This window comes from Scaptodrosophila lebanonensis, unplaced genomic scaffold, assembly GCF_003285725.1.
Source record: "Scaptodrosophila lebanonensis strain 11010-0011.00,11010-0021.00 unplaced genomic scaffold, SlebRS2 tig00001415-arrow-pilon, whole genome shotgun sequence".
NCBI classification, from domain to species: domain Eukaryota; kingdom Metazoa; phylum Arthropoda; class Insecta; order Diptera; family Drosophilidae; genus Scaptodrosophila; species Scaptodrosophila lebanonensis.
In genome coordinates this window covers 4,511,699-4,740,631 of record NW_022060742.1, presented here as the reverse complement: position 1 = coordinate 4,740,631, position 228,933 = coordinate 4,511,699, and the positions used below count along the sequence as shown (strand labels likewise).

At 37.7% G+C, this 228,933-nt stretch overlaps 16 protein-coding genes across 24 annotated transcripts; 8 read left to right on the top strand and 8 right to left on the bottom strand.

The window, feature by feature from the left end:
* Window positions 1–9,924: 9,924 nt before the first annotated feature.
* On the top strand, window positions 9,925–10,358 carry LOC115632695 (larval cuticle protein LCP-17). Its single transcript, XM_030529932.1, has 2 exons — window positions 9,925–9,936; window positions 9,999–10,358. The coding sequence occupies exons 1-2, from the start codon at window positions 9,925–9,927 to the stop codon at window positions 10,356–10,358; spliced, it is 372 nt and encodes a 123-aa protein (XP_030385792.1).
* A 416-nt stretch (window positions 10,359–10,774) lies between these two features.
* On the top strand, window positions 10,775–27,002 carry LOC115632693. Its single transcript, XM_030529930.1, has 10 exons — window positions 10,775–11,972; window positions 12,038–12,689; window positions 13,071–13,330; window positions 13,413–13,521; window positions 18,361–19,505; window positions 20,296–20,637; window positions 22,836–23,113; window positions 23,180–23,255; window positions 25,123–25,215; window positions 25,301–27,002. Exons 1-10 carry the CDS (start codon window positions 11,802–11,804, stop codon window positions 26,900–26,902), a joined length of 4,728 nt encoding a protein of 1,575 aa, XP_030385790.1. The 5' UTR covers window positions 10,775–11,801; the 3' UTR covers window positions 26,903–27,002.
* LOC115633029 (NADH dehydrogenase [ubiquinone] iron-sulfur protein 3, mitochondrial) lies at window positions 22,327–23,422 on the bottom strand. Its single transcript, XM_030530366.1, has 3 exons — window positions 23,289–23,422; window positions 23,153–23,227; window positions 22,327–23,095 (listed from the first exon to the last, which is right to left on the bottom strand). The coding sequence occupies exons 1-3, from the start codon at window positions 23,350–23,352 to the stop codon at window positions 22,437–22,439; spliced, it is 798 nt and encodes a 265-aa protein (XP_030386226.1). The 5' UTR covers window positions 23,353–23,422; the 3' UTR covers window positions 22,327–22,436.
* A 107-nt stretch (window positions 27,003–27,109) lies between the features above and the next one.
* On the top strand, window positions 27,110–28,669 carry LOC115632248 (protein-cysteine N-palmitoyltransferase Rasp). The gene has a single exon (XM_030529311.1). It carries the CDS (start codon window positions 27,110–27,112, stop codon window positions 28,559–28,561), a length of 1,452 nt encoding a protein of 483 aa, XP_030385171.1. The 3' UTR covers window positions 28,562–28,669.
* LOC115632249 lies at window positions 28,613–30,135 on the bottom strand. Its single transcript, XM_030529312.1, has one exon. The coding sequence runs from the start codon at window positions 30,121–30,123 to the stop codon at window positions 28,912–28,914; it is 1,212 nt and encodes a 403-aa protein (XP_030385172.1). The 5' UTR covers window positions 30,124–30,135; the 3' UTR covers window positions 28,613–28,911.
* Window positions 30,136–30,300: 165 nt separating this feature from the next.
* Window positions 30,301–37,615, top strand: LOC115632430 (cell death-inducing p53-target protein 1). 2 transcript variants are annotated; one of them, XM_030529572.1, is made up of 3 exons: window positions 30,301–30,433; window positions 36,761–37,091; window positions 37,163–37,615. In XM_030529572.1, exons 2-3 carry the CDS (start codon window positions 36,799–36,801, stop codon window positions 37,266–37,268), a joined length of 399 nt encoding a protein of 132 aa, XP_030385432.1. In that variant the 5' UTR covers window positions 30,301–30,433; window positions 36,761–36,798; the 3' UTR covers window positions 37,269–37,615. The 2 variants fall into 2 exon arrangements, with proteins under 2 accessions (XP_030385432.1, XP_030385431.1); XM_030529571.1 differs by lacking the exon at window positions 30,301–30,433 and adding an exon at window positions 36,541–36,624 and having other exon boundaries at window positions 37,163–37,304.
* A 1,472-nt stretch (window positions 37,616–39,087) lies between these two features.
* Window positions 39,088–131,927, bottom strand: LOC115632936 (palmitoyltransferase app). Of its 4 annotated transcripts, XM_030530231.1 has the most exons (13): window positions 131,763–131,927; window positions 129,900–130,077; window positions 120,259–120,313; window positions 93,940–93,963; window positions 59,331–60,818; window positions 54,462–54,622; window positions 53,649–53,833; window positions 50,752–50,863; window positions 50,527–50,681; window positions 48,553–48,674; window positions 48,292–48,490; window positions 47,777–47,897; window positions 39,088–40,408 (listed from the first exon to the last, which is right to left on the bottom strand). In XM_030530231.1, exons 5-13 carry the CDS (start codon window positions 59,519–59,521, stop codon window positions 39,462–39,464), a joined length of 2,193 nt encoding a protein of 730 aa, XP_030386091.1. In that variant the 5' UTR covers window positions 59,522–60,818; window positions 93,940–93,963; window positions 120,259–120,313; window positions 129,900–130,077; window positions 131,763–131,927; the 3' UTR covers window positions 39,088–39,461. The 4 variants fall into 4 exon arrangements, with proteins under 4 accessions (XP_030386091.1, XP_030386092.1, XP_030386089.1 ...); XM_030530232.1 differs by lacking the exon at window positions 47,777–47,897 and having other exon boundaries at window positions 40,315–40,408; XM_030530229.1 differs by lacking the exon at window positions 39,088–40,408 and having other exon boundaries at window positions 46,300–47,897.
* Window positions 73,261–73,989, top strand: LOC115632692 (ATP synthase subunit s, mitochondrial-like). The gene has a single exon (XM_030529929.1). The coding sequence runs from the start codon at window positions 73,261–73,263 to the stop codon at window positions 73,921–73,923; it is 663 nt and encodes a 220-aa protein (XP_030385789.1). The 3' UTR covers window positions 73,924–73,989.
* Window positions 131,928–132,333: 406 nt separating the features above from the next.
* Window positions 132,334–134,766, top strand: LOC115632357 (myosin-G heavy chain). Of its 2 annotated transcripts, none has more exons than XM_030529472.1 (2): window positions 132,334–132,472; window positions 132,576–134,765. In XM_030529472.1, exons 1-2 carry the CDS (start codon window positions 132,440–132,442, stop codon window positions 134,148–134,150), a joined length of 1,608 nt encoding a protein of 535 aa, XP_030385332.1. In that variant the 5' UTR covers window positions 132,334–132,439; the 3' UTR covers window positions 134,151–134,765. The 2 variants fall into 2 exon arrangements, with proteins under 2 accessions (XP_030385332.1, XP_030385333.1); XM_030529473.1 differs by lacking the exon at window positions 132,334–132,472 and having other exon boundaries at window positions 132,799–132,867; window positions 132,927–134,766.
* Window positions 134,767–136,018: 1,252 nt separating this feature from the next.
* On the bottom strand, window positions 136,019–137,619 carry LOC115632435 (delta-aminolevulinic acid dehydratase). The gene has a single exon (XM_030529578.1). It carries the CDS (start codon window positions 137,566–137,568, stop codon window positions 136,585–136,587), a length of 984 nt encoding a protein of 327 aa, XP_030385438.1. The 5' UTR covers window positions 137,569–137,619; the 3' UTR covers window positions 136,019–136,584.
* Window positions 137,620–138,294: 675 nt separating this feature from the next.
* On the bottom strand, window positions 138,295–168,352 carry LOC115632274 (spermine synthase). Of its 3 annotated transcripts, none has more exons than XM_030529357.1 (4): window positions 168,269–168,352; window positions 141,680–141,788; window positions 140,598–140,720; window positions 138,295–139,760 (listed from the first exon to the last, which is right to left on the bottom strand). In XM_030529357.1, exons 1-4 carry the CDS (start codon window positions 168,335–168,337, stop codon window positions 139,177–139,179), a joined length of 885 nt encoding a protein of 294 aa, XP_030385217.1. In that variant the 5' UTR covers window positions 168,338–168,352; the 3' UTR covers window positions 138,295–139,176. The 3 variants fall into 3 exon arrangements, with proteins under 3 accessions (XP_030385217.1, XP_030385214.1, XP_030385215.1); XM_030529354.1 differs by lacking the exons at window positions 141,680–141,788; window positions 168,269–168,352 and adding exons at window positions 142,676–142,787; window positions 144,892–145,284; XM_030529355.1 differs by lacking the exon at window positions 168,269–168,352 and adding an exon at window positions 144,892–145,284.
* Window positions 146,019–150,833, top strand: LOC115632273 (inositol polyphosphate 5-phosphatase E). The gene is made up of 7 exons (XM_030529353.1): window positions 146,019–146,131; window positions 146,685–146,743; window positions 146,806–147,361; window positions 147,422–148,779; window positions 149,145–149,802; window positions 149,863–150,116; window positions 150,211–150,833. Exons 4-7 carry the CDS (start codon window positions 147,434–147,436, stop codon window positions 150,317–150,319), a joined length of 2,367 nt encoding a protein of 788 aa, XP_030385213.1. The 5' UTR covers window positions 146,019–146,131; window positions 146,685–146,743; window positions 146,806–147,361; window positions 147,422–147,433; the 3' UTR covers window positions 150,320–150,833.
* A 2,296-nt stretch (window positions 168,353–170,648) lies between the features above and the next one.
* LOC115632691 (LIM homeobox transcription factor 1-beta) lies at window positions 170,649–179,598 on the bottom strand. The gene is made up of 7 exons (XM_030529927.1): window positions 179,562–179,598; window positions 174,678–174,712; window positions 173,761–174,386; window positions 171,927–172,141; window positions 171,673–171,860; window positions 171,070–171,337; window positions 170,649–171,003 (listed from the first exon to the last, which is right to left on the bottom strand). Exons 1-7 carry the CDS (start codon window positions 179,596–179,598, stop codon window positions 170,798–170,800), a joined length of 1,575 nt encoding a protein of 524 aa, XP_030385787.1. The 3' UTR covers window positions 170,649–170,797.
* A 2,115-nt stretch (window positions 179,599–181,713) lies between these two features.
* On the bottom strand, window positions 181,714–182,133 carry LOC115632898 (metallothionein-2-like). Its single transcript, XM_030530190.1, has 2 exons — window positions 182,005–182,133; window positions 181,714–181,938 (listed from the first exon to the last, which is right to left on the bottom strand). The coding sequence occupies exons 1-2, from the start codon at window positions 182,027–182,029 to the stop codon at window positions 181,832–181,834; spliced, it is 132 nt and encodes a 43-aa protein (XP_030386050.1). The 5' UTR covers window positions 182,030–182,133; the 3' UTR covers window positions 181,714–181,831.
* Window positions 182,134–189,330: 7,197 nt separating this feature from the next.
* On the bottom strand, window positions 189,331–193,841 carry LOC115632623 (alkaline phosphatase). Of its 2 annotated transcripts, none has more exons than XM_030529851.1 (2): window positions 193,653–193,841; window positions 189,331–191,497 (listed from the first exon to the last, which is right to left on the bottom strand). In XM_030529851.1, the coding sequence occupies exon 2, from the start codon at window positions 191,386–191,388 to the stop codon at window positions 189,637–189,639; it is 1,752 nt and encodes a 583-aa protein (XP_030385711.1). In that variant the 5' UTR covers window positions 191,389–191,497; window positions 193,653–193,841; the 3' UTR covers window positions 189,331–189,636. The 2 variants fall into 2 exon arrangements, with proteins under 2 accessions (XP_030385711.1, XP_030385710.1); XM_030529850.1 differs by having other exon boundaries at window positions 189,331–191,469.
* LOC115632690 (KH domain-containing, RNA-binding, signal transduction-associated protein 3-like) lies at window positions 191,940–193,351 on the top strand. Its single transcript, XM_030529926.1, has 6 exons — window positions 191,940–192,087; window positions 192,153–192,274; window positions 192,333–192,685; window positions 192,747–192,797; window positions 192,874–192,929; window positions 193,092–193,351. The coding sequence occupies exons 1-6, from the start codon at window positions 191,940–191,942 to the stop codon at window positions 193,199–193,201; spliced, it is 840 nt and encodes a 279-aa protein (XP_030385786.1). The 3' UTR covers window positions 193,202–193,351.
* Window positions 193,842–228,933: the final 35,092 nt, after the last annotated feature.

The window sequence follows — 228,933 nt, the reverse complement described above, 5'->3', positions numbered from 1 at the left end:
AAAACAGCCAAAACCAGCAGCACATCATAGTTAATAAGTAACGTAAATAACTCAATGCAAAGTGCTCGTTTTCTTGTCGCTTGCTTTGCATAGCAAGCCGAGCACTTAACGTTTCCTTTTGTTGCCATAAATTTGCATAGGCTGCTGCGCAGCCGCCACATATGTACTAGTTATTGTCGCTAACTCTGCAAGTCAAGTTCGTTTTTCGTTATCGCATCTGGTACGGAGAAGCTTAGCTTTCCGTCTACCAGCATAAACTTTGTAAATCTCGGCGATCGCTACCTATGCAAAATAAACATTTGTGCACATCTTTTAAATTGAACAATTTCGTTTCGCTTATTTTGCAATTATTTCGCCAACATAATTTCGCATATTTGGAATCATAAAAAAGCTTATGATTATACATTTTGGTGACCCCGACGTGATTAATAATTCCACAAAACCTTGCTTAATCGCGTTAAAAAACAAAAGCGTACATAATTGAGCTCATTGTACACAAAAAATATTCAAGTACATAAGTGCAAAAATATAAGTTCATAGTGCCTACTGTACCGCCAATAAGCAGCCGTGTGAAGCGACGTTTTTGAGGGCAACGAACATCAGCAGATAAAACAGTTATTCGCGCGCGTCATTTATCTCTGCTATTTTCGGTTTTCGGTTCTCTCTCGCGTTCACAATGTCTGAGAGCGACGGTCAAATGCGCGCCTTCCAAGCTGTCGCATCAGCTGCTGCTGACGTAGCTGATGCAGCGACGCTTGCGCCAACAGCTTCGACGTCAACAGCTGTGGGCAATGCAGTGCAAGCTACGAGCAATAGTGTTGAGTTTTATAAGCGCAAGGCGCAATCATTATATGCGTGGGCGCTTTCTATTCAAAATAAAATAAATGATTGTGAAATTGACAATATTTCAGAAAGTGAGCTGCGAAAACGTGTGGAAATGCTGCAAAGTATTCAGGCCTCTTTTAATTTGGTGCATGACAAATTAGAGGAGCTGGACTTTGACGAGATTGGCAGCAGTTTGCGCTGCAACTTTGCTGAGCTGGTGGTCTGCTTGGAGGGCCGCCTGCTAAATGCAATACAAAGGATGCAATCTGGCGCGCCGCCGTGTTCGACGCTTCGGCAAGATGATCAGTCTACCATTGTGATAACTCGGTCTCGTTTGCCTGAGCTTAAGTTGCCTACATTCAGTGGTGGATATACTGAATATGCAGATTTCGCTTCGATGTTCACATCAGTGATCGCCAAGGATCCAGATCTCTCCGATGTGGAAAAGTTGCAGCATTTGAGGTCAAGCTTAAGAGGATCTGCGTTGGGCACGATTCGTGCGCTTGAGATAAGTGGTGCAAATTATTCAGTGGCGTTAGACCTACTCGACAAGCGGTTTAACAATAAGCGTCTTATTTTCCAGGCACACATCTCCGAGATTTTGGGCATTAAAAAGGCTGAAACTACAAGCAAGCTGCGAGAGTTGTCCGACAAAGTCAACGCAAATATGCGTGCACTGTTGAGTTTGGGCAATATGCAAGATGTAGCTGGCAGCATCGTCGTTCAGACAATTTTGGGCAAGGTGGATGCTGCGACGCAGGCAAAGTGGGAGGAAGCCGCCCCATTAAACGTTATACCGTCGTGGGAGCAATTTGCGACGTTCTTGGATAGCAGGTGCCAAAAATTGGAAAACATCGAGCATGCAATGGCATCATATTCGTCGAATTATCAGGTGGGAAAGAACAAAAACACTAACACCAAACGCTCGTTTGTCGCCACTAACCCATCCGCAAATGGTTGTCTGTTTTGTGACATAAATGCACACGAAATATACAGTTGCCCACTTTTTGGTAATTTGTCGCCTGTACTTCGTTTAAAGGAAGCGAAACGCCTCTCTCTGTGTATAAATTGTCTTAGAAAGGGACACAGAATGAGAACTTGCAATTCTGGATCGTGCAGAACCTGTGGTGCCAAACATCACAGTTTATTGCATTTTAATAATTCAGCTGCCGTAAATTTGATGCCTGAGCAATCGTCCGCTTCTGACTTACACTCGCGGCCGTCTTCATTGTTACTGCCACGTAGCGCTCTCGCAGCTGTTTCGCCATCATCGCTTGCTTCATTGCCTGCCCAAAATCTCGGCTCAGATGTTGTGCTCTTGGCCACCGCTGTCATCAGCATTCAAAATCGCGCCGGGACTTGGGTACCCTGCCGTGCACTGCTCGATTCCGGATCACAGTTGCACATAATAACTTCGCGATTCGCTCACCGGCTCCAACTTCGAAAGACCAAGTCGTCGGCCTCTGTGTCTGGTCTTGGTGACGTCAGTTTCAAGTCTGATGGTTGCACTGTGCACTTATGCTTGCAATCATTGGTCACTGACTATTCCGCAAATATTACTGCTTTGGTCGCTCCTTCCATTACTGAGAACCAACCAAATTTCACGGTTGACATATCTCATTGGGATATACCAAGCAATGTCCGCTTAGCTGATCCGGCGTTCTTCAAGCCACAGCAAATTGATATGCTTATCGGTGCCAATGTATTCTACGAGTTGTTGTGCGTAGGTCAGATTAAACTGGCTGATGGCCTGCCACTTCTGCAAAAGACTCGTTTGGGCTGGATAGTTACTGGAGGTGGCTCGCAGCGTCAGAAATCTGCTTTGGTTGCATCCAAGTCTCCGTCTACACAGGATTGCAATACACGAATCGAGCAGATGGTTCGCTCTTTTTGGGAACTCGAAAGTGGTGTCGATCCGGCTGTAAAACTCACCAAAGAAGAGTTCGACTGCGAGGAGCATTTCAAGGCTAATTACAGGCGCCTGCGTACTGGCGAGTATTCCGTCCGATTGCCTGTAAAGCTCAGCACAGATCTGCTTGGCGATTCCTATACGCAAGCCTATCGTCGGTTCATAAACTTGGAGCGAAAGTTAGAACGCAATCCACTTCTCAAAGCACAGTACTCTGCATTCATTAAGGAGTATTTAGAGTTGGGTCATATGTCGCTTGTATCGCCAGTTTCGCTAAATTTGTGCAAGTATTTCCTGCCGCACCATTGCGTTCTGAAGGAGGACAGCACAACGACAAAGTTGAGAGTCGTGTTTGACGGTTCCGCATCCACATCCTCTGGTCATTCTTTAAATGACATCCTAATGGCTGGTCCTTCCATTCAGTCAAAGCTCGCAAACACGCTTCTTCGATTTCGCACGTTTCCTATCGCTTTAACAGGAGACATCTGCAAGATGTACCGCTGCGTGCGAGTATCAAATCCGGATAGCTATTTTCAATGCATTCTATGGCGTGACTCGCCTCAAAAGCCTATTCAAGTTTTCCGTCTTGATACCGTCACTTACGGTACAAAGCCTGCCTCGTTTCTCTCCGTTCGCACTATGCATCAGCTGGCTGAAGATGAGCATGAGCTATTTCCTATTGGCTCCGATATCTTGCGCCGCGATTTTTATGTTGATGATTTAATCACTGGTGGTGCTTCTACAAACGAAGTCATAGAAATTATGAGACAAACCACAGGGCTACTTGCCAAGGCTAATTTCAAGCTAAGGAAGTGGTGCTCCAGCAATCCTGATGTGCTCAAACAAGTTCCGGAAGAAGACAAAGAAACTCTAGTTAAGTTTGATGATGGCAGCGACATAACAAAAACTCTAGGACTGTCGTGGGATCCTGCGACGGATTTATTCATTTTCACGTTTCTGCCAGCATTGACATCTGGTCGAATTTGCAAGCGCACTGTTTTGTCAACTATTGCCAGATTTTATGATCCGCTTGGCCTTATTGGACCAGTAATCGCAAAGGCTAAGATATTCCTGCAGGCGCTTTGGAGAGAAAGGCTTGATTGGGATGAAAGCCTTTCAGCATCATTGACAACATCTTGGCATAATCTTATTGCAGATTTTGAGCGCACAAAGCAGCTGAAATTTCCAAGGCTTGCACTTTCTGTTGGTGTTTCCATTGAAGTGCATGGTTTTAGTGATGCCAGCATAGATGCCTATGGAGCTTGCGTGTACATCATTTCGACCACGCAAGGCCAATCTCGTGCGGAGCTGCTGTGTTCCAGATCTCGTGTGGCGCCGCTCAAATCGTTGACCGTGCCCCGACTAGAGTTGTGCGGAGCCGTTTTGCTGGCACAACTCATAAACGAAATATCTCGTATGGAGTTATTCGACTGCAAGTTTTATTGTTGGTCTGATTCTGCAGTAGCGCTATCTTGGATTCGCAGCGAGCCATCCAGGTTTCAAATTTTCGTTTCCAATCGCATCGCAACTATTCAAGAGTTGACCTCTGGCATGGAATGGCGATATATTCCAACCGATTTAAATCCTGCGGACATACTTTCACGTGGAGCTTTGCCCAGCGAATTAGTCCAGTCCAACTTGTGGCTACATGGTCCCGCATTTCTGACGAAAGATAAATCTTCTTGGCCAGAGTCTTGCAATTCCGTCTCGTCGCTTCCTGAGCAGCGCTCTAAAGTGTTTGTAAGCACCACACTGTGCGAAGACATTGCACAGCAATGCAAATATGTTAACACATTTGGAAAGCTGCAGCGCGTGTTTGCATATGTATACAAGTTCCTGCACCGTGTACGAATTCCTGGGCTATCGGTGGACTGCATCCGTCATGGTACACTGCTGTTGATGCGCTCAATTCAAATGTCTACGCTTCGGGACGAATACAAGACCTTGCAGGCCGGACACACTTTGAAATCGTCTAGCTCCTGTCTTTCTTTATCTCCGTTTCTCGACAGCTCTGGATTGATGCGCGTTGGTGGCCGTCTAAGTAACTCTGCGCTCGACTTTGAAGCCCAGCATCCAATTATACTTCCAAGGCGTCATCCAGTCACGCGTTCAGTCATTATGCACTACCATGTCCGTAATCTGCATTCTGGACCTCGTGCATTGCTGGCCTCAATTCGGTTGCAGTATTGGCCAATTGGCGGTCGGAAAACAGTGTGCAGCGTAGTCAGCAAATGCACCATTTGTTTTCGAGCCAAGCCTCGTCTTGTGGAGCATGTTATGGCTGACCTGCCAAAGGATCGAGTTGATGCTTCACATACCTTTATGGTCACTGGTGTGGATTTTTGTGGGCCGTTTTTCTACAAAAGCGAGGTCCGCAATAAGGCACCAATAAAATGCTATATTTGCATTTTCATTTGCTTCGCCACCAAGGCTGTGCATTTGGAGTTGGTGAAGGATTTAACCACCGGAGCATTCTTAAATGCACTTAAACGCTTTATTTTGACGCGCTGTCGACCTACGAGGATCTGGTCTGACAACGCTACAAATTTCGTTGGCGCACGGAACGAGATGGCTGAGCTAAAGCGTCTTTTTGAATCCAGCGAGCACCTGCAGGCTGTGCAAGAATTTTGCCTTGCTGACTGTATTGATTGGCGTTTCATTCCGCCGCGCTCGCCTCACTTTGGTGGTCTATGGGAAGCGGCTGTAAAGACTGCCAAGCATCATTTCTACAGATCCGTCGGACTATCGCTGCTCGAATTTGATGAACTGCGCACGCTTGTATGCCATATCGGGGCAATTATTAATTCTCGCCCATTGTTATCCCTTTCAGAACATCCAGCAGATCTCGATGTCTTGACTCCAGCTCATTTTCTTGGTGCTGCTCCGCTGTCAACGTACGTTGAGCCTGATCTGACGAAGCTCAATTTCAATCGGCTGGATCGATGGCAGCGCGTGACGTACTACCAGCAGATATTTTGGGCTCGCTGGCGTGAAGAATACTTGACGCTTCTTCAACAGCGCTCAAAATGGCGAGTGTCGCAGCCTGGACTCTCCATTGATGATGTCGTTCTGGTCAAGGACGAGAATTTGCCGCCCCTCAAATGGCCATTAGCAAGGGTGGTCAGCCTCATCAGCGGCGCAGATGGCGTGTCGAGAGTTGCAGAATTGAGGACTTCCACTGGAACCATTCGGCGAGCCGTTCGCAAATTATGCCCGCTGCCGAAACAAGATGTTGTTGAAGACCCTGGTTCTTCAACAGGGGGAGTATGTTTGGTCATCCGGCCAAAAACAGCCAAAACCAGCAGCACATCATAGTTAATAAGTAACGTAAATAACTCAATGCAAAGTGCTCGTTTTCTTGTCGCTTGCTTTGCATAGCAAGCCGAGCACTTAACGTTTCCTTTTGTTGCCATAAATTTGCATAGGCTGCTGCGCAGCCGCCACATATGTACTAGTTATTGTCGCTAACTCTGCAAGTCAAGTTCGTTTTTCGTTATCGCATCTGGTACGGAGAAGCTTAGCTTTCCGTCTACCAGCATAAACTTTGTAAATCTCGGCGATCGCTACCTATGCAAAATAAACATTTGTGCACATCTTTTAAATTGAACAATTTCGTTTCGCTTATTTTGCAATTATTTCGCCAACATAATTTCGCATATTTGGAATCATAAAAAAGCTTATGATTATACATTGATATACCACACATATGTACGAAATCTATATTATCCAAGTATTAAGTACAAGTAAGACTAGATACAAGTATTCTTTTAGAAATATAAAATATTGGCATATGTAAAAAAGCGTTCAAACTATTATTTGCGGCGCAGCTGAGGAAAGCTGAGGCGAGAAAGCACATGTAATGCTAAGAATTATGATTAAATTTCGTTTCTTTTTTGTAATAAACAATAAAATTTATATACCACACATATGTACAAAATCTATATTATCCAAGTATTAAGTACAAGTAAGACTAGATACAAGTATTCTTTTAGAAATATAAAATATTGGCATATGTAAAAAAGCGTTCAAACTATTATTTGCGGCGCAGCTGAGGAAAGCTGAGGCGAGAAAGCACATGTATTGCTAAGAATTTTGATTAAATTTCGTTTCTTTGTTGAAAGCACATATAATGCTAAGAATTATGATTAAATTTCGTTTCTTTTTTGTAATAAACAATAAAATTGATATACCACACATATGTACGAAATCTATATTATCCAAGTATTAAGTACAAGTAAGACTAGATACAAGTATTCTTTTAGAAATATAAAATATTGGCATATGTAAAAAAGCGTTCAAACTATTATTTGCGGCGCAGCTGAGGAAAGCTGAGGCTAAGAATTATGATTAAATTTCGTTTCTTTTTTGTAATAAACAATAAAATTGATATACCACACATATGTACGAAATCTATATTATCCAAGTATTAAGTACAAGTAAGACTAGATACAAGTATTCTTATAGAAATATAAAATATTGGCATATGTAAAAAAGCGTTCAAACTATTATTTGCGGCGCAGCTGAGGAAAGCTGAGGCGAAAAAGCACATGTATTGCTAAGAATTTTGATTAAATTTCGTTTCTTTGTTGAAAGCACATATAATGCTAAGAATTATGATTAAATTTCGTTTCTTTTTTGTAATAAACAATAAAGTTTATATACCACACATATGTACGAAATCTATATTATCCAAGTATTAAGTACAAGTAAGACTAGATACAAGTATTCTTTTAGAAATATAAAATATTGGCATATGTAAAAAAGCGTTCAAACTATTATTTGCGGCGCAGCTGAGGAAAGCTGAGGCTAAGAATTATGATTAAATTTCGTTTCTTTTTTGTAATAAACAATAAAATTGATATACCACACATATGTACGAAATCTATATTATCCAAGTATTAAGTACAAGTAAGACTAGATACAAGTATTCTTATAGAAATATAAAATATTGGCATATGTAAAAAAGCGTTCAAACTATTATTTGCGGCGCAGCTGAGGAAAGCTGAGGCGAAAAAGCACATGTATTGCTAAGAATTTTGATTAAATTTCGTTTCTTTGTTGAAAGCACATATAATGCTAAGAATTATGATTAAATTTCGTTTCTTTTTTGTAATAAACAATAAAGTTTATATACCACACATATGTACGAAATCTATATTATCCAAGTATTAAGTACAAGTAAGACTAGATACAAGTATTCTTTTAGAAATATAAAATATTGGCATATGTAAAAAAGCGTTCAAACTATTATTTGCGGCGTAGCTGAGGAAAGCTGAGGCGAGAAAGCACATGTAATGCTAAGAATTTTGATTAAATTTCGTTTCTTTTTTGTAATAAACAATAAAATTTATATACCACACATATGTACGAAATCTATATTATCCAAGTATTAAGTACAAGTAAGACTAGATACAAGTATTCTTATAGAAATATAAAATATTGGCATATGTAAAAAAGCGTTCAAACTATTATTTGCGGCGCAGCTGAGGAAAGCTGAGGCGAGAAAGCATATGTAAAAAAGCGGTCAAACTATAATTTGAGAGTGACTTTTCTATTGATTCTTTTATCTCACGATGGCTTTACTATGTTGGATAGAGGGAGAACAATGTACCGCCTACTGTTTTGTGCGTACTATTATTTAAAAAAGATTTTCATATTTTGTACCAAACTTGCATTATATGTTGTTTTCAGCAATCAATATTGTTCTACTAAAAAACCTTCCTTAACCGCTGTAATGGTTGTATATACAAGTATATATGTACTATTTTGTACCAAACAATCATTATGGGGACTGGGAACAGTAAATAGGAACAGTTTCTGGGAACAGTATATATTTATTTTCTTTGTATCGACAATTTTGGGGACTGTCCTCAAAATGAACGCAGTACATACGGAGGGAAACGACACTATCAATTCAGGGACCCCCTCGGTCCTTAAAATTAACCTTTCGCATACTTATAAGCATCGAGTGGCAACTCCACATTTTTGTCCCCATAATCAACTTTACACAAAATTTTTTTTTATACATATATTTGAGCTGTTGCGCAGTGCTGATTTCAGGGACGCCGTCCCAAAAATATACGTTACATAAGGTGTCCCCGAAAAATACATCTGGCCACATTATTACCTTTATTTTCCGACACAACAGTTCAATAGGTCCAAAATTTTGTGAAAGCCATCTTAAGTGCTCAATTTATATAATTTTATAAAAAAAATGGCAAAATTTAATGGTCCCCAAAATACATATTATACATATATATATATATATATATATATATATATATATATATATATATATATATATATATATATATATATATATATATAAATATATACATACATATAAAAGTATATTTAATTGCACTTAAATCCAATCATTTATTGTGCGATTACATACCCGTCCTTTCAGATTGTCTACAAAATGCTGGATGGTCGCGTACGCGGACTCCCTCGCCATTTAACAGAATGATAAAAATAATTAAAATTCGCAACGCGCTGTCACCCGCACAGTGGTCGCGAGTTAGGCTGCCCGTCAGTTAGCCCGTGCCGCGAGGGTGTCGAGAGATGCATCGATTTGCGTATTAATCAGGCGGCACTTGACAAAATATATGATGACAGGCAAATGTATTTCATGTCCAACGCGATAGATACTGCGATAGTAAGATAGCGACGATGGTCGCATTTAATAAACAACAAAAGGCTGAAAAGAGCAGATGAAGCCTAACTCAATGGCCAATGTTTGGCAGACACCTGCCAATGTTTATTCATAGTTTAAATAACAATTCATATATTTATTATGAATTTAAGTCAAGATTAGATATGAAACGAAAATGAAGCATTGTTAGTAGTTTAATGCAGTTATGGCTATGAATACTTGACAAGAGGAATGTAATTTTTATGGTTTAACGCGCTTTATCCGCTACAAATGGGTTTGTTATGGACGAGCACAGATGAAAAAGATCTCGTAAAAACGCGGTCAAAATTAAAAATTAATAATTTCAGCAGTGAAGAGGGTTATTTTAAAATTCATATTCACACACCGCTGAATTGCGCTACTGTTGTAGGTGTAGGTCAGTTTCTTGGCTGATTGTGGTATAAAAGTATCTACATTTTTCTTTCGAAATCAGTAGCAACTGCAACACCATTCGAAACACATTACCACAGCTTCAATACACCCAACAACAAGTACAATGTACACAAGCGTGAGTTCTACATTAATATTACGAAAGGATAATATTTTTACATTTTTAAGTCTACTTCTTAGGCCCTTATCATTGCTGCACTGTGCTTTGTGGCTACCAGTTATGCCGGGGATGAATCTCAGGCTATAATTACAAAATATGAAAACGATATTAAGCCCGATGGTAGTTACAACTACGAGTACGGCACCTCGAACAACATTCAGGCACAGGAAAGTGGCGTCGGAAGCGTATATGCTGCAGGCTCCTATCAGTACACCGCACCAAACGGAGAAAACATTCAACTAGAGTACACTGCCGATGTGAACGGCTACCAACCCAAAGGTAACCATTTGCCAACACCACCACCAATCCCCGACTATATTCTGAAGGCGTTAGCTTACATTGAAGCGCATCCGTTCACTAGAATCCAGTTGAAGAAGTAAATCAATTAGTTAATTATATGTAACCAACTACTTTAAAACTATTAGATGTAATTTAGCCAAATTGTAAATGTAAATAAATCATTTTCAAATGTAACGTTGCATTGGCCTGTGTGTTTGTAATGATATGGCAACAATTGCAGAAAGTTGCCACCTGCTCAGATATCGATTGCACATCGGTCGCAAAAGTATCGAAACTATCGATGCTTTTATGCAAGTTCTCACATCCCTCTTCGCCAGCCAAGTAGTAAGAATTCGTCTTAAATTTTAATTAATTTTACGTAAACAGATTAGTAAAAAAGTGCGCGATAAGTGTGATTATAAGCACCAAGAAGTGCAATGCGCATTTCGCATAGAGAGATACAGAATATTTCCGTTTTCTCAAAGCTTCTGACAAGAATTGCCCTACCGCCATTTTGTTTTTGGAAATTTTTGTTTTGCAAAATATCGATACGTCTGTTGTCTGTGGTGTGGTTGTTCGGTTGTTGATGAAGCGACGGAGGCAGAGGGTCAGACGCGCTAATTACGTCATAAGAATCAAAGAAAATTCAAGGTCACGCTAGCTAGCGCGCAGCAAACATAGAGCTATTAGATTTCGTTACGATTTATCAAAAATAAAACCTATGGCCAGCGTGCGCACAAAGCAAAAACAGTACACATTCATTTCTTATATATGTATGTATGTATGTAATTTAGCCTGCGCTCGTACTCATGTGTATGTGTGTGTTAGTGCTTTTCGCGACTGTATAATTACATGCGTTGTTGCTGCTGCTTTTGTAAGCAGCGAGAGCGAACGCAGCGCAGCTGTGATAGAGAAAAGAGCGCGAGAGCGCGCGCTTAAGCAAACGAAGAAATCACAACAGTTAAAATATATACAAAAAACTCTAAACGGAAGTGCACATTTAAATAAATACCTTCTGATAATTTTCCAAATCAAATTATAGATAGATATAGATTTGAACTAAAATATTGTTGTTCTCTTATGAATATTGTTGCAGCAGTACCATGTATATATGTACAATGTGTGCATATGTGTATCACAGTGTGGCATAGAAACCCCCGAGCGTCGCCGCCACACGCAAATAACACATACAGACACACACACAAACACATGCGCGCCGCCACAACACTTGAGGAAGGCGCCCCCGAAAAGAATATTGTACATAAATTTTAATTAACGAAAAAACGTAGCCCGAACCAAAAAATAAAAGAAAAACAACAACAGTAACATCGGAAAAGGCAACGGGACAGCAAGAGAACAACAACAAAAAGAAAACGAAGCAAAAATCAATAGCGGCCAGCGATAAAAAGTGTTGTTATCAGCTTGTTTTCGTCACATTGCTTTTAGAACTGAAATTGTTGTTGCTCTTGGAATATTTGTCTTTCGGCGACACACGCATCGCTGTCAGCGTTGTGAACCAGTCAGCATAGTCAACGGCAGCTACAATGTCGGTCCAGCAGTTTTGCCTCCGCTGGAATAACCACCAGCCGAACTTTATATCTGTGTGCTCCTCACTGCTTCACAATGGGACATTGGTGGACGTTACGCTTGCAGCGGAGGGCAGGCAATTGCAGGCTCACAAAATAGTTTTATCCGCATGCAGTTCGTACTTTCAAGTAAGTAATGTCAATAAAATGTATATTCAACAGTAATAATATGCGGGTGTCCCCCTTCACATCAGGCACTCTTCACAACGAATCCGTGTCAGCATCCTATTGTAATACTTAAGGACGTGCAGTACGATGATCTCAAGACGATGGTCGATTTCATGTACTATGGGGAAGTTAACGTGTCGCAGGAGCAACTGCCGCATATACTCAAAACGGCCGAAATGCTCAAAATTAAGGGCCTGGCTGAGATGCCCACAGACCCTGCCAATCTCACCAAGTCCGACAGTAAATCATCGAGTGAGGGCACCGAGTTGGTTGGTGGTCAAAGCGGTGCTAATGTTGCGAGCAGCGGCACAGCTGCCGGAAGCTTAGGGGCCGGCAGTGCCAACAGTGTTGGTGACTCGATGTGGAGCAGCAGCGAGGCCCAACAGTTCCAGCAGCAACAACAACAGGCGCAACAGCAACAGCAGCATCACCATCATCAGCAGCAACAGCAGTTGCAACAGCAGCAGCAACAACAACAGCAACAGCAGGCGCAACAACAACAGCAACAACATCACCACCATCATCACCACCAACAGCAGCAACAACAACAGCAGCCAGGCAACCAGTCGCAAACGCCTCAATCGCATCATCATCAGCTAAGGCGGACGCCATCACCATTGGGTGCGGGCACCTCGCCGGCAACGCGGCGCAAGCGCTTGAGGAAATCTTCAAATAACGGTGAGTTCGAAATAGGTAAAGCATCGTCTTCGTCTTCATGGTCGTTGTGAAGAGCGCTACCTTCAGTAGCTTGAGATTTGTCAATTTCAATTAAACTATTACAATTCTTGAGTTGTTTAGAACGTAGTATTCATGTATTTACAGGTATAGTTTTGAATATGAGATATTTTTTCTGAGTATTTAATGCACTTCAAATTTCTTTTAATTATTCTGACAATTCACAACTCCACAAAAATTAGTTAGTTGTACTCCTTTAAATGTTAAATGTTTATTTAGAATTCATTTCATTCATAAAACTATTGAACTAACTGAATCGATTGACCAACTCAAAACATGTAAAATGTTATGTATATTTGCATTAACATACGATCGGTTTTTCAGGCTCTGGGGAACGCAATAATTCAGATGAGCAGCACAATAGCTCCATGGATGCAGGCAGTGCTGCCGGCAATGCAGGTCTCAGTCTTGCACAGATGAGTCAAATGTCGTTTGGTAGCGGGACTAATACAGCATTGGGCAATCTTACCGGACATTCGTTACATGCTGCGAAACTGCTTAAAGAATCTGCCAGCACTGAATTGGATCAACAGCCGCAGGATTCGGATTTGGATGATGGTCATGGACACATACATATGCAAATTGTAATGAAATTGGTCACGTTAATATATTCATAACCCATGACATTTTACTGAATTCTAATTTTTGGTCCATTCAATGATATAGAAACCTGAAGTGGATATCGGTGGTGTGAATCAATCGATTCCTCTGGACATTTCAGGCGCAACAACACCTTCAGAACATGATGCCCCCAATTCCCAATCTTCGCATTCGGGTAAGTCGAAATTATTTAGTATGGTTCATCACAGTGAGCTGCAAAATCCGAAAGCCACGGTTATTTGCTTGTCCCACAAACTATTCACCAAGGATGACAAAACCCGACTGAACTCATTGCAAAGTTTCTATAAAGAATTGTTTAACAGTTCTCTAATATTAAAACTAGTATACCCTTCGGGTACAGGGTATAATGATGAATTCAGTTCGTAAACAGGTTTTTGTCACCCTTTTAAAAAGGTACAGTCAAACATTAATAATCATTTTAAAATCATGCTTCTCATTGAGGAATCGCCAATTTCTTCTTCCCGTGTTTCTTTGCAAAGCCAAAGATCACTTCAGTGTGTCAGTTTTTTTAATTATTTCTTTCGGGTCGTCTATACTTCATCACTCTCAGGCAAATCCAATTCTCTACTTTCATTTTCCGTTCTTAAAGTTCTTTACTCATACTTTTATGTTCACCTTTTGCTTTTCCCCATCATCGCGCATTTCATGCACATCCACAATGCTGATTGAGTGTTTAAAGAGCACTTAAGTTTTAAGAAATTTTTCACATATGAAAATATGAGTATGTATCAGAAAATAACTAAATCACAGTTAAAAATGCCACGCTTGGAGAAACGAATGCTAAAGCTAAATATGAAACATAAGCATACATATTACTACATATTAAGTGCAATGAAATGTGTAAAGTGCAAAATGAATACAAACAAAAATTAATATTGAAAATTCTATAACTTTAACCATTGTGTATTCTATTCAAAAACGAAATCCTGCCTGAACTTGGGAACGGGAGAGAGCTAGCACAGAGTCCAAAACTAAATAACCGTAATTTTTATTTTATAATTTGGTTTCTTTTTTATGAGTGCAAACTGTTGTTTTGAATACTTTGGTTTCTTTTTCTTGTTGGGAAGTTAAAATGAACGTTTCTAATGATTTAGCATTAGCAATCTTTCTACTATTGTCACTCTATACCTTTCTCCTGTACGAACACAAATAAACTATGGAAAAAGGCTTAACCTCAGACACGACCCAAAGCAGCAAAGATTAAGAAAAAAGCCTAAGTGCATTGAATCTCAGTCTTTAACGTCCTTAACGTGAGACCCTTTAGTAAATTCAATTTCAATTAAGTACAAGACAAAACCAATCTTTCATACGCTGTCTCTCTCTCTCTCTCTCCCCTTCCCAGGTCTGCAATGGACAGTTGTTGATCCCAACTATCCACGCTTCTCGCTGCCCGCTTGCCAGACAAACTTGATTGGCAATGGCGGTGGTAGCGGTAATCAGAGCAGCGGTCCAAATAGTAGTGGCGGCGGAGGCGTAGGTGGTGGCGGCAGTGGCAACAACGACCAGCGACAGCAGCACGAAGCCCAACAGCAGGCAAGCAATCAGCAGCAGCAGCAACAACAACAGCAGCAGCAGCAACATCTGCAACAATTGCACTATCAGCAGCAACAACAGCAGCAGCAACAGCAGCAAGGGGCCTCGGGTCAGACATACTCGTCACAGATCATAACCGTCAACAATCTAGTCAGCGGCTATGCAACGGCAGCCCAAAACCTATCACCCACATCGCCCAACGAGTCAAATATGGTGCAATCCGTTTATAGTCAAGGACCCACGCCTACTCAATCACCGGTGCATTCGGGCATTGGTGGCGGCGGCGGAGGCGGTGGTAGCAGCGGCGGCAGCGCAGGTGGTGGCAACAGCAGCAGTGGTGGCGGTGGTGGTGCAGGCAGCCAGGTGGTTAAACGCAAACGTTCGGTAAATCCTCAAGGCGATGAGAATTTCATACGCGCTCTTGAGGCTGTGCGCACTGGGGGCATTGGTTTCTGTAAGGCGGCACGTCTCTATGGGGTTAACAATCGCACGCTTTGGTTGGAATACAAGAAGCGCGGTTATCCGGTCTCGAGGCCTAGTATTAAAGCGCGCGTCGTTAAGCAGGAGCCGAATCTATCGCCCTCACCCACACCATCTACAAATCCTGGCGACGATGCAACCAACGAGAACTATGAGCATCTGACAGCGGCTGCTGTGGCAGCAGCGCAGACGGCAGCTCTTAATATGCAGATACCACCACAAGCAGAGACACCAACGCCCTCATTGATGTGTACGCCACATCATGCGAGCGCCGCCGCGGCGGCAGCAGCAGGCACCGCTGGCGCTACTGGAGCGCATCCAGCAATTGGAGTAATGAGCCTATTCGATGCACGCTATATGGACTCACACAACATGTCGAGACAGCGTTATATTGATGCGACAAGCGCGGGCGCTGGTGCGGCTGCAACGGGCGCTGGGACGATCAATGTTAATCCGGCAGCTGCAATGAATCTACAGAGTATTAATTTTAACTCAATATAGAATACAATTTCGAGCCACATGGAGCAGGTTGGCGGCACACAAGTGGCAGCTGCTGCTGCAACTGTCCATGGACCGGCGTCGCTGCTACAGGCGGCCGCTGCAATGGCAGTCAGTGAGTCAGCAGAAACAATGAGCATATCAGCTGTTCCCGTATCCGTCTCCGTACCCGTTTCTGTTTCGGCAATGGGCGTTGCGCACAGCGCAGCGGCCACAGCGTTTTTAATTAATAACTTTGTAACGGTAGCAGCGCCGCCACCCCCTTCGTTGATGGCTGGCACGGTGACCAACTCAATGGCAGCGCCGCTGGTCAACACCGGCCTACAATACATGAATAAATCCTAAGCCCCCAAGTCAAAGCCAACGCCGCATCCGTGCAATGCATTCATTCGATACAGGTATTAGTAAAACGGCAGCAACAACTAGTGTGTAAAAGAGGTCGTGCCACGGCCATGGAACAACCCACAATCCACTCCAGCACACATATGGTTTACCAAAAGCTGGTGCGAAAAAAAAAACAAGCAAACAAAACAAAATAAGCAACTGCAACTCTTGTAATAACTTTTAGATTGTAATTTCTTAAATTTAATGTTTTAAACCACATACATTTTTACCAATTGTTAACTAAGAAATCGGTAGTACAGATATAGTTATATATAGTGCATATTAAAAAAATTAAAGCTGTAAATAATTTGATTCATTTTTTAGTGTTTATCGAAAACAAAATGATCTATATAGGCACACACACATTGACTTCTATTTCAATGGCTAGCATTAGCCTAATTTATTATTATTTTATGGCACTTGATTTTTAGCAGCACATACGATTAATTACAATTAAAACTATATTATTTTAATGTATATCAACATTATTTGTACAGTTTTCAGCTTTTATTTGAATTTCGAGGGCTTGTCCAATTGTTTATTTTATCACAATAAGAGAGGGGGCGATCATTTGGCTTCAATTTGATCAAACTTTAAGATACCCATTGTCATAAATACATCAGTGTAAACCGTACAATAAATCATAAGAAATTAAATTACAAACATAACACTTGTATAAAACTTGATATACATAATATATTATATATGTACACCACTATATATGTAAATGTAAAAGCTTTGATTTATTTTCTGTTCTACGCAAATGTCTCTTTCAAACTGGGTACAAAAAGTTGTAAGTCATTGATTAAATTCTTGGTTTGATTCTTGTCTAAAAGACCCGAAAATATTAGTTGAAAAAAGTGTTTCATACTTTACCATCAAAATTTACTGACCTTTTCAGAGAATTTTCTTTTCATCTGTGCAATTATACTTTGTCTTAGAGTACTGTCTACACATATCTTTAAAGGGCTTGCATACTAAAATCTTATTTCTGTTGAACTTGAATTTATAACTCATTTTTCCTGTACATACAAACATACTCATAAACATACATATATGTATTCATAAGTACATATGTAGGCTACAACAAAACGAGCCATATACGCAATATACAAAAGTAAAATTAACTCGTAACCACCCAAAATCCTAAATGGAGACTGCAGCTAAAGCAAAACAAAAAAAAATAATAATAGAGAGAGAAAAAAAAGTGGAAATCAAGTGAGAGGTAAACGGAATAGTGTGTTTTTATTACTTACAATTAATATTAACTAAATAATAGTAAACTTTTTATATTGTGGCAAGGCATACTAGAAACCATACGTGATTTGTTAGAAGTCATTGTAAGGTAAAACTTTGATATTGGATTTTTATTACTACATGGCATTCAAAACAAAATCAACAAACGAAAGAATTCAAGCGAAAATAGCAGAAACAATAAGTATAACTAACTCTGTTTCCTACAATGGCAAAGTACCAATAACTCTGGTAGTTGTGTGTGTTAAATATATAAATATATATATATACAAAATATTTAAAATGAATATAAAAGAAACGAATGTATTATAAGTTATATATGTATGTATGTATACTTCAAAATGAGCAGGATCATTTTAGAATGTAGGCTTCGATGTGCAAGAAACGAATAAACTTTAAAAAATTACAAAACATCAACAATCATTTTCAGCATACTACTTATTAAAATCGAATTGGTGAACCCCTTTGAGAACTCATTGCCCATCACGTCCCGATAATTTCCAAATGCCCATTGCACTCCATATTACTTGTAGGAGGCGCTTAACGCTCCAACTAAAGCCAATTCACAATTGAGCTGAAACTATCAAAGCGATATTAAAAACAAAAGTGAACGGTCTTATCGTCCAAAAGATTCGACAAAACTTATTCCTCCAGGAAGCTAAGGAACACGAATTTAATTATGGTTAGAGCTTTTTCCAGCCCCTTTTTTGAATCACAGCTAAATTTCAATTTTATATATGCACTGGGAATTCCATATCGAATCGCACGAATATGGTGGATCTTAGCAGAAGAAAGGATCCATTAAATTTGTAAAGCAACGAAGTAATATCTTTAACTTTTTCAGAGCCAAGCACGGCGCATACGCATCCACTTTCGCACTCCTCACTGGTAGCCGCCAACAGTAGCAGCAGCAGCTTCGAGCGCACATCTAGCATCGGCGGTCATAACGAGTCGGAGGCTGAGGCGGCAACTGATCTGCAAGTCCCGCAATCTGCCGGGATGATGGGCACCAAGAGGAATCGCGTCCTAACGCGACAACCACGTGTGAAACGCGACAGCGACAGCCTCTCATCTACGAATCAAATTTCGCCGGACACTGGAGCTAACACGGCCATGCTCGACTTTGATCCATTTAATGCGGCAGGGGTCACAACAGCCACTGACTACTCGACCGGAGGACCCCATCAACATCAACACCACCAAAATCAGCATCAGCAGTCGCATCATCATCATCATCTGCTGACAGTGCCGCCGCGCATGGAGCGTCACGCTTCGGAGCCGGCGCCCAGCTTGATATCGTCGTCATCATCATCGCCGCATCTGCTCACAGTACCACCAAGCACACCGTATCTGATTAAACAGCACTCGGATCCGCTACTGCCGCGTCAACATTCGTTGCACGCCAGTGGCAGTGGAAGCATCACGACCGGCAGCAACCCATTTGCCCCCCTCACTCGCCAATACTCACACCCACTGCCTGGCAGCAATGCCGGATATGTGCCGCCCGCTCCACTGCACCTTCCACATCATATCTCGCTGCCCGAACCGATCTATGCATCTGGTTCACCGCCTCCGGCAGGCTCATCGCAGTACCTTGTACCGACCCGTGTCCTAGCCCCCGCCTCATCCAGTGAGGCGGCCGCAACGCCCGCCATTGCAAGTACCGCTGCCGTCTCCGTGGTCACATCGCCTACAATTGGCCTAAACAGTAGCAGTTGCCGCCAATCCTTTTCGCCCACGTTCGCGGGTAGCGCCGAGTCCGAACGCCGTTCGCCATACTCTCAGCACATTGTTATAGAGCGTAGCGCCAAAAACGACGCTGGCCATGGCGGAGGCGCGAAGCTGCGCAGCTCAAAGTCTGCATCAGGTGTCAGTAGCAGTGGAACGCATCTGCATCCCGGCCAGCCGACGACGAGTAGTTCATTTGAGCATTTGCCCACGCTGCGAGTGAAGAACGAGGAACTACAGCGGTCGGTGTCATCCCCGCAGGTAAGATTAAACCTCCGCTCACCCAGAATCACATTGAATCCGCTTAACATGAACATCCCACGCCTTTTTCAATCTTGTTGATATACCATTTACCCAAAGCTAAGTCCAAGCTAAAATTGTTATGGGTATCTTCTTTGACACCTCAGATATAACATACTACATATTGCAGTGAAGCTATGTATAATTCTTATACCTGTTCTTAATTTAACCATTTTTATTTTAGAAGAACCGAACTGAATACGAGTAGCTATTTTGAAATCATATAATAATCGTATATTAAAAGCTTCTGTGTCGTCTAAAGAAAAATACATTAAGATATTCGTCTCGGATAAGGACCCTTTATTGTGCGCAGTTTCCGAATTATTATATTTATGGTTTCTGCAACGTCCAATTCTAAATCGAATCTAAAATTTAATTTTTTGCGAGAATTAAACCAACAAGTACTTTTCTTGTTCGTTTCGGGCTTTATCTTTATAGATTTCAACATATTGTGTGAAAACGTACTAGGTACATAATTCTTGTTTTAAAATCCTATACAAATACATGGATGGCTGCGCATCCTTTTTTCTATGGACCTGAGCAATATGATTAAAGCGAATCTTTAATGGCTTATCGATTGGTGTTCGTACCCACTTCTATCTATCTATTATATCTTAACAAAAACTATCAGCTAAAGTTTGTGAGAAGCGCAGAAAGGCGCACAAAAATGTCATTAATAGTTAGTTTATTAGTTAGACAAACTAACGATTGGAAAGTGTATGCTGACTTACAACTTTATCGCAATTTTCAGACGCAACGCGAAATAATTACCTTGGAAAATCCACGTTCTAGTCATTGCCCTGTAATACGTCCCGGTCCGGCACTGGGGTGCAATTTTTGCTGGAACACCATCGACGGACATGGTCGGATTTTGCGACGCAAAACCAAATACCACTGTCCCGAGTGTCAAACGAATTTGTGCATTGTGCCCTGCTTCCAGGAGTATCACGAGCGGCTAAACAACGAGGCAGCCGCGGGCACCAATGAAAATCAGATCAACAGTAGCAGCAGCAGTAGTAGCAGCAAGGGCTCGGCGTACGCAACGACTGGCGGCGGTGGTGCGGCGCGCCACTACACCAAAACCGAATCGATATAGGGATCCGGATGCGAAAGAGTTGTTGCTGCTCTTGTTGACTGGCATACGTATTTGTATTTGTGGCACAGCGGCCGCAGGTCGTCTGTCAATTTGTTGTTTGTTGTCAGATGCTGAGCTGCCTCGCCCACGGCCAGGCCGCTGGTTGGGTGTCACAAGGACAGCATAGTCAGCATTCTGAAATGAAAATTTTAATTTGTCGCAGCCCCACTGTACCTTGTACAAGGGCTGCTCACGCACATTGGGTGCGTTGGAAATTTGTTTTTTGGAAACAGGTTATTTTTGAATCCTGTTCGATTGTAAAGTATATACCTTTGTAGCGTTAGTCCAACAATTGGCGCGCGAGCTTTTTAAACTAAACGAGCTAAATGTAAAATTACTATATATTTATATGTGTACGTTCTTATACAAAACAAAAAGATATGTGTAAACAATCTAATATACAAATGAAAATTATTAACACGTTAAGAAATGTTGTCAGCGGTGCCGGTATAAAATTTGAGTACAACTTTTAAGGCTCGAATGCTAAAAGCAACTTTACCGTTAGGAATCTTCATAAACAATGACAATTTATAATACGCCAGCCCCGCCTAGAAACAGAACTTTCCTCTATTTCAACAGAATCCTTGGCAAGCACCGCTGCGCAGGCGCACGATTCGTCTTTAAGCTAACCTGGTTAACTGACTTTGATTTAATAAATGTTTTATACGTGTAACAATACGAAAACTATGTAAATGCATACGTTCTACATATACATACATACATATATTTAAACGCACACACATACATATGTACATATGTATGATGTATATACATACATATGCGTTGTGTGTGCATTAATTGAGCGCATGTCTAATTGTGAATGTGTTAAGTGTGTAAAAAAACAAAGCAAAATCAGAAAAATAAATCATGTGAATATTTCTGTTTTCTAAACAAATCGAAACTATTTGTACTTAAGTTCCAGTGACAGGCAAATAATTGAATCACAGAGGCTGCTTGAAATGTTATTTCTCCTGATTGCATTCTAAATGGCTGGAAATTTGTTTCCGAACAGTTTCCTAAGTGAGCGTAACGACTCGGGTACAAAAGAAGATTTAATATGGTTTCCAAACTAATAATTTTTTTAATTCCTATACGTAAAATGCAGTACTGTCCTATAAACTTTTAAGTAAACATATCTCATTTTCTGATAACAATATTGAACTATAATTAGAAATTTCAGAAATTGTTTTTTTTTTAATCAATTTAAAAGTAATTGTTGAACTGCAAAATAAAACACTTGGTTTTTAAATAAAAAAAAGCTATTATTGTTGTTGCTGCTTTGGCTTAACTATGTACTGCAAACCTTGGCGCAGAGACACAATCCCAATACAAAGGTATGCTATTCTGAACATAAGCATATGTATGTCTAAACATACATACAAACGTAATATATATATTACATTTACTTCATTTCATTTAATTAAAAATATGTTTTTTAAAATAATTTTTTGGGCGTGGGTATAGGGTAGTTAAGAACTGGGCCCGCTCGGCTAGCATTTCGTTCGTGTTTATATATCGATATATATAACCGATATGAAATAAAAGAGTTATCTTCAATATCCTTGAAGTTAAGGAATTACCATAACTATAAATGTTTACATAAGTAATCATAAGTAACCAAATATCTTTGGTGTAGTGATTTTAAAGTTAGTTCGGCACACTGTTTTAATTATTTTGTTTATTGATTTCCATCTAATTACCATTTAACAAACACTAACAGTTGTCTATTGGCCTGTGATAAAGTGCCATAGTGCCTCCTACTTTTTGGGCGGAGTAGCTGGTTGCACCACCTCAGCTGGGGGATTCGCGTTGCGGAAATTAGGGAATTGCTCCCATGGTGCTGCCAAATCGAACTTTCTAAACTCCTGGGCCAATTCCAAGGGCTCGCATACTACACGTTTTTTCTCATCATCGTAACGCAACTCAACATAGCCAGACAAGGGAAAGTCACGGCGTTGTGGATGACCTTCGAAGCCGTAATCGGTGAGAATACGGCGCAAGTCGGGATGGTTAGCAAAGAACACACCATACATGTCCCAAATCTCCCGTTCATACCAGTTAGCCGCTTTGTGCACCTCACAAGCCGAATCCAGAGGTGTCAACTCATCTGTGTAGGTCTTGACGCGAATGCGTGCATTAAAACGCAATGAGAGCAGGTTGTAAATCACCTCAAAACGATTTTCGCGGCACGGCACATCCATGCCGGCAATGTCAACCAAATTGGTGAACTGCGCCTGGTGATGATCCTTCAGGAATTGCAGCACGGGCACCACACCTTCGGGTGCAATGAGAACCTCGAGCTCATCACCAGCGGTAAGCTGGACCTTTTGCACATACTTAGGCAAACATTCGGCGACATAGCGACCAAAATCCGACAAATGGGTTCGAGCAACTGCATCTGGCTTGCGCACAGTGGCTGCAAGGAACTAGGAAGGTAAACGTAAGCCACGGCGAATACAAATTTATTACTTACGTTTCTCTGGTTTCTTCGCATCCGCAGCTGCCGTACTGGACAAGCGATGCGAAAGAGCGCTGACACTTGGCAAAACTACGAACACGAAACAACGGATTACACAGTAGCTAGGAAGGACCTTCAAATGAACACTTACCGTGCTTGCTCGCCAGACCAGCAGAGGCGATACGGACCCCCAAATTTCGGATTAGGGCTGACATTTGCACGATTTTGCCTATTAAAGTAAAATTCAATGAATTGCGCAAGAGTTGACAGTCGAACCTTTAAGTGTTAAGCAACGTAAATAATGTACATTTAGTGTTATACAATGAAAAATATATTGTTTTTATTTTGAAACGAAAGTTTTTTATGTGTGCGTATCCTATGTATGTATATATATTTTAGGCGATCATGGTAATTAGCGGGTCCAACCAAAAATATTACTTTTATATTTGGGAATCTATGCATATTAAATTTATAAAGCATTGATAGTCAAAATCTGGTCTTATTATCAATTATCTACTTTTTGTCCTTCAATCGCAAATGTACTTCTTTAATATAAATAAAGACAAAAAAAGTACTAAAATATTTATTTTAAAATAAAAAAAAAAATATTTTTTTTTATATATTTAAGAGATATTACATATTTTATAGGTTTGTCGACTAGTTAACCTCCTCTAACTCAACTCTCCCAATTACGACGCAACTTTGTTTCCTATCCCTAAGAAATATATTTGATTCCTTAATGACGATTGGTTCATGTTCTAAAAGGTGTAGAGTTCTGTCAGAGATCACATTTCATTAGCGTTTTACAGTACCACAATGACTTTCCTTTTGCATTATACAACTCTTCACAGGCCTATTCGTAATTCGTAAAGCTTCGCACCGCATTAAATTTATTCGGTTTGAAAGTTAAACACACAGATTGGAAAAATAAGACAAAAAACTGTTTTGTATTGTTCACAGTGCATTATCTGAATTATTCTCTGTACTCCGTACATATGTATGTGTAGAATACTTAAGCAAACTAAAAAATAATAAATAAACAAGAATACTTAAAAAAGTAAATAAATTTTTGATAGATTTTACCTCCCTTGGTATTGGAACTCACGTAAAAGGTGTGTAACTGCACATTTACATAGGGATTGAGTCGACGTGAGTCTATGCATTATCTATCGGTAACTATCAGCTGTTATGTTTTGGAATACCATCTTATACAGCGCCGTACCTAAAAAATTTAATCTCCTTAGATCTTGACAATCTCACACCTACATTCGACTTTTTTTTATACAACTATCATTATAGATATTAAGATACTATATAGTGTAAGTTATTATCAAACGGTTTTATTTACATTTTGGAGACAGTATTACACTCTAAGTATGTATTTAACAGCATTTTGCAGTATTTTCAAGAAAGTATTTGGAAAGTGTTGTGAAAAAGAAAATCCATGAGTGAAGCAAATTAGAAATGAAGGAATTGTTGCGTCTTTGAGAATATGAAAGGTATAGTTTGTGTAAATTTATTTAATCTTATTAAAATTATGATATAATCAATATAATCCTTAGGAAACCAGTAAACCAACTTGACGGGTCTTCTAATGCAATCCTTTAAAATCAACGAAAACTTTGAAAATGCATTTTAAATTATTATTGTCCACTCAATCAATGGTTTTTTTTTAGTTTCATGCGCCGAGGCATTTTCGGGGCTTATAAACATGAACTTAGTGAAGATCAAAGGAACAAATTGGACAAATGGACTAGCGATTTTCACCAACAATATGATATAGTGGAATCTAATATTTTCGTTGGCTTTTAATGCAGCTGTGCTGATTCAGTGTTATTCAGATCAGTCCCTGAGCAACAAATTCGATTCCTTTATAGTGATTGGTTCAGTTTTTTTAAAAGGTGTAGAGTTCTTTCAGTATACATTTCATTAGAGTTTTCCAGCACTGCAATTACTTTCCTTTTGCATTATACAACCCTCTACAGGCCCATTGCTATTTCGTAGCGTTTCGCGTCGCGTTCTATTTTGTGCATTTGGAAATTAAACACACAGATTGGAAAAAAACACAACAAACGATGGTAATTATATGAGGAGTATTGGAACGAACTGTTTTCTATTGTTTACATGTGCATTATCTGAGTTTTTCTTAATTTTTACGTTTAGAATCATCTAAAATGGATGGGCCACATGTCCACAATCATGGATATACAACGCTCGCTCTATACAGCACGCCCTTCTCTCCGCGATGACACTGAAACATGTGAAGTAACGCTGGTGGCCAAAGACGGAATCAGTGTTCGCGCCCATCTCTTCGTGCTTAGCACTTGCAGCGATCTGATGCGCAGTCTGCTGGTCGATGTTCCGGCGGGTCAGGAGGCCACTGTAGTTCTGCCGGATATACGGGGAGAAATGCTTGAGAGCATGATGTCGTTTATTTATATGGGCGAGACCACATTGCAATCCACGTACTTGACAGAGTTTTTAGAGGCTATCAACTTGATGGGAATCAAATCGGCTATTAGCTTCGAATGCAATTCAGCATCAGCGATGAATACTTCGACTGCAGCAGATGAACATTTGGCTATGGAGGCGGCAAAATCAATTACAGGATTACAAATCGCACAGGCCGAGCTACTGGAGGAAGAAGAAGAGCCACCATCCACTGATGTTACTGACAAATTGGAAGGTGGTGCTGAAATGGATGACCCTCAGCAACAACAGCAACAAGAACATCACCACCAGCAGCTGCAGAGTGGCCGACAAGTAGAATATATAGATGTGTATACTGATCAGCCAAAGATAACATACTCGATTGAGCATATGGGCGGTACAACTAGTGGCAATCAGTATATATTGACAGAGAACACTGGCACCTTCACAATCACACAGTCGGCAGCACCCGCTACCAAAATGGACACAAACATTGGTTCTGTAAATGAAGTGGTTGCCTCCAATGTATCGGGGAATTTAATGGACGATGATGCTGAAGATGTAGCTGATGATGTTGACGAGTCCAATTTAATTGAGGAAGAATATGTGGGGGAGACAGATCCGCTTATAGAGATGTCCACAAATGCGCGAATGGACGAACCGGACGGTGATGACATGCAAGACTCGGACACAAAGGAGGAGCACATGATTGAGCTAAAACCGCGAAAATGGTCGGGAAAGCATAAACTACGACGCTCACGAGGACACAAGAGCAAACAGCAACAATTTGCGGAACTAAAAAGTGAAGCTAAGGCTGAAGCAAACGATGCTCTCGAATTGGCGGCACATGCCGTTCTTCAAGAAGGGCTTAGCCTTCAGAAAGCCGCCGACCGCTTTGAGATCTCAAAAACTGTGCTGTGGCGTCGTGTACGAAACAATCCCGAGTACATGAAACACAATCGGGAAAAACCTTCCCTATCGGAGGCGTACGAGCGTCTAAAGAACGGCGATTCGCTTAAGAGTATTAGTCAAGATCTCCACATACCCATGTCAACGCTGCATCGGCACAAGGTGCGGCTCGCAGCGCAAGGACGACTCCCAGACTTTGTGGCTTGTCGACGACGCGATACCACACCCAAGGATGAGTTGCGCGACAAATTAGCCAAAGCTGTGCATGCGTGTATACACGAGGGCATGTCACAGAATCATGCCGCTAATCTATTTGAGATCCCCAAGAGTACATTATGGCGGCATCTGCAACGACGCGTCGCCGAGGCTGAGCAGAAGGTGAAACATGAACAAGACGACGAAGATGAGGAAGAAATTCTTGCCTAGGGCATTTACTATAAATCCACAAGTATAATTAATAAGTACATGCATACATATGTATAAAAATCGTTTACTTAAATATTAAACAGATAGGATTAAACAAAAACCTTTCCATGTTTAGTCCATCCCTGCAGCGTTTAAAACACTGGTCAGGAATCGATGTTTCTTCCGTCAGTACTGTCCGTCGATTGCGCGGAATCGTTGTACTTAGAGATGAGCAAGTGTGAAATAATTGTTTACTTTTCTGTTTATTTAGTTTACATTATAATTGGTCTCTATAAAATATACGAACTACGCGATCGTATTTTGGATGCGTCTCAATTCCAGTTTGCCAGAGGCTGGCAAGTGTTTGGTGGCCGTCGGCGTGACGACAGCAACGATGAGTTAGAGAATTTTACAACATTTATTTCCACTTATTGGCCATACTACTTGTTGCACGTGCTTGTGGGTGCCGGTCTTCGTGGGAAGGAACTGCGACTGCAATGCTATGGGTCTGCAGGAGTTTGCGCGCTGGCGCTCTGTCTCAACTTGCATTGGACTTCGCTGGTCATGTGCGTCGCTCTAATCTCCAGTTATTATTTGGTGGCACAGAGACATTCGAAGGCAATTTGGCTGCTCTCTGGATTTTGGATACTCATAATTAATGTGATAAAGAACAGTCAATGGTGGCTGGACTTTGTTGGATATTCAGAGTTCGTGTTACTCCTGGTTTCGCTTTCCTGGAGTCTGCTGCGTGGATGTAGCTATGCGCTTACATACAAGGGTGACAAATCTGATAAGTTGGCCGAATATTTAGGGTATGCTTTGTATTTTCCCACGCTGACGTATGGACCATTCATCAGCTATGAACGCTATGCAGCCCGTCAGCACCAGGATAAGCCAGTAAATTGGTTAAAGTTTAGTAGCCACCTACTTCGGGTGGTCTTTTGGTGGCTTTTCATGCAATGCGCGCTGCACTTTTTTTACATACACTACATGGCACTGGATGTGCGTGCTGTGGCCATGATGGACTCTGTCTTCTGGCAACATGCTGCCGGCTATTTCATGGGTCAGTTCTTCTTTATATACTATGTGATTACTTATGGGCTGGGAATATCTTTTGCCGAGAACGATGGAATACCGGCGCCCAGTCGTCCCCGTTGCATCGGGCGTATACATTTCTATTCGGATATGTGGCGAAAGTTCGACGAGGGTTTCTACGAATTTCTCTTCAAGCATATCTATTCCGAAATGTGCGGCAAACGATCATCGGTGCGTGCGAAACTCGGCGCTAGTGCGGTGACATTTGGATTTGTCTTCCTTTGGCATGGTTGTCACACATATGTCCTAATGTGGAGTGTGCTGAACTTCCTCTGTCTAACAGCCGAGAAGTGCTACAAGACGCTAATTGCTACGCCCGCATATAAGCAATGGCTGACAAAGTACTTTAGTGCGAAAGGCGCTCAACGTTTCAATGCGTTGCTCGGTACACAACTCTTTATACCCGCCGGATTCTCCAATGTTTACTTCATCAGCGGGAAGGATGTGGGCGATTTCCTGATGCGTGGCGCCTATATGAGTGGCGTAGGTAACTATCTGGCTCTGAGCTTCTGCAGCTACTGTTTCTTCCAGTGCTCTGAGCTGCTGCTGATCAAAGCGAACAAAAAGACTACAAAAAGTGATTGACCTCCGATGAGTTTGTCGACAGACATACTTGTTTTAAGATATAAACAAATGTTCGCTATTATTATACAAATATATTAAACTTAAACTGTAATAAAAAATAAAAATAAACGTAAGGGTCTTCAGTTATATGTTTCCATACTGACTGGGGATCTTGGTTGATGAAATTATTACGAGAATTTAGTTAAAGAACCTTGTTTTCCAATGCTTTTCGGTTGTATGTTTACCGCGTGGTGAGGAGTACTCTGTAGCTGAGACTTCATCGCCAACCGCAGGGAATTTAGGTTTCTAGTTATAGCAACAACCACAATTTTAGGAGCGCACTGCCTATCGCTTGAATTTCACATTTTGTGCTATTCTAACCAGCGAGTTTGTGTGTACGTCGACTGGAAGTTTTCCAACAGTTCGTCCAGCATTTCATCACAGGTTTGCGTGTACTGTGTGTTGTAAAGGCCGTCCTGCCAATTGGTTTGTGTTTGTATATGGGACAGTCCCAGTTCCTCAAACAGTTCATCACACGTTTGTGTGTACATGTGAGCAGAGGTTTGCGTTCCAAACATAGGCTCATCGAAGGCGACATATTGGTTAGCAGCTGAATTCGTTTGTTGATCATCATCTTCGGTCATTGTGGCCTGATTGTGTCTGTTGTCCGGCGTCTGGGTTTGTATATCACGCAACAAAGGCGCCAGTACGCCATTGTTCATGTCTAAAGTATCCAGATCTACGTCATCGGTTTGAGTTTCCGTATCACGTAGCAGTAGATCTAGATCAACTTCCTCGGCGCTAAAATTAGGCATGTCAGTAGTATTTATATAATGATCCTGTTTACTTAAATGTGCGGGCACATTTCTTGCAGTCTCTGGCGCAAGATCCTCGGGCTCCGTGGACACTTGCACGGTATGTGGTACCTCGAAGGCCGGCAAACAATAGAACAGGTGATTGGGCGGTGGTGCGCTGATTTCAGATGACATCTCAAAAACAGGCGTTAGATAAATATTGGGTGAAACCTGTTCCGGCTCTGTTTTAATATCAGGGCTTTTAGCATTAACCACTTTTGGGACCCTTTTTATAGCTACTTTGTTAAACGACTTGCTGACTTTCTCCTCCAGAATATGGCCCTTTCGCCGAACGTGCGTTCGCAGCGCGGCCTTGGACGTGTAGGTTAGACCGCATACCGGACACACATGCTCTACGCACCTATGCGCTTTCAAATGGTGCACCAGGAGGAATTGTTGCTGGCATCCGTCGCATTTGTAGTTCTTCGCCAGGTGCATCTTTTGGTAGTGCTGACGCAGTAGGCGTAGTGTCGTAAAGCTGCGCGCACCCAGTGTCTGCACATGGTACATACATTTATCTACAGGGCAATGGAAAACAGTTGTCTTGCCATCATTCTGCTGCTCCCTTTCTTGGATCACATTGTGTCGCTTGCGTAGGTGCATTTCCAAGTGACTGGGGTTCCCAAAGAATTGCAAGCAGCCATCCTGCGGGCAACGATAGTGGCGTTCAGGCACAAGCTCAGCAATATCAGGCGTAAGTTTTACAGTTCTGGTTTCGTTTTCACACATCTGCTATACATTTTCGGATTGTGGAATGTATGAGAGGAATTCAGGGATGGCACAAAATTATAAACCAAGAGTAGTGTAGTAAAACGTCAAGTGGAGGAGCTCAGTATCGGCATCGTTACTAAATGATTAATTTATTTGAAGGCATCGATAAATTATCATGTAGTTGCCTTTTTGCCATCGTGTTGATTGCATCGTCGCGAGTGATTCGAGCAAAGGTTGGAGTGTTATTTAGCAAGAATTTGCTGCAAACTAAGATACAAGTGCTGCATTGTTGTACGTTATAGTTGCAAAAGCATATAATTCCCCAGAGGTATGTTTTATGGTTTGTGGCCTCTGCTTGAAATATAAATTACTCAGAGCACGAAAGGCGATTTTGTGTTTGTGTGTGTTGATGTGGTTTAAGACTTTAAGAAATCGTCGCGTAATTAAAAGCAAAACAAACGCTAACAAATTGGTTGGCCAACCAAAATGGAGCAACAATAACTTCAACATACCTACAAATGTGCATTGAAAATTAACACAGATATTATTAATGAACGGCTTTGTATTAATGTACACACACATCCAAGTCCAGTGTGTGTGTGTGTGTCATTTGCAACTCCGGTTTTGGGTTTCGTGCTCAAAATTTGCAATGGTGCCTGGGATTTCACTTATTCCATTAACAATTACGGCATCAATGTATTTCATTATATGTTAAAGGTCTCTATACACCTGCGCCCATTGCTAAAAATATGCGATGTGTGTGAGTGTTTAGCATATCAAGCCCCTTTGTTCTCTGCCGCCCCCGATCGCATGCTCTTGTCCAATTTTGGCGCGACGACGTCATCTTTGGAGCGGCAGCATATGTTTTACAGAAACGCGTTTCTATCTGCGCCGCCGCATTCCTTTGCCTATGGTCTTCTATCAATTAATTCATGTTGTAAGGGCAGAGCTTCAATAGGCATAAGATTAAGTTTTTTCAAGGTCGTCTCCCATTGTCAGCTCGTCAACCACATTGTATAGCTTTCTTGTAATTGTAATTTCTTGTAATTAGGGTTCGACAATTTGAGCGCGTTCACTGCTATTTGCTAAGCCCCATTTGGTAAAAGGTTACTGCGTTGATCAGACGACTAATCAGTAAATTGTAAGCAAATAGCATTTCTAGAAACAAATCTTTTCTCTGCGAGTTGAATTAACAACTGTATCAACATTTCAATACCTAATATAAATAAAAACCTAATGTTGTTCTCATTTTGAGTATGTTCGTAAGGTGGCAAAAGCACAACATGTTATTGGATTGACATTAAAATGTGAAAAAGGATTAAATAAAGTGCAGAGCTTATGTTTCAATTAAATTAGCAAATTATATAATTTTGCCTAGAGTGCAGACATAAAATACATACATACATACATACACATAAAGGCGTAAAAATGAAAATGAAAAATATTTGCCTTTTTGAAACGCTTTTAGAGTGAACGCACGCCTCGTTCACCAGTTCTGAGGCACTGAAACAAACAAACAAACGCATCGATGAGATGAGCACAGAGAGTATAAAAAGTGCTGCACCGAAGCTATAATACCCTAAAATATTAAAACAATTCAATGAAATTAATGGACAGAAATTGGTATTTTTGAAATTTTATTACTCAAATATTTTTCTAAAAAAAAAAAAAACATTTCTGGAAGAGTGATTTTTATGATAATAATTAATCCAATTAGAACAGAGTTCTTATTTTCAAAAGTTAACTGTGTTTTCCACACGAAATTGGTGATAAACGAAATATGCGATAAACGCTCCCAAAATATAATCTGACTGCGGTGATTGATTGAAACTGCATGCTCTCTTTTAAAGTGTAAACAAAAAAAAAAAACATTAATGAGAGACATCAGAGACTGTGTAGACCTTGTGCCTGAATTAAAATTTCAAATTTATTTCGCTGAAAAAGCAATATACATATTGTGCGCAAGCCCGCGCTTGCTTTCTGCCGAGTTATTTTTCATGTTGATTTCGTCATGATATGGCTTTTGAAGTGAAACACAATTGACAGAGCTAACGCGTGGATTAATTAAATTTAATTTTTGCGTTATCAAGAAATCGCAGAACGGGAGCCATATACACATACATATGTATGTACATAAATATATGTACAACTTATAGTTGCACGCGAAGTAAACATCAAAATCGCGTGAGATTATCGGCTTAGACTTTGACGTTGCTGAAAATTTGATCAAAAATTGTATTTTCTTCAATCACAGCTTGAAATCTAGTCAAATGCGCACATGTGTGTGATTTGGGAGTATAAGGAATGGCTGTCATTATTTGATGGATATTTTGTGTTATTTTTATTTCGTAATATCTATGCCGCTGGCTATTTTCGTGCTATATTTATTTGTACCATTTTGTTATTTCAATGACGTCACGGCGAACACACACATGCGTCTTTATATTCGTGTATGTACATATGTATCTGTGCTGTTGCTTTCGGTCTGTAGTTGCTGTATCTCAATATCTCTCTCCACATCTGTTTGTGCTAAAACAGCCATTTGCTGTGTGGCTGCTATTGTTATTATTTTTGTTGCACTACTTATATTGTTGTCATGCCGGCGAGCATTGTTATTATTTCTGCTATTATGATTTAATTTACCACTAGCCACAATAAAGCAGTTGACATATCAATAAACACACGCTTCAATAATAACAACAGCAGCAACAACTACGACGTTATCTTCTATATTCTTATCTAGAATATTACCCTACAGAAATGGTTATGTAAATGCCATTCGAATTATCTGCTAACATCGATATTTTGTTTACATCATTGTTCATTGATCATTTTTTGATCGTTGATGTATAGATTTGCTAAACCTTTGAAACCACATAAGAAAATGCTTTAATCCTGTACGGTGCATTGTTCAAAAGCAGGATTTTAAAAGTGTGCTCTATTAAGGGAATAACACCCATTTAATTGGGATTATTATTATCAACAGCTGAGTCCCGCTGAAAGCCGCTTATAATTGAAGAAAAAATTTTATGCATAACTTTCTTCCCTGCTCGTATGTAAATTTTACAAGGCATAGGAGTTTTTCTAATAAATAAATAAAATCTTTCGAGAAATTGGCTTAAACACTACAACAATTTATAATTTCCGATTTAATATTTAAGCTGGCATATCCATATCCTTTAAAAGTTCTTAAAGCTTGACATATTTCGAAGACTAATATCAAATTGCATTTTTATTAAAAACGCAAATGTTAACAGGTCTATTCTATTCTTTTTTGATTGGGCACATGTTTAGATTTTTGAGATTCTACCTAAACTTCCTTGGAAAGATATTAAGCTAAACATAATAAATTCCCCCATGTGGTGGACAAAGAGAATTGGAGAATCTGATTTGTTTTTAAGATTAAACTATAACATTTTCGTTTTTCTTTATTTTTACTTTTTATTAAAATGAATTGCTGACTTATTATTATTATATGAAAGAGTAAACATTCATAGCAAATACTTTTGTTTCGAAAGTATTTATAATGCTTTTTCCCACCTGATACTAAGGACTGCTTTATTATTACAAACTTGGAGATGTTTCGATTTTGATTCGAATACTTCGTATGAGCATAGATGTTGATCAATATACTCGTACATTTAACATATCCTGGATTGAGGAATGGTTTTTACATTTTCAATGCTAACAAATTGATATGCATGTATCTTTTTGTGAAGAGTGTCAAAAAAGATAGTCACTCTGTGGCTCCGTAGCAGACAAGTCCGGTAATTGTTGTCATAGGGCTGCCTTTTTGTGTTCGCTGTACAAAAGCAACATTGTTTGCCATTACATTTCATGCCAATTACTCACAAACACACTCTCCTAATTATATAATCATACTTCAATGTATAAATATAGTATATGAATAAATGCAATCAAAGCTTGTCATGGAACACGCGCTGGTACGTGGGTTCATTCAGTTTTTCTATGCATTGCGCCCACAATCGCTGGCCAAGCAGTTTCCCATTCAACCAGTCGACCAATCGGTTAAAAAACTCGGCCAACGCGTGCACTCAGAAAATATGTACACTCAGCGAATAATCGGTTTTGATTATGGTTACCTGAAAAATTCTCTCTTCAAAATAATGATACTTTAGATAACTGTTCTCCACCTAGAATTACTCTTTCATATATTGGTTCTCAAACATTTGGAATTTTTCATATAAAACTCAAATTGTTAGTAAGTTTAAACCTACGAATGCTTATCGAACTATTATTAGGTATTCGTATATTTTCAGTTCCGGATTAGATATTAAATTTAGTATTTGCATGTTTTCCATTTTTTCCATTTTTAAAAATGTCTTAACTTTTGACTTCTCACATTTCCTTTTTACCAAGTTAACAATCCTAGTTGAATTTTCTATGATTTGATTAATTTCCTTGTTACTAAAAGTGGTTTGTTATTGTTTTAAATAAATAGTTTCATAGTTAATATATTAAATAATACAATTTATATTTATTACAAATATTAAATGCCACCATTGAAAGACTTACAAATATTGAAATAGTTAACCATTAATTTATTTAGATTTTAAAATGCATTTGAATGCTTGCTCGACAATTCTTTCAGTGTATGTACTTGTATTTGTTTGTGGCTTATTTCCGCTCGATTCAGCCGCGTCAAGTGCGTCCAGTTGTCATTTCCAGGCGGCTAGCTAACCAGATTTTCAGGCACTAACTGGCTGTGGTTATGCGCCTACGAGAGCAGAGTTCTATGCGTGGAGATCTGGTTTTGTGCACCACAAAACTTCCGCTTGCAACTGACACTTTGCAGTTTGCCAGCTTGTGTCGGTCTCTGTTTGTGGCATGCCTCCTCCTTTAACGGACGTGTTTTGGTCGTTTGTGGTGAAAGTTGCACGCAGCACATGGCTAACTGAATAGTATCTATTATTAGTTGGCGTGGTGAAGGGGAAGGCATACAGCGGCTTTGTTTTGCATGGCGTATGGAAATACTTGTGCATTCCCCTGCCAGTTATTTTTACTAAACAGACACATTTTATATATTTTATTAATTAATTCTCATGGCTAACGTTGTGCAAATGATTAGCACAATTTTATAGACGGTCAATGGGTATTGACCCACTCAAACGACTGGCGTCAGCGAGTGTTGCAAATGAGTGCGCACCAGAAATCTTTATACGTGTATGTATGTAGTATATATCGAGTGATGAGCAACGTCCACTCAGATTGCAGGGCAGGGGTTCCTCAGAGTTCATTACTTGTCCGTTTATCACTATACTAGGCCATTTAGGAACGACAAGTCTATCAGTTTTATCTTATCTACGGTACAATCTTTCGCATACATGGTTGTTCATACTACTTGTCGCAGCTTATCAGATACAATTTAACGATATTGCTAATTGATGTCGCATATGCATTCGCAAACACACATGAACATATATTTGTACAAGTATTTGTAGCAGACAATTGTGACATTTAAATTTTCCTTTCAAATGGGTACATACTGTCAATCAGAATTTCAATTAAAAGGGGCATGTGATCGCCTTGGGCTGGAATAGCATTGAGCTAAGACACTGCTACAGTCAAGTCTCGTCTAGTTATATGTATAGCGAAACTTTTTAGTATTACAGAAGGAGTGATCCGCCCGTAAACTACGCATTTCCCCACGTATTGGTAGCTAAATTCTTTTCTGATGCCGCTGAGGTACTGAAGCTTTTTGTTCACTTCATTTTTTACTCACTTTCGGCCTGAATTTCCCAAACCCCAATTAACTTCGTAACCAAGAAAAGGGGAATTTTCGCAATGTTCTCAAGCTAACAAGAAAAACAATGAAATTACAATTTTTGCTGAGTTTCATTTCTATTTCCAAATTCCTCTTTATTTATTTTTTAAGCTTTTCAGCCTTTCAATATCTTGTTCTTTAATCGATTTTGTTTCTATGGTTGAAAAGACAAACAATCTAGAACCTAATACTGTGATTGGTTGTTGTTAAATACAATATTAAAATAGGACTTTCAACAAATGCATGAGCTGCTTTCCCCTTCTGGGTCGTGTCATCCAAACAAACAGACTTTCATTTTTACGTACATATGTAGGTATGTACAAGTAGAATAAAGTCTTATACAGCTAACAAAAAAATAAACGTATTCCAATTGAATTATTAAATAGAAAGGTAATATGTATATGCTTTTCATATTCATTTATATTTCGGGCTATTATGCGATGTAAAATCAGTAAACAGACAGAAATAAAACAACTTCAGCTAGATTCACGTTTGTGGACATTATTTGTTACTTCAGATTGTGTTGGAACTTTCATGCTTTAATTGGCACTGCTTAGTTGAAAAACGATAGAAGTTTATATCTTATAAATAAGCATTGTGAGTAGGCCTCACACCATTTGACATTAGTAGAAAATTAATTTTAAACCAATTTACTAAGAAATAATATTTCTGTTCTCTATAAACATTTCACATTACGGGCGCTTTGTGTTGAATTCAAATGCTGAGTGATTTGTGTGAGTGAGAGTGCCAAGATGAGTCACCGGAGACGATGAAGGCTTGCTCGGCATTGAGAGAGAAACGCCCGGTTGTGTCGTTCTGCTGTATTAAACAAATTTATTGACACTTGGTTCTTCTCTCATCTCTTTGCAGCTCTGTTTAAACGCATTTAGCTACACTAGCCGTAGAAGATGAGCAAGTCCACAGGCAGTGCTCCGCCACAATTCACGTATGTGCCGCCACCATCGGCACCACCCTCCTACCAGGAGGCCATGGGTGGAGTTAAGCCGGTGGGACCATACACGCCCATACCGGCGCCCGCCGCGGTGGCCACAAATGCCACAATTGTGACCACAGTGGTGCCAATTAGTCGCACATCCACACATATGATATGTCCGTCCTGTCATGCGGAAATCGAGACAACTACACGCACGGAACCCGGGATGATTGCCTATCTGTCCGGCTTTGTTATTGCCTTGCTGGGGTAAATAAGAAATATTAATGTGGCCCAAATGCTGAACAATTTGTCTGATTTCTGATCGCCTCTAATTACAGCTGCTGGCTGGGCTGCTGCCTAATACCCTGCTGCATTGACGACTGCATGGATGTGCATCACACGTGCCCCAACTGCAAGGCCTATTTGGGTCGCTATCGTCGATAAATCTGGAAGCGAAACTTCAATCTGAATTGCGGCGAGTTGCTGCTGGGCAGTTTTAAACTTAAGCGAACGTTTGTCTAATTTGTACTATTTAAATGAACGATATTGCGTTTCTCGTTCCACGAACTGGAATGGAAATGAAAAGGCAGACGCAATTGCTTACAATTGTGTTCATTTGTAAACGTTTTCCCAAATCTTACGCGCAATCTATATGCTTTATTGCTCAAATTGGCACACCTCTATATTTTTTGGTCAATTTAGTTTCAAATGTATATTGTTTAAATTATAAGTAACTATAATGTGCTCGAAAGACTAATGATGTATTTCAAATAAATTTGAAAGCCCCCGAACCACATATGTATCTACCAGAGTAGATACAGAAACTAAAATACATATAAACAACACTAAAAATAGATGCGCACATATTTTGCACTTAAATTAAAGAGTAATAAGCACAGGACACACAAATGCTGGAATAGGCAAAAGATATAAAGAGCTAGCTACTAATAATCAAATCAAATATAGCTTAAACCTGCCTTAACTATGGGAGTCTGCGTACATACATACATATTTATATATACAAATACTTAACTTCCGGCACACTTTGCCATTTCATTTAAAGGTTAGTTTGGTTTTTATTTCGGAAAAAAAACGACATTGCACATTGCTTGGCAGATTACAAATTAGTAATTTATAAATATAAATATTTTTAAAATAAATTAAAAATACCTTGCAAGTCTTCAGCACTAAAAAATGCATAATTTATACCATATAAGGCATATTGATTAATAATACCACAAACTCGATGTAAATGTCGTGTACTTTTTAAATAAAATAAAAACTTACAAAACACCAACGCTTATTATTATTTGAATTTCGCAGCCGTTCGCATTTTCAAGGGACACCGATAAGTGCGCCCATCAATCGAAACTTGTTGCCGCTTTATTGAGCCAGTTCATGTTTCACAAGGTGCTGAATCACCCTGTAACTAAAAGCGCCATCTGGTATAAGGTTATGCAAACAAAATTAAAATTTATTCCCGCACTTTTAAACATTTTGGCATACAAAAAAAAAAGGAAATTGTTCTAACATTAAAGGAATGGATATTAGTTATACATATATGTTTGAAAGTTGCCGTTTTTGTCGTTTTATTTAAATGACCTGTCTGGTGACGTTCTTTTTGTAATATAGGAATGGAAAATGGAAAGGTTATGTTCTCCGATCTGAACAATTTTATAATCACTTCGGCGCCAACCAACTTTTGAGTTAATCGTCCAATATTAAAAAAAACTAGTTTACTTTTCATTTTCTCTATTCATAATTTGTATTTCTTTGTATAATTGTAGTTCGTTAGTTTCGCAAAACATACATACGTTTAACATTTTCTTGTTTTCTTTATTTTTTTATATATTGTTTGCATTACGAATACTATGTAGACTTCGACCCATGCTTCACATAACATTTGACACCACGCAAAATACACACTATGTTTAATTTATGAACAATTAATACACCACACTGTTTACCTTTTAAGCTGTTAACATTTGCTTTTTATCTTTTCATATTTCATATTGCATGCGACTTGTTTATTTTTCCTTTTATTACTGAAAATCGTAATAAACTCTAAATAAAGAAACAGGTTTGCTCGTTGTTGTAAAAACTTAAATATAAAAAATTATACATAGGCTATAACTATCTATGTCTGTATATATATATATTTGTAATGTTACATATATATGCGTGTATTGTATAAACAGTTTTTCCATATATGTATACATATATACGTTTTTTCCATATATATTTTTTTATTTGTAATATTTTTTGTTTTTGTTTTGTTTTTAATGCCTTTTGAATTGTTAACATTGTTCACCACATTTTGTATGTATGTATATATTAATGTTTTACATGTTCTCTTATTTTTATCGTTTATTTATTCAATTTGCTTTAAATTTGCGTAACGCTTTAAGGTAATATTTTAGTTGTGTTTGTTTTTAAATCAATAGTTTCTGCATTCAAATAGTATTAGCATTATTCTTTTCGTGCGTTAATTGAGTTAAATTAAATTAAAACAAAATGTTTATAATAAAATCATACAAGGCATTAAAATAAATTATTAATACTCGCTCGCTGCCACTACGGCTGCTGGCGAAAGTTAAAGAAATTATGTATGTACATGCCACGCCCACACCAGAAAAATCAGACAATGGGCGCATTGCTGCTGCCTTTGGGTGCCTTCACCAAGCACGACTGCGAGCTGTTGCCCATGCTGGAGCCATCCAAGCTGTCCAGATCTAGAGCCGTGTCAATCATGGTTGTGTCAAGCAACATTCGCAGTCGATCTGCCGACTTGGCATGCTCGGCGCCATCGCCAGCGGATTTGCGCGGCCCGCTGCTGTGTGAGGCCACAAAAGAGGCACTAACCGGATCGTCCAGGTCGAGATCATCGCTTAGCAGTGTGGAGGACAGCACATTGGTGGTCGATAGCTGCTGTTGTTTCTGCTTCCGTTGCTGCTGCTGCTGTTGTTGTTGCTGCTGCTGCTGCTGCTGCTGAGCGCGCTCATCAATAATGTTGGAGTAGACGTGCAAGGTGGCATCTGTCGTGGTTGCCATTGTCGCTGTCGTTGGAGGCACATTGCTATACATATTTTCCGTTTGTGAGATGGATTTGGGCAGCATGTGGTCTCCATTTATGGCTGCGGCTAGCAAAGCCGCTCCTGCCGTTGAAGGCTGATAGCCATCGCCGGCAGCGGCTGCTGCTGCAGTGCCTCCTTCTAAGGTTCCATTGAGGACATTGCTGCCATCGTAGCTCACATCGAACAGATTATTGTAGCTGCCACTGCGATTGCGTAGTTCCCGTGCCTTGCTTGTCGCGGCAATGGCAGCTACGGCGGCCACCACTTCCGTGCCACCCACAACCAAAACTTCTGCATCGTCCAGCTCGTCCTCGCTGCTGGCCAGACGATTTTCGAAGCCCAGCTCGTTTGCACCACCGCTGCCACAGCCGCCATTTTGTGACAGCTGACGCTGCTTGTGGTGCCGGAACTGACGGGACTGGGCGGCCGTTTGTTGTGAGTAGGCGGGCATGTCCATTTGCGCCAGAGGTATTTCATTATCCACCAGCTGTGCTAAACTATTGGAATTACCTGTGGGAGCGAGACGGAGAAAGGGAGAGACAGAGACAGAGAGGGAGAGAGTGAGATTAGTCAAAAAACAATTTTCGTATTTTGTATGCATAATGAATGAGAAACATTTAAATTGTTAAAATTCTCATTACAACAAATTTGCCAACTAATTAAAAATTCGTATTTTGATTCCAAATACTTTTTGCTAGTTGTCTTTTTTATTACTGTGTATATATGTTTGTATATATGTATGTGAGTGTGGTGTGGTGCGTGTGTCTGTTTGTTGGTCTGTTTTTCTGCTTGATATAACAAACTATTTCAAAATGCAAATAAGGGCGGTAGGAGGCGGCAAATTAAAGTATACTATAAATATAATTACAATTGGTTTTAAGAACTAAACCATTAAATTAACATAGAAATGATGGAATAAATTATAAACATAATTTGGGACATTGGTGCATAAGGCTGCTGCCTACGTGTCTGTGTATTTATGTTCAACAGTTTACAGAAGGCAGCATTTCAAGCCTCAATGTGCACAATTTTTAGACGGTGGGGTTCAAAAACCAAACTAATGCAAAGATAATACAGTTTCGAAATTAACAGATGGGCTCTTAGCGATGCATTTAATGCTAATGTTAATCTGAAAGAATCATCCTGCAAGCTTTAATGCTACATTGTGATATATGCGAGTAGGGCTGGGTGTTATTAACTAAAATGGAATTTGTAAAACTTTCCAATCAACTTTCCAATATTTCTCAGAAACAAACAAAATCCCAAATAATTTTGAACAAAAAATCTGGGTATTTGAATCTCGTTTTATTAAAGCTGCATTATAATCGCGGGGACAACATTTAAAACACAAAATACAAATCTTATTTTCCTTTATGGAGAAAGGAAATAAATATAATAGTTGATTTTTCCTGTATAAAACAAGAGATAAGGCTATAGTCGAGCAAGCCCGACAGTGCAGTATCCTGTACCCAGAACTGAGTTATATCAGAAGGAACAAGAAGAGCGAATCCCCCCTGCAGTTTACTGGCGTAGTACTTGATTCAAATTGTTTCGCCAATGACTTTTCTTAAAACTAACCGATTTGAATAAAATTTCCACAAACGGATATAATTGAATATACATGACTATACCGATTTGTCATGCTGATTGAGAATATTTGTATATATACACCTAATTCTGTTTTTACACGGTAGATTGGTTCCAGAAACAAAAAAACAACGTGTACAAAAATACATTGATCATATGGAAAAATAGGTAATTGGTTCCTAAAGTTCTAAAGAAATATACACCTAAAAAAAAAATTAAAAATATATATATACTTGTATAGTATATTTCGTTATAGATAAGGAACGAATCTCCTATTTTTTCATATGATCAATATCTTCTTTACACGGTTGTTTCTGGAACCAATCAGCCGTGTGAAAACAGGATATGTCTCATTCGGCATATGACATACATAATATACCCTGATTATCCTATGGGTACAGGTTATAAACAGAATCTTCGACGTCCCTTTGCCTTTAATTCTCCTTCAGAGGACGAGCTTCGCAAACCACTTTCTAATTTACAAACTACTTGCAGGAAGATCCAAAAAATTGTATATAAAACGTATGTATGTTTATAAAAACTTAATAACTTAATTAAGCGAAGCGTCAGCTCCAGTTATTATTTACAACGGCAGGTAATTTCTGTTGAACGATTTGGAAGTGAAATTGAACGTAAAATTGAGTTTACTTTACTAATTTGTACTATCAATATGTATATGTAACTATATATGTACGTATATTATGTTATATGTTTGTAAATGTAACGAAGTGCCAATTAAAACACATTGAAAGCATGCTTGAAATTTTTGATAAGCACATCGAATGGATCAACAAAGGCCAAATATTTTACAAAATACTATTTTAGAGAGGTACATATTTAAACAAAATAAACAATTTGCTTTATATTCGAGGGGTTTCTGGTTTGGATGTGTTGCTCTGAGTGTTTGTGTGTTTGTTAACTTGCTGCAAATATTGGCTACAGCATAATAATTGATGCTAAGTATTTATGCGTGAGATTTTCCTCGACTTTGTATGAGGGAAATGCATAACTAAATGCTGCAAATAAAAATAATAATTAATTGTGTTACAGCCAAAGAGTTCAAATTTTGCTGCCTATTCAGGAATTATTAGCTATATGCGCTGGCAAAAACAAAAAGGAAAGAAAAACATAAGGAAAACAAAATTAAAATGTGGCACATAATTGAATTAATAATTTTTTTTGTTTATGCACTTTCTTCACATAAACTGCTAAGGTAAATATAATTTATTATTGTCATCAACATTATTATTACATACAACAACAAAAAGTCTTTTGTTCAGAGTCAACTCACCCAATTAAGGCTTAAAATGTATATTTTTTATCTAGCGGCACTTGCGTGAAAAACTTTCCCTCAATTGCGGTTTCAAATAGTTATCATTGTTTATTTATTTAATTAATTCACAATACAATCATTTGCATTGCATTTTTCCATTTATTTGGAGTCAAGTCAAGTTAGAATGTATTGAAAGATATAGAAAGAGGTTGCATTAGTGTGTGTAGAAAACGAGAAAGAAATCAAATTCATTTTATTGAATACAACCGATTCAAACGTGCTAGCGCGCTTCAGATTATAGAGTAGCAGCAGCAATTTTGCCTTGAAGATAAAATAAAAATAAAAAAAAAATTAACAAAAAAAATGTAATCGAAAGAAAATGGACGCGAACTGAAATTCAACCATGACGGCCAGTTCTAAGTAGTTTTAATGTTGTTGACTGTACCGTATGCCTGATTTCCTATTCATATTCCTGTTGTTGTGCGTGTGAGTGTATCCAATTAATAGGATGTTCTTTTTTAGAAGTTTGCTTTTGAGAAAGGTAGTACCGTTACTGCGACAGTCGAATTAAACTCTTTGCGATTTACACGTGCTTTCCTTTCCAAGAAGCAAATATCCAAAAAACCAAACTATTTTCATTTGTTTTTCTTTTCTTTTCTCCTTGCTAGTCTTTCTTCAGCGCAACATGCTCCTTTTTTGGTTTATAGTACATATTGTTTGTTTTCATTCGATTTAACAATTCGGTTTTTAATTTTCGTGTATAAATTTCTTGAGTAGTTCTTGTTGGTAATACATACATACAAGTATGTCTGTACTATGTATGTATGTTTGTATGTATGTCGGTATGTTGCTTTAAAATTAACATTTCATTCATTTAGGTATAAACATACGCTAATTTACGCATTATTGCTCAACATTTAGGTATATATCTATGTATATATCAATTGATTTATATATATATATATTTTTAACACACGCTTTCCATGCCTAGATTGAAACATGAAATACATACATAATTTTATATATTTTGTTGCTATTACCATTATTCATGTATTTATAAAAGGAACTCATATAATGTATTGTTAATGCGCAACATTTAAAGCCTTGAAGACTGCACACGAGTTGCGCATGCGCCATATTACTCTGTAAGCTTGCTTATTGTTCTAATCAATTGCGTTTTTAAAAACCTATGCGTACATACGAATTCCAATAGATGATGTCGGGCATGCAGTCAATCTTTTGATTATGTATAATGGGATCGTCGGTTTCGGATATAACTTATTAACTGACTTTCAAATACTCAATTGGCACTGTATCTGCACTTCCTACTCTGGCCAATTGAGAATTTTTAAATCGATCAAATTTTCATTTTCAATTAATCTCTCATTCATCTAAAACTCTCCCTGACATGCTCAAAATACGAAAATACAATTCTGATTATCATAAGAGAATTGGGCTATTTCTAAAAATGTAAAATGTTTAGCCACAGTTTTTTTTTTTAAGAGTTGAACCCGCTCGACTCTAGCATTACTTTCTTGTTTTCTGCTTGGAAATACATATGTGTATGGATAACTTTCTGTAGCTAAGCAGCTACAATGGCCAGGAAGGGGTTAACTACGCATAAGAATACTATTCAGCTATTCCAATTATGTTATAAAACGCTCAATTGGTTATAATTGTACAAAATCCGATTAATTGATCAACTGTTAAGCAATAAATAAACTCAACATATCTATCTTTCCCTAGCTGAAATATTGAACTAAATACATCGAACAACTGATAATTAACTGACATCTCAGAAAAAGAACTTCAAATTTGCTGAAAAAATAAAAAAAAGAAGCGAAACTGTTTAACTTTCTTTCAGTTTGGTCGAGTGGCTCTAACTTCTAATGTTGCTACGGAAGATCGGTTTTGCGATCCACTGTTGTCCATTGATGTCGAAAGTAGATGTTCTACCCCAGACCGACGATCTTATATACTATACATTTATTTCTTGGTTTTTATTATTTTAAATAGCAATGCTTCAATTTTGTTTATGCATTCAGCTTATTTGTATATGGTAGTTAGCTAGAAGTATTGTTTGTTTTACTCAGTAAACGTATTTTTTATGACCTACTTAGCAGTCACTTGGCAAATCTTATTGGTTTAGTATTGGTTTTTGTATTTAAAATGTTAGCGTGCATTTCTCGGAAATTCATTAAAATTACTGCTTAAAATTGATTCATATCAAATTCTTATTGATTCTCACACGTTGTATAAAACGAACTTAAAAGTTCTAACAAAATTGTTTGTTGTTGTTGTTGTTGAATAAATGGCAGTTGTTTGGCTTTTTAAATACATGTTTTAAATTTATTTTCCTACGACACATTTTACTCTCTTGTATGGATACAAAAGTAGTAGTAGTTTGTTTTAATTAGTTAAAGTTTTTTGCTTTTTCGTAGAATTGAAACCTTAAAAATTAAATGTAAGCCAAGTGTAAGTGCACAAGTGACTGCCGAAAATGTTAAGCGGCTGTTCATTAAAGCCAGTGTTTACCGTTGTCATCTGAATTAAAAACAATTCACAAATTAAAAGTAAATTCATTTATAAACTACAATAATTCAAAAATTCATGCACAGGGAAATGCTGTGTCTAGTTGTTGGTTATTTGTTGTTGGTTGTTGGTTGCTGGTTTCTTCGCTATTGGAGGTGGCGGCGTTGGGTTATGTATAGTTCGATATATGTACGTAATTTTGACGACTTGGACACACGCTGGCCCTCCGGGTGCCCAAGGGTGGGGGGCACCCCAAGTGCCAGCGTGTTCCGTCTGGGGGGAAACAGCTGCTACATAAACGGAAAAGTTTGTATGAACCAACTTTGGGTTTCGATTGTTTCAATTTTGTATTCTCTATTTTTTTTAAACATCTTTCAAGGGATTTGGTTGGGCTGGTTACGGCATTCTGGGCGCTACGGGTGTATGTAGAGTATGTTATGTATTCGTGTAAGTGTGTGTCCAAAATTTAGAATACTTGTAATAAAAACACAAAATCTCGACGGCGTGCAAAATAATAACGTTACGTTCTAGTGCGCCTAACAACGAAAGTGAACTTAGTCCATGTCATGGAAGCCAAAAGTGTTTTCATTTATTTTTGTTTATGTGAAGATCGAAACTGGCGAGTTTAGCTCTTAAATTTAGTTCAATTCCTTAAGAATTCAAATGAAATACACGAATATGTGAATTACAAATCCTGAAAACTTGAAATTTGACTAATGTTACCTAAATCTGAAAAACGATCACTTTTTATATGTATTTTGGTCTTTTTTAACTTTGTTGCCAATGAGCGATGCAGTAGATATTGTGAAATTTTCCTGGTCGTGTTTCCGATATCTGATATACTTATAAGAGTAAATATCATTTCTACTATTCCTACTAAAAACACACTTTTGTTGTTCAACAACCTACTTGAGAGGAGAAGCGCAAAGACGAACGCTAGATTAGTATTAACTTTGAAGAAAGCTCGTAGAAGAGAAAATGATTCTATAAGGGAAAGTTTATGGCTGTGTTGAAGAATATCAGTAATTAATACAATCAAAGAGCTTCTTGAAAAGAACTAATTGATTCGTTTTTATAAGAAATCCAAACATGATTTTTTTGCTTTGGTCTCGTTTTCGCAATCCTTTAAATCCTTTTAAATGTTTGTTTTATCACAAAAGATAACTGAATGCCAAAAATATTTAAATCAGATATTTCGATCTTCGCATAAATGCAGTATTTTATAATTCGTGCTGCCTAGACTGAGAACAGCGGTAACAGTAACGAAAATTTGGCAATAACTGTCGCGCCATTATCATGATGGCCTACAACATGTAGTATTTGTCTATTATGTACAACGTTTAACAACCAATCAAAGTAGTGAACAAGGACAGCGACCATTGTGGGGTCGCTGTCGGCGGCAGTGTTTTCTTGCGCCCCAGCTGCTGCGTAGTACTATGACGAATCGCTGCCCGCCGCATCCTCAATAATCGAATTGAGATCAATGTTGAACGAGTATTCGTACAGATTCGAATAGCGATCGCGCTCCTTCCATGGCGATCGATGATTCATATAAAGATTTCGTTTACTAACACGAAAGATCTGGCTGTCCTTGATCGACTGATCGTCGTCGCAGGGTTCGCCGCCACCGCCAAAATCACATTCGCGAATGGTCAGTCGATTGGTCGGTGATTTAAGTTCGAACATGACCTCCTGATGTTTATACGGCTTCCGCATAGGCAGCGGGTGGTATCCAGCTATATTGACCTTTTGTGAGTCTACGCTCTGTGTACTTTGGCGTCGCATGCTGCGCGCCGATTTCGGGAACGCAAAATTCCGCAAAAATTTCGATTCCGTGCTACGTTGCGGGGAATAATATTTAAAGTCGCTAGGTGCCGGCGGCTGTGGCGCCGTTGTGTGTATGGTGGTCAGGGTTGTGTTGCTGGCAGAGTGCACGGCACTGGCCTGCAGTTGCAGCGATGAGGGGCGACGCGGCGCCGTCGGTGGTGGTGGCAGAGCTGCTGTATTTGTTGTTGTTCCTATAGAGGCAGATGTTGGTGCTGTTGTCGAGGAGGAGGACCCGCCACAGCCACCAGCACTAGCACCACTAGCACCACCACTGGCCGCTGCGGCAACTGCTGCTGCAGCAGACACGCTACCTATGGCTGTGGTGTGCTGTGAGTGCACATGATGGTGCAACAGGGGCAGTGGCGAGTTGCGTGCATCATCGTACGATGGAGTGAGTGGCAAGTGCAGCGAACGCTTCAGATTCAGGCGGTACGAGGAGGTGCTCGCGGGCGAGCGCATCAGCGCGGGCGGCGTGCCCAGACCGCTGTGCGTCTCATGCTGCAGCTGTTGCAGCTCCGCTGCCACAAGCTGCTGCTTGTGTTGATGCTCGCGCTGCTGCTTGAGCTGCTTGTGCTTGTTGGCCTTAAATTGCTGCTGGGCGCTAGCGGGTAGTAGGGTTTGCAGCGAGCACCTTTGATGCTGCTGTCTGCGGGACTTACCGTTCTGTAACATATCGTAGCTGGGCGGCCTGTCAAACCCGTTGCCATGATGGCCATTGGCAGCTGCGGCGGCACCAGCGGCCAAACCATTGCCCTCCAGGGTCGAAGAGGAGGGATTTGACTTGGTTGTTGATTGTAGTTTATCGACGGTTTCAATTGTTTATCAGGTGTGTTCATAGTTGTTGTTTTTGTAGTTTAACGTGGTGTGTGGTTGATTGTTGTAGTTGTTGTTGTAGTTATTGTGGTTTGGTTTAGTTACAAAAACGTATATGCAAAAATAAAAGAAGTAGAGAACAAATTGAGCATCAAAATGAGGTGCGTAAAAAACTCTTGTATGAGATTTTATGGTTTTTCGATTGTTCGATTTTTAGTTTAGATTTTTCTTTTTGTTTCTTATAAGCAAGCACAGGTGCTGAGAGACATTTAGAGTTTAGTAGTTCGGTATTACAGAGAGTGAGAGAGCAAAAATCACAGTGTACAAAAGGAAAGTGCGGGAAGAAAGTTCGCCAACTTACCTCATCGTAATAGCGCGGTTTCAGTTCCGCACCACCAATGCTGATGCCGCCCCCAGCACCACTTATGCCGCCCAACATGGGCTGCGAAGTGGTTACCAGGTGGGCGCCACCGCCACTCATCACATCACTAAGCGGATGACGCGGACTGGAATGGTGGTGTTGCATTTGCTGGATATACTCATCGGTGGCAATGCCGCGTCTATCAAAATGAGAATATTGGGCACTTGAATAAAACTTATAGTTGAACGTGATGCTACAAACCTATCGATCAGCGAGGGCGTCATGGGACCACACAATATGTGGCAGCAGTTCAGGCAAATGTTGCCACGCGAATAGGGATTCTGTGTGCGCGGACCGCCCTTGGATGAAAACGAGCCCTTGAGCTGTTTGGGGAAGAAAAAAAGCTTTAACTGTTAAATTGTGATCTTATTCGTGGGGTTAAAGGCAATCCAAAGATTCCCTTAAATTACTGATAAGTCTACAATAATAATTTTTGAAGGTAAATCACTTTCAAGGAATGAAACCGTTGTTGAATTATGATTGCGAGCATAGTATAATAAATACTTGTTTTTTTTTTTTACCGAAAAAATCGTTCGCTATGAGAAAGCGAGGAATTTACCAAAATCCTTTTTATAGCCTGTACCCAAAGGGTGAAAGGCTATACTAGTTTTGTGCGCATGTATGTAACACACAGAAGGAGGCGTGGCAGACCCCACAAAGTATATATATTCTTGATCAGGATGAGAAGCCGAGTCGATATAGCCTTGTCCGTCCGTCCGTCTGTCCGTCTGTCTGTCCGTCTGTCTGTCCGTCTGTCCGTCTGTCCGTCTGTCCGTATGAACGCAAGGATCTCAGAAAGTATAAGAGCTAGAATAACCAAACTTGGTTTCCATATTCTCCTAAGACCGAGAAAGTACGAGTTTGAGTTTTTTTTCGATGCACCCCCCCACTCCCCCGCAATTCGTGTTTTTTCTTATAACTTCCGTAATTCTCGGAATTTTGAAATCAATTTTGGTAGGTACATCCAGTTAGTACTAATGTGTCCGTGTGATTTATGATTTATTTCATCATGATAGGTCAATTCTGAAGAAAGTTATAGCCATAAGTAAAATCGCTGCTCATGCGCTGCCTCTGTCGGCAGCGCTGCCCGCAGCTGTTGTTGTTGTTGCTGCTTTGGTTCAACTTTGTGCTGCATACATACACGCATATAAACACGCATAGGTACGTGATGTAAATGTATGCTGTTAAAACTAAACATAAACATATATTCTAATTTAATTTAATTAATTAATTCATTAATTTTTTTTAATAATTTAATTTTTTTAAAAAAATTTTTTTTTTTTAATTTTTCTTTTTTGTGGAGAGTACAGGCTATTTTACTGTCGGGCTTGCTCGACTGTAGCGTTCTATCTTGTTTAGGATTATCTTAATTTTGAGTTTTACTTTATAACTTAATTCGTAATCATTATTTTTGAGCAAAAAAAAAAAAAACTCGTAAAAAATTGATTATTCTTTGAGTTTAATTTTTTTAATATCAAAAATACAACTCAACTCAATTTTTTGATATCAAAAATAAAACTCAAGCTGTAATTTTGCGTGAAAATATTTTTTTAAGGATGTGTTTTTAACCCAAAACTGTACTACAGGGGTTCGGTTTGGCTTATAGTTTATAGTACACATATAAAAATTCTGTCCTTATTCCTTATGAAGAAGGCAGGGAAAATTATAAGTTGAGGTTTATGTTGGATCAAACAAATAAATCTTTAAGAATAATTACTACTTTATATGTTTTATTGTTTTCCCAAAAATAATCAATATTAGTTCAGTTGTTAAGTAAAACTCAAAATAAATCATTATAACGAGAGCGAAAGAATACAATTAAAAAATAATCACTTTTAATCCTAATTAATAAATGCAAGATGCGGCTGTTCGGTAATGTTTTGAAGACATATTCCACATGATTTAGAAGAAAATGCATACCAAGTTAATTGACTCTCGATATTATACATACAGACAGAAGTATACAGACATATTAAATACGGCTCGCCTTTAATGTAGATATACGATTTTACGTCCAATCTTAACCAAATTTTATTTGTCTAAGATTATTGTTAGGCATCCTTTTTCAATTTTTTTTTTATCAAATTTGCATATCAATATTAAACTTAAACTAAATATATCATATTGTTGCACTTCAATCATTATTGTATCTTTCAAATAATATTTTCCACTCACATCTTCATTCGTTGTCTGATCGCTTGTGGTCAGATATGTGTGAAAACCAGCCAGTCCAATTACCGACCATATCGAAAAGAAACAAATGAACACAACAATCACAGTAAAGGGCGCCTTCTTTATTACTTCGAAGACCTCATTCTCGGTTTTCATTACTGTAAACGAATATAGAAGTCATTTAATTAGATGATCCCAGTCTCTGAGTCACTTCAGAGATATACTCACATAAAACTAAATGCGTCACAGAACATGAGAATATAAATACAGCTAAAAATGCCAATGAGACTAGAAACAAATAAAAGAAGCGATAATTACGCTTCCCCACGCAATTTCCCACCTGAAAATATAAAGATAAATAATTATCAATATCGAACAAAAAACATCTTTATGCACATGTAGAGAGTATGGGCAGCATACCACACAGTAGGGTTAATTGTCCCTTGATGCCTAATTAGGGCGTGCAAGTATATTGGGAAAAATGTGGGGCGTTAAAAAACCATTTCTGGAATGTGTAGCCGCACCAAATTAAAAGGGACCGCAACTAACAGAGGACGCATCGAAGCAAAAATGGCCTTAAAGATTGATAAAGGGGTATAAAAATGCAATTAGGTCAACTGCAATGTTTTAACGCAGAAGCTTTAAGTCTAATGGAGAGATAGTGCTTGAATCAGAAACAAGACAGACGACCATAGCTTAATATACCGTCCAGTGTTTAAATGTTATATATAGCTTGCTGATTGTTTTGATTACATGGAGAGTGTGTTCGGCCTTCTGATTTTAAATTTGATGTACCCTATCCTTTATGCGTGTTAGATATGAATGTACAAGAATAAACATTTCAAACCGATTTTAAAAGTTTTGAGGCTCTAAAAAATATACATTGTGTAAAAATAATTGATATAAATCATTTACGTATTTTCTTCACAGTGTTTTGTCCGAATTTAAAAGCAATCGTCAAAGTACAAAGATACAAACTCAAATACATGCAATGATGTGTAGGGCAATACATTTAATCAATACCTTTAGTTATTGTCCTACACTTCACCTGTGCAGAGGCTAAGTATTCAACATTTTAGTATGCAGTGAATTAAGTTATGACTGAGATGGGAAAATGTGAGCTAAGTGCCTAACAGAGAGATGCTAATCCTTAAAAGAAATCAAAATATTTATGCATTAACTTTGCGGGTTGTGCAAAGTTTGCTTCAACGCATAGCCAACAGCCAACATCGGCACAAACTTATAACACCCCTTTTCTATGTTGTTGCAAAGTTCTATAGGCAAGTAGCAAGTCAAAGACAAGGCGACCTTCAGGCTAACGGCGCGGCGGCTCGTGGTGGGGGCATGCAGGGGGAGCTTTGCGTTGTTGGTAGGTGGCGTACAAAACGCTTTCGCCAGCAAATGAAAAATTCAAAACCCACTCATCAGAGGCAGCAGCGGCGGCGGTGGCATCAGCACCAACACCAGCATCAGCACCAACACCAGCAACAACAACAGTCATGATGACTTTGTTGCCTGAAAAGACGCGCTGCACTTAATGCAAAAGGGGAGCCCCACAATGTTGAACACATACACGTACATACAGGCACAAGTGCGGCTACTTAAGTGTATGTGTGTGCGGTCTTGTTTGCTTGGTCGGTCCGTCGGTCGCGCCCAGCCATGCGCACATCCGCCGGCTCGTGGTTCGTTGCCACTGACGCCACATCTTGTTGCATCTTTTAGGCGCTCGCGGGAAATTCGCTTTTCATTCTATGCTGCTTTTTTTTTTTTTTGTTTTTTTGTGTTTGCCAGGCTACATGTGACAAAAAACTATAACGCGGGCTGGCTTTAGTGGGCCAGCATTTTCTCCATTTCATGTTTTCAGCATGTCGTGCACGCTTTTCGCTGGAAATTATTTTTCCTAAAAAATTAGCAACCTCAACGCTTTCGCACAGAAATTGGGTTAAAGTCAGCATCCGAGCGCGCTCGCTTGGCCAACTGTCATTGCCAAACAGAGGGGGCACAGTGACCTTATTCCTAACTCCTACTCGCAGGTATTACTTTTCCAATTCAAGAGCGCTAAGTATCTATGTGGAAAATCTAAAAAATTACTTAATTAATTATCTGTTGGCTGTTCTAGATAGATACGATTGGTTTCGATAGCCACAGTCTATTTGATCTACTTAGTTTATGTTTTCATTATATATGTAGTATTATTAACAAATTTTGTGCTTGTGAAACTGAAAATCTTAATGTAATTAAAGGTTCTGAAATATTATGCTTAGCTTGCATGTGATCTTATAAGGTTTTAAGGTTTTTTAGAATTTCAGATTTAAATTTTTTTTCTGCGGGAAAGTTCGATTTTTTAACAATTGATAAGTTTTATTTTAAAGTTGTTTTTCCCATTATATTTAATGCAAGTAACTGCATTTCTATAGTAAAGGGAAACAAAGGTTTTGTCATGTAAAAGTCCCACCTCTACATATAAGAGGGACTACAAAGAAAACACCCGGAGAAATAAGGTAATGTTTATTCATAGATATGCTGAATAAAATGTTCAATTTTGATCTGAAGTTTAATAATTAACATCGTCCATGAACCTTTAGTATCTAATGTTTTCAAAACATTTAAAACAAAGCCTTTTTGTGCTTTAAAGCGCTGAGGTACTGCGATCTCATGTGACCTCTTACTAAACTACGGTAAACAAAACATTACTCGAGCTATTTTAAATGAATAAATAAATGAGTAATAAGCGGAAAATAACAAAGGAAAAACTTTAAGCAAATAACCATATCAAGTAAACTGTTTAAATTAAAAATAACTAGTTTGTATATTTGGATCACTGTTCGTTGGAGTGCTTGTGGAGGTTGGCTTGCGGGCGTCGGCGCAAGTGACAGTTGTTGTTTTTGTGCACCCCTGTGTATGTGTGTGTGTGTGTGTGTGTGTAGGCCATGCGCCCCACATTCAAATTAATGTGCACGGCTGCGGCGGCAGCTCAATGTCAGGCTAGCAGGCAGGCAGGCAGGCAGGCAGGCAGGGGGGAGGCACACATTCATTCGGCGCACTCACTCGCGCATTCGTTCATTCATTCATTCATTTATTCATTCAGCTGACATGTCATTAGAATTAGCGCACAGTTGACTTACCCAAGGACAATGATGATCAAAACGATCCACACAATTATCGCAAAGACTGCAATGCGATGCGCGTGGCGGTCGAAATATTTTGCAGGTGAAACAATATTTCAATTTGACCGTCTGTCCCTTGACGAGCACCTCCTTGGTGCGGGGCGGGGGTCGATATGTGGGGCTGTTGAGTGAGTTTGGCACTTCTGCGCTCATTAAGAGTGCCAGGAAACGGAAGTGCACGTGGCAGCGGAAATGCAGCATCAGCAGCAGCAGCGTTGTTGACATGCAAGTAGAAGAGTAGAAGAACAAATTTTTAAAAAAATTTCCACATTTTAAATACATATTTTACACAGAGCAGTCAACAGTTAGCAGTAACAGCAGCAACGGCAGTCACAATAACAACAACAACAACTACAACTCATTAGTGTGCACAAACGCAACGTTGGCTTTGATGATTTTTATACTAACATTCAGACAAACATATTTATACTACATACATACATACATATCTGTGTATATATGTATGTGTGTATGTTGGTGTGTGGGCTTTATTTCGCTTTCTATGTCATGCCCATGCTCATTACTTTTTACAAGCGCGGGCACACACATACACCCTCACCCTTCTAAGCCCACACACTCGCACGTACACACACTGTGCATAACTTTAATGAAGTGAAAACAAATATATGGTTGGGTGTATTAAGTATAACGACCTTGCTCATATTTGTTTTAGCCGTGCCCCTCTATGCACACATGCTTGTACTTACACACCTACTACTTGTACATACATACATATATGCAATCGTATTGCAGACAGAACATTTTACCTACCAATTTGCTTTTCTATATAGGCAGCCTCGTCATTGGAGGCACGCGGTATAACGCCAGGATCTGTGAATGTTGTACGCAGCAAGGAACTCATTGTAAAGAAATATAAAACGGCCCCCACAATGGGTATCACTGGATTAATGGTTGTGGCCAAATATGGGCAGCTGCAAAGAGAGTGCATAGAATAAGAACACAATTAATATATAAATCTTATTAGGTAAAATTAAAGATCCAAAAATATTCATAAATTCCCATTTGCTTTGCTAATAAAAAACTCTCGGCAACAACCTCGTCTATGTTGGGCGGCCAATGGCGTTTCACCGGTATACACTAAGTTTTAAAATTGAGCGATTTTTTTTATGTGTAACCATATAATAAAAATAAATATAAATAAATAAAATAAATAAATAAATAAAGAATAAATAATAATATAATAAACGTGTCTTTCGTGTTTTATATTTTCTAAGCAGTAAATTTTAGTCTTCTTCCAGGAGAATATGAATTCCAAATTAATAAATAAATAAATGTTGTAAATATATATTTATCTGTTTGTCCCTTTTGAATTAAGGTATAAATAATAATTATAATATATATAATTGAGCGTTGTTCGTTTTTTATTTAAAATAGAATTTGGGGCAACAACATTTCTGACAGGTTGGGATTTTCATAAGCCGTCTGAAAACTCTGAACTTTGTTTCTGAATTGCTACAAACGCAAATGTAAATTTATTGATCCTGGGTTAGAGCCAATTTTAAACTTCCTTAAACATGTTTAAAAAGTTCTTTATTGTAATTAAGATATGATGCTAAAACTGCTGAAGTGTTTATGGGAGTAGAATACAGCAAAAAAATATTGAAGAGGCTAATATAATCATTATAAATGAACCAAATGTGTGGGAACTTATTGCACATCAATCTATTTCAGCTGTTAAACTTGTTCAAGCTTAGAAACATCATGACAAGCTTTGCATCTGTGAAATGGAATTAAAATATATCTATTTCGTTTATGTTCTCTTCATTTCGAATTTCACACCTGTTCTGCAAAATTCAATCTACAAGAAGGAGAAGTTTATAAAATTGTCAGACTCAGAGCCAAAATATCTTTCCAAATCTCATTAAAGTTATAAAGGCCCGTTGCAGTCTCAATGCATGTTTATGATATGCAGTTATGTCTGCATGTGTATGAGTGTGTGTGTGTGTGGTTTGTTTAAAAAATGCATGCAAATGTCTTTGGCGTTTTGGCAATGCCCCAAAAGCACCCGCACAAATATGCAACAGGGGAATTGTGGGATGCAGTGAACGGAAACTGTAGCATGGAGCATGTGTATCCCAGCGGGAGAATTCTAAGCGGCTGTTGCTGCTGCTCCCTGCTTCACGATGATTATAATCGTGATGATAAGGACGATGATGGTGTTGTTGCTGATGATGTGGTGCTGTTGGCGCTGCTCTGAAGCATGGAACAGCATTGTTGTTTTGTGCCCAATGCGTGCAAACGATTTGTGAATAACAGGCCACAGCTCTGGGCAGCTCTTGGGTGCAGTGCGGCATACACAAAGGACTATAACATAATGAGAATTATGTGTGACGAGCCCCAGTGCTTAGAGAGCTATGCATGGCCGAAAGCTCAGTTGCATCAGCTTAATTTTTTCAGCATCTATTCCATTTCATCATCTACGTATACTGTACATAGATATAAGTATTTTTTTGGCATTCAAATGTGTGACAGAACAGCTAAACGAAAAACATTTTAGTACATTTGTCATGACACACACCCACACGCTATACACACATACAAATATATGTCAACAGACCAATTGTTTGTTCCTAAATCGCTGGCAATGGCGTATACATAATCAAAATAAGAAGAAGAAGAATGGAAAACTATCATGCGCTGCATTGTATGCTATACCTTTTCGTTTCTCTAGCATTTTTGTATAAATAGTATTTTGAACGCGTTGAGCGAAATACAATTTGTGGCTGCCTGTGAGCGAGCAAGAGAATAGGTTGCATATCTTAAAAAAGAAAGCCATGCAAGCCCTCAAAGGCATAGAAGATATAGTAATCCCCAAAGTTGCACTGCCTTTCTGCCTGTCTGTCTGTCTGTCTGTCTGCCTTCCCACTTCCTTGTTCCTCTCTATGCACGCTAATATAAAGCAAGCAATGAAAATGAAATCGTGGCAATCCTGGCAGAATGGCGCCACACTTTCGCTGCCAGCATCGCTGTTGCGGCGCTCCCTTTTCAGCAGCGCATAAATTTTGGGTTGCAAGTTCTAGTGCAGCTGCAGCTGCAGAGCGGCTACAACAACAAAAATAACTACAGCTCACCAGCTATTTCAATTTCATTTCCTTATATATGAGTGGGTGGGCATGTGGGTGTTCTCCATGCAATTTCTTTGGCGGTGGTGTTGAAATGATTTCGTGCAGAAAATGTTGAGCATAATTTCAGCTTCTAATCGTGCAGCATGCGCACGTATCTAGCTGCATCAGTGTTGGAAAATACAGTATTAGTAGCTAAGCAACGTGTTTTTATTTGTATTTGGGATACGTGACGTATACGTTATTTGTACGATAGCAGCCAACAGCACCAATGCGGTTGTTATGTATACGCCATGTGTAACTAAATGGAATTGAGTTAAACGCTTGCGGCCTTTTCTCATACTCACCCTACAGAAAACCCACACACACACAGAGACACAATGCTAGCTACACTCACACATATGCATTGGCGCACGTGCAGAACCCTCTGATATTTATTTAGTAGCACAAAACCCTGACACATGGTCTATGAGTAACATTATTATTATTATTGCATTACAACGTGGCCATTGGATGTGTAAACCATGAATTTAAATTAGCTGGCAAATTCTATTGAATCGATCTATGGGCGAGTTTTGGGTAAATGGCAAAAGTGTATTCCCAGCTTTTACGTTGAAGCAAAAGACGAATTGTTCCGAAAGCATTAAGAGTTCCTAGTCATGCACGAGTGTAATGGTTTATTTATATTTTGTTAATATTCGCTACCAACAAAATATAAATTTTAAGGAGGTTGTTTATTTTGTCAACTACGTTTTTAAAGAAAAAGCTTTAAGTATACTGTCCACCATCAAAATCAATCGGTTAAGCAGAAACGGTTGTTGATTTGGTGGAAATTTGTATATCCTTCACTGAGATGTTTACGGGTATATGTACTTGGTTTTGTTTTTGGTGTGAAAGTGTGTAACACCCAGAATGAATTTAGTTATGAATTTATGAATCTATTTCACGAGCCGACTTCAAATCACGCTACCCTGTGTTTCAGTCATTATTATTTTCACTGTTATAGAGCTTTGACAAAAAAAAAAAAAAAAAAAAAAATGAAAGAAATGACAATGCAGATTCTGTAAAGTGTTCACTCATAATGAAAAAAGCTTCAATGTCGTGATACTAGCACAAATAATATTTGTATAACTACCTATTTCATTTCTGCCCTCCCTATTAACGTTTCTGTGCACGTATTTGTGTTCAGTTCGAATTGAAATAATTCGAGTTCATTTAACTTATCACAAAGCTTCATTGAAAAATTGAAAAATCAAATGCAGCAACACAGTTGCCCTAACTTTCGAGCTGCACACTCACTGCCTAACCCTCGTCACTTAATTTAAGCCACAAAAACCGTAGCCCAAAAACGAAATAAAGTTAGCCAAATTGGCAAAACTGCGCACAAGAGGCTTTGGTGAAAATGTCTTCTTTGGCTCAGTCAAGCATAACTTATACGCCACATTGCTCAGCTATAATTACATGCCATTGAATGCGGCCGATGCAGAGAGAGAGAGACAGATCCAGGCAGACCATTAATGTCGTTGTAATTAGAAACAGGCCATAGACAGTGGCAATGGTGACGGCAGTTGTCGGAGCTGACGTCGGTGCGAGCCGTTTCTACAGCCGGCCATGCTTAATTAGCAGAGTATACATTTTCCAAACAATGCAAGCCACAGGCATCGAGTGCAGCAAACGACAGAAAGCGGGTGAAAAGACTGAATGACAAACCAAACGACTGAAACGTATTGTACGTATTCCGCACTGAAAATAATGATATTATTTCTACGTTTTTTTTCATCCTATATTGAATTTCAATTTTCTTAATATGCACGTTTTACAAACTGAACAACACTTTTTAGAAAATCAAACAAACATGATTAAATTATTAAGAAATTTCATTTTAAAATAGAAGCGTAAAGGCAAGAATGAACTCCTACTCTTAAAAGCAGTCCAGTTAAAATAAAAAACTAATTGTTGAAATTAATATATGCATGTTTCTCTTTCATTGTCTGCTTTGTTATCGGCACGCTTCTCATTCGACATGCATGACACCAGGATAATCTTTTTTGTACACAACATTATTTAAATCAACCTCATCTGTCATTTATATGAACGGCTATGAATTATACAATTATTTGAAATTAAATACGGGTCGAGCCTGGCAGAATCAATCATTTTTCTATTGAATTAAATTTGTAACTTTTGACTGTTTTAATTGGTTGTTGAACAATACATAAAATGCTTAATATTAAAGTCTCTTTTCCAAATTTAAGTAGCATAGATTTAAAATAATTGAAAATTTTCTAGGAGCGAACTATTGCTCTTAAAAATGATAATTTGACAAATGACTCTAAATTCGGAAGGCTAAAAAACACGTTAGTTTATGGATTTAAAAAAATTAATGTATTTCAAATATATTTTTTAATTAAAGGCTATATTTAAGATGTTCAATTAAGTCATATAAAGGCATAGCTGAAGGATTATTGCTTTTAGTTTTTTATTTAGAAAGCGTGATACTATAAGTATTTCTAAAAAAAATAGCTTCGATGTTCTCTTTTTTATTTAGTGTACTTACTCGAAGGCAAAGAAGAGCGCACTGGTGCCGGTGATTAGAATGCACGTCAAATAGAAGACGCCCGTATGCGGTGCTGACATTAGCAATCCATCGCAGTAGAATTTATTGCGTCCGGCAAATAGTTCCCATTTGCGTGTGATGCGCTGATTCGGTGCCATGTTACTGCAACAACAGCAGCACAGCAAATTCATTGGGACAGTGACAGGGACAGGAACAGGAATAGGCAGGCACTGGTGGGGATGTGTGAATGTGGATGTGGATGCTGATGGAGAGACGCGTGCTTTGCCTGACTGGGCTGTCAGCCTTGGTCAACGACTAACTGTGACAGTGGCTACGGATGCGTGAATGCGTTACTGCTGCTGCTGCTGTTGCTGTTGCTGATGACGATAATGATGTTATTTGGTGCCTGCTGCTGTGTTGCTGGCAATGTGGTGTCGTGGTTGCCACGTTGCCACGTTGATGAGCTTGATACCAGCCAGCGCCGCCGGCGAAAGTTGACGAGAAATTTTCGTATGTGTTCCGCCTTTCTTGACAGTTTAGTGTGGCAATGTCAGCGTGTTCATGTGTAGCTGTTGATGGGCTGTTGCTGCCACTCCTTGCTGGTACTTGTTGTGTGTGTGTGTTGTTATTGTTGTTCAGTTTCTTGGCAGAAGTTGTGTTTGTATTGCCTTGTTTCTAGCTATTTCATGCATAAAATTCAGAAGCGCTTCAATTATGCCTCGTTTTCGTTGCTTTCGTTGTTGCTATAGTAATTGTTGTTGCCTGCTCTAATTTGAACTTTTGCCTAGTTTGTAGCAGCCACCAACTTAAGAGTAATTTGGTTTTTATTCGTTTGCTTATTTATTTTTGGCTAAGTTAATTGTTTTTTGCTTGATTTTTATTGTTGGTGTTTGTTGTTGTTTAAGTTTCAGTCGTTGCTTGTAAAAAGTATATATGCTTAATATAAATGAATGTATGCTTTTTTTTTATATCGGTTTCTGTTTATATTGCTGTTGTTATCGTCGTTGTTGCACACCCAATAAACGTGCGCGCTCTTTCAATAGCAATTTCGTCCACTTTGTTGTGTCCACCGAGATGCTGAGAAGAGGATGTGGAAGCAACATCGGCGGCATCAGCCACATTGCGTTTTAATTTCCGCTTTTTATTACAAAAATATTCGTTATTCCTGCGCTGCTCGTCCCTCCTGCTCGTCTTCATTCAACATTAATTAAGTTGTGCCGCTGCCATTTATTTGCATTGCTTGCCTTTGCCTCTTACAATATTCTTTTCTGCTACGTGCTGTTCTCTGCTTTGTTCGGGCGCGCTTTTCATTCGCTTTATGGCAATTATTAACTTGGTTTTGTTTAACACATTTCCAACAATGACGTTTGGCCAGATTTCCTGTAGCTGCTCTTGTTTTTACTCTCCCTCGCCCTTTATGATTCAATTATCTGCGTCGAAAAGTAGTTAAAAATTGGCGTTCACGCTATTACTATCGTCCTTTAGTGACTGCAATGAGAAGATAGTAGAAGAAATGAAAATATAATTATTAAGTTATTTTGATTAAGAAGTTTTGCGCAAGTGCCAAAAAGAATTTGCGAAAAGTAAAGGAAAGGAGAAAACTTACACTGAGCAGACAACGCGCATTATAAAATTACATGGTCTGACGGACCGAGTCAAGCTAACCGTAAGACGGACTAAGCGACGAGCAACCGGACGTGAAGTTAGTGGAAAAAGATTTTTAGCAGAATTTGGATTTACAAATGCAAAAGCTACACATTTTTTAACACTTATATGTACGTGTGATTTTTACATAAAATGTGCTCATCATTTCAAATTATATTTATTGAGCTATTAAGGATTTAATTGTCTTTATGCCAATCATAGACTCTTCATGTTTACGTGCTGTATCAAGCGTTACTCATACGCCCTGTGTTCGATATATTCGTTGAAATGATTAGTATAAAGTGTGTGTTCATTGAACGTAAGCTATTAATAAAATAAGTGTGAACATTTTAAAAGCATTGTGAATATGAGGTTTAATAATAGACATGAGAGACTGACTTATGCTAATGAAGTGAAATCTTTCTGCAGAGCTTTGCGCAGGCTTCAACGATTAGGATTTTCTGAAAGGATTAGATAATCATAAAACACCACTTGCTTATTAATCCTCGCGCGAAAGTGCTTGATGTTAGGCTTTTTCATATTTGTAAACTTGTATTGTTATGGTGCCAATGTGAATGCACGTATAAAATGCTTATATTAAACAACGAGGAAAAAATATTAAACGTATGCTATTAATAAAAGAAGTGTAAAAATTGTAAAAGCATTATTGATATGAGGTTTAATGTAAAGTGAGAGAACGGTTTATGCTCATGAACTGAAATCTTTCTCCATGTTGTACAAAGTGTGGGTTTCAAATAATAAATAATTAATTTTATTTTAATTGTTCATAAAACCCCCTTTGCTAAAAGTCATAGTAAGTATTGTTAAGTACTGTTACTATACAAATTAATTATTAAAAAAATTCAACAACAAAAATGTGGTCGTGCGTTTTCAAATATGAAGTTATACTGGCTCTTGTGAGTACAAAGTCCCAAGTCAATAAATATTGGGTGCTTCGATAGTCTTTAAATAGCATAAATGAAAACCGTATTTACAATATGTAGGGAAGCTAACATAAGATAGAATAACAGCAATATATTCTTCGAACACTTCATTACGCCTATTTCATCATCAATATACTTGCAACTTGATTCTGACAGTCTCTAATCCTATATTATTTATTATTTAATATATTTTATTCTTTTGTATATTTATAAGTAATCTTTTTTTCTTTTCTTCCTATTATTATTATTTAATAATTTTATTGTTCTTCTTTTTGCAAAGTTAGCAGTTCTTTGTTAACCATAAATAAATGAATAAATAAATTTGAGCAAAACTTATGAAAACAGAATGCCGGAAAAAATTATGTCTATAGCTCGACTAAATCCTATCCTAGCCCTAACGCTTTCTTATTCTACGTACTACAATAATTATTATTGTACTAGGGCATAATTAGTGGTCTAGATATGACAATAATGATTGTTTACACAAGTGCAAAGACTGAATAACAACAGATAAAAGTTTTAAAAATTAATTATAAGTATGTATATATGTATACAGCATAACAGTGAAGATTTATGTTTAAGTGGAACTTCCTAATAGTTAGCAATGTTTTTCCGCACTTTTATCTTTACATAAACATGCCTACACAACCGCTCATAAATTTGCATAAACAAACTCTGAACCACAGGCACAACCTCTCATATGTGCATATATGCAGATATTCGTGCTTACATCCCAGCATACAGCGCCTGTATAGTATAATGCGCGACTAATTCGTAGCGTTGCCATTTCGGAGCATGCCGTTAACTCATTTGGCGCTAATAAAGTTAAGTATACGCACTGTTGTGCCAGCCAGCCTGCAGTACACTAAAATGTAACTGTTATCTTAAGTAAACAGACGCGACGCTTGGCGGGCATGCAATAAACTAGCCGCTAAACAAGCACATACGCAGACACACACACAAACAAATACATATACACAGTGGCTGTTATTGTTGGATATGCGAGAAATCTCCTGTACGGCCTGACTTGTATTGCTAATTTACGTTAATTGCGCCAAGTGTTGCCTATTAAGGGGGCAAGCAGTTGCATTGCTTTGAAACACACATGTGTTTGTTTGGCCAAAGACTTGGCGCTTTATGACGCAATGTTTATGTAAATGTGGCAACTCTAGTGGAAGGCAACGCGCCATGAGCTCTAATACATTTACAATAATAATTTGCATAAATATGCAATGACAATAGAAATAAAACGATAAATGAACGCAGTCGTAGACAATGACGACAAGTGAGTTGAACGAACAATTAACGTTACAACAATAGCAAAAGCAACAACAACAACAACAGCAACAAAAAACCAGCTGTTGACATACGCCGATGTGAAGCGAGAAGTGCCAATTAAAGGCAGGCGATGAATAAATCAGGGTTGAAAAAACAGATACATATATGCATTAAAAAATGCACAGTATTTGCGGTTTACTCTTCGAATCGGAACTTCCAGTTAACGCAATCGGATAATGGTAAATGCAATCAAATTCCCAAGAATTACATTTAATTAAGGAAACCACCAAATCAATCATAAGTGCCAATTGATATGAAGGATTTTTTTTTTTAAAGTTGGACAGTGGAAACATTTTTGAAACTGTCATTTCATCAGTTTTATTTATGGTAGATTCTAAGTTTTTAACTCTCATATATTGTAAAAGCATGTTAAAAATTAAATCAATTCTCGTTATACAGGAATATAAGGTCGTCGACTGATTTGTTTAGTTCGATTTGAATGAAGTGAATGAAAATTTAAATAAGCTATATGTGCATTCATCTGACAACACTAATATTACAATATTGAGAGAACAATATTCACTTCTTCTCCCATTAGCCCAGAAATCATTGTAGTCAACATTCTTTATTGTGCTTTCGGATTTGTTGCTTGTTTACGTGCAAATCGCAACAGTAATGATTAGTTATAATATTTTTTGTATAAATATATCGAATGCTTCATTAAAATATCATAAAGCTCCTATGTCAATACTATATCATAATTTGAAATGAATTTTAACTGAACAAAAATTTTCTTCCCTGTACATTAAAATTACTGAAGTATTCAAACAAAAATGGTTAAAATATGTTTAATATACAGGGTGCGCCATCTTTTATGTCGGTATGTAAACATTGAAAACATTGAAAATAAACAACCGATTTTCAAGTATGAGATATTTTTATACCCTGTACCCAAAGGGTACAAGGGTATATTAGTTTTGTGCGAGTGCACATGGAACACACAGAAGGAGGCTTGGTAGACCCCACAAAGTATATATATTCTTGATCAGCATGACAAGCCGAGTCGATATAGCCATGTCCGTCTGTCCGTCTGTCCGTCTGTCTGTCCGTCTGTCTGTCCGTCTGTCTGTCCGTCTGTCTGTCCGTCTGTCTGTCTGTATGAACGCAAGGATCTCCGAAAGTATAAGAGCTAGAATAACCAAACTTGGTATACAGATTCTCCTGAGACCGAGAAAGGACGAGTTTGTTAATTTTTTCTGATCCGCCCCCCCACTCCCCCCCTATTACTGATTTTCTATAACTCCCGTAATTCTTGGAATTTTGAACTAAAATTTGGTAGTCACATTAGGTTAGTAATTATATATCCGTATACCAAGTTTCATTATGATAGAATGATCGGAAAGAAAGTTATAGCCATATAACCAGGCCCAATGCACACATACATACATATGTACAAGTACACAAACACGCATAAGGCACGATTCTGATGTAAATGTATCTATGCATGCATGGAATATTTTATATTTAATTTAGTTAATTAATTTAATTAATTTAGTTAATTAATTAAATTAAATTAATTAATGAAATAAATTAAATTAAATAATTTAATAAAATTAATTTAATTAATTTTTTGTGGGGTGGTACAGGGTATTTAAGAGTTGAGCCTGCTCGACTTTAGCATTCCTTTCTTGTTTTTTATTTAATTTGGTTCTGTACAATTTCTTGAACTGAGGTTTTCAACACTGGTTATTCAATATTTACATACCGACATAAAAGATGGCGCACCCTGTATACATATTTTCAGTTTTGGTATTGAAAATTTAATTTTAATTAACATTAAGTAAGATTCTATTACTTTATTGAATTGGTATCTACTATTTGGAAAATATTAATTATGTGTTATCTATCGGCAAGAATGGCTTATATGTATGTTACTTAATAAATCGTGTGGATTTTTAATTTGTTATTGCTACTGAAGTGCCTTAAATTTTATGTAACCGTATTTGGTCAAATTATTTGTGATGGTTGGCTAATTAAATTTTTAGTATCTGTTTAGTATCTGTTTAGTTTGCCATCCCTGGCATAAAGTGCGCATCATTCTATTTATGGTGCAGTCTGTTCGATAAACTCATAAATTGCACAAAATGACGCAACAGCAACAATAATAAAAACAGCAACAACAACCAACCCAGTAGCCGACTGATGCCATCTAAAACTGTGTGTGTGTGTAAAACAATAACAATAAAACAGCAGCAGCAGTAATAGCAGCAGCAGCGACAGCGACAGCGACAACAACAACAACAACCACAACAACTAAAGCTATAGCATATCAACGAGCTTTGAAGTGCGCTTGGCATGTGCCGCGTGCCACTCAAAAGCAAATATGTAAATAAATGGCCACTTATGGCAATTCAATAGAGCGCCATTCTGGGCGGGGTTGTGTGCGTGTAATTGTGTGTGTGTGTGGGTCACACATGCAAGCAATTGCCCCTAGACGCAGACTATGCCAATTTAATGTTTATTAATATAATAAAACAAAAGACAACAGCGTGAACAGCCAGCAACCAACTGCTCCCTCTCCCTACATAGCTATAGTACTAGAACAGAAACGTACAGAGCACATGTTGGCATTATTAAATTACGCTGCACACAAACAGGCGCACACATTAGTGGCAAACACACACACACACACACACCATATACTATATAGTATTCACACGCTCACATTGAAACGAGTGCCAGCCGACACTTGGCATTGTAATTGCAGCTGTGGTTTCGCATATTTTGTAATACATCAAATACTTGAACACCAGTGCACTACACGCACACACACGCGCACACACATGCACAGAGAGAGTCGCCAACTCTCGTCTACAATCTTACACTCACTCGTTACTCATACGCATGCATGGCGAGTACACTTAACATTCAGACGAGCGGCACTCAGTCGCTTGCATGGCCCGCCAGCCTCGATGTGCTCCTCCGATCCTTGCCACGATGGTTCCACTACTCGCTTGCTGCTCTCATTCATTTACGCAACACGCCCAATTCGCATTTCTACGCCCACTCATTCAACAAAAACAAACATCTCTATATATCTGCATGTGTGTACAGAACACTGGCCTGTTTGGCCTGCGTATGAATATTGCGCGTGTGTGTGTGTGTGTGTGTGTGTGTGTGTGTGTGTGTGTGTGTGTGTGTGTGTGTGTGTGTGTGTGTGTGTGTGTGTGTGAGGCACAGAATATGTACATATGTGGCCTAAGTTGTTGTCGATGGGCTAGTGTTTCGTTTTCGCTTCAATGAGAACAATTAAATGCACTACTCTGTCAGCGCGTAATATATATGAAACTTAAGGATTGAGTGGTTTTCCGTCAAAAATACTTAGTTATATTACCCGTATAAGGAGTGACTCGATTCTGAAACGGTGTATTTTATTGTTTGGGGAAAAATATACAGTATCTCTACTTAATACTATTCGCATTATACTTAGATTTTATTATAACAGATAAATGTTGCTGACTTAATACACAATTGCATAGAAAGAGAGCTGTGATATTTTCCTTAATGCGCGTTACAAACTTTATAACAAATGTTGTAATACCCTCTGTTAAGTATAATATGGGTTTAAAAAGGAGTAGAAACAAATGCAAACATATTTTCAACATTGCTGTTTCTGCTCACACAAACATTTCCTCAACATCCGACATGGCGTCCATTTCCGTTATTGCAGTACAACGGTAGTGCACACACACTTTCATTCTTACGTATAAATGACGCTCATACATATTAAAGCTGTTGGTTGTTGTTGTTGCTGAAACAGTAGTAATCGTTGTCGCCGTCTTAGTTGCCACAGACGTCAACATTAGATGCAGACGTCATCGCAAGTAATGCTAGTTTTACGTTTGCAAACACCCTTAAGAACAAGGGATGCAGGCTATTGAGGGTTCAGCGACCACCAAGGTGTCGTCCCTACTTGGAGAATAGAAACTTACCCAAGAATCTGAGCATCCTTGGTGCCACTACAATTTAAAAAGGCTCGAGAAGAAAATGCAATCTATTTTAGGCTTGGCGCGCGGTAGCTAATATTTAAATAAATAATATTTCAAAAAATTAAGTAATGAAGTATTTTATTTATCTTTAAATCTATTTCAAGCAATTGATTTAGTTTTGATAATTTAAGTAAGTAATTTCAAAACAGGTGTGCACTTAAAAGGCCTCATGGAAACGAACTATTTATGATGATACGCGATCTTTCTGATTTCATGGTCCAACTTATTTTTCGAAACTAAGCAGTAGTTAAATACAAAATCTAAAATATTATATCCATACCCAAATCAACAGGCATACTCATTTATGTTTATGTACATTTACAAATGCAAATGATTACAGTACGGTATTTAATCAATGCAGCATGAAAAGCTGCTGGAATTGCTCGGGCAGAGATTTCATTTATGGCTATAGGTTTTTATTACAGTTGAGTGAACATGATGTGGTCACATGAGCACTAGCAGGATGTAATTGTCAAATCTATCATTTATTACACACATTCGCTCCCAACTAGAATACGAATAAACCTTTTTGGATGCAGAGAGCATATTGTGTGTATTTTAATATCAGGGATATGATAAACTACCTGTTATTAGTATTTTTGCAAACTTACCTTCTGGATGGATTATAATATAAAACTGAAGAGAATTGTCACGCAGTGGCGGAAATTATGTTAAATTCCAGTTTGTGTAAAGAAAACGTTCGACTTATTCAACAATTAGTTACATGTTACCTGAACCCTTCTGCTTTCTAGTTTATATTCCTATCCTCCCCATTTTTTATATGCTTTCTCTCTGTCCCGCTTTGAGTTTTACTCAAATCTATTGAAATCTAAACAGTGCAGTAATTTGCTGTTAGAAAATGGCACACAAAAGACTTAACAATTAGATGTGAAGCCGTGTCCTTCCCAATTACCAACTGTCAGTCGCCACTGGGATGTCTGAAGGGTATGGGTGTGGACATGGACGCTATTCCTCTACCATAATATTAACAAACATTCGCATACATATACATACATCTACAGACCATTCTCATCTTCGTCATAGTGATTCGTTTCACAAATTGCGAGTTTTATACGTTGTTTGTGTCGCGCTGATTTGTTCGCTTGTGCTCGAATGTATGTCAGTATTTATGTGTGTATGTGTGCGTGTCTATAGGAATGTGTGTATGTGTTTACATGTTTGTGTGCCTGTGCTCTGATATCTGTTGTTAATCTTTACGCTTTGTTTTGCTTTAATTTCTAAATTCCTGTCCATTTGCTGCAGACCAACTTTGCTTTTCGTTCTTCGCATAAACATTCCTATATACTACATACATATTCATTGTATGCCTGGTATGTGTGTATATATTTACATAGTATGTATGTATGTATGTATTCATTCTGCCGATGAAGTTACTCCGAACTTGTTATGAATTTTTCCACTGTGTGTTCATTGAGGCGCATTAAATTAATTGCTGTTTGCTTCCTCTGATTTGCTTCGCTTGCAAATTGGTAAAACTTTTTATCACTTCACGGCCTCACAGTAAAATGTCGTTTCTTATGCTATATCCAATTTTTTTTTCCAAGAGGCATAGTAATTGGAATTAAATAAAAAATAAAAAACTTCTATAATGAACGCATTAAGATCGACAATTTTCACAAATTTTTATTTAAAAGCAAAAGCTTGATTATAACACATTGAAAAGGAGCTAAAAAAGAAATAACTAACTAGCTTTATGTTTGAACATGAGGATAAGAAAATTTTACGCTGCTAATAAATAGAGACACTGAAGCTATTATCGCAGTCTGCACGACTAAGATACTAACCTATTAGCAATACTTTATTTATTTAGCTTATAAATTACTTCAGGAGTAAAAATTTGTATTTATTTCCCAAAGATGATAAGTTGGTAACATATAACGCTTATATCAACTTAAACTCCTTTAAATTAATAATAAATTTCATGCGGTAATATAGGCTGCTTATGCTCGAAGAAAAGTTGCACATAGAAAAACATATTTTACTTTGCATTAACGACTTAGACTAAGAATATAAATTGTTCTTTATTTCACAACAACCAAGCCAAATACTTGTATATATTCAAATTTTCGGTGCCCCGTGCAGTGCTTGACTGCATTGCACTAAAAATTTGAACATATATTATAGTACAAACTAATCTGAGGTGTTGTCAGCATTGCCTTAGCGCGCCTTGACAGTCCGAAATATTCTGGTAATTTATTTGTGGTTTAGTTGAGGGCGACACAACTGCGACCAAAAGACAATGTCAACCAAATGCAAGCAAATGCGGCAACAATAAATTTATCAAATTTCATGCATCCTTGACATATGAATATTGCATAGAAAGAGGCAAGAAAATGCTATGGCACAGTTCGCCAAAAAGTTTCTGCCGTGAGCGAACTGCCTCTGAAAGTGCAAGTGTATTTGTGTGTGTGTGAAATGGAGGCGTGACTTGGGCAATGCGCATATTTCCGACAAGCTAAGCAAAACTTTTGGGTTCGCTTATCTGCGCACACGACCGCCTTAATGGCACACAATCAATAAAACGTTATGTTACGTGATAAAAAACATATTTTTTAATCTAACACACAAGCGAAAGGAAAGGCCCAAAAATATATTATTATACATGACATAGACGTACACGCACATACCCCTACATATTGCTATAGATTAGATGGGCATATGATGATATATAACGCCCACATCTATTATGTGCAAATGTTTATTCAGCAGTTGCCTGTTTGCTTATCTGTGGCCCAGTTAGGGTCTCCCTCTGCATTCATCCTCATAGACAATTTGCAAACGAGTGAGCATATATTTTATATTATTGCTTTTATTTATCTTCGATTGCCCATCATTTCCTTTTTGTCTGTGAAAACTTTCGCATTTATGCTTCAATGCCTGAATTTAATGTTTTTCTGCGGCCATTTCGGAATTATGTTTCAATTAAATTGCAATCAGAAATCAATGAATTTTCAATGCAGCAACCATGTGTTTTCTATTGATTTACACACACAAGCACACGTGCAAATGCACACACACACACACTCACACACACATGCATTACACACGTAAAGTGGCAACGTATAAGGCCAAATTGTGGCATAATCAAAAACTTTGTTTTACATACAATGGCAGTGCCCCAAAAAGTATGCTATGGCCAAAATTGCAAAAATCAAAATTGCAACGGTATGTAATGGCGCTCGTTGAAGTGAGTGCCTTTGTTCACCAGCCGATGTGTTAGTGTGGTCGTGTGTGTGTGTGTGTGAGTGTGTGTGTGTATTTGTGAGAGTTTGTGTGACACAAATTGAGCACGACACGAAAAACTGACAAACATTTCAATAAAGTTCCACAGCAACATTGAAGTCGACGTCCGCAGCGGCAGAGGTTTGGCAGCGACGTCACAAGATTGCCAAACGCAGATTGTTTAGAAATTTAGTTTTATGAGCCACGAACGCGCTCGTCGTTACTGCTATAGCAACATACTGCTGCACCATGGATCAGGTTATATCTTGCTTAGCAATTTGTTGTGTGCAAAGCAATTTAAAAAGTACTATTGAACTGAATAATTGAATAAAGTTCAACACTTTCTAGTAAAAGGAAAACTTTTCTTCGATGTTCATCTCTCGATATTTTGTGTTCGTCCCAACACACCACACAAATATAATAAGAAAGAAATTCCAACAACAGTTTCCAAGTCTTTGTATAGTTAGAAAAGTTGCTGAGTACCCCCACAGCCATTACTTTTGCAAAACAAATTTGAATGTACCCGTATTGTTAAACTATTAATCTTATTGGCTTTTCTAGTGCTTTCCTTGTTTTAGGTTAAGACTTCTTAAAACAATTAGTGTCAAGAAATTTATTAAATTTCAATGATATGAACTTTTGTAAATAGATTTTGAAACTAAATTTGCGTTATATGAATTGTATAAATAACAAATAAGTCAAATGAGTCTTTATTCTTAGATTGCAGTTTTGGTTTAGTTAAACAAATCTATGTAAAGATTTGTTCCATAGTACACTGAGGCGACTGACACAAACATGTGTCGTTGTTGTTCTTGCTGCTGTTGTTGCTGCTTCTGAACCACCAGCTGGGACAAGGAAGCGCTGCAATGGCAGCAGTATCAGCATTATGACTAAGCGCTATTTGTCATATGTTTGTAGTACTCGTGTCCTTTCAATGTAGCTCATACACACACACACACACACACACAGACAGACTTCAATTCACAATGTGCTGGCCGAAGCATTTTTGACTGGGTGTGTGTGAGTTTGTGTGCATTGGACAGCAGCGTCTTTTGTTCGGCAACTTGTTGTTGACAGCATTTGGTGCTTTTGTTATTCGTTGGCGCAGCATGCGCTTTTGCAACAACTGCACACAAAAGCGCATTTGCACACACACACACACACACACTTTTAAATGTATGTGTGAGTGTGCGAAAGTGAAAGTCGTTGCCGCACTTTAGGTGAACAATTCGTTCGCTCTAACTACTTGCTTACTCCTGCAGCTTAACTTTGGATTATCAGGTAAATGAGCGAGAGCGCACAAAAGTATGCTACGACGATTAATCACTAATGACAGGCCTCAAAGCTATATTTCACGTTAATATAAGGAACGCGCCGAAATTTGCTAAGCTAATGGGCAGAGCTTAAAATAAACGAGCGAACTAAGCCAATTGCCAATTGCCTTTCATTCGTCGACCATTAGGTTTATTAAAGCCTGGAATGGAATGGCAAAATCGTTGGGGTCAGTCAACATTAAATCCACATCGCAGATCAACCTGCGGAGGCGTATGGTGCGGTAATTTATGTGACCAACAACGCCAAATGCAGCTAATTTGACTAAACGATGCGGCTATTCATTCGGCAAGGGCCTCGGTCAGACATATCCATGGGTTGCACACATTAAGGCGGATTTGAATTGTGAGGGGCATCAAGTGAAAGCCACTCACGTTTAACCAATTTTGACACGCGCACACATATACACACACACACAAACAATCAGCAGTAACTGTGGCAGCAGCAGATGCGGCATAAGCAAACACAATAACACGCAAAAAAATTGCTTAAATGTGCGCATCAAACGGCGGACAGACAAACACGCAAACACAAAAAAGGGCAAACGCTTTGAGGAGAGCAGCATCAGGCTACGTTTTTTATTGTGTGTGCAAATTGTTGTTGTTGTTATTACAGTTGTTGCGGGCTCGCCTTTTGCTGCTGTTGCTGTTGTTGTGTAAGTTGGCGCAATAAAATTGTAAAACAAAGTAGCAACACTCAAAAATCTATTGTTGCCCTACTCACCGGGCAATATGCGCGCCACAAAGTAGGCAAAGAAATAAAGGAAAAGAGTGGAGCTAACTTTTCATCATGTCGGTTTTTTGTTTGCTATGTGCCTGTCTATATGTATGTGCTCGTCAAAGGCAAACAGGCTGGAAAATAAAAGAAAACGACAAAGATGTATAAAACAGACAAAAAAACCAACTAACAAAGCTATGCTTGATGGGCTCCGACGAAAGAATACTCTGTGGAAGAAAGTTTTAGCTGCTAAAAAAGTATTCATTAAAATGGGAAGGGATCCTTTGAAACTATAAAATTATAGTGTACAACATATTACTATGTGGATGTTATTTTATGTACTCCATTATTTATATAAAACAGTTATAATAACACAAAATAACTTTAAACTTTACTAAAACACAAATCGAACAGACTTGTTGCCGATTAACGGATCTATTCATATATTATATCAAATACTTTCACATAAGCACGTTACTCAGAGCAAAATACATATATGAGCAGAAAATAAATAGCAGAGTATTCTTGATGTTTCTGCAAGAGTTCTCTGCGTACCTTTAAAGCCATTGTTGTTATTGCAACTACAAGTATATTAAGGAGTCGGAATCTAAAAAATTTCTTGAAGGAATTGCTCACATTGCGAAAAGTCAAATGTCATTTAAAGCAAAGCTTCAATATGTAACTATTTTATTTAGAGAATTACTTTAGTCAACATATCAGTTTATGTCGTTTTTACACATTGCTACTAAAACATCTATAAAATGGCTTTTACGAGTCCCAGACAAAGGGTTGCCTCATAAACGCGATCAATCCGTGGCAGGGCATCCGCAATATACACCGTTATGGGAAACAGCAAGACCCATTTGGGGCTATGTCGCGGTCGCTTTTAATCAAGTGGATATGGATCGATTGTCCAAAGTAGGTCCCAACCGTTTATGTGCCGAGTGGGTGTTGAAAAATGGAGGAGGTGTCCGCTTTGTGGACAATCCCTCAAGACTGTTAAAGGACTACAATTCTTTGCCACCGGAGACGAGCAGTGTACGAGTTAAAGTTGTGGACGCCACTAATGCATCGATCATGAAAATTGGCCTGGAACACTTTAAGGGTTGTAAACACATTGACACGGTAATCTTACACCAATGCAAGCATCTTGAAAACGATGGCCTGGGCGGCCTAACTCATCTCATCTCATCGCTAACGCACTTGCAAGTGTCTGGCTGCTACAATATAACCGACAAAGGTCTCGCTGTCATTGGAGCATTACAGAACTTGAAGCAATTGATTATCTTCGATATGTTGTATGTGAAGGACATGGACGAGGTGGCTAATTATCTTAGAGAGCACTTGCCGAATTGTGTGATAAATGCAACAAAATTTGTAATGTAATCTAAGCGTTGAAAATTGTTTCTACAAATTTTGTGTATACAATAAATATAAAATATCCAAATTAAACTAATTAAGTCTAAAAATGTTTAAATACAAATACAATACACAAATAAATATTTTATAAGGGAGAGTTGAAAATGCCGTAATATTGTTTGTATACCTTATGTTAGGGTATACCTTTTAAGACAAAGCGTTTTTGTTGTCGTTGTTTTTGTGCGGGTTGTCAAACGTGGCGCGCATGACAAGCACGGGTAAGTGGGAATCGTGGGGTTAAAGGCAAGCTACCACTTCGTTAAACTCATGAAAATCACTTAACAGCAGGCAGACACATGAGCGTAAAAAGTGAAAGGCAAGGAATATTGAAGAGGTGGTTGGGTAGTTGTCGTCGTCGCTGTCGTTGTCTTGCCAGCCATTTTTCCATTGACTGATGTTCATGAGAAAGTCGCTCCATGGCGTCCCGGTAAAGGTGCGCGCCGTAGCACAGCTTAAAGAGCAAATTGATTTAACGCGCGCAAGCGGAAACAGCTGTAGGTGCAAAGGCATTTGAAGGCATTGGAGGACTGAGGAACTTTCGGTTGCAAGTCTGTCGCAAATTTAAACGCTTCGCTGACTATGGAAAGAGCTACGGCAAGTGGGTAGTGAAGTGGGTGTCACGAAATGAAAAGCAATGAAATGAAATTAATGCAAAACCGCGCACATTTATAGCACAGAGCTCCAAATGGGAAAACAGAAGGGGTAAAGAAAAAACGAACCTGAGGGAGCATAAAGCAAATACAGCGCAAAACAACTGCATACTTATAGACACTAGTGGTGGACAAAGAGTCGGAGCAGACGAATCGCTGGCATGGAAAATGCAATTTATTATGTAAACTAAAAGCAGATGAAAAAGGGCGCAGAGAAGAGCACGACTGACGGACAGGCAGACAGCCAACAGATACACTGATAGAGGGCAAGACAGAGGAGGAACAAACAGGGCGACAACCAAACAGACAGCAAACAAAATGCATTATTATAGAAACAGCAGCAGTGGAAACAACAACAAGTACACCGAAAAAAAGGAAAAATACTTTGAATGTCCGTGGCATGCAGTCTATTTCATATTCATTTAATTCAAATGTACAAGTCTTTAAGGATCACGTTCATTTGCCAGTGCTTCTTTAAGATTCGCAACAAAACGAACTACTTGAAGATCAGTAAAATATCGTATAGGTCGAGATTAAAATAGACGATAAAGGAATAATGTTTGTTGAAATGTAAGCAAGTGCTTAAACAGTGAGGACGATTATGCTCAAAAAGGATGTGAAAACCTAGATAGATCCACAGATCCTTTGCTTCTCATATTTGTACACCCTTTGTATACACTGCAAATTGTAATTGTATATTGTTTTTGGTGTGTAGGCTTGTAAGCAGGTTACATCCTTATATGATCCTATCCGTCAATTACCTGCGATGCAGTCCGTTAAAAGGTGTTTCTTCTTTTGGCAAAGAACAAGTTTAAATAATTGATCATATTTCATTTTATTTAACCTTTATATCTGCATAATTTTCGATATGGCGATTATTTTTCCCAATGTACAACAACGAAGAGTTGTCGCATGCTTCAAGCTAGATAATTCAATTTTTATTTAATTTTGCACAACAAATACAATAAATTCTGCTTGACTTGTCTATGCATGTTGTTATGCGCGCCATCTTTCTCTGCCTCTCCCTCTCCCACCGCGTCAATGCGATTCAATGGGTTTTCCTATTTCCAGCAGTGGCTGGCTATTGGAGACAAGCCAAATAAATGCTGCATTGAGAGTCGGGATGCGATGCTTAAGTAGCAGCAGCTGAACTGCAAATGTTCTGTAGTATACTTGAAGGCGTATTCTATCTACTCGGCACTAGCAGTCGCACAAAAGGCAATCGCAGTAATCATAATACTCGTAAATGCGCGCACTCTGCGCGACAAACACCAACACGAACATCAACAACGAGAATAGCAAAGAAAACACTTTCTAAAATAAGCGCAGTTGACAAATTTGACATTTCTGGGGTGAGAGTGGGCGCATTAAAAATTAAAGCTCGTCAACCTCTGTGAAAATTCACACGACCAAAGACTTTAGTAACGTCCGAGCTGCCTTTGCCGTTGGCCATAAGCTGTTGACACCACTTTTGTGTGTTCTGCTGGCAGAGCGGTTTTTGGCCAAAGCGAACAAGTGAGCGGGGGAGCTAGCGATGTATATGAGTGATATGCAAAGTGCTGCGGGCCCGTATACCCACCTTTTAGGTTGTGAACGGCTGCCGAGACTGGGGACGCGGCAGACAGAATCACTGATATGCAGTGACGACAGCTGTGTGCTCTCGCATTTTTTTGGATTCCACTTTAAGTTTGCCGGGGACTGATACGGGCAAAGGTTGTGACAGTTTTGCGGTGTTACACACATGACATCTGGGCTTACTTGTCTGGTTTATGGTTTTGAGCGGCAAAAAAACGGAATTATATTTGATATTTGAGCAGCGTGTGGTGAGCAATGAGACCATAAGTAGCCACTGACATATGGCTTGCAGAAATGAAAAGTATGAAGCACCAATTACACCGTAAGACGGGCTTTAACCTGCTTTTTTCGATTACTGACAGGTCTTAGAGCTTTGGCTCGTTGAAGTTTGAAACTAAATTTAAGTTTTCTTAATGTCATTTGTAATGGTACTGACATGTACAGATACGAACTATTTCATAATTTTGAAGGCCTTCAATTCAAAGAAGAGTGTAGCTAAAAATTTTAATTTATCTTTTACAATAATGCCCTACAATCTAAAAGACAATGTATCGAATATTTAAGATACTTACAAAACGATAGTTCAGCATTATTATCATGCCATCATAAAGGCGGCCTAGGTTAAGCACTTTAATATTAAAAATTCCACTGAAAGTGATTTAATACTTGTGCTAATTCTCTGGCCTTAGCATTTGTGCCCTAAAAGCAAATCCAGTTTAAACAAATTAATGTATATAAAAAGGATACACTTTTAATAAACAAATCAGTCAGAGTTCAAATTTATTGAGTACACACAATAGGGCAAGGGCGCAACATTTGCTAATTGCCATACCCAAATCAAAAGGTCAGCCCATATAGACGAGGACGCACCCAACCGTTTTTAGGCAGGAAGCATCTAAATGATATAAAATACTCCAGCCTTTTACAAAAATGTACGAAATACACGCAAGCAATCAAGCCAAAAGCGACAGCAGTAGCAGCAACAACAATAGTATGTTGCAAATTGTTTATTTTTAGCACGTTTATAAGGCCATCAAAAAAGGTCAAGTTGTGCAGGGAAAGGCCCGACAAGCCGACAGTCGACCCAAACATCAAACTCATGAATATGAGTAACTTTTGTTGTTGTTATTGCGTTCGTATTAGGTCACACTTTGCATAATTAATTTTGATCCCTTTTTTTCCCCTATACATATATATAGGAGGGAAAAAATGCGCAGGTTATTTATGCGGAAACATGCGCGCCACCGCCTTTGACATCAAAATTGGTTAGCTAGGGGGAAGGCAAAGGAAAAATATATTTCTATTAATTTAAAAAAGAAAAAAAATTAAAGCCCACATCTAACATTGTCTGCAATCCTTCCTATTTTAGACCTGACCACCGCACGACATCTAAATAAATTGCATGCATTTTTTAAAAAATTTCCCCAAGGTGGTATATTTAAAAGGCTTGGGGACACAAGCACACACGCGCACACAGGCGAACCTCCTCCGTATGCTGACTTAAGCTTAAAATCAAACCATTTGTCAGGGGCGGCAGACAACATGACAGCGTTGCATGTTTCACAGGGGCATGAGCCACTGTGAGTGAGAGTGCGAGTGTGTGTGAGCGTGTGTGTGTGTGTGTGTGTGAGTGTAGTATGTCAGAGTGTCCCTTTTAAAGTGACACATGACTGCAATTTTGTGCCATTCAGCTGTGCGTTCTTTAACCGCAGCGTGCAATATTTCAAGAATGATTTCTTATACAATCTACAGAAGCTGCTCCTTTCAGGCCTGTTGGCCACATTGACCCTCAAATGCAGCTCTGCAGTCGGCGATGTAGCCAGCGTCGCTGCTGGCTGGACGTCGACGTTCGTTGCCTCGGCTCTGGGTCAAAGCGAAAGTGGCACATTTTGGTTGAAAATTTGTGTTCTATCTGGGTTACTGTGACAGCAGAAGCAGGCTGTTGTTTTTCTGCAACTGTGCAGCATGGCCTATAACACACACACACACACACACATACACATACAAACATTCTCACACTATACGGCAGACCCAAATAAACATTTCAGGCTCTCTGGCTCACGTGTTACGCTGAACTTGTGCGCCATTTTTATTGCCGCCAGCCTAGCAACCCCTTCCCAACAACCCCTACCCCCTATCCCCTATACCCTAGCCTTAGTCATGATTGTTGTGTCGACTCGCCCGCTCACACTCTCACCAAATTATCCTCATCCCTCGTTTGCGCTTTGTTTTTCGTTTTTGTTGATGTTTTTACTTTCGCAAGATTTCCACTTGCTGCAATTTTTGTGCTATGTTTATGTTTGTGTTTCTGTTCCCTCCTCTCATGCCGACGGCTACCACGCGCTTCGCAAGCGCTGCTCAACTTTAGTGTCGAGCGCTTTTTGTTTATCTAAGTGCTTAAACTCTTTGCCAAGCGGCAGCAGCGAAAAGAAAAACTTTAAAATAAACTTAGCAGAAGTTCCCTAAACCAATTAATTGCAATTTCATGCGTAATTAATTTAAGCTGCATTTCGTGTTAAGCGTTTCGAAATAAGACTTGGATAGTCGGCAGGAACGAAACTGAAAATAATGAAGACATGGGAAGCAAAGCGCCTCCTGAAGCTTGGCCAATATTAGCTGGCAACAGTGATAGCTTGGAGTGAAAAGACCAAACGATTTTTAACTGACACTCGGATTAGTGGATTAAAACTTATTTTTGTTGGTTTTCTCAACGGCTTGTTCGAATTAACGCCCAAGTCGTGCCATTGTTATAGTATTCAACATTTGAGCGCTGGTAATTTCTACATCTTATCGGATTTATTAAAAAGCGGATTCAAAGTGCACTTTTTTATAAATGTACGAAAAATATTGAAAACGATATGAGCATCCATATTTTTGGCATTTCGAGAAAGACCGCCTTACATCGAAAAGTTTGTATTACTTCGTTTTAACATGTAAAACAATAGAGTTGGAGATGGTATGTCTTTGATCTTGGTTCAATGGCTTCACGTAACATTATAAGGACAGATAAAACGTATTTTCGGGGAATCACTGTCAAATCGTCCAACAATATACTCTTCAAGATTGTTATTGAATTTAGTACAACAAATAAGTGAATCGCGTTCCTATTCAGAACAAAATAAATCAAAACCTTTGTTGACTAGCAGTTGATAAGATAATTAAAAAAGGAAATTATTTCCACTAGAATTAACAGAATTAAGGTTTAGTTGTGCATGCATATCGAGTCAGATAGGCTGATTCCCTTTCTTATGGGAACCACGTCCAGGATATTGGCACAAAGGCGAAGTCTAAAAGAGCCAAAACAGACGAACACACAGATCTTCATTTATAGAAAAGGAGTAAGTAATAAAATACATATACGAAAAGAAAGATCGCAATAAAAATTAAGGATTGTGTTAGAGATAATTGTGTTAAAATTTTACTACCATCTAAAACCTAGTCTTAAGTCAATTATTTACACCCTCTACTGAGGGAATTAAAATCAGAATGAGGCAAGTTAATGATGCTTATTAGACACACACAATGTTAATGATCTAAATATGTATCATTTAGTTCCTTCTGCTAGTAATTCCTGTTAACACTAACCACTGAGCATGGATAACATTTTTACATCAATATGTTAACTGCTTTTGTTTGTAAACAACTTACTTTTACCCCAAATCAGTTATACCTAAATTTTATTTCTCAGTATCTTTATTTTACCTTATTTTAGTACACTAGTTTGGGATGCTTTTGAACTCCATTATTTAAGAATTTAAGAAAACATTAAATATTTCTAAGAAGTCTTTTTGCTGTTGTTCCATATTTTACGAATTTATTTGGTGTATTTTTTCGTAAATAGTTAATATTGTTTAAGAGTTTCATCCCATGGCTGAACTTAATTAAACAATGGTATACTATACCAACGAATAATGAATAGGTAATCGAAAAAGAATATTGCAATTTCCCACTTCTTGCTTACTTTTCAGTAAAAATTTAATGCTGCCGGGCTCATGTCAGAAGTAGCTTGTTTTCAGGGTTCCTTCTTGTCACTTAATCTAATTATTGCAGGTGGGCGACTAGGGCGGTTACTTGACACATTTCAAATAAAACGTGCCTTGCTCCAATTCCATCAGTTTGTCTTCCTCGCCTGTACCCCACACACTCATCCAATCAAATATACACTAATGTGAGGAAATTTCACTTATGCACTTCCCTCCATTTTCACCATTTACCATTGCTAAATTGCACCTCATTAAAAAGCGAAAACTGAAATGTCACAAAACCCAAATTAAGCCATTTGTGCCACATACACATGCGTGTGTATGTGTCCTGGCATACTCAACCCTGCCCTTCTGCCGCAGCTATTTTCCGCCTGGGCTCTGCCCCACTGCGCTGCAAATGTCGCACGTTGCCGTTGACCGAATTGCGGTTCATAAATTGGGTCACTTGCCAATAGCACCATCATCATCAGGGAAGTAAAAACAAAAAAAAATAAAGAGAATCCAACAAGCACTTGCACTTTCAATGACCGTCCGGTTGCTTGCACATAGCCAGCTATTGGCCAAGTCACGTACCATAGCAGCTTCAAGCAATTCGAGCGATGGCCATAATAATTTTAACCTTAAAAATTACCCTCGACCACAAGCAAAAGCAGGGGAAGGGGGGCAGGCAGCTCGCTTTGCCATCATTTTGCAAACTTGCGTGCAACCAGAGGAGACAGCCAAATGACACTAGCGGTTGGACGAACAGACAAACGATCCAACTGCCGGACTAAGGAGGATAGTTATGGGGAGGGGTCAGAGGTACGTCGCCCGCATATCCGCAAGCCAAGCCCCAACAAGTTAAACTGGCAAAGTAACAGCCTGGCCACTTCCTTTTGTTTAAGCTGACCGAGCAGGCATCCAAACGAGCGACCAACTAGTATGACACTGAACGCCTGACTCTGCTGTATGAACCCCCCGCCCCTTTTGCCACTTCTCCAATGCAAGTGGGAAGTGATAAAATAATGACGCTTATATGCAATGCACACGACCAGCGACCAGCTGGCCAAATGACGTTGGCCATATTGAACGTGCCTGTCGGCACCGCCTTTCTCCCCCCACCCACACCGTTCGTTATAAATTGACCGCATTATTTTGCTCAATTTAACTTGAGCTTGTGCAGCAAAGTTTTCAACTTAATATCTCATAAGTGCTGAGTATGCATATCACAGAACAGGACTGAACACAACCGAACAGAACAAAGACCGATCCCATGGTCAGGTATCCTATACATACCGGTCCGTGCTTGCACCGAGCGTTTATCTCACTCACACGCTCATTACCTCCACCAAGAGGTGGGTCTGAGGCATACAATGGGGTCACTGGAATTACCAAGCCAATAAAGATTATTAAACTATTGTATATATAAATAAATTGATCAACACTTTATCTTTCATCAAATAATAAACTCTATTTTTTTCTATTTAAAAAACAACTTTTTTACTAAAACCTGCAAGTATCGGAATGGACATGAAAATAATTGAAATATACAATAATTTCCATTGTATTTGTCGTATAGTAGAGTCTTTTTGCTTATAAGTATATGGCCTCAAAGCGGCAACTTTTATTGATTTCTCTAATAGCAAGCGACGGAAAAAGTTGAAGATTTGGTTGAAATGGACAAAATAAGCGGGTTATTGGATATATATAGAATATATCTTGATTTCAATGCAGCTTATATACTGGATAGTAATATTTAAGCTTTAGTTCCATCACTTATTAAACAAACATCACGATTTTAAAGGGTTTTTTAATAATATAACATTACTTAAAATATAAATGGTGCTATGCAAGGGCCATAACTATTATTATGACGCACTATTTCGCCTTAAAATGGATCAAAGTTGGATTTGTTGAAGTTTTTTCATTGATAATGTGCATAAGTGATTTTTTAAATGCATCGTGCATTATTTAATCAAAATTTTAATTTTTTTCCCGCATTTTGGAAAAAGCTGCCTACGCCCCTGATGCTATGTTATCAAGAAGTGTGACTTTTTGCTCCACGTTTAACATTTTTTATTTAAACAAAAGTTATATTAAATAACAAGACCAAACGATGAATTTATAAATGCACTACGCATGCAACGCTCTGGATGGAAATGTACATGTCGGAGAAGGGTTGGATAATTCGCGCGGCGTGACGCGCTGTTCGGCCATTTTCTTTACTTGAGCACAGCAATTCGCACTGGTAGTGTTGCCTTTGACTTCTTGAAGCAGACTGACTTGCATCACTGCTCTCTCGAGGCTCGTTGTCTTACTCGTTCTACTCTTCCTTTTTGTTCTTTGACATTTCCTTTTCTCAACTGCCTAGACAACAACAATGCGCTTTGCTCGGCTAAGGCAATATTTGCTCTTAAACCCTGCTCTTATTATAGCCTGCAAGCCGATCACATGACACATTCTCTTTGTATTTGTTTTACACACAACATCATTTAATGATTTACATTTCTTTATTTAGTGTTATTCTTCTACACGGCCTTCCTGGCTCTTACACGTCCTCGTGTAGTATCTTATCATAATGAAATTAGCAAAACAAAACTTATTCAAATAAAACTTATTCGAACAAAACTTATTCAAACGTCGGCTTCATGCCTTGCTCAATATTTTTTTTTTTTTTTTTTTTTTTTTATTATACTATATATAGTCAATCAATTCAAGTATTGCGCTTCAATTTACCATAAGTTTATCGTTACTTCGTTTATTTAACACTTCTTTGCAAGATGTGTCTTCAAATGACGGTTTTGCAGGCATTCACACACATTTGCGGCTGTGCCAACCAGTAGCTCGTACTCTTCTGCGAAAACCCGAACATCTGGATATCTCTCTATCATACCACAACTCATGGACTCCACTTGCCCTTGCAACATGATCACTTTAAGTCACATGTTCTCTACCACGACAACCGCGCCGCACGCCATGATAGACACCCTCCGTCTACACTTGTGCCATCGGTATAACTTAGTGGTACGGGCGTGGTCCTTGTGTATGACAATACTACATCGTCACTGGTGGGAGCTTGGGCTTTGGCCAATGCCTTCTTCTGCATTACCACCCTCCACATCTTCCAACTCTGCAGTAACTTGACTATCTGGTAACGGTCGCAAATACTCATGGGCATACTTGTATGTCCTCTTACTTATCAAGGACTTTAATTTATATCGGTCACCATCAAGCACTTCAATCACGACAAACGGTCCCTTAAATTTGGGGTCAAGCTTTGTTTGGTGCCGCTCTTCACTTTTGAGCAAAACATGATCTCCAACCTTATGCTTAACAATCTTTGCCTTATTTTGATCAAATCTAGCTTTATCATAGTTAGCATTTTTTAACATATTTTCTTTGGCCTGCTTTCTTAAACAATCAACATCAACTTTTTCTTCATTTATCATTGGCACTAAGCCTAGTGGTCTAGCCTCTTTGCCTATCAATAATTCCAATGGACTAACTTTTGTTACTCGATTTGTCGTGCAATTTATGGCCAACTGTACTTCATCTAATGCTTCTTGCCAGGAACGCTCGCTCGTTTCAACTGCTGTCAGCATATTTTTCATAGTGCCCATTACGCGCTCTACCTGTCCATTCGCACGACTCGCTCCCGTAGCTATCAAATGTAAATTAACGTTTTGTGATGAACAAAATTCTCGAAAAGCGGCGCTGGCAAAGCTCCTACCCTGATCAGCAATAATACGCGTAGGCACGCCAAAAATGGATATTGCTGATTTGACCGCTTTTATACAACTTTCCGTGTCCAAATTTAATGTGTGATAAAAGTAAACAAATTTAGTAAATGCGTCTACTTGTACTATGACATACTCCTTCAAATCGTTTTTGCCACTTAGTTTGCCACTTATATCAATGTGTATTGTATGCCACGGTATTTCCACCTTGGGTATCGGATGCATTTCTGCCTGAATCTTGCCCGAGGATGACTTTGATACCTTGCACGTTATACAGTTTTCTACAAACCTACGCACATATTTTGACATATTCTCGAACCAATAGTAGGTGTATACCTTATCTAATGTTTTCTCCCAACCTAAATGCATTATGGCTTCGTGTACGTGATTTATTACGGACCACCTATATGCTCTTGGTACCACTGGCAAGCAGCGCGTTCTACCATTTCTTTGAATCTTTCTATGCAGTATACCAGATCTCATTTCATACGTTCTTGCCATGTCCTCATTAAGCTCATTATTGTGCAATTTAGAAATTAAAACAGACAAATCTGGATCTCGCTGTTGTTCAGCAATCAGCCAATTGTCAGTCAGCTCAGCCAAGTCTACACGTTTCTCAGTAATATTTTTGACGGTCTTTGCTTCAGCAGGGATAGGATTTCTTGAAAGAAAATCTGCATGCAACATGCGATTCCCTTTCCTGTATTCGACTGTGAAGTCGAATGATTGTAAATATGCCCACCATCTATGCACCCGTGGAGTTAAATCAATTTTGGAACGACTAGCCTTTAATGAGTTACAATCCGTATACACTATAAATTTCTTTCCATGAAGATAATGACGGAAATGTTTAACTGCATTAAATACGGCTAGCGTCTCCAACTCGTACGAGTGATACTTGGATTCCGTACTGGTTGTGCACTTGCTATAATACTCGACTACCCTTGTTTTGCCTTCTAATTTTTGCATAAGTATTGCTCCATAGCCTTCTGAGCTCGCATCAGTGTGCAGCTCTATGGGATACTGTGGATCAAAAATGATCAAAACCGGCTCGTTAGTTAATATGGTAATAATCTTTTGACGTATACACTCGTGTTCTGGCTTCCAATGGAAGCTACCATTCTTGGAGGTGAGGTGATATAGTGGCTTCATTTGCTCTGAAAATTGTGGCACAAATTGTCGAAAGTATGATGCCAAACCTATAAATTGCCTCAGCTGTGTAACTGATTGCGGTTGTGATAACGCTGCCAAGGCATGTATCTTCCGAGAATTAGGTTTAATTTCACCATCTTCGACTTGATAACCCAAATATTCAACATTAGGTTTGAGGAATGTGCATTTCTTTACATTGAAAGAAAATCCGGCGTTGGTCAGAAGTTCCAATACCACCTTTAATCTATGAAATGCCTCTTCTTTAGTGCCTGCTACAATCAAAACATCATCGATGTAAACAATGGCATACGAGTATGCCAGCTCACCCAAGGCACGTGTTATTGCTCGCTGAAATACCGATGAGGCGTTCTTTAACCCGAAGGGCATGGATAAGAATTCGTATTGACCCTCAGCTGTTACAAATGCCGTACGTTCAATTGAGTCAGCATGTATGGGAACCTGGTAAAATCCGCTAGCCATGTCTAAACTTGAAAAATATTTTCCTTCTCGCAGTCTGTTGATTTGATCCGATATCAACGGCAGTGGATATTTGTCTGCTATAGTATTGGCATTTAACTCTCGATAATCAATGCATAGGCGGTCACTGCCATCTTTCTTTTTAACTAGCAGCATCGGACTGGCAAACGGAGAACAGCTCGGACGTATTACATTAGCTTTTAACAGCTCTTTTATTTGTTTCCTCACTATTTCTCTCTCATCTGCGCTAAGTCTATATGGACGCCTCTGCACGATTTTGTTTGGATCTATCAAACGAATTTCTAGTTCACCTGTTGTTACACGACTCTTTGGTATGCCACTTATAAATCTTTCAGCATAATGTTGCCATATTTCTATCAATTTATTTCTGTCTTCATCACTTAATTCTTCATCATTATTTAAATGTTCTAGATAGCACCTATTTGTTGTATCTGAAACAATGTTGACAGCCTTTGTTTTATAAATACTGAACTTTTCAGCGTCCATGGCAACGCCGAAGCCAAGGCTCAAAATTTCACGACCAACCATTACATTGTGCTTTAAAAACTTATCCAATACTACATGAAATAATATTTCCAGAGTATGCTCACATATTTGAACAGTCGTATGAATTTGTAAATTACTATACACGGAATTTTCACCAATGCCTTTCAGCATAACTGTACTGAAAATTCTCTTTCCAGCAAATTTATTTGCCATTTTCTCTTTTATCAAAGAGCACTCGGCGCCCGAGTCAAAGAAGAATGGAATGAGCTCACCAAATTGCAACAATAGTCCCGTTGGTTCCATTACTGTGCAGACATCTACTCGCTTCTCTTGTATGTTGCTTTTGCTCGCTGCTTCTAGTCCCCGTGTGCACATCGTTGAAATGTGGCCAGTCTTGCCACATTTAAAACACGTCACTGCGCCTCGCTCTCTCGCTGTTGCTGAATTGCTTTGCATCTGGTTTGTTCTCGGTGCATTTCTCTCGTCCATTTTCCTCTTGCGGCATTCTGCCATTTTGTGTCCAGGTTTTTCACAATAATGGCATTTCATAATAGAAGACGACTTGTACCTTTTCTTCTCGGGGCCAGATGTGTGTTCCGAAGTGATTTGCACGTTGCGTTTACCAAAAGCGTATGCTTTCAACTGCTGCTGGAGCTCGCTTCGTGTTTTGATGTTCGTTGTAAACGCCATACGCTGCAGCCTCGTATCAATTTGCGAGGTATGTGCCAGCACGAACGAGACTGCTATTTCTTCTGCGCTCATTTGCTTCCATTTCGTCATTAGTGACGTCACCAATCTGCTTGCATACACCGATAGACACTCGTTTGCGTTCGGTCGGCCGTTAAGAATGTTTAAGAAAATGGCGGCTGGCGTCTCTATACCCTCGTATCGCTGCAGAAACAATTCCTTAAATTCAAGCCAGGTTATTCCAGCATAGCAAATCTGGGACAACCACTGCGATGCGCCTCCATTTAGGGAGCTGCTAAGTGCGATGACCAATGCACTACCTTCTAAGGGATTTTCGGACATTATCATGTCTGCTGTTTTACACCATGCAGATGCGTCCGCGCTCGTGTCGTCAGGGTCGAACTTTGGCAACACAATTATTTTTTTTTTATGAGACTCTGCATATGGCACTTGCATAACTTTTATCAATTCCATAAAATTACGATTCTGTGACTCAAACAGAGTTCGCCAATCATTGTCAGAATGTCTTTGGGGCGAGGCCGATCCCACTTCTGATGTCGGAGAAGGGTTGGATAATTCGCGCGGCGTGACGCGCTGTTCGGCCATTTTCTTTACTTGAGCACAGCAATTCGCACTGGTAGTGTTGCCTTTGACTTCTTGAAGCAGACTGACTTGCATCACTGCTCTCTCGAGGCTCGTTGTCTTACTCGTTCTACTCTTCCTTTTTGTTCTTTGACATTTCCTTTTCTCAACTGCCTAGACAACAACAATGCGCTTTGCTCGGCTAAGGCAATATTTGCTCTTAAACCCTGCTCTTATTATAGCCTGCAAGCCGATCACATGACACATTCTCTTTGTATTTGTTTTACACACAACATCATTTAATGATTTACATTTCTTTATTTAGTGTTATTCTTCTACATACATTACAATAGTCCGACTATTTTCGATAGTTTTTGTCTTTAATTTCTGCTTCTAGTTGAGTACACAATTATTTTGATAATGCAAAGAAAAAACTATTTTTGATTTTATTTAAATGAATATAAATGTAATTAGCCAAATAAATATTTATTTTAATTATTTAATATGCATTGCAAATATGATTATCCTTCTAAGGCTAACCACATTGATTGGATGATTTGTTTTACGAACATTACATTTTATCGCTTACGATTATTTTTCAGCCCATCTCTAGTGCAGCTGGGCGTTCGCTGGGCCCATTGTTAAATTTACAATGGCGGCCAACACTTCCAGCCATTCGGCTTTTACTTTCACATTCACTTTTTCGCTTTCGTTTGGCATAATTTTTTTTATTAGGTCACACCATGGTGTATTCGTTCGGCCGTTCGCTGCAATTTTTCACTACATACTTTTGGACTGGCTGTTAAAATTTTATGAATTTTAAGCATGCCGTGAAAAAAAAAAAATAAAATATAAAACAACATTTTGTTTTAATAGCGCCCAAACTATTTAATTGCAATTCCTTGCCAGGTCGAGTTTATTAAATGAATTTCTATAAAGCGCATTACAAATTTAAATGATGCGCACCCCCTTTTAGGGAAGCCAGCTGCATAATTAAATTTTATTCGCACAAATGCACACACACACACACACACATTACCCCCCATTCAGACCTGTATAGCGGAAACACATTAAAGGAAATGAGGCAACGTAGCACAAGGTAAAAAATTAATACAAAATGGAAATGAAAGTTTAGAGCACTTCAATTTGGCCATTAAGTTTCGCCCCTTTCTGGTAAAACGGTAGTGCTTGCAACGCTAACTCGACCTAACCAAACATTAAACAAATTGAGGAGACTTCAAGTCAAGTGCGCTAACGAATGAGAGGCAACAACAACAACATCCGACTTGCTGCTTCAAGCTTAATGCCTAAAAGTATGTTAGGTAAACTGTGGCGCACACTTGAGCGTTGAGCAAATCAATGCTAGAGGGCTGCCACTGTCCAGCTCCTTTCTCCACAATCCACCTGCTAGGGAGACCGAGCACGTACCAGACGCTATAGCTGCTGTTACTGTTGTTGTTTATTCTGGGTCTTGTTTGCAATCCACACAACGAGCCGGCGAGCGGTTAAGGCATTGCGGTTGGCCTGGCCAAATTAAATGAGCGCCCAAGTGTGAGTTTGCAATTTCTTGCAGAATAGGTTCTGATAGTGTTGCCAACACAATCTAAATTGTTTATTTACTTACGCTCAAAATTAACTAACTAACTTTAAACGTTTAGTATAAGTTCCATCAGACAACGTTTAAATAATTATTTTAGATTATTTCAAAACAATATAAAATTATTTCTGATGAAGAAAGAATTACACAGTTCCCGAATTTTATCACTCAATCACCTTTATATTTATTGTTTGATGTTTAAATTGTAAATAATATTATTTTTTCAATTGATATTTAAAGAAAGGTAACATCATTTTATATATTTGCCCTATCTGGGTTTTACTAATAACAATAGATTTTTTATGAAATTTTTGAATGTTTTTTCAAACTACAACTGCATTTATTTTTCTAAATAAAACCCTTTTTAAAACCAACACATAACAAGTAAGAATGTGCAACTTTAAAGTCATAACGGTCAAGAAGAAAGAAGTTTTCATTATTATAAAAATTGGTAATTGTTGAAAATAAAGAACCATTACTTTTTTTGTAATAGTTTAAAGTTTACCATTTTTACTAACAACCATAACGAGTTTTGTGAGGATAATGCAAAAGCCGCTTTTCAATATGTGGCGTTACAGAAACACACAAAAAAAGAAGGACGAATGCGTTCAGAGCTTGGTTGAGATGGCAACACTAATCGAGCTGGGGCAAGGATTGAGCTGGAGCAAGGGTTGAGACTTCACAGCACTAAGTGCGGCAAAAAAAAACACCGAATATCGAGAGCAGCTGCGGCAATCTACCAACGAGGTTTCGGGTGCATTGGTTTTTGCGGAAAATGAACTTCAGTGCAACTAATGCCAAAGATTACGGCTGTGTACCATGCTCAACGCTCAATTACAAAAGGTGTAGCGTAAAAAAACGAAAAACAGATGCCGCGGGCAATGCACGAAGGATAGCAGAAGGGGCGAAAAAGAAAGAATAATTCGAGTTTAATGCAAAACGGCAGTGGCAAAGTAAAAAAAAGTACAAAATAACAGGTAGGTTAGTCGCCCCAAGGCTGGTATAACAATGCAACAATGTACAATGAAAAAACCGTTGGTTACGCAGGCGCTGCAACTTTTTGTTGCTGGTGTACAGTTTAGTTCAGCTCCAGATGTGATGACTAAAAGGCAAATAAGCTAGTTGGCCAGCTACGTGCTAGGGCCAAATGCAATTTATCATATTTTGCTGCATTTGTGTGCATGCCAGTGCGTATAATGAGAAACGAGAAAGTCTGTCAGGCCACAAGCTTTTAATAAAATTTTAAATTAACTTAAGCACTGTAGTGTACTGTGATGCCTCAAAGAACTGAAGTAGACAAAGGAGTGTTGTAAAAGTTCTGCGTATACGCAATCTCTGTGGGTGTGGGTGTGGGTGAGTGTGCGCCACAGTTGCTAACAAAGCGCAAGTTGTAAAAAGCCAGAGATATTTAAGAAGTTTGGGAGTTGAAAAGCAGTTGTTATACGCATAGCCTACATATAAATAATGCCCAGAGTGTCTGTAGTTTGTCAAATGCAATCAAAAGTGTTGGCAGGCAATGTCATAAAGGAATAAGTTTTGATGACAAGTATGTTAGTTCACATGAACTGTTTGAGGAAACTGCTTGACAATAAAGCAAAACGATGCTGAGAAGGTGTGATAAATTTATGCACAAGTTTAAGGGGGAATAGTAAACCTCTGCATGCATATTGGGTAGATTTCTTTGAATGCAATTTCCATAAAAGTTGCTGTACAGGTAACATAAATTGAAAGCTTTAAACTTGCACAAGTAAGTCCCATATTGTTAAATATTGTAAAACAGCGTTTAACGTTCACTAACGGGCATACTTGTTGAACTAGTTGAAAAGCTCCCACAAACAGTTAGTATTAATAGGTAATACTTTTTAAAAGGTAAACATGGAAGATCAAAGTGCTTTACAAAGATACAACATGCAAAAAGGTTTGTTCATTGAGGTACTATATGTGTGTATATTAAAGCATTTACTGTAATTAATGTCGCCATGGATATGGTTTGCTTTAGTGCCAAGGCGACAAATATAAAGTGTCAAAATAAATTAAATTTATAAAACATTTTAAGCTCTAAAAGTCGTAATGAAAAAATCGAACTAAATTTCAAAAGCATCTTATTTGACAGAACCTTGCAAGTTTCAAAGGAATTAAACAAAAATTGGCAAGTTGGTAATTAGTTTGAAACATGTTTCGGTTTAAAAAGGGCAATCAATTGCCGCAACCAAATTTCATTAAATAAATATAAATATAGTTTTTAAATAAGGTAAGTTTAAGAGCAACTTAAGCTTTACAAGTTAATACTGAACAACATAGTTATTCCAGCCATGTGGCTTTGATTTTATTTATGCATATCGATTACGTTTACGTGCTCGCATACTAATATGGGATTTGAGCTCAGGCTTGGTTATAAATAACTTCATTCAGATAACACTTATCTGCCATCTCAAAAATGCACCAACTTTAGCTTAAGCTTTAACTTAGCTTTTGCATTTCAAATCTGTAGTGTGTTGTCAAATCCTTATCTTGTGCTCTGCTAAACTTCATTTTGCCTTTACTTCTGCCGTCTGTCTATACTACTTGTATGCATATATTCCCGGGAAATCAAATTCAACTTGTTATCAGCAGCGCAACTCTTAAGCTACACATCAATAAGTTTTTCTTTTTCCTCTTTCGTTCTATTCATGGCATAACAGAACACGCACTATTGCTTATATCCTGTGCCAAATGCTCTGCTTCCTGTGCCAGCCGCCTTCTGCCTGCTAGTTGCTGAATCCTGTTGCTGTCGCACCGTCATCACACAGTAGAGGGCACAGCAAACTTTCAACTTATCTGTTAAAACCGCATAACTTTACATAAATATGAAGCTATTCAGCATTCACTACGACAAAGCTCAGAGCATAAAAACATTATGCCGCCAACGGTTTTGATGTCAACAACAAAACTATTGTATACATGTATACATATACTACAAGTATATGTATAGATATGTATGTATGTATATACAAGTATGTCGGCATAAGAGCAGGGGCAGATGCTGGCATCATCTTATTATATTTATTATATTAACAACAACAACTACTACTACTACTACAGCAAACATAACTGCGGCGGCAACTATTCTGATGAAAGGCAACGACACTGACGACGCCGGCAAACAAAAAACAAAAACAAAAAAAAGAAAGGAAGAAAATAAAAGAAAAAACTTTAACAGAAGAGATTTGCATAAATTTTCCAAGTAAACAAAACGTGGCGACCAACGCAACATAGGATAAAGGCAAAGGCCGTAGCAGTGGAAGAGGAAGAAATTCCAGCTTCCTACTAGACGCGCCCAAGCTGCCGCGCCAAAGTCATTCATTTAACTGTCAATGCCGTTGTTATGCTGTGGCTGCAGCGGCTGCTTGGCAAAAAAAAAATTTTATGAATTCATAGCGATTTTTATATGTATGTATAAATTTAATATATATATTTATGGTATATATTTTTATGCGCGACAGGAGCAAGCAGCATGCCAGTCAGCCACGGTGCGTGCCTGTGGCCCCATGTCTGCGAGTGCGTGTGAGTGAGCGTGTGTTTGTGGAGTTAAATGAAATTTATTATGGCCCATTGTTCTCTACCCTTCCTTTTCGACTTACAGCACATGTAGCGATGAGTTTGAACTTATCGATAAACTTCAACATGGACACAAACAATACATGTTTTTTTATTGTTGATGATGCTACTGCTGTTTAAAAAGCATTTTGGTTTTATTTTTCCGCATGTCAACGGCGAGTCAGTAACCCGCACGCAAGGGTGGATCAAAAAGTGACATTGTATGTGTATTAAGACCAAGATTTGGAAAGTAAAACAATTTTAATCGTACAAATTGTTTGCCACTAACTTTTCTTTAGGAAGAAACATTTTCAGAAAATGAAAACCGGCCTACAAAAATGGTTACATTCCTTATCGGTGCTGCGTGCGCCTTAAAGGTATGCAACACTTTTTCGTATTTCTTGGGTTTTTATAGCCTGTACCCAAAGGGTGAAAGGCTATACTACTTGTAGTTAGCATTTCCATTTCCTACAGAAATTTTAACTTAAGCGCTGGAGAAACTTATGTGATAATTTTGTATTTATGACCAGTCGCTCGCATTTTTAATGTTTTCTTACTTTTATCAGTTAATCTCTTCCTATCCAATCGATAATACTTAGTTTCTTAATAATAATGTCATGGCCTTCAGATTACATTCTGTTTTTCGATTAGAAAAAAAAACACATCGATTTCGCTCCATTATTTTAAAACAGCGATCATATCGACTTGAAGCTATTATAGTATGTATATCAACGACCCTACTTACTACAGTTCTTGCCTAAAATATTACTTCCATGTTTGATATATGATGATAAAACTTTCTAGTAGTATCAATTATAACCATGTGTATTTGTATAGTTTGGTTTTTCTCGAACCAACTCCCCCCACATAGTTACATATTGGGCAAACATGCTTCATTTTATCTGGCAGACGACAACAAGCGACATCGCGAGCACACTTTTGAGTGCTAGACATCACTTTGTCATATATTCAGTGAATGAGCGAGTGAGTCAGTCAGTTAGTCAGTTAGTCTGCCAGGCTGCCAGCCTGCGCTTGACATGAGTGTCTAGCACTTTGTTTACTAAAAGCGCGACCGATGCGCCGAGGCAGCGATTGGGGGTTATTGGTTCATTGCCCGCAAAGTTGCCCACAGAGAGCAAGTATGCGAGTATGGCTGTGTGATTTCCACCCACACATACATATATACAAGTATACATACATACACGTCGTAGGTCATAGAAAACTGTTTTGTTGATGTTGTTGACGCTTAGTTATGGATTTATGACACTCTGGTCATTGCGGCTGTCAGCTTTCGTTCAAAGTTATAGTTCGGGTCGCTCACTCTGAGTGTGTGGGAATGTGTGTGTGTGTGTGTGAGGATCTGTCTTATCTGTTATACTTCCATATTTACTCGTTTTTGACAGTTCCGTGACTTGAGAAAAAATAATCTAGTGTTGTCACTTTGACATGTCTTTCTTAAATAAATAGTTGGTTTTATTTACCTTTTGGACCTTTTGCTCGCTGAACTGTAAATAGAGAGAGAAGACACAAATCATATTAATAATATTAATAGCGTTAATAAATATCAAAGAATTTATATTTAAAGTTGCACAAATGGTGCCAAGACCATTAATCATATAAATATACATATCTATATAAATAAAAAACATTCGCATTGTCAACACAAATGCGAACGCGCAAATTTCCGTTGAAATGCTGGCTATTAATTTACTGAATCCACTCCGAATGTCGGAAGTTGCTACAGTTTATGGTCATTAATAATGCAACAGCTGTGGCGCCCAAAACCATTGTCAATAACTCTGCATATATGTATGTAATTAAATATATTTGTATATATTTACATTTCTATATAATTGTAGGTATTGCTTATGAACTAAAAAAATAAAGGAAAGGAGAGAATAAACAATTATGAAGCAATTGAAAAACTATTAAATTGGTGTGTGGGTTGACAGACAACTCGCTGGCAACTCAAACAGAAAATGCAATTAAATCACACATACATTTAGATGCATGCTGTAAACAATACATACAGACAGACAGACACACGCACACACAGAGGGAAACACATACAGAGGCGAGCATATAGACTGACACACATGGCATGGCAAATATAACTTTGGCTTTTGAGCATGAAACATAAATTTCACGCTATATTCATTTTTGTTTTGCCCTACCAAGCGTATTAATGCAATTTTCATATGTATGTGAAATGTGAAAAAAATCAGAACAAATTCAATGAACTCAAAAATGGAATTGAATGCAAAACGAATGCTGCAGTCTGATGGCAACAACAGCACATACACGAAATGGACAACGGCCGCGCAAAACCACCAACCAAGTCAGGCCATATATGTACATACATATGCATATAGGAGGAATATGTGTGTATATGTGTGATGTTATGGTTACTCAGCTGTTCGCCGACAATGCGCTGACGACGAGGATGACTGCTGTTGGGCTTCTGCCTGGGCTTCTGGCGGTCGCCGTTGACGCCCATAAGCCTTGGCTGTTTACAACGAAAATATTTACCCTACAGGCATAAAAAGTGCATAAATGTGATTATATTTTCATTGGGTCCTTTATAGGGCGTCGGCATCGCCGTTGCCATTGCCGTCGAGGTTGACGTTGATGCTGACCAGCCATGTAATTCGATTGCGATTTCAATTAGCGTAAAATGTATAGCAAACTGCGTTTGACTGAGGATAGTGGATGTTCGGGAGAAAAGAGCAAGTAATGGGCGTGCCCGGCCCGACAGCTTTGACTAATTTGTTGATCAGCATGAAAGTAGGCAATGGTTTATTTTTTGTTTGTTGCTCACATCACTGTGAAAGCATCAAAATTGTGCAATGGTCTGTTACGCAAGCAGCATGTTATTCGATGTGTGATTGCATTTATTTCGTTGTAAACATTTGTAAGCTGCTGGCACTTTAAATGTGAATAATTTCGTGCGAATTATTTGTCATTATTTCGATGTGGATAATGGTAATACATGAAAGATTACCTAAAAGGGGTTGGATTCCAATTCGATTTCAATTAAAATGCCGACAAATTCGATTAAATGGGTAAATGAATAATTTGCACGTACGTGTATTTGCTGATTGAATATATTTAGTTCAATCTTTCATTTTTTAAATGCATTATATATGTACTGAATAACAAATAGTTCGCGTCTCATTAATGCTTACTCGTGTATAAATTTCACCTTAACGACTTGATAAATTATTATTAAAAGGTCTAATTTAAACCAAATGCTAAAAATTAGAGGGACTTAAATCTCTTATTAATAATTCTAAATGAAAACTTAATAAAACTAAACTTAACAAACACATCTAAAATTTGTTTTTGTGGGATTCCTCCAACTGTAATCAATATGTAATCATTTTTAATCATGATAATTTTTATAGCCTGTACCCAAAGGGTGAAAGGCTATACTAGTTTTGTGCGCATGTATGTAACACACAGAAGGAGGCGTGGCAGACCCCACAAAGTATATATATTCTTGATCAGGATGAGAAGACGAGTCGATATAGCCATGTCCGTCTGTCCGTCTGTCCGTCTGACCGTCTGTCCGTCTGTCCGTCTGTCTGTATGAGCGCAAGGATCTCAGTAAGTACAAGAGCTAGGATAACCAAAATTGGTATCAAGGTTCCTATAAGCCCTAGGCAGAACGAGTTTGTTTATTTTTTCTGATACACCCCCCACTCCCCCGCAATTCGTATTTTTTCTTATAACTTCCGTAATTCTCGGAATTTTAAAATCAATTTTGGTAGGTACATCCAGTTAGTACTAATGTGTCCGTGTGCCAAATTTCATCATGATAGGTCAATTCTGAAGAAAGTTATAGCCATAAGTAAAATCGCTGCTCATGCGCTGCCTGCAGCTCTGTCGGCAGCGCTGCCCGCAGCTGTTGTTGTTGTTGCTGCTTTTGTTCAACTTTGTGCTGCATACATACACGCATATGAACACGCATAGGTACGTGATGTAAATGTATGCTGTTTAAACTGAACATAAACATGTATTCTAATTTAATTTAATTAATTATTTTAATTAATTAATTCATTCATTTTTTTTAATAATTTAATTTTTTTTAAATTTTTTTTTTTTTTAATTTTTCCTTTTTGTGGAGAGTACAGGCTATTTTACTGTCGGGCTTGCTCGACTGTAGCGTTCTATCTTGTTTGTAATTGCTATTTTTAGGGTCAATAACTTTTCCTGATTTTATCCTTAAGTCGTCATTACTGGTTAATTGAGAAAGAATTCGTTAATTACTGGGCAGGCAGACAAGTGAAGCTGATTCGAAATCGCACTGATTAAAATTTGATTTAAAATATATGCCCATCAAGGAAATGTATCTCTAATTGATGAAATAATGATAAAGTTTCATTTACAATAATTGATTTAACCACTTGCAACAGAATTCAGCACTTCGCACTAATTGGCATTTAATTGACTTACTGCAACATTTATGCGCGCCATTTGTTTATAAACTGCCAGCAGTAACAACAGGAGTAACAGTAACACAAAGAACAACAACAACGAACACAATAAACAGCACACAAGCATTTACAAATTGATATTTCCGTACAAACAGGAAGACAGCTCAAGCGCAAAAGTTAACAGCGCTTACAACACTTGCCTTCCTGCTGCAGGCGAATGCGACACCTCCATAGCACCTCGTTGCTCCACGCACCCTTCGCCCTTCGCCACTATCATCAAAATGCCATCTCCTACGCTTCACTGCAAATCCGCCATGGTAAATGTTATCTCTGCAAACATTTGACAATCAAAAATGCTCAAGCTATTGTTTAAACTAAAAATCGAGCATCAGTAGTGCCAGCAATGACAGTCACGAAGGGAGAAGGGGGTGGTGGGAAGGCAAGAGGGCACAAGCTACAGACAACCAAATGGCTGTCATCTTCTTTAGCTGCTACTGCTGTCTTGGCTGCTTACAATGGCGGGGGCAGACGGGGCAGGACGGCTCACCCACAACAACACTATAAGAAACAATAGCAACAACAACAGCAATAACAAGAACCATTGCATCTCCTCCGTTTGGAGGTTAAGTTGACAACAAAACGAGATTGCATTTTACCGCCGTTGCCGCCGACGCCGCCTCTGCTACCACCAATGGCTCGGATTCAATTCATTTCCACTTGAACAAATGCATTTCTTATAGACTTTTAGTTGAAGCATTACATTTTGGCCAACGGCAAGTAGCAAGTAGCACCCACACAGCCAGCCACACCCACACCCACATCCACTCCCTCACCCTCTATATACCCACTGTGCATCATAAAAGTAGCTAGAAAATGCCGCCATGGGGCGTTACTGTCGCAGCAGAAATGTCCTCGTCAATGTTTTGCCTTGAAAATGTTGAGCACAGTTGTTTGTTTTAGATTTTTGGCGCTATTTTACACATACACTCGCACATAGGCATTTGTGTGTCACTGCATCATCAAATTTTAGCTACATATCCTGCAACGGCGACATGTCAAGACAAAGTCAAGCAGCCACTAACAAGGAAAAATCTTGTTTTCTGTGCAACTTCTTGCTGACGCTGTTGACATTTTACAGTAATGAAAACGATTATTGTCAAGAGGCCTTCTCGTTGCCTTGCTGTCGCCTTCAACATATCATACTCATAGACAAACACACACTTTGAAATGGGCAGCAAACAACTACTAGAAAAGAGGATAGACAGGGGGAAAAGATAGAAACCAAGACTAGGGCGAACCATCTGCAAATTATAAAATTTGCCAGCAGAGATTCGGCAATGCACAAGTCCCTTAACGAGGATTCCAAGTACTTAAAATCTGTTGCTGTTAAAACATATTAAAGTTTAAACGATGTTTGCACTGACTTTAACATTTCCACACTAAGTGCCTTTTGAAATGAAATTTCATTTTTACTTTGAAAGACACATGCCTTTGATATGTCACTGCATATATGAGATTTTAACAAAGTCGATCATAATTTAATAAGACAGGGTTATGAGCACAACACAATTATCTTGAATAATGTCCATGTAATTAGAAAAAGATTAGTAATACTACTATTGTTATCAATGTTTCGAAAAAAATATTCGCTTTAAAACATCTACGATAAAATATAAATACACCAGTTAATTGAAATCTAAATAGTAATATACGTACATAATATACTATATACATTTATAGAATAACATTCTTTAATTTTGTTTGAGGGTATATTGGTTTTGTTGCATTAAAGCTAGCGTGTGTTTATGCTTAAACATGATTTTTAACGACATTGTAGAAGCTGTACACAGTAAGTAAGTTAGCTGGTGGCTATTTACATTAACAGAATGTTGAAAAATCGAGCTGTTTTTCTGCCTACTAATTAATCATTAGATACATTTCAATTGTAAGCCCGCACTCAAATTTGGCCAATTATCTAAATTAACCTCTCTGTTTTTCTGTACTCAACTGGTCAATGAAACTTTTGCTTTCAATTAAGTAATTAATGGACTCATTTATTAATTAAAGTGACGAGATGTCGAACGAGCTAAAAGACAAACATATCTCTATATATATAAAACAGTTTGTCCTGACTGACTGATTGGCCATATAGGCACAGCCCAAACGGTAAAAGCTAGGAAGCTATGAATTTGAACAAAAGTTGTCTTTTATAGTGGAGGTGTAGAAGCGGTTTTGGAAAATTCAAAAGCCAAAGGCGGTAAAACGAGGTCCAAAATCTTAATTTTTCCACCGATCAACTTTGTTTTTTATAAACCAGAGAAAGAATAAAAAAATAACTGCAGACTTGGTTTTTTGAAAGTTTTCTTGGAGCTTCTTGTGGTTTTATAGTAATATTTATTTCCTTTTTTCAAATAAAAAAATTTTTAAAATTTCGTCCGATCGATTTCAAATTTGGGTTACATAATCAACATAACTACAACTTGACATTCAACGATTTCAAAATATATAGTAATAAGGTTTTCACTGATATAACTTAAAATTTAAGAAATACTCAAAAAATTGTTATAGTTTTATTGCACACACACATTAAAAAGTATCGTTATGAATATGTATTTTATTGTTGAAAAAAGCAAGGCATTTTGTTGGAAAACGGATATCTAAAATATAAAAAATGTTTTCAATCACCATGCATGCACGTTCATGTTTTTATACCCTGTACCCAAAGGGTACAAGGGTATATTAGTTTTGTGCGAGTGTACATGTAACACACAGAAGGAGGCGTAGCAGACCTCACAAAGTGTATATATTCTTGATCAGCATGACAAGCCGAGTCGATATAGCCATGTCCGTCTGTCTGTATGAGCGCAAGGATCTCAGAAAGTATAAGAGCTAGAATAACCAAACTTGGTATACAGATTCTCCTGAGCCCGAGAAAGGACGAGTTTGTTCATTTTTCCCGATGCACCACCCCACTCCCCCCTATTCTGGATTTTCTATAACTCCCGTAATTCTAGGAATTTGATAGACACATCCAGTTAGTGATTATATATCCTTATACCAAGTTTCATTATGATAGGTTGATGGGAAAGAAATTTATAGCCATATAACCAGGCCCAATGCACACATACATACATATGTACAAGTACACAAACACGCATAGACACGATTCTGATGTAAATGTAAATGTATGTATGCATGCTCACCTCTAGCTTTAATGCAGCTGTTGGCATTTTTAGTGGTGATTTACCATTTTAGTGCTAAACGGTTACCTCAGCTAGCAACTCTACAAATGTATTCTGAAGAATTCTAGGATTCATTTAGCGTTAAGCTTATTCTGTGAATGTACTCTTGCAATTTACAAAAGCAGAAACACGCATTTAACACTGAAAACATTCATATTTTAAGTTGAAAACACATAATTGTATTGAATTACAAAATTAAAATCACTAAAGCGTAGAAGAAATAATATATACACATATTTTGTACATATTCATACATATGTATGTACATATTATTTTTCATATATTTCACAATTTAGTTCTCGAATTGCCAGCGCTTAGGTACTTGATATGAGAATCGCAGAGGAGGGCGGCCACAATATTTTAATTTAATTTGTCAGAAATTTCACAATTTAATTTCAAAATATTATAATTTTTATTTTTCAGAAATTTGCATACATACATATGTATACGTGTATTGTCACAGTATGTATTGTACTATATGTCCTGGCTTTCGGAACGTACCAAATAATTTGCTATTGGCAGCTCCTTTAGAAATTAAAGAGTGTCGGAAGAGAAATAGTATATTGTACATAAACTTAAAATTGTAACCAAAAATATGTATGTACGTATAATTCGTGTCTTCATATTTGTCATTAACTGCTTATTCATGCATACGTTGTAGGCCATTCTACCAACATTAAAGCCATAACCACACGTCGTTAAGAGCTCAAGCTGTTCTGTCAGTTTTCTCCAATCATTTGGCAATTTACAGCGCTGACAGCTTGCTTGTTTTTTCGTTAGAAATCTGCATTGGCAAATCGAGCTGCCGTTTAAAAATTAAAAATGCTTTTACACTAATGACGCGCACTCACAAGCATATGTATATATTTGTATATATGTACATAAATCTATATATAGAGATGTGTATTTGTGTGTGAACGAAAGCAGGTGCAATGCCAAATCGCTGCCAGAAGCCAAAGCTGTCAACCTTCATTTGAAAAATACTTCGTCTTCAACATTTCTACTTCAATTGGCAGCACACACACACACATACCCTCCCGCACACAAGCACACACACACCATACACACACTCATTCACAGAGCTGTGAAGTGAAATAAGAAGAACGATGCCAAAAACCTAACGGCTCAAATTTAGGTTAATTGATAATTGATAAAAGCGCTTCCTGTGCCACGGTCTTTGTGTGTGTGCGTGTGTATGTGCCTGCCTCAAGTTGCTCCAATAAATTTGAAGACGCGCTAAAATTTTGCTTTAATGTCTCACAAACTTTTCCCAATGAATATTAAGGCGCAAGCAACATTTCCGTTGCATATTTGTGGGCGTTGCAGTTGCCGGAAATGTATTTCACAAAAAACTACAACGCATAGTTTTAACAGTGCTTTAGTATTTCATGTTAGCCTATGTGTGTGTGTGTTTGTGTGTATGTGCCTGTGTTTGTAGCACAATCAATATGCCAGAGGCGAACAAGAAAATGAGGTCACACATTTGCAAGCCCATACATGCGACGTTCTTATGCCCCTTTGGGACAAAAGGCATGACAACTAATGAACACACGCACACAAATCATTTATAATGCACACTGACAAACTGACAATGACTTGTAAATTAATTGATGTAACTATTTAGACGCACACAACAAACAAACACACACTCACATAGACATTCAGAGCAGGTTGTGAAGTTCTAGTGGCAGGACACGATTTAAGCGTCTCCAATTAAATGCCATTATCCATCATTTCGCAAAGCCTCAACTCAAAATACTATACAGCCATAAGCACGCGCAATAAATACCAGTTTGTATATGTGTATGTACATATACTTGTATGTATATTTAGTTAAATGTGCGTGAGTGTAGCTTAGCAGCCACAACTGATTCGCCACAATTGATTGAAATTCAATGTAGCACAAGCGACAATTCGTGCGACGATGTTGACGTCGACTGTTGAAAAGCAAATTGTAAACAGATTTGCTGCCAAAGCATACAATTGGGCTACGCAGCCAGCACGACAGCGTCCAGTTGGTCGACAGCTAAAGTTAGTGGACACAAAAACTGCATTAAGCTTTAACATTCAACAATTTAGACAATGGGCCATGCAATAGGGGGCAGGCGACAGGGATGCATGTCAAAAGGAATTGCAACCTTAAATATATTATGTATATGCGTAAATGCAGTAATGCTTCTATAAATTTGATTCGTAGTAGTTTTTATACAGGTCGTGGTGTTATCGAAAAAAAAAAAAATATATATATATATATATATATATATATATATATATATATATATATATATATATATATATATATATATATATATATATATATATATATAATATATAAATAAATAGTTTCAAATCCATTTTTCAAGAAAACCTTAATATCAATATAGTGTTGAGACAAATATAAAGTAATTCAAGAATATTTCAATTCCTAAATAAAAGACAAGATTGTTATAGTCGAGCGGACGCAACTCTTAAATACCCAGTACCCATTCCTACTAATAATATGAAAATAACAACATAAGAAATTTGTAATACGAATTGGCATTGTCCCGATGAAACATGAAATGAAGGTATATAAACTGGATGTAATTGCCAATTGTGAGTAATGAAAAGAGTTATGAAAAAAATGGACTTGTTACTTTTTGTATTTAGGATAACTTGTAGATATGCGAATTTCCATATAAAGTTTTATTCCTCATCCTAATGACTACTTATATCGACTGGTCTTTTTATACTGATTAAGAATACAAGTATGAATAGCTACTTTGTGGGATCTCATAAAGTGAAGGTTTCAAGGTAATATGATTGCTATATAAAGTGATTCTCCAAAATTGATTCAATAAAAACAACAGTTTTTAAAATAAAATAAATTAGCATTAGATTCTCATATTTAGGCAATTACTCTTTGGAGGGGTTGAAAAAAAAAAAAAATTAATAAAATTGTTGAAAAAGTATTGTATCATTGATTGGCGTGAAGTATTTCAGACTGCCTACGTACCTTTGATCACACCAAAAGCAATGCTAAAAATGCATGCTCCCGCCATAAATTTTTTAAATTACAGTCGGAGGAAGAAGTTTGTATTGGCAAGAGATTCACGATAGAGAAGTTCGACTGCATATAGTATGCGTTTGTGTTTCTGTTGCTGTTTCTGTCAACGTCAAAGCTTGCCAGCGGCAAGTTGGCTCTTAAAACAATTGAGTGACGACATGGAAAATTAGTTTACGCAGCCGAATGCCAAGTGCCTCAGCCTGTCAAGCATCCAGCCAGCCAGCCAGGCCCGCCAAGATGTGCCAAGTCAACTCAATGCAAGTCAATCAAGCGTAAGTCGGAGCTCAGCCGGAGCAGGGCAACTTCGGGCCAACTTTGCTTTAGTTCACGTGTGTTTGTGTATATGTATTTAAGTGTGTGTGTGTGTGTGTGTGGGTGTAATGAGCAAGGCTGCCAAGAAACTGGCAACTTTTGACGTGGCAGCTGCTGCAATTGTTGGCACTAACTTTCCAGCGTTGTCGTTGCTGCTGTTGCTCTTCGACTTGCTGTTGTTGTTGCTGCTGTTACACTTGTTGTTGTTGTTATTATTGTTGCTGTCATTGAAGTGGATTTGCTTGCTTCAGTTTTTTGCTTCACTTCTGCAACAAAATTGTTTTTCTTAGCTGCATTGACTCACTCGTCTGCCCCCTACACCTTTTTAAAACCATCTCCCTACCCTACATGTACGCACATTATAAGGGGAGCCTAGGCAACAGCAATGGCAACTCACTTAATTGAGTGCAAAGCTGCACGGATTTAACTTTAGACAACTTGAATTGATTCAAAAGTTTCTTTGTTAGTGTGCAACAGTAGTTGAAGGGGGGAATTTGGGGCATGAAGCGAGTGGACTGTTATTGACACAACTTTTTTTTTTCACTAAGTAGCAAGTACTCGTATTTTATCGTTCACCCAACTATTGCATGGCGATGACCATTTTTCTACTGCCCAGTTGATTAATGCGCGGGCACTAAACGAAATATGAATGAGAGAGAGAGAGGAGAGGGAGAAAGAGAGAGAGGCAGCAAGGGAAAAATGAAAAGCCGTGGAGCAGCGAAGCGAAAAGCGAACCACTAGCGAGCCAATTTGCCAGTTTTCTAGCGCCCTTTGTCGTGCATTTCAAATAGCTTACTAATTAGCAAAATGTCTGCTCATTTAGGCGACCAGCATAACGCACACAATGTTGCTCGGCTCGCTGCCTCTTGCTGGTTGCATCGTTATAAAAGTTACGTATACGCCACGGCGAACAGGCCAGACGTTGGCTTAAGTTAAACGATATTTCAAAGCGACAATCGCACAGCAAGCACACAATTTATTGTTATTTGGCAAAGGGAAAGCAAAATGAGAGAGAGGAGGCGCAGGGATAGAGTGGGTGAGACAACGATGCACACACACACATATATTCTCATATGTACATATATCCTCTTATGCAGACAATTACAATGGGTGTGTGTGTGTGTGTGCATGTGGAACTGTTGTGCATGCTCTGACAACTAAGAAAATATATCGATGTACAAATTAAACTGCAAGAGGCAAGCGGCAAGCGGCAAACGCACGAAGCTGCAGACACAAGAAGAAAATAAAACTGTGAAAATGAGCAGGGCTGGCAGAAACAAGACATACAAACTAGAGATGGTCACGTTTTAAAATATAAAATATGTCACGCCCATTGGGGATTACACTAAAAAGAAATGTCTAACTTTTAATCCAATAAGGCAGTGCGTAATAAGAAAAAAGTAAAGACGATCCAATATATAAAACAGAAATATAAATCAAAAATTAAATAATATATAAAAATATAAATCAAAAAAATGTATTATTATTATTATTTGAATACGATCAATGTGGATTATTGTTAAAAGAAAATATACTTCAACTAAATAAAACCAATTTTCTAGTTACCTTCCAAACTGGATAGAAAAACTTCACAAGTTTCCAATTCAACAATTCGTTTTCTTACAATTAACAAATGTTTGACAACATTTTTCATTAGTTTTTTTTATAAGTTGGCCTAAAATATACTTCGGATTGATTGATGTCTTAATATATTTGTATAATAAAAATATTTTTCCACCCAAATTATAAAAGAAGCATCTGTTTACTAGATTGTAATGAACTAGTCATGTTGGTTTATCAGTAGGTCAATAACTTCTGAACAAATATAATAAAAACAAGGAAAGATAGCATTTTCATTTATTAGTTATATATAGCCATTTAGAAATTGATGTTTGGGGCCATGCATTATTAACATCAATTTTAGAACTAATATAATTTTCGCGAATTTGAAATTAATTTACTATCACGATCACGTGGCGACTTCCAACATCAATGGAGAATGAAATGGAGATTGCAAATTGCCCTTGCTGTGGTATTTAATTTTCAACTATAAATTTCTGTGTGTTGTTTCCTTTTTCAAGGGAGATGCCAGTGCGTTGGTTGTGGGCATGGGGAAGTCCAAAAGCAGCGGCGGCATTAAATGAACAACTGGCAAAACATTTTGTGGTCAGCTTTTGGTGGCGGTGGCAAGTTCGGTTGCACAGTTGACATTGCCAATGCATATTTGTGAAGCACATACAAGTACACCCATACACACATACGTGTGCAGCAAATTCAAATTGGTTTTGCATGTTTGCTGGAGGACTCTGTTGGAGGCGGTCATTGAGACTACTCGAAATTGGTAGCCATTTGGCAATCAAATGGCTTAGCAGCAGAAATTGAGCTCATCATCTATCCTGGTATTGGGTTGGGGCGGAATGCTGTAAAGTTTAAGTGCAGATATTTGGCTTAGTTCAATATAAATTCATCGTACTTCGCTTGTATTTCACTGTTGCCGATTGCTTTAATAATTCGATCATTAGGGCTGCCATGAATGTTGAACTTTGATGTGGGGTCAGGGCGAGACACATCAGGCTCATAAATAAGTAGGCAATAAATAAATAAATGTATGAGCAAAGCTGTCAGGAACACACACAGCACCAGCAGCAAACTGTCAAGGCAAGAAATAATAAATAAAAAGTAATGTTTGTTAACAAGCAGCAAGCAAACAGACAAGCGGCTGGGCGGAGTCACAGCGGCCTAGCTGTGACTCGAGACAGGCATGGAGATGCCTTAAAACATTGCAGGCTCTCTCACATAATGCGCCTCTGTAATTGTGGGCTGCAAAACTGCAAACAGCAACAGCAACAACACCAACCACTTACTCGTGCAACAAAAAGAGCATTGCAGCAAAATATCGTAAATGTCCTTGTTGTGGTCAACAGCAGCAACTTTTTTGCCTGTTAGGTTGCCCAGAAAATATTGTTGTTGCTATTGTTGCTGCTGCTGTTTGGTGCTTCTGCCGCAATTGCTGTAAATCACAGCGGACAACGGTGCAACAACAATAGCAACCAACTGAACTGTGCCATGCATATTGTGCACTTGGCAAGCAACTTAAGGTGCCCCAAAAAATGAACATAAATAAATGAGAAACACCTTTTTCGCAATTTTCCCAAGGTTAACTTATCTGTAAATTATTACATATTGAAATTTAAGTGCAACGAAAAAGTTTTCATGCTTTTTAAAACCCAAAGCGAGTTGTTTTCGTAAAATGTAAAATATCTCGCAGTTAAATAAATTCGTTTTTCATAATTTACCTCAGGGATCGAGTGTGTGTCAACTTTTTTTTACATATGTACGAATATGTGGAGAATGAATGCACTTAAGCCATTGCAAATTATATACGTTTAATAATTTGATTTACCAAACATTTATTATGCTTTTAATAGGAAATCAACAAACAAATGCTCGCCAACATTTCAAGAATTATTATAAACTGAAATAACTGAGAGAATGGGCCAGAGCTGATATATAAAAATTTAACATATATGATATATGACAGGAGCTCTTTAAAGCATTATACAAACAACTAACTTATGTAATACACCCTGTTCTCTTGAGCAAAGGTATATTAAAGCATAAACAAGTTGGAAGTGGGAGTAATATAAATAACTTTATTATCAGCTCATATTTTCCCCAAGTCTAAGACAAAGCCACAACTTGTGAGAGGCTGGAAAACGCGTTAATGAAAATCACAAAACACGTAAAAGTCATTGACAGCACCCAAACGTTAGCCTCAGCAGACACCAGCGGGCTGTGGCCTAATGTTCAAACATTGTTTTGGCTTATCTACCTTTACAGTACCGCAAGTTATCAAGTACACACCCACACGCACACATACACATGCGTGCAGGTTTCTGCGGTTCTTAGCGCAAATCAAGTTTTGAAAAGTGGCTGAAAGTTGCATGTTAACTTGCTCTGTTTCCCTGGGTTTTACCGTTGCCACAGCGGGCGTATTAGAAGGAGCTTGCCAAAAGTTTGTGCTAAATTGAGCAATAAACTTTGCCAGCACATACACACACACACACACACACATGTAACACAGCCGATTGCTGCCGTGTGCTTAAATAAACGTTGTTAGTTCTTTGCTGTTTGGTTATTTCAGCAACGTTTGGTGCTGCCATTGAAATGAAAGCAATATGCAAATATTGCGTTTTAATTAACTCAATACGATGACTGCAGAAGTTTCCCCTTTTTAATTGCCTGTCTGCCCCACCTGGCGTATGAGTGATGGCGTTGCTTCCTCCCTCTAATTGCTATGGGCAATATTAAGTATGCGCCGCGTGAGCACGAGGACGACGAATGAATTTTTTGTCAACCGGTGCACATAATTGGGAATTAGGCTAAAAAGGCGTGAACACACTCCCGCCAACCAATGTTTTCCGATTGTACTTGTATACACGATATACACTTGTAACTTATTTACATGATTTACAAGACAGGGCGACATGAAATAAACAACAACAAAGCACTTGTCGGCAAGCTGCAAAAAGAAGCATCATCATCATCATTGAAACTGAAGCAGCAATGTTGAAGAATGAAAAGTGAGTGTCAGTGAATGATGCCACTTAAGAAATTTACAACCTAATTTCCATGAGACAAAAAACAGCAGCAATAATAACGACTACGACAACAACAGCAGTAACAAGGCTTACAACAAAACTAAAGAAAGTAGCAGTCAGCTAAGAATAGAGATGGGCAAGTGTGTGAAAATTGAGAAAGTATTTTTAGACGAATAATAAACACTTGCAAATTTCGCACTAATGATTGTTAAACTGAAATTAAATTACATGACAGCACCACAGGAAACTTAACTACAAATTCAAACGCAGTTGCTAAATATTAGTCGTGTTATCGTTGGTATAGCAATAGGATATAAAGTAAGCCAAAATGAGTCCAAAAATATATTCAAATGAATACAAGTTATTTGCATCAAAGTGAAAGAACAAGTTCGAAATTAAACAGATGCTAAAGAAATATTAAAGCAAATCTGGTCTCCAACACCCGGTCTATGTGGGATTATCTACTGATATAACCTAATGTAATATGAAATGTAAATAAGACTAAACTGCTAGTTTAAGTTGTAATTTTATTTTGGTATAAGTTGCATTTAACTTATTGAAATATTAATAGTATAATTACATTTTATTTAAAACAAAACAAAAAAACGTTATGTACTCCTCTGCAGAGACATGCAATAGAACTTAAATAACAATTGTAGAATAATGTAGAAGATATGAGCACATGAGTATGAACAAATCAGAATTCAATTAAAAAATATGTATGTATATACTTGTATTTAGTAAGAGTGTGAATATAAATATTTTCTGAATATAAAGCGTTTAATTATTTGCGAATTTAAATAAATCTAGATTTAATCATTTCTGAGACATTCTGAGACGCATCAATATGCCGTCGAATATTCTTAAATAAATTATAGGAAGCTTTTTTAAATTTTTTCACGCGCCCGTCGCTAGCTGCTACGGCCAGACATCAAGACACACAGACAGGCAGACGAGCAAAATAAAACATATAAGCAAGCAAGTTACCCACCCACCAACCAACGCTTGTAAAAGTAATTTCGCTCATTTAAAAAGCAACAAAAAGAAAAGCCCCAAACAAAAAACAGCAACAACAAGAACAGAGGGGCAGCAGTTGATGAAAATTGCGCTGAGTGTAACCACAAATGGCAAATGCCAGGCAACCGACGTCGGGGTACGTGAGAGCATTTGCTAAGGAAATTAAATTGAAATGAGTCGCGTCTCTGTGTCGAGTAGTGCAAAGAGAAGACAAAACACAACACAACAATGACAACAACAACTTGTAAAAGTTGTGGCAACAAAAAAACAGCAATTACAACAAAAGAGCAAGCAACGAATTAAAAACGTAGAAGAGACGCAACAGCCATGTCGGCGAACGGAAATTAAGTTTATGGTGCCCGTGCGGAAATGCAATGTAAACGCCAAGAAATATGCTAAATAAATATACAAGTATGCAGCTACAACAACAGGAGAAGAGGAGTACTGGTGGAGTGACTACAGGCTTCGAGTTAACGGCGTCGCAGTGAGGTGTGCAAATGAATATAATTACAACTTTGTTGTTGGCAGTTTAAAGCGTAACGAAATTAATGCAAAATGAAGTTGTGCTTTTCTTTACTCGCCTCAACTCCACTCCCCTCTTCTCACTCGCTCCCACTGATGTCACTCTTGTCTCACTTTCCACTTAAACGTTGCGCCGACATGCAGCAGGTGGCAGAGCGAAAGAGTCGCGGTGAAGATGCGGCTGCATATGTAAAGTGAAATGAAACGAAACAAGTGCATTATTTGCATTAAATTATGCATGCGTCGAGTTGAGCGCGTTGCAAAACAAAAAATTGAGGGAAAAAATTCAGAAAAATGGGGAAAAAAGTGTCAGCAGCCGCATGAATTCACACGCATCGTAGCATCCGAAAGAGGTGTGGCGAGACGGCTGGGGTGAAAAAGAGAGAAACGCCACGCTTCGGCCACGCTTGCATTACAGAAAACAAAGCAGCCGACCTGGCAAACGGAGCCAAGGGAGCTTCTAGCCACCCGCTTTTACCCACAAGTGTTGTTGGCACAACACACTTCCTGCCAACAATTCCAGAAGCGTTGGAGCTGAAGTTGTTGCGGCATATTTGCGCAATTTAAATACTAGAAGGCGATAAGGCAATGCGTGGTTTCAATTGTGGCTGCTCTCGCTCTCTACTTCAAGAGTAGTGTGCTTTTAATCATAAAATTAAGGCGACTAGGTCAGGGCTGATGGTCCCTGGTCGCTTGATTAAAAACGAACTGATGTGCATATTTACACCCTGCTTTCAAATGGGAAAAGTTTTAGCGAATGTACATATACTCGTATAACTTGCAAAAGGATTATCACAAGACTGTTCGATATAGTCATGTCTGTCTGCAAGTTTGGATGGATATCCAACCATAGCCAAAATTAATTATTTGAATTCAAAACACAAAGGTTTAAAAGAGAGCTGCTTATCTAATATGTAATAAATAGGAACTCATATCACAAGCACATTGTATTGTTTAGGTACATAAAACTATCTATTATTAAATGCCCTTAAGCGAAAAAATGGGTTTCTTTAAATGTTAACCTTAATATTATATAAAAGAAAGGTCAGTAGGCTCGATTCAATTTAAGCAACAGAATAATTCACGAAATTACACATTTCGAATCTCTCATCTCTGTACAGCTTTGTACAGCTACAATACTTGCATGAACATATTTTTAAATAAGTAGTTTGTAGCAAATTATTGGATTCAAAAATAACGTTTGGAAGCAAATAATAACATAGTGTGTGCTTTTTAAATCAGCTTTTATGTATGTTTGCACAGTTATTGTTTAAATATAATAAGTGAAGTAGATAAGCCATAGAGGATAAGGATTGATAGTTCGTATATAGGCAAAGGAATTTAAGAAATAAAGCCAGTTCATATTTTGAATTTCACAAATACTGTTTATTTACTCCCAACAGTTAGTAAGCATCTAATCTTTATGCTCCCAACAAAAGTAACCACAGTTTTTGCTGGCCATCCTGGCCTCCTTCAATTAACTGCAATTTTATTCTCCATTATTTACTTTAACCCCTGGAATACAGCCTAATGACTAACCATGAAGAGCTTAAAGGCAACTAAAAAACTACAAACAGGGCAGCATATGTTTTTATATACTGCAAAAATCACGGCAAAGAGCGCGGAGCATATTGTTGCACCCTCTTGCTGACCGGCTGAACAAAGAAGCAACAGAAGCAGCAGAAGCTAAACAACAATAATAGCAACAATGGTGTCGGACAGTCTGAAAAAGGCAGCAACTGGCGACTTGGAGCTCTCAGAAAAGTTCAAGCCAAAGTGAAGAAAGCGCTTTTCAAATGGCCACAACAATGGCTGACATGCACAAGCCATAAAATGCAATGCCAATGGCTGGGCGGGTGCTGAAGCCAGAAGCGCTGGCCAAAAGCAGCACCAGTAGCAGTCAGCAGCAACAAATGGCTAAGACGGGCAGCCATTTGCCTTGCTCTATGGCGCCGGCGGACAACCGACAGCAGACGTCGCACAGTGTGAAAATTTGTCAGTTGAGGTGAACAAAAGAATAAACAAAAGAAGAGATTGTCGAAGACTGTAAAATATTAGGGACCGAATGGTGAAACAATTACAAAACAAAATGTTTAAGTCTTATTAAGTAACGCTAAAACAATAATACATTTATTTAATTAGAAGAAGAATTAGTTAACTCACTTGAGATCTATCTTCAATGAAACCATTATTTAATTTAAATTATTGCAATGTATAATAACAGGATTGACAGGATTTGCGTATTTAAGTTGGTTTATGTCTGTACTAGGATAATTTTGTGTATGCGGAAAGTTACGTGGATGGTCGAAATTCGAAATTCGAAATTCAACTTTAAATTAACCATTTAAAAGTCTCTAAACAAATAACTTTTACGAAATGGGCTTGTTTATTAGATTCAGGATATCTAAAACTTAATCTTAAAGGTACAAAAAAGTGTATATATTTTTTAAATTTGTCTTTAAATTAATTATTTTACAATATTTGAAATATTTTTTATAATTTTTACATAAGAGACTTGTCCATTCTTAGCTATTGTTTGTTTATTGTTTCCTATTATTTAGTTTCTTTCCTTAGTTGGTCAAAATTTGCACATCGTGCGGTCGCCGTAGAATTGTGGAATTGTGGAGAGAAGGGTAAGGGGCACGATGGAGCTGTTTTGCATAGCCAACTGATTTTGATGGCATTTTCGCAGAGCTTAAAACAATTTGCCATAATGCTTTTATTGTGCGTCCTGGTGACGGCGCGTCGTCAGTGGCAGCAGACATTTCACGAACTGGTGGTTGAAATGGCTGCATGTGCAGCAATCCAAAGTAATAATATTATATTTAATTTTGTGCAAATTGAAAAAGCGAAATGAAACGAAACGAAATGAAACGAAATGGCGACCAGTAGTAACAAAGTTTTATAGTGCGGGCATGCGGGCAATAAATGCTCGTAAAAACCCAAGTACTTTTTCTTGCTCAAACTTTCTAGCGGGTTGTCTACTTGACTGACTGCTCGTTTGTCTGTCTGTCTGTCTGTTTAACTGACTATCTGTTTGCGTGTGTGGGCGTAACTGTTGCCAACATGCTAGGGCTAAAAACTATGGCCACATAGCATGCAATCAACTGACCTCTTGCCAGAATCAGCGCTACTTTTGTTTAATATAGACCAGCTCGATCTGGCTCACATACAAAGTTATTGAAAACTTCGCCTCATCGCCCTTAAGCATGCAACGGATATTACAGAGAGCGCGTTAAATAAAGCAGAAATAATAAAAATAATAATAATAACCAACTCTGACTGCTGCACTGACTTTTGTAACTTTTGCACGCTGCACTTTTCGGGCGCATTCTATTCTGTACGGGGAGGACGAAAGTTCTCCCACTGGTCGCTCCCATGATTCGCACGTTACAAAGTTATAAGCAGCTCAGGCAGCAGGTGGGCCAACAGTCTGAACTGTCTGAACATTTGGCCAACTGCAGTGGTAGCTTACAAAACCTTGTGTCTGCAAACTATTAAAGTGCACGCCATTGGCAAAACTGTTAAACCGGGCCACGAGTATAAATCCTTAGAAAGTTGTCGTTGCTTTCGCTTTTGCCTTTTGTGGTAAGATGAAGTGCTTTGGGCATTGAATGAAGTGCTCGTTGGTTTAATATTCCTTCCAAAAAAGTTGCCACCACGTGTCGTTAACAAGCCATATAAAACAGACATGAGCATTAACATATTGCGAGGTTTAGCACAAAATACCAATAAGTGTACAATATATATACCCAAAAACAAGAACAACGAAAATCCATACATATATGTATTAAGTAGCGATAAAGCGCGGCTGCTTGGGCAGCCAGTCTAGCTGGCAGTCAAAAGTCTGCAACTCACGAATCACTAAAAATTTGAACAAAAGTTAAACTTCCGCTTCCGTTAACGTTGGCGTTGCTTCAAACGGAAGTAAGTAAAGCTTTTCCAACATTAAAAAGATGTAAAGCGCCAGAAGAGCGACAAGCGAAAATATATATACATAGACATACTCGTATATATGTAGAAAATAGCTGAAGCAGTGGCGGAAAAATTTCAACAAGGAATATATTGTGGCTGTGATGGCAGGCCCCACGAAAAAGACAGCCCAAACTTTTTTCGGGGCCAAGCTGAAGATAAGCTGCGTGAACTACGCCCCACCCATTCGCCACACCCTCGGCCACCATAAAAGAAAAAACAGCGTGTTAAGCAAGACAGCAAAAATATTGCAAGAATATTCAAAACATGCGCTTAAAAGTATTTTGCAGCACATGGTAACAAAAACAAAACGGACACAAAAAATCTGCATAATATGTAGCATACTTAGCGGGGCAGGCATGTCACATTCGTCGAGTGCATGGCCTGTAGCGTGGGTTTAAAAAGGTGAACCAGCATGTTTTAAAATGGCCAGCATAAGCACATATATGTATAAAGAAATAGAGAGGAAAAGTGCTTTATGAACGCATCAGCTGACACATTAAAAAGTTCCTGTTTGTGTCAAAATATTTGCATAAATTAAAGCGGAACCAAAAATTTTCCTTTTATGGTAATTAGTTATGCGCTATACCCACATTTTGTCAGGCTGCATGCAACTCAATGGCATATCAATTACATACCTTGTAATGTAATGGGGTTCCAAATGACCTGACAACCGGCAAACAACAAAGCGATAACGCACACACACACACAATTTACAAAATACAAAGCGGCAAGGCAGATAATAAAATCAAACAGAAGGGAAAGATAAAAATAAAATCGACTGCAAAGGCAAAACTTGTCCATATTTATACTCGCCCCTTCGCTTTCTTTTGGGCAAAAGAAAAAACCCAAACAAGTGCAGCACAAATCGTTAAAAAAGATTTAATCAACAAACAAGAGCCATAGTGACAAGGGGGCTGGCTGAGAACTAAACTGAGGGCTTGTTCATATGAAGCACGAATAGAAAAGTAAGTAGCAAGGGAACGAAATAATGATTACGATCATCATTGTTACGGCCATCATCAAGATGGTAAAGCAATATGCTAACAAAAGCTGCAAACGTGACAAAATTAGTGAACAATAGGCCACAAAATGCGAGCAAACGGCAATCCTTATGAACTCTTGTATCGCTGGACACAGACTAGAGATGGACGCGTGACAAGATTTGGATGACATGCAAATCTTAATTTTTAATTATAAGGAATGTTATGTATTTAAAATAGAATAGTTTAAACTTAAACTGTACACACAAATTTTTGAAGCATAGCTCCTGCAAAATACATTTATTATTTTTGCTAGGAAATTATTTGAAGTTCCTTTCATTTCACAAGTTTTTACAAGTAAATGTTTTTTCAATCATATTATTTTTAATAACAACAAGTTAAGTTCTTTTACAAAAAGTTGTATATAAAATAGGTTTAATTTAAACAATAAAGATCACAGTGTTTGAAAAGATTTAACAATAAAATACACTATTATCTTAATATGCAAAAATTTACTAGAAAATCTAAACACGAAATGGATGTAACGGCAGGAGACGTGACAGACTCTTAACTTTCGAGCCATAACAGCAAGGGATACCAAACCTGGTTTACAGTTTTTATTATACCAATATATTATAAATATAGCTGTATGCTTGGTGTAAACAAGTTTATTTTAGTTGAATTCCTGTAGTAATTGATCAAATTTTTGACTATAGAAAGTTCTCGAATATTCTAAACGATTCGATCATTAATACTATAATTTAGACGACATTTCCAACGATTGTGAGATAGGTATATATTATATTAAATGTACATTATTGCTTAGCAATTTTTTGATTATATATAATATTTCATTTATAATATGTAGGTGTCTATTAAACGGGGTTTGGCGTTTTGTTAAAGCTATTTATAGTCCGTACTGAAAACAAAAATCTTATGTTTTGTGCATGGTTTTATGTATAAAAGCATAAACCTATATAGCGTATATTTGTCTACACATTTAGTTTGAGAATGCTCAATCATTGCTTGCTTTGCAACAGTGCACTCACATAAAATAAATTGTGAATTAAAAATGACACGATGACTAACTATTAAATTATGGCTGAGCAGCTCTAGCTTTCGTTTTATATGTTAGGGCATTCACACCAATTTTCTTATCAAATTATCGTGTTATTTGTTTGAGAAAAACAAAAAAAACATTGTCTGTAAATAATTTTCTTATCTGCTACGCAGAATAATAGCCATCTATAAAAACATATTAAAATATCTGTATTCTTAAGTCTTTTTAAAATTATAATGAGCATCAGAAGTGTTGAATACATGTATATTTACAAAAATAAAGTTATACATCTATCATGGATTAAGAGATTTTATACTAAGATTTTATATCATGTGAGCCCGCTTTTATTATACTTATTTGAAGTTAAGTTTACACTCATATCCGAATTAGTTTAATAACTTTATAAGCATTTGGTGATAGACTTTTCAAATTGCGTAACATTATAGTATATTCTCGTTTCCATGTTTTATTTATATTTAAAGCTTAAACGGAAGTAAACTATGGTATCTTAATACCGCTATTAAGATACCATACATTCGTTGCGTTTTTGAGATTTGTTCAGCATTAGGTCACGCACCCACAACCGACTCATACAACGATAATAACGACGTCATCTACCACCACATTTACAAAGAAAGAATATGAACTAGAATCTTTAGCAGTTTATGTGTGTGGTCAACGAACAAAAGAATCTGGGAGGTCCAATGACGATGGCGATAGCGCTGATGGCAACGACAGCTTTGTTGAGGTAGCGGCAAAAAGGAGTCAGAATATTAAAAGAACATAAAAAGAAATCAACACAAAAGTGACCACACAGTGGCTTTGGCAGCATCATCGTTGATGTGGCTACTACAGAATATAATGGGAGGCTAACAGACAAGTATATGTGACACGCACACAAACACACACATACCCATATATGTACCAAGGCACCATATATTGAGGAAAATCCTTCGATTGTCAATTTCAAAACGTGGGCCATGGGCAATATGAGATTCGGCAAATTGAAAACGAAAACGAAATAGAATGAAATAAAACATTTGACCTTTGATGATTCAATTGATGCCCAAAAGGGCCAGAAGGCAGCTACCCAGGTGGTTAGTCAATATTTGTCAACCAGCCTTGGAGTTGCCAAGTTAAAGGTGCGACCCAATGTAAAACCAAATACCAGTAAAGCTTACAACAACTACTACAAAAGCTTTGCATAGCTGCCATTGCACGCAAAGTAAAAATGTTTGTCAAGCCAAAGTTTGTGTGTGGCACTAAAATTGTTGCCATAGCGGCAAAGTTGCACAGAATAGCGAAACTAGGCAAGCGAGGATAAGGCTGAGGCAGTAGATAGTAAAAAAATCACAGCACAACACTAGAATAAATAGTTGTGTTGGGCGCGCAAACTTTTAAGTAACAGCCTGAGTGAAAAAGTTCAGGTGATGTACAGCATTGAAAAAATATGTCACGATAGTAGCAAAAAAAGAAATATATATATAAGGAGGCAAATGGCATACAATCAAGGGTGCAGAGCGCGCGAGCTGCTCAGCAAAAAATTTGCAGCACAAAATATTTCAGGCACGCACACCCAACATGCCAACAAAATGTGCATTAAAAAATTTTATAACATAAATTTAATAAACCAAAGCAGCCATAGCAGCTGATTTTTGGCAAAATGTATATGTTGCGTATACGCAATGCTAGACAAGTTGCCTGCCTGCTGACTTAGCAGGATTGCTCATTTTGGCGTATGTCTCACATTATGTATGCGCATGTAGGTATAAAGCACATAGCTTTATAGATTTCACACACACAACACATTTGTCTTACTTATCGGTCGCAGCTGTCTCAGACACCCATGCCCTCCCACCTACTTATTCAGTGAGATCTACATGTAGCATATTTGTAGACCCATAGAATGTTGTCATAATCACTCACATCGCTTTTGGCATATGAATGATTAGATATAATTCATTTTAGAAGCTGCCACACATTTCGTCTGCTTATTGCCATTTTTGCATAAGTCGCTTAAAGAGCGAGTACGATGAGCTTATAATAGACATACTCGTATTAGAGAGAGCACATGGCCAGGTGGATGTGCCAGGTGGGTGACAATCATGGAGATGCGTGTGAATGGCGCATTAAGTGCCAGAGAGCAGCAGTTGTGCTTAGTTGAGTTGGTCGTGTAGTAGAATGCATAAGGGAAGGTGTGCATAAATGAAGGTGTGATAAAACGTATTGTCTCGTGTTGACATTAAGCACCAGATAGAACATAAAATGGCAAATTATGGCATGTCTAATCTTACAAAGTGCCAATAGCTATACACTCATTAAATATTATTTAAAATGGAAGTTTATGAGTAATTGTTTATTTTTATATTTCTTGAAACTGAAAGGTTTTCCAAGAAAAAAACACAGAATCGAAGCACTAATTCTTAATTATTATTAATTGATTTATTTAATTGATTTAAATAAATTTCGATTCCAAGTCATAGATTAGATACTGTTTTTATCCTTCCCGTCAGGCTGAGCAATCACGAAAGCTAAGTAGCTAAGTTGTATCTTCCTATTATGCTTTTCAATTTTAAAGTTTTTAACGTAAATCGAGCAAGATGCTGATAACCTATTCTATTAATAACCTGTTTTCTCCAAACCATTTATCCGAATAAAATTCATTTCATTAGTCCTGAAGAAAAAATGTATTGAAGGTAAATCAAAGAAAATTTGTGTTTTCTAGCTTAAAAAGTCATGCCAGACAGCTTCCAAGATATATGCTTCCACTTGACACACAAAGGTTAAGGGCACATTATGGGGGCCAGGGCTACAACTTAGACCCTATTTACGAATGTAGTCGCATAAGCTACACTTAATAGCATTATGCGAATGCAATCAATTATGCGTTACAGCTGGAGCTTCAATGCTGAACACCTTTTAAGAGAACACACGCCGAGACACACTTGACTATAACTACAAATCTATAGCTGACAAATGCATTCATCAGTGCCAGCACGGCAATGCATTGAATGCGCTGCAAAAATGTATGCAGTGCATTTTTCTCTTTTTTTCCGCTGCTAGCCAATCAATACTAATGCGCCATGATTTATTAATAACCCGCTCGCACACACATTCGCACATACACAGTCATACAGAAAGCGGAAAAAAGCAAATACAACATCACATAAGGCTGAACATTTTTTCAACATTGCCAGCCAATCCTCCTTCCATCCCCCCTTGCTTGCCTTTACAGTCGTCTAGATAGACGCTGGCTGCGCGTAATCTCCTTAAAATGCAATTTGTTTTGTTGCAATCAACGATTTTTGATGATGACGACGACGACATTGACGATGATGATGATATTGATGGCTACCACCGGCTGACTGAATGATGATCGAATGCACGCGGCAAGTGGGGCAACAATTTGCAGCATAGCCAAATAAATTGATTGTTATTTTTATCCGGCACAAAAGCTATGCAAGTGTTTGTGTGTGTGCGAGCGTCTGTGTAGCTGCTTTTTTTTAACGTACCCCAGCCACTTGGCTCAAATTGGTTGCTGCCTCTCTGCCTCAACTGTGATGCATGGCAATGCCAATGCGGTTGGGCATTTCGACAGGCCACCCGACAAACTGACGCTCTGACGGACCTATCGAGCGAGCAAGCCAGCGAACGACCAGCTATGAATGAATCACAAGCAGTGGGAGTGCCAGGCGTTTCTGGACAGGCAGCCACGCCAACAGCGATGGCGAGCAATTGGAAAAATGCATGAACGCACACACATTCACACACACACAAGTAAACACGCACATGGACACGTTGTTTTGTTGATGCGGCCTGAGCTAACAAAAGCGCAGCGTTTACATTTTTAGACCCAATAACTAAAGGTTGCGAGGGTATCTTTGAATTATTATAAGATATGTAACTCGCTGCACTAATCCTCGATAATTTCATATTCAACTTCGTCATATCGGTTGGATTCCCTATTCGTTTAACCATTCTTCTGTCCACGCGTCCGTTCATCTAGCTTTGCGTTTTAGATTTTTACTCTTGGCTTGAAAATTGAAAAATATATCTCATATATGTATCTAATTTTGAAATAATAGACTACGTTTTTACTTAATTTGAAAGCTTCCTAAATACTTTTATTGTGAATTTGAATAATGCCTGTTTCCTTTTATTTAACTGCACCACTTAAGACGCATTGAATTGGAAATCTTTGAATTTCGTAATTAATAAACAATTAGCAAGATTTAAACAACTCAAAAAGTGAAATCATTAGTTAGTACTGCAAATCGCAAAAACAAAAAAGAAAATTTTTTAACACAAACATAATAATAAAGAAAGAAAACTTAAGAATATAAACAAATAATCAGATAAATGTAGAAGAAGCTGAAGAAAATATATTAGATCTTAAAAACAGCAGAAACTACTAACATGACAAATGGTTTCAAAAATTATATATACGTTTCAGAAAATATCCATACATATGTAGGCTGATCTACGGGTATAAATAAGCCACTTATTGTTCTTACAAAAACATATTAGCTCAAGTTTTTGTAAGAACAATAAGTGGCCTTTTTTTACAAATAAGAACACATCATAGTTTAAATTATATTCAGCTACATACCTGAAATGGAAAATGAGCTGCTGACTAATTTAAATAATTATCATAAAGGTGATACCTGAAAAAAAGATTAGTGTTGAATAAAGTGTGTTTAAGTGTAAATATCACTATCAAAGCAAATACCAAAAAACACATACATACATACATACTTTGATAAAAAAAAAAGTGGCGAAAATATAATTAGGAACAAATATTCAGAAGTACATACACTTACTATACAGACAGGCATATACTATATATATATACTATACTATACCAAGAAATAATTCTATGTTGATTACATCAACAAATTTATAAAGAAAAAATGTATATACATACATATGTACTTGTATTAAATATTTGTCTATTAATTTATAAAAGTATGTTCTAGTTTTATGTATGTACTAGTTTAAATCATTTTCATGACTGTCTGAAATGCATGCAATCTGTATGGTTGGTTAACCATTTATTATTTATTTAATATTTCTGGCCTAAACTAACTTAGAAACTTGTTGTCAATTTGATTACCCATTATTTCTTTAATTCAAATTAATAACCAATTTGATTTTAATAGTTTATCGAAGGGTAAATCGACTTCGACTTGGCATTTATGCAATTGTTTTTTATGTTAGCTTGATTTTTTTTTTGTTTACATTGCCGACGACAATTGGAACTGTAGGAGGGTTGGATCGGTTGGGGTCAGTTGGGGCCAGGGCTCTGGGTGTAGGGCTATGGGAAAGCACTATTCGCTGCATACTTTATGGCGTGCGGCACACAATGCGTGTTTTGCAGTAACAGATTTGTTTGCATGGGCTTTGTTTGTTGGCCCTCCCCACAAAGACCACTTCCAGTTTTTGCTCTCCTTCAAATCCCTGACATTTTACCTATTTAATTTTTTCTGTTTCAAGCACACACGCTAACATCCATACGTATAGCTGTGTGTTTCAATTTGCACAAAATTCCGATTGCTTTCATGTCCATCCGTCTATCTTACCGCCCGTCTATCTCGCATTCTATCTTGCAGGCGAGATTGATTTCTAGCTGGCTGTGAATTGGATGGCAACAACAACAGCTGCCGAAACACCAAAAACTACAATGAAAATATCGCGTATACGCAATGCAGTTCGTGTTCGACTGGCTGTTTCCTTGCAATATATTTGCATTTTTATGCGGCGCCATCTTCATACCCATCTCTCTTCCATAAGTTGCAGCGCCAACATTGTTTGCATTGCAAATTTTTATGCGCGGCTTTGTTATTTTTTTCCCATTTCTCTTTGTTGTTTTTTATGCATTTTGACGATATATGCATTTCTTTTAGCAAACATTTTGTCGCTACAAATGTCAATTTTACACGCATTTGTTTTATTTTTCGTGGGTAGGAATACAAAAGAGCACTTAATGAAATTGCATTCGCAATTGATTAACCCATCTGTGAATTGCTTTTGATTAACACGTTGATTGTGGGACTAAGGCATGGATAACATATCGTATATGTATACATCATACTCATATATTAAGTCTGGCCGATAACTGCCGCCAGCTGACGCATATACTTGACAAACTTGCCCTACGATTGCTTTACGCTGTTGCGTGTCTTTTTTTGTTTTGTTTTGCTTTCTATTCTCCCGTGCTTGGCATTTTGTTGGTTTAATATCTGGGGAACGCGGCATAAATACGTGTAGGTGGCTTATCAGGCACCCAAACACAGCACACATACATTCACACATTATCGTTATGAGCAAGTTGTCGTTGTCAGGCCATTATCAAGTATGTGTGGCTCCGAAGTCGTCGTACTAACACATCAGTAATCATTATCAGTAATCAAGGTTCATTGTTGCTGTTGTTATTTAAACAATTTTCTGATTAGATTTCCCACTACTTTCGCTCACTTCTGCCCTACTCTTGGCAACATTGTTTGCACAATCGAGACCCAAGTTGCGTTTTAGCCTCAAATTAGCTTTTTTGTGGGTATGAACGTATTTGTGTGTGGGGGCGTCACCACAAAGTTTTTTAATTGAAATACTTTTGCCTTCTAATTAATGAATTTAATGTGCTCTTTATTTATTTTTATTTAGTTTAGTTGCTTTGGCAAGTTAATGGTTTATTTTATTTCCATTTAAATTACAAATTATTATTTGCTTTGCGTTCTGTGCTTTTGTTGCTGTTGATTTCAGAGCACGAAACAGTTTATTTTAATTTATTTAGCTACGATAATTAAGAGTCAAGTTTTTGCCAACAAATAGAATTAACTTTATATATTTTTTCATTCAAATGTTTATAAGCGCAATAGTTAATGTGAATTGTAAACTGTATACTTTAGCAAATCAGTGGCCATTTTCAGTTGATTAAGGAAAGTAACACTCCACGAAACACACATGATCTTAGTTTATTGTTTCTCAAAATACACACAGCTAAAATTTGGCCATTTACAATAACAGCAATACATATACATACGTAGCCGGATACAAGCATTTGCTTGAAATACCTATACCATTTGATCCTTACGAACTTTAAACAACTCTATGCAAATTAGGTTATGCTATCTTATTTTAACATAACATTATTATTATTAGATAAATATTTTTAAGAAAAGCGGTGTTTATTTTTTTTTTTTTTTGATAGCGCAAAAGTCCAAATTGATTATTTCAATACGCCCTAAAGCGGCGCCCAATCGCAAACAAACAACTGTGATAGCTTGAACATATAAAGCAGATAACTGGGGTCGATGCAGTCGATTTGCAGAAATCTCGAATGGCTTCGAAATCTACCTTGCTCACGAAGCCTTAAGGCTATTACCTTTCCCAACAAGAACAATAACAAAAACATATAACTGGTGACACTAGCGACATAAACCCACGGACCGGCATTGTCATAAAAACATTTGCAAATGATATGCGCTAAAGCTGTTTACAAGCGCACGCCCGGGACTTATTAATAAAAACGACAACAGGCAGCAGCAGCAGCAATAATAACAATAACAAAAACAGCAACACAAACTTGGTACGCAGAAAATAAAAACAAGACCAAACAACAACCAATAAAAACACAAGAAATTATATAAAAAATTCATAATTCAAATACTAAAACAAAACAAAGGACCGCGCAGGTTAACAAAAAGGGACAACACAGCAATTTTTTGCATGACTCACGACCATACGGGGATGAAGAAAGAAGGACGAACGGGTCGTCTGGGGCTCCTAAACAGGCGTGTCAAAGCCGCACTCAAAAACACGCGAATGAAACGAAGGTGAGGCATAAAAACAAAAGCAGAAGAAAAAATAAAAAGCTAAACACGCGGAGTCTCGTTCCAACATTAAAAAAAAAAGAACTATAAACGACAAGCAAGTTGCTCATGACCCGCAGGGCAGTCAAACAAACGAAAGGTCAGTCAGAAACGACAACAACACCAACAGCAGCAATAATAACAACAACAGTGACGACGATAGCCAGCATTAACGTAAATAAGCTTAAGCTCGAGTCGCTTATTACCCTTTACTTTTTTATGGTGCGCTGGCGCTGCTTGAAAGGGCTAAAAACATAAAGTACCTAAAATAAAAGCAAAGATGGCCTGTAAATAGGCTAAATTAATATAAATAGGAGAATGTGCCAAATATTAGAGGATATGACAGAAATTCCTGGCTCCTTTATTTATTTATTTAATTGAAAAGTCGATAGTCTTGGAACAAATACATATGTAAATGCAAAACCAACTATTAATAAAAGAATCTATCAGTTCTACCCACAAATAAGGGTATATTCCATAAGTGTAGGGGTATATTGTTTTTTCTGTGTAAGTATTAACTAGCAATAGATAAGATACTTGATAAAGACTATCAAATAAAATACATACAGTCCATCACCTATCTGTTAACCAAGTTAAGTTTAACATGAACTAATTTTTGTACAGAGTTGTCATTTTAAAAATTTGATAATAAAGCTTAAAAGCTTTGATTGTGGTTAATATTTTAATATTTTATTTTCTGATAATTATAAAAATAAAATCTGTGTGTCTGACATACGTCTGGTTGACCAAACATATTCAAAATGCAAATTTGACTTGCAGTTCACAAACTGACAAACAACATTTTAGCATTTCCTTGCGTTTGTTATTATCGTTTATTTCTAATAATTAGGTGGTGCACATGTGGCGATTATAGATAGATAGTAGACATACACTATATTTAAAACAATGTTGTTAAATGAAACAATCCAAAATATCTTTTATATTTATTAATTTATTTGAAAGTTAGGTTTTGACATGAACAGCCAGCTATATTATTTTCATATTTTAAGTGTTGCAATGCTAAAAATAAATAATAAATCAATACATTTGGAACATATCAACTAGAGATTTATAAACATTATTTTTTTTCCTAATTAACAAAACTAGTTTATTTTCTCAACATGTGCTCTTCAATGCTTCCCCCATGGATAACGCGATTGTAAAAACCTTGCCAAGGTTAGATTGAAACATGTTGTGCACATGATCTGCGCTCTACAAGGCGTATTAGTAATGGGTTTGAGTTCATGTGTTCGAATTGAATTAACAAGATTTTTATATCAGCCCCAAAATGCACACAAATGCTAATTCCAACATTTGACTTTGTTTAATTGCATGAGATAACAGAATCAACAGAAAATACAATTAACAATTAAGGGGGAAAAAACAGTTCAAACATATACATATACGTGTATGTGTGTAGAACTTTTAGTGGCAATAGCAATGTCAACAATTTATGAAAAAAAAAACTTAAATATTTAAAGCTAAATATAACAAACTAAAACTAACACAACGCTTTGCCTTGCTTTTGTCATGCAAATCTATGCACCACTATAGTAACAACAACAATGACGACAACAACTGCAATGGCGACAATAAAAATTGTGACAATTTATAAGTCAAAATGTTGTCGGCCATTGGCAAAACACATTTTTGTGAAAACCACTTACATAGATGCCAGCAAAGTTCAGAATGTCAAAAGTTTATTTTAAAATAAATAACAAAAACGAATCCACATTTTTATTGCCAAACATTTTATTTAACGTTTTCAGTTTATGGTATATGTAGTGCATATTTCCAATAAACACATTGCAACGTACGAGTTCATACCAACACACACATCCATACATATATTTGACAATTTTCGTTTTGATTTTTCATTGCATTCGGCAGCAATTGAAGTAAAATTTGCCAACATTATTATGAATGCATATTGGCCGAACAAACAGCAAAGGTACAGTCGATCGAAATCATACTCTGACAAGTGGATGTACTTAAGAACTATGAAAAATAGCAGTCAAATTTGACTGATTATAGATATGGTCCCACAAGCAAATAACTTAATTTTATGTAAGAGTATATAAACGAAGCACAAATTCTTTCATACCATTACTAACCAATTGTAGTATAGTATATTAAAATGTCATTTTTATCATTATTTAAACTAAGGTATTGATTACTGCAGTATCTTCCAGACGAGAGGAAGGCCGGGGAAGAAACTCTTAAGTTAGGAAGCTTTATACGCAGGCAGGCGTCCATTATCTGCTCGAGAAACGCATAGCGCTTGGACAAAAGCTCCTGAATCTCCATAGAAAAACATGCAAACAAACCTACCTTTTTCCACTGTCCAACACTGGCAACATTACTGAACGGGGCAGCAAAACGTAGCATGGAGGAAAGTACTAAGGACAAACTTAGCACGATTTGTCAATGGCAGCAAATAAATAACAATACTACCATGCTTCGTACAAAGCAATAGGTAGCTCAGCGCCTAAATGGTCCAAACACTTATGTATAAGCTTAAATGCGTCGAAAGAGATGATTAACTGTTTATTCGAAATTAAAAGCTTAACAAAAATAATGCCTTGCTACTGATTTTGAAATGACAAATATATAAAAGAATTTTTTTTGTTAAATATTCTGCTTTTCATTTTACAAATTTATTGTCAGCAAATAAAACCAAGGTCAAAGTGATGTATAATATCTATAGGTATTGCATAATAAATGATATGTTATATTATACGCTATACAGCTGACCTTGCTATTCAATTCAAAAAATGGTAAATACGGATGCTAACAAATGCTTTTGTTTATTAATTCAATTCTAATTTGTATCGTTTGCCTATTTTTCGTCACATAGTTGGCTTTCCATTTTAACTCTGCTACTATCGAGTTTAGTAGCTTGGCAAAATTACAATTTTCATTGCATTATTTGGAATAGCTTAGTTGTTATCAAATTTTGTTAAAAATTGTTTTGCTCTTGATTCGGTATAAAATTTCAAATTTGTTTCGATTCAATTGAGAGCATTTTGTCCCCAGTTGCCTTTGCTTTTCAACTTTACAATTGTCAAGTTGAGTAGTTTGGAAAAATTACAATTTTTATCGCATTCGTTGGAGCAACCTCGAGAGTCACTCTCTCGATTTCTGTATTGAAATTGAATATTTTTTTGTTTCACTAGTGGCCTTTGATGAACTATTGTCAAGTTTAGTAGCTTGGAAAACGCTTGGAAACGCTCGCTGTGCTACAAATTTAAGAATTGTTTGCGTAAGTATTTTGAATCAAATAGTTGCTTCATTAAAAATGTACAGCTGAAAAAATTTGCATTGTATTCGTTCGAAAAGTTTCCATAAAAATAAATCTATTTACTTTCTAGTAAAATGGCACCACCTAAGAGATTTAACGGCTTCATGAGTTTTGTTAATGAAACGCGTAAAGCGAATCCTGAGCATCATCAGGTATCAGTTAAGGAATCAATAAAATTATGCGACCCGTTATGGAAGAAGATGACTGGAGATGAGCGTGCTCCCTATCATGAAAAGGCAAACGCGAGGTTCTTAATTGAAAAAGTGTTCCGATCGAAGGTGTTACGGATCGTTTGAAGAAAGATGTCGAGAATAAGTTGGAGCGTATGAAGCGCAACATTAATCGAATGATTTTAGATGGAAAACATCGGCCTGGACTGGAGTCCTTAAAGTTTATTTTTATAAGCTTCAACTATTTCACAAAGTCGGTTAATACGGACATCTTCTTTCCAGCCGAGGTCTCCATTTGCAAGATCTCGGTGAAGTTTGGTGTAGAAAGGATTTTCCACTCGCATATAAATCCAGGCTCATTTCCCTTGGGGAAAGCCGGTGAAGCTATGCGTCACACGATAGACACCCATCGTTTGCCCCAGCCACCCGGGGCTTTGGGTGAGCGCGACATGAAAAAGTTCTATGGAAAACTGATCAATTTTATGCAATGTGTTAAACAGTATATCAATATGTTATACTACCCCGAACTTAATTCATGATGTTCAGGCCTGTCTCAGCTTTGGCGACCATTTTTCGGAAATAGAAGTGTATGATATTAAATACCTACTTTTTTTGTGAAAAAAGAAGCCATGGGAGCCGCCAATAACATGGACGAAAGGTTGAGAATGAATGACATCAACGATTATTTCTTAAGAGATAATTTAGCTTATCAGCAAGGAATTTCTTGTGGCTTTCATTCAAATCGCTGATCGCTCCAAATGTTGCCCAAAATCAATGGTGACCTGATGGGGTAATTACTTCAGTAATTACTATCGTTGCTTCCCTTAGAGCACCTCTCGCCCACCTGAGAAATACATAACTAGGATATGTTGCATCGGCCGGAACGGCCTCAAAAACGAGACCTGGAATAACACGAAAATATGCGCTACACACACAATATTATTCTTCAGACACCCATGTACATATCACACGGTTCACAACGTACACAAATGAGACTAATTATAAATCTACACAAGCAAATCAGACCAATTGTTAATCAACAACACCTAAAACTTATCAAACATATGTAAAATGACAAATAAAAACTAAATCAAGTCGAAACGAAATTCGAAATGCAAATTAAGTGAGTCTACATACTATATGACCTCATTTTATAGATTGGGAACGCAATCTGTATACCCTGAACCAAAGTTCAAGAAGGTATTATAAAATGTAAGTTACGAAACAAATCTATATGGACCACCACAATTCAAAATTTTTAGTGAATTGCAATGTTTTAGCACAATCTCAAGTATTATCAAAATCGGTTGACCTGATAATAAAACTAAAAGATGGATGTACCTATTTTAGTTGTCAAACAAATTTATTATGGCACTATTTATAGGTATTTATTGCACAACGCCATTTCGAATTGCGTTTAGGATTGTGCAAAAAATGCTTTAGGACCAATGTGATATTTAAGCGAATTCCACAGACTTTGTATACTATTTGATACAAATTAAAGTTATGCCATAAATAATAATATTGTGCAGACATAATTCTGTATTTGCCAATTGCAAAATATATATGTGTGTGTCCTACAGCTGGCAACAAATCAACAATAAAAAACGTAGCCACCGCACCGAATTGACAGTTTTGTGCGGTTTATATTTCAATTGGTTTTGTTTTTGCCCCTATTAATTACACTACAATTAAAGCAAATTTCATAATTAGTCTGCATTTAATTGTACTTTATAGAAAAAAATAGTGTATTTTGCACAGATTTTATGATTCATTTACTATGTAATTGAGCAGAATTTCAAACAATGGAAAATTATTACTTATCCCATTATAAGTTTCTATGCTATTATGCGGACTTAGTTAATAATATTTCTGAAAGCAAAAACAACTCACGAGCCTAATCGATTCTACTAGATGGTTTCATGAGAAAAGGAAATAGGATGTGATGCAGTTTTACATTAGACCTAAACATTATCTATTCTTCAACGTCTCTGTATCTGGTATTAAGTTTTCGATAAATGTAAGTCTCACAGCCTAAACTTACGCTTTACCACTCCATACATGTGAAATTGATTAATAAATAACTCCCGACTGCACATAAAAATCGACTTCATTCCGAAGTATAAATGGCCTCCCTTAAATATTCATAGTCACAAGTTCAGAAATAAATTATATAGATTTAAATTGTTATTGTTTGGCACTAAAAATAAAATCAGATTTATCAAAGCCTTTATATAAATGAAACGATAAGAACACGTACTAACAGCGTTGATATGAAAACAAGCTGTTTTCTCAAGAAATTGAACTGGAGCACTCAAACATTTACACTGCAGTTAACAACAACAGGCGCTGATGGCCTTAAGAGCTGAATAAACCGCATAAGAATTTTAAAACCGTCGACCTCGGGCACGTAGTCGTGCTATTCATTTCTAAATCCTATTTAATTTGACATAACGTTTGTAACACAGCAAAAAAGTTTAACAGACATATTTTTGGCAATTTTTATGATTAAACGCTTTTCATATAAATACCGGATTTTTTAAAATTGTTTTTAAAATTTACCCCATGAATATGTTCTAACTATGGAGAAAATGAGAGCTTTTCAGGTAAACTTTAAATTTTGATTAAACAAAATAACATCTGCATCTGGATCAATTTTGGACTTTTAATTGTAAAGTAAGATGTGATTTGTTTTGAATAACAACATAGTATTAATGTGAATAAACTTCAAGCTGCAGGATTTATACAAATCTTCATACCTTAGTTTTCATTTTCTAATGATATCAAATTAGGGCACTGGGGATTCAGTTTTATGTAAAATATGCCTAGCGTCTAACTGAACGTAAATAAGACGAGTTTATGCATATTAACGTTGATAACACCAATTTATTTTTAATAAACAGCCACTTACCCAAATTTGAAGTATGTCGAAAAAATGTTTAACAATGGCGGGTGCTAAAGCAACAAGCGCGTTGACCTCGAAACACTTTTGAATTTTGAACACGAATGAAATTGAAATTACAATGACTGACGACTTTGGCGTTGCAGTTGAAGATACAGTTGATAATGTAAATTTGTAAGCTTTATAACTGAAACAGTTGAATCGACTGGTAAGTTAGTTTTATTTCACGTAAGACAAATTTAAAAAGCGCGACATTTATGAATATTTATATATATTTTTTTGTTAGATTCTTTTATGTTATTTTCTTTTTAATTTTTCAATAACTGGAAGAAAGTGAATATTTTATTATTTATTATTATTTATTTTAATAAAGTAATTACTATAAAATGTGCAAGTAAAAAGCGGTAGCACGCTTTTGTTATTACATATATTTTTCTTACTGGCTGATTTTTTAATGACGCGCGCGGGTCACTTAGATGAGACTTTTAAATAAAAAAATGTGTAAAGTGAGGTAATTTATATTTAAAAAGCAAAAGCAACCAAAAGTGGCAGACGCAGTATGAGCAACAACAACAACAACAAGTTTTTAGTAGTTAAGGCAAACTGGTTTTTTGTTGATAACAAAAGCAACTGTGCAAAGCAGCAGCAGACAGGCTAACTGACAGAAAGACAGGCGGAGCGACGACTTATAGAAAATATAGACAGACTCGGCCAAAAACAGATAAACGAGAAGCAGTTAAAGACCCCTAGACCAGACAAAAAGCGAAAACCAGCTTCTAACTGTAATTTTAATCAAATTATAGCTATTCAGTTATTTGGCGTCACGAAACGACGTCACGAAATGCCGACGCTGCAGCGTCAGAAACGACGCCGACGACGGCGGCAACGAATTCGACGCAATGTTCAACGCGATATTCAAGCACAAATCCAATTAAAATAGGTTTCAAAATATCAATTATAAAACATAAACAACAAATTTCCATGTGCATTATGCCTACTTGTTTTTAAAATGTTGTATTTTTAAATATTTGGCGTCATCGCTTTCTGCCGCTGATGTGTTGTTGTTGTTAGTGTTACTGCTGTTTTTGCGACGACTGCCGCATTGACACAATTCGCACTCTCTCGCTCTCTGCCTTTTTATTTTTTTTATTTGCTTTATTTGTGTGTGTTTGGTGTTACTTTTTTGCTTTTGTGTTTTTGCACAGCACGTTGCTGACGCTGCTAGCTAGCATTATTGTAGTAGTTGTTGTTGTGTTGTAACTTAGGACAGACAGTAATTGACATGCACAATAAATGTTTAAGTGAGTTGCATTTTTGAAATACAAATACAAATGGCATTTGTTCAATAAACAAAGTCACGGCACGCGCGCGCGGTGTTTGTGCGCACACAATTACACCCAACACAAGCAACACCACTGCGAGACGACACAGACACACTGGCACACACACACACCCACAGAAGCACACTCAGCCGTAGATAGAGCGGCAGTTCAAATTAGTTGTGGGGCAAGCTACAACAACAACAATAATAACTGATGATGACTCGTCTGCTCGCTCACACAAATGTTATTAAACCTTAAAAAATTTCATTGTTATATCTGCATCTGTATCGCAGCAAAGTCAATGCAATTGTTACGATTTCATTATATTTCATATCGCTGCCTGCGCTTTTATATAAACACAAAACAAACATAAATTTGTGCAAGGCAATTGGAAAGAAACAGCAAAGAAATGTAACAAAAACAATTACAAAATCAAGCACTTGACGCGGCGCGGCGGCGGCGGCAGCGACGTAGCGGCGACGCATCGGCTTGAAAGTGACAGAGTGTGTTTTGGTATTTTTTTTTATCCCATAATTTTTAAACACTGTACTTGCTTTTTTAAAAATGTTGGTTTTGGCAAAGTACTTGAGTTTTTAATATTGGTTTCAAATTTAGCGCATCATCAAGAACTCGCTGCTGGCGCGTAGCAACCGTTTACGACAACTGAAATCTTAAAACTGTTCCGTGCAAATATACTCCGCCACCAGTCACGGCAACAGCCACACGAGCACTGCACGTCGTCAGTGTTGACTAAGATACGAACGACAACGTGTCGCAAATACGAGGGCATTGAACAGAATGCGCGAAGCGCGCGTTTGTACTTCAAAGATGCGACCACATAAAACAATAACAACATCAAACATGTGAACTTCATTGTTTTGAACAGTTAGTAACTGCAATAGTTTCGTTATTATTTTTAATTATGCGAAGGTTTTTATCTGGTAATATTTTAGTGAACTCAAAGTGTGATCATAAAAGTTACGCGCCAAAGCTAAGCACACTGCAAAAATCAAAGTAATACCCATTATATGATGTGCATACACTGGCCACAAATAGTGCTGGGAAACACCTAAAAGCAAAATGAATGCACAGCTGTTGTATCTTCGATCAAACAAAATGCAGAATTAATGAAAATGCGAGTTTAGCGCTGAAAAGTCATTAGGAAAACTCTCATCACGCATTTAGATTTAGGTTAACGTAGTTTATTAGTAAACCGACATCAACAACATGGAGAAAAATGCTGAGCAGAACTTGCAGCAGGTAAATAAAATAGCACACGCCCAAATTAAACTTGTATTTACATGTATACATATGTATGTATAATGTATGCGTATTTTTTTGTGAACCCTGACATCCTTTGCAGGTCAAAGCTAATGTACAACAAAAATTCAATGAGTTGCGGGCTGCACTGCATATGCGTGAAAAACTGTTGTTGCGGCAACTGGAGGCCATTGCGAATACACAGCAACAACAACAAATGCTGAAAACATCACGCAGCGATGAACACAGCGGTCCAGGCACCAGCAGCTGGGAAGAAAGCGGCGAAGTGCGATTTGTCACCAGCGAGGAGGAGGAATTACTGTCATCCATTCGCAGCTTTGGGCGCTTTCAGCTAGACAATATTCAATTGCAGGCACTGCAGGATGTGTTTTTGCGTAACGAGGATTATATTGCACCTGTCGATGATCATGATACTATGTACAAATGTCTGCAGGATGGTAAAATCGCCTACTACGATCTCGACGAGGAAGAGCAACCAGAGGCCATTGTGGTGGATTTTTCACGTAACAAATCACTAGTGGAGGATAATGCCAAACTGATGAACAAGTCCATCATCAACATTACACTACAGGAAGCCAAAGAATTAATTCGCAAAGCGAAAACTAAGCGAGAGACGCATGTACCACCTCTAAATCTTGAAGAGCTAAACGATGAGTTGGAATCATCCATAGCTGATGCGGTCTCAAGCTTGGGCCGTAGTGGCGATGCTTCGAAAAGCACGTGTGTCGAGCAGCCCAATAGTAGCAAACCCAAATCGCGAAAGCCACGCTTCAAACCTAAAATCACCATAAATAATTGCAATGGAACTATCAATTTGCGCAACATTGCCAGCTTGACTATCAACTGTGCCAATGAGGAAGCGGTTAGTGCTGAAATTCCGCTCACCCAATCGAAGCTGGAGCAATCGGCTGACTCCAGCACTACTGATCACTCCACGCCCACCACCACAGCCTCCAGTTCGAACTATTCGAGCAATGCAAGCTCACGTTCTCAGTCGAAGAAACAAAAGAGTAACAACAACAACAGCAGTATTGGCAAAAAGGATTACCAAAAGGGCGCAGTGGCCACTAGTTCCACAAGCGTTGAAAGCACTCCCACAAATACACAGCCCACGTCAACAAATTCCTATTCCAATCGTTACGAGGAAGACGTAGAGGTTAGTGAGACCGAAACTCATGATGTCACGTGCGATTTTTATAATCGTTTGCTTAACGAAATCAAGAAGAGCCTCAAGGAGAAGCCCATACGTTCGTACGACAATGCGCCGGTCGCAACCACAAACCTTACAACAACTAATGCTAGTAATAAGGCTACAACAAACAGTGTGCAAGCCGCTGCCGCAGATTCCACCTGCGATGCCAACTCCAACAGCATGAGGAGAAGTAATGACGGAAGTGCTCCACACACCAACAAGACCCACACCAATGTAACCAACTCTACCCTGTCGTCGAACATACAACCAGGGAAGCGTCTGGTGCTGAAGAACTTTGAGAATCTGAAGATCATATTGGAGGCCAACAGCGGCGATGAGGATACGTTTCATCCGGTGCAAATCGAGCAATGGCTGGCCGAGATCATATCTGAAACGGATCTGGAGCCCATGCAGAATACTGACATATTGGAGCACAGCAAGATAAACAATAGCGAGACCAATTGAATATATGCGACTCAAATCGAGCATTAGTAGTAGCACCAAGTTCAAGTATCTTACACAGTATTCGCTACATTCATACATGTACTTACACATAACACAACATATTTTTTGAAGTTAGTTTATACGAAGTAACGAAATTCATGAATTCAGGTTTCGTTTCCTGATATCAACTTAAAGTAACTACTCCTGCCCCCACACAGATGGTCCAAACTAGTTATTTACAATTTTATAGCTAAGTCAGGACATATGTATATCCGATAGAATATATAAAAACTAAAATCCTTGGCAAAAAGGCGCCCCAACTGTTCATGAACTTCGTATAAACGCAGTTATAGATTCCTTAATATAAGTTTTTGTTAATCTTCTATTCACACATGCTAACGCACATACACATACAGTATATATACTATATATCGTATATATTCAAATTTGAAGCCTTGTCTTTGCGGTCCAAGTGCATGCATTTTATTCCAACATTTTAATGGTTCGATTTCCTTAAAAAGACATTGCCCTTTCGTTGTGTGTAGTCCTTGTTTTAAGTACTTAAATGCATTTTATTTTGTGATTATTTCAGTTCTCAAGACTTATCCTTAGCTGATTGGCATAAGCAACTAAATTTAGTTTGTAAGCTGTAGGCAGAATTCGTTGTCACTGAAATGCAAACCTTAAACATTTGTATATTTATTCATTAAAGTGTTATCAAATATATCAAAGGATTGCGTTTTACTTAATTTCTAGTCACGCAACTGCCTCTGACCCACATTCGGGAAACTTTTATTTGACACCACGCAATAGCTCTTTTTAATTTATTCCCTTTTTACGTGCATTGGAAATAAGCAAAATGTTCAGTTCAGATCGAAGTCTTGATATTTGCAGATCAGTCGCCATTACTTGAAGTTTCAAGCAAGTTATACTAATTTTTGCAACATGCCCTCTTTTTAATGTTCTGCACTTCGGATTGTTTGCATCTTTAAGAATGCTGAGTTATAAATTAATTTAAAATTTTGAAAAGTAATCATAATAAGGCTCGTTTAAGATGTTTGAAATTTTTAAACATTCGTAACAAGATCTAAATTCGTTTTTTTTTTACTCTTCGTAGTTAAGCCGCTTCATATCGAATTAAAATAAGTATAAAACAACAATTAACTGCAAATATAAATATTGGTTTTAAACACTACACTGTTTTCCTTTGTGTACCCAGTATTCGAAGGGGTCAAAGGGGGTATACCAGTTTTTAATAAATGTTCAATACCATGTTTTATATTTGAAGTATTTAAAGCAGTTTTGGGTACTTATTTTGATTTTAAAACTTAAGAGTCAGTTTATGTTTAAATAAGGATTTGGCTTCTTACTGATGAGGCGTTAACTCAAGTACAAGAGTAATAAAAACCTTCATAGGGAAATGATTAAACAATTAATCGCTCTAAGCATACCATTATCCTTTACTGATTGCTCCCCGGAGTTAAGAAATTATGTCTTTTGCAAAAAATGCCGCTACATACTAGTTGACAAAAGTAATTATTTAATTTCGCTGCTAAGGTGGAATTTTAATAAAGACTTTAGGTATAAATTAAAACAGCAACAATGTTTAGGAAACATTTTGAAAGTAATTGTCGTGCTAAGTGGTGGAAATATATTTTTAAAACAAATTCAACATAAAGAAATCCATAGATCCAATTTAATAATAAAAAACATTTAATTTGATAATATTTTGGTGGCGATTGTTCAATTAATAATGGTGAAATGTCTTTTTTTTGCTAATTTTTTTATATCACACACAAGAAACATTAACCCATTGCATTTCTATGTGGTTTGGCCCTGGCCCGACCAGTTGCCATTAACAATACCGTTAATTAATAAATACACGCAAGTCTGTTGTGAAATTCGCTTTACTATTGGTGTAAAAAATATACTAAGCTTGTTTATATATTGATAGCCACACTATCATATGTAACCGTTGTCTTCATATACATACTATGTACCTAACTATAAAATGTATATAAACATACATATACCCTTTTAAAGACCTATTGTGCTTCTGGAGAGCGCAGTAATTTGAATGCCAAATCCGGCAACGAATTGTGACGTCTGGACATTAGACTTACAAATTTGTTAAACTTTATCAGCTCAATGAATAATTTGTTGCTACTGGAAGTACGCACATACATACATACAGTATGTATGTACATACATACATACAGTATGTATGTACATACATACATATATACATGAACGACGAATAGAAATACCAAAAAACATATAAGTAAACAAAATTCAAACGCATTACATAAACGATTTGAAGCTCTTAAGCAATTGAACGAAACTTTTTAAAAATATTAACACTGTTTTGCCTTAACTCTAATAAGAGGAGTTTGTGGACTGATTAATTGCTCTCGATTGTTGCCTATACTACTCTAGGCTTAAGTACACTTGTCAATCACTCCTTTTCGTTAATTATATCCAGCAGATAGGGCGTGAAGTAAGTAATGATGCAATCAGCGCCAGCACGCTTGAAACCCTTCATTGCTTCCAGCACGGCAGCACGCAGATCAAATGCGCCCGCCTTAGCTGCATGATGGAGCATGGCATATTCCCCAGATACTTGGTAAACGTAGAGCGTGTGATAGGGGTAAGTGTCTTTGGTCTGTCGCAGAATATCCAAATATGGCATTCCTGGCTTCACCATCAGCATGTCCGCGCCCTCGCTAACATCACGCTGCACGGCACGCATGGCTAAATTTCTGGAGCCACTAGGCAGCTGGTAGCATCTGCGATCTCCAAAGGCAGGCGCGGATTGCGCCGCCTCCCTGAATGGTCCATAGAAATTCGAGGCAAATTTCGCGGAGTACGCCAACAGCGACACGCTATTCAGGTTGGCATCAATAAGCGCTTGTTTAATGGCCTTTACACGATTGTCCATCATGTCCGAGGGCGCCACGACATGAGCACCAGCACGTCCATAGGCCACTGCAATCTCTGCAATACGTTTTATGCTCGGCGCATTCTGTAGTCCGCACTCGTCGAGCAGTCCACAATGGCCGTGATCCGCATACGGACAGATGCAAACATCACAGGCAATGAGTAGCGAGGGAAACCATTCGCGCAGCTTGGGCAAGGCACGCACCACAGGATTCTTGTCGGAGTCCGCATGTGTGGCTCGCTCATCCTTCATTGGGCTCTCCACCACGCCAAACAGCAGCACCGCTTTTAGTCCCTTCCCAACCAGCGGCTCCAAGTGTTCCCGCAACTTGTTGATGCCCAGGCGGGATATGCCCGGCATGCTTTTAATTGGCTGCACATCATCGTCTTCACTGATAATGAACACGGGGTACATTAGATTGTGAGGCAATATTTCACAACCACATTCCTGCAGCAGTCGCAACGTGGGGTGGTGAATGCCGCTGTGTAATTTCCGCTCCATTCTTGCGTGAATCGATCCAACGATTGCTAACGTAACTTTGAGAAAGTGCCAAAGCACCACAGTGTTACCCCCAATCAGACATACAAAATACCCATTCCTACTTAGCTGTACAGAACAAGTTAGCAGCACTCCTTTTGATAACGCATAAAGCAGTGTGTACGCACTCTTTGACGAATATTTGAATTCGAATTTGGTTAAAAACTATTTATTATTAAATGTGGACCTCTATTCGGAATTTAATTGTCTTATAACCTTGAGGCTTAAGCGGAAAGAGGCACGTCAGACCAGCATCGTAACCAGTCCGACTGGAAGTTATTAAACTATATTTTCTATTTTATCTATATAAAGATATTGAAACCGAATAAGGGCGTTTGTTAGTATGCCTATATATGTATAGGCAATCGTATATACATATAAGCTTTGGATCAGAAAGTGCTTGAATTTTTTCTTTTATATAATTCGATGTCAAAAATTTAGAATTGGTATGAAGCGTTTATATACGTGCCTCTGAAAATAATAATTATTATATATTGCCACCTAATTTAAAAAATCTACAAAATTGTGTATGTACAATTTTTGGCTCTTTGAAACAAAATATATTAAATGAAAATTAACGTCGATTTATAGACGCAATAATAAAATGTCTGGGAATAGCTCTATTTTGTAGTGTAAATTTTAATTGTATGTATGCCTTCCCTCAAACCATATGTGCATATGTAAACTCGATTTTGCGTACGACTATTATTTATTTTTAAAACATATCAAGTGACATTTTTGCGGTAATTTGCATATACTCGTAATTGCATATACTAATGCATATGATATTGCTGCCTGCTACGTTCCTCCCACACGTTCATCTCTACACGTACGCGGCGAGCGAGCACATTCTAAATGGAAAAAAAACTAAACATAATTACTACACATAATAATTTGTAAACGTTTTATGATTAGACATAATTTAAGTAAAATGAAGTTACATAACAGTTTAATTCCAGTTCGCCTAAGTCCAACAACTTAGCTTAAAATAAAAACTGGTAATCTAATACCTTGTCTGATATTTTTTCACTTTCGACTTAAGTTATCTTTTTCTTTTTTCGGCAAAGTGATGAGGACATATTGCGAAATCAACAGACAGAGAAAAACGGGAACAACTAAGTGCTAACTTAAATTAAATGAATTGAAGCTAAATATTTGGTTTGATTTGCTGAAGACGCAATTAACAGCCATTAGAAGTGTGTTTTTGGGGTGATGATGGTGGTGATGGTGTCCGTATTGTCGTCATCTTAGTCCTGCCCTCCACTAAGAAACAAGCGCATGATGATGGTAGTGTACGCGTCTCTGACGTCGCCGTTCTTGCTGTTGTTGTTGTTGTTTTGCTGCATGCAACATCACAGTATAGCAGTGCAATTTAAGTGGCTCCTGTACTTCAAGTTGAAGCTCCTCATTGTGTTGGGGTGCGGGTGGTGTGCGATCTTGCTGTTGTGTACCGGAAGAAGTAGCAATATGAAGACACTTTTCTGCTTTTGTTGTTGTTCTGATTATTTTCGATTTTTGCTGTTGTTGTCCTCTGCGTAGTCGTCGCTCTGTCGCCTCATCATCTTGAGCTGGTCAAGCGAAGGTCACTTGATAGAAAAGCCATTCTTCCATGAACGACGGCACAAACGCCTTCGACGTTGTAAACTTTACTTTGGGCTTTAGTAGGCGTAGCTGCTCCTCGAATAGTTCCAGCGATTCCAAGCAAGTTGTGCCATTGCCATGAGTCAAGTATTTGCCATCCGGCTTGAGCAACATAAACGAATGCTCCAATATGGTGCGTATAAAGTCCCAACATTCGCCAATTGGTGCCCCAGAAATGGGTATATCAGTTAGATCGCCAAATACATAATCGAACTTGCGGCCCTCGGCAATAAACTTTTTCATATACTCTACACAATCCCCAACAACAATCTCGTACTGATCGGTCTTGCGTTTCTCCAGCACATCGCCACAAATCGAGTTCAGATATTTATTGCAGGCCTGCATGACCAACTCATCGATTTCCAGCATAACTACATGCTTGGGCTTCTCTTTGAGCAGTTCGTAGAGCAGCGCTCCGTCGCCCCCTCCCAGAATGCAGATCTCCTTGCCCTCGTAGTTCTCAATCCCGCGACCCATCAAAGTCTCCGTATAGATTAAATCGGATTCGGCAATGTCTGCAAAAGTTTAAAACAAGAAAATGACTTAACAATACACATACAGAAAAACCAAAAATCAATTTTCACACACTCAGTGAGACCTGGTTGGAGTGCAACATCTCCTCCACACTGACATAAATTTTGCCTATTTTGACAGCCGACCTTGACCTTCCACGCTCACAGCGAACGTGTCATGGCGTGGTTGCCGCATGGCACCATGGGATGGAAAGTATAAGTTTATGATCAAAAATAATAATCAATACTCACAGATGATACGTATTGCAAGGGAAAGCGGATGATATTTCTTCATGTTTCTAATAAAGAAATTGAATGAAGTAATTCAAAGCATAATTTCTTGACATTTTTCTTAAAAAGGTTTAGCAGCGTTTTCCGTGGAAAGGGTATAAATCTCAACATGGGACCGAAATGTCGTCTAAAGTTGAATAATCTGAGTTTTTAGGAATACAGGTTTTAATTTTTCTTCTTACTAAAGCATGTAATATCGAGATACGTTAGAACACCAAAGATCCCACTGACCGCCCATCTATAATTTAATCTAGCGACTCCAAATCACTTTTTCTTCGATCATTTTCAAATTACTAATACAGTATTTGGCAACCACCAAAATTTTCAGATATATAGATATCTCAAAATGATCTAGTTCAGACTTAAGAATTAGTCCTCTGACGAACTTAGATTAGCAACTTATTTAGCAAGCTCTCGCCCACAGTCACACGGTTTGCTCTGCCCAGTTGGGGGGTTTCTAATCGATTCACCGGGCGTGATTTCCTTAAGTACATTTTATACGCCCAAACGTGTGTGTGTGTGTGTGTATGTGAGGGTATGTGTACTTACTTTGCAATTCATCCAAAATTAGCATATTGCCAAGGGTTTTCGAGTGCATGATTTGTATCTTCTGAAAGGGCGAGCGCGCTTCATAGACCAACGAATCAATATCGTATTCAATAATGCGCTCATCTGTGAATGAAAGAAGGGCAACGTGGGTTAGCTAAACACTTAAGCAGATCAATTATATTGTTGTTTAGTTATTAAATATTCAAAAGTGTACCATATCAATATGTATTGGAAAATTAAAACTTACACAATATTAAGTTGAAACAGTATTTAAAAAACAAAAATTCCAATCCAACAGCATTACAGTAATCGCTTTATATAGTCAACCCCGAGTATAATTAATTACCACCTAATAAAGATGTAATCATAAAGACCTTAGGTATAATTTTAAAAATATATTCTTCAGCTGTGAAATAAAAATTTCCAAAAAGAACAAATTTATCTACTATGGAGATTACATAACTGCTATTTGGGTTCACAGAAGTATCTTAATTAAAAGGTGTCTAAAATCGTTAGCTTTACTTTTACTTATCTCTTTCTTGCTGTTTCAAAACAAGTACTAATTTTTAATGAATATATTTACAGATACTCGAAAAGAATCAATACTTACTTGTATATAATAGTTATGGGAACATAAGGAATTGATCTGATGTGAGAAACAGAATTAATTTCTAAGCTGTGCGCTTAAAATAATTCAAAATTGGTAACATTATTAAATTAGATGGTTACATCATACATCATTTATAAGGAATATGCGCCCGGGTTTTAAGCTACATATGTATGTTGTTGATGTAATATATAATATTTATTTATTTTATTTAAAAGTATTTGGGTTGACTATATAGCGATTATTTTGAATTTAAAACTGAGCAATCGCAAACAAATTTTTTATTTTGCATAAATACAATGAACGTTGATTAATAATTGTGTTTGAAATTAATATATAACTGCTAATAAACAAGATATCAGACACAAACCGTTAACATCAACATCCGAAGAGTGCTACACATACTGAACTAATTAGTTATGATAGTTGCGATAGGGATAGTCTTGATATGATATCATAGATGTATGTACTTTACCTGACGATGGAAAATACCTAGCGAGATCGCCGCGCTTCAAAGTTGGCAGCACCTGACCCGTCAAGGCTTTTAGCTTCTTGGCTAGGGTATTTTCCAGACGCTTTCCAGTCTACGTAGGTGGTTTTTTTTTTGTAGTTGTTGGAGTTTGATATGAAGAGGAGGTGTTTGTTGTTGTTGTCGATACCATATGAGAGCGAGCGAGCGTACGAGCGAGGCGGGCAGGTGAGAGATGTGCACAGGACGTACGAATAATTGAAATTTGGATTTTTTTTTGGTTTAGATTTATATATAGAGAGGACATTTTGGTTTGATGTAGCGTCAAATTCGTGTGTTGCCCATGATGGAGTCGTTGTGTTGTTGAAGTAAAAGGTTTTGTTGATGATGCAGAGATGACAAAACGAGAAGACATTTGGACGTTGTGTTGATTTTGATACAGAGTTTTCGGTAATATGAAAATAAAATTTTAAATTAAGTCAAATAAATTGAGAATTAGTTGAAAACAAAAATATATATAAGTAAAAATATAATGGTAATCGGCATTTGGCACATTTGGCTAGAGCGAAGCAACAAGCATGCGAGAACAGCTTTTTTGATCAACTTTTCTAGAGGTAATGCTAGGCTGCAAACCAATTTGTACAACTTGGTGTGAATAAAGATAAATTTGATGGCTTTGATAAATTTGATAGCACCCGGTTCTGGCACTGTGGGCGCGTGCGTTTCGACCAATTCTTGATGGTGGATGAGTTCTTTTTTTTTATTTATATACTGCCGCTAATTAGACAATTGAATACTTTTGAAAATGCTTGCATTTTAGGTTCAAGTTTGTTGCAATTAAGTTTTTGGGTGACAGAGAGAGAAAGAGAGCGATATAGAGAGAGGAGGTATAGGAATATACCCAATATGTTTCTTATATATTTAATATATTTATAACTATATGTATATATTGCAAATGGAACTAGCAAAAAAAACTATATATTGCAATTCTGTTTGACCAACCTGAGCTAGTCATGTATATATCAATATATCCTCCGCGCTTAATTGGCGGCAAATATTTGGATCGATCGGAATCTAATTTTTGACGCAAAATTAATTCCATTGTGCGCATGGTCTGCAATTATTTTTACATACATAGAGAGAAATATAAGTTTATTAAAACCGCTTTATTTTATGCTAACTTATAATTATGAAACAAACCAAATAAGATGACGAATTGAAAATGAACTATTTGCGAAAAAATAAGCAAGTCACTGAAAATATTTTTGGCAATCTAATGCTTCGGCATACAATATAAAATATATGTATGTATGTACTCTAGATTTTAAAAATACAGAGAAATACAGAAAGAAACTTGTATCCTTTTCATTTAAAATAAATATATAAATTTGTACTTAAGGGTAAAATTAGCCATTATGTTTAGTTTTTTCCCCCAATTAAATTATTTGTTATATTTTTGTTTGTTACATATTAAGCATTTATGCTTGATTTTTATCGAGTACAAAAATTATTGATACCGATTTAACTGAAAACTTTTTGTACAGCCCGCGCAAAAAAAGACCCAGCGAGCACCTATTTTTAGTTTCAATTGTAAATGCATATGAAAAAGGAAAGTAAGCAAATTTTAAAAAGGAATTCAAATGTGCATTGCACATTTTTCTGCGAAATATTTTTGTACATACATACATATGTATGAATGTAGATAAAACATCATATGATTTGTTATAAAGCAAGAAAAATATTTTTTTAATTTCGCCTTGAATGCTGAAGGCCAATAGCGCTCTCTCTTTCACACACACGCGTACATATTTATTTATGTAAGTATCAAAACAAGAATCGGCAAGTTGTGAAGCAAAACGAAATGCCGGCAAAAGTGCAATGAGCGATAAGCAATATAAACAAAAGTGACATTTGATTAAAGCAGCATAAACAATAAGCAGCATGACGACCAACACACACATACATACGTATGTACATATGTGCATACACATACTGCAGTTGACTTGGGGAAATATGAGAGGAGGTGGAAGAGCGCCACAGCTTTTAGTCAATGAAACGGGTTGGTTGATATTTAAGAGAGAGTGTGAGTAGTAGGTTCCATGGTAAAAACAGAGAAAGGTATAGCATTAAATCGATTTACTCTCACTGAGCAGCTACGTCATAAAAAACGTAGAAGCACCTATTGTCACATGTACTTTTTCACTTGCTTAAAATGACGTATTTACGTCACCTAGAATTGCCCTGTCTAAATAAAACGTCTGCTTAGTTTTCAACTGCTACAAGGCTAACTTTGGATGCAGCTGTCCATTATCTTGTGCTAAATGAAATATGGAGCATCGTGGGATGCCAAACGAAGAGAACAGTGAATAACGGTCCTGCAGGGCTATACCTGTTAGCTTTTTCTACCAAGTATGTATGTAGTAAACACCGTGATAACAAAAGCATGTGGAACAAACACACACATGCACACATAGGTGGTACATCGGCCCCACGTGGGGCTAATAAAAGAGAGCGAGATCTGGAGAGCGCCATACGCGGTAAGTTTGGCAAGTAAACGATTAACTAATCATAAACAAACACATATTTAAGTATTTATAATGAAAAGGGTGGTTGAACTCTTTTTTTACGAAAATATATTCATAAGCTAATAGAGAAAGTGTAAAAAATTGAACATTTTCGTTGCCGGAAAAAAATAAAAACATGTGAGCTGTTAGATAATAGGCCCTATACTATTGTTTTCGACGGTGTCAGCACTTTTGCTGAGCTCCTTAGAAAATGATGAAGAGGTAAAAACAACAACAGCAACAAATGGCAGGTTTGCTGCAACATGACCCTGACCAAGTTCTCGGCGCAAGCAAACACAACGTAGCCGCCAAAGACATGCGGAAAGACGGTCAAGTGCAAGTGACACACCCCTGCGCCCACGCCCACACGTCCTAAACGAAGTGCCGACGACAGCTGAGTGTGGGTGGCTTGCCTTGACACGCACACGAGCACCCACAACAAATATTCACAGCCAAACACACGCACACACACATGTATGTGGAAAATCAATTTTGCCGCTGTCACTGACAATGAAAATTGTAACCCCTTTTCCCCAAACGGCAGCGGAACTATTCCATTTATGTCTGTGTGTGACAGGAGTGTAATTGTAAGAGATATATGAGCAAGAAATGAAATAATATCTCTGATAATTGCTATTAAGTATTGCTACATACATCAAAGGACATTAAAGGCTCCTTGCCATCGGCCAGATAATATTCCACATTGATAGTTAGCAAGCCCTGTTGAAAGATGCGGCAAGTTATAATGGTATCCTTATTCTCCTCCAGGACAGCAAAATAGCCATCTTCCATAGATAGTTGATAGGCCAATTCGAGTTGGGGAAAAACGTGCTCCAGCTCATTACGCACGATTTTCACAACTTCCTGCCTCTGCTTGGCATCGGCAGTCTTTAGGGTGTCCAACGTGAAGTCGAAAAGTATAGTTTGGGCTGCCATTTTATTCGTCCAGATTTTATTTTTAAGCGGCTTTTTACACTTTTATTTTTATACCCCAAGATATGCGACCGCAATGTCAAGGCGCGTGTCCGACAGCACAACCCACCCGCTGATAGACTCAAAAAACAACTGAGAGTTCGCATTACCTCGATAGCTAGACAACGATAACGAGCGCGCGATATCGATAGCGAGAAGCTTGTGTACTTTTGGTGTCGTTTGAGGAACTAAGTTCTTTAAATCACTAGCATTTCTATAACCATTGACAACAACCATCAATTTATGTCGATAAATTATATGAAAATATATTTTACCGATGTTGATACGTTTAAAATATAACATATGTATTTCTCGTTTTTTTGCTTAATCAAAAAATCCTTAACTGTCTTTGGTAAATACAATGTTCAAGCAGTATATATATAAAAAAAAACATTTTTACTAATTTGTATTCAAATTACATTAGAAAATATAGTCGTTTGTGTAATTAAAATTTAAAAATATAAAATTGTATAAGGTCTGTGAAATGGTGCTGCCATATGTATAAATAGGTTAAACAATTGTTAAAATTCCATTTCAAAAAGAAACTCTAATACATATAATGGCCTGAATTATGAGTTGTATATTTAATAAGCAGGCGTCTGAGACGCTTTTATAATTGAATCTCGATACACTGAACAACGTTTCTTTGCAGTTTCGATGCATCGAAGATTAGTAGCTTTCATCGAGAAATATCGATGAATTTGTCTGCAAATATCGATATTCCAAATTGATGTTTCATATTTGGTTCTTTTTACATCCCTAGTGGCATATCGTTGGCGGACATGTGTGCACATCGTGAGAACTGAGCGCAACAATAAAAGCTTATGTGAAGACAGATCTTAATAAATCGCGCTTTGATAACTCGTCGGGCGTTGTAAAAAATATATTACATAAATCCGAGCAGAATTAAGTGCGTGTTGAGGTGGGTGTGCCTGCGGCAGCTGGTGAATCACAACTATTGCGCCTGAACCTGAACTTGAATTTTCCTTTTGACCGCCGTGCTTTTTTGTTTTTGTTGGTTTTGGTTGACGTTCGGGGCATCGTCAGATATTAGCATAGGCCCCAAGGCAACGCAAGGCAAGGCGAGCATGTGCAAACGTTTGGCGGCAACAATAGGCTGCTAATTATAAATCCAACATAAAGAGTAGCAAATCAATGGTGCCCGCTGTTATTATTGTTTTTTTGCGTGGGCGCCACAGCATAGTTTTGCAGATGCCAAAGTCGTTACGTCGCACACGTTAATATTTTTGCAAAGACTTCCACCCCCACAAGTGTCCAGGCATCATGTATTGTGACTCAACATTGGTCGCTTTATTGAACCCCATCCCATCCCCATATCTACCCCATTTGTGGGGGGTGGTTGTCCCTGGGTTGGCCTATTATGGAAAGCATCGCGCGCAACTGAGTTTTATTGTTATATGTATTGATTTTTTTCTCCCACTGATTGCTGAGTTTATGTTTTGTTTGATTTTCAGATTGCAGTTCCGTGTGCCGCGCATAATGAAGTCCCTAGCGGACACAGACTATGCGACAGGTAGGTAAATAAAAGCTAAGAAAAGAATGAAATGTTAATTGAAATGCATACACAATTTGCAGTTGGCCGCCCCCAAGGAATGATCAAAGCAAAACAGCCCAATTAGCCAGCGGACAGACATAGAGAATGGTGGAGGAGAAAGATTTTGATGCAGTACGTCATCAAATGCACAAAAGTAAAGGCGTTGCGGAAGGCTATTTACGTTAAGCAACAAACAACAGGCCGCAGGGAGCACAGCAGGCAGACCAAAAAGTCAGAGAAGTCAACAGTGGCATTTGCATTATTCGATGACGTTTATCTAGATGTTGTCGTTGCCGGCGCGCCTTGGCCTTACAACCAGCTAGCCAGCCAGTCACAGCTGTCTGCCGCAACTATTAATACATCAGTGAGCAAGAAGAACGAGCGTTGCTCCGTACAAATCTCATAAATGACAACAGAGCTGCAAACGCGCACAGTGGGGATGAGCACAATTAGAGCAATGACAGTGATAAACTAGCTAATAAAATATGTAAAGCTTCACACGTTTACTTTTGAAAGCTTTAAGGGAAATGCAAACCCAAGAAATGTGAGTATATATAACCATAGGAGTCTCAAATACGACTGGACACACAAGCACGGGTAAGAGCTAGCCGCAAACTGCTTAGACACAGCCATTAAATAACTGTTCTTTATTTGTAGAAACGCATTAAAATGCAGCCAAGCAGCGCCGGCAGCGAAGAGCGCATCACCAGCGCCACTAACAGTCCACGTTCCGCCCACAAAAGTGGCAGCACCCTCTTTGGATTGTTAAGCAAACGCCCCAGCAAAGTCGAGCCACATCCCATATCACCGGACTCACCCAGCGTGCATCGACGCCCAGCCTCAGCATGCGCCCAATACGATGTTAGTTTTGCCAAATGCAATACGGATCAAGGAATAAGTTCCAATCACGTTGGTAACAATCACAAGAGTCAAACTTTGCCTGCTGCTGTGCATGGAAATCACACAAGTGCCGCAGCTGCCGCCGTTGGCACCTCACTAGAAAAATCGCACAGTGGTCTGATTAGCTTTCACAGACGCACAAAACCCACTTCTAAGAGCAAAGATCACCTGCATCGCTATAGCGCTGATGCAGGCTCGCAAAGTGATGGTGGCGCAGATGTTGTAATGCGTCGCAAATCGCCTAAGCATCGATCCCCGAATCACAATCGCTTCAGTCATCAGTTTAGTCTATGCTGCAAGGCAGAAAAAAAGCCTATGACACCACCAGTCACTGTTCGCTACAATTCCATACCAGATGCTGGAGCTGGCAATGTGTTGCGTCGCGACAACCTCTCCTTGAGTTGGAGCATGGTAGACAATAATACTGGTTCGTTGCATTCAAGTGATGGCGGCACTTCGTATCAACTGCCAGAGCTGCATCGTGCGCAACGTCCGTCCAGTGAATGTGCCAGTGCACCGGAATCTCCGGTGGCCAGCAAGACCTTCTTTTCCCAATGTGGCGCAGCGGCAATTGCGCAAAACGCCCACAGCTCACCGTCCAGTTCATCAATCAAGAGCGATACACTACATCGTGCGCCAATTCGTCCCATCGCCGTCTCCGCTTGTCGCTCGCGTCTGCGTCTAAAGCTGTATCCGCCGGGAAAAGAGTTGGCGCCCTTGAACGGGTCTTCAGATGCCTCAACCGACAATGCGACAGACATTAAACGCGCAACCACACCGCAGCACATGTCCTCACCAAACATTGCTACCCAGCCTGATGATGTGCATGACGATGAACACATGCGTGGCGAGCAGCCAAATGTGCGTTTCATGTCGCACGAGAATATGACACTGCAGCGTCAGGGCTCAGGCTCTAATTTAGCGCGACAAGCCCTGGTGGCCGCTCAGTTGCTGAATCTCATACCAGCACAGCAAGCACGTGAACGTAGCTTTCTGGACGGACGCCTGGGTTCGTCATCGCTCCTTGGCCCCAGCGAATTGGCTCGTGTGTTGCCACAAATGGAGGTTACATGCTTTGTTGGCAGTTGGAACATGAATGGGCATAGTCCACCAAAGTGAGTTTCATTCCAAGCCCCTTCTATCCAAAATGAGACAGGGAGGCCCGGAGCCAAATTACTTTAATTTTACACATTACAGATTCCAAACATTCGAGAACAGAAGCAAATTAACTGTTTGCCTTCACGATACAATTAAAATTAATTAATTCAGTGAGGAATTACTTTTGAGGAAATTCGAAATATTAGATAAAAACAGGCAGCTACATTTTTTGATATACATTAAAAAACCTTAAGAATCGAGATTGTTCGTCTAACTCTTCCAAGAATTGGTTAATAATTGAGGAGGCCCCTTTTGGGTTACGATTCTGTTTAAATAAATGTATAATTCATGTTTCTGACAATTACTAAATACTTCTTTGCAGACAAATGAATGACTTTGTACTACCGGCAAATATAACGCACGTGCCCGACATTGTGGCCATTGGTACCCAGGAGTCAAGCCCTGATCGCTTTGAGTGGGAAGCAACGCTTCAGGAGACCCTTGGTCCGTCCCATGTGCTCTTCCACTCCACTGTACTTGGTACACTACATTTGGCCGTTTATATGCGACGCGATCTCATCTGGTATTGCTCGGCTCCCGAGGATGCGTCCATGTCTGTGCGCACAGGATCCGCTTTTCGTACCAAAGGAGCTGTGGCTATTTCGTTTTGCCTTTTTGGAACATCCATGCTATTTGTCACCTCTCACCTGACGGCACATCAGCAGAAGGTTAAGGAGCGCGTCTCGGATGTCAAGCGCATTATACATCACTTGGATCTGCCCAAGAACCTTAATTTGCGTCACAAGAACAAGGATGTCACACAAAACTTCGACAATGTTTTCTGGTGTGGCGATTTAAACTTTCGATTAGCCGAACCGCGGGAAAAACTTTTAGAATGGATACAGAACACAAAATTTCCGCTGCCCTCACATTTGCCTCACGGATATATGCATACCGATCAATTATCCTCAGTACTGGCTGAGGGTGCAGCTTTTCATGGCTTCATGGAAGCGAACATAACATTTCCACCCACTTATAAGGTAACTGCCAAACAATGACATTGGGCCCTCCTTTGACTAAACACGCATATATTTTTTCAGTATGATCCAGGCACTCAACACTTCGATACCTCGTCCAAGCAACGTGCGCCAGCCTACACTGATCGTATATTATATAAATATAGGCAGGTTCAGGGTCTGGTCATACGTCGTCAGAGCACGGTGCCCGGCGTTTCGACGCCCACCCAACCCCATGTGCAATGCTTGCTGTATGATTCGGTTCCTTCCATAACTACGTCTGATCACAAGCCTGTGTGGGCCCTGTTTCGAACGCTTATACGCGCCGGCACTGATGCGTAAGTAGTTCTTTAAAATACATTACAACAGAAGATATAAGTGCTTTTTTATTAAGCATTTTTACTTATTGCCATTTTTAATTTGTATTTTTAGCATACCTCTGGCTGCAGGATTGTTCAATCGAGATATTTATTTGGAGGGCATGCGACGTCGCCTGAATAATCAATACAGTGGTGCTTCCGCTGTGTGCGCTATACAGTGAATCCTCAACTAATTGGGATGATATGTACCAATACCCCAGCTATTAGCTTTTAGTGCAACACTAAAGATATTTTTAACCCAATACTCAAAAATTGTGCACAAAGGTGCACACGAAACTTAGTTAACCTCATAATCTGTAATGAGCTAGTCATATTTACCAAAGCGTTGAATTGTGTACCTCTGTTTATAAAGTCAGTGTCTAAGAACTATATGCGATATCCCTATGCTTGCCTATGGTTGTGTGTGGCCTTTTCAAAATAGTTCAGTACTGCTAAACGCATTGCAAAATAATCGTATGTTATGCTATTGGTGGTCTAGATCAGCTAGCAGCTACTATTTACATGATATTTATATACGCTATATAATAAGTTAGGTATTAGGTGCTGCCTTTTTGCCTCGAGGCCTTAGTTGTAAAACGTTCCTTATGAAATGCAAACATACTCAAATAGCAACAACAGAACAAATTACTTTTAACGCGCATCAAAAGTCTAAAGTGAAATTTATAATATAGAGTAAATATATTTTATTTATATTAGTCGATAATTTAGTTAAATTATATAAATGGAGTCTATGTGCAAGTGCAGAAAATAAATTTTAATAGATAGTCAAAATAAGTGTTATATTTTTTGCAGAGATATATAAAATAAGTTGTTACTATCTTTTTTTTATAAAGTATTTATGAACAAGTTTTCTTTATATATTTTTTGTTATATTTTGTTACTTAAATCGAATATTTTACGAAAATGTTATTATATTTAGTTTTGTTATGACAATAATCTTTTGAAACGCTTTGTTTGAAATATATAAAAAAATATAGTATTTATTTTTCTTATTTTGATTATATTTGAATTAATACAAATATATATTACCGGTTATTACTGAATGAGACTGAATTATTTTCAAAAGTTTTAGGAAACTTTCCAGAAGACTCAATCATTCAAACTGTAAATTTGAGGTATGTATGTATGTTTGGTTTGTTCACCTTATATCTAAATGAAATGTCAACAACAAGCAAATTCTTTCAGCTCTGAGTAGGATAAGCCATTACAATCCAAGGATCGGTATTGAAATGGTATTTGTTACATACATATAAATTAAGTTATAAAAAACAAATGGAAAAAGGTGTAAACTTTAAGAAAACGCTTTAAATTGCAAGATTTTTTGCTTGCTCGAAAATTCGATTACCAAGACCAAAAATCTATCCAAAAACACGAAGTCTATTATAAAAGTTAGTGCATTTTGAGACTATTGGAGCAGCCTACGATTGTATGTATTTCTCAGTTTTAGCATTTCTTCAATTCTCAAACAATGATCAATAATCCTATAACATTTTTTGGGGATTCATTTTATTTCAATTTCGATAAGATTCTGTAGTTTAATTTCGAAGCCAAGTTTGGCACGTTCTTAAAGTTCTCTATCAGTATCGGTATTCAACCTGAAACGAGTTACTGGTAGATATGCACATATATATGTACATACGTATATAAGTTGAGTTCGTACGCCAAAGTAAAGGAACTTATACCTACTCGTACTCGTATATGTTTACAATAGTGAGATGATACCTTTGAATTCATTTCCCATGTCTATGTACATGGCTGGTGTAGGTATTTTAAAAGGCACTTTACATATTTTACAAATTTTCATTTCGAACTGTACGCTTTCAGCTTGAATAATACCCCAATTGTGCAAATAACCTGACAAATGGGCAACAACGGACTATGAAATGACCGCGCACGGCCACTTGACAAAACAAAACTCATAAGCGCCAGAGGCGAAGTATCGACAATGCTGCCAAAAGGGGTGGTGCGCCATAACGGTGGTGCTTGAAATGTTGCAGTTCGTTTATTTACCGAAAAATGCGCCGAAAAGCGACAGCGAGCAGCGTGCGATTCCTCTCCCTTCTGCCATACACACGCAAATATGTTAAACTCTTGACCAACTTCAACGGAGTGCAGAGCCCACTGGACGTATACGCAATATATTGCCATGGCAATTGGTTGGCCATGCTGCAGTCCTCGCCAACAAACGCAACAACAACAACAATAACAACAAGTAAAAAAGCTAAAGTCGGGTGTCCCGACTTTGAAATACTCTGTACATATGTTTACAATAATTATAGAAAATACAAAAATTAAGAAAATAAAAAAAAAAATTTGATCGATTTTACCTCTCTCGGTATTCGAACTCACGTAAAGGGTGTATAATTGCACATTTACATAGCAATTGCGTCTGTGTGAGTGTATGTATGCCTATGCGCATCTATTCGTGTCTGTGTAAGCATTTTCGCAGTCAACCAAACAGCAACATCAACAACAGCCGCGGGCAGCGCTTGAGCAGCGCTGCAGCAGCGCTGCATCAGCAAATATATTTATGGCTATAACTTCTTGTTAAATCGGTCTATCATAATGAAATTTGGCATACGGACACATAATAACCAACTGGGGGTATTTCCAAAATTTTAGTTCGAAATTCCAAGAATTACGGGAGTTACGATTTGCGGGGTAGAGGGGGGAGGGAGGGGAATTCCAAAATATACATTTTCTGCGTATTCACATAAGGCATCTGGGACTAAAATTTGGTGTTCCTAGGTCTTATAGTCTCCGAGATATAGGCGATTATACGAATGGAAAATCGGGAAAACCCCCATAGGGGGGAAGTGGGGGGGAAAATCAAAAAAATAAAACAAACTCGTATAGAATACACACATAACGCATCTTTGTGCAAAATTTGGTGTCTCTATCTCTTATAGTCTCTGAGATCCAGGTGTTCATACGGACGGACAGACGGACAGACGGACAGACAGACAGACAGGGCTAGATCGACTCGTCTCGTCATGCTGATCAAGAATGTATATACTTTGTGGGGTCTGCCACGCCTCCTTCTGCCTGTTACATTTTTCAGCTCCCGCAAACCTAATATACTCTTGTACATTTCATGTACAGAGTATAAAAACAAAAGCAGTGCGACTCTTGTGCCATATAAGTGGCCTCGCGGTCTGGTGCGGACACCCTCCAATTCCCCACCTTTGGTTTTTGCACATTTGTGGTCGGCTACACATACATACATGTACGTATACTATGCATATGTATGTATGTATACTTGCACAATCATGGACCCACACAGACATATGCATGTATCTATGTACGAGTATGTGTGAGAGTCAGTGCCATCCACTTGACCAAAATCATTTTTCGAAAATGTCCCTAAAGATTGAAAAGCTCATCGCGAATTCTGCTACTCATATAGTATACATTTAACCTCACATACATGTATTATATTTGGGTATATATATTAAGGTGGATTAAAAATAAAATTTCGAAGGAAAGGTGAAATATTTGTTTGGTTTTGATCACTTCATTCCGGTTAAAATGTATTTTACCCGTATATGTGAGACATTTATGATTTGTTTTAAGTAATATATTAAAGGAATTTATTTCGAATATTTTATATTCTGAATCTGCTATTACAAAACGTTGATTCTTACTAAAATTATATAAATACATGTTATTAAAAAGTCTATTCTTCTATATAAAAATAAGAGTAATCTTCAATTAAAATCAACTTTGTTGTATTATTTATTACATATTTAACCGATATAGTTAAAGGAAATAAATGATTATCCGATAATCAGTACCAACTGCGAGATCGCCCAAACAATGTGGAAGGGTGGAGACAAGAAACTCACTTAACTCACTTAACCTCCTACAACTCCAGAGAAAGGAAAGAAGACTCAGAACAGGCCTACTCACAGCTCACTACTTAGAAGCCGCCCATGTCAGGAAGCTGGAAATCACAACAGACTACAGATGCAAGGAACTGGAAGCACCCGTAACATATAGAGCAAGGTAACTGAATGCGACCAGGTTAGCCTTCACAGAAATAGGTGGAAAAACGCTTTTTCAACGCACTGTTGGTGTTTTCAAAGCGATGTAAGATGTCATAGGTTTGCAAAACTATATTTAAATATGGTCGATACTGTGAATTTTATGCGGAAATGTATAAAATTAGTATTATTATTTTTACAAAACGAACATGAGCCTGAAACACATTTAATATATTTGCCTTAAAAGTAGTTGTTAAGATTTTACTAAAATTAATAGTATTAAAATTTTAATAAGAAACTTTATATTTTTATGAAGAACTGCGAATCGGCACCAATGCTGAAAAAACACAACCAGCCTAATAATACGAAACCAAACAACCACTGCGAAGTGATTTCCTTGCATGTATATAAGTATTTGCATATGCTTGTATTGGCATTTGTGGCTGAAACATTTGTATTGGCCAATATGTTGGCTGTCTTCGCACTGGCTGCTCGGCCAGCCCGCAAGTAAAAGTTTGTGCGTTTGTACAAACATTCGAAAACAAAACTGTTTCCCAGCCCGCAAAATGTTGCGATTGCTTTTTTAAAAAAAGGGGCAGCTCTCCTATGCATTTTGTTTATTGAATTTTTTTGCGCTGCGGTCAGTTTTTGTTGTTGTTGCTGCTGGCTGCAAAATTCATAAAGTTTTTTGCACATTGCATATATTTGTGCTGCGAGTAGTCTTATATGAAATTAGTTTTTTCGGGAAAAGCAGCACAAAAGAGAAATACTATGTGTTTAAAAAAAATATGGTACAGAACTGTTTGCAAAACTCATTTCCGCATTTGGCAGCCGTGGCTATTGCATCATACAAATTAACCGCAATATATGAAATTATATTAACATTTAAGTCATGCCACTTGCGTACAAAAAACTGTGATCCTTCCTCTATGCTGCACATTAATATCCTGTGCGCATTCGTACGTGTTAATATGACTTTATGACTTCATATATGCCCATACTTTGCTCCGTTGTCGTCGTCGTCGCCGTCGCCGTCTGTTCACGATTCTTTCATTTCTTTTTTTTTTTTTTTTGCCATTCTGTGCCGCTTCACACTAAAAAGTTTTATTGTTAGTTACGTTGCTGCCGCTGCCATCAAAGCAACAATTTTTATTCAAAGTGTTGAAAATGCTGAAATTATTAAAATTTACCCGCCAACTTCGTTCTGCACATGCACATAAGTAGGTGTATGTGTAGGGGCGGATGGAGATTTCTCTCTACTGCAAATTGCGCGCATTTCTCATATGTAACTGACATGGCGAACTAGACGTCCAGACAGACAGCGCGGCTTTTGTTGCAAATACGTTGCTTTCGTCACGTAAATGTTGACGCAGAAATTCAGATATGCTATATGTACATGTACATGGGAATACCCTATAAGCATTTCCAGATTCTCTATCATTGACTTCATCAAGTTACTTCTAGATTCTATAGATTCACAAAACCAGTATATGGTTGCTGAGATCTCGAAAAAAAACCAATGCATCTTAAATTTGGCATATAATTTGATAATTTCATATTTCATGTTTAAATTCAATTTTTCGAGAAGGCAAGGAGCCAAAACAGACGCATATCGGGGTGTATGAAGGATAAAATATGCTTTTTAAATAAAACTATCGATTTCAAGTGTCAAGCGAAACAAAAGCCAAGTATTGTTATTTAATAAAAATTTTGGCAAGATAATGAAGAAAGATATTTACTAGAGGATGCAGCCGGCATTTTTTTTACGAAATTACGAGGCTAGGTAAAATATTCAATTTAATATTAGCTTTATAAAAAATTGAGTATACATTAGAATGCATTTTCCTTTATTTAAATTAAATTGTCAATTCTCATAATGGTAACCTCTTCAAATTTTAGTTAAACAATACATTCTGCTGTGTAGAGCCTGATTCCTCTCCAAAATTATTTGTAGAATAAACTATAGTAATTATATTTTAAATGCGGTTGGCAATAATTTTTTCCGAGCTTGGAACATTTGATAAGAAATTGGAAAAATTGTGAAGAAAACTAGCTACGAATCTCGATCAATTTGTCTCCTCAAGAATGTTACGTACTTCGCACGGAACTAATGTATCCTTTTTATCCTTCGGATACAACGTATAAAAATATGAAGGAAAAATGGTTGGTATATGTTTCGGCTCAATGAAATGTTTTCATCTATTTTTGATGAATGGCATAATTATAGTACTTTTTAATGCAATTGTCTGCACTTTTAGTACATAACTTATACTATATATTTATGTATGTTAGTGGAAGGGTCGTGCATTATGCTCAATCCATAGTCACTGCTCGTAAAATACGACAGTCAACTACTTATACAAGTATGCTGCACACTTAGTGCCCCCGACTATTACCACATCGCCATCATCCTTCACGGTGTATGGCGAAGCCACTTGAAAGCTTATTGTACATTTCAAACAACTCTATTACGAATATTTTTCATATTTGCAGCACAGAGCAGGACAGGACCAGGGCAAGGCAAGGCAAAAAAGTTAACATTAAAAGCAATGGCAGAAGGCATGGCTCAAGTCGATGGGGCGGTGCCAAAATGGTAAGGCAATGGAGAAGAGGTAAGGGCTGGGGGCTGGCAAGCAAGCAATTCGCATGCGGCACGTTACATTTAAGCAATAAAAAATGAAAACCGCTTTGCATGCATGTGCCGCACTTGGAGAATGTGTATGTGTGTGTGAGTAAAAAGTAATAAATGTACGTGCCGCACTAAAACACAACAACAATAGCAACAGCAATGGGAACTATTGTATATGTATATGTGTACGCTTATGCGCATACGTGTAAATTTACAGCAAAAAAGATGGCGCGCTTCCGTTTCCGTATCGCTGATGGTGGTGCTACTGCTGCTGCTGCTTCTTCTTCTTCTTCTTCTTCAGCACGCACATGTCAGGCCGCTGCATGCAAATATGCACATGTGTTTGGGTGTGTGTGTGTGTGTGTGTGCGTGTGAGTGTACCGCGAGACGCGGCAGTCAAGCAATAAATGCAATAAAAATAAACTACAATTCTCTTTGACTATTTCGCACTACGCGGCGCCAAGAGCAACGACACACAACCCCAACTATTCCCCATAACTGCCACCCTCAACCCGCGCAACACATTACTTTCTATTATGTGCATACTTTTTCTTCAGCGTTATTTTCATTTATTTATTCTTTTTTCGCATTTTTGGGTGGTTGGACGACGACGGGCCCGCGTTTGAAGTAGCTTTGGATTGCATAAAAGTAACCATAGCTACCATAATTTAATGAAAACATAATCTACATGCAGCAGTAGCAGTGGCAGCAGCAGCAGCAGCGTAAAAAATAAAGGCTGAGTCAAAGACCAGTTCGCGAGCGCGCTTGACTGAATCGCGAGTGTTGAGCTCTGAGCTGTGAGCCCTGCGTCCTCAGCTGAGATCCGCGACTGCAGAATGTCATGTAAAACGCTGTTACTGATGCTTCAGGAAATTATATTAAATGGTCCAACCCCCGCCTGTCTGCGTCTGCATTGAGATCTTTGACAGCTTTTGTTGCGCACCAAATGTTGTATTTCTTTGGCTTGATTGCATTTCTGATTGCATTCTTTAGTTAAGAAGATAGGAAGGTTGAAAGATGCTTATTTAATCAGTCAGGGAGTATGCAGGCATTACTCAATTAAGAATCAAATTTTGGGTCAGCCGATAGCAGCCAGTTCTCATAAATATGTAAAGCTAAGTATAAGCAAACTACACTGTCGCTTGACCCCAACATGCTTGTTAAGAATATACTATATAGGTATATATGCAGGGTATGAAAATGGATAACAAGTTGTGTTTTTGAAATATACCATATTTTGAAGAGTAGGTACATCCTTAATAAAACATGAACTGAAAAATTCCATTATTTGTATTTTTAGGCTCGAACACAATTGGTAGAAGGCTTACTAATTTGTATTTACTTCTATGGTCAAACCTGATATGGGCACCTTGGCATCTATTCGATTGCTATTAAATATATTTATGTACTTATAATCTTTGCCAGTCTTTGTGAGAAAAACTGTATGTGTGTTGATTTGTAAGAGCTTCTAGAATTGCAATTCAAATTGCTAAAAAGCGATGTGTTCATTTGGCAATACTTATTTACTCTAACGGTTCCAATAAACACGAGACAATTGCTCTATTAATGAAGTGTATATACAAGTAGCGTCGACATTGGGCTAGATAGCTCTTTGGAACAATATATTCAAAAGTTTGGAGAAATTTAATTGCTGTGTTATTAAAACCAGGAAAGCTTTATCAATGACAATGAAACAAAAACTCATGTCCTGATTGGTATGTCAATATAGCTTTCAAGATATCCTTTGATTTGAACGCGAAAAAGAAAAATTTGCATATGAGGAGCAAGCCATTCGAAACGGCTCATTGTTAAAACGGCTTTTGTAGTTCGATTTCGCAGCTTTCTTTCATGTTACCAAGAACGCATACCCAAGTATTTGGTTTCATTTTCAATTTTTTCCAATTTTTTTTTTTTATCATGGATTCATTTTTTTCCCAGTTTTGGCACTTGACGCTTTTTTCACGTGCGCCACAACTTGAGCAAGGACTTGAGAGTAGGTAGCTGAAAAAGTTTCCTAGACAACTCCTTCAGTGCTCAGTGTTGTTGCTAACGTCGAGCAGCTAAGAAAAAAGCAAAAAAAAAATCCAAGTACTACTTGCTAAATATTCTTTAGCCTTTGGAAAATCAGCAAAGCGCAAAGGACCACTTGTGAAAGACGCTTTGATGCGCGCGACTTTGTGTGACTGGCTGGAATTATACCACGCTTTTTCTTGCTGCTTCCCACCACTGATTCCTTATACCTTATGCCAGCACACTAGTCTACAAAGCCAACATTTCTTTTTACCGAAAATGCCGCTATGTTTTGTTGTAGTGGAGCTAGACCTCCAGAAAAAGAAATGTACGATATAATGAAAAATATCATTACACTTGCTGATACCACAGCGAAAAGCGTTTAACATCTGCCACGGACATTAGCGGTAAACCTCAACTCCGAGAAACAAGAAAACATATATTAAAGACTTATACAGGGTGCGCCATCTTTTATGTCGGTATGTAGATATTGAGTAGACCAGTGTTGAAAACCACAGTTCAAGAAATTGAAATTAAATAAAAATATGTCATACTTGAAAATCGGTTGTTTATTTTCAAGGATATTCAATGTTTGCATACCGACATAAAAAATGGCGCACCCTGTATATATTAATATATATTAATATATTATATATTATATATTACATACTATATATATATATATATATATATATATATATATATATATATATATATATATATATATATATATATATATATATTAATAATATTAATATATTAAAACAGCGCCTTTTATTATAAGCTAAGCCCTTAGAGTAGTACCAACTTGTGAATCTTGACCAATGCCCTAGAATATTGAATTAATTGGAAACTTCTTTAGACTAAGAAATCTTTACCACCAAATCTACTCCATTCCATTAAAGCCTATGTATATTCACTACTATATATTCAAACGTTCATTCATACGTATAAATCGGTACACTTAAACAATTATGTTATTGACTAAACGTTATTTTAAATCTTTGTTATTCATGGAGCTAAGGATATAGAAGTTGTTGTAGTAAATATATATAAAAATAGCATAAACAATTTTAATTATATATAGTATGTATAAGTACTTGGTAGGAGAAATTATGCTCGCGGTGCAGATACTTAGAAAAACATATTACTTTTATCATTACCCTATTGAGCAGTAGCCAATCTTTATTTGATAACATTAGCAGCCGGATACAGAAAATACTGTCTACAAAGATATAGGAACAGTAGTCCCAGCAGATTCTTCAAGTACATAGGTAGCAGAGCAAATCTAGGCAAGTCTAGGACAAGTTTTTGTCGGATTTCAATAAATGGCTTAAATTATACAGCTATAGTTAGGTTGATGATCGAAATTGAAACATTTAAGAAAATCTTTAGTCGGCTGCGCAGATCTTTCAGCCAGCAATATTAATAAATTTGACAAAGTTCACGCTCTCCATCTTTGTTGTTTCCGAGAGGTTGTTTAAGAATGTTTCCCGTAAGGTAGATAGCCTGCACCTGCTTATATTGGAATTTATTTTTAAGTAATATATATTTTTTAATTTAAAGTAAATATTTTTTTGTTTCGGTGCATCGCGGTTTTATCGGACTAGCAATAGATTTTTTGTAGAGATTATTTCTACCACATCACTGAATTAATAAAATAACATTTATAATTATTATAACATAAAAATTATAATATACTATTTCATCGCAGCATGAAGGCCTTAGTTTCTATACTATCGTAATATAGAATTGATTTTGAGGAACACAAATTTAACTAAATAAATAAATGTCATCGCAATCGATTGGCTGTTATTTTTGATTTTTATCCGATTCAATTAAAACCACAAAATGGTAATTATTGCGCAAATAATTTTGTATGAAGGTCAGTGTTGTTTAGTGTTTTTTTATTTATTTTAACTTGGCCTGATTGTTGTCGCCGCTGTTGTTGTTGGCTTCAAGTATTTCGTGAGCAGCTCAAAATGCGCGAGCGAAATGTAATAAAAACATTTTTTTGCACAGCCAACGAGGAAATTTCAAGGGAAGTCAAGTTAAGTAAAGCCAGGCCAAGACAAGGCGAGGCAAGGAAAGCCATGCCATGGCTGGGGCATCTCTGGGGAACATCTTATTCCATTCATCCATCCATCCATCCACCCATCTTACTGCAGTCAGCCGATTTTCTAGTATTGCCGGGCAGAGAAACTTCTTGCTTTGAGCCATTGAAGTAGCTGCCGCTGAAGTATCTACGAGATATTTTTTAATACATGCACGCGACTTTGAGAATAAACACACACACACACACCCACACAAAACAGTGATCCAATTCGTGTTGTTTGTTTGCGCAAATTTCGTTTGTTCTTTTGTTTTCTTTTATTTTTTTAAATGCAAATATTTAATGAAAAACATTCCTGTCATATGCAAAAATATGCAATGCATTTAAAAGCTTCCAAATTTTTTCTTCCTTGGTAACCTTCTATATATAATATTTGCTTTTTTCCTTTCGATGGACTATCAAAATGTTGCATTTCCGTTTCAGTGAGCGCCAAGTAACAGCATCAATAGAAAACCAACAACACTTTAAATATTTATAACGAAATTTGCATTTGTGCTTCCGCTTTCGGTTCCCGAGGTTGCTCATTTGCATTTAACTTTGTATCTGAATCTCGTTGTGTGGGTGTGTGTGTGTGTGTGTTTGTGAATGTTTGTGAGTGTGGCCTTAAAGTCAATCTTCATGGCATATTCATTATCCTGAACTACGCCCCTTTGATGTTTGGCATGTCAAATGCCTTTGAATTGCTTGTCAAGAGTGCAAAGACGGGTCTGCAGGTAAAAATATTGACTGCCTGCTAGTGGAATTACTCGAAGCTTAGCATTTTGAAAGGGTAGATATGGGAATATAAAATGGAATCGGTTATAAATTAAGATAAATAAAACTGAGTGAGTTCATTATGACTTATTAGAATCCAAATCAAGATTTAGCAAGAAAGCGGGTGAGAAGGGATTACTTTTTGGGCCATTGATATAATCCTGAAATATAACAAAAGGCTGATTTACAGCTTGAATATTACTTAAAGCAAACTTTGTAAAAGCCACTAATACCGTATGTTTATCACTTCAAGAATTCTGAAATGCTTGCAAGTCTCATAAAAAGTAATTTAAACAATTATATATTACATTTATTCATTATGTACTTGTAGTACATAGTCAAAAGTAAACGATTTATTTAAAACATACACAAAGAATATTTAGGAATTTGTAGTTGAGCCTGTATGTATTGATGAAATTGGTCACTAAGTTACTTTGAAATTTTTGAAAATGTATTTAATTGTATGTTGATTAAGTTTCAACAATAAAAAACTCGGCATTTCAACATCAATCGGAATTATGCACAATCGAGAAAACTTGGAAAAAGACTATATAAAACATATCAATAGCTTTATGATTTGGTAAGAGATATGGATTCAATTCTAAGAACCATTGAAGTGACGGCATTAAAGGTGTTGAGATTAAAACATGATGGACGATTATATGTGCAGTATTATAAGAGAATTTGACCCTTATGATTATATCAGACGAAAGAGAAAACGTAACCCAATTAAAAACTAGAAAAGATGAACTGTAGGAAGCAAAAGCAGCATTGCAAAAAAATATTATATGAGAAAAATACTATTAAATAAATAAATAATATTAAAATAAATATTAAAATTCTTTACTGTTATAAATTGACAATAAATGGGGTTTTCTTTATTTATATTGAAATGTAAATAATGAAACTACGAAACTAGATTAAAAGGTGGCTTTCAATTTTCGTACACAACGTTAAACGAATTTATTTTACGTTCAAGATAACAAAAAGGTTTTTGTAGAGAGTGTTAAAAATAATATTTTGTTACATTCAAAGATTAACAAAAGAACAAAATATAAAATGTATGCTTATTAGCATTTCGGAATGAATATATTACTTGCTGTTGAAATAAGAGGTCTGCTCGATTATAGTATCACAATTTCTACAGATAATAATAGCTTAGAGTTTATTTTACCATTAATGAAAAAGAAGATCTATAAATTGAAATATTTTCAATTATCTGCGATATTTTTTAGATTAGAAAACTATAAAATGTATGCTACTAAGGAAACAAAAGACGCATCTTTTAGGATGAAATGATTGAAAGAAATATGTGTAATTACTTTCTAGTTTTCGATTTGATTGGCAAGTGTGTTGGACGTCATAAGACTTAAGTAATATAGTACTTATCACACCTACGTATGTAAATTATTTTCGCCTACAATTTTAAATTAACAGTTATTTCATATTATTCGAACAGCACGTTTTATCTATTTTATGGCGGATTTACTGGAAGACAGTGGTGGCAAAGGGGGGGACGGGGAGTTCGAGTGCACTTTTGTGCCTTCTACTTATCAGCAGTTTTAATTTTAGTTCAAGCAGATTTTTTTTCATTAACTGAAAGTGGTTGTCGGTCTTTGGCAATAAATGTGCACTTATGGGATCCACTCTTGGGGCTATTAGAAACTCATTAGTCGTGGGAGAGGAAAACTGCCCAAGTTTAAACTAATAAGGATGCCACATAGTGTGGCCAGTGCGATTGTCTTTGTGTGGCAGTTGTTCAATTGAAAAATTTTTTAATTTATGCCAAAGTGTGCGCCACAATAGAGAGAACAAACAACAACAAGAACAAGCAACAATGGCAACAAATGTTGCATATTGCCCAGCTGACAGCCAATTACAGGGCCCAAGTACAAAACCAATCTAAGGCATAGACAAATATAGACTATGTGTCTATATATACACACAAATATTCACATATTTACATACATACTTGTATGTATGTACGTATCTATGTATGTATGGGTGTTTGTATGCATTGACTAGGCAGTGGCGACGGCAGTCTATTTGGTATTCAAAAACTGTGCGTCTGTGCGAAAACATTTGACGCATATTTGCCAAGCATACACACAAATATATACATATAGATAGATATATAGACATGGCAGAGTTTGCAGATACAAATGTACATAGCTGTGAGATACATTTCAGACGCCGCAGACTGTGCTCCTCAAAAGTGAAATGCACAATTGCTTCATTTTGCAAAAGGCTTTTATTAAACCAGCTTGAAAGCTAAAATCATCATCGCAAACCAAAAGCACAGCTACTGACTGCCTTTTGTCGATAACAGCAATGAAGGGGCGACCAAAGGGAGGTCGAGGCTGCTTTGAGGCTGCCTTCTGGCTGGCAGCAACTGTGGCACAACCAATTCAAGTGTGTGCGTGCGTGCCTAGTTATGGTAAATATTCATATTTGTAACGTGTGCACAATGTGTTGAAATTAGCATTTATGAATTTTCTACCAAATGTCGAACTCAAACAGACGTCGATGACGATGCCAGACATTTGTGGCGCAACTCAAACAAACTACATACGCACATACATACGTGTGTATGTAGTATGTATACTTGTATACTAAACATGCAACTATAGAACTATAGAACAGCACCGCAGTTATATCAAATGACTGGGTCCCGCACACTACTCACTTAGAGATGAAATTTCGACCCGTAACTGAAACTTGTGTCTTATGCGAGAGATTCCTGGTTATGGTTTTGCGGCTTTTTTGGTTAACGACAGCTCACTTTTAGTCATTGGGCTCACAATTTGCATTTAGATTGCGGCACAACGCGCCCAAAACGATGCTCACAACTGTTCAGAGCTGTTTGAACCATTTTGCCTTCGACAGTGACATCTGTGCCTTATGTTTGCTCTTGCCCGACAATTTGTAGGCCTTGCGGTGACGTTTGGCATCAAGTCCGGGCCAGGCTGTAGTTCATGTTATAGGCTTCGATTTACATAATTATAAACGTTATGTTTAACTTGCTATGGTTGGTTGGGAGTAGATATGCATGGGAGGGCAAATCATTCGAGTTGTAGGTCAACAGTGCTGACTAAGAGAACTAAAGCACAAATAAGACTCTACATTAAGTTGTTTTTCGTATGTAGGCCTTAAATGTGAGAAGAAGAATGAAGGCTCTTTAGGTTGAAAGTGCTTTGAGAACGAGTTCATTTCATATAGTTTTATAAGGGAAATAGTTTTATGTAAAGAAAGTATTTGGTTATTTTCATTAATTATACATCTTTTTTTGCAAAAGAAATGTAAGAGAAGTTATTGTCTTCAATATTTAGGAACTCAAGCCCTCATACTACTTTACTGCTTCAAAGTCTTTTTCATGCATAAGTATAGATATGGAAAAAGATCCAGTTCTTAAACTTTTTTGTTATTTTATGATATTCCAAAATTAAAATTGATATTTTAAATTGGACACAGTGGATAAAATTTCATCTGCCTATGCTCCAGCGTAAGAAAGAATAGCTATGTGGGCATAAAATTCATCGACGTACAGTTTAATCATAAAAGTTTAATCTTCGTCTTTGTCTCCAAAACATTATTCACTACTATTAAATTTCATATAATCTTCTCCCATAATATAATTACCAACCCAGTTGATTAAGAACCAGAAGACATTTAAAAATTATTATTTATAAATTATTTCTCCCTTCTGTACCTATATACTGGACTCTAAGTTGTTTTTACAGACCTATTATATTCCATTGATAATTTTCGAAATTATATAGAACAGTTGAATTGATCCAAAAGGTTATGGATAAAATAAGTTTGAAGTGTTATCACTTCCGGAACAACTGCTTAGCCAGACATTATTGTGTAGGTTATAGCTGTTCAGGGCACAATTTCTAAATATTAATAATAACCACTTTTCAAATTATTTCGACGGATCGGAATTGATTTATCGAGAGCTGTCTCTTATTTTTCTTTGGCATGATGCTGCCTCGCATTCTCGTACCTGAGTAAATATTAACTTTTGTCACTTCCGCACGCGTTTGCATCAACTCCAAAAAATTTGCGCCGATTACCCTAATTTTTCCAGCAGCTACTCAGCTCAACCACTTTACTGTTAACTGCACACGCGCCTTGGAAAAATAAAATCATTTTCCCATTTATTTCCCAAAATTTCGCATTGTTTACATAAGTGCCTACCCCTTAGCACCCCATAGCAGCCTTTGTTTATACATTAACTTGTGCTTTTATGCGAATTGTTTTGATTGTATTGTTTTTATGGACAATATGCAATTGATTTTTGATTTTTATTGTGCGAAAAAGTGCGCGTGACTGTATAGTATTAAAACAATATCAGAAAGTAATTCCTTGTCAACGATATTTTCAATGCTGATTTGTTTTTGAAAGGCTAACAATATTTCAGTATCCGTTGATATGTGCATAAAAATCAAAGTGCAATTTGTTGTGGGTTTACCGAGAGGCCTAACGACAGCATTTGCATAACGTACTTAGTATTCGTTTGAATAATAAAAAATATTGCAAAATGACTTTAAAATTAGGCCGCAAAAAGTTAAATTGTGAAACTTTTTCGTTGAAATCGAAATCGAGATCGTGTACTCGTAGTATAATAAAGAAAAGTACCGAACGGAAACAGATTTGATAAAAAAATATTTAAAAAACAACAAGGTTTTGAAATATATAACGAATATTAAATCTATTACTGCCAATTTTGTTCATTTTTATTCTTTAGTTTTCAAAAGGTGTAGTAAGTATTTCCTTTGCAATTAATCCATGAGTGGATTACATTTAGAACAGATGATTTGTGTAGGCTAAAAAACTTTAAAATTTTAGTTGTCAACGATTATTTTGGAACAATTCTTTTTATACCTTGGAACGGTAAGAATGTTTCATACATTATTAATTTGCAATTCTATAATTTCTCTTAGACAAGTTATTAGCGTAACAACTAGAATTAGGATACCGAACTACAGCACCGGGTTCGTTGTTTTTCTTCATTTTGGTTCTGTATAGTTTGTTTGAGTATAGGGTATTTCACTGTCGGGCTTGTTTGATTTTTTCACTTCTGAATGTACTTATGATGAATTGACTTTGCAAACAATTGATAGATTTTTATACGACTATTATAAAAGGGGACTCATTCAGGTAGCAATCCAATCAATGAATTATGAATGTATAGAATATAAATGTATTCTATTAAGCATCACGATGGATATTTATTTCAATTTGTCGAAGCCAACGAATACTGGAATAATAATAATATTATTAAGCATACCGACATTGCAAAGAATCATTGCTTTTCAGTTAAAATGTAATGCACATTCTTTTAAATGAGAATTATAAGCTTATCAGCGCATTCCACCAATTTTTTAGATTCCTATAAAAATTAAGTGGTTAACGAAAATCAAAATTATAATTTTAAGTAAATCGTACATTTTTATGTTCTGTTATTTTTATGTTCAAAAATCATCGTGAAGTCTTCAAAACATATAAGAATATTTTGCAACTTAATGGCCTTAATTTTAATTTAATTAATTTATTAAAATATGCATTAATGTGTAACAAGGAGAAGCTTAACTTATATCACTTTTCTTAAGAACTAAGGAAAACTATTTACCCTCCACAAGCACACATCCCTCCGATAAGGAGGGGTTTTTTTTTTAGATTACTTCTGATTATTATTCTGATTCTGATTACTTCTGTTAAATTATTTTCTGTAATTCGATTTCTTTCTATAAATTGTAAAGCTTAAGTTTTGATGAATATATAATTTATTGCTCTAGTCTGAGCTATAAAGTATCTACAGCTCAAATGTTAAATAGCAGACTTGGACTTGGCGGATATTTATCACATTATCGGCACTAAAAACACTTTGCAACACAACGCTAACATTAACATACCTTCAAAACTCTCTCTCACACACACACGCAATAACACTAAACGAAAGCGTGGCAAAAATCGCAGTAAAAAGTTTCCATCGTTGACTTTTGCCGGCCATTTAGCTTTTTTCCATTCCATGCCCACCACACGATTGCCATTCGTTTTCCTGGCCAAGTGTTGGCAGTGGCCAGGACTTCTGGCTAGGTATAGAGGCAGGGTGGCTGGCAAGGAGGCAAGGAGGCAAGTAGGCAAGCAGGCAAAGGCGCAGCCGTGATGTGCATTTAAATGCTACGCGCCAATATAACGGTAATTAATTACGTAATTTACACATTTACGAGCGTTGAGCGCAACATGGACCAAGGACGTTGTACAAACGACAAACGACGTGCAACGACGTGGCAAACTTTTTCATTTTTCTTTTTAGTTTCCACTGCACGTTGAAATGTCACTCAGAAAGTAGCGCAAAGTTGAAAGCAGCGGGTGAAGTAAAGTATAAAAAAAATGGAAAAATGGAAAAATGGAGCGCAACATTGGCACAAACAAGTGGCGCACAGGACTTGCGGTGCCTTTGTGCACTGCCTTTTATCAGTGAGAAGTAGGAGCAGAGCATCCTGCACTTGTTTGGCCATTGCGGCGTTTGATTAATGACGTTGGTTTGGTGCCCCTTCAGCCAATTTTTTTTATATGCGTTCTACAGTCAAAGCGTGCTACAGAAATGACTTACATGCGCCTCTGTCTCGACAATGCAGCCCCTGTCTGAGTCCGGGGTGGTTTGCTCGCCTGCAGATTCCATGGTGGTGTCTATATGCTCAATTGTACTATGTGAGTGCGTGTGTGTGTCTGTGTGTGTGTGTGCCTTTTGTTTAACTACTTTTGCGACCACCCTCTCTCGTATCGGTGTCGCAATTGGGGTATAATCTGGTTAGCGGCACTGATGATGACGACGACGAAGACGACGATGACGATGACGAGGAGGAGGAGGGGGAGGACGTTTAAGCACAATTGCTGTGGCTAATGTGACACATATTGTGACAAATTGCATAAAAATGCGTTGCGGCTTCGGGGGTTGTGAGGTTGCAGGAGGGCTGGACCGACTAGTTTGCATGCTAACTGCAGTGTTTGTCAACTGTTCAAACAAGTGTTGGGTCGCGCGGGCTGATTCAATTAAAGCCTGCAATGGGTTCGAAAGGTTGAAAGGATGTTTGTCTGAGGGCGGTAAAGGAAATTAAAACAGTGGTCGCACTGCCTCATAATGTAACCTCTAAATTCCGCAGGAGACTTTAACGAAAGCTTTTCTCAAATAGATTTGAGTTTAAAATAAAGGTGATAAATTTGTGCTTATAAATAATATAATTTAAATGAGAGCACAACTAAAAACATTTTTCAAAGGCCAGTTAAAATGTGTTTGATATTTGTTCTTTTTAATTCAATAACAAAATAAGTTCCTATAAATTCGAGCTAACCTTTGTGAAATTTAATATTTTTCTTGTTCAATTTAGTAATGCTCTACATTTTTTTTTAAAATATAGATCAAATTAATTGGATGACCAATTGAATAATTTTTAATAAATTTTTGTTATTGTCTATTATCTCTGAAACTTGTATTATTCCAATAGTTCCAATTAAATTTAATATCCTCGGATTTTTGAATTCAACAGCTAATTTTTGTACAAAATTTCGTCTTTCGAATTTTGCAACTTTAAATAAAATGGAAAATACTTGTAATAATCATAAGCAGTTTGATTACATTTTTCGATAAGCTTAAATTTAAATCATTGCCAACAGCTGTTGCCGTTGTTGCTCCTAGGGTTGAACTAAATACAGCACTCATAGACATGCATAGACATGCAAAGACACTAATCGATGCACAGGATGTGGAAATGGGTAGAAGGTATTAAAGACTTGCACCTATTTGCCCATCTCGATAGTTTTGTTTGCCTTGATATACTAGCGTATTTTTTCATCGGTTTTTAAAACTTGACCACTGCAGTGCACAATTGGACATCACTGTTGACTCTTAGTTCTTTAAAGTAGAAGTCCTATGAAACTCCTCGGAGGATAATTATGCTCTAAAAGAAGGAAACTATAGCATTTGGTGAGACTTCTGCGATTCAGCATCATAGGACTTTGGAGAAGTTTGTTGCGCCTCTTGTTCTAACCGATTTTTGCGTTTCGTATACACAGCTTCTTCTAATTATATAATTTTCATCATAGACGAAATAAAGAAACAGGTTTCCTCGTAGTCGTGTTCTATAAAATTAGTAGAGAGGTTTGGATATACTTTATGAATATTGTTTGGAAAAAGTGTAACGTATAGAACGAATCGATTAAGTCATGTTCTCCCTGAAACAAATAGGTTCCATTAATTTACGAATTGTAGGAGAAATGCAGATGTGACCGTGGATTCAAATAGATTTTTAAAGGTTTTTTTTTTGCAATGAATTGTTACCATAAATATCTCTTTTAATTTTGAAATATTACCAATTTCAAAAAAATTGAATAAAAGAATATATATCTAACAACATGTGGACTTTATTTCTTGAATTCGTGCTAGTTATAGCTTCGCAAAAGAGTTTTTATTCTATAAATATTGTAACTCTGCTATTATATTTATTAACGATTCCTGTTATGCCCTAAAAAGTACTTGCCAAGCTTTAAAATTCCAGCATACACATATGCTTGGGGCTATAATTTTAGTCCGTCGTTTGATTCCTCCTCTGGTGCTGCATGCCACAAATAGCTGCCATTGGCAGCCCTTGTGCATTCAGAATGGCCAGACCATACCGATCCGGGGCCGAAGCAGGGGTCGCCCGACACAGTTGCACTTGCGCGACATTTTAACGCTGTCATCGTTGTCGTCGCCCATTGAACAGTGCATGACAAATTGACATTTTACGCCCATTTTGGAACATTTCGGACTGACTGCCATGTCCAATTTCTTTGTGCCTGTCAACTGAGTGGAACAAATTTTAAAGCTGCACCTGCAGAACAACGAAATGTTTCGCAATCGGTGGTTGTACGATTGGTGGTGATGCACGTGTCGAGCTCTGAACCTTTTTGTCTGTCACAAGAAGTTTTTATTTAGCTATCTTATACATACGTGTACATGCGACTGACACTGGACACTAGCCCGAGTGTGGTATGTGCGTGTGTATGACTAGTTTCTAGTTGCTAGTAAATTTAACATTTTCTTTATTTTACAAAGTCTAATTTTGATTTTAGTTTAAAATGCGTGTCTGCCCACACACACTATCTAATGCTCCATGGTATCCTTGCCTCCACATTCGCTATAGGCGCCGAGTTCCTCGGGCCTGAAATAAGAGCTTTGCATGCTGTATAATCGATCGATCGGGTTGATCATTGGGGTTTGCGTAAAGGGTCCCATTAGCTGTTGAAAGGTTGCATAGCTCAGACCCAAAATGGTATTTAGAATGGGCTCGTTGTTCTTGTTGCAGTTCTCTGTCGAAAAGAGAGATTGAAATAAGTTGGCATTTACGTTTTAAGGACAGTGTAGCCGTAATCTACCTTTGTTGGTTTCCATGCAGCTAAACGGCACGTGCTCCTGCTCATCCTTGATGCTGCAGCGCAACTTGGCCAGACCATCAGATCCTATGGAAAAGGGGGACTCCATTTGCGATTCGCTGTCGCTGTGTGCCTCGTCTTTGATTTTTGTCATACTGCTATCCTGCGACTCTTGGGAGTCTTGTGAATCGCAAACTCCCTTAGTGGCCGGTTCCTGCTTGGCCTTCTTTTGTATCTTTTTGACTTTAGCGCGCTGGTTTTGGAACCAAACCTTAATTAAATTGTTGTACAGAATTAGTAACTGACTGGTGGACGATTCTTAGATTTTGGAAATGTTTTTAATATTAGCTATTTATAGGAAGTGTTCTATTTGAAAAATTATCCAAAATCTGTATAACTTTTAGACCTCAAAATTGTTTGTTATTTGATAATACTTTCGAGCATAATTAAGTATGTAGGATTTATTTTTATTTTGTTTTTATTTTTATTTTGTAAGAAAGTTTCTTTAATGTTAAAAATGTTATTTTTTTTGATGCTTAGTCGCTTCTTTGAGTTATGAAGTGCAAGTAAATAAACACTTGTCGAATTCTTCTGTATTCCACTCACCTGTACAATTCTTAAGCTTAAACCAGTCTCCTTTGCCAGATTCTCTCTAACTTTACGACAAGGCTTAGGCGATACTTCAAAGGACGCCTTAAAAGCGCGTCGCTGTTGTGTATTGAGTATGGTGCGAGGCCTTTTCGGTCCTCGCCTTCCATCCAGCTTGGGTGGAAACAACTCATCTCCATAGAAGTCTAGCAATGTTTGATTTGTTGTAATTTCAATAAAATATTTTCGTGCTGTGCTTTTATTTTACTCACCATAGCCCTGCAGCATTTCCACCTCCTTCTCATAGTCGAACCGACAGAAGAGCTGACCCTGCTTTACCACATACTGTTCGCCCTTTTTAAGCAGCGCACCACAGACGACACAGGCAAAGCATTTCAAATGGAAAACATTGTCGTGGGTGCGCATCACGAGCTCATCGGCGGCAATTTTATGGCCACAGCCAAGGCAACGATTGCGAATGTAGAGTCTGTGGAAGATATGAGTATGAATGGCATTAAAGAAATTGCATGTTGTGAGCATGTTCTTCCCTGAAAAATTCATACCAATATACAAAAATGGTACTTTTAGATTTAACATTTTGGATAGCTATAAGTATTATAAGTAATGTAAATCCTTCAATATCGTAGCTCGATCAAGAACTCTAATTTGGGAAAGCAAAGGTAGCGGCGTCTTTACGACAACCTAAGAAGAAGCTCTTTTAAAAATGCATTGATTAGGTACTTGCTTAAGCAGCTCCCATTACCAATAAGGTCGATGATATGGTTTCTATTCTATACTGGGCATTTTCTGAAATGTAGAAGATTCTTCTTTGCATCGTAGTTGAAGAAGAAGACTGATAAAACGACGTATCTCACTCGTTCCACTTATTATATTCAAAAAGGTTTTGATAGAACTAATTGGGACTATGAGACCAGTATTACTGTTACCGATGACAAAGACACTCTTACGATTCGGGAAGCAAAACTATACAGGGACAAGGAGTCTTTCCCGACACGGTTCATTAATTATTTAGATAACAAAAGCTACTTATTTATCTGAAAATTGTTTTCCGTTCAATTACTTAAAAAACTCTAAGCTTTTTTATTTCTACAATAGTCCACAATTACAATAATTTCGTAAGTGGCGAGCAGAATAATGTGTCAGTGTTTCTCCTTCTAATGTTTTAGTTTATGAAGACAATGTTACAATATAAAGCAGACTTAACAGAGATACTGTAACTCTTGCAATTGTGAGACATCAAATATTATATAGAATATATTGTAGTTAAACTTGAACTAAATTTAAACAAACTATTTAAATATATTAATACGTATGTACCAAATATGTTGATTGCAAAATATTACATGTCTATATGATATTTGTAGGATTATAGTATTTTACAAAATATTTAGAAAATGCAATGAAGTATGTTTTTTTTCCTATTGTTCAGTCACTTTCAAGAAATTTTCCTACAATTATTCTAATGATTAATAATTAATAGATATTAATGTAATTTTGTTAGCATTTCGATCATAAGTTTTCTTGCATAATATATTTATTGTCGATATATATATACTTAAGTTGACCGACACTTAAATACCCTGTGTCCATCCTATATGATAAAATGCATCCATAAAGCTTCAGAGCATTTTACAAACTGCAAAGATATCTTCATAAAAGTTATTCTACTACTAAGAATGATTTTAACACTACCCGGTCCTAAGACTGTTGCAATAAATAGACTACAAGTATATGGTGTCTTATTAACTTGCCTTGCTAATAGATATTGCTAGCAACTAAAGGGCTAGGCTTCAAAAGTCCTTCGGTCATATGGACGGAAAGATACACTTACATACGGATATGGAATATCGACTCATCGCGTTTGAAGCCTACTTGTAGTATCTGCCTCGCCTCCTTCTGCCAGTTACATACATTTCCCTTTGGGAACTGGGCATAAAGTTGGGGGAATATCTAATAAATATTCTCTTTCCAGCTTAAGATATTGTTGAAAAGTAACTTAATTTTAGGCCATTATTGTAAATAAATAAATGAACCACTTAAATCCAGGTATAACTTAATAAAATTCGATCTTAATTCGACACTCACCTTTCGTAGTCGATGCGACAGTAGAGCTTGCCATCGCGCGCATAGCACGTGTGCACCAAATGCAGGGAGCAGGTGGCACACTTGAGGCAACCCTCGTGGAAGGAGTTGTCCACCACTCGCATGATGTAGCGATCACAAATGGGTTGGCAACAGTAGGCGCATTGATTGAGCAGCAGGGAAGGTGGGGGCGGTGGGGGCGGAGCCATGCCGACCACCATGTGTGGCACTTGAGGCGCTTGCGGTGTGTGAGTTGTTGTTGTATTTGGGGCTGAAAACGTGGCCAAGCCGTTCAGGCTGCATTCACCCAAGGCAATGCGAGTGCAAAGTTGGGATTGGGTTGGTTGCTGTTGCTGTTGCTGTTGCTGATGATGGTGTTGGTGTTGGTGTTGATGATGGAGGTGTTGGTGCGGATTCTGCATTGGGGGTCCCGGGCCGCATGCGTGCGTTTGTTGGGCATTGCCATTACTTTTGTTTGTGTTAGTGTTGTTGTTGCCATTGATGTTGCTGTTGTTGTTACTGTTGCTGTTGCCGCTGTTATTGTTGTGGTTGTTACAACTTCCGTTGACATTTCGACTGCCTGTCGCCATTTTGTCATTGTGGGCAACTGTCGGTGCTCCTGCCACTGTTGCAGCCCCAACTGTTGACAGTTCGCTGGACTTGTTGACTGGTGATGTTGCTGTTGCTGTTGCTGAAGTTGGTGTAGCTGTGACTGTTGCTGCCCCTGCTCCCGCCCCTGTCCCAGCTCCAGCTCCAGTTCCTGCTGCCGTTGTTAACATGCGCTCATTTCCGTTGAGCAGCAGTTGATTGTGGTGGCACATTGCAACAAGGCCATTGGCCTGTGGGTGTTGGTGCTGCTGCTGCTGCTGATGTTGCTGCCCATGTTGTAGTTGTTGCTGCTGTTGTAGCTGTAGCTGCGGATGTTGCTGCTGTTGACATTTGATGTCCATTGGAACTATTTTGGTTTTTGCGGTTGTGTCAGAGGTCCCCCAACATGCAAATGAGAAACATTTCAGTTATTTTTATTTTCACGTTGGCATGCAAATTGCGGCGCTGTAAACGGAAATGTGTGCGTGTGTGCGTGTGTGTGTGTGTGTGTGTATGTGTGTTGGTGAGTAGTGACCAAAGTGCCTCAAATTTACAGCCAAGCACTACTGCATGGCACACACAATGCTGTTGAATTGGGTGGGATTTTGTAATTGTGGTGACCAGCGGTAACTGCGACTTTTACTACAATTGTGTGTGGATTTATATGTGCATGTGTGTATGCGTGTGTGTGTGTGTGTGTGTGTGTGTGTGTGTGTGTGTGTGACTGTGCGACCATTTCGAGTTGTAGTAAATTTGTGGTTTTGCAATTATTGAAATGACTTTTCCAAATGTGTCTGTGTGTTCGCACTCGAAATTCCACGCACTTGCTTTTCCAGGAGCCATGCAAAAACGCCCATGTTGCGTATACGCAATACAAGTGTGTTTCTGTGTGTTGTAATTGTGTGTGTGTGCGTGTGTCTGTGGCAAAAAATTACTGTACATTTGTGGTTATTTGTACTTGGTGGCTCGCTGGTTGGTCGCTCTTTTTGTTGGTTGCCTTTTTGTTGCTTGTTGTCTCAATTTATGGCAAATTGTTGAAATTGTACGTTAATTTGTGTGCCTTTGTCTGTGTTTATGTATACATGTGTGTGTGTGTGTGTGACGTTCATTTTGTTTTGTTGCTGTTGCCACTGCTGTTATTTTCATTTTTAAATACTCTGTGTGCGTGTGTACTTTATGTGCGTCTGTTTGTCTGCATATGAGTGTCCTCTGTGGCATCGCCTGGCATTTTGCGTTTGTCATTTTGTACTTGTTTAAATAATTTCACGTACAATACACATGTACATATGTGTATGTATGTGTATACATATATGTGCGCCATTTTATTTCATTTCACCAAAAAATGTTTGCGGCGTGCGCATTTATGCCAGAAATATGTGCAGAATTTTAAAGTAATGCTGACATAATTTACATTAACATTTTGTTTTGCGGCTTAAGTGTAAATTTTACATGTGCGGTTTCAGATTGGTGCTAAAGGAAGAGAGGGGCAGAGTTTCAGGTATTTCGGAATATGGGCAGGCAATAAATTTTATTTACATGAGCTGACCTAAAAGTAACAAATTGCAGGTAATTCTTTGAAATCTCAATGCACTCTAATATTTCCTACATCTTTAATTTGGCTTAATAAATTGGTAAATAAATACATAACAGAAATGCTATTCTTTTAAGAATTCAGATTCAAAGGCTCGAATAAGTTGAACTGATCCGTCTTTTTTTTTTTTTTGCAACTTCCTGAACTAACAACTTAAACATAGCTATAATGTACGCGTTTCTTTACTCATGAGAACAAAATATATGGAAACCAAATAGATTACAAATGGTGTTCCAACCATATTTTTATTGTAACTTCTTTTCTTTGTAATTTTAGGTAAAAATAGTAATGATATGCATACAATTCAATTCAATTTCAACTTATTCATTTCATTTATTCTCTTTTGTTGGGAAAAAGAAAAAAATAATTGAAATAAACTCTATTTTGTTTCGTGTCAAGGCTTCACGGGTATTAATATCTATCTATGTATATCCTATATCTGTGCTTATTTGATTTTTATATAAATGAATCTAAAGAAGCCATTAAGATCTTCAAAATAATTGTTCTTTCAAAATAAATCATAATTTTTGTTAAGTAGGGCATGGCATAGCTCAACGAGCTAGGAGGGATACCGCAATGAGAGTTCGTTCCAGACCAATCATCAAAATTTAATAATTTTCTTACCTAGGACAGATCTTAAAGAAATATTAAAGATTTCTTTGTGAGTGAATTTAAAATATATGAGAAATATTACTTGCAATATAAGGTTTGCTTTGCTTTTTTACATTTTCACACATTTTCGAAGCATTTTGCTTAAAAGAAACAAGCAAGGATAATAAATAATCCTTTTCACGGGAGTACGTTTTACTTTCTTACTATCAATAGTTTTGCATCACAACACAACTTTGTTACTAAAGAGTATTATTACAAGCAGAAGGATTATTGACAGTCATAGGTGGCTAGAAACTTTTCAGATTTTTGATGTTGGCTTTTCTTTATCAGTTCCGAGGTCATTTGGTTGTTGATTTCTGTTCGGCTTTACATTAAACTGAATCACCAGTTAGGGGTTCTGTCTGATCTTAATACTATTATAATTAAAGATCAAAGATCCGCTTTAGCTGCCAATACCATTTGGTGTAGCTACCCACTCGTTTTTGTATCCCTTATCACATATTTAGCTGAGCTTTACATGCAGTTGCCTCAGTGTGGAGTTACTTTTGAACTATGTACATGCAGTCAAGTTAAGCCGCTTAACAGCCACACCTGTTACACTTTTGTCCAGCCCTTCTGAGCTGCGTTTGTCTGCGGACAGAAATTCATCAAAGCCGAAAATATGCCAGCAGATTTGCCAGACATGTCAGCGAATGCCATCAATGGATTTGCACTTGTTTGAATTTATAGAGCGGGCAAGTGCAAAGCTGACATTGAGACGAGTTGCACTAATTAGATTCTAATATGTTTGTGTGTGTGTGTGCGCGCCTGCAGTGGAAAATGAGGGGGGCGAGAACCACCACCCAGCAGTTTTTGCAACGCTTATAACTAAATTATAAAAGAATTTACGAGTAGTTGTGTGCGTGACTCGCTTAGCCGGCATTTAAATGAATCAACAATGAAAATTTCAACCCTTAAACCTCCTGGGCCTGGGCCTGGGTCTGGGTCTGGGTCTGGCCCTGCCTCATTCCAACAGCCCCTGTTTTGGCATACAAAATATGCTTATGCTGGCTTAGCGAAGGGAAGCGGGGGCGCTCATTATGTTGGGTGCAGCGGCTGGCAACTGGCGGCATATGTTGGCAGTCTTAAGCGGAAACCCTTGCCAGGATGCTGTGTGTTCTGTGTGTGCGTTCTTTGGGTGCCGGCAGTTTGTCAGTTGCTGCCGAGTGGTTGCCGGCGACTGCCGTTTTATTTAATCGGATTTGGGTAGACAATGAAATTATAGCACCGTTTTGTTGCTTTGTTTTGGTCTAATCTTTGACAGAAGTCAAAATTTGTATTGCACTGGAAAATATGTTGAAATATTTTCCTATACTTGTAGTACATGTTATCAGGCAACTGCCACTTGAAACGAGTGGAAGTGGCAGAGTAGCCTGTGCCGATTTTTTACGGTACTCGTTTTAAATATAACAGGATTTTGGTATTCGAAGATATGATTTAAGCATTTAATGAAATGATTTTAATGGTGCGTGTATTAAAGCGTTCTTATATCGTTATATTAATTACTAAGACTGCCCTAATGGTGTGATACACCACTTCTTCTTACTTAGAAATGGTGTATTCAATCGCTTTACAATACATAAATACTTAATAAAAAGAATTAGAACTGAACATAAATAATGAATAATTTGGATGCAAAACATTTTGTTAGAAACTAATTTGTATTTCATTTCCTAACCGATGACAACACACTGCACTCTGGGGTTTTTTTAATTAATTATACGAATGTGACTGATTAAAATATAAATGATTTTCACCAATAAAATATTCTCGTACATATATAGTTTAATATTGTTGTCATAAAAGAAAGACAATAAAACGCGACTATTTTCAAACTATCTCGCTTACAAGAAAGATGAAGAGCAAAAGCAGAAATTCGTTTTCATATTGTCAAAATAATTAAAGATTTGAACTTCGCACATTGGCCAAATTAAATAATAAGATTAAGATAAAGACTTAAGTAGTGGTACCTAAGGAACAACATTACTCGGATCTTGTCATCTCAGTCCTGACGATAGCCATGTATCAGTATTTAAAATGTTTTCAAGCTAAAGCAATTGATTGTCTAATTTCAAACCAATTAAAATTTTAAAATAAATTTAGCAGAACCTCTATAATTAAAGAATAACTGCTTTATATTTTTATAAGATGGATATGGTTTTAATCCATATTGTGCTTTAAACGAAAATATTGTTTAACGACTTGATTAGCTGCTTTTGTAAAACTATATAGTTACAATATACTCCTAGTATATATACCCGTACTAGAAATGAAATTTATTACTTTATTTAAGGGTGTATATCAACATTTATAACCAAATGTTCTCGAATTTAAAAGTACAAGTTAGATTTCTAAATGACTGATATAGCCCCAATAAGGGTTTTTTCCAATTCCTAGATTTTGCTTTGATATTAGATAGCGTGGTGTTTGTTCCGTTTTAGATTTAGTACCGCATTAAATTTTAGCGAGAATGCGTTAAAGTGTAAAAAGCAGGTTGGATTTGAAATAACAATGAAATGGCATTCAAATTTTAATAGTCCGTTTTAAATGTTCATGGTAATCCGAATGTTCAATGGCCTCAGTTCTAGAGTTTCTAATTAAAAAGAAACTTGATGTACAAAAGAGGATTGCAAAAGTTTTGATTTAACGAGGCGTTGTTTAACCATGTTTTTGGTTCCTGTTTATTTTTTTTAAAGTAAGTATACTGAGCCTCACAACTGTGACAAAATTAAAACAATTTACCGAAAGCACCACTATTTTATTTCAAATTAAAATCTGAAACACATCCAAAAAGGGCTTTAGTTCTGCTAGAAATAGTAGGATTTCGTATGATTTAGTAATATGTTATACCGAACAGCAAAAGCCGTCGGTTAATCCCAGCATTTAAATGCCGTCGGCTTTTACGTGCATTACAAATAATATACATTTTGTAAGCTCTTCAACAATAAGTTGCTTTTCAATCATGGATACTTACACATTCCAATTTGCATTGGATGCTGTTCGTCGATCATTCTTAATATTAGTATTGTTAGTTATTATAGTTTTAAATAGCACACACGCGTAACGTTTACAACGATTTACAATTACATAACTAGCGCGAGTTCACAAGTAGGGTTGAGCTAAAACGTTTAATTTATTCGTCTATGGCTGGGGCACTTTTCACGCTAACTCGTTTACGGTATGCAGATTTTGGCCAGAACTGTGTGCATTAATTGTCGCTGTTATTGGAAGCGGTCTTAGATGGGTTAGCCAGCGTCCAGGCTTGTTACGAAACGCGATGCTTGAATGATTACGGACCTCTGATGTTAATGAAATTTGTTAAAAATCAGTTGCTTCGCTTTGCTGTCCAAATGCGACGGAGGCTGCTGCCTCTGGTGAGGAAGGAAATTTTCTCAAAATGGAGGAGAAACGCCAAATACATATGTATAGTATGGGTGTGTGTGTGTGTGTTTTCGTTCAAGAGAAGCGCCATTTTATGCGACTGGTGTGCGTGTGTGAGTGACGGCATTTCCTGTGTTCCTTAGCCATTAAAGGCTGCCATTTGCCATTTCCCCGCTTTGTGAGATTCGCTAGCGAGGCGCATGCGCCTTGCTTTTTTATTTCTCATTTTATCTTATTCTGGTTTTGTGGGGCGCTGCTGATTGTTTTGCTTTTGGTTTTGCACTTTTGACTTTTGTCTTTGTGAGCTTGTTTTTGATTTTATTTTTATTATGGCTTGTGTTGATGTTCTTGCTGTTGTTGGGAGTATTTTGTATTGACAAAAGGATGTTTGGCTCAGCGATTTCTTTGCTTTGCCGCTTTGTGCGCGCCAACAACAATAATTGAACAAAAAATAATGGCAACCAACCCCAGAGCAGATTTTCTCTAGCTGTAAATCTATGGCTGGCTTTCTGGTATATTTTTTCTTCTTTTGCTTTACTTAGACATTTTATTCCCCATCCTTATGCTAGTCATTTTGAATTTATTGATTTTCGATGTTGTAAAAACGTTAAATCAAATTAAAGTTTTAGCCAGAGCCACTTTAATTGTCCAGGGTATGTTGTTGCTGCTTATGTAGTTTGTCGGTCGTGTTAATGACTGATAAATGTCGGAGAGCGTCGACACTTTAAACTTTTGTTTAATGAATTTTCGGTCTATTAAATGTTCGCGCAAAACTTTAATGTCTAAGCAGTGGCTGCTTGGCTGCTCGTCTAGCGCTCCACTGGCGTTGTCTGTGGCGCCCTCTCTGTCCTGCCCGGCTGACTGGCTGACTGGCTGACTGGATGGTGTTTTCCAACGAAATTTCTCGGAAAGTTTTGTAAACGTGAACGTGTTACTCACAATTAGTACTTCGCACAGGCAGCGTCGACAATGTTGTTCTTGTTTTTGCTGTTGCTGCTTCTGGGCTACTTAGCTGTCCATATTATGCTCGCACTTTTGGCCTGGCTTGGCATCTTAAGCGCCCACCCTCTCTTTGCCACCAAGACCTACTAGGTTTGCTGTTGTTAATGGGAATAATGATTATGATTATGTGTGCCAATTTTTTTACGATCCGTAATCACTGTATGGCTGTAGTTGCGAGCAAATACTATGTACTATATATACGCAGTCATCATGATTTTTCCTTTCTTCAAAGATGTTTCGGTTGAAAAATGATCTTTCATACTGCAATTAATAGATTTATTTGCTTAAAGTATTAAACTTTCTAATTTAAGTTACTAAGCTTTAATGAAAATAAAATTAAAAAGAAAAGAATTATTCTATTCATAATTTAGACAATTCTTTCATGTTATTCAAACTTAAGTAATGTTCACATCTATGCAATGAGTTGAGGAATACCTACTTATATTAGGTCAGTAATTAGAACATAATCAGTTCTGATCGCTCATCGATATGCAAAACAGTCTATTCTAAAACGAAACCGACTCACATACAATTTTGGTGAATACCTTTTTAATATACAAAAATCTTCGATTGATTTATATAGTTTTGAATGAGCTCCTTGGGAAATTAAAATTTCTGAATGTAAATATCCGACAGTTAAAAAGGCATCATTTAAATTAAAAAGTAACAAAAAAGTAATCAACCAATCGTCAACAAGTCAAATTTAAATTGATCTTTGGCTAGTTTTGAGACATAAGCCCATATTTGTTTGAAACCAAATATATTTATTGCATTTTAGTTATACAAATTGTGAAATGTGCTAATACTGTTAGGTATGGTGGGCCCATCAGCTACTTTACATTGTTCGGGAGTGTGTACTCTTTACTTCTTGCTGCAGCATTGATCCTTGGAACCATTTTTGCAGACGCAGTTGCAGTCCCTGTTGCAGGCACAGTTGTCGCCACACTGTTGCGACGAGCACTTGCAGTCTATAATTACAGAAAAGGCATAATAAATACATTTTTTAAGTTTATTAGTATGTTGTTAATTCTTACTATTTCCACAGCCCTTGCAGCCCATTTTGTTTAGATATGATTGGTGGTAAATGTTTTGAAAAGATACACAATTGCCAAAATGTTTTAACGCTTTGATTAGCTTGACTGTTGGTTACCGAAGCGCTGAAAGCAGCTTTTATAGGCATTCAAAGCGTGTTTTTACAAGCAAGACGAGCGCAATTGCACTCATTCCATTCATGGAAATTTTGCAAAAGAACATTAACATAGTGTGGGTTATCAGTTCGTGTGCAAAACGTGTGACAAGTCCATACATTCGTTTATCAATGTTGACCAATTGTTTGATGTTGATAAACATAGCGACAAAGCAAATACATTGCACACGGCGCTGTTATCAGCTTATCTCAGCTGTAATATTGTGGAGGGAATTTAAAAGTAAAGAGAAAAAAGAAGCGTTGTGGCATAGAACCCTATCTACAAAATAAATAATTACACTTTTGTCGTTTTGGATTGGTGGCAAAGTCATGGCATATTCTCAAATTGATGATTGATTCTTTTACATTCATGTTTTCCCAAATCATAAGATATAGTTAGGCGTTGACTTAATACCAAGTGAAATGTGAAGAATTCGTTCGTTTGCATCTGTGGGAAAATTGTAGTACAGGATAACATTTCTTAAATTCAGCACCTTATTCTTAGAATATAGATATCATTATACAAGTAGTTTTCAAATCCTAAACGAATCACTCAACTTACAAGTACACACACAAAAGTGTTTTTACAAATTGTAGTGAAAATTGTCGATTAAACTCAATTAGAACATGTATTTATTGAGGGAAGCTTATGTTTTTACTGCGCTGAGGCTTTAAAGGCATCGTACTCCTAGCAGCCTATACAACATTCATTTCTTTCTAATGAAAGATTTCCACTAATATGTTACTTTTCGAACATTTATTGAACAATGTGTACGTCAACCTATGTTCTTCTTATAAAATAAAATACTGTTGAAAGGTACTCAGAAACCTGTGAAATGACTTCCCCAGCAACTCGAAAGACAAAGATTTATTGGTATATACTATATATAGTACTTACCTTCAATCTGTTAATTAAGAAGTTTGTAGTCGAGTGTAAAGTAAATAGGGAATTGTTGCAAATGATTTAAAACATCAATGATGAAAGGCTTTTGTTGCATAAGTTGTTACTTTTCCTTCGATTCCACTTACTTATGGGACTGTCTCCTTCAGCCCCTTAGGCATAAGTCATATCGAAATTCTATTCAGGGCGTTGAAAGTGTTTCTAGTATTAGCTGTCATTGCCATATCTTTCAGCCAACTCAAAATTGTGTGGCACCAGAGTGGGTGCCACGCTCGTGGCGCCTGACTCTTGCTCTTGCTAATGACAAAGATTAATTTGGGCCACTGTGCCGAGAGCTTCGCGCTTCCTCGACTAGGTGTTTGTGTGTGTGTGTGGCAGTATGTTCTGTGTTTTTGTATGAATGAGAATGCAAGCATTGTTTGCATATGCGAAATGTGTGTATGTGTGCATGCACGTGTATGTCTGTCAGAGCCCACCCACACACACACACACACACACAAAGATTCACGCAGCTGAAATTGTTTGGGGTTAATTAAGCGCGACATATGTGGCATGGCATGCACTTGTGCCACTGCAACTGTGTGACCCTGCGGAGACTCTGCTGCACGCGCCTACAAGTGTGAATGGAGCCCCCCGACAACAACAAATGAGCGTTGCACGCGCTTAAATGCTAATCAATGCCTCCCTAATAGACAAATGTGCTATAATGTTCATTAAGTTTCAAATTGTCAGTTGTTGAAGCGTTTATGAAGCAGCAGTTTTCGCGCATGTGCGTGAATGCTTTATTAAATTGAAGGTAAAATTCAATTTCCCAATACGTTGAGCATTCTTTCAATAAATATGTTCAGTTAATTATTCCACGGTATTTTAAAAGTTGCCAGACTAATAAGATTGTGGAAATAAAAGAAATTGATTAGCATAAACGTTAATATTCATGATGTAAACATACCATTCGGGTATATTTTATACATAGTATTAGTAATCACATCTACTATCGGTTGTTTTAAGACTCTTCTCTCATATTGCAAATGAGCTACTCGTAAATCAAAAATCAGCCAATTTTAAAGAAAAACCTGAGAAACAGAGTTTCAGCTTTGAAATACGGTTTCGTTGATCTCATAGTTTCAATGAATATGTCATTAAATTAAATTACTGGTGTGTTTGGCTTCACTTTCTTTAGTTTATTTAAAAGCATTATGGAAATTTACTGTTATTCTTAAACAAAACTTGAATGACGATATGAAGAATGAAATGAGAATTAAAGGGCAGATCGAAAGATGGTTCAAAATAAATGGAACAGACGGAATGCAAATAACTATGCAGAATTATTCTATTAGTAACTGGCATGATTTTTGTTTTTATAAATAGTATTCGTAGCACTAGTGTGTAAATTTGTTGAGCGGCTTAGTCACATTTATATGCACAGATTTGTTGTCATACAAATGGAAAACTGTGTTTATTTTTGTTTCCTTTTTTTTATCTCGCGTTGGATTTTTGTCGCTGTTGTTAGGCTCGTGGGCATAAAATTCGCATAAAGACAAAAAGCCCAGGCAACGCACTTTCGACCACCCGCCGACTTCAGGCTTTTGCGAACCTGTTGAGCTAATCGTGTAGGCACAGCTAAAAAAATATATATATATAGTTATTTATACAGCGAAAAAGCAGTCGGCAATGGCGAAATAAATAAAATATTTGGCATTACAAATTGTTGCGATTTTTATGCCGCTGGGCCAATTGCACAAAAAAGGAGAATGTGGGCATCAGGGTGCGCCGTGGGTGGCGCTCGAGGCACGACGCGTGGCAACAAAATAACGCAAAATAATGCCAAGCTGACCAGAAGCCATGGTCTTTGTTGTTGTTGTTGTCGTTGTCGTTATTGTTGTTGTGCGGCTGACTTGGTGACCGGCCTAAAAAATAAATAAAATAATTTACCTTAAGGCATAATGAAAGTTTATGGCTGAACAATATAAAAAAGAGCATGCGTATGTATGCGCGTATGGGGAGCAGAAACACGGCCTGAGGGTACAAATGGGGTACTGGGGGTAACTAAGATAGTCAGTTTATGGGTGTGTGCTGTGTGCGTGAAAGCTGGGTTGTTTTTATTGTCATTAAAGGATTTGTGCGGAGTTAGACAAAAATTTCGGCAATTGAAAGCATTATGTGCATGGGAATCTTATTCGCAGAGTTAAGTTGGAGGGGGTTGTGTGCCGAGTTTTATGGATACGATAAAAAATCCATGATCTGCCCGAGTTTCGAACGTTTGAGTTAAGTGGAGATTTTTATTAAATTACATTGGATGTCATGGAAACGCGAAACACTAAGATACGTTAACGACTATGCAAAACCTGACAAAGCCATAAACAAACGATTTCTATCAACATTTAGGCTACAAACGATTATCTTGAGAGATTGGTTATTAATGGTTGTGTTTTTAAATATCACAGGCGATTATTTAAATATTACAAAAATTTCATTTTATAGTAATAAGTAAACTTAAGTTTTCAATGATGAATGTAAAACTCTTTTAATCATGACCAGACGAATGTTTAAATTTTATATACATTTTATTTTAATCAATAAACTTATGTTTTTAATAAATGTGGATTCATGATGAATGTAAATTTGTTAGTCACGAGCAGAGACGCTCTTTTTCAGGCTACTTTAACCATATTGAGCCAACCACTGCCAGATTTTTGTTGCTTCCTCGCAGGTTTTCATCCAAACCATAAATACAACTGCTTAGTGCAGATACAAATTTTAATAGATATATTTTTAAACATTTTTATCTGAATCTGAATATGTGATGATAGTTGTCGCATTTAATATATTATTTAAAACAATAAAAAATTTTATTGTTGTATTATATGTATTATATGTTGTTGACAATATTTGTTTTGTTATCATTAGAGCATGTTAGATTTCAGCGTGACTGCATTTCTTTCAACACCTCTTCTTTAATGCTTATTTACTTTTAGATTTTATTGTGGAATAGTAGTTTTTTATTTGCTAAGTATCCGCACTATAACTTATAAAAAAGCTATTTTTTAGATGATATTAAACACTTTTATAATACTGGTATATTCATGCTTTTCATAATTTATGTCTACCAATTAAATACACTTAAATTAAAGTATGTAGAATTTTTATTTGAATCAATATATGACTGCAACTCAAAAGTTGAAATGCATGCTGTGTGAGGAATAATTTGCAGCCAGGGTTTCCCATAAACATTGCAGAATTGTCAAATTTAGCTTCGCACAGCAGGTAATACAAGTAGAGCAGAGGCACACAACAAATACTTTTGTTAACTAGACAAATAGAGTTGGCAAAGCGCTTTATGGCTTTGTCTTTTTGATTGGGTCTGTCGTTAGACATTATCACGATGGTAGATAGTATTGATAAGGCGGGCGGTCTCAACCCCCAGACGTGGCCGCACACGTCATCGTCACAGTTGCGATGACGCTTACTGTCGTCATGGCCCAGCAGGCGATTTTCATGGCGTTGGCGTTGACTGCTCTGGTTTTATTTTTATTTTTTAAAGCCCACACGGACTTAACATAAATTCTTTCTAGACATACTTTTTTATTTGTTTGCTTCGGTGCAGCCTTGGCAGCTTGGCCATTAAGCTTAGTCCGCTCTAAAGCCGCTCTTAAAGGATTTATGAGCTGCTCATCATCGTTGGTAGCGCTGCTGGGCATTGTGTGGCACGCACTCTATTCATACTTATGCTTATAATACAGCAGTATATTTTATGGATGATGGACACTCACATTCCAGGATGCTTTGACAATTGTTTGGCTGTAGCTTTTGTGGTTTGGCTTTCTGAATTCATTTTGAATTTTCGCCAAGTAAGCACAAATATGGCGATTGTCTTTAAAAGTCTACTTTGCAGCTTATCTTTAAAAGAAGCGCTAAAGCGCACTTGCAACGTTTGCTCAAAAGCTACACAAACTGCTCCAATGCTGTTTACACATGGATCAAGGATATTTACCGAAGGCACACGGACTAGATATTCCTGAGAAATGTAAACAGCACAAAATGTACAAACAGTTAAAATCAAATAACACACACAACATTGCAAAAAAAAAAAAAAAAAACAGAAAAGAAAACGAAAAAAAAATACAAACAGTAAGATGGTGGAAGGAAAGAGCACAAAAAGTCAGAGGGTGGGCACTCACTTGGTCGCACAAATGAGCAAACGACTAACCTAAGGACAACAAAATAAACATTTTGAACTCAACTGTGAAACGCCAGCGAAACCCCAAGGACACTTGGGGCGACTGCTGACTGACTGACTCTGCTTAAAAGCCCTCCCAGCCTGCCAGGCTGTCGGGCAGAATCGCCCCAAAGGCTAAGCGCAAATATTACAAGCATTATATGAATGTCTATGCTTATGCAGGTCTATGTGTGCATGTATGTGTGTGTGCGTATATGTCTATGTATTTAGATGGCAACAACATGCTGAGCTAACAACAACAACGGGCGACCAACAAAAGTGTAGAAAATCCGACCAAGCACAAAAACCGACTCAGCACATTTCGGAACAACCAAACACGCAGTAAACCCACCAACACTCATATACGCACACAGGCTTACACACTCACGCACCCTAACCTCAACCTCAACAGGGGCAACAACAACGCATCACACAGTGGTTCACAGTACATCAAGAAGTTGCAGCGGCAATTTTAAAACACAGAACTGCATTTCGTTGTTAGTATGAAAAAAGAAATAATACAAATTTATAATAAATTTAAATGAAATTTGTTCCTTATTATTTTGTCTTTAATTGCATTCAGCAAAGAACAACTGATTTAAAATTGGCTTGGCTTCCACGAAGAACCTTTAGCATATTCATTTAGCAAATTTAAATCAAAGCGTGAACTAATTTATATGTTAAAGTCAGTCGATTGGGACATTACTGAAGAAGTTGACAGTTTGGTGATATCTCAACAATATAGATAACTGTAAGAGTATGCACTTGTTTGTTGTACTTGATAACTGCTTAATAAAGAACGTTCCTTTCTTCACAAGCCCTGATCAATTCTCAACCTTAAAATGTCAGTCTATAATAGTTATGTACAGACGTGGCTAAACAATACTAACTAGCAGTAACACTTAATACCAAAAAAAAAAAAAAAAACAAAACAAAAATGAATTGTGTTGTTATTCTACCATTGTATTGGCTGATGAGCAGTTCTATATAAATATTGAGCTCAAATAAAGACCTTATTGTTGAGTCAAAAGCGTATTTTGAAGAGTTTTGTATTTCTTCGAGGGGTTCAATTTTGGGAAAATTGCATAAATCATTAAAAAACATTAAAAAATAACCATCAACCTACAACTGTTAATTTCAATATATACATACATAATACCTGTTTTAAATAAAAAGAAAAATAAGAAAAACTGGAATAACAATAGCAATAATATTTTTTATCTTCAATCTTAATTGAAGGTCTGGAGATAGGAACATTTTTAAATTGTATGGTAACACCGTTAAATTTGTTCAATCATGCGTTCTGTCATTATGATGGTGCCGTGATTTCAACAAACTTAACTTTTTGCGATTCGCCTAGCTCGCTGGGTTATGACAGGCCATACTAGCTAATAAGTGCGAAGGGGGATAAATCCTTCTGAGGCGTCTGGGGTGCTGGTTGTTGTCTAGAAGATTCTTTCCAGGGTTGCACCAATAATATATAACAATATGAAAACATAATTATCATAATAATCATTGAATTATTATAAAAAAAAAACACAATAGATCAATATATCTGAACTTAAAAAAGTTCCAGGAAACGTTTTGTTTAGCCAAGTAGGAGCCATTTATTTATAACTAATTATAATGTTATTATACATTGCGTGTAAGAGAAGCTTCTATATAGGTAATTATGTATAATAATAATTATAATTATTTTCAATGTTATGCTAGCACTATACCATCTAAATTTTGTTCAGATACTTCTATGTAAAATTTTATCTATTATTCACCACATTATAGTAGATGCTTGCAACTAGTTCGTAGCTCGTAGTTCTCTTTTGACGCAAAACTATCTGCACTGGACGTCATAAAGTGGAATTTTTTACACAATATTATCGCTATCACAAATTTTGATTAAAACACGTGATTGGTTTTCAATGGCCGCAAAGGCAATATATTCAAGTTTGTTGAAATTCAACTTTTAGCTGACAATGGTGCTGATAATAACAAATTAATCAGTTAACGTGAGTTCTTTCTTTTTGATTAAAATCGAGCAAAAAGAAAAGAAATTAGTCTTACTTAAAAAATTATTTTTAATGAAATATTTTTTGTGTCCATATTGGTACAGGATCTGTATGGCTTAAACGGATATACAGGATTATTGCGAAATGGATGAGTTTCGGATCCACGAATATAAGTAAATTGTTTTCATAAACATAGCGTGGCAACTTGCTCTTCTCTTTTATTGGAGAAAATAGAAAGTTCAAAGTTTTCCATCCAACAAAAAAGAAAAAACTGTATATATTAAATGTCTTCTTAACATTTCTTGCTTTCGTATAATTGAGGAACAAATAATAACGGTGGTTTTAGAAAACTAATGACTACAGAGGAATTAAATCGGCCAGTGATTCGGCAATTGTGCTGTCTCGGAATCGTCCAATTCTTAACGCATACGAGATGACATGTGCCACATAGCTCTGCTCATGGACGCCATGAAACAGGTAGGACATGGCTCCATGAGCGTGTATGGTTACATCAGAGCCGCCATGAAGATTCTCATTAGTGTTGATCGCCGCTTGCTGTGTGTATTCCCAGTCGGTGGTGTCACTAAGCGCTGGATTAACGCGCTGCAACGTTTCGCTGTCCACCTGAAAGCCATTATAGCTGGTTCCGTATGTCAGCGTTGTGTAAGGCGTCTCTTCAGTCTTGGAATTTCCCGCCAGACCTAAAATGTTCGCTCCACGTTCAGGGTGACCGTTGATGGTTAGAGAGTGGGAATGATCTGCCGTCACAATGATTAGCGTTTCGTCCAACTGGTCCTTAAGTTGCGTCAGCGTGGCCTGTACAGCCTCATTAAGTGCCAGCACCTCGCCAAGAGCCTTGCGCGCCTGTCCTCGATGATGTGCCTGATCGACCATACCCGCCTCGACAACAAGAAGGAAACCCTTGTCACTGTTGCCCAGCACCTCCAGAGCTTTCAGCGTCATGTTGCTCAATGACGGCATGCCCGTATCGGAAAGATTACGCTCATGATCGTATTTGAGATGACCATTTGCGAATATACCCAATACATAGTCCACATCCTGGGCATTCAGATTCCGAAGTTCGCCATTGTTCTGTATTATTGCATGACGAGCGCCATCACCGCTCTTCTGATTCTGCCAGTCTTTTATCAGATTTCGGCCATCCGTTGCATGGCCGGCCCACGTATCTAATGGATCCTCGGGTGTGTCAGTCACATTGGAAACAAGCATTTGACGCCCACCACCCATGATCACATTGATACCACGCCCCGTCGGCAGTTCCACCAGCTGGCGCGCAATGTCAATACAGCCTTCCTGCAGTGCCGATTGCGGCATCACCGTTTCACATTCCCAGCGCCGATCTGCAACATGGGCATAGAGCGCAGCTGGAGTCGCGTGAGTAACACGCGTCGTCGTCACAAATCCTGTACGCATGCCATCCTCCTGCGCCCATTTCAGTATAGAGTGCACGTGATGCGACTCGTCTAAGGAGGCACTACAATTGGCCAACGAGACGGACGAATCCACACCTCCCGTCTCGTAATTTGTTTTCACACCACCAAAAAGAGCTGTGGCTGTGGAAAAAGAATCTGGCACCTGTTTGTCCGCACAGTAGGTCTTCAGCAGTCCCATATGCGGAAAGCGTTCCCAGGCGAGTAGACCCTCTTCCTTATAGCCATATATGCGCGACGCCGTCACTGTATTTGGCCCCATGCCGTCACCTACAAAGAGCACAACATTCTTGGCACGTCGACGGTTTATCTCACGATTTATGGCCACTTCCAGTTCCTCCATGCCGCGATCGTACCAGGTCTGTTGTTCTTTGGAAAGTTCTACATCCCATGTTGACCGTTGGTCCTCATCTTCTGGATTGCCCCCGAGTTTATAGTGCACGAAAAACCCAATGCACATGGCCAATATGAGAACAGATGAAAAGGTGACGGCTATAATGAAGGCTTTTGATTTGAATGTATTCTTCCGATGCCTGTGTGGCGCTATTGTGCTTGTGTTTTGATGTCCCATCTGGCCGGAGTTGAGACTGTCCAGCTGTACCTCAACTGTGCCTACATCGCTGAGCTTTGTGCGCTCCGTACCCGTCGATGGCATCATGCCAACTAGTTTACTGCTTGTCTGGAGTTATATTAGTCCCCCTGGGACACGTCTCTGATTAGTGTCTTATCTTTATTTGGCCTGTAAAATTAAGATAAACAGCACTGCTCTAAATTTGCGTTGATAAGCACGCTCTTTTTATAAAACTCTCTCGTCACGAACTGATTCATTCACAACCAACACGCAATCCATATCGCTAGTTAATCTAAATTTCTACACAAGTTTCTATTGTTGATGAAGAGGCATGAATGTCAATGGCGCCAATGACTATTCCGAATTGTTAGGCCCCTAGAAACCCCTCAGTGCATGTGGGAACTCCCCCTTTTGTGACCTCTCTAGACGGATCTGACCTAACGCAGCCGAAAATTCAAATGCACTAAAAACACAGAAGTGTGTAAACTATAATTTTGTTGTCATATATTTAAAAAGTAGGCCTTGACCGAGTATTCGAATAACAGTTCTGCGTCAGAGAGCACTAACATTCGTTTTTGTAATTCGCAGACTATTTTACACTACTTCAGTTTTGTGTACAATTTGTCAATACCATTAATATGGACAATAAAATAGGTGAGCTTTTGGAAAACCCAGCTCCGCAGTCTCGCTTCAAAGAAGCAGCTAAAAGGTTCTTGGATGATCTAGAAGAGGAACGTCAACGTCTGTTGGCTGACTTTCCATTGTGCGCTTCATTAATAGATGAAGGTAAGTTATGTTTGTATTACATACATATGTACTTTTATATACATGTAATGTGTGGATGTTTGTAGCTGTGGACCGTATTAAAATGACCGGTCGCATTCCAGGCCAGGAGGTTCATGCTGATGTTTATAACCAAAGGCCAATGAAAATAATCCAGAAAGTGTTCATACCGTCTAAACAGTTTCCTACGGTACTTTGAATAAATGCTTAGGCATTTAAAACTATTCTTCTAATGCTTCCAATTTTAGTTTAATTTCGTTGGAAAGATTTTGGGACCCAAGGGTAATTGTCTGCGCAATCTTCAGGATGAAACCCAATGTAAAATTGAGATCAAGGGTCGCAACAGCATGCGTGATCGAAACAAAGAGAAGGGGTTGCGGGACTCTGGTGACCCTCGCTATGCTCATTTGCAGAAAGATCTATTTGTTGAGATCAGCACTTTTGCCCCACCAGCTGAGGGCTACGCCCGCATTTCTCGTGCACTGGCCAAACTACGTAAATATATCATTCCCGACCACAACGATGAAGTATCCCAAGGGCAGCATCGGGAGCTATACGAGAACACGACTAATTTAAATGTACCCAAGCTAGACCCGTTTAGGTAAATTTTTAAGGACCATTCCCTGTAGCTCTAGTTTTAATTAGTTTATAATAACCAGCAGACAACAAAATAGTTCAAATACCTGGGACAAAACAGTTAGTAATTGGCACGAGTAAGTTACCTGACAATTGAATGAATAATATTTTCAATATAAATCTAAATACAATAAGTGTTTCTAATGCTTATAGTGTTGGGCGAGCCGAAGAAAGGCGTGGCGGAAATGAGTATTCCAGTAACAATAACAGTAAGTTCAATAACTATTAGTAAATGAATTAATTATTTATATTATTTTGTTACTTAACAATTCGAATTCTGTAAGTTGAATGCAAATTTATAAATAACTCTATTAAACATTATTTCTAAAAATAAAATAAAAAATTTATAAATTTATTCACAACTTTTGTAGCTCAGCCAGTACAAGCGGAAGGATTTAATCGTCCACAACTATATCCATTCGGAATGAAACGGAAGCGCGAAGCAAAAACATTGTTAGACAACACAAATATGTATCAGTAACAACTGAAAGCATAAACTCTTTAAAAATTCTGACCACTTAAAATGTATTATCAAAAAAGAAACACATGCAACAAGAAAGAAACGCTTTTGAAAGGGAAGAGGCTGTAAAAGACTTAAACGGAAGTATAACCGTCATATGACAGATTAAAACGGGTTTTTTTTTTGGTTGTGGACAACACTTAATGGCAATGGCTAATCATTACGTAACTACAAACACCCGCTGTTTCATGTATGCTTATAACTAAGCAATTTGAATAATAAACAATTATACGACAGTGTTTGGATATCACATTTCCTTATAAAGAGGGGGAAATTATCCCGCACCTTCATCAACAAAATAACTTTCCGTCGAAATTTTATATTTGTTGCGACAGAAATTTAGTAATTTGAATGGATTCATTATTGAGAACTGTTTTACAGAAATAGCATACAATATAGGAAAAATATGTACATGTGTATATTTGTATTGTTTTGCCCCCGCTTGGGAGAGTCCCGAGACTTTGGCGATGATTGGAGTGGCGAAATAACATTGGCACTGGCACAGAATTAGTCTGAATTATTCGGTTTTCTACATTTGTTCTTTACTAAAGTTTTTGTTATTTTAATTAACGAGCGGAATATAACTGGATATATACAAAAAAATGTTAAAACATTACGAAATAACTTTCAGACAATTGGACTGGCGTTAGAATAAAACAAAAATACTTAGAGGTGGCACAAAACAGCTGGTGGTCGTAGCATTCACAGTAAATCGCTTACACAGATTCGTAAAGACTCGAATAAACTCAGCTCTCGCACAAGCCACACCCTAGGCTTAAACCGCTAGGTGGCGCTCCACTATTATTTAATTCAAAATACAAAAGCATTCTTTTAGGTTCAAATACAACTGCCGCCGTTATATGTTGTTTTATTTCACAAGCAGATTGAAGAAACTTATCACCTCCGAGAGTAGGAAATGGACCGGACAGCAAAAGAAGCTCATGAAATAAACTATGGCCACTGTGCTATGTGCTGGGACTTATGCACAAATTTTTCAATTTTTCAACAAGTAGGATCAAAAATACAAACTGCACTGATCTTATTCAAAGGCATTTTAGGAATAGCAGCTTAAAAGATCATCGTTCGCCAAGATGTTAGTAATAAACAAATTGCTATATTGATTACATTCGAATCTGGTTCGTTAATTAAGTGAATACAGCCAGGCTCATATCTATATGATGTTCTTGACTTTACGCTATTTTTTTTTTAAAATTAATTTAATTTAATTTATTAATTTGCTCTACTCAAATTGCATATTAAGAAAACTGTTGGGATAACTAATGGTGATGCGGAATGTGACCCTGATGACCAAATGTGGATTAGTACAAGATTTTGTAGTACAAACATTAATTAGAACATTTCAATTAAAATACTCAATTTCACAATTAAATGATGTTTGATTTAATGTATATAGTTTTTATAAGTGAAATGCAATTTGAATGCTGTTTGTTATTATTTTCGCTTCCGGTTTGAGTGACAGTGGGCCACTGTGCATCGGCTTGTGCTCTGGGCTCAGCAAGTCATCAGCACATAAAGCTCGAAAGATTATGTAGCCCACGGCGCTGGCAGCCGCATCGCACAGCGCCAACGGAAGTGATGCATGGCACGTTGGTCGAGGTGTGTGCGTGTGAGTGTGTCAGTGTATGTGCGAGTGTGAGTTGTGGGTTGGCAGTTTGGGGGCGTGTGCGATGCCGCTGTGGCATTAGACGACAATAGCTTTGGCTGGGGTTGCTGTTACCGCTGCCGCTGCCACTGCTGCTTGTCAGCGCCTTTTGCCTTTGCCTTTTCCTTTTTTTTTTCGTACGCTTCATGCCTTGTGACGTTTGACGCCATGTTTGATGGATGAAAAAGCCATTCATGTTACCAGCTGGGGCGCAGAGGTTGCTCGGTTGGCTGCTGCCTGTCATTGATGTCGCTGTGTGCGTATGCAAAGATGGCGCAATAGACGTGAAGTAACCGAGCTCCTGTGGCGCAAACTAAATCCTTTTGGATTTGTGCCCATGCTCGGCGCTGTGTGCGCTTTTAATGCTCGTTTTATGAGTGTGTAGGTGGTAGAGCGTTGGGCGTTTAGCAACTTCTTCATTCCCCATTACCAACTTGCTTTAAAGTGGCATGCACTCACATTTGTTAAAGTTCCTGGCTTTCGGATTGTTTGTTGTTTGGCTTTTTTGGGTCAGAGCCGGAATTTTCAATCCGAAAACAAAAGTTTTCTGCTTTCCATAGGTTTTATTATACAATTGGAAACCATGCAACGTTTGACAGGTAACATTATAAAGTTAATTTTTTTTTATTAAAAAAAAAACAACATAAATGCTACACCAGGGATCCCTTCTTCTAATAGACTCTAAGAAAATTTGGGTTGTTTCAATCAGTAGTTGGTAGTTTAACATGATCTCTTTATTTGCTCAACTTTGTATGGGTCCCTGATTTATAGACACAGTAATACAACGCGTTGCAGTTGCTAGAATATAAATAACTATTAATTACGAGTACTTCTCATGTTGCGACCATCAGTAGTAAAAACTGGCCGCATATTTTCATCTGAATTTTCACTTTATATCAAGCTGTTAAGTCTCATGCCGACAAAATCGTGGCTGCGTCAACTGAAACGGTTGATATTTGCGTAAAATGTCGTTGCATGATGCGCACCAGCATCATAGCTGGGACGAAAAGTTATCTTCACATTTGCATAATTTTCCATGGCAACGGCAACCACAGCAGAGCGGTGGGGCATATTTCATGCAAGTGCTGCATATTTTGAGGCGCCACTTGAAACAGAAAATGAAGTCGCAGCTTAAGCTTAGCTATATAGTCGTATATCGTACATACGCACAAGTGTATGCAAATGGCAGTTGAGAAATGTACGCATTAATAAATTTAATGTAGCCATAAGATTTCGTGTCCACACTTGACCGAAACTCATTTGGCTACATTCTGGTTCTCACTTTATTTTGGGGGATCCTTTTTTTATTTGAGTCTGCTTAGCGTAGCCATTTACATTTCAAATTAGCAACTTCATTGCTAAAATTGCTGGAATTACTTTTCATTTTCATTATATAGCATTTCTTCGAAGTTTTTCTCTTTTTTTGAGGGGAGGGAGGTTGGGGTGGGTAACTTCTGTGGCTGTCAACTTCTTAGTGGTTGATTTTGGTTTACTTTTTAGCTGGCAAACTGCGTTTTTGCTATGCTAATAAATTAATATAAATTCAAATTTGTTTGCCAACTGCTGCTGCTACTACTGCTGCTCTTGCCAAAGTGTTATGTTTGTCACAAAAATTACAAAAAAAAAAAATTAAAATAAAAAGGAAAGGCCAGGCCAGGCAACATTTTTATAAATGGCTGCCAAAGTTTCATAAAACCCATGCCAATGAAACAAGCTTCCGAGTGTTTGCTGCTTGGTTGCTGAATATTCAATGGCATCTTCCGCACTTGGACTTGAGCGCCACTTAGCCAGCGACCAAAATACTTGAAGTGAAGTGCCTTAATGATTGGAAGCTAGCAATGGTCTGGGATTGGGGCATCTACTTGAATAATTATTGTGGGCCAGCGCATAGCTGATACTCCCCACAAAAAAAAAAAAAAAATCGTTTATGCACTATGGTCAGCATTACAAATCATTTAGCAGTTTTATAAAATTACCATGATATATTTCTCGATATTAAAATTATTATATCAGAACTGCTGAATAAGACGATTCAACAATAGACACAACGAATACAAAACCAAAAAAGTTCGATTAAGAACAAAACGCATTTTATAGATCACATAGAAAAGTGTAATAATTAAATACCAAAAAAATAACAAATAATTTAATGTAAAAATTTAATTAGTACAATTGAACAAAACGATGGGAATAGAAAAAATAATTTGTTTTTTAAAGTAACATCTTATATGGGTATATATTATATTTTCGTTAGTGTCACGCAATTAAATAAAATAGATGCAATTTATTAGTCCCAGAAGTACTAACGGAACTAACAACGGAAACAAAATAAATTGTGAGACAATTAAATGTTGAAATAACCTTTGGTTGTTTTTCTTTTTGGAAAATAATCAATAAAAAATATTACCCACATGCATGCTATAAAAAAGTAACGTAATGACTGAGCTGATCTGAGTCTCACTCCTTTCAGTCCATTGTTTCTACTATTCGCTCGTCTGATGTGTGAAGTCATGGACCCATGTGTATCATCTATAGTTATGAATTGACGCAAAAAGTCGGCTTTATTGTTGTGAAGCAACGGTTTGCCGTTAAAACATCCTAAAAGGAGCTAACTTCTCAGAATATAATATACATAGTTGGGCTTTTATATTGGTGGGACAGACAGCTTTCAAATATATAGTAAGTATTTTGTTACAATTTCACTGAAATGTTTGATAATGGCAGCTGTCGGAAAAATCCAAAACAAACAAACTTTCTACAAAATGCATACACAAGTTATATAAAAAGCACATTTTCTTTTCAGACAATGCTTTTTAGACTTTCTCCTTATGTTCTTTGAAATTGTTGGTCATAGATACAAGTATATTTATATAGACTGTCTATTCAGGTTATTTTTTCGGTATGTATGCTTGTAACACCCAAAAGGAAACATAAAGTAATAGACGAAATGTTTTAGGCACATACTTGTAGGTATGTATAAGACAAATTAAATCCAAGTGGAGGTCTAAAGCTCTTATTATACTATATAGCACAATGAATGGTATTTAGATTCGACGCAGGTGAGAAAAATGAGCTTAAGTATATTTTAAAATCAATTAAAACATGTTCCTTGTCTGCTATTTGAGCTACACAGCGCATCTAAAAACTGTGGCCATGTATAAGTGTAATTATTAGCTTTTAAGTATTTGTTCACACACCCATATTTGTAGCTAGAACCTTTAAGTAATTTAAATTGCTTATAGTTAGGTGGGAATATTTCCCGGGCTACCCTGCCGCCTCTATTTACATTTCACATTTATTTAAAAAACAGATTTGTGTTAGTATTTCTGCTACAAAAGTTTGACGGCTTTTGAACCTCAAATGTGGGTGGAATTTTCTATGTTACTTATAAAGTTAATCGCGTTGGTTACCTTGCGAAATTTATATGATAATAAAATATGATAACAATGAATTATAATACATAATACCTTTTCTAGAAAAAAGTATTTCTATGAATATGAATTAGGATTTGGTAAATTGCTGGCACTTGGTACACTTTTGTACCATAAAGTTCGACAAACAAATCCTACGAGAAGGGTTGTACGAACTTATACTTGGAAAGGAGAAGAGAATTTCAAACAAATTATCGCTTTCTGCAAATAGAAAATAGACTTTTCGACCATGGTGCAGAAAGAAGTAGAAAGCATTGAACATTGAATGGAAATGCAAATTCAAAAATCAAAAACGCATGAAATGCGAGACCCGCCTTCGTTTGTGCTTCCCCTTTTTGGTTCTACTTCTGCTACTGGTTCTACCTCTTCTTCATCGTCTTTTGGTCGTTGCCGCCAGGCAAGCGCACGTAGCGAAAAAATGTGCGCGCATTGTAAAAATATGCCAAGTATTCAATGCTGCTGCATACTTTCGAGCAACATGAAGCCAGACACACGGACACGGACACGGACACACACTCACACTCGCACTCATAGCCCTGTTCCCTGTTTTTTCCGATGCCTTGACTTGACAGGGTTGAGCAACCCTTACAAATGGGGGGCGGAAATGTTTTGCAAAGCATTTGCTACGCGCATTTAGACGGCAATCATTTAACAATTTACAAATCGATGTTTAAACACGCATCTTTAACGATTTCCTTCTACCCCTCCCACCTCCTTGCAGATGGTCAAATAGAAGGGAAATCAAAACTTTTGCTTTAATGCCCAGACAGGCAGAGCCAGGGCAAGCGGCTATTAAAAGTTGTGTCTTGTTGCCAGCGGCAAAGAAAACGGCGCTGCGTGTTGGCATTTTGAACATTTAACGTGGCCGTAACGACGGCCTTTAAATGGCCGCCTGTCTGTCATAACAATAACGGCATTTTTAGCACCTCATTAAAAAAGAGTTCATATTGCCAACTGGCCGACGAGCCTTTAACTGTGCCCCGTAAAAGTTGACGAACTGCGGCAGTTGATGTTTAACTGTTCTTGTTGTTGTTGTTGCAGTTGATTTTTGCTGCCATTTGATGCTCACATCAATTTTTACAACATTATTTATTTGTCCATTTCTGGAGTTGGAGTTGTTGCAGTAAGGTTTCGCATTAAATCGCACATAAACATAGTTATGGCAAGCATTGACTTTGGGCCATTCGGTTTGCCTGTCATTGACCGTTTATGTGGTCGTTAGGACGGGATTAAGCGTTATGGAGAGTTCAAATGGTGCCAAAGATCTCAGCTCTGCAGAACCTATGCTTTATGTTTCCATACTTCCAAATGTTATATAACGTAGGATCTTTTAATAGTTTGATTAACTTTCAATAAAATAAATTAATTGTTTTTTCAGAGTCGAAATAAAGCAGGATAGGTGAATTAACTATAAGTACGATGAAGAAATTAAGACTAACAAATTTCCATGTGCATTTTATTTTAACCAACTATTTTAACAGGGCGTTTTATCTGAAGGAGTATTAAAGGCTTATACCCGAAGTATTTAAATTTTAGTCAATGATTTAATTTCATAAATGAGAAAAAACACACAGCTTTTACTCGACAATGTTGCAAGCTCTAACTTTAAGCACTTGAATCTTATCAAGCAAAATTTTGCACCCAATCGACGCATTTGAAATATAAATCTTAAGCCATGGAGTCTTACATTTGAATACAACTATTTAAATTTTTGTTAAGTTGCTTAATAGAATAATCACGAATATCTTCATAGCCGAGTTTAAAGGTACCTCACCATATATAATCTGAAGTTCTATTAGAATCAATGTAATATAGTATATAATTGCCAATAGAACGATCTGAGCAAAAATAATCTAGCATCAATTCTTTGATTTAATTAAGATATTCGTCAGTTAATTTTCTTGGTCGCGTCTTGGATATGGTCTTCAACGATTTATCGACCCTTATTGCAGATGTTATGCCACTCATATACTTGTGTTTTTGACAGTGCGGAAATCCTTCTACAACATTCTTGCCGTTTGGTTGCAAAAATTGCACTCCTCTCACAAAGAACTTCTGTTTTGAACAATTTCATTGTAAACATTTAAAAAAATCACTTCAGATGTTGATACACTATTACGATTTTGAATTGGAAACTTGACACAGCTTACACTAATAGTGCCGCCAATTTGAAAATTTAAAGATGTTTCCCAATTGATTTCCGGGTTATATTCCTCTACAAACATTAAGCTAGAATTAACAAATCATAAATCAAATGGTAAATATCTATCACTACGTACGCGAACAAAATAAGTTTAAACTTTATGTGAAATAGTTTTCAACATTTAGTCTTACAGCAAGACATTTTTTCAATGCCCCAATGGATAAGTAGTAGTAGATTATGGTTGAATTAATTTCAATCAAGTATATTTTCCCCCAGTTAGCAACCATTTCGAATTCAATGCCCACTTTGGCCCTCATTCCACCATCCCCTCTTTCTTTAATTTCTGCCATGGAAATCACAAAATACTTTCACGATATTCTGTTTGGTAAACTTAGGGCAAGACCAACAGCAAATAATCTTTAAGACGAAGCACCGCTGCCTAAACGCACTCCTTTACCCCAACCCCTTGCCGAACCAAGCCCCCTGTTAACATAGATGGAAACCATTTAAGCATAAACAAAAGAACGCTGTCTTCTGCTTGGCTGGCTGCCTCGTTGCCTGGATGGCGGACTGGTTGACTGGCTTGGATTTCGTTAGCGTGCAGATTTTGTGTCTTTAACTTTGACTTTATTGTGACAGTTAAAAGCGAAAATAATAGCAGTTAAAATCTCATAAAATGCGTCTTAATCATAAAAATGCGATTATAAAAAATGAAAGAGCGCAACGAGCGCAAAAACTCTTTTTCCTTCTGGCTTGTAACTTACACCCTCTCCACCTTCCTTCCTTCCTTCACGGCTTGTATCATTTTTCTCTGTGGCTGCTGTTGTTCTTTTTGTTATTGTTGGGGCTTTATGAGCTGCACGCTTATGGGCATTGGACGTTCCTTTATTGCAATTTTGGATCTAGATGAGGCCGCGAGTGAAACTGATGTGACATTTGCCATTGTTCATCATAATAACGCGGCCACAACAACAACGAAAACAACAGCAACAATGCCCATGCTTTGTCCCACAGCAAGGAAAAAGAATGAAAAAATCGCATATTTTTATTAATTGTGCGCATTTAGGAAATTTGTCGTTGTTGTTGTATTATAGCGAAACCTTTGGCAAGTGTTGTGCAGGCAAATCCTATAAATTTTTTACTACTTATTTACGCTACTAAAGCACATTTAGCCATGTCATACACTCGCATAGCTGTGCTCGTAAAAAATATACACACAGCACTTGTGCTCGGACCCAGACTCGCAATCCTGCAGCCCAATCCTTAACCGTAACGCACCCTGCTCAGTCACAATTCGACAGGAGTCCAAATGCCGAGCCATTGTCACAGTATGGTTTATGTGCGTGTGTGAGTGTGTGTGTGTGTGAGTGTGTTTGAGTTTGCGTCTATGTGTGGGTGTGCGTCTTTTATTTTTGTGAAATTTCATCACGTTTTTATGTTGTGACCACGTGACGCCAGTGACTCTGACTCGCAGTTGAAACACATTCCTTTTGGTTCGCCCTTGCTCCCCCAACGCCTTCAGCCAGGATTTCTACCAACTGCTGTTGCCTCTTAACTGTTGGCTGTTGGCTGCTTGCCGCTTGATCTACTTTGTTTCGCAGACAGTTTGATTTTTGGACGCGCACCTGCTGGCAACATTTCAATGGACGCAATGGTTGTGGCAGAGAGGAGGCCGGGAGAGCTGGGGAGCGGGGATTGGCTGGCCGACTGCTGTGCCACAGCTCGGGCACGTAAGAAATGGAGCAATAGTCCGGCACAAGTCAAAGTGTCAGTGTGTAAGCCCGTAGCGTTTTCTCAACTTGTACTCTTTCTTCACGTTACTTGTGCTACATATTAAGTGCAGTACAGTCTATATTCACTAAATGGTGAAATGTTATATAACAAGATTTGACAATAACGTATTATATAGGAGGGAGAGCTTTGACAATTGGTTCTAGCTCACAGTTTTAGAAAATCATTTAACACTTCTCAAACACATATGTATTTGAATAATTAATAATTACACTTCTGTGCGTTTTGTTAACATTTTTTGATACAATATTTGATTTAGTCCTTTTTGTAATGCAAAATAATATGTCTATGGCTCTATACAGAAGTAGGTCGATTCAATTTCCAATGTCGAAAGTAATTTTTAAATATTGTCCTCAAATCTATAACAACCTTTACAAATTAATATCTCAGTTATTGTAATTGTCTTGAGTTCATCATTGAATTAAATCCAAGTCCGTCTTGTGCTTTTAATTAACTTTTAAGCGTACTACAAATATATAAAAACACATTTCCTATTTAATTAAAAAAAAAAAAAGGATTTCAAAGATGGAAGACGTAAGTAATACAGTTACTTCATATTCAGATTTATATAGCCAAAGCAAATCTTAGATCAATTTTAGCCAACATGATTTAGAATTTAATTAAAATACTATATATTTTAAAAAGCATGACTTCTCTTGACAAAAATAATTTTAGTCGTTAAGGGTTCTTATATGTTTTACATATCAATAATAATTAAATTTAATAATAAAAATGATTATAATACTATTACTTTATCCTAAACTTGTAGAGACGCAACAATTATAATTATATCGCACGAAGATGTGGTTAGTAGTTTATAATAAAAAATACTGTTGTTGTTAACAAGTTTTGTACAGCGGATCCAAATACAAAGTATAGAATTTTGTGCTCCACATCGGTGTGGGCTTCCATGATATATATGAATATATATAATCACACTGCTAGTGGCGGACATGCATCGGCCGCCCTGTGCTGAAATCAAACTGAACGGCGCACGCAAAGCTGAGAAGATAAAACGTAGCAGTCAGGCTCGGAAACGTGCAGCTTCCTGGGGCGCTCGGCACTGTGGCAGCCCCAAGTAGTACTTGCTACACTGACTGACATGGCATCGCATCGTTGGTGGCGGGTAGGCTTGTGGAACGCCACCAATATGTTTCCATCGAACTGTGTGGGGCACCATCTGTTACATCAAGCTCACTGCCAACCAACCGGCCAACAAAAAAATGGCGCCCTGCCGTAGTTCTTATAAGCAAAAATTGTACCAATTTCTATGTACGAACATAATGTCAAAGCAGTTGCCGGTGCTGGGGCGACTCTCAAACGATTCTGCGCCCACCCATAGCGCTTCTTCATGACAACATGCGACGCTTTTAACGCGCCAATGGAAGGAATTAAAGCAGGCAAATCAAGGACAACGTGTAGGAACACAAGAAACTCTGATCTGAAACAAATTTTTAAAGCCAACAACGATTCAGATGAAGAACTACCGAATTATTTACTAGACCGCTCAGGCTCTACATAGATAGAATTCTAATGTAATTGAAATAAGTACATTCTTAGAAAATCAATTACAAATTATACAAAATAAAATATAATAAACATCATAAAGCGAAATAAATTGAATTTAATAATAACATTTTGTTTTTAAGATTCCGAAAGACATAAATGCTTAGATTAGAGAGAGTCTTTATACCAATTATACTGATTCAAGTTTTCAGCGATCCTTGCGTTCGGGGTGACAAACGCCGATAAATGTAAGTATGGTGCATAAATAATGATGGGAGTAGCAAGATTTAAAAATCAAAAGACATACAAGTAGTTTTAAATGTAATTGATGCGAAGTGGTATATTATTTGATTCAACATATTTTTAATTAAGAAACAAAGAGCTATTAATTTAATGAATTTCTCTGATAATTTATTTTTAATGATTTTTTTTTGATAAATATAATTAGCATTTACGAATTGTTGGTTGTTTTATCAGCCCTTTTCCTTGCCATAGTAACCAAAGTAAAACATTGATAAGTTTTTGTAAATATTTTAAAACAAAACTTTTGACAAATAAAATGTATATTATTCCATTTTTTATCTTTTAAAAAACATTTAATAATAATAATACTAAAAGTAATAATAATAAATTTTTACAAATTTGGCTTTACCTCTATAAATATTCACATAAGTTAAGAACATGCTGAGGAAATGGGATCTTACTTACAATACATTTAAGCCCGCAATAGGTCCATGATTGCTAATATCCTTCTGTTTTTAAAATGATTGGAACGTAAAAGTTTTACGGGCGTACCTATTAAAGGCCAAACGATACATACAGGTATAAATGCCAGACTTATTTATGCAGAGTTCAACAAGTTATGTCTCTCAAAAAGCTATTCCGACCACAAAAAAGAAACATTTAAGCTTTTGCAGTTGTTCAAGTTGTCATAGGCAGAAATATATACTTTTATTCACAAAAAATTCATTTAAATTGAAAAATCTACCGAAATCACGGAGCTGCCCCTTACCTGCCTCATGTTTCAAAGCCTCTACTCATATGTCCATCAGATGTTCCCTTAATACTCAACGCGAGGCAGGTGACGCGTCTCCGGTTGCCTTGCAAACGAGCAGCCCTTGTCTTGTTGTTATCCTGCCCCCTTTGGTCGCTTCGGTTGTTTGGGCAACAACTACAGCTACAACAACAACAAACTTCTATTTGACCACACAACGTGCAATTGTCAATGGAGCCGTGTGGGTGTTTGTGAGTCTGTATTTTATGTACTTTCATTTCATGGTCAAGCTATGTTATGTTTATGGCTTTGGGTTTCTGGCAACACGTGTGGACAATGGACAATGGACAGTTATAGTAGCAGTAAGACAACAACAACAACAAAAAACGACAAAAAACAACAACAACGATGAGAACAACAATTGAAGTTTTGTATTGCCGGCGTTTTAGTTCAATGCGCGGTCAATTTAATTGCTCATTAAAGCGCATTGTCTATTCGAACGCTTTTGTCTAACGAACTATGCGTAAATAAATATTTTTTGTTGTGCAAATATTTTCACAAAATGCCAAGAGCACAAAAAGCAAAAAAGCAAGCAGGCACGCGACTTTGTATAAGCGCAAAAAGTATGCAGACTATGTGCAAACAGCAACCAATACAAACACACCCACGAACACACACCCACACTCACTCAAAGGCGAACGGATAGTAGCGATAAATCTATACAACATGATGCACAAAAACTAATTTTCCATCAACAAAATAAAATGCCACGTTGCAGGCCACCGAACCACCAAATGAGGAGCGCCACGCAAATTTGCGCGAGCATCCATTTTTTCCTCTCAGTGTGTGCATGTGTGTGCGTGTGTGTGTGTGCTGTTTTCAATCTCTTTTGTAAATGCACCAATTTTGTAACAAACAAAACAAAATGGCGGCATGTGCGGCGGCATTGTTGCATCCACGGGTGCTGATCAGAAAGGAAGGCCATGGCGGCCGAAGAGCTGCCGCGTTTTATGCAACACACATATTTGAGTCTATTAAAAATGCGTTTAAAATGTTTTCTGTGGTTTTACGGTTAAATTGTTAAATTCAAATAAAATTGATTTTTACACACATACGAGTACAAGCGTATTGGTCGTAATGCCGTAATGTTCCGGCTTTTACGCGCATATTGCAAATCATTTGTGCAATGGCTCACAACAACAAATTGTTGTACTATACACGTTGATCGGAAAAACATTCAAGTAGATGAACCTGAATTTAAACTATTTGGGTTAACCGTTATTGATTGAAGTATGCATATAATTTTTTTTTGTTTTTTTTTTTTTTTTTTTGAGAAAAGAACGATGGCCTAGTTTTGGGGCTAAGCATGTAAGACTTAAGTTTTAAGTTGATTAAATTATTTGTTTTCAAATAAGTATGAAGCAATTATTAAGGACAATTGGCCAAAAACCATTCTAAAATACAGTTCGATTCGAATAACCAAAGCCTAATAAATGCAAATTTCTTGAATATATTATATAATATGTGTTGGTTGACCTTTCGAGCTTGCATTTTCTTTAATTGATTTCTAATAATTTATAAAAATGATATAATTTTGCAATGACAGTAACAACGTAATTGAAAGCTTATTGTTTTCCGATTTGTGCAATAAATTGTAATATTTATATAATATTTTTGAGACGAGTCATCACTGTGCCCTCAAACCAGATTAACTAACGGAACAATGTACTTGTGTATTGTATTAATTGCTCACTTTTTCATCTTGAATCAGCAGCTGAGTGCCTTTCATAATGAAAAATTATGCTTACGACAATAATGATATATTGAAAAATGTGATCTAGGCGATCTTTAAGCAACGTACACATATAAATTGAAAGATTTCCAACCATTAAATAGTGCTCTCCTCTTACGAGCATATTTCTCAATGACAAGCTTCTGCTATATCTTGCCGTTAATAAATTCAAATGCTAGACATCGTATATACATGTATGTACTTGTATGTGTCTGCCGCAATGGCATGTAAGTGCAGCTTCAGTTTTCTGTGTTCCTTTCGTCGTTTGAACGGCCGTCAAAGTTCAAGACTCGCAGACAGGCGGGCCCTCAATGAAACATGCAACGTAATTTCCATGTGGGTAACCAGCAATTTCTGGCATGTAACATTTTTCAACATCAACAACTTCAACAATATGGCGGCGCAGCCACACACACACACACACACACACACACATAAACACACTGACATACGCAAGCAGCGAGTGTTGAACAAGCCAAGCGCAAACACTACAAGAAAAATTGTAAGTGAAGCGAATAAAATATTATTTTCTAATGCTTCAAGACGCAAACAAGGAAAGAACGTTGGCAGGGCAGGGTAGCCAAGCAAAAGGAAAGCAAAAGCAAGTAAAATAGCTGGAAAATTGCAAAAAATATAAAATGCTAAAGAAATCAAGAAAAATTGTTTAGTGTGCACTCTGCCTCCGATGATGATGCTGCTGATGCTGCTGCTGTTGCAGCTGTCCTAGCATCGCATGCGCTTAATCCATCTTAGTCTAGTCAGGACGACTTTGAAATGTAGCCAGTCAGCGCTGAGCGAAATGTAAACAAAGTGCAAAAAAAGAAATAAAGAAAACGAAACGAAATTATTGTTCAGAATTCTTTTTCTTACATTTTTTTTATGTTCTTTCTCTATGTTGTCAGCGCTTTTGTATTTTAAAGCGCCTTAACTTATGCTGCCATTTCTTGTGCTTTGCTTTTCTTCTTTCTCCATTTTTAGCAATATTTTTTGTAATAATGTTGCCAGCACACACACACACACACACACACCCTCAACCAAACAGCACGAAATGAAATGAAATGAATTGTGAAAAATGTGCTTTTGGGGCTGCTCAAATATTGGGCGCTTTAGGAGGAGCAACCCAGGAGGAGTGCTAAGTCTTGACTCTGCTCGCTTTTGAACTCAATTACATAAACGCGAAGCACTTTGGCAGTTTGTAATTTTCAGCAAATGGCAAGTCACATTGCCAGAATCGTACCCACTCCTACCCTCGAGCAGGGAGTTCCAAAAATCACGTAAAATGTCAAATTGCTAAACGTCAAGAAAATGGCGCGTTTGTTTTGTCATTCCTGCTTTCCTTTTACAATTTTCCTTATCTACTATTTTAACGGGCGCACAGTGGTTCTCGATCCTCATCCTGTTTGAGAGTAACTAATTTGTCAGCTTCAGCGATTTCCTATATCCCAATATTAAATTGGATTAAATTTAATATTATAATACATAACTCCAAACTCATATTTAAATATTTAAAAGCCACAAACATTTACCACAAAATCTAAGCCTTATTTATTTATTTTTCATCGACAAACAAATAGATTAATAGAAGATTTTAGTGAGGGGAGAGAGAGCTAAGTTGAGATTAAAAAGTAAAAAGTATTTTAATTAGCGCATAATACTCGAAAAGGATTGTGCCTGGCGTAATCACTAGTGCCTCTGTTAAGTTGAAGACGCATAAAGTTCCTTGTTGGCCTAGAAGGAAGAGAAAAATTGATACGACCTAAATGTATAGAGGAATCAACATCTCCGACAATCAATTTGTGGAGGAACAGAACACCAAGATCTATCCTACGATGAGCTAAAGAAGGTAGGTTAATAAGGAGATGTATGTTTCCCTTAAAGCTGTATATTATATATTATTTATTTATTTATCTTTGATTTATATTATCATATAATATAATATGTAATATATATGTATAATATTAATATAGCTAGCTGGAGGGTAAGTTCCCTACTTTTTTAATATTTTATTTTTAATAATTAGAAATATTAAATCTTTTCTAATTTTTTTTGCTCAGCTTGCTTCGTTATTAAGAGCATGGGTTCCTTTTAATTTTTTTTCTTTTTTTTTGCAAACAAATGCACCACTGTGAGTGATTTTTTGACTTCCCTTGGGCTTGCTCTTTCTCTTATTTTTTCTGTATTTGGTGTCCCCTGCCAAAATAAAAGTGCTGGACAAAAATGCCAACAATCCAAAGTTGAGTTTTCTTTGGAATTTTTTTTGGCGTTCCTTTTTATTTTTTCTTTGCCTCCCACTCACCTATTTTGTTTGACATCTATGCTGTTTGGCTGGCGGCTGGAGTGAAGAGGTGGAGCAACATGCGCGCGCCACAATGACAATTGCTAATGTGTGTGTGTGTGTGTGTGTGTGTGCTTGTGAGGGTGGCCCTGCCACAGTTAACATGTAACTTCAACGTCAAGTCAAACTGATGTCGTGCTCGTTGTTGTCGTCACAGTCGTCGTCGCCATTTTGTTTTTAGTTGCTGCTTCTGCCTTTTTTCCATGAACTGCCTGTGTGTTCGAACATTTTTGTTCTCCAATTGTCTGTGCGTATGCGAGTATACGTATGTGTGTGTGTGTTGGTTTGTTATGCTGCGTTGCGTTACGCATTCCGTTGGTATTTTACCATTAATACTTGTCTACTTAACGGTAAATTACAGACATTAAACGCACGCAGACATACACACACACACACACAAAGCATACGTGCACAAGACAAATATGTGTGGGCGCGCTTGTTGAGACGATTGTCTCTGCCTGTGAGTATGTATGTGTGTGTGCGACACTCTGCTTATTTGTTGTCAGTACGCGTCAAACATTTGAAAACATTTATTTTTGCGCCCCATACAAAGTGGAACACCACTAACAACTGACAGCTCGTCGCTTTTTGTATGTACGTGTGTGTGAGTGTGTATTTATTATGTATGTATGTATGTATGTTTGGTCGTTACATTCTTACAGTTTGGTTTTTGTTTCGATTGCCGCTGTTGGATTCTGTTGTGCAAGAGCTCTGCAAATGGCCACATTGTTGTTTCTGTTGTTGTTTATATCGTTAAGCACCGCCATCGCTGATAAATGACAACCGTTTTCGAATTCTTCATTTGTCAACAAATACATTTGCAAACGTATCGGCGTACTTCTATACTTACATTCGGAATCAGGCATTATTATGCTCACTTCGGTTTTGTTATTTGCTTTAATTATTATTGCTAACGAAAATTTCTTATTTCATTTACCACAATATAAGGTATTGATTGTATTAATTAATAACTTATTCGGCAGTTGGTGCTAATAAATCCAACACTTTAAGTAATAGTTATAACGAATCAATACATAGAATGCCTTTAATTGTTAAATTAATTGCAAAAGTGTAACAACTTGTGTAGTGTCACGAAAAAGTTGAAAATTTGGTCAAAAGGATACCAACCAGAACAGAATGGTGCGCTCGAACTAGTTGTGCACAAAAATATTATATTCAATATTTATTTACCGCTTCGGTTTGATTTGATGCACGACTGGTTTGCACTTTATTTGAAAATGCATTTTATTTGAATTTATTTGATATTCATATTGACCCTATTTTGTTTGCTTTTTGTTTTGTTAAATGATGAATATTTTATTAGCATTTTATTTGAATATGTTTGATATTCATAATGACTCTATTTTGTTCGATGTGCATGTTGCTTTTAATTTTGTTGAATGATAAATATTTACTCAAAATTCACATTGCTACCAAAGCCCGCACAGCTCATAGACAAAGTAACGACACAATTAGTTAATTATTAGAGTTCTCTAGCACTAAGAGCAGCCGAGCGAGATAAATTTTGTCTCACTCGCCATTTGTGTCCCTTTCGTATACAAAAATTTAGATTAATATTGTTTTATGGGTCGGTTCATATATATTTTCAAGAACATTTGCTTCATGAAATGGATTGTTCAAATTGTATAGTAATAAGTTTCTTTGGCTGTTGCTCTATCTCGAGAACGTTGATTTAGGTACACTTCTCTTGGCGCGAATTTTAGACCTCTGTTTTATCAGTGTACCCTATTCTGCGATTATATTACCGATTATATTTAATACGCTATCAGTGTCTTATTTTGGGATTTTCTTGCTTACATCATGATCGGAGCATCTGGATTTATTGTCGTTGTAACCGCTGGTGATAGCTTTTTATTATTATCCTGCTTTTATTTATTAGTCTTATGGCTTAAGATTTTTTAATAATACGAAATATTTCTAACTGTAATTCGAATACAAAGATTATCGAAAACATCCATTACTAATTTTTTTCTTCTTAAGTAATCATTTTTTTTATTAACTGATGTTTTCTTAAATAATTTTTAAAGGGAGGTGTCTACAAGTATTTCTAAAAAATTAAAATTATACTTACTAGCTGTATTCTTTGATTAAAAAACTACCTTACTTGACTTGACAGCATTTCCGGCAAACCGTCGCTAGAATTTTAAATAGGCAATACAAATTTATTTTGCTTTACTAAAATTAAATTTGCTTACGAAAAATTGTAGACGCATTTTCATGATTTAATAAATTAGCTTCCAAAAATAGTAACCATATTAAAGAATTTGTAAAGGTTCCAAAAAAACACTAATTTATTCTGATTTTCAAATAAAATATGTGATGTATAGCTGCCAATGCTAGCACACATATAGCCATGCTGTTTAATTTCAAAATTCTTTTAACGAAAACTAAACAAAACACGAAACATGTGCAGCGGCATTTTCTTTATAAGTATTTAATTCATTTTTATGCCAAGCGTCCTTACACTCGCTCTCGCTCTATCTCCCTATTACAGTTTCTTTCTTCGGCTTTGCTTCGATGGCGTAGTATCAACAAAAGTAAAACAATACCAAAAATCAAACATACATACATACAAAGCAAGTGAAAAAGGTAAAGCGCTGGCTGTGAGGCCTGGGTCTGGTTAGAAGTTCGAGGGTGCCCGTTTGTGGGGCGCTCAGCAAAACTTGTAAAATACTTTTGTGTAACTTTTGCTGAAAACTTTATTTTGTGTATTATATATCCTGTTAACAATATACTTCAGTTTTTTTCTTCTTTCTGCTGCTGCTGTTGTTGCTGCTTCAAAAGCGACAACATCAACAAAAGCCAAGAGTCACTTAGCAGTTGTGCGTGTGTGTGTGTGTGAGGGTTGTTGTATGGGTTTGTGCGTGTGTTAGTGTAGGTATGTGAGAGTGTATGTGATTGTGCGGTTTCCGTTAGCCAACAGCTTTAGTTGTTTTGTCTCTCATGTGCTACCGCTGCCTTTACTTTTGTTTAAATTTTGGTTTTTGTCGACAACCACATGAACGTACACACACACACACACACACGCACACACACACCCAGTTACAGACATTCACTGCGTCACATAGTACAAAGCTAAATTGTTTTAAAAGAAAGTCAAAAGTCTTCGAAGCCGGGCGGCGGTATACAAACAAAGAGCCTCTAAGGTTGGTTGTCGACTTTCAGAGCGGGAGTAAACGGACTTGCAGACGGGCTTTCAAAACTTTTGTTAAACTAAACAAGTCGTGTACATTTTTTGGCATGTTTGCATGCGTGTGTGTGTTTGTCCATGTGTGGTTGCACTGCATATGCTTTACGCTTCCGTTTCCGGCCACTTACAAAGCATATATCTACATGTGTACATGCTTGAGTATTTAAATACTACATACTCTGCATACTTGACGTTGTTTGTATGTTTCATTCTTGCCTCTCTTCCAGGGGAAATTTGAATTGGAGCCCTACATTAACGTTCGAAAGTTCAAGTCCGTATATTCATATTGATCATATAAGATTTTGGTGCTAAAAACCGATAAACGGGACTTCTACAAAAATGTTATTATATTCGAATGCATTTCTATTCATGTTATTACAATACTGCTTTAGACTGTTGATGCTAAATATTTGAATATCTAAATATCATAAGTAGAAACAACCCAATAGGATTTAAATTGAAGATAGTCTTCATTTTCTTCTCTACAATACGGATAATGCTAATGTAATCTACAAAAAAATCATGAATATGCATAGAATTATAAATTAGATATAGGTACTTTTTTAAATATTGAAGTATTTGGTCGACTCTTCAAGTAGTTGCCCTAAAAACTCATTAAAATTATAAAAACAAAATATATTTCGTTTCTCACAGAAATAACCTATTGTCAATAAAATTTTTTGAACTTTTTGAAAAGCACACTTCGTTGATAAGAGTTCCATTGTTTTTTAAAAATCGGTACTTTAGGAACAAGAAATAATCCTGTTTTTGTTGGTACCCCAAAAAGCATGCTATGATTTCTTCCACAATAGCTTTAATTTGTCTCTGCGCCACAGAGCCCTTGCAGAAAGCTATAAATACCAAATTGACACTATTACGTGCATTAAATGACAACATCTTGCCCCGCCTACCTGTGCGTCCAGCTTTAACGGCCGACGCGCGTGTTTCAGCGCGCCTTAATAGACACCTTTCAAATTAATTGCTGGCGGCGTTGGTGGCGATGGCAATGACGACGTTGGCAACGGCGACCACATGAACCGCAAAAAGAACAAAGCGTCGAGCATTAAATAGTCGGAGCTTGCCAGTGAGGTCGTGTGTTTAACCAGTCAAAGTCACGTGTCAAATAAAATGTCAACAAAACAATTGAGTTATTTATTTGGGCACAGCAGCCGTCGCTCCGGCTCGGGGCGTCGAGGCATTTAATTTCAGCAGCGCTCACACGCCTTCGACGTGTGGCAAGTATTTAAAAATCCATTGGCGGTCATTCGTTTAATGCCATGGAGTTACTTTGTCAGCTGAAGTGCTTGCCAAGTTCATTGCAATGCAACTCATGGGTAGCCTATACTTGGAGGAAAATACACTAAAAGAAATTATATTCATAAATAGTAGATGGATACAAGTAGAATAGATAGGTTGTACGAAAATTGATTTAAACTAAAGATTTTGCAAATGGTAGGAGATAGAAAAATAATTAATAAGATTATTAACTTCTATATAGCTTACATAGTGAATAGATGAAACATAAATGCTCAATTAATGATAAAAGTAGCTCCACACACAAATTTATAAGTCAATTTGAGTTAAAATAATATAGCTGGTTGTAAGAAATTGCAAGAATATAGAGAAATGACCCACTGTGCATTAAAGACGTCGCAAAGATGAATGCAAATACATAACGAACATATGATTAATACTCGTATATTAGAGGAGCCACTGGAAAAGTTGTGGAGTTTATTTTTAATCATTCGTTTTTCGCTTATACACGTAGAGAACTAAATTTAAATTGTATACTTAAATGGTTTTGATAACGTTTTAATATATTTGTATAATTACTTAATTGTTTTGTTTATATATTGAAATATAAACTAAGTTTCTTTTATTTCTGAGTCATTGATCCCAACCCTCTTTTTCTCTGAGTGCATTTGCTAGGCTATTTTTGGTATAGCAGACTCACCCCCAAGGCTCAAACAATTGACACGTGCGCCTCTGCTTGTACGGATATCTATGTGTGGCTTTGTGTGTCTGCGCTTGTATGTATGTGTGTGTATGCATTGTCTGCCCTGGCAACTAGAAAATCATTTAGCGGTAGCATCGGGATTAGCCGATGACACGCACGCGTGCCGCAGGTTAGGCCAAAAGAGACAAGGCTCACGAAGTCCTGAGGCTGTTCCTCAACTCAAATGGCAATATTATTTGCACAGGCCTCAGCCAGAGACTGGTCGCATCCTTTTTGAGTCTGCTCGCTTACTGTGCAAACACAAATAAAAACCTTGGATGTGAATTTATTGGCAGTGGGTGAGGGATCTGGGCCAGGGCGTGAGAAAGGCCTTCACAAAAATTTGCACAACAAATGTTTATGAATTTTACTGCATAAATGCATATTAAAAGCGTATTGAATATGAATTGCCATGTCTTTTTTGGATGGATACATGCGCATATATAAACAAAAGTGGTAGACTTATATTGCATTTGAACAAAGGCTTCATTGATTTTGATCTTGCAACATTTCAGAATAAAATGCTGCAATTTCTTTAGACAGTCTTCTCCCAAAATCTTTGACTTAAATCTTATTGCGGTGGCACGTGGAAATTATGAACAGGCAGCATTCGACAGCGACAACGTCACACGATGTCATAAAATGAAATGTGGAAAACGCAAATGGAAATTGGCTGCAGGTCACCAAAGGTAACAGCAGTCGGGCATAAATTATGTAAATGCAGGACATGTTCACACTTACTCCCCACCGCTCACTGCTAACCATTCAGCACCCAACGGCTCAAGTTTCGGCTAATAGTGCAAGCCATAAGCTCCATTAAGCACAAACACACACTTACACATACTATATTTACGTATGTATGTACTATATGTATGGGGAGGCAATCCCAAGTCTCCATTGGCTGCAAATTTCGACAACATGTTGCGGCCGAAAAAAAGGTCAAAATTTTACGGTTGATTAAAGTACGCCAGCCTGTGCCCTGCAGCTTGTCCGCATCGCTTTTTGGGTTTTGTGCCGCTCCAAATTGTTTAAATATTTAATGAAGTGCATAAAAATAATTTACAAAAATATTTCATGTATTTTTGGTTTGGTAAAAGGCACACTTACATATACGAGTATATACTTTTACATACATATATTTGATATTTTTGTTGCCTTTTTTCATTTATAAAACCGCCAAAAGGCAATTTGCGCATATTTGTTAATGGAAATTGTTTAAATGGTTTAAAGTATTTGCACAAATGGACTGCAGCATTACTGGCCATTTGGCGCTTCGTCTGGCTGGATGTCTGGCGGGCTTACCCGCTGTGTACGACATTTAATTGAGTGAGGCCGACAAATAGCTTTGGCAGCGCAAGCAAACAGACAGACTTCTTTTTTGGGTTCTATACATATTAATGCATATGTATTTACATACTATATATACACTAAACGCTCGACAAAGTCTGACTACTATGAATATTGTTTGGAGCAGATAAAAAAATACATACATATGTACATTTGTATTTGTGTAACAAACATTTGTATAACCAACATTTAATGTCATAAAATTCAACGTCAGACGTAATATTTGAATTCAAAAACCATTATTAAATATCGACAACTAAATAATTTTTTTACATATATACAATTTATTAAACTAGTTTTCTACTACCAATATGGCAGCTTAAGCTAGTTGAAAGTTAGGGAATACAAAAGTTGTCTATAGTAAGCATCTATAGGACGCACTTATATCTATGTACATATATACAATATTTACAATGTTTTACATGAAAAATGATTATATTTTATGATATATACTATATATTTTATACAAGGGCTCTTGTGGGGAGATCCTTTGGATGGCACTTCTTCAGTCTTCTCTTCTTAGGTTTGGACAGGAGCCGCCTCGCTAGTGCGTTGGGGTGACTGCCGAGTCGCTTCTCGTAATTGCTTGCGTGCATTTGAATGACATCGCCAACCTTGGGGACACATAAGTCTCTTTCGATGTCCCTAGTGCGCATATACCAGGGAGCGTTGCATATTTTTCTGAGTATTTTAGCTTGCGCAACTCTTATTTTATTTAGGTTCGATGCAGCGGCAATGCCATAAATTGGTAGCGCATACTTCCATATTGGACTTAATATGGACTTGTATACTGTCACCTTACTGTGCAGGGACAGCTTGTTGCATGGTGCAAGCAGCCATGCCATCTTTCCGGCTTTCGCCATGACCGATCGCTTGACCATTGTTGTATGCTTGCTGAAGTTGAGTCTTCTGTCCAGAATTACACCAAGATATTTGTGCGAATTTGTATGACTGAGCGTGGACCCCAACATTGTGATATCTCCGCATGACGACGGCCTTGTTGTAAATGTGACATTGGCACACTTGCTGGCGTTGATACCAATGTTCCAATTCAGAGCCCACTTCTCGAAACTACTTACATACTGCTGTAAGGCTTCCGAAGCTACATCGATATCTCTACTTCTGGTAAGCACCGCAGTGTCGTCTGCGTAAGTAGCTATTAGTGCGTCATCCTCGTCTACTCCAAGGATCTCTTGCGGTGCAGGCATATCAGCCGTAAATAATGTATACAGGGTAGGACCGAGAACACTACCTTGGGGCACCCCTGCACAAATTGAGCGCCTCGTGGATTTCACTCCATCAACAGCAACTCTGAAGCTTCTGTCCCTTAGAAAGCTTTCGATGAGTTGAAACAATTGAGGAGTTAGCACGCCTTTCAATTTGCAGAGGAGTCCATCATGCCACACTCTATCAAAAGCTTGTTTAATATCCATAAACACAGCCACTGAGTACATCTTTTGCTCCATGGCTTCCAGGGCGAAGTTGACCACACGGTGGAGCTGTTCCGGTGTTCCGTGACTTCTTCGAAATCCAAATTGCCATTTTGGAATTCTGCGCGTCACGGCTTCGAGCTGGAGAATCCGGTCCAGAATCACGCGTTCCATCATCTTCCCGAGGGCAGGTAGCAGACTAATCGGCCTATATCCATCTACTTCAGTATGCTGTTTCTCTGGCTTTGGAATCATCGTAATTAGCGCCATTTTCCAGCAGTTTGGAAAGTGCCTCAGCCTAAGTATGTTATTCATGAGCAAGACAATATACAGCAGAGCCCTTGTGGGGAGCAGTTTCAGCGTCCTGTTGTCTAAAAGGTCTTCTCCAGGCGCTTTTTTTACCTTTAGATTTTTTATCTGCTGTACCACTTCTTGAAGTGTAACTGGGCTTGCAGGCAAGGCCATTTGGAATGGCATCTCCAGCCTAAGCTCGACTACCCTTCGCCTATCTGCTGTTGTAAAGTCAAAAGGCTTAAATCTTTCCTCTAGGCTGTTTGCAAAGATTTCAGCTTTCTGCTGACTGGAGTAGCTCCATCCACCTGTAGGATCCTTAATTGGAGTCTTAGGGATGACCAGCCTCTTAAATCGCCTCGTAAGCTTCCAGAGCGAGTAATTAAATGATGCATCTGGACCAGCACTTTCCAATATGTCATCAATTCTGCCTTGTCTGATTTTAGCAAGCTCTTTTTGCAGTCGATTGGACAGTCTTTTGTAGATTTGATGAATGCGAGTATCTCCAGTTCTTGCATATTCTTTCCTGACTCTTCTTTTCAGGCTTAAGAGCGCAGCAGCCGTTGGTGGTAGACTAGCTTGACTATGTTGGGTTGGCAAGCGTAAAGTTTTCGGTGCAGCAGAAGACGCAGCCAGTGAAATGTTCTTCATGAGGATTGATATCGCGTCTTCGATATCCTCTGGGCCGTTAATTTCGACGTTCAGGTTAATTCTTCTTTCGAGATCGGCTTTAAAAACATCAATACGGGAGCCAGGTGGTAGAATATATTCCCTCTTGGGGTTATATTGCGGTGCATGATGTAGCGTCGCTACTACTGGAAGGTGATCCGATGCGAGCTCATATTTTGTTTCAACGGTGAGTTTGTCTAGGGCAATCCTGTTGACAATAAAGAAGTCCAGTGCAGAGGGGTTAAGCCGTGTGTTGTAAGAGTAGAAAGTTGGCTCTCCAGTAGCAAGAACTTGGCAAGTAGTACTTGCTATGGCCTCCTGCAAACACCTTCCTCGCCTGCAAGATCTGGGATTACCCCACCATTGGTGTTTTGCATTAAAATCACCGCCTGCAATGAACTTATCTCCTAATGATGCAAGCAATATATCAAAGTCGGCCCTGCACCAAGCTTCATTGGGAGGAAGATATAGGGAGGAGACTGTGATGCTTCCACCATTCGTCGGTATAGTTACGCTGGCCGCTTGGATGTTTGTTTTTAGAATTGGCGCATTCTGTGAATGAGCGATACTTGATCTAATAATGACAGCAGAACCACTTTTTGCGGTGCCACTGGGATGATTAGCGAAGTACTGGTCGTATCCGGGCAAATAAGCGTTCAAGCCAGGACGCATGTGCGTTTCGGTTATTAACATGATATCGATCGAGTTTGAACTTAGGAAAAGCCTGAGTTCATCATTGTTTTTGACCAGGCCCCGTGCGTTCCATAATCCGATTTTTAACAGCGGATTTAACATTTGGATATTAGTTTTTGTACCAAGTCACGGAAGGCTCTATTGGAATCCATATTTTCCTGTATGAGCTTATACATTTGATCCATTCTTGCGTTTAGATCTAAAATCGCCTTTTCCAGCATACTAAATTTGTTGTTTAGATGCCAATCTTCGGCGGAACGGTGTGATCGGGGCGAGTTTTGGTTTGTTGGCGCGCTGGTACGTTTTTCTCCAATTGCCCTAGCTGCATCAGCATAAGAGAAGCCACTCTTAACAGTAGAGTTTGAGATAAACTGTACTTTAGTGCCTTGGTTATTTGGGTAACTCCTATTGCTACCGATAACTAGTCCATCTTTCGGCAACCTCACAGCTGGCTTAAGTTTTTTGGCTAGATCAATTCTTACCTTGCAGCCTCTGAAGCTCGACATGTGGTCTTCGCCGCAATTAGCGCATATAAATTCCCCATTATCTTTCAGGTTACATGATTTTGAGCCAGTATCATGGTCCCCCGAGCATTTACCGCAAACCGGCTTTTTAAGGCAATAGTTCCTCGTGTGCCCGAAATCTTGGCATCTGAAGCATTGTACCAGCTCTTTACTCTGTTTGGCCTTTGATATTGTAACCCTGTGTCTACCAATTTGAGTTATTTTTAGTGCCTCAGCAACGTTGGGTGCGTTCTGGAGGTTAACGTAAAACATATTTTGTCTTGTTTTAACATTATTTATGTCCTCACCATCCTCCTCATTAATTTGAATGTTACGCCAGTCCGGTTTTCTGGGGCAATATATATTCAAAACTGTAAAGCCCTTGTCGGTAAAGGTGCGCTCTATTAATTGCCTGGGTACATTGGGATGAATATCTCTGAGCACCAATCTGCAGGGTTTGTTCTCCTTCAACTGGTGGTGCCAGAATTGACAATTTTGATTGGACAATAATTTGATTATTGCACGAAACGCATTCGAATTCTTCGTATAAATACGCGAGATCCCAGATTTCGATGTGCGTATGTCGTAATCGTTAGGGGAGACAGCAGAATTGAGCGCCACCTCCAGCTTATCCAATTTGTTGACTTGTGGCACACATATAGCAGGAGGCTTAGGAATACTACTTCCCTGCTGGAAACGGCTGGCTTCATTTTGCTGGCTCGATGGATCTTCGGAATCTGGCTCTTCCATTTCCATAATGGAATCAGCTTCTTCCGAAAGGGCTGCAAATCTATTATTTTGAAGCGCTGGCGGAGAGGAGGATGCAGTTCGTTGTCCCTGGATTGTATTGACAGGAGTTGGCTTATTTTTTTGAGCCGATTTTAGTGACTCGACGGCTCCTTTCCGCTTCCTATTAATACCGGGTACTGGCATTTGAAACGAGCAAAATTTGTCCAGAGTTGGATTTGCAACTAAGTTTGTGATTGAAGCCGATGTACTCACAACGGCGGGTGTGGAGCACAAACTGCCATTTGATGTCGCTACTGTAGTATACATTGATTGAGAGTTCACCACAGAAAATGTTAGGGTACTTGTAGTCGATGTACAAGTGGTTGAGGCAATCCAGTTACTGGTTGAGATTGACGACTTTAAGTATGGTTTTCCCATTGACATATGCAAGTCCTTGGTTATTTTTGCTCTCAGCTCCGAAGGTGATTTACCAGAAATTTTTCTCATCTCCACGTACTTCGGCAGCTTATTGACTACTTCCTCAGCTGCTCCGAGAGCGGCCGAGTCTTCATCAGCATTCATTTACGTGAGATAAGATGACTTGCAAAACAAGCAAAGAAGAAAAATTCTGGGCTGTCTCTGCTTCGATGACGTGTATACGTCAGCAGAGCAGCCCCATACAGCAGATTAATTGTTGATTGGAATCCAAGAAAATAAGGATACTAAACGATTGCCAAAAAGCCAAGGTGAAACTAGGTTTCCGGGTGGTTTTTTTTAACGCACTATACGCGAAATAATTGAAAAAGAGGAATTTACTACAATTTTTCACGGAGCGCACAATGAACTAAATAATTGATAGCTGCTAATCATAACTTAAAGTTGATTAAATTACATTAATAAAAAGTTGTTGCAAGTACTATTTTGAATTAAAAAATGTTTTCTAATTTAATAAGAAAACTTTCTGTATAAGAGTTATAAAACGGAACAAATATTTAATTTAATATTATATAATATGTTTTGTAATTTAATAAGAAAACTTTCTGTATAAGAGTTATAAAACGGAACAAATATTTAATTTAATATTATATAATATGTCGTTTTATTTATTGTTAGTGTCTGTCTTTTCTACTAATGTTATAGTACTATAACTATATAACTATATATAACTAGATAATATAATTTAGATAAGAATTAATATAAAATTAGAAAGTAATTAGGAAGGAAGTCAAAAAGGGAACATTTTAGTTATTTGAAATGTTTTATATATCAAGCACCCACTGTAAGATTCTCGTTGTATATTTTAGGTTAGCCCCTTTTTTAATAAAACAAAAAGAGTATTTCAATTATTTTTGGGCCCGGCTTTAACAAATTCACACACACACACGTACACATAAATACGAGCATACAGAAACATACAGAGAGAGGTGTTAATTTGGCTAATTTTATTGTGGGCAGAAATATTTGAAATTATTTTATGTAAAACAATTTGCGGCCATATAACCTTTTTGGCCAGTCTGGCCACAGCAGCAACAACAATAGCAACCCCTAAATAAAACAGTGTGTGACAGATTGAACACACACACACATACACATGTATATAGTGAGAAGCAAAAACGCACAATTTCGGGGGCAGTTCAATGCAGCAACTAAGTTGAAATTTCCTCCGAAAGTCGTAAAAAGAGCCAAGTGGCGGAGACGGGACTGTGAACCCAAATGCGCATAAATGACAAGGCTATTCGTTGGTGGTTGTTGTTCTTCTTGTTGCTGTTGTGGTTGTTGTGCTGCGCATGATGTTGCAACAAGCAATTGAAGCGGGAGGATGTTGTTGTACAATACAAGTGATTGGCAATTGCTTGTTTCTCCTTTTATTTTTGCCAGATTTTATGGCGCAGAAAATTGAATGATTGATCGCCCAAAATAGGCGCAACTAATTAATTTATGTGTGACATGCTGACATGATGCGATTGCATTAAAGTGGGCGTGGCAAGAGTACACAAACTGGTTGGTTGGCCACCTGCATGGTGCACGTGCGTCCGTAAAAGTGTTGTCTGCCACAAGGCGCATTTCATTTGCATATTTCGCAACTTTATTTAAATGAGTTCATTTATGTGTACGGTCTCCCGTATTTTTCACACGTGTGCGACATTTTTTGAGCTTTGTGGTCGCGGCTAAACTTGCCACATCCAAGATGCCACCCTCTCCCACTACCCTTCCAACACTAGACGCGCAGCAACCGCATTTACACTTTTTGCGGTTCACTTCATTTTTGTCATTAAGTTGCGCCAGCCAAAAACCTCAAACGTTGTTGTCCTCAGCCTCGTTCCCATCGTTGCGCGACAAAGGGCGTGGGGTGTGGGGGGTTGGGGCGGCGCCTCCGCTCAGTAGCAACGCCCATGCGCATAAAGCATTGCCTGCCTTTATTTGGCCATAGTTTTCATCGCAGTCGCAAAAGCAAGTCAACTAATTTATTCATGACATCATCATTTAAATGTCGTGGCGTGTGCGCAAACCTTTGATGCCGACTCCATTGCTACCGCCTATGGTACTCCTGCTACGGCTCCTGCTCCTGCTCCTGCTCCAGTTCCTTTTCCTGCTTACCTTTTGTGTATCACGCAAGTTTCTTTCGCCATCCTCCCTGTTTGCTTTTATTTATGTTTATTTTGCATTGCAAACGTAGCAAGTTTGTTTATGTTGAGCGCCTCTGGGGCGCCAATGACTGACTGTTAAGTTTTCTTGCTTTCTTCTTGGCTTAAGTCGTGTTCTGTCTGTATATAGAAAATATACTCGTATATCTGTGTGCCTTATCTTTGTGGGCTGCTGTGCTCAGACATTGTGTTCTATGAATTTTAATGAGCGCATTAACATTTGAAGGCGTTTTGACAGCGCAATGTTCGTGCATTTGTGGAAGTGTTGAGGTAGAAACTGTATAGTAATAGAGCAGACGCCAAAAAGTTTCCAAGTTGACTAAGTAACTAAGTTTCCTTGGGGTTAATCCTGCCGGAGCGTTTTGTTTACTAACACGATTTAATAACATACTGCTACCAAAAATTAACAGTTTTTTAAATTTTGTAACAACATTTGTGACGCTTCTTGGCTGACTCTATAATTTAATAAAAACTGTTCTGCCTATAGCAATTTCTTGATAATCGAAATATTTTAAAATTGTGTCGTTGGTAGCGAACTGGTCTTATGTTTATTTTTAACTTATTGATAAAAAAAAGTATTTATTTTATTACTATTTTTTTTTACATTTTTTAACAGACTTATTGACTAGCTGTTTACTTGGCGAAAACTAGAATAAAAAGTACGAGTCAACACGCAAACATTTTTTACATACATTTTACTTTGAGATGAGATCATCTATCGTTTTAATATTGGATTCCTAGTAAATGTCATGAGTGTAAATATTATACAAAATCGGACCAAGGATAGAGCCTTGTTGAAGTCGCATCCATTCACAGAAACATACAATAATCTGTCCGATAGAAAACTAAAAATATTTTTTGACCAAGCGGGTTAAAACATTGGACTAGTTTGTGTATTAAGCCGTTACGCCACAAATTAGTTTACGATAGTTCAGTAATTAGTATTAATAAAAAAATGACCAGACTTTGTCTCTACAGTAAAGTTATTACTTTACAAAGTTTCCCAATTTATTGCTGACCATATTTGTAATAATATAAAACATTTAATTTAATAATTTTTCTCAAATACATGTAAGTATTGCATGTGAAAGTTTACCGACTTAAACAATTCGAATCTGACTTATTTTGATTAATGATAAGTTACAAATTCTATATGCGATTTTTTAACGCAAAATTCAAATTCCAATTCGCAATTCATATTTTAATGATGTTATATCAGAGCAGTAGACTAAAAAGTCAGTATTAAATTCCTTCACCTTTTCCATATTAATTTAAATTAAATATGTTTTTTTGAAAATGAACACCTTTTAAGTTAACTATGCCTAAAGTAAATATTACCAATATAAAGACACAGAAATATATATAAAAAAAGATATGGGATTAAAAAAATCATTGCAATTGATCCTTGGGTTGAACAAACACAGCCATGCTCGAAGCCTAATTTGTAATGATTGGCCATCAAAGAATATCTTTCGCATTGTAAATAGTAAAGAATATTGGTTACAGATTGTTGAAAGGAAATTAGGCAGTTTCTTCTTGAAATCTTCAATATATTTTTGGTTTGTCAGAAGTGAACTGAATTTTGAATCCTTGTACTGATGCGAGTAGGTCTATTATGAATCACTCTTAAACTTCAGTCTCAGCACATTTCATTAAAAATGCATTTTATGGTTTTGAAGACCGTTTTGTCAATGTAAGTTACAGACGAGGACAGGCCATTCAATACCAAGTTGCAATATCGAGTTGGTAATTAACTTGGCGCCGAGCATACTTACGGCTTCTGTTGATGCCTCAATGGCTTGATGCTGTCATTGTCGTACGGACATTCAACGAGTACGACGCAGCTTTTTGTGGTAAGTGATGCGTTTGCATTTTACATGCTACAAATGTGTCCTGTGGCCCGACAATCTTCGGCTGTTGGTGGTTCGCTTACTGCTGTGCATTGTTCAAACGCTTAAAATGTCAACAGTGTGGTGGTAGGCTTCACAAAAGCCCAAACGCACAAACAAGCGACAAGGACATGGAAGTGGACATGGACATGGACACGGACATGCATACAACATGCACTTAATCATTGCAAAAGTCACCGAGCACAAACGGCACAAAAAGGCGCAAATTTACATTTACATTGACTGAATGATAGTCAACAATAGTAGCCATCAGTCAGTCAGGATATGGTATGTACATATGTGTGTAAGCGTGTGTGATGTGCACACAGAGCAATCTGATTGAATTCGAATGCCCCTGTCCCTTCTGCTGCTTCTGCTCCTGCTCCCACTCCGTTTGTCGGCCATACTGCTGTGGTGTGGACGACTCTTGCGTAAAAACCACGAAACATATTTGGTTTGTCATTGGGCGTACTGATGCGCATGTTTAATGGGCTGGTCTGTTCTGGGAACTTGCGCCGGGCACATGAAGTAGGTGGGTGCGGCTGCTGGGGCTAGCCGATGTAGCGCCAAAAAGTGACCAACCTTATTGACATTGCATGCACGCAGGCACACACACACACACACACACTCACTTTTTTATGTATAGTTGCCGTTTGTTGACTGTGTACGCGTGCGTGTTTCTTTTCATGTTCGTACGTGCATGGCAAGTGGCACTTCAATTGGTTGTCCTTCGTCTTACACACACCAAAACATTCATACACTAGTTAGCATATGTACTATCTACTTAGAAATTGCCCTTATATCATCAGAAAATTGAATTAGCTAAGTACTGCTTTGAGATGCCTCTTAAAAAAGGTAACTTCTCCCAAAAAAATGATGGTTGCTTTGTAAAGAGAGGTGTACGTCATTGTATTTTTGGAAGAACGCACTGAAGACTGACAATTATAGATTGCACACAATTATTTATTTTCCAGATTTTCGGACAATTAAGAACCAACCGCCAAAGTCGAATCATCGTCCATCACGACAATGCGAGCCCACATATCGGTTCCAACACCCGGCTCTTTGATCACTTAAAACCTCAAACTATGACTTCTTTTTATTTGCAAATAGTAAAAATATAAAAGTATTTCAACGCCTAAAAGAATCACTGAACCATTGTTAACCATTTTTTACCGAGATACCGTCTCTCGTGTGAAAAAGTTCTTAAAAAATTGTTTTAATTAAAAGCAGAGGCTAATTGAAATTTATGGAGAATATTTGGCTTTTTCTTTTCTACTTCCGCAATACGAAAGTTAGCCCCCGTTGGAATTAACAAATATTGAAATTAAATCAACGCACTTTTTAATAAAAATTATAGTTAACGTCACCAGCAAAATTAGAAAAACTGTTGGTTATCAAATGATCAACAATTAGCAACGTTTGTTCGTAGCTTAAGCTTCTAATTTTGCAACTGTTTTCCACAAACATTTTCAGGAAAAAAAAAATATTGTTGAAGTTAAATGGTTAGGACATAAACATATTATTTTATTTTATAATATAAATTTTCAAAGTTAATAACACTATTCTTTCTGGGTTCCCCGTATTTCATACTACAGGGTGCGCCATCTTTTATGTCAGTATGTAAATATTGAATAACTTTGTCGTTAGTGAATCGATTGTCTTGAGTAGACCAGTGTTGAAAAATTAGTTTGAAGAAATTGTACAGAACCAAATTAAATAAAAATATCTCATACTTGAAAATCGGTTATTTATTTTGAAAGATATTCAATGTTTACATACCGACATAAAAGATGGCGCACCCTGTAGTATGGTTTGTTCTCGTTCTGTTTGTCTTGCTGTTACACTAGTTTTGTTTTACAATTTCTATCTGTATACCTTTTGACCATTCTATTTTTAGTATGTCAACCATTTGTCCACATTATATCTTTCAACCGTTAAACTACATATCAATTTCTTATTACATTTATATTTTAAAAATATTATCTGGACTCCTGATTGTTTTTATTTATTTTAATGTGAAAAATTCTTCAAGAAAGCCAATTAAACAGACTTGGCAATCACAAAGTACCATCAAATTAATGACCCCACTTTTGCAGATCAGTGTTCACAGCGACACACTTATGCACACACACACACACTCACATGGACGTAGTAAGTGCCCGCTTAACTGCTTTGCAACGCTGTCATGTTGATTTTGTTTTTTTTTTGCACTGAAGCTGTTCTAGTGCTGCTTCTTTTTAGTGCTCCGCTTATTGTCGTTGTTTTTGTCATTTGCCTGCTATTTGACCAGCGACGTGTGTATGTGCTTTCATATCCTTGTGTGTGCGCATGCATGTGGTGACTGCTGCAATGTCCTTGCGCAAACTTCCTGCACTTTGTCGTTGCCGCATTTGTTGTTTTTGTTGTTGTCGTTTGCCGTTTGGTGCTTTTATCGTTTCCTTGTCGTCAACGTGCTCGTCGTTGTCGTCACATTGGTCGTTGATGTTGTTGCTGTTGTTGTTGTTGCTGCTGTTGTTGTTGTTGCTGTTGTTGTAGCTGTTGTTGTTGCTGCTGCTGTAGCGGCTGTGGCTGCTGTTGCTGCATATTGCAGTAGTTTGATGCCGGCAATGACTGCTGTTTTTTTCCTCCCTTTTGCTTTTCCGGCACTCCTTTGCTCCTTTTTTAATAAGTGCCTCGTACATTCAGCATACGCCATGTTGTGGCATCATGTTATTCTTCTGTTCTCCAGCATTTTATGCGGTTGACCGAACATGTCATCCGGAACGCGGACATATGTTTGTGTGTACGGGTATGCACTCGTACTGTTATATTTTCAAAACTTGAATGCAACTTATAAATCATTTTCAAAAATTCGGCTCGACTTTTGCGCATAAGTATTAAGTAACATTTTTCGAAAGAAAGGTATTATAAGAGATCCATATGAATACGTGATAATTTTGAATATTTTTTATTTTAGTCATTGAAGCCATTGTCGGATGCTAAAGCTAAATTCCGGTCTGTATTGGTACTTTATTAACATAATATATATCTTGATATTAAAGTACTGTTCTGAATAACTGAGCTTTAATCTAAACGAGCTGACACTATTACAAAACTCATTGAGTGTACAATAGGCCTGACAGTATATAAATGTAAATAATTAAACTAATTAAAAAGAAGCAGAAGTAAGTAAAGCGTTAAAGCCCGTTTTTTTTTTGATGATTTTTTTTTCTGCACCCTATCTTTTCTCCACAAGAATCCTTCTCATGGCAGCTGATTGTGCTCCGTGTGGTACTGTAATATAATCAGAAATACTAAATTGAGTTGAAATATCGAAGTGATGTTACTAAGATTGATTTCTGCACCTATCATTCCTACAGCAGTTCAGTTGAGATGCTCGACAATACTCACAAATTTGTGGAATATATCTTTAAAATCGATAAAAGTAGCATACAAAGTGTGATTTTTGGGCCGATTGGCCTACGTTTTAAGGCTACTAATGAACTTTGTCTGCGTACGGATAAGTTAATGTAGCATGCCAAATTGATAGTTAGGAAGTTCTCGATGATCATACAGATAGACAGATCTATACTGTCCTTCCTGTCCTGCCTGTTTTAAGCATTTGTTACTAATCGTTTAGGTTGCACAAAATAAGAGGATTAAATGAAAATTTCTTTCATGTATTTTGCAATCTCTGTTCTGAGTCGCAGTTGCAAGTTTTAATAGAAAGATAAATATTAGAAAGATGTAACATATAAAAGATGATTTAAATTCTTAAAAGAATTTAAAGGCCAAACGGTAGAATATGTATCCCGATTCTATTTTAATTTACCACAGTAAGCAAAGTGAAAGTAAAGTGTCTGTAGTTTTCAATTTCTCTGCAGAAAATTAAGAAAAACGTTCAAGCATTAACGAAAAGCTAAATGTTACTGATTTAAATTGATCGACTAGTAAATAGGGAGGCTTTTTTTGTACTGACTTAGAGATTTCGACAATATGCTAAAGCAGTGTTAGAGCGCATGCATATTTTGCTTTTGGGTAAAAAGTTGTAAATACTATTTGTTTATTCGCACACGTGCAGTAGTGCGAATCGGCAGGACGATTGTGGTCCTGACGAATTAAGCTAAAGAACGCTTATTGTCCTTCTGTTGAGCAAGGCTGGCTCTTAGTGGTCCGGCTTGATGTTCGAGGTCCGTTTAATTAAAGGCACTTGTGGCCCTGCTGCTTCAAGGGACCCTCGTGGTCCAATAGGTGCGAGTAACACCGGTTGTCCTGGTTGCGCTTGAGTGAACCGACGCAGGACGTTTGTAGTGACCAAGGATACCGGATGGCAATCCTTGGGAGCATATAGTCAATGTGGTAGTCGGCGTGATAAAGATCAGTGGCTTCTGACCCAAAGTAACACGCCCGTTCGTTGATAATTTGCATACTGATTTTATTCTTACAAATCATGGCTTATATAGCCATGCTTAAAACTAGCTTATGACTATTTACATTTACTATTTCTATGGGTTGGCGGTTTCGCAATAATGATGCCCAAGCATATATTATGAGGTTACGTATGCTGGTGTCAGCCCAATTTGGTTCATAAACTATGACCTGATTGTTGGTCTTATGCTGAGGTAGCAGAATAATATGTGTCTTATTCTTGCT

Coding starts and splice junctions, on each gene's coding strand:
- LOC115632693 (XM_030529930.1), top strand. CDS start 11,802: ATGTCGGTCCAGCAGTTTTGCCTCCGCTGGAATAACCACCAGCCGAAC. Junction 13,522..18,360: donor TTCCCAATCTTCGCATTCGG/GTAAGTCGAAAT, acceptor TAACTTTTTCAG/AGCCAAGCACGGCGCATACG. Junction 19,506..20,295: donor GGTCGGTGTCATCCCCGCAG/GTAAGATTAAAC, acceptor CGCAATTTTCAG/ACGCAACGCGAAATAATTAC.
- LOC115633029 (XM_030530366.1), bottom strand. CDS start 23,352: ATGTCAGCCCTAATCCGAAATTTGGGGGTCCGTATCGCCTCTGCTGGT. Junction 23,228..23,288: donor TGGTCTGGCGAGCAAGCACG/GTAAGTGTTCAT, acceptor TCGTGTTCGTAG/TTTTGCCAAGTGTCAGCGCT. Junction 23,096..23,152: donor TGCGAAGAAACCAGAGAAAC/GTAAGTAATAAA, acceptor AGTTCCTTGCAG/CCACTGTGCGCAAGCCAGAT.
- LOC115632248 (XM_030529311.1), top strand. CDS start 27,110: ATGAGCAAGTGTGAAATAATTGTTTACTTTTCTGTTTATTTAGTTTAC.
- LOC115632249 (XM_030529312.1), bottom strand. CDS start 30,123: ATGTGTGAAAACGAAACCAGAACTGTAAAACTTACGCCTGATATTGCT.
- LOC115632430 (XM_030529572.1), top strand. CDS start 36,799: ATGAGCAAGTCCACAGGCAGTGCTCCGCCACAATTCACGTATGTGCCG. Junction 37,092..37,162: donor TTTGTTATTGCCTTGCTGGG/GTAAATAAGAAA, acceptor CTCTAATTACAG/CTGCTGGCTGGGCTGCTGCC.
- LOC115632936 (XM_030530229.1), bottom strand. CDS start 59,521: ATGAATTTGCTGTGCTGCTGTTGTTGCAGTAACATGGCACCGAATCAG. Junction 53,834..54,461: donor CTATATAGAAAAGCAAATTG/GTAGGTAAAATG, acceptor TAATGAGCGCAG/AAGTGCCAAACTCACTCAAC. Junction 47,898..48,291: donor AACCGCGCTATTACGATGAG/GTAAGTTGGCGA, acceptor TCAACAACCAAG/TCAAATCCCTCCTCTTCGAC.
- LOC115632692 (XM_030529929.1), top strand. CDS start 73,261: ATGTCGTTTTTACACATTGCTACTAAAACATCTATAAAATGGCTTTTA.
- LOC115632357 (XM_030529472.1), top strand. CDS start 132,440: ATGGAGAAAAATGCTGAGCAGAACTTGCAGCAG. Junction 132,473..132,575: donor CTGAGCAGAACTTGCAGCAG/GTAAATAAAATA, acceptor CATCCTTTGCAG/GTCAAAGCTAATGTACAACA.
- LOC115632435 (XM_030529578.1), bottom strand. CDS start 137,568: ATGGAGCGGAAATTACACAGCGGCATTCACCACCCCACGTTGCGACTG.
- LOC115632274 (XM_030529354.1), bottom strand. CDS start 145,173: ATGGCAGCCCAAACTATACTTTTCGACTTCACGTTGGACACCCTAAAG. Junction 142,788..144,891: donor AGCCTTTAATGTCCTTTGAT/GTATGTAGCAAT, acceptor AAATAATTGCAG/ACCATGCGCACAATGGAATT. Junction 140,721..142,675: donor TATATACATGACTAGCTCAG/GTTGGTCAAACA, acceptor TTTCATTCACAG/ATGAGCGCATTATTGAATAC.
- LOC115632273 (XM_030529353.1), top strand. CDS start 147,434: ATGCAGCCAAGCAGCGCCGGCAGCGAAGAGCGCATCACCAGCGCCACT. Junction 148,780..149,144: donor AATGGGCATAGTCCACCAAA/GTGAGTTTCATT, acceptor ACTTCTTTGCAG/ACAAATGAATGACTTTGTAC. Junction 150,117..150,210: donor ATACGCGCCGGCACTGATGC/GTAAGTAGTTCT, acceptor TTGTATTTTTAG/CATACCTCTGGCTGCAGGAT.
- LOC115632691 (XM_030529927.1), bottom strand. CDS start 179,598: ATGATCGACGAACAGCATCCAATGCAAATTGGAATGT. Junction 174,713..179,561: donor TCCAATGCAAATTGGAATGT/GTAAGTATCCAT, acceptor AAACCAAAATAG/TTCCAATGGACATCAAATGT. Junction 171,861..171,926: donor GGAAATGCTGCAGGGCTATG/GTGAGTAAAATA, acceptor AAACATTGCTAG/ACTTCTATGGAGATGAGTTG.
- LOC115632898 (XM_030530190.1), bottom strand. CDS start 182,029: ATGGGCTGCAAGGGCTGTGGAAATA. Junction 181,939..182,004: donor CTGCAAGGGCTGTGGAAATA/GTAAGAATTAAC, acceptor CTGTAATTATAG/ACTGCAAGTGCTCGTCGCAA.
- LOC115632623 (XM_030529851.1), bottom strand. CDS start 191,388: ATGATGCCATCGACGGGTACGGAGCGCACAAAGCTCAGCGATGTAGGC.
- LOC115632690 (XM_030529926.1), top strand. CDS start 191,940: ATGGACAATAAAATAGGTGAGCTTTTGGAAAACCCAGCTCCGCAGTCT. Junction 192,088..192,152: donor CGCTTCATTAATAGATGAAG/GTAAGTTATGTT, acceptor GGATGTTTGTAG/CTGTGGACCGTATTAAAATG. Junction 192,930..193,091: donor GTATTCCAGTAACAATAACA/GTAAGTTCAATA, acceptor CAACTTTTGTAG/CTCAGCCAGTACAAGCGGAA.